The sequence below is a fragment of the Hesperophylax consimilis genome, chromosome 16 (genome assembly GCF_061612785.1).
Source record: "Hesperophylax consimilis isolate HC1 chromosome 16, BYU_Hcon_1.0, whole genome shotgun sequence".
Lineage (NCBI taxonomy): Eukaryota > Metazoa > Arthropoda > Insecta > Trichoptera > Limnephilidae > Hesperophylax > Hesperophylax consimilis.
Window position 1 is genome coordinate 33,844,426 of NC_142851.1, and position 265,781 is coordinate 34,110,206.

The following is a 265,781-nucleotide window of genomic DNA, read 5'->3' on the forward strand; positions in this document are numbered from 1 at the left end:
TAGGTCCTGAGGAGAATTATTTTCTTCAGGGCCTCCTGTGTGGAGCTTATGTAAAAAAAATTCTGTAACTATAATTATTATCACTCTGCAATCTTTTTACAACAATTAAGAATGAGGAACTCCAGTTAATTATATACATATATTTTAGGACAATTAAGAATACCTTATCTACCTTCAGCCTCACAACATACCCCAATTGGGGATGCCATAGTCTCACTGGCTTCAGACAGTTGGGAGAAGTTGGGACACTCGTGCGGAGTTTAGATAAAAAATGAAATGAAAACTTTATGGATTTAACAGTAAGGCCGTTCCCACATGGGTTGGTATGATATCAAATCCCAAAATAAATAATTATTAACAAGAGAAATTATTTAATTATTATCAAAAAAATTATTTGAATGCTTTTGAAATAATTTGTATACAGCAGTGGAGACCTGTGTGCGAGTCACCGCACGGCGACATCTGCAAAATTGCCCGCATTAGATGACCCGTGAGGGAGTGGCCTAAGTTCTGCCAGAACCCGCCGACCAATCACAGGGCGTTTAAATCTCTTACAGTATTAATCGTTTTTTAATTATTTTTTTTTTAAATGAGAATACTGCACAGGAGTCCCAACTTCTCCCAACCGTCTGGAGCCATTCAGAGTCACCAAAGATTTATTCAATTTTAAAACTCCCTAATTTGGGTTTGTTGTGAGTCAAAATGTAGAGGGAGCGAGGCGATGGGTAAGATGAAGGTGGGGAAGTACCTGGCTATTACAATGTACATATTCAGAATAAGCGTTTCTTGATCCATATGAATATATATTTTTCACCGTTATGGCTAAAAAATAGTCCCTTATTTGTAACAACCTAAAGAAAGGTGCACAATGAACCCATGGTTCACAAATATGTTGAGATTTTAAATAAATAATCGAGTTATTTATAAGGGTCATAATATTATTGTTTTAATGCATTTGTACGTGATATAGGTGCTTATAACTAAAAACCGTAGGTAATGGTAAAAAAAATGTTTCAATAATATTGAAAATTATTTGTTGTAACAGAAACAATAAATTTAATACAGTCACGTTCTGTTCACGAATGGAATACGTTGGATTACAATAAGTGATTATCTTTTATTCATTCATTATTCCGTTTATGGTGTCCCATTTTTGCCGCCATGTTTCTCACACTGTTGCCAACCCAACACGGCGTAGAACAAGAACAAAACACTGGGTTCAGTTTCTGTCAAACTATCAGCTGTTCGCCGCAAGTCAAACAAAGAGGTTCGCTGTTCGCTTTTGACTCTCTCGCGCGAAAGTGATTTTTAATTGATTTGTATGTCAACATATTGACGGTGATTTAACAGATAATGTCCCAACCTTACGTTGGTTCAACGGAGAGGTTTCCGTTTTCATTTGATATGGACGTTGAAGAAGGAGACGGTGACAGCACTTCTAGCAGACAAAGCCGCTCTATTTCAAAGCGAACAGGTAAATCGCCAATATTGTAATAAATTCATTAAAAACTACTCATTCCTATTATGTACACAGCTTGTCGTTTGTTCGACGCGTCTCACTACATAGTTTGGAGACTTGTAATATATCATTTTGTATGCAAAATAAGTTCGTGTAAAAATTGTTTTTTTTTCGTTGTGGCGTGTTTTCGTGTTTTGCGAGAGGGTCGATCGATACTTTACGTGTTGAGGGAGGGCTATTGAAGCGAAGAAGTTCTCAGCAAGAGAAAACGCGATGTAGCGTGCCGACTGCCGCCGATGTTTCGTGTCTTTTTGACAACCAATAACTTATTCAAGTGGCGAAAAATCACTCTGAGGAATAACTCCATGACTTCAATGTTTTTTGTGAATTCATACAAATCACGAATTGCTATAAATAAACTTGAATGATGGTCAATTAATGTCGAATTTGCACAAATGTCCAGATAATTTGAAGCGAATAGGTAGGTACCCAATAATTTGCGGTTTCCTCCTTGGTAACAAACGCATTTTAACGCGTACAAGTTATGTTTATTTATGCCGGCAAATTTTACATCTCGCAGTGTTTATCTGTCACAATTTTTCTATAAACATTAATTTATTGTGATTTGTTTGTAAAATATTCAGTTTTGAGTGAGAATTCAGTCGGATATTGTAAGTACCTGCCTATTTTTAATATTGTTTTTTTTTTTTAATCTATTTTCCGCGTGGAACATTACGTCGATCCCAGTGGAAAGTTCTAGAGCTTTTCCGTATTTTCCAGTGGGACAACTAATGACACGTCGAATATTATGAAATACCTATATGAAATAATGTTGACACGCGTTTTTCTTTAGATTGTATAAAAATATGCTACGAGACAGTTGGGAAACACCGGAAAACTCAGATTACGATAAAATGATAATACCGGATTTTTGAGATATCTGATAAAATTGAGAATATCCCATTCTGTTACATTAAAATTTTTATGAACTCAATTTCAAGTGGGAGTGGAATCTTCTACAGAGAAAATTTAGCGGCCAATCGATATCCACCTTGCCACGCGAACAAATTAAACACGCACTTCTACGTAAACCTAAACTATAATTATTTTGAATTTATACATTGGTGATCGTGCTTATTTGAACACTAATTAGTCTCGATTCAAATTAGTTAAGTATTTAATTTTTACCTTCTGTTCTTTATTCAAATTAATATGATGATCGTGGTTATTTTTGTTATGTGTTCTCAACTTAAGTAAATATATTGAGATTCGAGGTTTTTTTATTGTGATTTATTCTCAATTCAATTTAATTCATTGATATTCGTTGTTATTCTAATGTTATTTGTTCTCTAATCAAATTAATATGTTGAGATTCGTGGATATTTTAATGTTATGTGTTCTCAAATTAAGTAAATATATTGAGATTCGTGGTTATTTTATTGTGATTTGTTCTCAATTCAATTTAATTCATTGATATTCGATGTTATTTTAATGTTATTTATTCTCTAATCAAATTAATATGTTGAGATTCATGGTTATTTTATTGTGATTTGTTCTCAATTCAATTTAATTCATTGATATTCGTTGTTATTTTAATGTTATTTGTTCTCAAATCACGTTCATATATTGAAATTCGTAGCTATTTTACTTGTTCTCAATTTAAATTTATGTATTGATATTTGTGTTATTTGTTTTCAGTTGAAATCAATACATTGAGATTTGTGGTTATTTTTGTTCCGTATTCAATTTAATAAATTGAGGTTCTTGGTTCTTTATGGGTTCTTCGAATACTAATAATTTTTTCTTCATTAAAATTATTAGCAAGTTAAGAAAAAAGCATCTAATATTTGTTCTTCTATATTCTATGCATTTATCCAGTAGCCATAGTTAGACTGGTTATCGATATCAATAACTATAAAAAAACTACAAATATGCTTAAATCAACGCTTATCTAATCTCGAACCACTCAGGTAAATTTGTTTATTGTTTATTGTGGTATTTTAAGTAGGTACATAGTTATCTATGTCCTAATACAATCCTTATATACATATACATATAATTATGGTAACATATTTAAAATAAATCAATCACATATTTTCTTAATTTAATTTTAAATGTTTTTATGTTTTCTTCTGATTTTATTTCTTCTGGTAGCTCTCCAAATATCTTCAACGCTCCGTACATCAATGACTTTTGACTCTGTGTTTTTTTCCTGAAGGGGAGTCTCAATTCATTTCTTTTCCTTGTCTCATGTGTGTGTTTGTTCTGCAGTTTATCAATTTTTCTTAGGAATTCACTAGACGTATGGCCATTGATTATCTTGTAGATTAAAAATATGGTATTAAAGTAAATAATTTGTTTAAATGACAAGATATTTAACTCCTTCAACATGTTCTTAATTTTTGTGTATCTATTTTTCTTCAATATGATTCTCATTGCTCTATTTTGTAGAATTGTCATTTGTTTCATTAAACCGTCGTTGGATAAGAATAGAATGCTGCTACAGTAATTTATGTGTGGTACAATAATTGCGTTGTACACATTTTTACTGGAAACTGTGTTAAGGAATCTTCTTATTCTTCCCAACAGTGAGATTTTTTTGGCAATCTTTTTAATAATTTGTTTTGTATTTTGAGCAAAAGTTAATTTGGAATCAATTATTACCCTCAAATATTTCATTTCAAATACTTCTTTCAATACTTCACCGTCTATCAATATGTCTTTTTTTGTTTGCGTTACTCGTTTTCCAATGTTCATGAATTTTGTTTTGTTTACATTCAATTTAAGTTTATTTTTCTTCAGCCATATTGATATATTATGTAGGTCTTCATTTAGATGGTTCATTATGAGTTCATAATCTTCTCCTGTTATATAAATCAGTGCGTCGTCTGCAAATAATCTTATTTTACAATGTTTCAATACTTTTACCATATCATTAATGTACATTATAAAAAGAATAGGTCCGAGAACCGACCCTTGTGGTACTCCCAATGTAATCTTTACTGGTTCGGATATTATCTCACCCACTATTGTGGTTTGATATCTATTACTTAAATAATCCTTGAACCATTTCAACGCCTTTCCTTTTATTCCATTTTTAGATAGTTTTTTAATAATTATATCTCTATCTATCGTTTCAAAAGCTCTCTGAAAGTCCAGGAAAACCGCGATCACATATTTATTTTTATCTGAGTCTTGTTTCCAGTCCTCCAGAACTAGATTGAGAGCCATTTCACAAGATTGGTTATTTCTAAATCCACACTGTTCTTCACATAATATATTCCATTTTTCTATAAAATCAACAAGTTGTTTTTTTATTATATGTTCAAGTATTTGTTCATACTTAGGGAGCGTGTTCACTGGTCTATATTCTTCACATTTTTTGTATTTTGTATTTTCGGTATTGGGATGACTCTTGATATTTTCCATGATTGAGGGCACTTTCCTAAGTTGATAGATTCATTTATAAAATTAAGTAAGTAATTCTCAATGATTGGTAATGATTGAATTATTAATTGTATTGTTATTCCATCAGGACTGGGTTTTGATTTCATTTGTTTCAGAATAACTTTTAATTCCTCCTTTGTTATTTTTTTAATTTCCAATTCTATATTTCTTTCTTCAATTTCATCATGAACATTATAAACAATTTTCGGAATACTCTCGTTAATATTTTCAATACTTTTTATAAAATAATTGTTGAATTTATTGGCTATATTTAACCCATCTGTTCCAGGGGGGAATATTATGTCTTCATATGCAATACTGTTATTTTCATTTTTCAGTAACGATTTTATTGTTTTCCACATTTTCTTCTGATCTCCCCTTTCTTCCTCTATTTTAGTTCTGTAGTATTCATTTTTTACACTTTTTAATTGAGTGGTATACCTGTTTCTATAGATTTTGAATTTAAGAAAATAGGCAAAGATAACAACAAAAACTTTTTTGTAACGTAATAAGTAATAATGATAAGATTATGTAATGTGTCGGTAGATTCTAAGAAATACTCTTTATTATTTATATTTGTGAAAAATCACTGGATATTATGTTAGTAAATCTAATTAGTTAGTAAATAACGTTTTCTTGAAAATTGAAAAAGAGCAGACCCTTTTAAATATGATTTTACGTGTCAAGATTATTAATATCTATACTACAGATACTCTCATTATCGACCCGGTGAAAGAAACCATGTAGAATCGAAGCGTTGCTTCAAATGACTAGCCATGTTCGGTGTCCAGATCCGAATAGCCAGGTAGGTACTTCCCAACCTTTCTCTTTCCAATCTCCTTCTCTTCCCCTCTTTCTTCAGCCTCACAACATACCACGACTGGTGATGCTTTAGTCCCACTGGCTCTGGACAATCAGGAGCAGTTGGGACTCATATGCGATATTTACGTAAAAAACAAAGTTTTAACTAAAATACATATATTTTTAAATGTCTTAAAAAGTTGATTTTTTTGGTTTAACTGAGTATCGAATCTTCCTACCCAGGAACTGGAGTGTACAACTCTACTAACCTCGCCAAATGCCGATCGGGTAGGACCGACATGCTGTAATGTTATCCGATTTCAGAGAAATGCGTACATGTACGCGCGTGTGTACATGATTGCCACCAAAATTTGAAGAAATGCATTGTCATCGACATCGAGTCTATCTGCCTAGTTTCAGCTAGATCGAATGTCGGGAAGTGGGTTAATTTCTGCTTATAAAATTTGCATCCAATCATTCCCGAAAAAAAATGTGAAAACCAAATAAATGCACTGAAGAAAGTAAATTAATTAAGACATTTTCAGTGTGCTTTTCTTTGCAATATTTTACAAAAATAATAATGTTTAATTTTTAGGCATGGGGAAACCACTAAAATGAAGAAAAAAAATCTACCACCTATTGTTACTTTTAATGGTTACAATGCAGGTTAAAATACGTTGTTTTTTATGGTACAAATCGGTTCAGACCATAGACTAAATTATTATAATACATCAATGGTTCACACGATAGAAGTTAACCTACTTAGAAAGGAAAGGACATTGACTTGCCTATATCGATCCAGCCATGTATTTGTACCCACTCAATCAATGTTGGCGATCGGAACAACTGAAATACGTTAATAATCCATTTTTTTCAAATCTTCAAATCCAATCTCCATATTCCTTTACAGTCACAAACAAAAATAATATACATATAACCAAATCTTCAACAGACCTTTACATTCCTTTAAAATACGCCACCCACGGACACATATTTTAATAACTCCATGATTATAATTACATGCCTACATTATTGGGACAATCCATACAGAATACATAATATAATCGATCATAATGTTTAGGTCTGGATAAAAACAAAAGGTACAGAAATTTTTCATAGCTACTGAATATTGCTGATTTATTAAAAATCACTTAAAATTATTAGGTTTATAACGGGATTGCAGGCTGTTTCCTCATAAACTTTTAGTACATTACTAATACATATATCGGAACACTTGTTCATGCAACACGTGTTCGGACATCGTGATAATAAATTCCTATTTTACTTAAAGTTTAACAGGAAACCTGTCAATTCATTCGTTAAGGGTCTGTATTCCCGTTTTTAACCGAAAGAGATTCTTAATAAATCAGCAATATTTTATATCGGTAAGTTTTCTTCGTGTAATTACACTAAATCAAACATAACACAATAATAACACTGATAAAATGTTTGGAGGGGGGGGGGGGGTTATATTAAAGTTTAGGTTTTCGGAACGCACTAGAATAACCGGTTGACGAAACAACCAGCAAGGGAATCTAGCAAGTTCAAACTTGCATTGAAAGCGCTTCAAATGTTGCCATGCTTCTCTCCCTCAAACGGGAAGCTACCAGATCTAATGCTACGCTACCAGTCTCATTTCTTTATTTGTATTACTTGATAAACTAACTTTATTCACTAGAAACTTTATAAGTTTTCCTAACTACCCGTTAGAATTTACGGATAAATCATTCGTGGTATTTCTTGCGTACGCAGACCGTATAATGATTAGATTCAAATGTATTGATCTTTCTATATTGTCATGTTTGCCCCTTCAGGCTAATTGGCACTCTGCATTGCCAAAGTGGTCCGCTCTAATTACCGTCATTAAGTGAATAATTAGTGCAGATACCTGATCATTTTATTATAATGCGACGCAACATATCTTCTGCCAATTTCACGATACATTTTGTTGCTGAACGAATATATAAAGATCAGTGTCTGGCGGCGGCACAAATCGACAGTTTTATTCAGAGATTGATGAAATTTTGCACACTTGAACTTCAAAACAAGAGGAAGGTTGTTAGATTTCAAAAATCACCCCCATCCCCTCCTCCCACAATTTAAAGCAGAATTTTGATACTTCTTGTGAAATTGTACACACTCGACGTTCAAAATAATAAATAAATTATTGTTTACTTTCAATTATTTGTCATTGGTAACACTATCAGAGGTATATTTTAAATCGAAATATCGATTTACCAAAGCAAATACGGAACGCATAATCAAATTGGCAAAATTTCGGAGCAATTCAAAGCAGACCGGGTCAATTACATCTAGGGTTGCCAGATCCCGTTTTCTGAATTAGAGGATTTCATACGATTAAATAAAGGACATAGGATGAAAATAAAGGACATCAATATTTTTTTAATAAAATGCTGTAATGGTATCAGTAGTTACATTTATTAATTAAAAACAATGTTAATCGAAGCCAAGTAAGTAGTACGACCTTAATTAGTCATTTTGCATTTAAAGTAATATATAAAGTTAATACTTGGTATTACTTTTGGCTTTTAATGTATCAATATTTAACTTATTTCGGTTTTGGTCCACGTATTCGTACACAAGGAAAAATCCTTTCGGCCTGGGCATTAGAAACGGGGACGGAAAATACGTATTGCATTATTTTTAGCAGATTCCTGTATTCATCCGTAGATTTGAGAATCTGCATCCAAATTTCAAGAACATTTTCTTATCGTCTATAATTTTCGTCAGGAGAGGCTTTAATATACTGAAGTCTTCATACAATGTATCAAGGTTAATATTAGGTATCTGTAGTTTTGATACCATGATGCACAAATCCTGGAACTTAGTTTCTTTCGTCAGTGTCAGCGGCTGCAAACAATGGATATTACTGTTTTCTGAGAAATCGAATCGCGATTCTATATATGTCTGTACATTTTGATACCACTCCAAAAATATAGTAGTGTATTTTTCAGCCTGAGAAGTAGACAATTTTTGAAGAATTTGCTGGACTGCCATTCCAAAAAAGGCATCTTCAATTCGATTTACTTGCGTACAGACGAAATAACACGCTCTCTAACGTCACGCGTCACCTCACCTAGCTGAGGAAATAGGCGCCGAGCAATATTTGCCCGACCGTGTTTTGCATTTCGACTCAGCCGCCCGCGCCGCGTCGCCGCCCGCCGCCTCGCAGCACATCGCGCGAAATCACGCTGATTCATTTATTTTTTCCAAACTAAACGACAAAGTATTGTCCTCTATTGAAGATTTTAAATTAGAGGACAAGATCAATTTTTGGGTCTGAAATAGAGGACGTCCTTTAAAATAAAGGACGTCTGGCAACCCTAATTACATCGTAAATGTCATCTGAAGAAATGTGAACTTAGCAACTGAACGCAAAATGCAAAAATGACTGTGTTTTTGAGGATTGGAACAAAGTGTTGCCTGTCTAAAAAAATCTTGCATTAATATTATTATGAGTAAATATTTTAACCCGAGCAGTATACGCCCCTACTCACCGTACAACTATACCAGCGACTTTAATAAATAATATTAAAGACACAGAAAATTATTTGTTTTGTGTTTAGCTTTGTCGTCAAATCTTGTTTAAGATGATGAACTAGGTTTTGATTTAGGTAATATGTATGTACAGTAATTAATGTTGGCTCCATAATATTATAAACTGGTTTTTCAAATTCTTGAGTGGTCAGTAGTCACTATCAAGAATCAATAATTGAAAGTTTCATTTCTAAGAAATCATTGCCGGCACTAATTATACATTCTTGGAAAGTGTTTTTAATTGCATCACTATAAAACTGTCATATTATACTATACTTATATATATATATTATAATTACCACCCAAAAATTTAGACAGTCTTATATTATTTGACGCATTTATAGAATTTGAAATATAAATAATCATGTGACAAAAGACACTTTATAAATAATCATCTGACAAAAGAAATTCTTTGTCACTTTATAATTAACTAGCTGACGTGTACCCCGCGTTACTCGACTTTTCTCTACTTTCTATAAATATATATATTATACTTAGGTTTTAAAATTTTAGGTTTTAGGTTAAAAATTTATTCACATTTATTCAACACTATTCCTAAGTAGAAGTTGTATTTTTGTAAACCAGTCAAATCGCTGTACTTTATTAATGTTCTTGTTCTTTTTCTTGTATGTATTTTTTAATGTAATTTTATTTTAACTATTTCTTTCTTATGTTTCAAAATTCTATCATCCAAATTGTACCACCTACATGTAAAAGCCCTCTGGGCGTTAAATAAACATATAAACTTATTATAGTCAGAAAGAGTTGTGTCGGCCTGATAATTCCAAACAGAACACGATGCCAGAACTCACCTTTAGCAAATTGGTATTCGTTGTAAAGTGGAACATTCAATCAGTATTCTCGGATTTAGGTACATTGGATTCCTATATCAGTGTATAAATATTTTTGTAAAAACTTTGAATCTTGGGAGATTATCCGTGGATTCCAAGTGGAATCCCATAATAAGAATAAAACAATTATTATAAGAATAATTGTGAAAAATCTTCTCATAATTTAAGGCCCACTATATAATTTTTTCATGAATAACAACAAGACGTGTTTTTAATAATTTTCAGAGCTTACTTTGCGATTTTTTTCTACCGAGGGTATTTTATATAATTAACGTTTCGGCATCACACATGTATAGATATTATCTTGAAAAATAACATACATTTTTTTTTAAACTTAAAACTTAAAGAGTTAACGAGAAACTTGTTATAAATCGGTAGAAATTGGGTACGCGGGGATGATCGAACGAATGCAAAATATGAAAGCATTCGAGTGTTGTGTTATCTGAAGCTGCGTAACAGATTTCCGCTATATAGTTCAGATTAGGAACTATTCGATAATGTGAAGTGTGATTACCGTCGCTCGAGTGTTATTAACATGTACACGTGAACACTGCATACATAATACATAGGTAAATAGATCGATCAGTATCTTGATACCACGTGGTGTTTTAAAGTTACAGGTACAGGACCAAACTTATATGGGCGTTTTGCACTATGCTTTTTTTCGTCCAGTTTCGTCGTCTAATCGATAACTAGTGAATCTACATCACATTTGGAGTCATTTTTGTGATGTAACTTTTTGTAATTGAGATTTCGTTTACGAGTAATCGAGTCGGAATTTTTTAAAGTCACATTTGAAAAAAAAAATTGTATCTATTGTACTTTGAAATGCGTCGAAGCGAAGAATTGTTGCCGAAAAAGTTTAAAAATCGAGAAGTTTTTGTGTTTTATGTTTGGTATGGATTCACTAGTTTTCCGATTATACCACTAGTTTCTGACACCGTATACTGACGGGTTTCGAGTAATCAAAAGTGTATTTATGATAAATATTACTCAGCAACATATTGTGTCTGGAAATTATAACTTTGGACAGCGTGTTTTCGGAAAACAGCTGGATCTCTTCACAGCTTGTACAGCAGCAAAATAGATATTGCAGTTTTGAAGAACTTTTCTTCAAAACTGCACTGCCTGTTTCGCTGTATCCTTTATCGCCCTTCACGCAATGTCGAAGTGATATGACGTGTTTTTTTTCAATCGATAAATAAGGAAGTTCAGAGTCTTATAGAACAACAAAAGCCGATTCTGAATATATAAGTTTTATTATATATATATATTTTTTTTATTTTTTTTAAATTTTTTTTATTTATTCTTTAATATATTTGTTAAACAATGGTATAGTATATTGTCCTCCACGCTAGGAGTTCACCTGTGTTGTGTGTTAATGTTGAATTAGCAAATCGTCATATAAAAAACGATAAAACCATAAGAGACTTAAACGATCTGTGATTGGTCGGCGAGTTCTGGCAGAACTTGCACAACTACTTAACGGACCGGTCGGTTGCTTGTATTAAGCCCGCATTCCAAATTTTTAAGCTTTTAAGTTACATAAAAATTTGTACATTTATAATGCTGAAACGTTAATCGTATGAAATTCCCTCGATAGAAAAAAATCGCAAAGTAAGCTCCGAAAATTATTTAAAACACGTTTTGTTCCGTTATTTCATGTATTATAGGTATGCAAAAATTCACAGTGTATCTTTAAATGCAACTTAATCATTTGTCGAGGGATTTTTTCTCTATTTTAAACGAGTCGTGTTTTTTTATAAATATTTTACCATTTTTGCTTAATATATTATCGTTTGTCAATATTAGTGCGCTCCCTCTAACATACTAATTATATCTCCCTTTCAAACCATCTTTAGACGCTTACTATGGAGCCTTAATAATGCGGACAATTTTGTGCAAAGTTGCGCTGCGCAGACTCGCACATGGGTCACTACCATAGACATACGATTAATATACATATGTCTGTGGTCACTACTGTGCTTTACAAATTATTTCAAAAGATTTCTTTTTTTTTTAAATCTTGTTAAATATATAAATTGGGATTTGTTGATTTTATACCGACCCGAGTAGGATAGATCTTACCGTTAACCGACAAAACCGAGGTACGAATGACGTCACGCGTACCCCGTCAGATATCGATCGTTTTGGTGGGCTTTGAAAAATGCAAACATCGAAAATGCCTTTGACTATAAAATCGACATTTCTAAAAAAAATACTATTATATAGTTAAAAGGTGAACCTTTAAAACAATTGTCTGGAATTCCTTATTCGCCTCTGGGCGTGCATTACTCATCCCTGCTTATCAACATGCCTCTTATCTCTGTGCCCTACGTCAGTTCAGTTCTTCAGTTGACTAAATCTGCAATACGCACCGTTCACCTAGCAAATTGTTGACTTTAACCTCAATTTCAAGTTTACCGCCAGTTTTCCGTACTCTCCTGTTAGTGTGATTTATAAAGCTAAATCATGGCTGCTTATAGAAGATATCCATCATCATCTGGTAAGTTCAACTGTGACATGACTTATCAAGCTTAATTTTCGTTTGTTATTGTTATCTCGTGCTCTTAAAGAAGAAAAGAAAATCTGTTATGATCTGAATTGAGTTTCTCACAGCCGAAAGTATTATCTCAATTGATTGTTAGATCTGTTATGTTACGACTGTACGTACTGTCATCTATCGCTGAGAACTCCTTTGTAACTTGGGACTTATCTCTCTGTTATATTATGTTAAATATCCTTCGGTTATTAGAAAGGGAAATGAAGGTTACAACGAAACAATCTGCAATATGCATTTAATTCGCGGTTTTAAATGCCTACATTACCTCATCTTATTATATTATCTGAATTGTCTATTATTTGTTTTCCTGTCTGTAATTTAATGCTGATGTGTATGAATAAACTAGTAGTTACTACGCACTACATGGATTATTCCGAACAATTGAAAAACATAACAAACAAAAGCATGATTTCTTTTTCTTTTACAGTTAAATGGACATTTAAAAATTCAATAGATCGCAATGAAAATGTCGTTGCGAGCTGAAAGTATTTATTTAGGTTACTATAATTTCGTATCCAAATCATTGTAACGCATCAAGAACAAGATAGGACCAAGGTCAATTCTTTGAGGTACTCCGTAACGCCACAACTTTGACTCTTTTACTTATTTATTACATTCTTCGCATATTCTGGATTATCAGTTACGTGATCTTGTGTTAGTCGCTGTCCACAATATGGTGTGGTCAATATATTGTAAATGCACGTTTTAAAATGGCTGGCTGCAAAGTCTGTCAAGTCAAGTCCCACAACCGTTGTCATAAATGTCTTAGTAAAACGACGCAATGTGATAATTTTTTTAGCGTCGTGCGTCGCATACTAACCCACTGATTATTTGCTGCAAGCGGTTACCGATAGGAAACTTCAGTACTGACTATTATAATTGTAGTGCCTATTAATTCAAATATAATGCTATCCACGTTCTAAGTAGGGCTGCCACCTCTCCGGGTTTGACCCGGAGTCTACGGGTTTGCATGGTGCATATCCGGGCTACGGGTTTAACATCGATATCTACAGGTCAGACCAGGCGGTGGCAACGAAGCGACAGACGACCATCGTGACTGTCTGACTGAGTGAATGCACGATGAATTTTACGGTGCCAAAATAATGAGAAACATAAAGTTTTTGAAGCCTTCTGATCAGGATCAATTAAAAAAAGAAGCCAATGAGGTTTACAGGAGAACTCTTGAATACATACAGAAAAAATTATGATTTTGAGGATTCTGTGTTCAAAATCTTTTCCAAATTCGATCTAACAAGTGCAGTGAGTTACGGAGATACTGTGGAAGCTGTCGAATCACTTGGTTTGAAAAAATGTCGACGAAGATAATCTTTATGACGAGACCCGAAAATTAAACCAAGTTTCCTCAGTTCGTACAATCTAGTGATTCAACATTGCCTGTTGATTTACGATGGGTTCAGTTATTCAAAGTAACCTCAGCGTTCACCGAACTGCCAAAAATAATTGGATTTTTTTTTAAATCCCTATAAGCAATGCTTTTGTTGAACGCTTCTTTTCTTTAATGGGAAATTTGTGGACAGACGAGCGAAACTGCTTGTCAGTGGACATGGTGAAGGCAGAGTTAATTGTGAAAATTAATTACAATATGAATTGCCAAGAATTTTTTAAGTTTTTGAAGAAACCTGAGCAAGAAAAGATGCTTAAAAATACCTTCAGAATGAAAAATATAGTTTTTAGTGTCTTGCTGGTCCAAGTCAGCTTAGCACTAGCTAGGTCATTTATATTTATAAAAAAAACATTACCAATGGTAATTTAGCATGACCTTAATTGCCTTAATTAAATAATTCATACTAAAAAAGTTTTATTTTAATAAAAAAAAACTTTTCAAAATCTCCGGGTCTATTGTTTTTGAAAGGTTGCAGCCCTAGTTCTAAGCTGTACAATCTTTCATCACGGTTATTGTTTTCAAGCCATGTTTGGAATGAATAGTCAACTTATGATACAAGTTGAATTACTTTCCATAATGTTTCATTTTGCTTCTTCATAACGTCTAGAATAAACTCAATTATGAATTAGCAGGTTTCCTGATAAACTTTTGTGAATGACGAATATATTATCAAATTATCACGATGTCAGAACACATGTTCACGAAAATCCTAATACTTTCGCAATGTGTCATGATATTTATCAAGGCAAATTATTTATTTAGTCGTAATTTACAAAAAGTTTATCAGGAAACCTGTTAATTCAAGGCGTATTTAACCGGCTTAATAATTTAATAAATTAGCAATATTCGTTTTTCTCCGTATGGACACACTGACCCCAAGATCTCTATCCACCCCTCATACTTGTTTTCCTTCTGTTATATCTCTGATTTACTTGCAGTTTTAGTGTTGGAAACTCTTGTGAAAAGTAAAAGGTTCTTTTACTATAATTGCGTTTATTTACGTTACAATAAATAGTTCTGGATTTAGCTACACTATTCATTACCCGAGGGTTGGTAATTCTCTGTTTCTAGAAGCTTGTTGTCTGTCAATAATATCCCACAGGCAATTGCTACACTCTAGCGACATCTGACTCTGGAGTAAGCTTTATGACTGGTGCCATCTATCGCTTGAAAACCCAACTTATTACCAAACATCTCACCTTCAAAGAACCTTCACTCCTTCATTTTCTTAAAAAGCCCTTCACACAGCATCCTAAAGATGACATAGGCCCTGAAGAAAATTATTTGCCCCGGGGCCTCCTGTGTAAAATGTAAAAATAATAATAAAAAATATTTATCTATCCATGTTTTGGTGCCTTCTCAGATAAAATGGCTGCTTAGACACCTTCATAATACTAGACAGAACTATGCATGCACTAAAATATCAACATAGTTATTTTGACTATAAAAACATCTAAAGAATAACAACATAAAAACAATATATTTTTCAATGCAAGATGGAAAAATAGTACCCAAAAATTGATAGATTCTGAAACATTACTTGAAACACCAAGAAATAAGGGGATAGAAAATCCTTATTGCACTTAAATACTTCAGTGTACGTACATAATAATATATAGGTATCAGTGGCACAAAAATAAAACAGGGTTTTCCAATAAGAGGTGTTATTTTGATATTCAATCGTAAAAGATCAATGGTTTCGTTGCTTGTGTGGCACGTAGCGCCGTCTGGTTGAAAGTAAACGCTGTCCAGATCAATACCATCCAATTTCTGCCATAAAAAATCAGTAATCATATCTCAATAGCGCAATCCATTCACCGTAACTGTTGCTCCAGCCTCATTTTCGAAAATGTAAGGTCCAATGACTCCGCCGGACCTTAAACCGCACCAAACAGTCACACGTTGAGGATAGAGAGGCTTTTCAACAATAACTCTTGGGTTTTCCGAGCCCCAGATGCGACAATTTTGCTTGTTGACGAAGCCACCGAGGTGGAAATGGGCCTCATCACTCAAGACGATTTGCATTTGATTCACTCAAATGAATTTTAATAATTGAAATGCGTTGTTGAAGCGTGTATCGTTACATTTTTATTAATGGCGTAGTTTCTACTAAACTTGTCAAATGTCAAAAAATGACAGCTTCAAAAGTAACATCTACCGAAATAGTGGGCTATTCAAAATAACACCTCTTATTGGAAAACCCTGTTTAAGTCGAAGCAGAACTAGCTAGAGCCTAGAGTAGATTTTTTGTTCTGCTTGCTAAAATGAATCTATTAAGACCTGCTTAACAATATAACATCCTTATAATCATATTTTTTAATGATAAACTAATATGATATGCTTATAAGACAAGATTTTATGCATAGCATAAATCGGCTTTAGCTGACGTAGCTCAGTGGTCTAGAGCACCTGACCGGACATCAGAATGTGCGGGTTCAATTCCCGTTGGCGGCATTTTATTTTTACTCGGGAGATATTTTCAATTTGTATTGATATTTCAGGCGAGTAATTATAATTGCTTATAATAATTTTTTATCCTTATAATCATTACCCGAATTCTGTATAGGGCGAACGATATTATACAGTTGTGATTCCGTGTTGGAGTTGTCGCAATAATACGGTAAAAGAAATCATATGCAAAATAACTCATAGTTCAACAACATTCTTTATCTCACACGCTTAGAGGGCTTAATACATAATAATGCTAACGACTCTGTTGTAGATATGTATAGTTGATAATGCAGTCTATTCTTGGAATCGTTGCATGGCGCCCATACATCAAAACTCCGTACACTCTCTTATCTGTAACCTGTCTGCAGCTTAGTAATGCTCGGATTTCACGATAACGAATTCTAAAATGAGCGTGTTATTGTTTTATTACGATTTTTAAATTCACCTATTTGAGTTTTACTTTTGTTTTCGGGATGCAAATCTTGGACGTGGAAATTAACCCACTTCCCGACATCCGATCGAGCTGAAACTCTTCAGATAGACTCGCTGTCGACGACAACGTATTCTATCAAATTTTGGTGAAAATCACGTGCATACACGCGGATATACACGAATTTCTCTGAAATCGGATGAAATTACACCAGTTAATATACGAAATAAATGTCGGTCCCACCCGATCGGCATTTGGCAAGGTTGGTAGAGTTGTCGCCTCCAGTTCCTGTGTTGGAAGATTCAATCCTCATTGAAAGAGACGTTTAAAACAGGTGTAGGAGAGTAAAAAAAAACTTAGTTTTTTACAGGTTCATTTTTTTAATACTGTATTTTTATTAATGCTGTTTCTAGGTGGCTGTGAGGGTTATATGTAATTGATAAATATGTAATGCCATTTATAATAATTTGATATCCGCTTTGCTTTTTCCACATAGATCAATGTTATAGGAATTTTCACAGGAAAACAAATTAATTTGTTAATTGTCTTAATTAATTTCGCGCGATTGAAAGTTTATTTTCGTTTCGTAACTGACATTGTAGGCAACGTGTGTTAAATTGTTCGCTTTCACGAACCACGCACGTTTTGTAGCTGTAACTGCATTACTAATTAGATTTAAATAAAAAATAAGAATATATTTTTAAAGTTAAACCGATTGTTAAGATAGCGGTGCGAAATATGAATTTTTCATGTTGGCTATTTTTAAATTGAATTTAATTTTTTTTATTTTTTATTAATTGCATCTAGTAAAAATATTTGATTGATGCAAACTGGAAAGAATTATTATTTCTCTTTCTAACCTCACAAAAAACGTATTTCCGCATGATAGAATTTTTATTTAATAAAATATGGACGCCCGGTCATATATTACCCTATAATGCTGGATGGGTTAACTTCTTTTCTTGTGTAATGATGACAAGAGAAAAAAATATGTTTCAATTTCTCCAAAATATGGCAGTGATATACGAAGTCGAAGTAAATTTGTTCGACTAACTTCGAAAATATTATGTCACAACACATTAAAAATTCGACAACTGAGATAACAACACACATAAAATCAAAATTAAGATGTTTAAAACCTTGGATTACCAAAGGACTTATTATATCTATCAGAAATAAAGAAAAACTTTACAAAATAACTTTAAAAAATCCCCAAGATGAAAAAGCATATATTTTCTATAAAAAATATAAAAATAAATTAACATCTTGTATTAAAAAAAGTAAAGAAGAGTATTTTAAAAATAAAATATTATCTTCAGAAAATAACCATAAACAAATGTGGAAAACTGTTAATTTCGCCATAGAAAATACAAAAAAAACACAAAACATTAAGTACATTGAACATGATAAAAAAATTATAGATGCCAATATACAGCCTAAACAATGTGCAAACATATTTAATTCCTTCTTTGCAAATGTTGGGAAAAATCTTGCGAAAAATATTCATAAGCCTTCAAACCAAGAAAACCATAAAAATAAAAATATACAGAAACGTAATATACTTTCAATGTTTGAAACAACAACAGAATGTGAAATCTCGAAAATAATAGAAAATATGAAAGGAGGTTCGTCCCCCGGTTTTGATTCTATTACGACACACATGTTAAAAACTATGAAACCTCACTTAATAAAACCTATCACTCATTTAATAAACTTAAGTTTAACAAATGGAATTTTTCCAATGAACTACAAAACCACAATAATCTCACCTATTTACAAATCTGGAGATCCACATCAAGCAACGAATTATCGCCCAATATGTCTAATTTCTAATATAGGAAAGATCTTTGAAAAAATAGTTAAAAAACAATTGGTAAATTTTCTAGATAATAATAAAATATTACACAAAAACCAGTTTGGCTTTATAAAATCACTCAGCACACAAGATGCTATTGCTAACGTAACTTCATACATTTACGAATCACTAGATAAAAGTAAAAAATGTGCGGGTATATTTATTGACCTTAGAAAGGCATTCGATAGCATATCCCATGAGATGCTATTAAAAAAATTGAATAATATCGGCATAAAAGGCAACGCGATTAAATGGATCACCGACTACTTAAAAAACCGTCCTCAATTAGTAAAAATCAATGGTGTTAATAGTGATCAAGAGATTACAAGCTTTGGAATCCCCCAAGGTACAGTGCTTGGACCAATTCTATTTACTATATATGTAAACGATATTTTTTTTCAACCTTTACACGGTCAAATTACGTCATACGCCGATGATACAGTATTAATAATAAGTGATAAGACTTGGGAAAATGTAGAATTAAAGGCCACAGAAGACATCAACACGCTCAAGAATTTTTTCGACACTAATTTACTGTCACTTAATAATGAAAAGACATTTGTAATTCCATTTGCAATCCATACAAATGATACTCCTAAAAATTTTAACATTGTCATACATAATAATACTAAAATTCACAGCCAAAACTATTGCAAATCAAACTGTACAGTACTAAAAACAACAAATAAAATTAAATATCTAGGAGTAATTATTGATAAAAATCTGAAATGGAAAGAACAAATATGTCAAGTAGTAAACAAAATTAGAAAATTAATATATATATTTTTAAGAATTAGAAACTTTCTGTCGATAAAAAATCTATATTTAATTTACTATGCCTTAGTTCAATCCACTTTACAATACGCTATTATTAGTTGGGGATCCGCGTATAAATGTAACCTTCTTCCAATTGAAATTATACAAAGAACAATTATTAAAATTATATTAAAAAAATCCTTTGACTACCCAACAGAACGCCTGTTTGAAGAATTTCAAGTACCTACATTTAAAGACCTATATATTAAAAACTCATTAATCCAAATTATAAAAGAAAAAGATAAATATCAATTTTTAAATGAAAACAGAACGCGACTTAGACATGTTTTTCTATGCCCAAAACTAAATACGTCTTTTGCACAACATCATTATACTTACCAGGGAAGAACTTTTTTCAATCGTTTACCAGAAGAAATCAGAAGCATGATAAAACCCGAATACTGCTCTCTGTCAAGAGACACTTTAAAAATATTCTGAAAAAAAACTACTGTCACTTAATTAATCTCACAAATATCCTTAGTTTTCCATAACTTCCTTTCTTTTTTAAAATTTAATAAATTAATATATTATCCTTCACTACTTTCCAAAGAAATATTACAGCAAACATACATTTATGTACAATGAATTATTTAAGTACTAACTAACAACAACATTTATGTACACTCCCCTTCCATACACAAGCAAATGCTTTCAATGGAAGAGTAGTAAAAAACCAATGATGTAAAATGAATTATGTCCCATGTAAAACATATTATTAAAAATAAAAAATAATTATAAAACAAAATTTTTCAAAAGTAACTAAATTGGCTAACATTCAAACGGATGCTAACTTGATCGCGATGATATTTATACGTAACATAATAAACAATCTGTTACCAAAACACTTTTCAAACAACATTATATACTACAAGGAAATTCAAACATAACATAAGAACGTTCCATGAAATTAGGTTGCCACAATGGTTGCCACAAAGTCAATACACAAAATAGTTTACTGTACAAAGGAATGCAACATTATAATTCGCTGCCAGAAAACAAAAGGTTTGCACCAATTGATAGATTCTAGCTGGATGTAGGATCAATATTAATTAAAAGAATATTTAATAATGTATATTTCTAAGTAATGATAAATCAGACATTTGTAAACTTGAATGTCCAAAATTAATAAATAAGAGTACATAAATACGTATAATGCCTATTTTATTCCACACTTGTATTATTTCGTATCTCAGTAACTACTTAACTGTTGTCAAGTCAAGATTAGACCTGCCTCAAAAACTTGTCCGATATTTTTGACCTAGTTATCACGTCTTTAGTCTGTAACTATGGGCCTAGTGATCCTAATATTTTGGGCACTTGGGATTTTTCTTATGCTGCGTATACATTTGCGAGTCGAAACGCAAGCTGAGCCACGAATTATAGTAAAGGGACGAAGTATCAGCAAATGGCGTGAAATGCCGCTTGTGGTTGCTTTGTTCCTTTCCTATAATTCGAGGCACAGCAAATGGCGCGAAATCCTGCTTGTGGTTGCTTTGTTCTTTTCCCATAATTCGAGGCTCGGCTCGCAAATGTGTTCGCGCTATTAGATACGTACATATATATTCAGTGTTTTTTTGTTATTGCTGATGATGTATCGTTTGTTACGTGACAGCTGACAAAGCAAACATGTTTTATTTTAAAGATATTTTCACAACTGACCCATTTCGGTATTTGACTTTTCCTTGTCATGTGCGTAACGCCCCATTTTATTTATAATTATAATTTTTTCAGGGACAAAAATCATCAAGCTGTAATATTTGAAATTCTAGATCCTGAGGGATTTTTTTTCTTCAGTGCCTCCCGTTTTAAGCCCCCGCATTCCCAATTCCTACTGATTTATAACAAGTTTCTCGTTAACTCTTTAAGTTTTTAAGTTCCAAAAAACTATATATTTTTAAGATAATATCTATACATTTGTTATGCTAATTATATGAAATTCCCTCGATAGAAAAAAATCACAAAGTAAGCTCCGATAATAATTATTATTTAACACGAGCATGAAAAAATCTAAGTATATCTTTAAATGCAACTAAGGCATTTGTCGAGAAATTTTTGCGCTATTTCAAATAAGTCGTGTTTTATTAAATATTTTCACCATTTTCGCTTAATTATTACCGCGCTCCCTCTAACCATCTTTGAGCGTTTACTACGGGGTCTTAATGTGAAAAAAGTCGTAACTACCTTAGAGAATTTGCAGAAAATCAATCTTGGTATTTCTTGCGTTAGGAGACTACGAAGCGCTGACCGTTAACGGTTAACAATGAAAACAAATCGGCCGCCATTTTCACTTATTCTGCCCTTTTAAATTAAAGTTTTGATTTTCAATAAGATTTTTTTATTGTTTTTTTGGTAAGTAATAATTTTTTTCCTAAAAAACTATTTTCTTTTGACCAAGCGGTAAGGTAGGTACTTTCGTGAAATGCGTCCAGTAGAGTTGAACTTCTGTCGCCAGTTAACGTACTTGGATCAAAAAGAGATTCTCTCTATTTATACAAAATGAAAACTGACCAACTGATTAGGTACCATGCCGTTTTAACGCAGAGTTATAAAATATAGGACGAAACGCAACAGTATATTTCATTAACTTTCATATTTTCACACAAATGTAGGTTACCTTTTTTTCATAAACTCCTCGGGCTTTCCTCAATTTTTCTGCACATTAAATATAATGCTACCGGGATGAGGTAAGACTACAAACAGTACCCAGGGCCGGCCCTGAGCCTTGTCATTATCAGCTTAGCATTATCACCGCCTTAGCAATTCGGTGCCCGGAGCGGACTGCTCCAATTGCGCCCGCCTAGGACCGGCCCTCAGTACCTACAAATTAGAATAACTACCAGAAATTAGTGAGACAGTTGGGCGTAGGACCAAATGATCGTACACAATGTACAAAAACATGCAACCGGCGCGGCGTGTCGCCAGAAATAGAAAAATAACAATATAAAGGCGATTGCCCCGCTAACTAGAAGATCACGCGAAGAAAGCTGTCTCGTGCCAGGCCGTGGAACTGCCGCGGGACAACTCGCACACTCCTCAGTCGACAATAGCCGCACTGTCGCGATTGTTCCACATTATCTGCAGGCATCTCTAAACGCGCAATAACCTCACTTATCCGCCAATCTGCGATTTTAAAACGATAACAAAAGAGATTCATTGTGTTACGTAACCTAAAACGCGCCCAACAGGTATAATTATCGCGCAAAACCGTCACTCGCTTCAGTGTACGCATTTCTACAGTATTCAAGTTTTCTAAATCGTGTTTATTTTAAATTATAATTAATAATAATCTGTGGTGTTTGAATTTGGGTTCCTACTCGAAATAGCAATTGCAATGTCATAGATCATAATCTAAAAGCCTACGCGTTATTATTACAGCGGCGTTCGAATTTTCAAATTTCACACTCTTGTTTATTAAAAATAAATAATCTTTGGTGTATTGTTGATGTTTGACGTCTGGGTACTTACTTATAAATAGCAATGTCATAGATCATAACTTTTTGAAGATTGCATTGTCTTTTAATTTCACGGTGTTTTGATCTATAGATTTATGGGGCAGATTTTCTGTTGATTAATATTATTTTATTTAAATTTGTCCCGCCAAATTGTTATTCCAATTTAAACGAAAACATTCAGCTGTACAGTGAGCGTGTGGGAGGCAAACTTCTAAGAATATTGCGATCTAAAAACGTTTCTTGGAGCGCTTCCAGTTATAAAATTAAACTGACATGTATAATTTAATGATGTGGGTTGATCTGCACATTAAGAGTTACTTTATTCATAGCACATTAATATTTTACAATAATTCCTTTTTTCATTCTATTCATGCATTTGGTCTTTCATTTTAGTAACCAATCCTATAAACATGAGTATAGGTAATTTATGTCCCCTTTAAATTATGCTATGTCACTTTTTGATTTCTATTCACAAACCCTTATTTTTAGGTTTAGTTTATGATATAAAACTAAAACCAACGTAGGTACTTTATTGTTAGATCTTGGGACCTAGACCATTTTTAAAGGGAATAAATAGTAGGCTGCACGTTATGAATTTCGTTAATTTAATTTGACAAACTCGTGACAGGTTCAATAACAACAGGCAACCAGTAAGATAATAAATTAGGTACGATAGAATTTTAGACAAAAGTAATATTTATTTTAACATTAGACTTCAAAGTTAGGCACCGATGCGTCACGATTTCAAATTTTCCACCCGAGTAGGTACCAATTTTCCGCGCGAGTAGGTATCTCCTTATTTTCGAATTCGTCGCATTAAATTTCTTGTTCTTATTTCGAACGACATTTCCAGGGCTGCCATCAGGAGAATTAGACGTCAGATACGATTAGTGTTGGTTTGTAAATTCTCTGTGCAGTGTTGTCAATAGCGATCAAATTATACTGATATAAATTGCCGTGTGTCGAGTAGCAACTGGGTGCAACATGGCGCAGAGGGGAGTTGTGGACGTGCCGGTCGCCAGGCCGCTGCACCTGTCCATTGACTCGTTCATCGATGATCAATCCGGTGAGTCCCAAATACGAAACTTTTTCTCATAATGCTTCGTGACAGAGCGCTAAGATCTGTGGCCAAAAGTCATGGAGAACTGAGCTCACTTCAGTGCAATTAATCTCATATTGGTACAGGTATTGTATATACCCACTAGTGGAAGCAGCTGTCGCAAGCTTTCAAAATTATACTGCTGTGGAAAATAAGAACACAATGTCTTCTTTGAGAGTTTCAAGGAAGGTACTGCGTTTTTAGTTACCGTAGCAGTACAGGCAACATTACAATAAAATATTCATATGCCTTCGTTGTTTATACTCGGTGTCCGGAAACTAGTGGTAACGGCGGGAAACTGGTAGTACAACTCATATTTGTAGTCAATTTTGTGGTATAGCTTTTTTATTTGAGTTTTCGTTTTTGAGTAAATTGAGTCCTAAGTTGGAACTATTAGATCAAATTCGAAAAAAATCGGTCTCTATAAACCCCTATAGTGTTAAACACATGGAGTGAGTCTGCGCTTCGACGCATTTTAGACATTAAACAGCTGATATTATCCTCAGACACCGATTTTTTTAATCAAATTTGACCAAAAAATTCCAACTTCGGACCCGAAGAACTCGAAAACAACGAAAGCTCAAATAGAAAAAAACCTGAATTAGGTACCGAAAAAAACGTTTTTTTTTGACAATCTCTGATATAGATTTTTTTTACATTACTCCACACAGGAGCCTCCGAGGGAATTATTTAGCATAGGACCTATGTCGTCTTTGGGGATGCTGTGTGAGTCCTTCTGGAGAGGTAAAAAGATCTCCCTCAACAGGTCTCTTCAAATCCAGCCCGCCACACAGTAGATGTGCAGACGCATCCGCCGCAAAGACATAGACACTTTTCTTTCACAATTCTCACCTCGTGAACCAGGGCACTCCTGCTAAATAACCAAACGTAGCAAACCCGATTGCACCATTAGTTTCCGGACACCGTAATGTAGTCCATATGGTGAAGGTATACAAGCAGTATCTAGATAAGTGCGATTAAGTTATTAACTGTCTTTGTTCTCTCTAAATAAATAGCAGATATTGTTTGCATGTAACCCATCCAGATAATGTCTAGAATGTTCTCTCGGTTGACGAGGCTTCACAACGACACTATACTTGTGTAGGTATTTATTATTTGGTTCCTCGAGTTTTCCGTTTTCCTTGGCAAGTTTTCTGTTTACGAGAGTCATATTTGTTGCCAGTCATTAACACACTGGGCAACTATTCAAGTGCCTACACGTTGACTTGCAATATCTTTATTCGCAGGAGACAATGACCGAGAAATAGCTTCCCAGTGAACCATCAATATTGTATGTGACAAAAATAGAAGATATGATCGATTGATTTAATTAAAATAATCGACACGTTTCGGTTCTTAATAAGAATAGGTGTAAATAATCGAAATTAATCGATGTTGCTTATTCCTAATTATGTTTAAGCTTTTTTTGTCTGTGAAATCCCCCTTTTTGAGGGGTGGAGCGGAGGGGTAAGCGTTACAAATGACAAGGACAAACTTCCATTTTTTCAATGTTTTGGCAATAAATATTTAATTTACTTTAGCCGGTTGTCTCCGGTGACATTTTCGTTTGTGTTTTTTTTTTTCAAAACTAACATTTTTTCATTCACATGTCGTTACTGGTCGCTCAGTCCAAACTTTCCAATACCTAATGATGATTTCATCATGATGTTTTTAATTGAACAAAAAATGTCACCGTAGATCAAAATTTTATTAAATTTTTTACTCCAAATAATGTCAGGAATCACTGGTTATAGTATATTAGGTGAAATAAATCGGGAAACAAGCCAAACGCGTGCCCAACATATGTACACAGTTGAAATTTGTCACATGAGAACGTTGCCGCTTCTACGACTCGTTATTGAGTTCAACAACTCGGCTGATTTGCCAGCCTCTGTGTTTCCTTCCTTCTACAACATGGGTATCTTCAAGACCAAAAAATACCCTCCACACAGCATCCCCAGAGATGACTTAGGCCCTAAGGGAAATTATTTTTCTCAGGGCCTCCAATGCACGTTAGAAAGGTACGTTCCTTAATATCCTGTTTGGAGGATTGTGATTATCGCCAATTTAAATGGGTTGTTGTCTAAATTATTCTGTGGTTCTCCAATCCCCAGAATCCAAGGTTGCGTGATTACTCTCGGTGTGTAAAAATGAGAATTCGAATATTTTCCTTTTTAGTTTTTATTTTAACAAAACTCGCGTTACAATAATTTTATGAACAAAACGGATCGCGTAGGTTAGAGGAGATTTAGGGCTAAACCGGCGGCTAGACCACTGGAGAGAGAATGAATATTTGCCGCGCGAGGTATCGCGCGCAGGTTTACAGTGATACCAGTCTCACATAAATGTGAGTTAAAGTAATGTTATTATTTTTGACAGATCTAAACTCCCTATAATTTACCCTACACCTGTATAAAAATAGTGTCCCGGTATTAGGTGTTAATTTTTATTTATTTATCAATTGACTATAAAGCCAAAAATGATATTTAATACAGCGGTGACATGAATACATCATATAGTGTGCATTAAAATATTGTTTAGGTGTACATATTAACTTGTGAAAGAGTTAAAGAAATATATAAATGAAATTATAATAATATGTTGACAGCACCAACATAAGATTCAAATAATTTTTTTTTTTTTTAATATTTTTATTTGTTTATTTATTATATTTATTATATAAGTACATTTTTGTTTATTTGTTACAATATATGATCAAATATTTCAAGACCCCTCTTCCATAGAAGCATTAGCTTGTGGCTGGAAGAGGAGTGTACATTGTTTTATTACAATAGGTAAGTAATTAAAAATAAAATGATTTTAAACTTATTTGAAGTGAGTTATTTTGAAGTGAGTTATTCTTAAGATTAATTCAATTGGAAACATTTTTATTTTTTGTAAGTTTGTCTTTAAAATATTTTTTCACAGTGTATATTATTTGGATGTTATCATTAATGTTTCTAATTTCTTCAGGTAGTCGATTGAAAAAAATTCTTGCCCGGTAAGTGTAATAATTTTGTGCAAAGGAAGTGTTTAATTTTGGGCATGGAAAAATATATTTAAGTCGAGTACGGTTTTCAGTTAGAAATTGATACTTGTCTTTTTCTTTTATGATTTGAATTAATACATTTTTAGTATAAAGATCTTTAAATGAAGGCACTTGAAATTCTTCGAATAATCGATCCGTTGGGTAATCGGAAGGTTTTCGTAATATTATTTTAATTATTAACCTTTGTACCACTTCTATTGGAGTAAGGTTAGTTTTGTATGTGGATCCCCAACTAATGATACCATATTGTAGAGTTGATTGGACCAAGGCATAATATATTAAATATAGGTTTTTTAAAGACAAAAAATTTCTGATTCTTAAAAATACATATATCAGTTTTCTGATTTTTTTTTACAATTTGACATATTTGTTCCTTCCAATTCAAATTTTTATCGATAATTACTCCTAGATATTTGATTGTGTTTGTGTTTGTGTTTTTTAGTATTGTGCAGTTTTGGAGACAGTAATTTTTATTATGTATTTTGGAATTGTCATGAATGATAATGTTAAAATTTGTAGGGATGTCTTTTGTGTGTATTGCAAATGGAATTACATATGTTTTATCGCTATTTAGTGATAGCAAATTAATGTCGAAGAAATTCTTAAGAGTATTTATGTCTTCAGTGGCTTTAAGTATTACGTTTTCCCAAGTTTTTTCGCTTATTATTAGAACTGTGTCGTCAGCATACGAAGTAATTTGGCCATGTAGTGGTTGAAAGAAAATGTCGTTAACATATATGGTGAAAAGAATTGGTCCAAGCACTGTACCTTGCGGGATTCCAAAGTCAGAATGTTCTTTATCGCTATTAACATTATTTATTTTTACGACTTGTGGTCGATTTTTTAGGTAGTTTGAAATCCATTTAATCGCGTTGTCTTTTATGCCTATATTATTCAATTTTTTTAGTAGAATCTTATGCGATATGCTACCAAAAGCTTTCCTAAGATCAATAAATATACCTGCACATTTTTTACCTTTATCTAAAGATTCGTAAATGTATGAAGTTACGTTAGCAATAGCATCTTGTGTACTGAGAGATTTTATAAATCCAAACTGGTTTTTGTGTAGTATTTTATTATTATCTAGGAAATTGACTAATTGTTTTTTTACTATTTTTTCAAAGATTTTTCCTATATTTGAAATTAAACAAATTGGTCGATAATTTGTTACTTGGTGTGGATCTCCAGATTTGTAAATAGGTGAGATTATTGTATTTTTGTAGTTCGTTGGAAATATTCCTTTTGTTAAACTTAAGTTTATTAAATGAGTGATTGGTTTTATTAAATAAGGTTTCATAGATTTTAACATATGTGCCGTAATAGAATCAAAACCGGGAGACGAACCTCCTTTCATATTATCTATTATTTTTAAGATTTCACATTCTGATCATTGGATTTTGCAAAAGCTGAAGTCTTATGTTATAAATGATAATAATAAGTTTATCCGCACGAATTTAAAATTCCCACTGGAGCGCTTCGTGTTGCGCAATCAATTCAGCCATTCGATACAATTAACATCATTTCTCAAAATATTAGTAAAGAAACAATATGAAATGATTACTGCGGTTTATAGCCAGTGAATCCACCTAGATTTCACAGTTTATTCCATATTTTTAGACTCAATAAGTACTCTAGGATGTACCTAGAGGTACTACTAAGATATTGCGCAATACTTGCAAAAAATTGTCGCAAAGCACTCCAGTGGTTAAACGATCATTTTGGTGTGGGTTTGTTTATTAAACAAATCTGCAGTTTTATTCGGTCCTTCAAAACAAGAGGAAAACTACTATCTACATTTGATTTCGAAAAACTCTGCGTAAATCCCCGGGCAACAACCGGGGACTTCATCCAGTATTTAATTAAACGCTTATATTTAACTTGTACTATGTTTTCTCAAAAAATGTTCTGTTACTAATATATTCAGAAGCACATAGGTTTTAGGAAATTAAAAAAAATGGTGAAAGGTTTTCCAGAAACCCTTTGAAAACTATCTAAATGGCAACACTGATTATATGTCAATCACCAAGTTATTAAAATAAAACACCCTTTCTTAATATTTTCTATTTGAATAACACTTCACATCAACAGATTAGGCAGTTAACTACTTATCGTCTACCCCAGGCCTGGCCAACCCAATTTGCACCTCGGTCCGTATTGACGACTAAAAATTTTCCAAGGGCACACGGATTAAATTCCGCAATGATTTTTTGTTCATATTTATTGTCACAACTGGGGAATGAATTTTGATATACTGTTACACGCAAATCGCAATTCACGCACACGACAATGGATTTCTATTAAAATTAAGCTTTTGTGAACATGAATGGTTACAGTTGGAACAAGAGAGTGGTTTTTCTCCACCGTGATTCAGCATGTGCCTCTTTAAACTAGACTTTTCCGAATATGAATATCTACAGTCGGAACTCGAAAAGGTGTGATTATTTAAATTAGACTATTGTGAACATGCATAGTTACAGTTGGAACAAGAGAGTGGCTTTTCTCCAGTATATGTTAGTCAGCATGTGCCTTTTTAAACTGGACTTTTCTGAATATGAATATCTACAGTCGGAACTCGAGAAGGTGTGACTATTTAAATTAGATTATTGTGAACATGCATAGTTACAGTTGGAACAGGAAAGTGGCTTTTCTACAGTACATGTTAGTCAGCATGTGCCTCTTTAAACTGGACTTTTCCGAATATGAATATCTACAGTCGGGACTCGAGAAAGGTTTTCTTCACTGTGAGTCAGTATGTGACATTAGGTTTTTGTGAACATGCATAGTTACAATTTGAACAAAATAGAGGTTTTTTCTCCACCGAGTCAGTATGTGACTATTGAAATTAGACTTTTGTGGAAATCAGCCGGGCCTGATCCACACGCATAGTTGAGATCAAAAGAAAATCTTTTAGGTGATATTTTAAACAGATCTGATTTAGTGTACGTTCTTAGAATCTATCGGAATGTTTTCACCCTTGAAGTTTTATTTGCACCGAATATCATAATTCATATTATTCCTCTAACGTAAATCCCTTTATAACATCTTTATCACGTAAATAAATGTTAAATTAAGGATGTAATGTTATCTGTCAGACCACCTGTCACTGAATCAACATGTTGACTAAGTGTGACTTGTGTCGCATTCCTTTTGCTACTTATTTATTTGTCTGTTGTTGCCTAAATCTTTTCTCACACATTGCCAAATCTAAAACGGTCGAATAAGAAATGTTATGTTTATTTGATGGGCGGGATAAAGATCTTGTCAATAATATCAATACTTCATTAAGAGAGCCAAATTAAGCTTTGTTTGTCTCTGAAAAATTGGTAAACTGTCCGTAAAATGTCAGAAATCCAACATTTTCAGTAAATACGAGGCGTATCCAGAAAGTAAGTCTACAGAGGCTCTAACGACCGAATGAATTTTATTTTCGACATGTAGGCTACACTTCCGTGTAGCCTGACTCTTCTCCTCCGCAACGAGACCAGTTCAAGGTCAGTACGTTGAGAAGTGTCGACGCGACAAAACGTTTCGTGAAAAATGTCAATCCAATCTCCCGCCAAGTGCGAAATACGCGGCGTCATCCGTTATCTCGTTTGAAAGGGAAAACCTCCGTTTGAGGTTTATAATGAGGTGAAAACTGAATATGGTGATAAAGTTATGAATCGTACGAGTGTGTACAAGTGGTATCGCGAGTTTAAAAACGGTCGTACATCTGTGCATGATGATCAGAGGAGCGGAAGACCTTCAATTGTGACACAATTTCAGTCAAGAAAATCATGGCATCCGTGTTTTGGGACTGTCAAGGCATAATTTTGATTGAATATCTGCCTCAAGGGGAGACCATCAACTCTGCAAGATACTGTGAGACCCTAAAAAAATTGCAAAAGGCGATTCAAAACAAGAGGAGAGGCACATGCTGACAAAGGGAGTCAGCCTGCTGACCGACAATGCCAGACCACACACGACCAACGCCACGAAGGAACTGCTTGCCTCGTTTAAATGGGATGTCCTAAACCACCCCGCGCATTCCCCTGACCTAGCACCTTCAGATTATTATCTCTTTATCTCCCTGAAGCTGTACATGTGTGGAAAAAGGTTTTCAACGGACGAGGAGGTAAAGGGGGAAGTGGAGAAGTGGACGAAGGGGTTGGCGGGAAACTACTTCGAGGAAGGCATCAAAAAGTTGATGCCCCGCTTCACCACCTGTATTGAGAGGAATGGCGACTATGTCGAAAAATAGCTTACATATGTATTATGGTAACCATGTAATTTTTTTGTTTCAATAAAAAAAATTGTAACCTAAAAAAATTCAGTACACTTACCTTCTGGATACGCCTCGTACATAACATTTTTTTAAGTTCATCAATTCATTCTATTTTAAATTTACCCAAAAGAAAGGCTAATTGTGTTCTCCGTTAAAATTGTGCTTTTATTTAATACTCCCGTTACAATTTTGTATGTGACTGACATTTTTTTAAAATTATTATTTGTGTCAGACTGTTTTTAGCCCTGCTGTCATAAGTTGACTTATGCTGCCAAACTGTGAGTTTTATCGAGAAAAGTAAATAAACAAAAACATATTTATGTTAATGTTTGTAGAATAAATAACATGACATTTTGAAATGACGCGTATATTTATTTGTGAGAAGACCACATATTCTTTGCACTGGTCTCAATAAGGTTGAAATTTGCTTCATCGAGTTTGCCGCCTACCTGGAATTATTAAAATAAAATAATAATCATAAGCTTAATTAACTTTCCCTGAAAGCTCGGAAAACAATTCGTTAAGTATTTTTACATAAGTAGGTAGGAAATTGTTTCTTCTAAAATTTTGAAAATATAACGTACTAGCTGGCGTGTAACCGGCGTCGCTCGGGGAGATTAATGGGGGGTAAAGTTTCGAGGTTGTAAATTCTCTGGGTGCATTTTAAAAGTCGAAATACAATGGCTTTGACATTGCCAGACTCAAGTATTAGTTTCACTTGATCTTGCCATGTCTCCCTCGGGCGTCATTGACTTCTTATACCATTCGCTTCCAATTCATACTTTGTCCTCACGCTTCTTTCTGCGTTCGCCACGTACGCCTCATTTTAACATAATTAATTATTTGATTCGTGTCTTTTCTTACATTCTCTTCATGTAATGTCATAAATCCACATTTTTACTGTTAAAAAACTACATTATAACCTGACAGTATTTTAAAATCTTCTACTACCACCAGAGTAAGATGAAAATGTTGCTTGTGTTGTGATGGAGGACTTAGCCAGCCGAGGAATTGAACACACTACGCCTGGGTGGGACCCAAACGCGATGTAAACTCAGCCACCGACCGGTCTACATATGAGGCGTGTTGAAACAAAGACAGCAATCTCCACCATTGGTGTAAAATGAGTTAGATATGGCGATGGATAGAGAATCAAAAATACTATCGACTGCTGCAAAGGTTTCGGAGCATAAACGACAATATTCCATACATTTTTTAATTTTAATATTTAGTTCCACAACAAACATGGCGATTTCCTTCAGGTTACGGAACAAAAACAGCAGTTTTTGTTTGAGCCAATCAGAGACCCAGAAATATGATATTTAAAACCGCCACCCCATACAAAGTGTGAACAGCTGGTGTGATACATAAGGTATTGGAAAAATACAAAAAAAAACATTTATTGCATTTTACTCAAAATGAAAAGAAGTGGAGATTGCTGTCTTTGTTTCAACACGCCCCATATACATATCTATAAATAGATGTGCAATATTATTCTACTCGATTAAAATCTAGGCCAAGACCCCTCTCAGACGCCCTATTATTTTGAAGAATCTAGAACTTAAAAAATATATATTTACGAAAACATGATATAAAATTTTCACTAAAGCCATTCGTCTTAGTGTGCCCTGATGTATAAAAACATTCCAAGAAATGAATTGACAACTTATTATCATGACTTGGATTATGATTGCCAAAAGGTCCCGGCATCTTTTCTAGACTAAAAGTGTCGCCAATGTTACTATATACATAGCTGTTTTCACGGCAGTTGCCATTGTCATTGTCTAGATCTATTACAAATAAACAACATCCATCTAAAACATCTTTCTAGCTTTTAGTAAACAACACTACACAACATATTTCCCAGATAAAATGAAAAGTTTATTTATAGAAACATAGGGTAAACACAAACCGCTAGTGCACAAACATTCCGGGGAAAATGCCAGATGAGTGGAAATTTCCAAAGTTATCCATTTTACGGCTACCTACAGAGTTATTATGTTAGGTTTACAGGTGAATCCAACGATGAGTGGTTTTGGCACAGTACTTACGCCGGTAAATATTTTGTAATGAAAATCGTGTTAGCAATTTTCTGAGAATAAATTGTAATAACACGAATATTTTCCGATGAATTTTGAATTTAATAAAGCTTACTACGTCGTACGCCTGAGATTCTGAGAAAGTTATTATTACTGTTATTAATTAATTTCTTATTAGTGAATGTGATTTTTATATGAAAATCAATTTTAACGGGTTTTAGCGTCAACCTGTATGTATGTATAAGTTTAATATGTTGACTTGTACGATAATATGTAATATTTATGTAATGTTTGATGCCAAATGCCTTTTGAAATGGACTCTATGTAATCTGAAAAAAAACCGAAGTTAATTCGATCGTGATTAAATCACTACGAATACGAGAAGATAAGAGAAGGAGCCTTACCTGTTGATGATATTGGTTTCTTTTGAGTTCTGTTGGCTTCATGAAAATTCCACGGGTCACTTACAGTCTATAGGTGTATATAATGTTTTCACTACACGACTGTGTTTACTTTCATCACACGACAATATTGAACTTGAGGATGCAACTCGCTATTTAATAGCCATTTCACGAGATTAATGATTTGAGGGTTAATAGAACAAGGTCATTGAAGGTACACCCACCCTGTCCCACCCCGGTATAGGTAACTTATGGTCACCCCTTCGGAGCTCTCGCATGAATCTAATTTTTTTGAATAAAAGGCTCTACAATTTATATAAATGAAGCTAGGCCTTCAAAGTCCCCGCATACGGTGTTATGAAGCGGTATGCAAGCGCTTACAAGTACTAAACTAAGGACAACACAGAAAAATAAACAACAAAAAAATCAAGATTAAGTGTCAGGCAGATAGTTGGTGGAGGGGACCCACACTCCAGTACCTGTAAACACATACAAGTAAAATAAACAATAGAGTGAAGGGGGAGTTTCGCCGAACCACGACTGGCAGTCCTGTTGAGAAATTGGTGGTGGTTGGGGCGACTGGTGCAGGTCAGGACTTCCACACCCCTTAGCCGACCACCCGGTGGTGCCCTGAAGATAAGTATTGGAAAAAGAGGGATAAAACCCTAAAGAACCTAGGGGAAAGAAGCGTCAGGAGGTCGGAGGCAGGGTGGAGGTTACCCCAGCCCGCACAGTCACCCCTCTGACCACCAACGCTCATCAGGGGTGGCGCAGGTGATTGGCGGAGTCCCCCGGTAAGAAAGAATAATAAGAAGCTCCAGTCGTGCATGCGGGGACGAGGCCCGTTATCCAACCCCTAATGGGGAAAATAAACAAAACAAAACAGACAACGGAGTTCAGTTCTCGCCTGTAAACTCGTTGCTGTTACTAAAAAAAAAAGAAAAGAGAACCGGAAAAAATACATGTAAAAAGAAGAGAAAATAAGAGGAAAAATGAAAAACAATAATCAATCCAAAAAGTGCCACATAAGGGCAACGGTAAATAAGTAAAAACAAAAGTAAAGGTGTAAAAATAAGATCTGCACGGTCTGTAAAGAGGACAGTAAGTATTGAATAAGATAACAAAGTAAAGTAAGAGAGATAATTAGTAAACACAGATATATAAGAGTACTTACAGTGTCTGTAAAAAGAAAAACAGTGTGTTAACCTTAGACAGGGAAAAAGAAACATATGAAAAGAAAACAGAAAATAAGAATTAAAAAGTACAAGACAAGTTAATTAAAAAAAAAAAAAAAAACAAAACAAAATATAAACGAATGGAAATCATCTGCAACAGCTGGTACAGTAAAAAAAAAGAAATAAGATAAGAATAATAAAATAAGAAAAACAGAATAGCATATACAATAATGAAAGAGTTGTAAAATAATAAGTCATGGAGCAGGAGCAGTACACCGGGGGTTCCCAATTATTACACTAGTCAACGACTCTAAGCACAGGCCATCTCTCAACCCAGATCCTAGTAAACTTCCTCAAACATTCGAAATTCACACTGTTAGAAACAAGAACAAGGTCAGTAATAATATAAAATCATTGTGAAAGAGAAAGGGGCCTTATGTATGCCAATATATCAAAACTTAAAAAAGGTCAGATATATTCCGCCAGTTTGAAAATTGAGAAAATTTCAACGTTAATTTTCAAGTTCAGTAAAGATTCTCTTCAGGTTCTGTTATCATATCATTATTAACCAGTTATTTCACATATTTGAAAGAATAACTGAACTTTCACAGAACGTAAAAATTTACTTTGAAATTTCATGAATTGTACAAATTCTATGAAACAACTGTCCCTAAGACTACAAAACCATGTGACATGGAAAGTTATTTTCCATTTTTTCTCATGAATAATAAATACATATATTTCATCCGATGAAAATAATAAATTTCTCGAGAGTAGAGAAATAAAGCACACATAATAATATTTGCGCTTCATCTCTCTACTGCAGCGCTTCGACTTTGTTAGCTGACCGCTGCATATTCGGCTTTTTCAAATTACTTTGTATTTATTTATGGTGGTTGGTGTGCTTGCACGCTTTTAACGCAATCGCGCATTAATGAAAAACAAGTCTTTTTTACTGATTTTATAATTTTTGTTGTGTTAAGAAGTTACTGGCTTGTCGCATTAATCTATCAACTTAAAGTTGAATGAGAGAACAATCGTTAACTTTTCGCTGCAAGAAGCTGAAGGTTTGTACACATGTTTTAAAGGTAAAACGTGTCACTTCGCGCTCGACTTCGTAATTATTTTCAAGTTCAGTTAGTTTCAGATTGCACCATAAGGCCCTTCGCACACAGAGACGCGTGACTGTGATGCAACCACAAGTAGCCAACCGATATGCTACTCTTTAAAGCTGGTTTCCGTACACGGCGCTACCCGTATTATACTGAACTGACTAGCAAAAAAGACAGTAATGTTGTTATTTATATTTAGTAGCATAAAAACAGGACTAAAATAATATTTTGGGTTGATCCATACAACAAAATAAGTATTATCTTTATAATGATAAACTAATGTTTATAAGACAAGGTTTTTTGTGCATAGCACAAAGGATAAAAAAATATTAAAAGCAATAATTATTTTAGCTTTTAAACATTAGTTTATCATAAAAAAATAATAATATTTGACAAGTCAAAATATTTTACCAACAAATGTAGATATAATATATGTCTCGACGACATCTAGTGGGAAATTTAGCACTAACAAAGCCTTTCCTACAAAAATAAAGTTTTTTTTTTTTTTTTTTTTTTTTTTTTCATAGGAAGCAATCACTTTGTGGTTAGACATTATATATTAAATCAAATAAAACACTTTGTTTATTAACCACGACTTTTTTATTATTACATCTACCGGTTTCGCTACGGTCGAGCTTCATCAGGATGTGAAATATAACTATATTTCATCGTTATATTTCACATCCTGATGAAGCTCGACCGTAGCGAAACCGGTAGATGTAATAATAAAAAAGTCGTGGTTAATAAACAAAGTGTTTTATTTGATTTAAAAATAAAGTTTGTTGTTTACAGGTTAAAAAATATAATAAGCAGTAATTGTTGATTGAAGTACTAGTACATATTGAATTATTTGGCGGGTTAGAAATAAGCCGACGTAGCATACATAACTCATTTTTACAATACCTTTGACTTCCGAGGTACAGAGTTATATAAACATGGGTATTTTCCCACCTCCAGAACAAATTTAACATTCAAATCATGTTCGGACGTCATTAGATTCGGACGTCACGAGTAGCAGACGCGAATGCAATTTCACTGTCAGTAGCGTGCAACTTACATCAAACCCGTAGTCGACGCGTCGCGTCGTGTACGAACGCCAGCAGAATAGTATGGCTGAATATCGCGTATGCTACGCGCACAAAACTCGAATCGCTTGTATCTCCGTGTACGAACGGCCTAAGGAGTATTTTTGTCGCGCTTGGCGCAACTGGGTCAGGAATAAGTCGCACTCGCTGCACTCATTAGCATTTCTGTACAATTCCGTTCTCAGCCTCCGGGCTTGCATAATGCAGAAGGTTGAATGCATGACTTCCATACTCTATATTACCTGTACACGTGTACACATATATACGGTAAAAGGCATTAACCCTCGCGTTCTCAAAACAGGTTTTTTTTCATTGAATATTAATTTATTCAAACAAGGAAAAGATTTTTCTCTCGGTTGGAATCCTGTTTTTATTACAACTATTACAAAATGTAGAACAAACCATATTGTATGATATTTAAAAGTTCTTTAGGTCATCATAAAAAGCACGTTTGCAAGTTAAAAATATATAATAATAATAAAAGTCTTTATTATTTATTAAATTATTTTTTAAAAAGAAAGAGTAATATTCCTGGGTTTCGAATAACCTGACAATATTTGAAAATCTGCTACTACCACGGAAAATGTTGCTTGTGTCGTGATGGAGGGCTTAGCCAGTTGAAGAATTGAACTCACGACGCCTAGGTGGAACCCAGACGCATTGCCAACTAAGCCACTGACCGGAAATGTTCCGTAAGTGTTGTGACGCTACAGATCACACGAACCTTTCAGGATTTTTTGTTGCGATGTCACTTGAACCTTTATTTTAAACTAGCTGTACCCCGCCACGCGATGCTATGGCTCAGTATGTCCGTACATATAGAAAAACAATAACGAGTGTTGCTTTTACGTCCAACAGATGGCGCTATTTTAAAAAACATCTTTTTACCTATCACAGGTGACATCTATATAATATAGGTATATAAAAGCACACGCGTTTTAGAATGCAACGTTTTGTGAAAATTTCAAAGCAATCGGCGAAGAACTTTCGGAGATTTAAGATCTTGAACAAACGAACTTGAACATTTTTATTTATATAGTTAGGCTAGCTCTACCCCGCCATGAGTTGCTGTGCCTCAGTCTGTCTGTGCAGATAGATAAATAATAGAGCATGTTGCTTTTACGTCCGTCGGATGGCGCGGTTTTAAAAAAAATTGCGTATTGCATTTTGTGAGTTTAAATTTGTTTATTTTAATCTCAGTTGTTCACGTTTTACGATGATTGGAATTCTATTATAAGATTTGTGTCTTGGTTAACTGACTGGTTGTTTCTTTGTTCAAACATTTAGCTCGCTTTCGTTTGTTGTGTGCTATTTTTATTATGTGCTTGCACATTTTATGTCGGTTGAATCACCAACTACAATCACCAATATAAACACATGTTCGATGCGCCAGTGATTTGATTAGCAACACGTGGACATTATTGACGCTGTGGTATGGACGCTATCTTTACCCCCCGCATACCCAATTTCTGCCGATTTATAACAACTTTCTCGTCAAATCTTTAAGTTTTTAAGTTCAAAAAAAATTATTTGTTGTTTTTGAAGATAATAATTATATGAAACGTTGATTATATGAAATTCCCTCGATGGAAAATAATCGCAAAGTAAGCTCCGAAATTTATTGAAAACAAGTTTTGTTCTGTTATTTAAGGCGATGCAATACGTAGTAATGTAAAATCGTGTCATTTGGTCACCTAGAAATGTTTCAGATACTTTAATTAAATACTGCGAGTAGAATTGGCCTTTGAAATAATCTAGTGTTAGATAAGTCTGTTTATAAGACCAGATAAAATAATGTAAAAGGCATATGAAAACTGCTTTAAAGTTCAAAATCTCCTACTTACGAACCCATTTTCGGTTATGATTTTACTGTATAATGTGGCAAATTAAGTTATTTATAAAATGATCGGAAAAAAATTAAATATATATGCCTGAACATCCACAAAATAAAATAAAAGGCACTTTTTGGCCATGTTTTTTTCTTGCATAAATCAAAACAGGCGGATGGTGTTAAAAGGGAATTTAAACCTTATCGCCATCTACGTAAGGTGTATTATTGATAGCGGCTCGATTTAAAATATTACACGACGTAGTGCATCGCCTTAATATGGGGTATGAAAAAATCACATCGTATCTTTAAATGCAACTAAAGCATTTAATAATAATAATAATAATAATAATAATAATATTTTATTCCAGGATGTGTGGAGGTTTGTGCAATCCCACACGTCCCATATAGATATACATTTTTTTTTTGTACAATAGATATAATAAATTATCAAATAAGGAAAACTATGCAGGGTGTGGTCTTGAGTGCGCTTGGGCCCAGCGCTCACTCAGGAGTGGCGCTTGGTGCTGGTAGGCTGCGGTCACCAACGTATTGGCGGAGGCCATTAGCCGCATCCTGGCTCCAGTGACCCGGTGTCTCATCAGGCCGGCAAATCCATTCAGTCCTAGTTCCGTGAACATTGTCGATGCGCTGCTGTATCTTCGGTATCCAAATATTATTCTACAGGCGTCATTATATTGAATTCGGAGTCGTTCCATCGAGCAAGTTCGGTAGTAACACCATGTCTCACACGTATACAGGCCAGTACAGAATGCGTTGAACAGTATTTTTTTAACGGTATTGCTGCATTTGAAAAATCTGCGGGCAATCATGTTAGAAACTATGCTAAGGCTTCTCCTTTGTCGTTCGATATCGCCATCATCCGATAGGTTTTCATTAATAATGTGCCCCAAGTATTTCACGTTCGAACATGTATTTATTTTTGCCTCGTTAAGGTATACGGGGAGCATATTACTTGTATCTTGACTTTTTCCGTGGTGGAACGCAATCAATTCCGTCTTCTTCGGGTTGTACATCATATTATGCTGTTTTCCATATTCTTCACAAATATTTAGGAGTAATCTTAATCCCTTGATCGACGGAGCTAGGAGGATCATGTCGTCCGCGTAGCTTATATGATTCATACATATACTGTTAACACGACAGCCCGTTCTGATGTCCAGGCGACTTGACAACTCGTCCATGTATACATTAAATAGAATGGGGGACATACACCCTCCTTGCCTTACTCCTGACCGCAAATATATCGGCTGGGAGTATGTACTTGCCCACCGTACAACATTTTCTTGCTGGGAGTGCCATCGGGATAGTATGTTTATAAATGAGGTAGGTATATTCCTAGCTTTCAATTTATCCCATAATGTTTTATGACAGACCCTGTCGAAGGCTTTACTTAGATCTAAGAAGCACCCGTATACGGTAGTTTTTCGTTTCTTGTAGAATTCTATTATTTGCTTTGCAGTATATATTGCCATATTAGTGGATAGTCTACATTTAAATCCCATCTGGTTATCTTTAGACATTAGTTTATCATTTATCTCATTTAATATTACCCTTTCAAATAATCTAGCAGTTATAGTTGCTAAAGATATTGGCCGGTAATTGCTGGAGTTAGTCATGTCAGGCTGTCCCGATTTCAGGATTGGAGTTATAATCGTTTTCGTCATTGCACCCGGTATATGGTTGTGTTTAAGTATTGCGTTGAACAGTATGTGTAGTAGTTTGGGTATGTATCTACCTCCGTATTTTATGTGTTCAATACTTAAGTTATCATGTCCCGGAGACTTACCAGCCTTAGTGCCTGTTATGGCCTTCATTATACTGCTTTCAGAGAGGTAAACGTTTTGTCCATCAAATTCCATAATATCAGGGACAGACGGTATTTCATTTCCAGAAATATCTGCAAAGGTTCTTCTAAAAGTATTAGCAATTTCCTCCGTGTTTGTAGACCCATCAATTTGGCTGGCGATTCGATTTTTTGGTTTGATCAGGTTGTTGCTTTTCTTCCAGAACTGGGCAAACTGCTTCGTGTCAAGTGATTTTACGATATCATCCATTTTTGTTTGTTCAGAGGAGCTTTGGCAGTGTTTAAGAGCTATTTTGAACTCCTTCCTTTTTCGTTTTCTTTCATCCGCAATGGGACCATGTAATGGTCTCCCATTTTTAATCCACTCCATCAACGCCGATCTGGAATTTTCGTAGTGTTCCTTAACTTGTTGATTCCACCCAGCAATGTCACGATGTGTTTTTGGTTTGTTTTGATCGTTCTCCCGATGAAATACGGTATTGGCAGCCTTACTTAGAGCTTCAACGATGTCTGTGTATATATGTTCCATGCTTTGTATATGGTCACATCTGTCACATATAGAATCCGAATTACAAATGGATTTGGAGTGTCTTTGATAGATTACACTAAGTAATGCTTCTGCTACAGACGTATATTCACTGATTTTCTTATTATTATTCCTTCTCCATATTATGTTATTAGGCTGTTGTGGAATATTAAAAATAGTTGCAGGTAATTTTTCAGCAGCGATTACGCAAGATGTCGGCCTGTGATCGGACCAGTCGGTATCATAATGTATTTTTAGACTATCTATTTTGTTCTTAAGATTATTGGTGCATATACAGTGATCGAGCCAGGAAGTGGTATTGTGTGCATCGCTTATATATGTATATGTGTCATTCGGTAGTCTTTCAATATCGATACAATTGTAGTTATTTTCGGTGTAGAAATGAGAGAGTTCTTTCCCGAATATGGAGGATGGGTGAGCGTTGAAATCTCCCATAACAATGGTTTCAGAGTGTTCGTTATCTTGAATGATCGTATGTATTTTGGAAAGGTAGTTGGTGAAGTCGGTAAGGTTGTCCGCGTGACATACCGGCATGTAGACAGTCAGTATGCTTATCGTCCCCCCGTTGGTGGTTATCTGAATACCAGCGATGCGGTCATCTCCACACGGTATTATTGAAGCTTGCAGCTCGTTCCTCCAAAGTACTGCGACTCCTCCGTAGGGTCGGCCTCGTAGCGGTCCGTTTGATAAATCTACAGCAGAGGTACCCCATCCCTGGAAGTTCGGATGAATTTTGGATAGATTCGATGTTTCGTTTTGTAATAACCACGTTTCTTGCAAAAGTATTACATCGTAGATATCGCACATATCTATAACGAAGTTGACGTTTCGTTTAAAACTTTTGCAGTTTATTGAGATTATCTTAATTTTGTTCTTTTCCATTGTATTTTTTTTCAATAAATTTTCGGAAAACAGTACCAGTCGGCCAAAATTCTTTGTTCATGTAGGTTTTGAAATCCGTATTCGGTATAGTCAACTTGAAAGATCCAAACTGCGTGGGATTTCGTTGTATTATTTTTTCTATTTGGATATTACTTCCTTTTATTTTACAATTGATAAAGTTTCGAATATTGTCCTCAGTTACACTATTGTCGAACCTCGACACATAGAGCGTTGTTTTTAACTCGGCTATTTTTAGGGAGTTCTCCATCGCTATTCCAGTTGCAATAATATTTCTCGACCTCTTTAGTTTTCTTGTAACGGTTTTATAACCATCCGTATTAAAATTAGTTGTCTCTGGTTTAAATGTATTTTTGTGAGATAGTGTGCGTGCAACTTTGGCTGATTCATCCATACCCTGTTGATGTACCTGTGATGTCTGAATTATGACTTGTTGCTGTTGTGTGAGAGAGCTAGACGCCGCTACTTTATTCCATGATTGAGGAGAGTGCATGACAGGTGGGGCAGCTAATGTGAGGGGCGCGGGCGGGGTTATCACATTACTGCAGTGCGCATTGTTGTCCAAATGTATTTCATTAGTTGGCGACCGTGAGTTTGAGCGGTTCTTATCTATGGCTACCGGTATGGTGACCTTCAATGTGTTCAAGGACGGCGATGTGTTTTCGTTTTGATTTGGAATACGGTTATGTTTATTTATTTTCAGTTCATTCCTTAGGAGAGCCATTTCAGAGCGTAATACTTCCAGATCGCTTCGTTTGGACATTTGTGACTGAATTGTGGTTAATTCACCCTTTAATGCCGTGATATCTTTTAGGAGACAAGTGACATCTACGTGATCGAAATTGACAGGCGGTAGTTTGTGTAGATTCTGAGCGACAAATGTCGGTAGAGCTTCATTCTCTGTTTCCTTCAGTATTTTAATGATATCATATAAATTCTTAGACTTCCTACCTTCGCCTTTCCTCATAATCCTGCGTTCAACTGTTTCACTGCACAGAATGTCTTTCGCAGCCTCCACTTCGTCTTCTGAGAAATGATTGGAGCATATTTGAACCGCGGTTAGTTCGTCTAAGACATCGATTTTGTTTTGAAGAAACGTTAGAAGTTCATTAATAATTAATTTATCACTTTTTTTTGTAATATTCATATTGTTTTCGTAAACGGCGGCAGCGTATGCAATTCGATCCTGCGCACGAGCAGTTCCGATCCTGCGCACGAGCAGACTGAGAATTTGTCGAGAGATTTTTGCTGTATTTCAAAAGAGTCGTGTTTTATTAAATATTTGCACAATTTTCGCTTAATTATTATCGTTTTTTTAATATTGGCGCTCTCCCTCTAGCATTTGTATTTGCATATTTCCCTTTCAAACCATCTTTGTACGCGTACTACGGGGCCTTAGTATATTTTCCTAAGAGGCAATACATACTACATGATGCTTTCGGACAAGAACTCTTTTAAGAAATTATGTTCAATTTTTTTTTTACTTTGACAATGATGTTGAATTTGCACATCGTTATTATTTTCATTGTTGACTAGCTGACGTGCACCCGGCATTTCTCGGGGTTCTTAATGGTTTGGAATAAAGTTTTGAGGTTCTAAATTCTACTGTACCTGACAAGTGGGTGCATTTTTAAGATGTAAATAATATTATTGTAAACACTTGAAAAATTTAGTTTTTTAATGTATTTGTTGCACTTGTCTTCCTCGGGCACCCTTGATTTCTTTTACCATACACATACTCGTCATACATTCTCCTTACACATCTTGCTTCATTCATCACGTACGCCTCATCTTAGCACAAATAATTATTTGATACATGCCATCCTCGGGCATCCCCGAATTTTTCTATCATTCACTTCGTGTAGTATCATGAAATCCACATTATTACTGTTAAAAAACTACATCACGTCGACTTCAATTCCACTCCATGTCTCATTCCAGTGCAGAGGTAGTGCGTTAATACTTTCCCGGGCGTCTTCGTCTTCTTCTACCATTAAAAATATTCTCTAAACACTCCTGACACTAATTAGAACAAACGTTGATATTTTCAGCGAAAAAGGTCCAGTAGTTTTCGAGTATATAGATAGGGTACTAACAAAGAAACATTAATTTATTATATGGAAAATTGTATCGGACTATCCACCTTCAGTTCGTGCCGTGTTTATGGCAATCAAGTTCTAACAAGTCTTTGTTAAACAACGCGATGTTTATAACCAATTTGCTGTAGCAACGTTGCTATCTAAAAATATAAATCGGCTGCAAGTTAGTGAACGCCGTGACTTAAGGCTATTTTAAGTGAATTCGCGATATAAAATCTACATATATACAGGGTTTTCCAATAACAGGTGTTATTTTGATATTAAATCGTAAAAGATTAATGGTTTCGTTGCTTGTGTGGCACGTAGCGCCGTCTTGTTGAAAGTAAACGTTGTCCAGATCAATACCATCCAATTCCGGGCGCAATCCATTCACCGTAACTGTTCATCCAGCCTCATTTTCGAAAAAGTAAAGTCCAATGACTCCGCTGTACCATAAACCGCACCAAACAGTCACACGTTGAGGATAGAGAGCCTTTTCAACAATAACTCTTGGGTTTTCCGAGCCCCAGATGCGACAATTTTGCTTGTTGACGAAGCCACCGAGGTGGAAATGGGCCTCATCACTCAAGATGATTTGCATTTGATTCACTCAAGTGAATTTTAATAATTTCAATGCGTTGTTGAAGCGTGTATCGTTCCATTTTTATTAATGGCGTAGTTTCTACTTGTCAAATGTCAAAGAATGACAGCTTCAAAAGTAACATCTACCGTAATAGCGGGCTATTCAAAATAACACCTCTTATTGGAAAACCTTATATATGCCAGGCGAAGAGAAACTACGTTGTTTCTCATATATAGGTATATATACATTATGTCGCAGAATCAAACTGAATGTTCGACATTGTGTTATTTGCTCGTTTATTTTGTCGCAGAATGCTTCACATTTATCATTCGATTTTAGCATTCGACAATAAACAATAATAATATCTTGTAATTCGTGTTGTCATTTGCAATAAAATCGTTTAATGACGTCTCTTCTGGTAAGTAGACTTCATGAAACTGTGAGTTCGCAATGATTCGTTTGTATTTTATAATTTAATCATCATTTAAGTTATTGTAGGACATAATATTATATTTGGTGGGATTGGAAAAATCATTACTATTACGAAATCTTTAATGAACTCGTCGCGTTGTGTCATTACTTCCTCATACAAATTGGCTATGCCCAGGAAAAGCTCGTGAACACGTTAGTTCTGAACATCTGTCACAAACATCTCTATTTTTAATTTTTTAATATGGATTAAAAATTAGACCTTAAAACAAGGAAATTGGTCTACAACACCACTGCAGCATCCATCCTGAATTACTGCACAAGTGTAAGTTTTGTGAGCTATAAAACACAAGTTAAAAGAATGGAAATAATTCAGAACAGAGGCATGAAATCTATATTGTGCTGTAGCAGATATACTAGGATAAAAACAATACAACGCCAACTTATTATTCTAAGTATGTGGCAACGTTTAGTCTGAACATACCCTAGTATTTATTATATGTTAAAAAATGAAATGTTATCAGATTATAATGTGTTAAAAATATTAATAGTACAATCCATGGCTACCATACGAGAAGCTGTATCGATTTTAGACTTCCTAGGGCAAATTAAGGCAAAATAAGGTAAAACTGCTCCCAGCCGTCTGGAGCCAGGGACACTATGGAATCCCCAATTGGGATATGTCGTGAGACTAAAGGTTGTGTGGAGGGGAAGGAAGAGGAAGGGACGACGAAGAGGAAGGTGGGGAGTACCTGGCTATTCAGATCTGGTCATCAAACACGGCTAAAGCCATTTCAAGCAACGTTTCAATTCTGAATTGTGGTCTTACACCAGGGCGATACCGAGAGTATCTTCCACTCTGGAACGTGCCACAGTATACTATTTTAAATGAATAGAAAAATAAATAAAGACAAATTAATCAAATAATATTTACTTGCGCACGCCGGGATTTGAACCCTCTACCTTCGGCCTGATAGTCGAGAGCTTTACCCCTCGACCACGGAGGACGTCGAAAATATATTCTTTAGTCAAATGCATTGTACATATAGTTTTGCATTAGTAATAGTTTGTCTAGTTTATAGTTAGTAGTTATGTCTATATTGCACGAATCTAAATCTTCGAGAGACTCTTCTACGGCAGGAATAATAATATGGAAGATGAATTAGCACTTGGTGCATTAGTAATAGTTTGTCTAGTTTATAGTTAGTAGTTATGTCTATATTGCTGTCTATTTACTGGAAGAAAGCAATTTGTATCTCATGGAATATTCATGTCAAAATTATTCCTTGTACTCTCAGGCGTTCCACAGGGCTCTAATTTAGGACCGCTCCTCTTTCTAATTTTTATTAACGATATTACAGAAAATATTCTGCATTCCAGGTCACTTCTTTTTGCTGATGACCTAAAACTATTCTTGGAAATTAAAACTTTAGAAGACTGCATTCGACTCCAATCGGACATTAATAGAATTGTTGACTGGAGTAAACGGAATCGGATCGAATTCAATATTTCTAAATGTTTCATTCTTTCTTTCACAAGGGCACGTCATACTTGGTTTTACCGGTATACCATGAATGCCCGAAGTTTAAAACGTGTCTCCACTATGAAAGATCTTGGCATCATGTTTGATAGTAGGCTGACATTTCATGTTCATATCGAAATGACGTGTAGTGCTTCACTGAAAATGCTGGGCTTCGTCCTACGCACTGCGATGAATTTTAGAGACACCCGGGTTCTCCAAGTGCTATACATTGCGTTGGTTAGGAGTAGGCTTGAGAGTGGGTCGGTGGTTTGGAGCCCACATCAGGTGAAGTATTCCCTCATGTTGGAGAGAGTGCAGAAGAAATTTCTGAGATTCCTCTACCTGAGGGAGTATGGCTACTACCCGTGGCTCTATCCTACTGACTTTCTCTTGGGCATGCTCGGTATGAACCATCTACGGGTCAGAAGAGATGTGCATATTGTATCACACTTCTTCAAACTGATTCGTGAATGGTTAGTAAATCCGACTATCATGGAGAGTATTAGTCTCTATGTTCCTGATGGTTATCTCCGTCACCGACAGCATAGACTGTTTTATCTCCCGGCCTGCAGGACTAACTTGCCAATGGTCATGCCGGTGGGGAGAGCAGTCTTGCTGTTGAACAGAATTAATTCGGATATCGACATATTTAGCATCGGTGAAGCTGCCTTTAAAAGGCAAGCTCTATTGATGCTGGTATAGTTTATACACCGCTAACTATTATGTAATACCATTTTACAAATATACTTAAAAACGAAATAAAATGTAATTTTGTAATGTTTTTAAAGGAATAAACAAATTGAATTGAATTGAATTGAATTGAATTGAATTGCACGAATCTAAATCTTCGAGAGACTCTTCTACGGCAGGAATAATAATATGGAAGATGAATTAGCACTTGGTGCATTAGTAATAGTTTGTCTAGTTTATAGTTAGTAGTTATGTCTATATTGCACGAATCTAAATCTTCGAGAGACTCTTCTACGGCAGGAATAATAATATGGAAGATGAATTAGCACTTGGTGCAGATACTAATAAATCAATGATGGATATAGCGAGACAAATTAATGATGAAAAACTAAGAAAAATTTAAGGCGGAAAAAAAAACAGTTATATTTTCTCTTCAGGGTAAAATAGTACCGATTTCTGACAATAAATCAACACAATGTCACTGAATTGTCCAATGCATCCTCAACCTTGAACGATAATAACCTTTATTCTACGGCACGTTGAACAACCTGTTGTTTGCACCTTCAGAGAACTGTTTCGATGTCGTGCGTAGTGCCGGTTTGTTTACGTTTTTTCACAAACTAAATAAAAATAACATTTGATTAGCTTCGTAATAATATTATGATTATGTAATAAGTAAATGCTTCCACGATCCAATCGTGTTTAGTATATTGGCGTCTGTCGCATTGATCGTGTCTTCAATGTAATCTTTGCAAATCCGCGTTTATAATTTCACACGTTTATGTGGATATGATATTTAGCTGCGTATATGATTCCTTGTGGCGCGAAGTCGAAGCAGATATATTTACAAAGTAAACATAATGTGTTCTGAATAATTCAGTTTACCGACGCGTGCTTCTCTGAATGGCCGTCTTCTGAGAAGATATCGTAGCAGTGTGAACTAGCTCCAATTCAAACTAACTTTGATGTTTCGATTCTGAGTTGGATATTAAAATCGAATCATTTAAAATTATTTTGACTTGATTATTTCGTACAGGTTTTTGAGTACTGTGAGTTATAATTAATCTGCTTTAAACATTTCCGTTGTCTTTTTTGGAAGGTGTATCAATAAATAATATTTATGTAATTAAAATAATCTTTATTTTATCGCGTGTGGGAAGACATGGTGCCAAGTTTCTGTGATTGATCATTAATAATGTGACTATAATATAATAAATTAGTATTCTAATTGTGTCTGCGTAACAATTTTTAAATTAACATTTTTATTTGTTTTTGTACAAATGGTTCTATTATCATTAATTGAAAAAAAAAATAGTTATTTTTCCTTTGTCTTCTTTTTATGGGCAGTTTTAATTTATTGTTATTGTGTTGGAGTTTTTTGCGTTTTAATTAACTCTATCGTGTTGTTTGTGTCATATAATAAAGAGTTAATAAATCAAGTGTTATTAATTTAGTGATGTGCATAATCGCGATATATATTTCGAAATAATCGATTTTTTACATTACTTCCTCAGGGCCCGAGTATAATAATTTCCCTTATCTGGAATCATTATTATGCCATATTTGGGAATGCTGTGTGGAGGGATTTAAATTAATTGGTGGTCGATGTTCTCCAATGACTATATTCGTTATACCTTATACCAGTCACCGCCTAAAGGAAAAAATTAAATGACCTTTTCCGGGTTGGGGCGGCGGGGGGAAACATAATTAGCATACGATAGTATATCAAGTAATACAATAATTAATTATAATTAGTGTCAACATCTATTAATAATAATTATTTGTAATATTAATTAAAAACGTAAGCTACCTCGAGGAAACAACAACACATTTTACTATTATTTATTCATTGAAGATAATATCAACAATGTGAAACAGAATAATGAGAAAACGTTTCAGTCGCATTTGGGAATTTAGAATTTAGTGCAAAGCCCCGGCAAGGCTGAGGTCCTAGCTTTCTTGGGAAATCTTTTTCTATTTTTTCTGTTTCACGTTTTTCGTTTAAGGGTTGTTGGTATTATCTTCAATGATTAAATATTACAATTTGAGGTTTTACTCGATAAATTATTCCACTACAGAAATATTAAATACGTAAGAATTCTATTTTATTACGGATAACTTATGGAAGCTTTTAAACCTCAGTTTGATGTTTAACTGTTCACTAAAGAAAATACTATAGCGGGGTTACTGCCAAAAGTTGGTCAGTACATTTTTTAGTTTTTTTGAGTTAGCGATGATTTTAATGTATACGTATTATTATCTACGTCTGGAATAAGTTTGAGTTTAGTTAGTGTAAATATCGAGCAATTATAATGAATGTATATGCTTAAGTATTCACAGTGTCTTTTAATTTAATAATAAAACAAAAATTACCCGTATATAAATTTCAAGGGTTAGTGCGATAATAATTTAACAAGTGCGTATATTGTATTTTATGCTTTATTTTTATATCTTTTTCACACTGTTGTTTTCAATTTGATTTCTAATCGTTTTGTAAAAGCCCGATAATAGGGCGTTAATAAATTAAATATAGAAATTATTATCTTCTTCAATGATGAAATGTTTGACTGTCGTTTCTTAGGCGGACGGACAGAGACACCGATTTTTTTTTGAGGGATTCGATCGTTTCGAAATTTTATTTGATTATTATGTCCATCACTAAAGCGATTGTTAATAAGTGTTCTATTTATAATATTGAATATGTTCTCTTTTTTAAATTAGATTTTCGATTATCAAACTATTATAAATTCTCTGAAGAAATCTCATAACTGTAATTTGACGTGCGTGAGTCGATTCGAGTAGAGTGTGGTGCAGTGAAGTGACAGTGAAATAGATTGGGTAAAGATGCCGCTCGCGGACGAGATGGGTGAGGAGTACAACAACACGACGCGCAAGTCCTCGTTGGTGAAGTACAGCTTCGACAAGGACGAACTCAACTGGGACCGCATGTCGGACTCCAAACTGAGAAGGCTCAGTCTCAGCAAGCAGCTGGCCGACAGTAATTCCAATTCTAGCTTTTGTCAAGGTGCGCAATTTTAAACAATTTCGAACCCAATACTTTTGCAATAAATAGATTTTTGCATGTGAATTTCCTGCCTGTTTATATTTTTCTTTTACCGCAAAAATAGGTCGCAAAATTTGAGTTGTTCTCCCAAACACCACACGGAGAAAAATGACTATTGCCAATTTATTAAGAATCCCTTCAAATTATTGGTGCTACCTGACCAGTGTTGCCAAGTTAGCATATTATATGCTAAATTTGGCATAATTACTCCATGTTTAGCATAAATTTTATGCTTTTAGCATATAGCATATTTATTTGGCTTATTTTTACAGAAACATGAAAATAATAAAAACCAATTTTTTAACTAACAAAAATTATATCGATTGAAAAATTGGTGTCTCAATGAAGAAACATAGTTCACATTAAATGGGAATCCTTGACTTCCACTGTAGAGTTTTGGAATGAAGTCATGCAATATAAAGATGCAGCTAATAATAACCCCTTCGGTGATTTATGTCAGTTTGCAATGTCTCATTGCCGCATTCAAATGCGGACATTGAACGTGTATTAAGCCAAATGAGTCTGGTCAAAACAAAACTCCGAAATCGTTTGGCGGTTAGAACCCTGAATGCCATTTTGTACGTGAGATTTGGCCTAAAGAGAGCAGGAAAGTTCTGTTATTCTTACACTGTTCCTGACGAAGTACTACGCTGCATTGGGACCAAAGAAAGTTACGACTCCGTCTCTCAGCCTTCCACATCAGCTGCTGTTAATGAAGAAGAAGAATATGAAGATGAAGATATTGATATTTTATTTCACTGATTTTATTTCTAAGTTAAATTTATGTTAGCTTTTTTTGGCATTTTCTAAAGTAATTTAGCATTTTTCTGGCATATTTTTCCCATCACTCTATTTCTCAACAATTACTAAGTTAAATTTATGTTGGCTTTTTTTGGCATTTTTTAAAGGAATTTAGCATATTTCTGGCATATTTTTCCCATCACTCTAGCATATTTTGAAGTAGTTGAGTTGGCAACACTGTACCTGACGTACACTCGACGTTGCTCGACTTTTCTCTTCCTTCAATAAATATAATATGTATTATATATATATATAAATCTTCCGGAAAAAAATCTCTAAATGATAGTGAAAATGCTATCAAAATCCGTTACGAAGTTTAGAAGAACTAATCGCACAAACAGACAGACGCGGCTAGTGACTTTGTTTTATACTATTTAGAGATTTCGGTTGAAAACGGGATTGCAGGCCTTACGAATGATTTAACAGGTCTCCTATAAAACTTCTAGTAAATTCCGAATATATTATTTCTATTTAGCAAAATAAAACCTCATCCATTTCTTCGTCTTCTTAAGCCAAAGAAATTATAAACTTAGCGGAATTACGAGCAAAATTGAGACAGGCAGAAGAAATAATAAAAACAAATAGAGTGGCGTTCGTGCGACTGAAACGAAACTTTTAAGAAGATGTAGGGTTTGTACCGAGCACGAAGGTCCACATTTTGAAACCTTTTTGTGATTCTATAATAAATAAGACCTGATACACAAGCGTACAATAAAACATACAAAGTCCGACGGTAAATACAAGCTTTGGACAAATACAAAACAAATACCAGGCAATAAAAGCATTCGACAATTCATACAATAACTGAGGGAACCAAAAAACATCACTGATACAAAATTAAAAGATGGTTTAATGAACAAAAAGGCAAAATTACAACGTAAAAGAATAAAAAGTATACGCAATATACAATATCATTAATAATAATAATAATATATAATAGTTTTATATATATATAATATAGTTTTACATGACAAAATTAAAAAAAATAACTTATATCATTGATGTTGCTATTCCAAATTCCTGTAATATTCAAAAATCTGTTAGTGAAAAAATAAGAAAATACACAGATTTAGGAAATGAAATAAAAAGAATTTGGCATTCTCAGACTATAAAAATATTACCATTCGTTATTTCGGCTACTGGCATTATACCTAGCTCTCTAATTAAAAATTTAGGCGTATTAGATCTATCAAAAAATTTATATATAAAGATGCAAAAGTCGGTCATTTTGAATACATGTAGGATAACAAAAGATTTTTTAAATATTTATGTTGAGGGATCAGTAGGATTTATAGGCCCTGTTAGAAGTTCTACCGAGCCGAACCCTGATATGAAAATATCTGGAGACGGTGAATTTTTTTTTCCCATTTGATATCTGGTGATTTGACGTGTTGTTGTTCTTGTATTGTTTTGTATTTATTTTACTTATATAATGCACTTACATAGTGTTGATTGACTAGCTGATCATTTGTGGAAAAGTGAGTGGAAGGGTTAAGTTTTTCCTTTGGGGAAGACTTAACCCGGACAACTAAATCGGAAGTTTAAAAAAAAAAAAAAAAAAATTATTGTCTTCTTTTCTTAGTAACATATAGAGATAATGATATCCTCACTGGGATCTCCCGTGCTGAGGATTTCATTTACATATTATAATTTAATTGTAAGAAATTAATATTACAACAAAGTAACATATGAATTTAATATATATTTTAATATATATATTTTTTTTTTAATAATTTTAAAATAAGTAAGATTGTTTTTTTGTATAGTTCAGTTTAGTAGATTCGGTTTTAGTCTGTGTTTGATATCAGTATATTTTCTATTTCAGATCTCCCTATATTAAAGTATCCAGCTTTTTATTTGAGATTTAAATGTTATAATGTTGATGTTTTTGAGTGAGAGTACATTATGTACAATAAACACATCATTATGAGATACAACCGTTCCTCATAATATTTGGTAATTTTTTTTTCATTAACTTTATTATTCTATTTTATTTTATTTATTTTTAGTTTTATTGAATGTCATTAAATTGTAAATTGGGAGCGTCAGCACGGGCAAGCACCTAGTAAGGCCCACATTATCAAATAATTTTTTAAAATATGTAAAGTTATTGTATCAATTTTTTTTTTAAGTTCTCTACAAGAGTATTATTTTTTCCTCGTTTTTTTCTAATTAATTTATTAGAATGTTATAAAAATTGTTTTTGTAATTGATTTATCTCCGAGGAAAACAGTGATCCGGTAGCTGCTTCTTATCGCTATCGCAAGTTTGGAGCTTATATCGGCTTCATGAGATGTGTTGTTACATTACTTCGGACATAATATTATTTTCATTTATTTATAATATATTGTCTGGGCCGCGTAATCTGTTATCTTAACCTCTGAGTTCGCAGTTCGCAGCATCCATGATGTGCACCGTAGTTACAAGAAAACTGTGTCACGTGACGGTATACAAGAGTAAATAGTGTTAAACTAGCGTAGACTACTGAAAAATCTCGGGATATTTTAATTGTTAGTAATTAAGCTTTCTTCAAAATTGAAAAAAAACCGCAAACCCTTTGAAAAATCATGAAATTTCACTTTTTTCGATAACCCTACACAGGAGGCCCCGAGGAAAATAATTTCCCTCAGGGCCTATGTCATCTTTGGGGATGCTGTGTGAAGTTTTGGGAAGGAGAATTGTATGAAGGGTGGGTAGGAATTTAGGGATCAGTTTGTCCAGGAGTGACGTATTCTAGTAAATTTAATGTTTTATAATAAAAATAATAAATAAATAAGATTATTCCTGAGACACAACCCAAGAAGTACACATTTCAAATATAGATAAAAAATATTTTTCTTGTAAATTTTTATTTATTTTATATGTAGGTACTTTATGGCTTATCTAAATTCTTGGCACAATTAGTTCCAATAAACACTTTTATATAATGTGAAAATGTATAACTAGTTAAAAAATATACAAAAAAATTGACGCTTAAATTCAAAACAAATCCTTTAATTTATTTTTATTTTTTGTGAATACTTCACAAAAGTCCCAACTGCTCCCAACCGTCTGGAGCCAGTGAGACGATGGCGTCCCCGATTGGGATATGTTGTGAGGCTGAAGGTAGTGGGGAGGAGGAAGGTGGGGAAATCAGTTATTCAGATCTGGTCACCAAACACGGCTAAAGCCGTTTCAAGCAACGCTTCAATTCTGAATTGTGATCTTACACCTGGGCGATACTAAGAGTATCTTCCACTCGTTCCGCAAATGTACCTTAAATTATTTGTTTAATGATTAAATTCTAAAAATTTACTTACCGGGATTTTAACTTGCGACCTCCGGATTGCTACTGGGGAGTCTTACTCCTCGACCACTTAAGCCAGAGATACAATCTTCTTTTCTTCTCTTTATTTCTTGTCTAGTTGTACAAAATATGATGTCAATTAATTTAAATTTTGCCTGTCCTAAAACGGGAATCTCTCTTAGTTGCGAGACAAAACATTTTTCAAATGTATATAATAAACTAATAAACAATAAAAACACCGACAGACAAAACCACAATCGAAATAAGTATATTTGATGATAATCACAAAGGTTTTATAAGTCAGGAGGGTAGGTAGTTACATGCTCTGTAATTACAGTTGGTTATTTCAAGCCAAGTAACATTTGGTTGACAAATCAAACCGGCGATTAGCGCCAACTAGATTTTTTAAATATTTTAACGTTCTCGTTCAAACGTCACTAGAGATGTAGATCTAGTGAATTTTATAATGTGTAAACTAGCCGAAGTTGTACGGGCTATTCGCAGAGTTTTTCGAAATCAAACACGGACAAAAATTTTCCTCATTTCCAGTGGTCACACTTTCATCAAGAAGTATCAACATTCAGTTTTATGGGGTGGGAAATGGGGATGGGTTGGTTTTTAGAAATCTCATGTACACAGTCATCTTTCAACAAATTTTCATCAACCTCGGAATAAAACTGTAGATTTATTTTTAAATAAAGTCATTCTGCCACATACACTCGTCTTTATACACGGTGTCCGGAAACTCGTATTACAAGAGGAAAACTGGAGAGTCGATTTTGTGTTACAACTTTTTTGATTATATATTTCGTTTTTAAGTAAATGGAGTCAATCCTTGGAATTAATGTTATATTTGGAAAACGAATCGGTCACTACGGGTAAATATAAGCTGTTTGACGTCTTTTAAAATTTGTCGAAGCGCTGTCCTGGATCCAAAAGTTTTTTATGCCTTTAATTCCCGAAAAAAAAGAAGAAAATAAATAAGTCGAAATACTTTTTTAAGTTCTGTATTTGATATAGACGAGTTTCCCGCTTGTACTATGAATTTCCGGACATCGCGTATAACCTATAGCTATATAGATGCACCATGTTTACTATCATCCTACAAATATAACTGAGCATTTATCAGTGTAATCTATTTTTGCATTTCATTTTGCAAATGTGTACATAAATTAATAATAAATGGAAAATTTTCTTGACACTTTTAATATTTGTGAATTTTCCATTTCAACTGTAACAACCTCGTGATATTTCATATCTCATAATAATTTGTACTGCCTACCAGTAGGTACCTACCTACCTGCCTTTGTTTCAACAAAGGGCTCTATACGAATTAGAAAATCTCAACATGACAGTAGTTCTCTTGTAATGTGCTAGTACCAGTAGGTACATTAATGATTTAATAATCTTCTTCAACGCCTATTATTCCATGTTCCCAATCGCAACAGCAGACAGTCGCTTACATATCCCTCATTGTAAGACGAATTCCAAACAAAACTCATTTATCTACAGATCCACACACTCTTTTAACTTAAATTATAACCATATTGACATATTTAACTCGACTTTACGCGACATAAAACAAAAACTCAATAATCAACAAAACTCAAACTAGAAGTTCAATTCCTATATATTCCCGTCCTTTGCCTCTTAATCCTTATCCTATATTTCCCCCTCCTCCCCCCCACCCTCCTTTATTTTAATATTTTTAATATTTTCTAACTAAACAAGAAATTAATTTAAGAGAACATCTCTATGCCATTGTACACCATTGTAACACAATTAACTATTCATCAGTGGAAAGTTCATAATTGGCATAATTAATAATATTATTATTGTATCATTATATAATTAAAGATTTACTGTCAACTTTTCCAAATAAATAAATAAATAAATGATTAATTTCTATTGGGTTACCTCGTTTGAACTTGGCGTTGTTAGTTAGTTGTCATCCGCCATTTAATTTTATTACCCACCTCACGTATTCAATGATTCGTAATACTGATTACTGGCAGTCATAGACATTGTAGTGTTGTATTTGGTTGTAGTTTCGATACCGCCCTCCAGATGTCGGTATAGTGTGTTTTAATTATTCAGTTAAGGTAGTTTTACGGGTTTTTATAGAAAGGCAGAGATAGCATGTCGGTTGTACCCGAATGGGCCGAGTGCGCCGAGACTAGCCGATTCCTAGACAGGGAGCTTTGATTTGCGTCCCGTGTTATAATAACTCATACCCTCTGATAGAACGGACGAATGTCCTGCTAGAGATTAATTGTAATTATCTTACGATAATAATGTACTCGTAATCTTTGACGAAAGGGGAACCAATTTGAGCGGAGCGCTGGAGACGGCGTGACCGTCCCACTTGAGATGATTTGTCAATAAATGAATCTGACAGTATACAGGCAACTCGCATTGTAATATCTCCATTTGGTCCTAGAAAATAAAATCTGCTTACGAATTACGACAGGGATAACTGCCCGGTGTACATAGCGGCCCTCAAGAAAGACCTTGCTACAATAAACTATGGGGTGTAATATACATGAACGAATCTTAAATGAAGCGCAAAATATTGTTGACATAGACACACTTAATTTTCTCGACGCCTCAAAGGTATCCACACATTTTAAAGGCAATTACTGCTTGAAAATACTAAAATCAAAATAACAGAAGTGTTACCAAAAATATTGATAATTTATTAGTTGCCTTAGAACAAATAAAAATAAATTTTGATGTCATCATCTTTACCGAATGCTGGATTAATGACGACTTCATTGCGCCCAACCATTGATGTATTATTTATTCTATGCGCCAAACATACAAGGCTACGATGTTTTCTCATCAAAAAACCGTAGTGATGGAGTGATAGTTTACACAAAATATTCTATTTTTGGTTCAATGATTCCCCCTTCTATATTAGAAGCAAACAGTGTGTGCATACAATGTCTTGATTCTGTTGTCATCATCGCTATCTATCGGTCTCCTTCATATAGTAATGTACAGAAATTCCTTATCTCACTGAACGAAAACCTTCAAAAACATATCAAATTCACCAACTGCATCATAGCTGGAGACCTGAATATTGATATAATTGGAGACAGGCACCACCAAGCTGACGACTATGAATGTCTTCTTGCAGACTACGGTCTTCGTTCTGCTATCAACTTACCTACCAGAGTCACGCCTTTATCGCAAACATGTATAGACCATATTTATGTCAGGACAAAATTTAATATCTCTGCAACTATAATAAATACGACAGTAACTGACCACTTTTCTACAATGATAGCCTTTTCCAAGAAAAATATAGACAAAAACGACAATCAACAAAATAAAACGCAACTGAAATACACAGATTATGACTATTAGATCATCTCTTGATTCCATAACCTGGGCAAATATTTTAAATGAAACAGATGTTAATGCGGCAATGAAGATTTTCACCGAACAAATAAATATGAATGTGATAAAATACACAACCTTCCGAACGCTGGTCCACAAAAATAAAAAAAATTAAACCTTGGATCAACGACAACTTGGTGAAATGTTTACATAAGTGCGATAAGCTACATAAACAGGCATCAAACTCGCCGAATAATATAAGGCTCCAAAATTACTACAAAAAATATAGGAATATCTCCCGATCGATAGTAAAACGAACTAAAGAAGAATATTATAGACGATAAATTAAAGAAAACAAAGAAGACCCGAATGTATTATGGAACGCAGTAAAGGAAATTAACAAGATAAATAGGAAACCAGTAGAACAAATCAAACAAATAGAAGTTAATGATATAATAATAAATGACCAGACTGATATTGCTAACACATTAAATAATTACTTTGCAGACATTGGTCAAACATTAGCCCGAAAACTATTGAATGGAATGAACACTGATGAACATACACTTGCTGACAAATACATGACGAATGCCCGAGATACATTTAGAATTAAAACTTTCCAAACCAAAGATATAATACATCACATAAACAAACTGAGAAACGATTGTGCGACTGGACTTGACAAACTTGACACGAAACTTATAAAAGAAATAAAATATCAAATTGCTCTTCCCTTCACATACATCTGTAATCTCAGTATCACTAGCGGTATATTCCCCAGCCATTTTAAAAGTGCAAACATAGTGCCTATTTATAAATCTAGAGACAAAAATAATCCCACAAACTACAGGCCTATCTCACTTTTAAATGTTTATTTATTTATTTATTAATCTTATGTTAGCTCACATCTTCGTGTGTGCTAATAGTTTTATAAACATATAAACATGTACATTGTTTGGCAAACATAATCTTTCTTTAAATATTTCAATAAAGTCACAAAAAAAGAAACATTAATAATTGAGATAGACATATTTTCTTAATTCATTTTTGAACTTATTAATATTTTCTATCACAGCAATTTCCTTCAGGATTTTGTTATAGAGTTGAACGACCTGGTACATCAGAGATTTTTGGGTGCTGTTTTTTTTCTTCTTGGCAATCTAATTTGCTTAGAATTTCTCGTCCCGTGTCCGTGTATCTCGTTATTGTAATTTATTTTTCTTTTCAGTTCCTTAGACATCATCCCTATGTTAATTTTATTTATTTATTTATTTATTTATTTATTTAGACGCCGTAAAAGGCTTTTACAATATACATGATTTATGTTTACAGTGGTTCACAGGAGCGAAACAGTATTATGTTAAACAGAATAATTACTGAGAAATTATGTTGAAAATTAAACAAGAATAACATCTGGTATACATAGGTACAATAGCATTTTTATTTTCAATCCGTACAGTAGTTTAGTATTGAGGTTATTGTTACCTTCAATATTGGATTTGGTTGAATTTGCTGAGAACTAAGAGTTAGCTCTATTGAAACAGGGCTGTCAGTAAGACATCTCATAACAATTTTGGGAAAAATTATAGTTTTGATTAAGTATATAAAATTATTAGATAACACTCTTCTGTCTGATATCTGATGTAAGTGCATAGTTTAGGTTCTGTGATAACTTATGAATAGAATGGTATTATGCCTAATAACTTTGATAATTACGACAGAGGTATGTTATTATAGCCTTCTTATAACTATATTCCGTGCAGTTGAATACATCTACTACTTCTGAGAAAGCATTGCCAACTGCATGCAATCTAGGTATAAGCGAGTTTCTAAATGACTCAGTCCTGATATTGTTATTGAAATTAAAAAGAATTTTGGATCGAGTGGTTCTAGTGGGTATAAAAATAAGTACATTCAAATACACAGTTTGCTTCACCGTCAAAATATTCAGCTCCTTTAACATGTCTCTTATCCGTGTGTATATGTTGCGCTTAAGTGTTATTCGCATTGCTTTATTTTGCAGTATTTGCATTTTTTCATTTTCTCTTTATTGCAGAGAAAAAGAAAAAGAATAATAAGTGCTCACTAAAGTACTCGAAAATCTAGTAAAAGTACAATTTGTAGACTACTTAGACAAACATAAAATCTTATCAGAAAACCAGTATGGTTTTCGAAAGAATATGGGAGCACAAGATGCAATATTAAAAGTAACAGAGACCATTCTAAAAAATGTTGACCAAAAAAAAAGTTGCATTACGGTATTTCTGGATCTGAGCAAAGCTTTTGATATAGTGTCCCACAAAATCCTTCTTAAAAAACTGGAAAACATAGGTATTAAAAATTCAGCATATAACTGGTTTAAATCATATATAACTGAACGCAGCCACTCACTAAAAGTAGACAATATAACAAGCCCAAATAGATACATAACTTACGGAGTTCCCCAAGGAAGTACATTAGGACCCATCCTGTTCTTACTATATATTAATTCCTTATGTCAGCTTGACATAAGTGGAGATGTTATTTGCTTTGCGGATGACACTGTTCTTGTTTTTACTTCGGATTCTTGGACAAGTGTATATAAAAATTCAACTGAAGGAATAAACAAGATTAAATATTGTTTAGACAATAATCTGCTGACACTAAATATAGATAAAACAAAGTACATGACATTTAGCATCGACAACCAAGATTCGATGAAAACTTAACCATTCATGACTGCACATCTAAAAACAACTGCCTATGCAACCCATTAACACGAACCCAGGTAATTAAATACTTAGGCATTTACATTGACAACTATTTTAGATGGACAGAACAAATAAATAAAACAGCGGGTAAAGTTAGAAAACTGATATATTTCTTTAAGAACATACGAAACATAATGCAAACGAAGACTAAAAACAATATATTACGCACTAGCCCAATCAATTATCACTCACGGTATGATTGGTTGGGGTGGTGCTGCTAAAACTAATATGGACCCCCTTGTCAAAGCGCAAAAAGCCTTAATTAAAGTTATCACAAAAAAAACCTTACAGATTCTCGACAATACAGTTATTTAAGGACTTCACCGTACTGAACATACAGAAACTATACATAAAAATTATAACTCTATATAACCAAAATAACAAACTTAACCATTATACTATACAACACAATTACGAAACAAGAAACAGACATCGACACATGACCCCGAAGATAAATACCACCTATCGACAAAGACATTTTCATAATCTGGCCCCAAAAATTTTCAATTTATTGGAAAAAGATATTAAAGACCTGGCAACAAGTGTAAATATAAGACACAAAATCCACACATGGATAGTCAACAAAGGCATTGTATACTGCGGACAGTGCGGACAGATAACATCTACAATACCATAAATTATAGCACACTCCACGCCTGAATTTTCTTTTGTTCTCATACATTTATTTGTATTTTCATTATATCTTATGTTTTTTTTATAAATTTTTATCTATCTAATTATTTATCTTTTTTATTTATCTTTTTTATATATCTTTTTATTTATATCTTTGATTCTATGTAAATTCGCATTATCTAAAATTAGATCAAACTCCCGCCACCTCGGAACAGGCTCAGCCTAGTGAGGTGGATTATACCGAAAAAAAATTATGTCAATTTATTGGTTAGTAAATAATAAATAAAAAGAATTACTTTTTAAAATGGCGCGCAAATTGCTGGCTGCGTAAAAAACTTAACTACGTATCCCAAATCGGGTAACAAAAGTTCGGGCTTGTTTCCAAAATGTAATAACACTTTTAAAAATGTCAATCAGTTCATTTTTTGTATGTTTTTATTTTGTTTACATTTTTATATCTAGTATAAGCCTTTATTAACTACTAACAATTTATTTGTATGAAATGTAGGCACACTTTGCACTACATCTAAAACTTATTCTTTATAGCATTTAAGCATGAAAAGCAGCAAAGCTTTTAGCTTCTTTAACATCTGTTGATAGTTCATTGATAATCTTAAATTCTTTAAAATAGAGATTATTTTGGGTTCTCGACAAATTTGTTTTCGGAAAATTTAAGGATGAACATTCAGATTCTGCGCCGCAAAGTCCCACAATGGATAGCGCTGTAAAACTTTGCCTTACTTTAGCGAACTTTAAATGTACTTACGACTGATATCATAGTTCATTCAAAGAATTCTCGAACTCTTCTGGTGTCAAAATTATTGTCACGTGGTTTGCCTCCAGCTCTTCGAAATGTTGCCCAGATATTAATTTGAATCTCTATGCTGACAGTGTTAAATAGATTGATGGTCCCGCCGCAACTCCATTGTTACCTTTCTCTTTCTTATATGTGTCTTTTATGAGACAGATGAAGAGGTTACAATTGAGCTATCAGCAGTACTTATATTAATTTGTAACAGAGTAGGTATCAGAGTAGTAGGGTCGAGAACAACTCACAATACTCGTATAGGATAGACTTGGATCCTATATTATGACTGTAAAGGTTTCGTGTTTCACAACGTCGTTAAAATGATTATTTGTGAATGGTCCTGTCGCTTACATCCGCTTCTTTTTGATAAACTACGCATGTATCAGCAAAGAACGCCTTTAGAAGTAATGTGTAAAGTGCATCTATCCCATACTAACCAACCAGTGTATAGCCAGTTTTACAGTCAGTGGGTTAATGGAATATGTAACCAGGGCGGAAAAAAATTAGACGGTTATAAAATCTTTTGTAACAAAATATTGTAGAAAAATTATAAATTATCTTTTACGCTTTCTGTGCCAACTACAAAATGTTGTATGTAAGTACTTATGTAAATGGGCACGACTCTGATATTATCATTTTTTCAGTAATACGCAAGCTTTAGTAGAAAAGGTTATCTGTCGATAAATTATTTTTAGCACAAAGTAATGTTTTAACGTCCGGCATTTAGCTGTGTTGATTTAATTATCATTGTTATTTCGACTGTGGAGTAACGCGAGTTCATACGGCTTGAAATTATCGGAACGCCAAACTGACATTAATTGAATTTATTATTCGTAAATCGTTTCCGACAATAATTATTTTTAAATGTGATTTTTTTATTGTGATTGTTTCAAAGATTCGTTATTATTTTTTAGGGAATAAGTTTTCCCGCTGTGATGTTTATTTTTTAACTAGTAAATAAAAACAAGGGTATTATAGACTAAACTTTGTGTTGTGTTCCCACAAACAGTTATCCAACTCGTCGTGGAAGGAGATTATAAATAATAGGTTCTTTGTGATAAATCAAGGATTTATTAATACTTCGCGTATTACGATGGTGACTCGATAGTCGACCTAACTGGAAGCTGGCGAATTGGAATCTGAAACAGTAAGTTTGTCTGGGAGCATTCTAACTGGTCCTGGTGACTACTGGCCACTAGCTGCCATCTTGCGGACTTCCACGCAAGCTCTATGCACTGCCCTCTATGAGTGCATATGTGAAGCTCTTACTTCCTAACACGTTGCAACACACTTAGTATCTAGTTGGCGTTACATTGTTTTTTTATCATAGTATATCTGCTACAGCATAATTGTGCAGTAATTCAGGTGGGATTCTACAGTGATGTTATAGACCAATATCCTTGTTTTAAGGTCTAATTTTATAATTTTCTGTCTCTATATAAATAAATAATGGAGAGAGAAAAAACTAGACATTGTTTGTGACAGATGTTCAGAACTAACGTGTTAACAGTTTTTTTCCCTGTGCATTGCCAATTTCTATGCGGAAGGATTGAAGCAACGCGACGATTTCATTAAAAATACCTTTCCTAATAGTTATTCTTTTCCAATCCTACCAAATATAATATTATGTCCTACATTAACTTAAATGATGATTAAATCATAAAATACAAACGATCATTGCTTTAATAATTTATTGATGTTCGTTTTTCCCATTTTCCGCGTTTTCTGGGTCCGGAGCCAGATATCTTACCGCTCTGCCACTACGTTCGCCTCGTGCTCTTATTCTCGTGTTTGATAAGCATTATAATTCAGCTTGAAATTAATGTACAGGGCTTGCTGTTCTCGGTGCTATAACTTTTAATTGATTTTCTATTGTGCAAAGTTAACGATGGAACGCGTTCCTCGGGTCTGCTCGATTTGAAAATCAATAAATGTACGATTTAACTTAAATATCCGGAAAACCCAGCTATTTGAATACACGAGTAATAAAATACCTCTATTTATGATATGATTGATGGATGTGCAGAAAAAGATACCCTACCTATTATTGTCCGATCTATTAGTTTCTTCTTCATAAACCAAATTCATGGTAGCTCCCGCCCATTTCAAGCCAGCAGTTCTCCTTAGGTGGTTATTGGTACCGCCGCACAGTGGGGCCGAACCCCCAAAACGTGGCGGAAACCCCGAAACGACGTTTAATTCAAACAAAACTCATCACTCAGGGGTTTTTGAGGTCGCTGATTACGAATTTGAAGTTAAAAATTATCCAAACACAATGGTGGATCCAATATAGCAACGAGACGCATGAAAACCCGAAAATATATAGACAGTAGGAGATCAATAATTACAACAATTAACATACTGAAAACGTCATTGTTTATTAAACTAAATAACAGAATATCAGTCGAAAATATATCGAAGCATTGTTGTCTTAAAATTCAAAACTTAATCTGATTAACCCTATACCCTATCCGAATCAGTATCGCTCTCGAAGTCCTCAGAGTCAGAATCCACATCAGAGTCTTCCGTGTTCAGTCGTGGTGCGATTTGAATTTCAGGAGAAAGTAATAATCCTATTGCCTCCTTTGATAAACTTTTCATTTTCTTCTGTGGCAGTTTTCTGATGCTGGAGATGTATGGATCGGAAGTTACCAGAAGCCGCTTGAAAACGTCTTCCATTGTTTTTACTCGCGAACACTTTCTGGAAAAGTCTTCGCGATATCTTTTAATATCCTTGTTCCTCGCTTCCTGTGCTTCTTCGGATAACTGACCGATTGGTAGCAATGCGTGAGCTACAATTTGTGGACCGTGAATCAATAACTTATGCACCGTAGGCATATAATACCATGGATACAGCTCAACGAATTTCCTCGCAGTTGTCAGCGTATAATTATGGAACTTATCAGAATTGATTTCATGTCCACTCGAAATGACTTGTAAGATGACGTGAAACCGTTCTATCAAATCTATGTCCAATGATGTTATGAGAGCAGATGTCTTCGAATTTTCAAAAAAGCGTCGAGCTGTATTTCCATCATTGGTATTTCCGAAACCAGGTTTCGGACGATCGACAATAAGTCCCAGTTTTGATCTGAATCCCTTTTGAATGATCTTCTTGCGCGTGTCTACCATCTCTTTTTCTTCGGCACTGCGTGCTTGCCATTTTTTTAAGCCAAGTTTATACGACAAATGCAAGCAGCATTCAAAAAACCTTATCCAAGCATGTAATATTGAAAGTCCAAACTTCAGATTCTCTTCTTTGACTTCTTTTTGCAAAACAGCATCGATGTTATTGAAATCTTTGCTAGTACTTCCACATAAATAGCATCGTTGCGTAGAGTTTATGGATGCGACTGCGTTGCATACTTTGCCATCGATCATTGTGAACGCCATATTGTACGAAACCGAGATTTCTTTCCCATATATTATATTCTCAAAGGGAACAAGTGACTTTATCTGCTCTTCAATATATTGCACCTCACTGACCGTAGATTCTGCACTTTCGTGCAAAAATTGTAGTCTCAGTGGTCTACAAAATCGAGGAGACGATGGTCTAGGATTCTTCCAAATCACGACTACTGCCTCTGATTTTGGATCCACAGAAATGAGTTGTAAGGGTACTACCGATGTAAAAAATACATTCGCATCTGATACGCGTTCATCCTCAAATGTTTGTTTATATTCACTTTGTCCTGAACTTCCGTCACAACCCCATTTGAAAATGAATTTCATGTGGCTAACATTCGCTTGATCCAAACTGCGAATGATATCTTCTTGGCATAGTAAAATACGGTCGGTTGTATGATCCAATAAAGCTTGTAGCTGAACTTCAGCCATGCTTTCTGTAATGGTGATAGCAGTATTAGGTGGATAGCAACGTTTTTTCGCTTCTGCCAATTTCTTGTATGAAGGATACAGCTTGCAGTTATTCTCATTACTTGTTATTCTCAATCCCTGATATTGATTCTTTGTGAATTTGTACTCAATATATAACGAAAGTGCGGCTTCGGAGGACAAAGTTTTCTCGCTTGTCGCGGTCAATTGGAAAGCCTGTCGATACTTCAAAGCTCTCGATGGACTTGTCATTGTTATTTCATAAAGAACCTTTGAAGCATCCAATTTACCTGCAGAGCGCAGGCTCATTTGAGTAGCATAAGCTAACTCTTGTGGCGTCAAAGTTTCGCGAACTGATTGGGTTCTTTCGCGTTTCGACCTCTTGCTCAATAATTCAAAATCCCCAGAAGGACGACCACTGCACGTACTAGTCGATGGCAGATCACAGTCAGCTTGATAATTGCCACTAACAATAGGTGCCGGAAATGAAACGGATGCATTCAGCCATTCATTATTCCGTTTCAAAAAGGGATTCTCTGTCCTGTTAGCTTTTTGCCACCTTGTTCTCATTTGATTAAACAATATAGAAAGCGAGACTCTCATGTCCTCAGGTACCTGCAACGGTCGATCAATTTTTCCGGAAAGTTGTTCCTCCAGAAAAGGGATTATTTCAGGTAGGCCATCATTCAACCGGTGTTTAACGATGTTGAATATTTCTTGCCGAGTGAATTTCACACACTCTTCATCCGAATCTGTATGAAAAATATTACTTTAGCATTAGCAACAAATTAATTACAGAAAAATAATCAAATATCGTAAGCGTGCTGCATGGGAAAAATAGTTCTGAAGCCTGCCGCACCGCGCGCTACATCGACCGCGGTGCACCGCCATGTTGTGATACGTTATTTGGGACGCACACGCTCGAAGAAAAATTCATTATACAAGAGAATAGGCAGATTTAGGCAGCTGATTTTTGTCAATTCCATCAGATAATTGTTTATTCTATAGTCTGGGAGTTGTAATTCCGCATGATATTGCAAAAAATGCTACTTTTGCTCTAGTTGAAAATACAAGTACAGAAAATCATGCTATTTTTGTACAAGCGTCGAAATATGTGTAATATAAAAAGGATAACCATTAGATTTAAAACTTATTAGTATATGAATATTTTCTACATACCTGAGGCAATCGTTTCCATTTTGTAGAATTGTAATTCTTTACTTCACTACTTAATTATGAACTCACTAATCGACGGTAAATTTGACTAGTTTCGACAGCGACACGTGTGCTCTTGACAAAGGTCAACTTCGAACTGAAATGGTTTGACAGATCCCGAAGGTAGGGACCTATCCGTTCGGAGTGAGATGCACGAACCCTTCCCCCACCCGCTTCATTCCTTGAAATACCCCGAATCGAACATTCATTTTTCGGGGTTTCCGCCACGTTTTGGCGATTTGGCCCCACTGTGCGCCGCCCCGGTAACCATTCATTGGACAACCGACACCTTTGCCATAGGTCACTCCGAGTCGTTTGCTACGTTTGCTTATTTAGCAGGAGTGCCCGGGTTCATTGGGTGAAGTCTGTCTAGGCCTTGGTGGGGAATGCATCTGCCCACCGATTGCGTGACCCTTTGGCCTATCTAGCCGGACTCACTCGACCTATCGCTTTGCACGCAAGGGATGGAATGGATTTATTCGTCATTCCTGGATACACTGAACCCCAGATTCCTGCCTACCACCACTCACACCTTTTTTTCCTTCCCAGGACTCCTTTTCTTTTTAAAAAAACCCACAAAACAGCTTCCCCGAAGAAGACGTTGGCTCTGAAGGGAATTATTTTTCTTGTGTAGAGTAAATGTAAAAAAAATACCAATGCCTTCCACCGCAGTGGGAGGGTTAGATTCAAACGTCCGTCCCTCCTCGTCACACTGACCCACAGATTCCTCCTACACACCGGTTTTCCAATAAGAGGTGTTATTTTGATTATCAATCGTAAAAGATCAATGATTTCGTTGCTTGTGTGGCACGTAGCGCCGTCTTGTTGAAAGTAAACGTTGTCCAGGTCAATACCATCCAATTCCGGCCATAAAAAATATTAATAATCTCTCGATAGCGCAATCCATTCACCGTAACTGTTGCTCCAGCCTCATTTTCGAAAAAGTAAGGTCCAATGACTGCGCCGGACCATAAACTGCACCAAACAGTCACACGTTGAGGATAGAGAGGATATTCAACAATTCAACAACGGTGACGAAGCCACCGACATGGAAATGGCCCTCATCACTCAAGATGATTTGCATTTGATTCACTCGAGTGAATTTTAATAATATCAATGCGTTGTTGAAACGTGTATCGTTCCATTTTTATTAATAACGTAGTTTCTACTTGTCAAATGTCAAAAACTGACAGCTTCAAAATTATGGTCTACCGAAATAGCGGGCTATTCAAAATAACACCTCTTATTGGAAAACCCTGTATTTTCCTTCCCACGAATTCCTCTCCTTGCTTTACTTGAAAAAAAACCTCCATAAGCAACACAAAGCATCATCAAAAATGACACAGACTCCAAGGGAAATTATTTTCCTCTGGGTCTCCTGTGTGGAATTAATGTAAAAAACCCCAATAAATCCTCTAACCCTCTTATTCGTCGCGCTCCATTACCAGCGTAGGCCCACTTGAGTGTGTCGACCCACCTGCGTGTGGAGATTGTGATAGTAATGTCACCTATCTAGTTTGGCTCCTAATCACCTCATTAGTCATGCTATCATTCCTGAAAATACCTAGAACGGCGCTTTGTGTATTGACTGACGACCATTTCTGTAACAACGTTCTTGGTGACAGCAGATACCCTATTATAATACCTCCAACATCTGTCATTTCCCATACATTCTGATGGAAACATGCTACACTAGCGCCACCTACCGGCATGAGTTTATGTGAATATATTCTTAAGAATTCTAGACATCGAAAAAAAAATGATAACCCACGTACGACCTAACTACTTTTTTGCTACAGTGGCTAATAACTCTGTCTTTGGTGGTTTAGAACGTTAATAAAATACTTACATATTTATGAGAAATTTTACAAAAAGATTTCAATATATTTAATATATTCGATAATTTAAAACAAAAATATTTTTGAACATCGACATTGACGATGATTTATAACTTTAAAATTAACTCAGAGTGCTACATGGAACTAACACAACTTTACTAAATTACCTTTTTTTTAAAATTATGTTTTCATGGTCTAATCCACGTTTTACGTAATATTCGAATAATATTGGAAATGTATTTGATGTTTGTAATTATTATATCCGACATTTTAATGTATGTTTTATCAATATTGATCAAAATACAAATTAGAAAGCGCAAAAAACGCCACTAAGTACTAAATAAATTCAATTTGCCGCCATTGAAAGGAATGTCTAAGTCCATATATGCTACACTAGCGTTTCTAGCGGCCAGAGTTGTTGATCCATTATTTTATTGGGTATTTGGTGAGCGACCATAATATTTGGACTGTACACCCGAGCAGATACTGGTTGTATTGATTGGTGGTGAGTTTTTTAGTGGTACGAACATGATTATACCTGTTTAACACTCGTGTTGTTTGTTATTGTAGGAAGCGAGAGCCCCACATCGCCCTTCCCGCCCTCCGCGGGGGCCGAGGGGCGCGACCTGCCCAACGAGCTCTCGGCGCCCTACGAGGTGCCCCAGTTCCCCATCGAGCAGATCGAGAAGAAGCTGGCCATACAGCGGCAGCTGAACGTCAAGTGAGTACCCTTACCAACATTCAATTCTGGCAAGACAGGACTACGCTTTTGCACGGAACGACGGCCAGCCTCTTAAGAGGGTAGCAGAGATAACGATTTTGTCGAAATTTACTAAAATAGTTAAAAAATTGGTCGACTGTGTCGCCCTCGTCGTATTTTGTAGACAATCCGCCAAAAGTTTACTGAACAAGTGGTTTGATCCTACTATCTGGGCATAAACACCCGAGGTCTCCCGATCGACAACAACGAACATTCCCGATGACAAATTAAAAATAGCGTGTTTTATCTTGGCCGTTTATCTAGTAGCTGGCTTTCAATTTTTCCCTACAATGTGGGAATTTTCCCTTGAGATTCCCTAATGTGTTGATAAACATTATATGAACGGCTTTTTAAAAACTGGCGGATATCCACGATTAAAATAATTTGATTTTATAAGTAAACTATAAGCTTTTTACTGGGTTTAACCACTACTATTTATGCTTATTTTAGTTTCGAAATACATAATGTCGAAAGAGATCTCCAAGTTTTATGTAAATCTGCATCTTCTCCATATGAAATAATTATTAGAGAGGTATCGATTTAATTAACATGTAAACTAAAATTCCCTATAAAATTGTAAGAATTTAGGAAAAAATATTTTTTCCCCAAATATTTGATATATTTCAATTCGATGAAAACACCACTCGCAAGCGGTCGGCTCTCGGCGTCGGCTCCTTCCGTCCGGCCGCCAAAACTCTGTGCGGTATTTGATTCCGGTCTCACTAAAATTGACAGGGGATCTATTCTAAATCATTAGGAATTTTTAATTTCTAATAAATATATTTATTTGTCTATATTTTAATAACAATATTGTTCTACTATCCAATATATAAAGCCTTGCTTACTTTCATTCTAACTTCCTTAAAATAAATCAATTTCGATGTTTCACATCTGCCAGGCATCCATCCCATGATGCCAAGCATACCAATAAGTAGGTACCTACCTACCTTTGGAATACGTATACCTGTACGCGGTATCCGGAAACCACAATAGTAGTAAAAGTGGGAAACCTGATGAAAATGCATCACGTTTGGAGGAAATGTTTTTGGGATAACTTTGTACGCGGTATCCGGAAACTACAATAGTAGTAAAAGTGGGAAACCTGATGAAAATGCATCACGTTTGGAGGAAATGTTTTTGGGATAACTTTGTACGCGGTATCCGGAAACTACAATAGTAGTAAAAGTGGGAAACCTGATGAAAATGCATCACGTTTGGAGGAAATGTTTTTGGGATAACTTTGTACGCGGTATCCGGAAACTACAATAGTAGTAAAAGTGGGAAACCTGATTAAAATGCATCACGTTTGGAGGAAATGTTTTTGGGATAACTTTGTACGCGGTATCCGGAAACTACAATAGTAGTAAAAGTGGGAAACCTGATGAAAATGCATCACGTTTGGAGGAAATGTTTTTGGGATAACTTTGTACGCGGTATCCGGAAACTACAATAGTAGTAAAAGTGGGAAACCTGATGAAAATGCATCACGTTTGGAGGAAATGTTTTTGGGATAACTTTTTGTTTTATTCGAACTATCGTTTTCGGGTAAATCGAATCTGAAGTAGGAATTTTTAGATTAAGTTTGAAAAAAAAATCGTTAGTCATAAAATATATTTTAATTACCATACACAGTGTCCGGAAACTCGTAGTAGGTACAAGCGGGAAACTGGTGAATCTGCAGCACATTTGGAGTCGATTTCGTGGTACAGCTTTTAAATTATCTATTTCGAGTAAATCGAATCCGAATATGGACTTTTTGGTAAATTTGAAAAAAATAAGTTAGCTATAATGTATATTTTAATTACTACGCTATCCACACCCTTACTTACGCTTTCAAATGACATAAAATCAAAATGGCGCCTATTGACGATTTGGTGTTGCTTAAATTTGACGAGAGTTTGAAAGAAACACAAAAAGCGAGGATTCGGTGGACATAATTACACATAAGTTTCATGGTAAAGTCGACGCCCCAGAGTTTGACGGTAGGTCGGAAGAAAGCGGAATTAGATTACAAGTAGCGTTATTAAGTTTCAAGTTACAAGATTCGTCAGTATTTTGAAATCACTGCAATCAAAAACCGACATGGGCAACGTTACGACAATTTACGAAACTAAAATCACAGAATTTGAAAATATTCCTACTTCTTTTACACTCTAAAGACAGGTTGTTTAAGAGAATTTGAACAATTCGTCAAATTTCAACGTTCGTTTTCAGGTTCTGTGAAAGTCCTATTCAAGTTCTTTTATTATATCATTATAGGTTAGTTTCTTGTTAGAACCGAAATAATAACAGAACTTAAAAATTCATTTTTGAATTTGAAGAATTGTTCAAATTATACGAAACAATCCGTCCTTAGGATGGGTTGTTTCATAGAATTTGAACAATTCATCAAATTTCAACATTCATTTTCGTGTTCTGTGAAAGACCTATTAAATTTCTGTTATTATATCATTATAGGTTAGTTGTTTGACAGAACTGAAATAATAACAAAACTTGAAAATTAACTTTGGAATTTGAAGAATTGTTCACATTCTCTGTAACAACCCGTCCTAAATTATACTCAAATATCTTCGAATAAATTCGTAAATAAAATCGATATAAGTACAAGTGTTTTGTAGTATCTAACAGTTTCATTTTATACCCTGAAGATGCTTGTGCTAAGTGAAACCGGTCGGTCATAGAAAATTAAATAAATCAAATTTCGTGGTTATAAACAGATAATTGTTTTATTTTCATTGATATGTCAAACCACAGTGACTGCTTTCTACCAAAAAATAAGGTGAGAACATCATCAAGGTCGGGGTCCAGATTATTCCAACCGCCTGCTAATTGAGATATCAGAGCCAATGTCAATCTACCACAATAAAAGTCCAAGTGTTTTGTTGAAGCCGGAGTTTTATTTGATAAGAGAGTTTTTGAGAAAACCCAGGAGACGCAACAGTTACAACAGATTATTGTATGTAAAAGTACAAGAAGTATTTTTCTTTTGTACGACCCCTAAGAAAAAGAAGGTCATTTATTGACCCGACCTACTTACTACCTATGTTGACTTATTGCCAGTCTTCTACGTTCTAAACCAAGTAGCGGAAAATTTCCTGATTATTAATCCATTTTCAAATAACCATACGTTTTACGACCTCTATAAGGGCAGCGTTTCATGTATTCGATTCTAACGAGGAAATATTCAATGTAGGGTTATGAACTATTTAATTACTTTGGGGAAGTTTCGCCGATTTCAAGATGTGACTGAAACATTTTTTACCGTTTAAACTTTATATCCTTTAAACTATAACCTACTTAAGGCCCCCCCGTAGTAAGTGTTCAAAGGTGGTTTGACAGGGAGATATGTAATACAAATTGTTGAGGGAGCGCGCTAATATTTAAAAAAAAACGATAATAATTAAGCGAAAATGGTGAAAATATTTAATAAAACACAACTCGTTTGAAATAGAGCAAAACTCTCTCTTTAAATGCTTCCGTTGCATTTAAAGATACACTGAATTTTGTCACGCTTATAACATATTAAATAATAGAACAAAACTTGCTTTTAATAATTTTTGCGATTTTTTTCTATCGAGGGAATTTCATATATTGCATAGGAACGATTGCATATATTTTTATATTCTTCTTATTTGTCTCTTGTAACTTATATATTAGGAACATTGATTTATCCTTAGTCATTGATTAGGAACCTATATTATTATGCCATCTACAATTTCGAAATTCTGATTTTTATTATTTTATCTCTTTTTCTATTATCGCTTTTATTATATACTAGCTGTATCCCGCCACGCTTTGCCGTGGCTCAGTGTGTCTGTGCAGATAGAGAAACCAAAGCGCGTATTGCTTTTACGACCAACAGATGGCGCTGTTGTTAATAATAAACATGTCACTGTTTTTCAAAAAAGCATGTTTTAACCTGTCACAGGTAATAATATATGTATAGAAAAAATATTCGATTCTGATTTAGACGTAGATAACTTGAAACTATAATTTATTACATTTATTTAAACAATACGTATTTACGTGTTAACAATCTCACGTCCGGCATAATTGTGTTGATTTATTTGCGTACTCGAATACAATTCGAGTTAAGAAAAATATTCTGTTTTTATCTAAGTCCACTTTTCTTGGTCATTTTAAAATTTTTGGCAAATGTTCTAATTTTGTAATTCTGCCGGCTTTGAAATAATATTTCATCACTTGCTCACACACGTAGAACTCGCACTCGACAAAAGATGTATATTTATGGCTTCAATCATGTCTGTCAATGCCGGCTTCTTCATTTCGTTATTATTGGAATATAAATCCTTTTGGGAGATGTCGACAGAATAAATATTACAGTCGATGTTACTCAATAACCGAATATTTTACAATCTACATTTGCATGCAATCAAAAATTGCGTTCTTAAATTAAATCTGTATCGCAGACACTATTAGATTCACAGAGACCGTTCTGATCTCAAATTGTAGCAAATTTAGGACGGGTTGCTTAAAGGAATTTGAACAATTCATAAAATTTCAAGGTTGATTTTTAAGTTCTGTGAAGGTTCTATTCAAGTTTTGTTATCGTTTCAGCTATGTAATACAACTGGCCAATAATGATATAATAACAAAACTTAATAAAACTCAAAACTAATAATTATATCCAACTTAATATTTATCATAAACAATTGTAAATGTTGGTATAGACGCCTGGATATACTTTCATATACCTACGAGAGCTACTCGTTCCAAAATCATGTTTAAATGTAACAATACCAGGACTGGGCATTTCAAACACTCGCTTGTACACCTAGGTGACATGAAGTTAGTCATAGATACGCAGATGTAGCGGATCTATTTAATTGCATGGAATGCGATGAAGTAAATGAAGGCTATCTCTTTAATCAATGTTATTTTAATCTAAGTCTTCTTATGAGTTTTGCATGTTCTTGTATCTCTTATTTTTTATATCCGTCTAGAGTTTCTGATTATTTTGTTATTTCTGATCTCATAGCAGCTTAAATAGCCAAAATGATAACTACCTTATTTGATGTTTGATGCAAGGTAGGATATAATATTTAGATGTGTCTGCTTCCGAACAAATAATGTGTCGTGGTTATTAGTAAAATATAAGACTAATTACTCGTGTCGCGTGTTGTCCCCTTTAATGGCCAGACAGTCTGTATAGTGTTTGCTGATTGGCTGTCGATAATGGGCCTGTTGCATGAAGCGATGTTCCATTATTATTACAACAACATGCAATGGAGGAATTAATGCTAATCTGACGCAAATAATACATTAAATATCCATATATATATTATTCAAATAGAATAGAACTGTAGAACCACTACTAACCTTTATCGGTTCATATGTGGAGATGTGGTCAACGAATGCCCGCTTCATTCATTCCCCGGCGGGATCGACGAGGTTCACATGGCAATGGCTCGCAGACCTAGATGTCTCCCTCTGACCCCCCCACCATACGAAAGAAGAAGATGTGGAGATGAGACGAGGCCGGAAACGAATGGTAAAAGTGGTAAACGGATGATTCTACATCATATTTGGATTATAACAAATTATTATAAGCAATAATTACTCTCCTGAAATGTCCATACAAATTGAAAATATCTCCCGAGTAAAAATAAATGCCGCCGCCGGGAATTGGGTTTGGTTGTATGGGATCCATATTGTATGGATATTTCAGGAGACTAATTATTGCTTATAATGATTTGTTATCCTTTGTGGTAGGCATAAAAAACCTTGTCTTATAAACATTAGTTTAAAATTGTAAAAAAATATTTGAGCTTTCGTTTTTGAGTAAATCCTATCCAAAGTTTGAAATTTTTACAAATTTAAAAAAAATTGTCTCTTCTGGTTTTTATCAGCTGTTTATTGTATTTTAAAATGCGACGAAGCATAGAGCTGTTTCCACAAGTTTTATTTTCTCTTTAGTAGCTGAAACAAAAGGAAAAATAAGACTTTAACTTCTTCCTTTTTTAAACTTCAGTTCTAGAGCTGGTCACATGTAGATTAAAATTATTATTGTATTATTCAGTGTCATAAATTATTTGTAGCACCCACGTGTAGGTATCCAATATCCAACTCACCTTTCTTCGTTTGTTCCTCGGGGCTTGTAGCTAATTGCTGTTCTTAAATAAACATTTTTTTTATAAAAGATAACACGCAAGAGTCAATTTAAACAAAATGAAAAAGAAAATTACCCCATGATACAATTATTTGATATTCCTACGCCAAGTGTTTTGTCTTCTATGTGGCTTCAGTTTAAGAAGTAGTCTTCCGCCCTCAACACGTGAATATTTACACTTGTGTTCTCTGATAAAAACCTAAATACTTACAATTATTTTTATTAGCATTTGTCTTCCATTAATTCTCACTTTAAATTACATCTTCAGTAGGTATCTTAACGGACGGTTTGCATTATTTAGTGCCTGCATACGATTCAGACGTAGATAACTTGAAATTATAATATATTACATGTATTTAAACAATACGTATTTACGTGTTAACAATCTCACGTCTGGCATAATTGTGTTCATTGATTTGCGATTCGTACAGCCTTGCGGTATTGGGTAATCGATGTTTTGATCTCAAATGATCGTAAACAAAAAGATCGTATGTAACAATATGGTAATTATAATTTGATCGTAAATTACTCAAAAAATATCATAAAATAAATGATTTCACGTAAATTGTATATTTTTTTTATTCTAACACGACACACATACATTATTATATATTTTTTAAAGTATGTATCATTCAGTTATAAAATTTGGATATTTTATAGCTAGTGTACTTCACAACATTGAGACATAACCCAAGAAAAACTGCGAGACTTTCGGCGTCATTGAGTTCATTGAACATTTTGAAACCTTTATAATAAATATTATTTTGGTTTGCTGATAAATTTGTCTTAGGAAGCCTAAAATCGTTGCAGCTTCTCGTACGATAGACAGCCATGGACCCTATTGTTACTTACACTTTTTAACATATAATCTAGTAATATTTAAAAAAAATTGCCTTCAATCATTTTATGTACGATTACTTAATTTTACCTATAACCAAATAGTTTTCTTTTTGTAAATAAATTGATTCCAAGTGTTTGTTTTTTTTTTCGATAATTTGTGCGTAATAAGGATGACGTGCACCTCTGGATATTTACCTCTGAACTTTGGATAGTTTTTATAGTTAAATCATAAAATCACATACAAGACACGCGTAAAGTAGGTACTACTTATAATCTTTTAACCGTTACGTATAACGTATAACCTTTAATATTACAGTGGTCGAATTGTTTATCCAAAGCAGTATTGACCAAGTGTTTATTCGAAGATTCGATAGGTACTTACTTTCGAAGGTGTACGTAATATAAAAAGCTGTACTTTATTGACTGGTCTCCATAAAAAAATTTCCAAGCACAAAACGTATCTCTTTCAGTTTTATCCCCACTAAGTAAATTTGCAAAGCTTACCATTGTTCCGGCAATATTGTCCTTGCAGAAACAATGAACGGGAGTTTGTTTGAAGTTTGAAGGCAATGCAAGGCGATGACGCAGGAGCAGTAACGCAGTGACGCACGCGCCTACATTATGTACCGTAAATGGGGTGACTTTATCTATTTTCAACTTTAAGGACGGGTTGTTTCGGAGAATTTGAACAATTAATCAAATTTCAACGTTCATTTTCGGGTTCTGTGAAAGTCCTATTCAAGTTCTGTTTTTATATCATTATAGGCTAGTTGCTTGACAGAACTCAAATAAAAACAGAACTTGAATAGGACTTTCACAGAAGCCGAAAATGAACGTTGAAATTTGATGAATTGTTCAAATTCTCCGAAACAACCCGTTCTGAAACTATATAATTATTTTGTAAAATCATTTGTCATATTTATTGCACATGTTTAAAATATCGAAAAATTTATATTTTGTGTTCGGGGATACAAAAAATAAAAACACGGTGACTAAGTCACCTTTCTGAGCGGGGTGACTTTGATTTATAATTTTTATAAGCTTATTAGAACGAAAGCCAATTCCAAAACAATTTGTAGAAAAAATGCAATATTATAAATGAAACGGGACAATTTTAATAATCGTTGAGGAATTTGTAAAATGTATTTACATTTTTTTTGTCCAAAAATTTGGAAAATAGTACTTTATTGAATCTTCCTACCCAGGAAGTGGAGTCGACAACTCTACCAATCTCGCCAAATTCCGATCGGGTAGGACCGACATTTATTTCGTTTATTAACTGCTGTAATGTCATCTAATTTCAGAGAAATGCGTGTGTGCTCGTGAATGCAACCAAAAGTTGATGCATTGTCTTCGACAACGTTTTAACGAGTTTCGGCTCGATCGGATGTCGGAAGTAGGTAAATTTCCGCTTTTAAGATTTGCACTCATTCATTACGAAAACAAAACTGAAATTTAAATAGATGTTTCATACTTTGTTTTTTACGCCATTTTTTTAAAAAATAGGGCTTATTTATAAGTAGGAAACGGAGTGAGGAAATTTTACCAATTTCGTTCCATTTTACCAGGAGTTCACTTCTCTCGGTTTGTTTCTTCAGTACCTACTGTCTACTGTGCGTTGATAAACTGCCGACTTTGTGATCCGGCCACTGTTCGCTGCTCGCTAATTGCTTAGCTTTATCACACTGCTAACTGCTAGGTACATGTACTTACATCCCATTGTTTACTGAAACTAAGACGATGCACCACGGCGTGTAGCATTTGGAAACGGGCCGCTAACAAAAACACTCCTTACGTAGATGGCGATAAGGTTTAAATTCCCTCTTAACAACCGCCGGTTTTGATTCATGCAATAAAAAAACATCTTCGAAAAGAGTGTTTTATTTTATTTTGCGAAGTTCGGGCACAAATATTTAAATGTTTTACGAATATTTTCCAAACAACTTAATTTGCCACATTTTTCAATAAAACCATAACCGAAAAGAGGTTCGTAAGTAGGAGATTTTGAACTTAAAAGAGGAAGCTACAAGCCAAAAATGTGTATATTCTTGGAATACCCTATATTGTAGGTAATAGGCTTTAAAATCGCTTGACAAATAGAGTCTAGAAACGTTCGATTTCAAGCACAAAACTAGTTTTTATTTATTTTGTAAATAATTTTATAAGAAATCAAAAAAGTTAATAAAATGAAACTGTCACCGATAATCTTAGCTATAATACTGTATTTTTTTAAAGTTGTTTGCTTTATGCGTTCATACATTTATATTGAAAAAATATATGTTTTTTAATAGTTTGCATTTATATTTTTTATTGAGTAATTTATTTTTTTATTTGTTTTCTACTCAAGCGAAACGATAGGAAAACATTCAATTTATCTAAAGCATATTTTTTGGTATTCATAATATACACGTTTTCAATTTCTGTTTTTATTTCAGTTCTGTCAAGCAACTAGCCTTTAATGATATAAAAACAGAACTTCAATAGAACTTTCACAGAACCCGAAAACGAACGTTGAAATTTGATGAATTGTTCAAATTCTCTGATACAACCCGTCCTTAGTATGTATATTTATTGAATTATTTAAAAAATATTGAATAAACAATTTGTCAAGGTTTCCAAATTTTATAGTAAAATATTTATTAAACGGAACCATGATGTTTAAAATACCTTTGGCTAATTAAATACGTTTTTTAGTTTTGTGTTAAGTAATAATTAAAGTTTACACGAACTCTCTTCGTGTTGTCCCTGCAAGATAGAGATCCTGGGTTCGATTTCCAGTTGAGACCGTTATTTTTTATTTTTCCGTGTCTTGTTCTGTTTCATGTTTCGTTCAGATTTGTTAGTATTATCTCCTCCTGCAATGATATATTACATTGATTGTATAACCCTCAAAAGTCATTAAAAATAATATATGTTTACTAAGCATATTATACAGGGTGTATCGGCAAGTACCCGACAAACTTTAACCAGCTATTCCTTAGCACATTTGGAGTAAAAAATGTTGTGGGCGCTTTGCTGTCCGGTAACATTTTTTTTTCCATTAAAAACAAAAAATAAATAAAAAATCCACACTCCATCACTGTCATTTGAATTGTTTTTCGTGTTCAACAGCTGTTATTAGCAAGTGTGTCAAAAAGTGTCCTCGCTCTTTCGTAAACACTAAATAATAATAGTTAAAAATGAGACGAATGGTGCCGTGCCATTTCGATGTGATTGTAAAAGCGCGCCAACGTAGGTACGTACGTACATTATTCAACGAAACTCGCAAAATATTGCCAGACGGGTTTTCAAACTTTGACAAAGTATAAAACATTGGTGACATGTGGTGAAAATATGAATAAAAAAAATTTTTACTAAAAAAAAAAATGTTACCGGACATTTTTTACTCCAAATGTGCCAAGGAATAGCTGGTTAAAGTTTGTCGGGTACGTGCCGATACACCCTGTATTTGCTGCTTGTTCTGAAGTAAAAGATACAAAAATACTGGTAAAATATGGCTATGTTTACTTTAACGGGATGTTTAAATCTTATTAGATTTTTATCACTGATAATCACATTGTTCTGCGGATTATCAGATCATTGTTTATTTTATTAACTATGTGTATCGCATTTTTTTATCTGTGTACATAATCATAATTATACATTAATATGTTAACACCTACGTACTTATAAGTAAACTGAGCTTTATCTCTATATTAATAGACTAGCTGACGTGTTCCCGGCGTTTCTGGGGGTTATCCTTAGGAGATAAACATATACCATCGTGGACTTTTCTGTAGGCCTTTTTAAGATATACAATTGGATAGTACATTATTTGGTTGTGAAATGAAAACACCTGAGATTTTTTTTTCCGACTTGATTACAAAATAACGCCTTTTCTCTACTTTCTATAAATATAATATTCAAGTATTTTAATATGCAAGTAATCTTCAGAAACAAATTCTCTAAATGATTTTGAAAACCTCATCAAAATCCGTTGCGTAGTTTAGAAGAACTAACCGCACAAACGGACATCGACCTTATTTTGTATTATTTAAAGATAAGAATTTATTTTATTTTAAACTTTATTTTAATTTTTATTATCGCGGTTGATACAACCTAGAACATCAACGTTGGCGTTTTACTGTCATTTTTCTTTTTCAAAATCTGATTTGTCGAAAAACTTTATTTTTCTATATTCAAGATGAAAACACTTCTTACCTACCTTATCGTAAGAATCGCCGAAAGTGATCACACTTTCTATAGTATTGGGTTTTACGACTTTTTATGAACTATAAACTTGGTGAAGTTAGGCTATTTCGGATTACCATTTAATGTACTTAATGCTATCCAGTTTAATTTTTAGAACTCTTTGGTGTTGAACTATTTAGTATTGGGTACTTCCGAATAATATGAACTATTTAATGGTAAATATGATTTAAGATTTTCACGGCCAAAAGTATTTTTGTTATTTGTTTTTGGGGTGTTATGCCGTGTTGCGCTAACTCCTTATTTAGCCAACGTTTCGGACAACATTGCAGTGTCCAGTTGCAGTAAAGAAGGAGTTAGCGCAACACGGCATAACACCCCAACAACAAATAACAAAAAAACAATTAATGGTAATTTAAAGCGTGACAGTTGTTTCGCCCTCGGAAGGCGAACCGGTAATGATAATTTCACACTAAAACGATTCCGTGATAACTCCTCAAAATGACAATTCAACACTTCTTTAAAAAGTGATATAAAGACATTAAAAGTGATGAAACAAAAACTAGGTTTAATAGTTACGTATGTAACCTATTTAACCTAGTGATATAAAGTCATTAAAAGTGATGAACCAAAACTAGGTTGAATAGTTACATAACTAACCTAGTTTTTGTTTTGTAACACTTTTTATAGTCGTGTTGAATTCACATTTTGATGAGTTATCCGGTCACCCTATTATTGGTAGGTACCTGATTTAATTCATTTTACATAAAAAAAAATACTGAAACAAAATCTCCCTAAAAAAATTATAATTTAGAAAAAAGAATTGTGTATAGTAAAAAAGACACGGCACGCCACTGATCAGGTGATATATTTATTGATCGGGAGTTTCATTGTATTCCGCCGTACGGATTTGAATTGAAATTTCCTGGTATTCTGTAACAGTATCTGGAACATTTCTATTGAAATATGATTGGAATTTCGAATTTCTGGTATCTAATATCGTTATGAATATTCTACGAAGGCTCAAATTTAAAAAGTTTACAAAATAATGAATATACGGTTAGGAAAATCGAGAGATAAAAAAAAGAAAAATGGTCTTAATTAAAGTAGGGATGTACGGAAGCCAGAATTCTTAAAATTGATCGATTATTTCAAGAATTATTGAAACATTTAAATATGGTAATTTATCCCTTCTTGATATTATACACTCCGAGGGAATACACAAGAGGACGTAATATATTTGTTTAGATTTTTTTTTATGTTTTTGATGGAAAATGATATTTAACACTCCCTTTTTTAATTACATGTATTTGATTTTATTTCTTAATTGAATTAATAAATGTATTAATGAATTAGGAATCTTGGAAGTGGAAAATAACCCTCTTACCGACATTCGATCGAGCTGAAACTCGGCACAAAGACTCGTTGTCGATGACAATGCATTATATTAACTTTTATTTCCACTCATGCACACACGCGCATTATAAAAACTTACACCGGTTAATATACGAAATAAATCTCTTTAAATAAATCTATAATATATAAATATATAAATCTCTTTACCATCCGATTACGATTTGGCTTAAGAAATTAAATTAAATTATATATTTTAAATTCAATAAAAACAGATGTATTATATATATTATAGTAAAAAAAAAAAATTTATGGTTTTTTTTTCAACCCTCAAAAACACGCAATTACAGGTGTTAGTTTTAGAACAAACATATTATATTACAATGCTTGTACTTTCTACGGTTTAAAACTCAGTATGCAATGTATATATTATAACGACTATATCAATCTGTCTACATAAAGAAGATTGTCACTTGAAATTTTGCACATTTGAACTTCAAAACACAACCGTCTGCGTCAGATTACGAAAAACTCTCGAAAAGGCCCGAGCAACACCGGGGACTTCAGGTAGTAGAATAATTATTAGTGGAAACAACTTATTTGGGAGACTCGTTGTGATTTCGATGATGTTGTTTTTATTTTAAAAAATGTCGTTGAATTAATTTTACAAGACTACAGGGTGTTAAGGGACATACTTGACTTACTTTAAACTTTTAGAAATGTTAAAGAAATTTTGGTCTCCGGTGACTTTTTAATGTTTTTTTTTCAAAACGATTTTTTTTAACTAACTGCTCAACCCCTTACCCTGACTCTTAGGGGGTATTTCACTATCTCTGATTATGTTCTGACCGAGCACTAATCCGCGGATTAGTCATTTTTTTCGTTTTCACTATATCTGAATAACGCTAACGCTCGGGTTAAAGTTAGATTTGACTAATCAGTGCTCGAACTTCACGTTAGCCGCTATTCCTCGAATCAAAGATGGCGTCAAAACATTCCGAGTTTAACAGCTGAGAAGTGAGTCGAATTTTGTAGAATGAATTTGAATGCTTGTATGATCCATCCTGAATTATTTGATTGTGTTCAAAATAAGAAACAATGTATTAATTCGACACGAATCTATCTAAAATGACCTGATAATCAACATAACATAACCAAAAAAATGCAGACTTCGCGGTGTGCGGACTGTGACGCATGACAGCTGTGGCAGTAGATGGAGAAACTGCAAACATTTTGCGATGTTGCCATACTATTTCGAGTGTTATCTATCCGGAAGATCGAAACAATGGTGAAACGGTCGCCGTTGAATAACGAAGTTATTCTGAACTTTAAAGCCAGCCAACGGATAGCTATTCAGATATTTAGCCCGACATAGTGAAATACCCCCTTACTGTGACGAGCCGCCACTGTGTCCTACTGAGGTGACGATTATATGAGCAGCGGTCAGTGAGCACATTGCATAGCGCAAATAGGTTTACTTCATGAAGCCATATTGGGTAGATTCATTTTATACACTTGTTTCAGTTTGCGACGGTGTTATTACATATTCATTATTCAGTGCAAAGCGAAGGGTAGTTTTCGATAGTTTTGCATCCAGTTACGTTTTACCTGCATTAGTTAGAACTTCGCCGTATTCTAGTTTTTTGTTACGGGAAAGTTAAATTTTGCCTTCTGTTACTGTTAGAAGTTTGCTTATTTGAACGTTAATGTTCAAGTTCTGTTATTATTTCAATTCTGTGAAGCAACTGGCATATAATGATGTAATAACAGAACTTGAAAATTAACGGTGAAATTTGATGAATTGTTCAAATTCTGTCAAACAAACCGTACTAAGTAAATTACGAATATATTATCATGATATTGGAACACGTGTTCATAAAAATTCGCTAAATATTTTAGCATTACAACGAAAATTCTTTGTACCGTCGCGACGTATTTATTATTAAGGCAAATCAATAAAACATTCTTAAATTGATGTTTTACGTTTATCATGAGGGAATTTTATTGATTTCTCTCCGTGCGCAACAGGGCAAAATAACCTAAAAAATAACCACGATAATACTAATATACCGAGATTATGACCGTGAAAATTCCATTAGTTTTTTATTAATTGCAAAGTGAATATAATAATAACTAGATAGACATATACCATTGCGGACTTCTCTGTAGATTGTCTTAAGATATACAATTCCGTAGTACATTATTTTGATGTATCTCGTAAGGTTTAGCCAGCGTTGGCAATGTAGTGCCTGAAAATATAATTTTTCGACTTGATTCTATAACTTCCTTTACATTCTATAAATATAATACGCATGTATCATATATGTTAACCTTCAGGAAGAAATTATAGTGAAAACCTTATCAAAATCCGTTGCGTGGTTTATAAGAACTAAGCGCACAAACAGACAGACGCGAATAGCGATTTTATTTTATACTATTTAGTGATTTAATGTTATTGATGGGTGATCCGCCCGTAGACACTAAATGCCTGCCACCTGTTGACCTAATTTTAAAGTGTAATTAATATTGTTTGAAGTTTAAAAAATAGTGGTTGAATTTTAAGTATTGTTTTAATAGGGCGAATGAGTTATTAAAAGTGATTTGTGGATATGTTCGGGAACAAGGCTGAATCCAAGCGCTGGTACAGAGAAAAAGAACAAGGAGGAAGCGTCTATAAAAGGTAATCATAATTATTTGTTATTTTTTTTGTCGAAATCTGCCTGCACAATTTTTAAAAGATGCTTAAGTTAACTTTTAGTTACTTAAATCATATTCTCAGATTATTCGAAATGCAAGGTAAACTATGTTATTTTTTCTAGAGATTAAAAAATAAATAAACATTGGAAGTTAATACTTAAAACATATTGAATGTTTGTAAAAAGTTACATTCTTTTTTCAATGTTTTTATTATATTTTTTTTTCTTGCTGCAGCAATCCCGATGAGTTACAAAACTCACAGTACATAGATGGGAGTTAATAGGTAGGTACGATTTTATAATGGTATTTTGATATCAAAATTATAAGTTTCACATAAGAAACAGTAGTCAAATAAAAAAATGGAAGTTAAGTAGAACAAACAAGAAGAAACAATAAAAGAAACCGACACAGATATACACATAAGCACAGAGCCAAGGTAGGCATTTAGAAGAAGGTACTTACCTACTAATACATTGGTACAAATTGATTATGCTCGATTACCAATACCGGGGATAGAAAAGGAGAGAGAAAGAAACGAAGCAAAGTATAACACATAAAGAATTACGTACTTTCGTTTTAGAGACTTAGGACGGGTTGTTTCACAAAATTTTAACAATTCTTCAAATTTCGAAGTTATTTTTTTAAGTTCTGTGAAAGAATTGTTATTATTTCAGTTCTGTAAAGCACCTGACCCATAATAATATAATAGAACATGAATAGAACATTCACAGAACTTGAATGGTAGATCTGGGTACAAAGAAAGAAAATAAGAAAAAAAAAATAATTTTGTTTAAAAATCAGTGATTCAAAAATGGTAAAAATGGACAATATTTTAGTCGAATAAGAAAATTGTTTTCATAAACGGAATATAATACAAAGCTCTTCTTAATAAATACCTTTTTGCTTCGAAATGAGGATTCGTTTTCTATAATGGACCTTATTTATTACGGAAAATTAAAGATTTCTTGTGAGTCACTCGCGTCGTGCTAGAATTTTTTTTGTAAGCTTTGATGGCAGAGTACCATCGACGCATTGCGGACTAAATACGTATTAGGAGAACTTACAACAAAATATTTTCATTGTATACATTTGTACCCATTTAATATAATTTTTATACAACTCTTCTGTTTAAAACGTTTTGCTTGTGTACATACTATGACAAAGATATTTTTTTTTGAAGCGCTTTGTAATTTATTTATTAAATAAATTGTGTATTACAATTTAATCATAAGCTGCTCATCTCAATAGGGAATTCCTGTTTCGAGATGTGCAGCAATACAAGTATAGTAAATATATATAGTATATATTGACAAATTAATCCAAAAATAAACACTAAAATTATTCAAATTTAAATTACAGCTGTGGAATTACGTTTAAAGTTGGCAACAATAACATTCTACTGATTGAATGAGTATTACAAAGTATCAGTGTTGGCTTACCAGCCACAATTATGCGGTGACCATACTGACAATTACATGAAGGATAGTATGAATGATTGTTAACGAAAAATAAATGCAAATGAAAATAGGCAATTGAATGGTCGTTGGCTACGAATCCGGAGGTCGTAGGTTGAAATCCCGGCGTGCGCGAATAATTTTATTTGATTAATTTGTGTTATTTCACAATTTATACATTATATAGTATACTTGCGGTACGTTCCGGAGTGGAAGATACTCTCAGTATCGCCCTGGTGTAAGACCACCATTCAGAATTGAAACGTTGCTTGAAATGGCTTTGGCTGTGTTTGGTGACCAGATCTGAACCCCCCACCTTCTTCTCCATCTCCTTTCTTTCCTCACTACCCTTTAGCCTCACAATATACCCGAGTTGGGGATGCCATAGTCTCTGGCTATAGACGGTTGGGAGCAGTTGGGACTCGTGTGCGTTACCTACTCATACAAAAAACGTTCTAAACTCTGTCTGCGATACCTATACACAACAAATTTAATACAAAATTTAAGCACTGCAGAGTGCCGTTGATGTACGGATTTTGCCATTACATATTTAGTTTCATTGTTAGAAAACATCGCGATTCAATAAATCATATTTTAGCTGATTTATTTACAACACAATACAGATATTTAATGCCGCGTGACCCAGGGTCATGGAAATTTCGCATTATTTTTGGCTAAATTCGCGTTTATTTTTTTAAAGAAAAACGGAGTTTGCTGAAAAGATTTTTCAGCGAAATGTGGTGGTATTTGCAAACAAAAGTGATAATATTTTTAATTATTTTTTAGGATTTTGCTGCAAAAAAAAAGGTGTCGGTACGCTGTTTTTATTTCTTTTCTTTCAAAATGAAAAAAAAAAATAACGATAGTACGCAGCGTTTTCAACGTGAAAATTTGTTAAAACCATATGATGTCAAAATGTCATATTTTCCCAAAAAAATACTAAAAGTAAATACTACTTATTTCAAAATACCAGACATTCGAGTTTGTCGTTCGAAAATTGCAAAATACGCGTTATCGCAATTGCGATTGCAAGTTTTCAGATGTCTACACATGACGCTGGTGGCTGGAGAGGCAGACGATGTCAATGCGAACTGTTCCAAGTCTGACTATAGTGTCACGTGATCAAGTCAGTGCCATCGATACATGACAGTTTGCAAATGGCGGCGATTGTTGTTGATTCTTGTTGTTATTGCTTATTTGTGTGTTGTTTTAGAGTCAGAATAATAGTAAATTAACAGTGTTTAGAAAATTTTAAACGATAAAATTAACTTAGGCCCATTTGTTTCGCATGTAATTCAAATGTAACATTTTCATCAATAGTAATTCAGCGCCATTTTGTTTTTTTTTGACAGTTGAAAGGTTCCCGTTGAATGCCGATTCTGTCCATTTCAGCTTTTGAACTAATTGTGATCAGAAGAAAAGCAACTATCAAGTTGCTACGCTAGTTAAGAAAGGTGAAAGCTTAACGGAGACCTTTTAAATGTAAATAAAAATTTTGTTACTGTATTTTAAAATGGTTTTACCGGGATTGAACCTTCCTACCCGGGAACTGGAGTCGACAACTCTACAATCCTCCAGGACCGATGCTTATTTCGAATATTGACTGCTGTAATGTCAACCGATTTCTGAGAAATTCATATATGTATGTGTATGTGATTGCCACCAAAAGTTGATAGAATGCATTGTCATCGATAACGAATCTATCTGCCGAGTTTCAGCTCGATCGTATGTCGGGAAGTGGGTTAATTTCCACTTCCAAAATTTGCAGTCATTGATTACAGAAAACTAAAGGGAAATTTATATAGATGGCTATTTGATGACTTGAATTTCTGCGAAATAACTGGGCCTCAGTGATCGCATTCACTTCGTCATTTGGCCAGGCCCGTATACTATTCTCTTTAGATTGGTAGTTGGTTGGGTCGCCACGTGGGAGGAAAAACGCTCGGGATACAAGCTCTGGTGTAATAGTACAGCCCTACTCAGTACGAGCAGGAGAGAGGATAATGTATTGATTCTCCAGCAGCAGACTCTATCCCTCCATCCTCCACACAACATCAGTCTCTTCTGCGGTTCCAGCGAGATCACTTCTCCAACCAAACAACCACTCAACACAAGTGATAACTCGGCGCAATAGATAAGCACTTACACTTACTTAAGTGGCGAAACGTTGAGCTCGTGTGGGGAAGCGAGATGTGTGTGTGAAAACTGCGACCCTTCAACCAAATGTCAATCTACTGTGCGCACGTGTACGTTGACGTTGGATCTTTACGTCCATTTTCTTTTGTTTTGATCTACGTACCTGCTATATCTGAGGCTTGCTTCTGAAAGGGCCAATGTCATTTTTTTAAATTTTACAAAACGTATCTATTTAGAATCTGCTATTCTTAGCAAGATTTATTTAAAAATTAGTGATTTTCTAATGTAACGTTGGCCCCCGGATATCGAATTTCGACGAGTTCAAATACTCATTGAAGATACTCTCAGTATCACCCTGGTGTAAGACCACCATTCAGAATTGAAACGTTGCTTGAAATGGCCTTGGCTTTGTGACCAGATCGGAATAGCCAGGTACTTCCCTAACTTTCTCTTCCCCATCTCCTTGCCCTCCCCACCATCTTTAGCCTCACAACGTACCCCCGTTGGGGATGCTATAGTCGGACTGACTCCAGACGGTTGGGAGCTGTTGGGACTTTGGATAATACAGTTTTAACGCAAAATCGCTGTAATTTTAACTTGTAGTTTTATATATTCTGAACCAAACTTAAAAATGTACTTTTAATGTAGTTCAAAGATATTTTTGCTTTGTGTATATCCCTTCTGCATTTTACCATGCCGTATATTATTCGTATAAAGATAAGTCTCGATTCGTGTATAAAGCTTTTTTCCTGACAGATTTTAAAAAGAAACCATATACATTACGCTGGAAGGAAGTTTGAAATATTAATTGTCTTTAAAATGCAAAAAAATATACAGGGTGTATCGGCACGTACCCGACAAACTTTAACCAGCTATTCCTCAGCACATTTGGAGTAAAAAATGTTATGGGCACTTTGCTGTCCGGTAACATTTTTTTTAATAAAAAATTTATTATTCATATTTTCACCACATGTTACCAATGTTTTATCCTTTGTCAAAGTTTGAAAACCCGTCTGGCAATATTTTGTTCGAGTTTCGTTGAATAATGTACGTACGTACCTACTTTGGCGCGCTTTTACAATCACGGCCGGCGTGGTCTAGTGGTATATGACGGCCGGCGTGGTCTAGTGGTATATGCTTTTGACTACAGATCCGAAGGTCGCGGGTTCGAACCCGGCGTGCGCAAATAAATTTTATTTGATTAATTTGTGTTATTTCACAATTAATTAATTTAAAATAATATATAGTATATTTGCGGCACCTTCCAGAGTGGAAGATACTCTCAGTATCGCCCTGGTGTAAGACCACCATTCAGAATTGAAACGTTGCTTGAAATGGCTTTAGCCGTGTTTGGTGACCAGATCTGAATAGCCAGGTACTTCCCCACCTTCCTCTTCCCCATCTCCCTCCCCTCCCCAATACCCTCAGCCTCACAACATACCCCAATTGGGGATGCCATAGTCTCACTGGCTCCAGACGGGAGCAGTTGGGACTCTTGTGCGGTAATACTGTAAAAAAAAAAAAAAAAAAACAACGAAATGGCACGGGACCATTCGTCTCATTTTTAACTATTATTATTTAGTGTGTACGAAAGAGCGAGGACACCTTTTGACACACTTGCTAATAACAGCTGTTGAACAAGAGAAACAATGCAAATGACAGTGACGGAGTGTGGATTTTTTATTTATTTTTTGTTTTTAATAGAAAAAAATGTTACCGGACAGCAAAGCGCCCATAACATTTTTTACTCCAAATGTGCTGAGGAATAGCTGGTTAAAGTTTGTCGGGTACTTGCCGATACACCCTGTAAATTTTCGTGCTTCCAAAATTTTACTACGTGCCAATATCAATGGGGTACAAACTATTGATACCGTTAAACACATGCTTAAAAGATTTAAAGTTAATGATTATATTATCGAACTAAATATTTTCTTTCATGATTATTGATTTTTTAAATTGTCTAAAATCGCATATTCTTAAGCAGTTCGAACTGGCTACAACGTCATGATATAGAAAACGTTATTGGCTGGTAAGAGGCCTGTCACCTAGGTTGGCCGGCATGACTCCACTGACGCCATGTTGACGAACATATCGTTTTTGGGACAAATCAAAAATGTCTCATTTTCAATCGTTACAATTTATTCGTCCACATAAAAATGCAGTCATTATCATAATTAAAAGAAAATAAACAGTGAATATACCATTTAAACAGTGAATATACCCTTTTAAACATTGAATATACCCTTTTAACTAAATTAATATTTTCTTTGCAATATTTAATTGTGTTGATTCCTAGGTATTATATATTATGTATATTCCTATGCACAAAATTTTATGGTGAATCTTTTATTTGTCCTCTATATCGTTTTTAGTGTTTTTTGAGAGGTTTCGTTGACCTCTTTCAGCCAGATTTTTATTTGTACTCATTAAACTTTTCTATTCATATTATATCTAAGAGAAGGATGTTGTGGAGTTTTGTTGCAAAATAAATGTAATTCCTTTATCTGAATGTGGTTTTATAACTTGGAATGTTATTGATGTCACTTTGATTCGATCTAGTGTGATGGATACGCGGTCTTGTAGAGGATTTTGTATCTTTGTCCGAATGTGGTTTTATAACTTGGAATGTTTTTTATTTTACTTTGATTCGATCTAGTGTGATGGATACGCGGTCTAGTAGAGGATTCCGTATCTTTGTCCGAATTTGGTTGTATAACTTGGAATGTTTTTTATGTCACTTTGATCCGATCTAGTGTGATGGATACGCGGTCTAGTAGAGGATTCCGTATCTTTGTCCGAATTTGGTTTTATAACTTGGAATGTTTTTGATGTCACTTTGATTCGATCTAGTGTGATGGATACGCGGTCTAGTAGAGGATTCCGTATTTTTGAATAGTTTCGTAAGCATATAATTGTTTGCTCATTGACATTTCCCACGAGCCGCAGTCGTTTTCATACGATTATTTAACAAATTAATTTTGAGTTTTCCGATATCTGAGCATGACAGTGATCAGAGAAGTGTAAACCATAAATTAGATGAAAGCGTCAGGTGGCTGTGGTTGAAACCTGAATTTTCAGAAGATTCAACTGAATGTTTAATCTTGTTTAAGTTGTTCCCTGTCTTTAACTTCTAGGAGCCGTCACAGAAAACTTGAAACTTGTTAGCTTAAACTTGAAACATTTGAAGTTTCTTGCTGAATGCTGATTTGGTTTTGTTTGTTGATAGTTAAAACTATTGGAAATTGTTAACTTTAAGCTGTCATTTACACTTTTTGAAGTTATTCGCTAGAAGACGACATTTTCGTGAAATTAACCCTAGATACCTGACATTCGTCAAAATGACGAGCATCAAAAGCAAATCTACTTGTCTCTTTTGAATGCTTTGCATACTGAGAGAATAGTCGTCACGTGTCAACTTAGCGGACGCTATATTCGTGTGTATGGCGATTGTATGTAGTCGGTTATTTTGCTTTTGAGAATGTTGCCTACTGACTAGTTTTATGGTTTTGGTAGTTTTAACGGTTTTGCGCTCGAAAAATTGAAAAATTCGATTGTCATCGCTGATTTATATCTTTTCTCTTTACGACGTCCAGGAAATTTCTCAATTATAGGCTTGTATTTAGTGTTGAAAGGGGAAATAAAGTTATAAGGTTAAATTTATCTCAAAAAAGTTGTTTTATTTTATATGATACGTGATTTAGTACTAGTAAACGTACTTTAGAAACTTGATACGATACGTTTTCATTATTATGTTGTGCTTATAATCTCATCATTCTATATTTTCCAACATAATCAAACATACTAATTTCAGTTGTCTGTGCGTTAGTCCTACGTGATTGCATGAACTTAAATTTTGCTGTGAATTTACATGTCGTTTACCAAATTGGAACTGATGGTGTAAAGAATTCGGTCACGTGACAAAGTACACTACCCATAATGTAATATTTTCTGATTCGAAGAATGATGGACGAATTCAGTCTGCGCTACTAAAAATGGTATTAAAATAGAATTTCAAAAATGTTCGTCAAAGAGTCGAATGGTTAGCTTATTGACGTACAATATGAACGTTAGCTATGTAGGGTTAAAATGTTTTCTTTTCTCATCCCAATTACTCAATAGTGTATCGTATTATTGTTCTCAGGGCTGCTGAAGAGAAGAAGTCAGTGGTGGGCAGCATGGCCGACGAGCTGGACGAGGGCCACCAACAGCTGGACGAGCACGACTTTGTGCCGCACTTCCAGCGAGTCTCCATCAGCGGGGAGGACACCTCGGGGGTGAGTTGACACTTCTTCATTTCTCTACCCGATGAGCTTACTGACTTGATACTGATGGTATGCTCGGAATGAACCATAGTTGCCCGGGATTTATTCTGCTTTGAGTGGCTGAAAAGGGGGATATAGGATAGAGAGAGAGTCCGGCTGGAGAGGTCAAAAGGTCTCCCGCCACGCAGTAGGTGGGCAAACGCATCCGCTGCCAAGACCTATCCAAACATAGCGATTCACTTGGTGTGACCTATGGCAGGGGTGTTGGTTATTCATTAAATGCTTCCCGGGGCGGCGGTACCCATACCCGCCTCCCAAATTGTAATCATACTTCGACTAAGAACTATCAACATTATCTTCATCTTCTCACATATCTTTATTGGCTGCTATGATTGCAAGATTCTTCCCGAACTAAATGCAATCTAGATAGTGTCTTAGATTAATATACATATTTTTATTTTAACGTGCGACATCTATTGACTTTTCTACAATTCTAGGATAAATATAGGTATATTCTTTTTAGAATAACTTAATGAGTTAAACCTCAAATTTTAATCATGGAAAACAAATCAGAAAAGGATCGATCACATCTAGGAAATGAACCCAGGACCTTAGCCTTGCTGGGGCGTTGCTCTACCACTGTGCTAATCCTTTTTATTATTTTATATATTTGCACGCATCTGGTGTCGAACCATCAACCTTTTGATTTGAACACGCTGTTAATTAAATATAATTTAATATTTATATTATTTAACTAGCTGTACCCCGCCACGCGTTGATGTCTGATCAGTCTGTCTGTGCAGATATATATTATTGAAATGGTGTTTTATAAATGATATTTTTCAGTACACACATTTGTATTTAGATTTAGGTAAGTAGTTTGTAGATTTATTTTTTATTTTTGTTACTAAACTGCATTCTCGTACCTTAATCTCAGGGGTTATTGTTTATTTATATACTAGCTGTACCCCGCCACGCATTGCTGTGGCTCAGTCTGTCTGGGCAGATAGAGAAACAATAGCGCGTTTTGCTTTTACGTCCAACAGATGGCACTGTGCAAAAATACATGTTATAGGACACAGATAATAATATAGGTATATAAAAACACACGCGTATTCGAATGCAAAGTTGTGTCAAATTTCAAAGCAATCAGTGAAGAACTTGAGGAGATTTTAAGATTTTGAACAAAGAAATATTACCTAACACTTTTATTTACATAGATAAATATATTAATTTGAAGAATAAATATCTCGATATCTTCAAGATCATCACTCTGATGAATTCAATCGGTCTCTGTCGAAAACTCTGGTCTATGTACACCTGCTTTCTGTATGCTTTATGCGCACGCCAAAATGCCAGTTCCGCTTATAGTGTGCAAGCCTGTCACACGCGATTTGTTTATTGTCGTGGCGTGGAGATGCCATCTGCTTTATAATGCTTTTAATGATTGACGATAAATCAGGTGCTCCCTCGCTCCGCCCTACTCCCAACCCAACCCAACCCAACCCAACACGGACGTAGTTGGGACAGGTCAGTTAAGCAGTTGGCAGTTGCTAGTAGCGATGAGTCGTTCATGAGCGAGCCGCACAATTGAACTAACGCTTTTTGATGAACCGTAATGATGCGCCATTGAAATTATCCAAGTATTAATTGTTATTACAAACCCAGAGATGAACAGCGATCAGCGTCTGACAAACTACATAGCATATTATTTTTATCTTGGTATGAGGCGTCGTACTGGTACCAAGAGTCATACTATCGTTCATACGCTTATGATGGGAGCTGGGAGCCGTAAAGGGGGAGCCGTAATGGGGGAGCATAGTACAGGGTTTTCCAATAAGAGGTGTTATTTTGAATAGTCCGCTATTTCGGTAGATGTTACTTTTGAAGCTGTCATTTTTTGACATTTGACAAGTAAAAACTACGCCATTAATAAAAATGGAACGATACACGCTTCAACAACGCATTGAAATTATTAAAATTCATTTGAGTGAATCAAATGCAAATCATCTTGAGTGATGAGGCCCATTTCCGCCTCGGTGGCTTCGTCAACAAGCAAAATTGTCGCATCTGGGGCTCGGAAAACCCAAGAGTTATTGATGAAAAGCCTCTCTATCCTCAACGTGTGACTGTTTGGTGCGGTTCATGGTCCGGCGGAGTCATTGGACCTTACTTTTTCGAAAATGAGGCTGAAGCAACAGTTACTGTGAATGGATTGCGCTATCGAGAGATGACCAATGATTTTTTATGGCCGGAATTGGATGGTATTGATCTGGACAACGTTTACTTTCAACAAGACGGCGCTAAGTGCCATAGAAGCAACGAAACCATTGATCTTTTACGATTGAATATCAAAATAACACCTCTTATTGGAAAACCCTGTATTATCATTGCTCATTCCCTCTAAGCTCACGGCTCACGTTCAATTGAGTCGACTCTTTGAGCCGTACGAAAATATTAATGACCCATCGCTAGTTGCTAAGCAGTATTTCATTACAGTCGTAGACATAGCTGCAAATAATTCCATCGTCTGATCTAGAAACTTTCCATGGACACACAGCTAACGTTATTACGTCACACGTCATCACACCAGCAGGGATCATTGATTGATCGCGGTTGAATTAAATATACACTCTAATATTATCTCTCAGATAGATTTTCACGAATATATTATTTTATTATTATTTTTTTAAATGATGAAGTAATGTTTATAAGACAAGGTTTTATGCATAGGACAAAGGATAACAAATTATTATAAGCAATAATTAGTCGCCTGAAATAACAATACAAATTGAAAATATCTGCCGCGTAAAAATAAATGCCGCCGACGGGAATTGAACCCTCACCTTCTGATGTCCGGTCAGATGCTCTGGACCACTGAGCCACGTCGGCTAATTTCCAACACGCCAAATAATTCAATATGTACTAGTACTTCAATCAACAATTACTGCAAAACAAATCCCATTTGGGGATGTCACAGTTCCACTGACTCCGGGAAATTGGGTTTAGTGTAAAAAGGAAATATTGACTTTTCTTTATCTCTTGTGATATTATCTAGTAGGTATTGTAGGAGAAGGGATATAATAGTAGAAGGGAAGGAGATTTTTGAAGTGAAGTGGGGCATGGCACAAATAAGGTTGAGAAACACTGCTATAGAGAATAGATAGATTCTGCCATAATGATACTGGGCCTCACAGCTGACAGCTCACAGCACGCGACAAGAGACACGCAACCATAAATAAACCAACGCCCGGCGTCCTTTCTCTTGATAATGATCCTCTAATCTCTAATTGTCTCAATGCTCCTATGGTTCTCAACAACAACAGCAGCAAAAACAACAACCATAAAACACACTTTTATTTGAACACTTTGGGCAACACATTTGCGAGGTGGTTCAGAACAGTGAACTGTTTATTGCGTTTATTCACGGTCGATTTTAACTTTTAAGTTGTAAAACAAGCGTTTTATATTATAACAGCTGAAGTCCCCGGATTATTTAGAATTCAGATTTAAACTCCCCCGCGTTGCCCGAGGCTTTACGCATAATTTTTTGAGACAGAAATTTTCCTCTGTTTTTGAAGGTAAAATGTGCAAAATTTCATTAAGGCGATGCACTACGTCGTGTAATATTTTAAATCGAGCCGCTAACAATAACACCCCTTACGTAGATGGCGATAAGGTTTAAATTCCCGCTTAACACCATCCGCCTGTTTTGATTTATGCAAGAACAAAAACATGGCCAAAAAGTGCCTTTTATTTTATTTTATGGATGTTCAGGCATAAATATTTAATTTTTTTCCGATTATTTTATAAATAACTTAATTTTCACATTATACAATAAAATCATATCCGAAAATGGGTTCGTAAGTAGGAGATTTTGAACTTCAAAGCAGTTTTCATAGGCCTATAGATTATTTTTTTCTAGGCTTATAAAAAGACTTATCTAAAAAATGACTCATAACATAACGAATGTCTCGTAATATAGCGTAATAAATACCTTCGTCATTAATTGCTCCACGTCTTCCTCCCAAAGCAATTATATTATAGAATACATAATGTAGCAAATGGATCATTAAAATTAAAATCGTCGAAATAGTGATATTCGTAATATTTTCAGAGTCCACTTGGTTTCCAATTGGAATTTTTAAAAATTACTCTTCCCAGGCAAATCACCCTGAGGGCCTACTTCAACTGTGGGGGTGCTGTATGAAGGGTATTGCAAAGGAAAGGAAGGATTTAGTCTGGTTCTTGAAATAATCTGAGAAGAATGTTGAAGGCCAATATTTACTTTCTCAAGCTAATTTCTAAGCCTTAAATGTTACCATGACAACGTTATTACATTATAAAAGGAGTGTTACATCTTACCAAGTTTAGTAACGTATAAGGTGTAACATGTTCCCGACATAACGTAAACCATCCCATAAACTAAAACCCTAATGTGTTTCTAATAACAAACAAGAGAATGCGCCTGATGATTCATGCGCGGAAACCAAATTTGGTAGGATCCGTGTTATATCTCCCGGTTTTCTACTCTCTGTTTTTACACTGATTGTGCACCAATGCGACGGAATCAATGACGCTAGTTCCTCGGAACATCTTCCATTGAAATACCGGTAGAACAAGAACAGCGTTCCGCCAAGCACCGCCCGTTTCTGCTCATAGTCAAGTATATTGGGGCTCCAGACCAGTGATTGCTGCTAAATTCAACAGTGGGGCGCACTTGCAATTTGTACAGAATCTGCATCTCTGTACAATACTAGTCTCGGCGATTGTGTCTGCCGTGCAAAATGATCTCGTAATGCTAATGTGTATTGTATTGGTTGTGATGCAGGTGCCGCTGGAGGACTTGCAGGAGGCGTCCAGCCTGCTGGTGCAAGCGCTGGACATCAGACGCCGCTACATGGTTGTCTCCAGCCAAAACTTCCCCAACATGGCGGGCCGCTTCCTGCGCACACTGGACACGGCCGAGCAGACGCTGGCCAATGGACACGTGGAAGAGCAACACGATGACAAAATGACCATCGAAGGTAATTATTATTATTGTTTTTTCCAAGATGATCAATATTTGGAAAACAGTTTACTACCTACCCATAGTTTTTCACACTCTGTTTTAGTCTAATTTAAACTGCTGAAAGGTTAATAGTAATAACTCTTAGTGAGCCAACTAAAGTGCTCGCCATGTGCTGGATGGCACTATATTTTCATGACAATTACTTGTTTTTTGCAAAATTATGTTTTTGTAAATTTTACCATCTTACCAGATACTGTGATTTAATTTATTTCTAAAATACATGGTATTAATATATTTATTATCGTATATACCCATCCTATGTAGTTTTCCCTAGGTAAATACTTATATCCAGAGTTTATTTTCTCTCTCTAATGTCATAAAAAATAAAGTATAATGAAGATATTTCAAAAAACTAGCTGTACCCCGCCAAGCGTTGTTGTGGCTCAGTCTATCTGTGCAGACAAAGAAACAATAGTGCGTGTTGCTTTTACCTTCAACAGATGGCGCTGTTTTAATAAAAATCATGATTGTCAAACAGATGGCGCTATTTTTCAAAATTTCATATGTTTTTACTTGTCACAGGTGACATCTAAAAACACATGGGTATTTGAATGCAACTTTGTGTCAAAATTTCAAAACAATCGGTGAAAAACTTTTGTAGAATTAAGATTTTGAGCAAACGAATGTTTACATTTTTATATATATAGATTGTTGAGTGGTATTATATTTATTTAGCTAAATAAGAGTTTCTTACAATATTCCTCGAAGTAAAGTTCTTTGACTTTTGACAGTGAAAAATTATCACATTTGACGAAGAATTTACGCCACTCTTTTTCACAGATAAAAAATTTATGTTTGCAAGTGACGAAACGACAAGCTAGAATGACATTAAGATACATTATTTCCTTGCCAAGCGAATAAAATTTATCTGAGTGTGCTAGGAGCATTTGTGAAGGTTCAAAATACAATAAAATCCTGTGAGTTCATAGCAAATCCGATGTGGATTCGCTGGCATTCCAAGGGTTAATACTGTCAAGTTTTTTCAAATTCGACAACAATTTTATTCAAATATTGTCCTATTTTACGACTTTATTTGTAGAGGTCACTGAATATACATAAATGTTTCCAGGCCTTAGTAGAATTACTGAATAATTTATCGTATTTAAATATTAATTTTGTTTGTTTTATATAACAAGATTGTGGAAAAATGAAATATGCATGTGAAGCTTCCCTCCTAGACAACGACTCCAGTATTTACCTCTTCCCCACAATATACTACCAAGGTAACCCAATCAACCTACCTATCTTTCCTTATTCATTCACCATTCCCATATTATATATGCATGTGAAGCTTCCCTCCTAGACAATGACTCCAGTATTTACTTCTTCCCCACAATATACTACCAAGGTAACCCAATCAACCTACCCATCTTTCCTTATTCATTCACCATTCCTATATTATATATGCATGTGTAGCTTCCCTCCTAGACAATGACTCCAGTATTTACTTCTTCCCCACAATATACTACCAAGGTAACCCAATCAACCTACCCATCTTTCCTTATTCATTCACCATTCCTATATTATATATGCATGTGAAGCTTCCCTCCTAGACAATGACTCCAGTATTTACTTCTTCCCCACAATATACTACCAAGGTAACCCAATCAACCTACCCATCTTTCCTTATTCATTCACCATTCCTATATTATATATGCATGTGTAGCTTCCCTCCTAGACAATGACTCCAGTATTTACTTCTTCCCCACAATATACTACCAAGGTAACCCAATCAACCTACCCATCTTTCCTTATTCATTCACCATTCCTATATTATATATGCATGTGAAGCTTCCCTCCTAGACAATGACTCCAGTATTTACTTCTTCCCCACAATATACTACCAAGGTAACCCAATCAACCTACCCATCTTTCCTTATTCATTCACCATTCCTATATTATATATGCATGTGAAGCTTCCCTCCTAGACAATGACTCCAGTATTTACTTCTTCCCCACAATATACTACCAAGGTAACCCAATCAACCTACCCATCTTTCCTTATTCATTCACCATTCCTATATTACATGTTTCTCTTATCCGTTGGAGTATTTTCGTTGGGCGTTTGGCCACGCTCATTCCAAAAATCATGCTTCCAAATATTTATAAGGAAATATATTAACTGCATAATGTGGTTTAAAGCCAATGGATCCACCTAATTTTTCACTGTTTATCAAAAAATTTTGGGTTTAAAAAATATATATAATTTAAATTGTTAAATTTATAAACGCATTAATTCTGTATGTTACTTACTTACCAGAAATTGCCCTACATTATACTTATTTCTTATGTATTTAAATATGTCTCTATGTTGTACTGGAAATGTCTTTAGTCAAAGAAATTTTGAAAAATGCAATTTTTAACATGGAAACAGATATAATATTTTAGAAAACAATTTAAAATAAATTGCATAAAAATCACCTATCCAAAATTTGGGTAACTATCGCTCACGGGCTTTAGTGGTGGTACCCAAATTTGGGTAGCTATCGCTTGAGTGGTTATATTAAATTTAACAGTAACTGCACTTATAAAATTATAAATATATAACTGCATTTTAAAACCTCCATTCTAATGAAAACATGTAAAGTAGCATTCCTTTTAATCATACTGATATATTTGTTTAACTTCCGTAGACTCATTTAATGCATTAATTCTTGCTGATGTAGAAATCATCATTTATTTATTTAGTAATAACCAGAGTGAAATTTTTTACAGTAATCAACCTGTAGTAGTTGCGCTTCCTTGCCATATCTCCCTTTGTTTTTATTATCTTTCCTTCTCTTTTTGCACCTCAAAATCATTTTAACATGCTTTAATCTATGTTGGCTGTTTTCAGATCACCCGGTGCACGTGCCGGCTTCTGTGGGCGACCCATGGGACTGCCCGAACCCGCCGAGCCCTAACTACGTGATGCGCGCAGTGCGCGGCGTGTTTCAGGTGTACGCCAGCGAGGAGGACGCCAATAGTGATAAGCCACTCAACTACCCATACGTCAAGCTGCCTGAGTTTGTGCAGGACATGAACATTTTGTGCAGCATGATCGCAGATGGACCACTGTGAGTTTAAAACCATTTATTTTTCAGCTCCATAAATTTAGGTACCAGATAGAAATGTGGTGCTGGAGAAAAATTCTCAGGATTACATGGACAGCCAGTTGCGCTGGCTGTACTGTGTGAATCAGCTTGTTCAAATAGGTTTTAAACCAGGACAAGACGATTGTTGCGAAGTGTAGCAGTTTTATCTACAGTCAGTCAGAAAGTTGTTATTGAATTGTAAGATTACTGTGTTTTATTTGTTTTCAGGAAATCATTTTGCTACAGGCGCCTCAGCTACTTGTCCTCCAAGTTCCAGTTGCACGTGTTACTCAATGAGCTAAGAGAGCTGGCCTCACAGAAAGCAGTTCCACATAGAGATTTCTACAATATTAGGTTAGTACAGTTACCAATCTAAAACCAAACTAATGCCAGCTATTCAAAGAGTGATTCAACAAAAACTATGGTACTGCCAATTCCCGCAACAATTATATAAAAGGTAACAAATAATAATAATGATTCAAGCGTTTCTATAGTGCCGTTTCACCTCAAGGACAAGAAAATCACCTCAACGGAGCTTTACAATTTAATTTATATATTTAATATAACCTATCACTCAGACTTGTAACTAATAACTTACAGTTAAGATTTATTAGTAGTGGCTTGCAACTAATATTAATACATAACTAATGACCTACAACTAAGACTACTTATGTCTAGCAACTGTCTACTGCGAGTTATAACTAGTGATTTAAATCTAAGATTTATAGCTAGTGACTTCCAACTGATAACCCAGGGAATCTTTGATACCAGTTCTGCTGGGTTTTGCCAGGTTGCTCTCTGCGAGGTGAAGATTACCCCGATGATGGCCAAGAGGGCACCAGTTGAAGAAGAACTCAATTAAATGTACTATTTTATATCAAGTTTTGTTTTTCTTTGCCCTATTGATATTATTTTCTTTTGTCCTATCTAGGAAAGTGGACACCCACATTCACGCGGCGTCCTGCATGAACCAGAAACACCTCCTGCGTTTCATCAAGAAGACTTTGAAGAACCATGCCGACGAGGTGGTGACCTGCCAGCGCGGCACTCCCATGACCCTCAAGGAGGTCTTCCAGTCCATGAACCTGACCACCTATGACCTCACTGTTGATATGCTGGACGTGCATGCGGTAACAAATAAACTTTACATCTCTAAATAGTATAAAATAAAGTTGCGATCCGCATCTGTCTGTTTGTGCGCTTAGTTCTTATAAACTACACAACGGATTTTTATAGGGTATTCATTATCATTTAGAGAATTTAACGTAACGGGATTATTTAAATAAATGCACAATTTTAACAAAATCAAAAGGGTTTCAACAAGTATTTTCTCTCTCTGGTTAGCTGATCTCCGAAGCTGACAGTTTACAAAGGATCGCTTGAGTCAGACCTGCCAGAGGTTGCCAAAGTTAGGTAACTTCTAGAGCAAAACATGACCTTCTATCGCTCATCACAGCTCTGACATCCCTTCTAGGGATCCCATCTGTAAGCCAGAGCAGTGGGGTAAAAACTAACCAAAAGTATCCCTCGCCCTAATTCGTTAGAGATGAAGCGATACTGGAATGAGAAAGTATTCGATCCAAGAACTAATTAATATACGCTCAGAATAGCATACTAGACATAGAAATGTTGTGTCATATTGTTATAACTATTGGTTAATGACCAGGCAGCCTTCTGCTGATGCGCCCATATCTAATTTCACAATCAATCAATCCTTTCTTCTCTCGGAATGTGAATACAATCGAGTTTTAAACTGATTTATATTATTAGCATGGATGACATCTTGTAGAAGTTTGTTCCATACTTCCACTACTCTATTTGCAAGAAAAAAAGGGTTGAATGCAAAAAGTATTCTGTTAGTTTTTTTTTACGTGTCCACGGAGTTTTACATTTGAATCGAGTCACCCTTTCTCTTCGTTCTTTTATTGTTAGTAATTTTAGTCGTTGAACAACATCGGCAGCCATCTTAGTTGGCTGTGATGCATTTATTTATCAAGATGATATGTGTTTTAACGTACATAACAGTGACTCATTTTTATAGCTGTAAAAATATGCATTTAATGGTTGGCGTTTTGGATATTTTATTATAAGTCTTAGAGCCAGTGGTGTTCTGCTTGCTATCTTGCTTAAAATTTACTTAAAACTTTAATGCCAACAATATCTTAAACGCAACCTGACAGTTAGGTACTTTATTTAAAGCCGATAAAATTATGCAGACTAGAGATGAGTCGTTCATGAACGAGCTGCACAATGGAGCTAGTTCTTTTTGGTGAGCCGTATTTTTAGGACTCCCAGTAAACTGTACCATGGCTCGATTGAGCGATTATTTTTTATTATCAGGAGATATTTTTGAAAAATAGCGCCATAAAATTATCCTAGTGTTAATCGTTATTCTTTCTCAGAGGCGTGAACGCCATCTGACAGTCTAGTATCTGGACTTGGACATATGTACATACACCTACTAACTACCTAGCATCTTATTTTTCTCGTGGTACGAGGCGGCATACCGGTATCAAGAGTCTTACAATCATTCATTCGCTTACGATCAGAGCTGGGAGCCGTAGTGGGAGAGTCGTATCTGGCAAGCACAGTATTCTCACTATTCATACGCTCTGAGCTCAGCGTTCAATTAAGCCGTCTTTCAATCGCTAATGCGGACCATTAACATACCCAGCCTGTGTTATAAAATTAAAATCGCTAGTGTAAACATAAAGATTAAAACATTTTCGCTATGATCAATAGCGAGGAGTGATAAACACTTAAGTTAAATGTACTGTACAACATTATAAGAAATATTTCATCTAATAAACGTATGAAACAAAAAAACAGCCAATAACTGTTCTCAAAAGAAGATAACCAGACACAGTAAAGTTGTTTAGAGTATTTTTAATAACTAATGTACCAAACATTGACTTGGAATGCAGGACATAAAACTTTGAACAGGTTTTTAAATTATCGTGATTTATTTTTGGGGTTTTATGCATCACGGCATAAAACTTTGTTGCCCTTTCCGTCTTATTTAGGCAACGTTTCGGACAGCGCTACAGTCCATCATCAGGGAAGATGTGTAGATTGTGGCGAAGTGTGAGTTTATGTGTGAAGCGATACGGTTTGCGCGCTCCAATCCTCTTGAGGCCGGTATTTCAGTATAATTAGTTAAATTTGTGTGGTTTTCGGCGTTAAGTTTTGGTGTAGCCAGCAGGTGCCAGATACCAAAACTATTAAGCTTAGCCCCGTCGTCTCTATTAATATTAATGGGATATTGTTTTAAAATGTATTTATTTATTTCAGGACCGCAACACTTTCCACCGCTTTGACAAGTTCAATGCCAAGTACAACCCCATCGGAGAGAGCAGGCTCAGGGAGGTGTTCCTGAAGACGGACAATGACCTCGGGGGCAAATACTTTGCCAGGATCATTAAGGAAGTGGCCTCCGACCTGGAGGAGAGCAAGTACCAAAACTCGGAGCTCAGGCTGTCTATCTACGGCAAGAACAGAGCCGAGTGGCAGAAGCTCGCCAAGTGGGCCATTGACTACAATGTCTACTCTGACAATGTGCGCTGGCTCATACAAATTCCCAGACTTTAGTAAGTTTGAATTAATGAACTCCTAATGTATCGAAATACTCCATTTCTCCATAAACACAGTTAACCTTGGTTAACAGACCCCATCATGAGTATGTATTTGAGACGTTTTGTGCTACACTTTAAGGAACGAAATGAGATCCATAACTGTTATTTATAGCTCAAAGTGAAGTAACATTTGACACTGCTTCTTAACCTTTCCGGGAGTATGGACGCTAATGGACGACGGTACACACTTTCGCCAAAGGAGTATGGACGGCTATGGACGACAGGGGTTGCATATTCATATTCGATGCATATTCTGTAAATATGCATCGTATTGCTATCTATGGGCATGTTACTGTTACTTTATACCAATTTTAAACATTGTACATCATTATGGACAGAGATATTGGCTGTTATTTATTTTGCATACTATCATAAAATTTAATCAAAAAATATATTTTATATTATTGAAAAAAAAACTCACTCCCCAGAGCACGGCCAACATTACATAACTTACTCCCGGAAAGGTTAACTCCCATTGCATTGTAATTTAACTCCGCCAGCTGATTCTATTTTCGTAATAACTTAATTGTTTTTGTAAATTGTACCATCTTACCAGATAAGCTGCCTGTATAAAATATACATTCTAGCATCAGATTCATCAATCAAATGGATTCTACATATGGCTTTGTGTTGGTGATGGAAGAACCGGTGTTAATAATAGTCTAAAACTATAAGATAGATGGTTGTAGAAATGTATCACATATTTGTGTTATTATTTAAGTTACCTCAGAGAAATGATTTCTTGATTGTGCCAATTGGATTGGCACAGAAGAGGTTAATGACGCCGTATCGGACAGCAGAGGCGTATTAGGTGCCTAAATATTTCTACGATAACTCATCTTTGATAAGGTCATGTAGCCTTTACAAGGTTAAATTGTTCGCACGACAAAACTATAGGACTTTAGTAATTAATTTGCGGCACTACGACCAATGCATTCCTTATGCAGATAAGAATAACTAACCTTATTAACACGTGCTGTACGCTTTATGCCCAATGAATTTGCAAATCTTTATCCAAGTACTCTCAAGAGGAAGCCGGCAATTAACGGCCGATGTCAGTGATAACAAAAAATAATTAATGTTTATTTTCTTTGTACCTTCCAGTGATATCTTCAAGCTAAACAAGATGATGAACAACTTCCAAGAGATCCTCAACAACATATTCCTGCCTCTATTTGAAGCAACAAACAATCCGGAGCAACACCCCGAACTTCACAAGTTCTTACAGGTACCAACAACTCTCATATGTGTGTCCTTCTAGTTATGATACAACATTGTCTGAGAAATAGGTAATCATATAATCATACCGCTAATACAATACCCTTGAGATTTGGGTAGCTGTAGGTAGGTGATTTTTATGTATTTTTTATTTTTTTTATTTTTTATTTATTAAATTTAATATAGTTACATTTTATACAATATAAGATATGGGTAGTCCCACAAAGCTGTGACAATCAGCTTGTCTGTAGGTTCTACCATTTAATGTTATAACATAATACACATTAGCTTAAGTTTAAATATAAATACCAAATATAATGTTTAGGATAGATAAACGTTTTGTTCATTTATTAACCACTTTTTTGTCAGTTTAGGGCAAGGTTCCTCATTATTTTTCAAGTTAAAGTTTTCGGTAAATTTGTTATAAATCACAGGTATCAAATAGTCAAGTGTTCTGCTACCATACTTATTTGATATTAGTGGAATTTTTAGGCCTTTTTTTTCAGTAAATCTTGTTTTGTGACTATGCACCAATGGCTTTTTGTACGCATTTTCTCCCGCATTATCCATAATTATAATAAACCAGAGAAGCCCTTTAATTGGGAGTAGGCCCTCAGAGCCATACAGTAATTTTAAGTTGTTTCTTTGTTTGTAAATGCTAGGTTTAACAATTTTTTTAATTATAGCAGTTTGTAGATTTTGAATGTATTTAATATTAATATTACTCGAGTGTCCCCAAGTTCGAATTCCATATCTAAGTATTGATTCGACCATAGAATGATATATAAGTTTGAGAGTACATCGAGGCAATACAAATATTAATTTATAAAAATTACTCGCCAAACATCGGAGCTGGTTACAAATTTTGATCACACTTTTGTCCCATTTAAAGTTATTGTCTACGATTATGCCAAGGTAAGTATATTCGTTTGCAAAATCAATTTTTTCACAGCAGCAAATATTATCCATTTTTTTATGTATACAATCAAAATTATGTGCAGTTATTTTAGGTAAGTTCCACATTTTCAAGCTCGGTGATCTTATATACATGCATTTAGTTTTTTTTACATTAATAATTAATCCTACATCATGAGACCATTTAAGTAGCTCGTTAAAGTCAATTTGTAATTCTTGAATAGCTATTTCAGGGTTTTCATTAGAGACAACTAGTGCAGTATCATCAGCAAAAATAAATCTACGGGCTATTTTAAAAAGTTTAGACATGGCAATTACATATATAATGTATAATTTTGGTCCTAAAATTGACCCTTGTGGCACCCCTGATTTAATAAATCTAAAATTACTCATTACATTCAAAATCTTTACATACATTTTTCTATTTGTTAAATAGTTTTTGAAAAATGATAGGAGTTTACCACGGATTCCTATGATTTCGAGTACCTTGATTAATTGTGTATGGCTGAGTGTATCGAAAGCTTTTGAGAAATCAATAAATAATACTAGTACATGTTTTTTTGAGTTAAGCTCTGAATTTATATAATTGGAAAATTTTTCGAGCAGTTTATCACAGCTTTTTTGTTTTTGGAAGCCATACTGACATTCATCAATAATGCCCAAATTATTTAAATATTTATCCAAATTTATAGATATATATTTTTCTAATATTTTTTCTAATGCGGGTAATAAGGAAATAGGCCTATAATTATTTATTACGGTGTGATCTCCATTTTTAAAAATGGGCCTTATGATGCTGCATTTTAGTTCAGCTGGAATGTGACTTGTGTCAATAATTCTGTTAATTAGGTGAGTAATTATAGGACTAAATAATTTAACATGTTTTTTTAGATCATACATGCGAATTAGATCGACGCCCGGTGTCTTTGAATTTTTCATTCTTCCGATAATGCATTCAGTTTGTTCTGTATTAGCTCTTGGTAGGTACATTGAATGTTGCAAATGTTCTTGCTTCAACTCAGACGCTCGAACATTGCATTCGTGCAATAACTGATTTACACCGTCGTCAAAGAATTTTGCAAAGTTTTCTGCCACCACATCCGCAGTTTGGGAATTTAAGAAATATTTAGATATTACTTCATCACAATCGGATTTATTTTTCCTACCCAATACTTGATTTACTTCATTCCATGTTTTTTTAATGTCCTTGAAACAATGTTTAAATTTGTTATTATAGTATATTTTTTTTGTGTTTAATATTTTTTTATTTAGTTTATTTCTGTATTTCTTGAATTCGATTTCATATATTTTATTGTTAGGCGTGTTTTTCCATTTCCTCCATAATGTGTCACGTAGTTGTATATTTTCAATGAGATTATAATTTATCCAGCCCTTTTGGTTATTACGCTGTTTATTTGTATTTGATTTTGTTTCAGTACTTTTTTCGTAAATATATTTGAATTTCGATTTAATTTCTTCATAAATTAAGTAAGGTTCCGTTATGTTTAGTATTTCATTCCAATCAGTGATTTCAATAAGTAGGTCGACTTTTTTTTCCGATATTACAGTATATTTTGTATGGTGCGATTTATTGGTGGTACCTGCCTCATAGGTAGAGAAACGCATCGTTGTTGCAATAAGGTAGTGATCCGCTATTATAGTTTCACATACACATGAGCTGATTTCATTTGTCTCTCTCTCTCTTACATAGATATGGTCTAGACATGTAGCCGTTACATAGTTAGTCAGTATGGCTTCACGGGTCACGTCATTAATACATTTTAAAAATCCAAATTTAGCCATAATGTTTTCATATTGCATTACAATTGGTTCCTGATAATTTAATAAGTTTATGTTCGTATCCCCAAGTACCATAACGGATTCTTTAATTTCAATATTTCCCAATATTACATCTAGCTCTTCGAGAAATATTTTTTTATTTGAATTAGGTGGTCTGTATATTGCCAATATATGTAGACGTTTATGTTTTTTGACCGAAATAGTTCCGTAGACACATTCAAATTTAGTTGGCATTATGTTAATTTGTTCAAACGTTAGGTGATCTTTCACATATAAAATAATCCCGCCTCCCGATTTGTTTTTTCGACAAAAGTAATGAGAAGTTAAAGCAAATTTATTTGGAACTTCCCGCAATCAACTAATATTTAGTTGCTAACTTGATTAAGCTTCTATCGAATAACAAAAGACATTGCTAATGTTCCTCTCGTGGAATATTCTCTATATTTAGCATCGTATAGTGTAGATTTTAAATTGTTTTCTATAAATGGAACATTGTTTACGTATTAAAAATTCCAATTTTCTTTTAATGTCTGTGACAATGCACTTTTCAAGGAGACCATAGACAACTTGCAGATAAAATAAAAATCAATATTGCCCGAAATAAGTACATGGTAGGGCAATTTCGGTAACTAACGTACAGAACTAATGCGTTTATAAAACCTAAAAATAAAACGCAATAACAGTTTAAATGTATCTGTATTAATATTCGGAGGTATGATTTTTAGAATGAGCGCAACCGAATCCAAAACCGAACGCCCTGAAATTTCTATCGATCAAGGCGTTTTTTTTTAAATACGCTATCGCTCGAGTGCTTATGAATGTTTTTGTTGCAGTATGTGATTGGGTTTGACTCGGTGGATGACGAAAGCAAGCCGGAGAACCCGCTGTTTGACAAGGATGTTCAGACACCCGACCAGTGGAATGATGTGGAAAACCCGCCCTACGCCTACTACCAGTACTACATGTACGCCAACATGACCGTGCTTAACCACTTCAGGAAGTGAGTTCATTTATTCATTATGTCCAATCAACAGATCTGTGCGATACACCATCTTGTCATGAATCAGTACCCTCCTTTGACAATCCTGTGTCAGTTGCACCTCAATATTATGATATTGATTGCATAATTATTTCGGCAAATCTAAATGGTACTATGTATTTTAAAATATTCCCAGGGAGATGGGAATGAACACATTCGTCCACCGGCCCCATTGCGGAGAGGCGGGACCAGTTCAACACTTGGTCTGCGGGTTCATGATGGCCGAGAACATTTCACACGGTCTCCTACTCAGAAAGGTATGGATTATTAAATAATTCCTTTTAATTTAAGCTTCAAAACTAACTAAATGTCAGCATCAAAAGAAACCCAATGTAAAGAGTGCCATAGTTAGACTGAAAGCAAAAGAAGGTGCGCAGATGTACATCTCTTGCCATGCGCATTAAGGGCATGATTTATTAGTAGTTTGCTAGCATTCGTTGGTGACTTGCCACACCGCACTCGCCTTCATTCCGGAGAACACTAAAGAATGGTATTTTGTATTGGTCAAACTATACCAAGATGTACAGGTATGATTTAAGATTTTCACGGCCAGAACTCAGTTGCCAGCTATAAGTGATAAGTTAGTATGATTAATTTTAATATTGTGTTTATTTTATTTTTTCCCAGGTTCCAGTCCTGCAGTACCTGTACTACCTGGCCCAGATTGGTATCGCCATGTCTCCTCTCAGCAACAACTCCCTCTTCCTAAACTACCACCGCAACCCCCTGCCCGAGTACCTGGCCAGGGGCTTGTGCGTCTCACTCAGTACGGACGATCCGTTGCAGTTCCATTTCACCAAGGTTTGTGGTAGACCTAGACCTGTTGTAGACCTGTTGTAGACCTGCAGACCTAAACGCTTGTCACATTGGTTGCTCAATACAAAAAATACTATATCAAACAAATACATTTAATAAGTATGCTGAACTGTAAAATAACTGTGCTAATAACTATGTTTCAATTCCTTACGGTGATGGATTTAATCTCAATATTTTAGTTATTGATTTATGTTTCGATCGCTCGGGTGTGAATTATAAATGTTCCTCTTTTAATGACGTGGATAACAGGAAGAGAGGTTACAATGTAGCTCTCGGCGGCAATATCATAGGTGAACATGTTGGACAAACCTGATTAAATCAACCAACTTTGAGTGAGACGTCGTCATAAATAACTAATTATTTTAACTACTACATAATTTGAAACATCGAATTATTAAAATTTCTATAAATATTTGAACATTTCAATTACTAACTGCAATCACATTTCAATTACTAACTCACTGCAATCACATTTTAATTACTAACTCCCTGCAATCACATTTCAACATTTCAATTACTAACTAACTGCTATCACATTTCAACATTTTAATTACTAACTCTCTGCAATCACATTTCTACATTTCAATTACTAACTCACCGCAATTACATTTCAAATACTAACTCACTGCAATCACATTTCAATTACTAATTATTCACGTCACTCACATTCCAACAATTTCTAAAACTAATTACTCATCTTGATGAATTTTTTACATTTTAAATATGAATTAATTGTAATGAAGTTTGAACATTTTAAATACTAATTCATATTAATTAAATGTGAACATTTCAAATACTAATTTATATTAATGAAATTTAACTAATTCAGCTTAAATAATATTAGAAACCTACTCAATAATTTTAAAACACATAAATGTTTCGATTATGACCATCGCTAATTTCATCTCATTTGGTGGTTAGTACTTACTAAATGTATTGGTTTGGTAAAGTATTTGTTCAAATATGAACACAGAGAGACTTTATCGCAAACTGTATATTTTCCACATTCTTTTTTAAGAATTGGAAGAAATACAAACAGGCTCTTCTATTGAATGAGGTGAACTGTAACTTGGATAGGGTTCATATTTGATGTGATGAAGACATGCGATACAAATGCGACACGCATATGCAGTGGTGGTTCTTCAGGAGGGACAATGGGGACCATCCCCACCAGATATTCCCGAAATATACAAAAAAAAAATTGTCAATGCTTTCTTCACTAAAATTAATGAATTCTTTACATAAAAGCCATATACATTTGCAGAAATATAATATAATAATTGATTTCGGATCATTTTCAAGCTCGATTTTTGGTCAGATGCCAAAGTGAAAGAAGTCTGTTGAAGTTGACAGTCAAAGTCCTTTGCCGACTGTGGATGGGACACCGGTGTCCTCCATAGAAAAGTTGACGAAAAAATTTTAAGCGATTTTAAGCCTTATGTACAAAGGAACTGTATGAAGATTAAATTCAGAATCGCTTGTGCTGATTATTACTTTGGAAAATATTTTTTATTTGAAGTATTCAGCATCTCTGACGGCTTTGAAATAAATTATCTTCAACAGGTTGATGCATTTCTCAGTGCACACACGGGAGATATTAGAATGTGCCCCTTTAAGCATTTGGGTACATTCATTGAACTGAACCACGCGTGCGCGCACTTATACGTTGATTTAATATAGCTCTTGGACAAACCACCGAATATTATTGGACCATTTGATTTAGTTCAAGAAAGTTACATAGTTTCGTGAGGGAATCGTGCTTTTCAATTAACTTTGATTATAATCTCACACGATACTGCATTGTTTTTATTATACTGTATTATAAATTGGTATAGAAATTTTAATTTATATTGTGTTTTGACATCTGATTAGGTGCATGACTTGTCCGTGAACATTTTTGTTAGAAAATTTTAAAATTTTCCCGGTGGTGAGATTTCTGTACAGTACACTTAAAATTGTCAGTCGCCACCATCGAAGGAGTGGTACTGCATGTATGTTTAATTATAATGTTTGTATTACTTCCAGGAACCCCTCATGGAGGAGTACAGCATCGCAGCCCAGGTGTGGAAGCTCAGCTCCTGCGACATGTGCGAACTCGCCAGGAACAGTGTTGTCATGAGCGGCTTCCCACATAAGGTATGTGCAATTCTGTCAATATCATGTCCTTGTCAAAATTCAAGACTAAAATGCTAATTTGAATTATGTACCAGACTTTTTTCCATAATTTTTGTCATTTCACACTAACTACTTTTTTTTTGTTAATTTGAAATCATTAAAGTATTAGCTCTATTGCTTCGCCTGGAACACACTTATCCCAAAATATTTTTTTTTACTGAACAATAACCAAACAATATGGAATCTTGTCTTGTTTTTTTGCCTATTAAATGGATATTTCAACACACCGTAGCTCATTGTAGAAATGACGCTACTACCTAAAAAAAATGCGTTGACCTAAAGAATTCAGATTTGAAAAGCTGTGCAAATTTCATAAAGCCATAACTCACCATTCAAGAATTTTTGCTGCATCAGACGAACAACGACTTGATACTTGAAATAAAGATGTGATAAAGGCATAACTACAATGCTGTATTATAATATGACAATCCCTAAGAAGGATTCCTTTTCGTATGTGCAGCTAGGTTTAATCGAAGCAAACTGCCGTGTAAGTAATATTCAATTGCGCTTGTGTATTTGTGTGTTGCAGTCTAAGCAGTACTGGCTGGGTCCCAACTACACGAAGGAGGGCGTGCCAGGCAACGACATCACGCGCACCAACGTGCCCGACATCCGCGTGGCCTATCGCTACGAGACGCTCATCAACGAGCTGTCCAACATCTTCAAGGTTTATACATAAATGTCCCCTTTTGCTTTTCACAGGCAAGTCATCCAGTCCTTAACAAACTGTCCACTTCTGTGTTGTGTCATTAGTCATTAGCGTTACAAACATGCACATGTTCATTCTCCAAACACCCGTATTGGTGGTTGTGAAATATGAGACATTTGAGATGTGAGAAATTTAATCTGGAAAGAAATATTTCTCCTTGTGTTGTGTTTGTACTGAATAAACATGTGCACCTGTCAACTCTGAAACTACAATGAAAGTCAAAACCTCTTAAGACAGAGCAAATATTCTTTCAAAAATACAAACAAACATTGACTAATCTTTTAAGTTTCTTTGTGTTCCCACTCAAAATTACATATTAGTTTCCACTCTCGTGGAAACTAATAAATTCATCAAGCTCTCATTGTGCCAGTATACATTTAACTAGAGTAAACAATTGCATTCTTTGCGATGAACTAGATATATAAATATACATGCCTACTATTGTACAAACTGACGTGTTTTTTTCAATATTACATACAAGATACAATTTGTAAAACTCTTGATTTGTACTTTACGTTACATTGTTGTTAAAACTCTTTATTTCTTTTGTGCTCAACATCGTTGTTGTCAAAACTGTTTATTTGTTATTTATAAATATTATTATTTACAGGGAGAGCAAACTGAAAATGGATAAACTTGAATACAAGCAGCTAACACCAAACATTTATGAAATCAAAATTTAAGCTACATAAAAAAACAATAATAATAATAATCCACCATCAGTCACACTGACAGACAGTATACCTAATGCAGTGAAAACTTTTTCTGTCTGTTTTGGTTGTAATCCAAATGTAATAATTGTGTGTTGTAAAAGATTTCAACTGCATTCTCTATACCAGATACATATTATAATGTAATAATTACTATTGTTTGTTGACAACTTTTGTCACGCTTTTTGCCATCATCCATATTTGCGTAAAACATCTTTTCATTTCTGTTACTTGTATCGCTTATTTACGCAGAATGGGTGAATTTGCATATTATTTGTACCTGCTTTGAAATTCTAAAGGCCCTTCGTACATGGAGATACTTACAAGCTACGTCACTGACGCAACCACAAGTAGCCAACCGATATGTTTCTTTTCAAAGCTGGTTTCCGTACACAGCGCTACCCGCATTATACTATACCGAACTTGATAATTTTTTGAAGTGCAGCCGTGGAATTAATATAATTTCAAGTGACTAGCGACGAAAGCAACTGTATTGTTCTTCTTTATGTTGTTTTCAAAGATAATATATATAATATTTACAAGCATAAAAACAAACAAAAAAAATTTTTGGGTTCACCGGTGCAACAAAATAAATGTTAATTGTAGGGCTTTCGTCGCCGCCAAGGAACTTTTTTTTTTTTTTTCTTTTTTTTCTTTATTAGCAATATAAATTTTTTTTACAGGTTTTTTTTCGATGTCTGTCTCACTAGGATAAACCTGTGTCGAGACAGACGTATTGAGTACATAAATGAATGTTTACATATTATTTGATACATGATACATATAATATTTCATAACATCAAATGACAATATGAAAATGATAAAAAAATAATAAATAATAATAATAAATTGGTTAATCAGCATCTAGTACAAACTTATGAGGGAATTTTTATAAAATTTTTGATCTTGGATCTGTCTTGGCTGATGATCCAAGACTTGATGTCTGTTTTATATTTCGAAAAAAATTAGTTCAGTCTAATGGCTAGTGGGAGAGCATTATACAGGGTGTCCGGAAACTCGTAGTACAAGCGAGAAACTGGTGAATCTACATCACATTTGGAGTCGATTTTGTAGTATATTTTTTTTTTATTTGAGCTTTCGTTATCGAGTAAATCGAGTTTGAAGTTGATTTTTTTTTTTTTTTTTTTTTTTTTTAATCAAATTCTTATAAATTATTACTGAAGATCAAAGTACCCAACTAATTAAAACTATTTTAAAGTAAAACAAATGAAGAAACTCGGATTTGAAGCATTATTTTGAAATCACCCTTCATTTAACCCGGTGTAATCATAAAATATTTCTGCTCTGTAGGGTTAAAACATCTGTTGTTCAACCCTAAACACCAGAAAAAACTTTTACCCTAAAATAGCCGAAAAATATTTTTTTTTGGTTTTTTTTTTTTTTTTGTGAAAATGCTCAAATCAAAAAACTTTATGTTTTTTTGGATTCCCCATGTGGTGTAGATTCTCCAGTTTCCCGCTTGTACTACGAGTTTCCGGACACCGTGTATAGCCTTGTTGCAAAATATCTAAAATTTCTCTGGCCAAAAGTTGTTTTTAGCGAAAGGGATTTGTAAGAGATTATGTCCTTTGGTTCTAGTATCACAAGCAGTTTGGACATTGTCAAAAGTAGTTTTGTGTTTGAAGACATCAAATTGAATTTTTTTCCAACCTCAATCCACGCCTTCTCCTCTAAATCCTTTCTTATGTATTCTGGTAAATTACAGTTATAAAAAGTGGATATTTACCTACCTCCAGAACAAATTTAACATTCAAATCACGTTCGTTCTCCATTTCTATCAAACGGGTTGTAGATACGAATGCAACTTGCGTAGCCTAAAGTAGCGTGCAACTGACGTCAAACCTGTGGTCAATGCACCGCGTCGTGTACGAACACTAGCAAAATAATGGTATGGCGGATACTCACGAGTGGTGCGTATGCTATGCGCACAAAACTCGAGTCGCTTGTACTTATCTCCGTGTACGAATGGCCGTATATTAAAACCGTTTGTACAAAAAGTACAGAATATTAACAGAAGTGGATGAAATATATTATATATATATTATTGAAATGGTGTTTTATAAATGATATTTTTCAGTACACACATTTGTATTTAGATGTAGGTAAGTAGTTTGTAGAATTTTTTTTATTTTTGTTACTAAACTGCATTCTCGTACCTTAATCTCAGGGGTTATTGTTTATTTATATACTAGCTGTACCCCGCCACGCATTGCTGTGGCTCAGTCTGTCTGTGCAGATAAACAATAGCGCGTTTTGCTTTTACGTCCAACAGATGGCACTGTGCAAAAAAAGAAACATCTTTTTACATGTTACAGGTGACATCTATCTAATATAGGTATATAAAAACACACGCGTATTCGATTGCAAAGTTTTGTCAAAATTTTGAAAGCAATCAGTGAAGAACTTTTGGAGATTTCAGATTTTGAACAAACGAATATTTACATTTTTATTTATGTAGATATAAAATTGACTTAGTAGTAGAATTTTTATACTCAAAGTAAATTCTCACACTACCAACTGTATTATTCTTGTCTTACTCAGTTAAGTCCTACTATGGCTGTTTATAGTTAGAATAAGGAATATAATATATTTACACAAAGCTTTTTTTTTTTCTCTTCCTAAAAAAAAAACACATTACATACCTACTCAGAAGTAGTTTTCGACTAGAAATTTTCACTTGGAATTATTATCTTAGAACTTGTATTTTTCCATTTCTCCGACACATTAGCTAGGTGACTTCTCGGTAAGATCATTGAAATTATATTATTAGCACTTTTAAAAATAATTAACAGCCATATGTACACGTTGTAGACTAGGCTAGAAGTTATGCACGGTGATGAATATGTGATAGCATTTTAAATCATTTAAAAAAATTTTGAACTAATGATATTTTGGTATGACATTCTCAAAGTATCTTCTAGGATTAATATTTATAATAATAAAAAATAAAAATTTAAAGGAATATTTAAAAAAAAATTATTACCTTCTAAATTGTAATATAAAATCCTACAATTTATAATACAGACCTTTGCACTTAGCTTAACTCACGTTGATAAAGGAGTAAGTCGGTACCCGCTGTGGAATTCAAACTCGATCAATTCGTCTGCCAGTCGCGTCTTTCTCACCGGGCTTTGGACCATAATGCATGTGGATACATATTACATACTATAATCATGTTTTTGTGCGCAATGCTAAAATGCTGCTAGTCATGCGTTTTATATTTACAATATATATCATTAGTCGTTAATTAGTTTTCAAGCGCATTTAACTTCTATGAAATATAAAGAAAATGCTTGGGTTTGTTAATCAATTTGATCACTATTTATTAAGAAAATCCCATCAAATATCGTATAAGTTGAACAAATATTGATGAATTTAAAAAGTACTATGTATTTAGGTTTGCGTAGCTTTGATCATGTTTAGAATGATGGTAGAGTAAAATAGCTTATATCAGTTTAGTACAAGACCAATCTACTTGAAATTTTGAACCAATGAATGCCAAATTGTCTTTAGGGGTAAAGCTCGTAAATATTAATAATCATTTTAAAGTATTCAATTTTCTCTTCTCATAAACTGTAATACTTATTAGAATGATATTACATCATAACTTTGCCTAAAAGAAAGGCCCTTCTTCCACAGGAATACGCAAGAATCCGATACTGTCGCAAAAAAATTGTCACGTACACGTCTCTACTGAAATTGAGAGACCCGCATCGCCGCCACCTCTCGAAAAGTCAAAACTAGTTTTGATAACCTCACTCAAAACTGCTGTAGCTGTCATTTTTTGACGACAGTTTTGTTCTAGCATTGATCTAATGACATTGTTACATAATGAAACAAGTGAAGACGCGACAATCGATTTTGCTATCGTGTTTATTAATTGCTCCGCCATGTTTAAAGTCTCGACGACGACTGGCTGGTCGCGGGGGACTTGCATCATCGACTAGTTTACAAAATGTCGGCGATGTGTACCTGTGTAAGAACCTCCGCACAGATGTACGGCGGTAATCGCCAAAATACGTTGAATCGTCAAGCATCCGATACGTGCGTATCCCCTGCGGAAGGGAGGCCGAAGTGTAAAAAAAGTATGATTTTTGTACAAAGTACGGCTACTTAAAATTTTTATACTTCTTGGGTTTTATTGACGAGAAAGAATAGTTTGTTAGACGTAATTTAATTGGTAGTGATGTAACGAAACATTTGGCCTTACCTCAACTATTGGGAAATAGTTTTTCCTCGAAGAATCTCTATGATAATATTTGTCCTTTTACCTAAATGGCTCGGGTCATTTGTTTTTATGACCAAATTCAATATTTTGAAAATTATCGTTGTTTACTAAACAACGGAAGATGTGAAAGAATTCATCTTGTCCTTTTGATTATGATTCCTATGAGACTGTTTTTCTTATTATGGATATGAGAAGATTAGATTTATGTATTTAAAAAGAATTTCCTAAATCATTGACAGATGAAAGTACATAATTTATTAAATTGACTCAAACCTTCTATCTCCGTTAACTACTATTAAAAATTGTTTGATACGTGTTTTAGCAGATTATTTAATATATGCACAGTTTAATGTAAATTTGCTTAGCAAAAGATTTACATTATATTTAATATGAAATTTATTAAAAAATCTATATTGCTTTTATTGTATACTTTAATTTAAAAATAAATCATTTTAATTGTGTCAAATTAAGTTATCTTCCATAAATAATTATTGTGTTTTATACTTTTGTTTAGATTTATGAAATTTTACATTTTTTTATTAAATGTTGCGTAAGTTTGAAATATTACAATCTTTTGTAAAATTGTGCAATTTGTAAGAAGAAGCCGAAAGCATTTAAATTCTTTTTATTTTGATTTTCTAGCTGAAAGAACCCATCCACTAGCGAATTTACGTCTCTTCTCACTTCAAATACCAACGTAGTGATGATTTTTAAGGTCAACCCCCACGCCCGACTCACTTTTATAAATATCAATAAATTTACATTGTTTTCAGATATCTACCAACCATAAATAAAATCACTAATATTGATTGCACATTTGAAAACCACTGGAAAATTAGTTATGAAATGTTTAGACACTTTGACAAACAGAGTTATTATTATTTTATATATTTTTATTGATGCATTTGTTAACTTACATTATTCACTTTGTAAAAAAGATTATAAACTATATATTATTAATAAAGATTATGTAATTATAATTTGTCTTATTATTTTATGTACGTAATTGTGTACCTTTAATATATGTGTATTATATTTATATACCCCTATAGTTTTTTTTCCATTATTTCTGGCTTTCAACCTTCAAGGGTGTTCTTGGCCATCATTTAAAATTATTGAGAAATGAAAGGTGAATTTAAATATTAATTTTATTTAAATAGGCAAATTTCAAAATTATAATGAAAATTGGAGTCGAGTTCAGACTTAGAAGAGATGAGATGTTGAATGGAGGGGAGGCAATTTTAGATAAGGCTTGATAGAAGAGAGGATATTTGTTTAGAGAGGGACAACCAAAAAATATGTGATCTAAAGTTCCCACTTCTAGACCACAGAATGTACAATCTGGAGAGTCAACGGCGTGAATTTTAAAAAGATGGGAAGGAACGGAACAATGTCCGATCCTCATTCGAATGAGTGAAGAAATTTCTTTTTTGGAAAAATGAGGGAATTGCTGAAACCACAGTTTTGATGGAATAGTCCTTTGTATTGAGGCATAGCAGGCTCCCTTGGATTGACTAGCAATGTGCCAATACTCCGACCAAACATTGCGGGATCTATCTTTGATGATGGAAAAAATGTCAGATAGGGGAATGTGGTTTACGAGGGTAACAACAGGGTTGGACGCTCCTTGTTTTGCCAAGGCATCCGCAATATCATTACCCATGATACCAACATGTCCAGGAATCCAAATCAGAGTTACAGTTTTACCAGAGCTTTGAATCGAGGCTATCATCTCTCGAATAAGGCATACAAAGTGATCATGAGGATGAAGAAGAGGACTGGATTTAAGTTTTTGGAGGGAACTGAGAGAGTCAGAGAGAACGAGGGAATGTTCAAAATTATTTTTGATTATATATTTGAGAGATTCTATTATTGCAATGCACTCGGCTGAAAATATTGAAAATTGATTTGAAATTGAATGAAATATTCTGTCATTAGAATTATTGTGGTAAACGTTAATACCTATACCACAGTTAGGAGAGTCGGGAGATTTGGATCCATCAGTAAATAAAAGAGAAAAGTTGGGCCATTTAGATAAAATAATGTCATTGAACATATTATTGACAGTTCGGGCCGGGAGATTGGAATGACTTTTAGGGATTCTGATCCCTTCTATTATTGTTGGGGATAGGGTGACGTGACTATATTTTAATTTGTATAAGGGAAGTAGATCATTTTGGATGATGTGAAGCTCTGAGAGAGACTTAAAATTTTTACAGATGTCAGGAAGAGGTTTAGTTGAAGCTCTGTTTGTAGATGAATGGGTTGAGTCAATGAACAACGAGACGCTGGGGATAACCTGATGACATTTAGAATTTAAACATTTAAGAACAAATTTGTCAGCAAATAGTTGACGCCTTAAATAAAGAGGAGGATCAGAACATTCTACTTGAAGGGAATTGATGGGTGACGATTGCATCGCTCCAGTTATAATTCGCAAAGATTTAGATTGAATTTTGTCTAATTTATCAAGTACATTTTTTGAGGCAGTACTAAAAAGTGGGCAGGCATAATCGAGATGGCTTCGAATAAGTGCGTTGTAAAGCAACTTAATGCAAGTAGGGTGAGCTCCCCACCAAACGCCAGATCTGATGATATTTAAATTTCTTTCGCATTTAGTAACTAAATTATTAATATGGAAAGACCATTTAAGTTTCCTATCAAATGTTACTCCCAAAAATTTTACTTCAGGAGCGTTGAGGATTGGAGAATTTTTAAATAAAATTTGAACGGGGTACCCCTATAGTTAAACCCTTATATTGCAGTCAGATAACTATTAGACTTATCGATGGTAAAGAACTCCATCGGTGATCGATGGAGTTCTTTACCATCGATAACCGATGAAGCGGCAGAAGGTCTCAAGATGGCGGAAGATGTTGATTTACATAAGCGAGGTGAGATTTTTATTTGGGGTTCGCCGAAAAGCGTTAAATTCAGGATTCAGAAAGCGGCCAGTTGAAATATAAAAGGATTTTCAAAAGTAACGCTAAACCTCATGTGTCGGGGCTGTCAGTAGAATAGATACAATTTGCTTGATTGTTGTGAGCGAACGAGAACAGGAGGAGTGTGTTTTGACTAACACGGGAGGCAGAAGTTACGAATCGCCTAGGAAGGGAGGTTCCTTTGCTAAACTGATGTAAGTAACCACTAAGTTTTTTGGAGAAACATTCAAGTTAAAACCTTCTGGTAGAAGAATCTCAACATTTCAAGAGCTCTGTAGGAGAAGTTTGATTGAGGATTACCGCAGAGCAGCTGATCACACTGCTGGGAGTCATCAAGGGAACTGGAAGCCGATCCGGGGACTTAATTAGGTGAATAGTATGCCTTGTACACACAAAAACAATTGTGGTCCGATCTGATACCATTGCGCCATAAAAAAATGTTTAATAAAAATGTTTAATAGTTGTTGAAAATCTAAACTTTTAAAATTTTCAGGGACAATTTAAAAAAAAAGTCACTAAAAAAATTACGCCTAGACGTTTTTAAAAAGTGGCTCATTTCATTAAACTATGATTTTATCATCTATTAACCCTGTAAATTTCATTAAGCCATCTCTACGGCGTCATACTTAAAATTTTACAAAAGCATAATAAGTCAAAAAAAAACCTGTTTAAAAGTGTGAGCTAAATAAAACTAAATAATAATTGCCATCAATTGTTTATTATTGAATCACAAAATTTTTTCAAAATGTCTACCTTCGTGCTCAATACAAACCCTACATCTTCTTAAAAGTTTCGTTTCAGTCGCACGAACGCCACTCTGATGGTTTTTATTATTTCTTCTGCCTGTCTCAATTCTGTTCGTAATTCCGCTAATTTTCTAATTTCTTTGGCGTTAACTGTTTATAATAACCCCAGACGAAGAAACAGTACCACACTGCATTCCTTTTGAATATGGTATGTACATATATATTGATATTTTTATTTGTATTATTGTTTGACCGAATTCAGAGTCTACAGGTACATAATTATAGGAAGCTTTTTGAAGGTTTGGAAAAATAAACAAACCTGTTTTCTGTCAATAATAAAAAATAATAATTGAATGATCTAAGCCAGGGGTCTCCAAACTACGGCCCGCTGGCCGTTTCCGGCCCGCCAGTGTCTCCCATCCGGCCCGCGATATCTTATGACCAGTGTCATCAAGGACCCGCGACAGCTAATGGCTAAGACCTTGCTCAGAAGAGGCGAAAACTCCGCGAATTTTTTAAATAAATATGCTCGTTGGCGAGGTACTTGGCACCAATACATTGCGTCCACAAGTACCGCGCGAATATATCAAGAGGATTTTTTTGAAAAATCTTTATTTGATTCGCAACGATATCAAGGTCTGAGAAACGAGTATCAAAAATTATCTTCAAAGCTACGTTATCTAAAGCTTTATTTTCATCCCTGAAAATTCTATTGTCTACCCCCCCCCTCCCTAGGACAGAATATATGGGTGTCTAGAAATTAAAACGGTTTTGGCCCTCCGAACTCACTGGAGTAGTCAATGTGGCCCTCCAGCTGAAAAGTTTGGAGACCCCTGATCTAAGCAATGACGTTTTTGCAAAAAATCACCCAAGCTATTTTTATTGGTATGTATCATAGACATATGAATATTAGTAGACCTGCCCTAAGTGATTAAAAGCTTATTATCCCCACTCCCCATACCGGTTCCATTGGAGCCGGCTGGGCTCGCGTATGGCCTCAAGTGAAATTTGAAAACGTGACGTCATCATTCTTGTGCGAACTATGGTCGAGGCATCATCGGTTCATTTTACGAAATAACACGGCAAAATGTTGACTTGTGATATGAAAACTTGTAAAAATAGATGTGAAAAAGAGAATAAACCCAATTGTCGTATTACATTCCATAAGTAAGCATTATTTTACTTTATTTTAAGCTTATTCACACCGTATTATATGGATCAGTTTTAGAAACATATACTATCACATCACAATGTAGCGATTCTCAAGTGTGCTCATCGTTGTTTACTGGGGTAAGTAAATTATGAAACATTTGTAAAAGTGTCTTCACTAAATACTCTGAAACTAACTACGACTCTGCAAACAAAAGAAATTTACTTTACCGAATTTGGACTTCGCAAATTAGTTCATAACGTGGCGAGTAATTTGCGCTCCCATGTAAAAATGTCTATTCATTCAAAAGCAGATTTTACTTTTAAGAACTAAATGGTGATATTATAATGCGAGATGCCTATTTACTGTCAGATTGATTTATTGACGAATCACAGTCAGCTTAACCCCCTTCGTTCTTCAACAGTTGATTTTACCCCTCGCCATTATCTTCTCGTCTATTAATTCCTATGTCTGTGGTATGTATTAAGAAATTGCTTAGTGAGAAATAATAATCATGTCTAAAAAACAATTATATTTATGTATTCACTACAACAAGTACCTACGACACCCGCCTAATCATTTTGATTTACTGTATGGAAAGCATTCTTTTTTTTATCCGTTGACGACTCGCATTGCACTGCTTACGACATATATTATCCTAATATCTAGGAACAGTGAATATATCTTAATATGTACCGGCAGACCAATATATCAGTATTGGGCAATATCGGAAAAGAACAGTTTTTCCCAGGCCTAGTCTTATTATCGTTATATCACGGGATAGGAACATATCAGAAATGAATCCTTGGGATGAATGTTTCCAAAAAATGGAGTAAAATCATCAATATAATAATTATAACATTTTATGTACATAACTTATAGTTTACACAACAAAACAAAAATGTATCACATTCCTTAATAATTTAATTTAAATATTTTCATAAAATTCATTCTACTTACAATTATTAATATTTACATGTTAACCTAAAATTATATAACAAGACTAGCGATTTGAAGTGTGCATCAATATCCCCTCACAGTTCTGATGGCTTTATCCTCGTCCATGGAAGTCATTTGCTGGTTGTTAAGGAACTCCATGTTGAAGGAAGCCGTTCCTGAGGAAAGCGTGCGCAGATATTTGGAATAGCCCAACAGTTCTGCCAATGGAGTGATGCATTCCACTATCTGCAAAAACATGGAAACAACAAAATATGTATTAGAGTTTATTTTAATGCATTAACTAACTAACCATCACGCCATTTCTTGGGACTGACCCCCCAAACATCAATTGACCTAAACAACTGGTCTTATTTTTAATTTATTTGAAGTGTACCGCGAAACAGCAGAGCTGCGAGCGGCGGTGGCGAGTGACGAGCAGTGACATCTGTTGTCTCTAATAGAAGCTTTCATTCATAAGTCCACACAATTCGCTGGGTCAATTTAGAGAATGTCTCCAGCTTTGGCATCTTCTGTACCTATGCGCGCCATCCCGAATTACGGAGGCAATTGAAATCCACAAAAAGCCCGCTTACATCAATAGGGACGACGGGGCTAAGCTTAACTTGATATCCGGTATAATAATTATCCGGAAAAACCGGCTCTAAAAGGAGTATGCTTGCAATACAGCCGGAATCACTTCTGCATACATAAACACACACTTCACTACAATATAAACATCTGCCCTGATGATGGACACTGTAAAGCTGTCTGAAAGAAGGAGGAAGTGCAAAATGGCATAATAACCCAAAAATGAAAAACAATAGTAACATACCTTATTGTGACCTTTGTATCCAATGTGCTGAATGGCAGACCGTCTCCTCGAAAGGTCGCTCATAATCTTACTGAGGTGATCTTCATTACAGACTATCTCCAGGTGCATCATGGGTTCCATCAAAATAGTCTCACAATTGCTAAATACCTGAAATCATAATCATTACTATTATTTAAACTATGAATGATTAGTCCAACAGGAGTGAAATAGTTAACCAGATACGGACTCATAAAATTCATGCCATTTCATTTTGTATTAGAATGAGATAAATGATTTAAACGGTGTTAGAAAGAGATAACACCACACTTTCAGTTTGGATTCAAAAGATTAGCATAGACACTCCTGAAAAATTGTAAATAATTCTATGAAAAAACATTAAGGGCCGGTTGTTTCGGAGAATTTGAACAATTCATCAAATTTAAACGTTAATTTGTGAGTTCTGTGAAAGTCCTATTCAAGTTCTGATATTATATCATTATAGTCTAGTTGCTTGACAGAACTGAAATAATAACAGAACTAGAAAATATCTTTCACAGAACTCGCAAATTAACGTTGAAATTTGAAGAATTGTTCAAATTCTCCGAAACAACTCGTCCTTAGCATTTACCCAAATTTGGGTAGCTATGGCTCAAGGGCATTAGCGGCGCTACCCAAATTTGGGTAGCTGTCACGAGAGTAGTTAAGTGTAAAATAAATCGGACCTTTCTCAAGCATTGGGCCACTGCTGCAGCTACAAAGGTGTCTGAAGTTCCTCTGCCTACTTCCAACCAATGAAGTGTAACTCCGACGTCAATAATCTGCCAAATTTTCAATATATTATTTTAATAACACTATTTATACAATCGTACCTTTGTAGGGGCAACAAACAGAGTCACGCTAGCTAAAAGTGGATATGTAGTCAAGTTAGCTTCCCAGAAGCTGGGCGTACTATACAGAGCCCGCAGATACTCTAATAGTACACAACAAACCGTTTGCAATCTATAGAGCACAGGCGTCGGGTGGAGATGTTGTCCGTGTTCTACGGGAATTTCAATGGAAGATGCTCTGACAAACTAGCATCATTGATCCCTTCGGCACCGGTGCAGTTGGGAAACACATCAAAGGTGCGCCCAACATTAGTACACAGTTGACATTTGACTCATAGGATGGTTTCTGGTTTGATTAGTTAAACGGCTCGGCTGTAGAATGATGTGCCGGCCTCAACATGGGACTCTTCAAGATCCAGGTTCACTCCTTCATTTCTTTAAAAAGACCGTCCACACAGCACTTCAACGAGAAGACATAAGCGTTATTTGTCTCAGGGCCTCCTCTGTGAGAGGGTTAATATAAAAATTTAAAAATATTGTTTACCGAGCTTGTGGCACCATGTTCTATCACCATCTTCAACCAGAATACCAGTATCTTCAAAGTAAAGTTATTAAAGTGCGTACAATATATATTATACTTACGGGGCACCCTAGTTTGGGCCCATGAAGTAACGCTGCTTCGATGCCTTGCCGGATGGATGTCATATGCTTCGGACGGATGTGAGACAAATTTGAAGAGCTCTCCTGAGTTGATTGATCAAGCCTAGAGATAAAAAGTTAATTAAGAATTGCGTAAATTATACATTCAAAACTAAAATCAGTAAGTTATTAGGACTATTGACCATTGCTCACCGAACCCGCCATGCGCCAACTGACACTTTATTCATAATAACTTACTTGAATTTTGCAAAATTATATTTTTGTAAATTGTACCACGTGTCTTAAAAAAACTGTAAAAAATCTATCCTACGTAGCTTCCCCAGGATAGCTACTTATATTCGGAGAAATGTTATAAAAATACAAAATTATATGTATATTGGAGAGATACGAAAATATGGTCTTGAGTTTTATTATAATGTTCAGCTTGTTTATTCATTCTGCGCAATAAAAGTCATTTGAGGCTTTCATTTTGAGCTATGTTATGCGCACAAAACTCGAGTCGCTATTAAAGAATCTCCATGTACGAATGGACTTAAAGCAGTCCCAGCGAGAGGTTGTACGTGATATAATCATTCTAGTTTCTTCTGTCATTTTCGTTTTGATACAGGATGTGTGAGAAGGAAGAGGACGATCGTCAATGGTTTACGTATGACCTCTCAACTTGGACTACTATATCAATAATTATAAAGATGAAGTGCTCACTTTAAAATTTCTTTCCTAGTGGATGGGTAGGCGGACATGGTGAGGTTGACGAAATGCTTGGTGTTTCCAATCTTGTCATCCAATACATGGGTCTCCTTATACTCCGAAATGATAGTCTCCTTGTAGGATATCTGAAGAGGACCCAGTTCTGCGTCGATCTTGTACTCGGTGAGGAGTCTCTGCTTTATAACCTCGAGGTGCAGCTCGCCCATTCCTGACAAAACATGACATAATTTAACATATAGTATATACTTAAAATGGTTTTAAAAGATCTCTTCAGAAACTTATAAATTAGAATTTCAAAACATTTTCCAGAAAGTAAATTTTTTTTTGAGTAAAATAACATACATCTTAACTAATCTGTTGATTGTTTTGAAGCAGAAAAACTCTAGGACAATGAGCTCTGACGTCATGAAAAAATATACTAAGGATGGAAATAGTTTCACGCTTACATCGGTCGCGTACCGTAATTTGTAGATGAATGAATGAAGAGCTGCCCGCAAGTCACGTTATTCCAACGCTCGCCAACACTACGTCATTAGTCGACCGACGCTCTTACCACATATCATGTATCTCACGTTTGAGAGCATTCAATGCAGTGCTGAACACGTGAACTGATAGGGGTGCACGAGTACAGCCTTAAAATAAAATGAATATTGAAACAGAGCGTGCTATAACTGAGATGCTTCTTTGTCTTCGTCTTTGGGACTTATCTAGTAAATTATGCAAAGATCAGGATGCTATGCTAAAATGTTGGCTTGAAGTGTGAGAATTTGATGAATACGATATTAAAAAAAACAACTTAATTAAATGAAAATGACTGAATTCGGGTGAAGTCGGCGACTGATGGTCAGCGTTCGATGTACGCGTGGCACTACTTCCAGCCTAAAATCAGTTAAACTTACCAGCTAAAACCATTTGTCCCGTTTCTATATTATTCGTCAATCTCAAGCTGGAGTCTTCCCGTTGCAACTCGGCGAGGGCCACGTCCAGGGGGGTCTGGAAGGCCAGGCTGGGCGGCTCGATTGAGCAGTAGAACACGGGGTCGGGGATGGTGGCACCCACCCCGAAGATGGCGGCGGACACTTCCTCCGTGTTGGCCGAGTCTCCCTCAAAGTAATTGGAGATTCGGTGCATCAGGTACGGAGGGATGTTGAGGCTCTCGCGCTTCTTCGGGTCTTTGAGTTCCTTGGCTAGTTGCTTCTTGGCGGTAGTTGCAACCAATTGGGACGATGATATGATGTCCCCAGTCATTGTTATCTGTAAGAATTGAATCAAAAAATTAATTGACATGAACTAATGTAGAATACGTGACAGTACAAACACCCACAAAGCCCTGCACACTGGCGTCAGAAGAGATAAACATGCCCTAATGCGAAATCTGGGTATCATTTCGTCGAGGTGGAGGTAAATCACATGACAATCTTTTTGACATAAACTACGACATCATTTCTACATTGACCGCCAGCGAGCGAATATCGAAATAACAAGACCATGCGCATAAAAGTAAAGTTCACTAAAGTAAGGTAATGGTTTTCACCGCAGTTCACATTGTGGGACTTTTCTGCGCAGGATTTGAATGTCCGTTTCTAACCTGACCGTCAGCTGTTCACACATCGTTCACGTGTTTGTTTATCGCTGTGAGTAAATTATAAAACATTTGTAAAAGTGTCAAAATAATTAAATAATGTAACAAAATAAGAAAGAGACACGCCGATGCCACTTCCCTGCTCTGTGCAACATGGTTTGTTCCCCTAGCCTCTATGGACAGCTCTGTGTCTTACTTACTCTGTGGCACTTACTCTGCATCATTTTGTACAAATCTTTAAGTTTACCAATGGCTTGACAATGCCTTGAAGGCCTCAGAAGATAGACTGTCTTCTCACTGCCCTATTCGACAAGTGTATACAACATATCATCAATGCTACAAATATAAATCAATTAAAAGCTCTATTAGATTGTCATTTGGAGAGAAATCAGATACGAGCGCATCAGCGGAGTGCTGCCTGCTCATTAAATAATAATAATCAATAACCAATAATAAATTAATACTAACATACTTTAAGCTGGCGACTCAAACAACTTACTTTTAATCCACTAACCGCAGCAACATTTCCTGCTCCAACTGAATCCACGGGTTTATATTCATCAGCGTACGGAATATACAATGCTGTACCCTGAAAATAAATAAATAATCTTTAATATTTCATCTACATACTTTCACTCACCAACAGTTATGCAAAATATACACCTACAAACATTTTTACACTACACATGTCATCCGGTAATTACCTAATGTACCCACCACAAATAAGACATTATAAGGAAACATATTATAGGAACCCAATATGAAACATTTCATATCTGTAATATTGTTTCATCACTGAAACCAATGTACTGTTTTTTTCTATGATATAAATAAATAAAGTAATGTTGTTAAACATAAAAGGTTGGTTACCTGTTCTGATCTTTCTTTTCCAATGTTAAAAATCTTCTGCGCCTTGTTAAGTTCTCCTGAGAATATTCTGAAATAGGTTAGAACACCTTTGCGGTCATCGTGCTGAACTTTGAACGCTTTAGCGCAGAGATTTTGTCCAAAACAATGGTAAAGTTGATTGCGCTCCCTTGGACAAGGCATGTAGTCAATAACTGCGTCCATTAATGTCTGTACGCCGATATTCTTGTATGAACTGCCGCATAAAATGGGACAAGCATCCATACTTAGAGTTACTTTTCTTATTGACTTTTTAATGGCTGCGGTATCGATTGTATCCATGGAATCTGAGCTGATGATTATGTCGGCTAATTCGTCATCTTTTTCTGATAAAGTATCAGCCAAGAGTCTCCTGGACGACACGGCTTCTTCCCAGATCTTGCCGTGATCTTTTTCCGACAGTTTTGTTCGAACATATTTTTTTCCTTGACTTTCAACGCCCCACTGAATTGCTTCCAGATTGACGACGTCAATCAATGCTAAAAAAAAATATAAGGTTAACATAACATTACATATTGGCAATCTAAATTACCATAAAAACACTGTGAAATTCCATAGGTCATATAGAATGCAATGTAACTGGTCTTAGCTCCAAAATACTAAAAAAACCTTTGACTCTCGACAGATACAGGTGGTCCGTTTGATAGATTCCCTTTAACAAACGAATTGCAATCCTTAGAGCTGTAGGATTGATATCCTTGTTCTTGCTCTGGGGGAACTATCAACATTGATCCTTTTGGCACCGGTGCATAGTCAAGGAACACGCCAAATACGCCCCCATCATTTGTACATGATTGGCATTTGTCACATGAGAATGGGTCGTTTCTACGACTCGTCTGGAATGATTTGCCGGCTTTTCTTTTCTCAAAAAGACCCTCGACACAGCTTCGGCACTGGGGAAATTGTTTTATTCAGAGTCATCTTTGTGGAGTTAATGTAGTTTTTTTTTTAATGGGCTGGCCATGTGGACAGAATGCCAGATGACAGGTCAGTAAACATCATGAACAAGTGGGTGCCCAAGGGGAAGCGATCTATGGGCAGACAGAGTCACATGTGGATGGACTGATCTGAACGGGAAGGCCTGAGGTCTGGAGGCGAATGATTTGGGACAAGGGGTAGTAGAGAAAATTTGCAAAGGCCAAATCCCATCCTGGCATTATGTTACTGGGTTGATGATGAACAACAATCATCAAAAATACTCATTTCGGTTGTGGGTCTGTCTGTGAGTGATTGTAACTCTGGTACAATTAATTTGGAATAGTTTTTAATTTAAGAGGAAAACACAAGTCAAATCATGTGTATTCTTAGTCCGTCGTCGCACTAGCTCGGTAACGGTACAAAATCGATAAAAACCGGAGACCTTGTGCAAAAATCCCACAATGGCTGCTCTACAAACTTTAGTGAACTTTACTTTTCTGCGCACAGTCTCCGTTTTTTTTCAGTGTCTTAATATCACCACGAATATAGGTAATAGGTATAAAAATCGCTTGGTAAAAGGAGTCTACGAATAGTTTATCGCAAAATTTATTTTGTGAAAAAATTTATAAGAAAGAAAAAAGTTAATCAAGAGAAACTGTCAGAGATAAAATAAAATTAAAAAAAATTGTATTTTTTTTTCAAGTGCATCGAAAATAGTAATTTAGCATTAAGCTTCACCTTAAGTGTCATTTTCAAAACTGGAACTGATTGTGTCAAGAATTCTGACAAGCGATAAAGCGATAAACCTAACCCTACCTAACCTAACCTAACCTTCCCATAATCTCTACATAGTATAAAATAAAGTCACTATCCGCATCTGTCTGTGCGTTTAGTTCTTCTAAACTAAGCAACGAATTTAGATAGGGTTTTCACATCCAAGCGCCCAAATTTTATTTTAACTGATTACAAAACATCGACTTTTCTCTACTTTGTATATGTGTAATATGCTGTATTATATGTATAAACCCTAAAACCCTGAAAACCCTATTGAAATCCGTTGTCTAGTTTAAAAGAACTAAGTGCACAAACAGACATATGCGGATAGACTTTATTTTATACTATTTAGATATTTGAAACTAGTGGACCCGGTAATGCTTCGCTATTTCTAATGTCTTTCTCGGGCGTCTCCGACTTCTTCCACCATTCACTTCTATATCCCACAATGTTACTGTTAAACAAACTACATTATATCGACATCAATTGGACTCCGTATTTCATTCCAGTGCAGAGATATTGCGTTAAGTATTCCTCAGACGTCCCTGACTCCTTCTACCATTCAAAAACTCCTGGTGCTGGTAAGAACAAACTTTGAAATTTTCAGTGCAACCAGTTTAGTAGTTTTTGAGTCTATAAGGCACGAACATACCCAGGTTTAATTTGTATGTAAAAAGATGTGTATTTCGTTTGTTTAAATTTCTTAGGGTTAATCTTGACAAGTCAGATATCATGATTATCTAAGGATCTGCAATTTTTTCCATTTCCAAGAAAGCGTTATTTACTAACTAACTAGATTTAGTAAAATAATGTTTTGAGTTAGTAGATAATGGAATATCAATATACCAGTAAGATTGCCGGCTGCATTCCTGACGGGCAGCTGCAGACACAGCGGTAAGACGTCCAGCTTCTGCTGCAGCGACTCGAGGCACATGGGGAGGTCGCCGTCGCGGCGGTCCATCTTGTTGACGTACGCCATGCGCGGCAGTCGGTGTCCCTCGCACTGGCGCCACACCGTCAGCGTCTGCGCCTCCACACCTGCGGAAGAGCTGGCCATATTGTTTCAAGCTTGTACTTGTTGAGATTTTAGACAAATAATAGTTGTATGATCTAATGAATTAAAAACCTAAGCCATTCAAAGTCGCAACATGGATAACGCAACCATTCACACAGCTGCATTATATTATCAAGTCATAATGTACATAACATCGTAAGGTATATTTGCCAGAAACTTAACTAGGATGAAGTATGTATGAAGAATGAGTTAATGATAAATGTAAGTAAATCTAAAGTCATGGTGTTTGAAAGAGAGAGTACGAAAACAGTGTGCAATATAGTTGTGAATGAGGAATACTTGGAGCAGGTGGATGAGTTTGTGTATTTAGGAAGTATGTTCTAGAGAGATGGGAAGGCTGACAGAGATATTGAAAGAAGGGTAAATGCAGGCAACTCACATTAATGGAGGACTGAACGTAGCTGGCGCTAAAAAAAATTGTTCAAAGAAGCGAAGTTACTATGGAGTAGGTACTGGTACCTACCCTTATGTATGGAAGTGAGGCATGGAACTGGCAGAGAAAGGATGAAAGTAGACTGATTGCTATAGAAGTGAGATCTCTGAGGCATATGGGTGGTAAAAGCATGTATGATCGGGTGAGAAATCGAGATCGAGATCGTGGAGATCCGCAAAGAGTGCAAGGCTGATGTAAGCGTAATGAGTAAGATCAAGAAAGGGACGCTTAGATGGTTTTGGCATGTAGAGCGAATAAGCGAAGAAAGGAGTGTAAGGAGAATATATGATGCAAATGCAAATGGTAGCAGAAGTCGGGGACGCCCAAGGAAGACATGGCACGACCAAGTGAATCAGATACTTGAGTCGGGCCATGTCAAGAGTCAGAATAATAGAAGAATATGTATAAGATGTTATATGAATGTGAATGAGGCAAGGAGTGTGTGCCAAGACCGAGTTGTTTGGCGGTCCGTCCTCTCTGCCTACCCCTGCGGGGAAACGGTGTGATGGTTAGATAGTTAGTAACTTAACAGGCAAGAGCAGAGACAAAAATAAGCAAGATAAATTATTATTGCCTATTGCCCAATAATTATTGTCTTGGCCACCAATAGTCTTGCAGAGCAAGGTGTTGGCTGTCAATATTATCATGTACAGTTAAGATTGCCCTAGAGTATAAGATAAATTCGCAATACAAAACAAAAGATTTACTGTAATAACTCCATCAAACTTATATAAAGACAGTTTTGGTAGTGGATACGTGAGTACAGAGACGCATGTGTGTAACAGAGAGAGAAGGAAATAGATTTGGCCGGCAATATTGTCGTAGTATCGGTAGTCGAAAAAACTCACTGTCAAAACGGACAAAACATCGACAAGAATAAGAAACTTTTACATCCAATCCTAGGAAACACTTCCTTGCAAATAGAGTAGTGGATGCAATACAATCAACGGTGTGACAATGCTACGCGAAGAGTGTGCGAGGAAATGACACGCTATTGATGTCCCACTTTAGTTTGCTATGCGGGAACATGAGAAATCCACACCTCCGCAGTTGTATTTTTATTTAGACCATCGATACCTATGACCGCATAGCTGTGTGTGCTAGCACTGCTAGCCGCCAGCCAGTTGGTCACGGATCGTCGTTAGTTGTGGACCCCTGGCACGTTTTTTTAGCATCTGTCGATAGTTTTTCATGTTTTCAGCAATTAAATTACAGTTATTATCACTTTTGATATAATATATAATAAACATAAGCGATTAGCTATGAATATTCATATTTTTCCGATATTAAATCGCTTATTTTGAGATGTGTATTGACTACACAGTACCAGAATGCGTGGATTTTTTTAGCACAGTAAGGGAAAGGTTAAACCGGGCCTCTCCAATGGCTTAAACGAATTCTTTGGTAAAGATTCGTCCTTGACCCGCAACACACCGGCTAATCGGGTTGTGACATAGTTCCCTACAGTGATCGACATTTATATTAAGTACTAGAAGAGCAGTATTAACTTTACGGAAACATACCAGCCGAGCCATCCAGTACCACCACGGCTCCGTCCAGCACCCCGAGGCTCTGCTCCACCTCCATTGTGAAGTCAATGTGTCCAGGAGTGTCGATCAAGTTGAACTGGTGATCCTTCCAGCTGAACGAGACGGCGGCCGCTGGAACGAACAAACAAATAAATCTATTGTTACTTCAAATTATTATGAAATGATGGTACGCCGATTGGAGTCAGAGGAATCATCTATTGGGCAGCCCGGTTTTCCTCAAGAGGTGCAAGGAATCGATCGTTCAAGTACACATATGAATCAAAAGACAAATCACATCCCGAAAAGCCGACAGGATATTTCAAAGAGCAGAAGCAGCGCTGCAAAGAATTCACAACATCCGTGGCGGTCTTGATAGAATATATCGAGACCTTTTCATTTAAAATAAAATAATGTATATTTGCGGCACGTTCCAGAGTGGAAGATACTCTCAGTATCGACCTGGTGTAGGACAACCATTTAGAATTGGAACGTTGCTTGAAATGGCTTTAGTTGTGTTTGGTGACCAGATCTGAATAGCCAGGTACTTCCCCTCCTCCCCACTACTTTCAGTCGTACAACATACCCCAATTGGGGATGCCATAGTCTCACTGGCTTCAGATGGTTGGGAGCAAATGAGACTCTTGTGCAGTAATCACGTAAAAAGAATTTGTCAATTTTTAGTATAATGTGACATTTGCCAGAATTGGTATTCCTGATATAACAATATGGCACGAACTCAACACGGCAAATATCGCATAGATGTATTAATTTTAATTAAGCTCGTCATCCCATGGGTCAGTAAGCAATCGACATAAACCGAAAGCTGCAAGAAAATGAAGTTCGCTATAGTAAGGTAACAGTCTTTTTTACATTAATTATTAAAAATAGTTTGACACCACTGATACGTTTCATGTACTTTAGAGTCACTTCAGTATTTGTTGGTTGTTGTTTTATTTATATAAATACATATATTTTTTTAAAACCATTAACTTCTCATATTATTTTTAATTCTATACTCCTTATTTTTTTTTATTCTATACTTTTTGTATTCTTTTGAATTCCTCTATATTTCAAACTTTTGATAAATTCTTTCAAATTATTTTAACGTACTTCACATAAACACTAACTCGCACATATAAAATATCATCAGTTTATTTTTTTCTTAATAGTACTTACATTGATTTCGTAAATTGAATTCATATATTTTTTTCTAAATTATATACTTCTTATATTCTCTTAAACTCTTGTGTACTTTATATATAATCAACTACAACACGGGCATGTGCCTAGCTTGGTGGTCTAAATATACTCAATGACTGTAATAAACAATGCACTGAATAAAGAATATTTAAAAAAAAAAAGTTTGCAGCGCAGTTTAGTGTGGAACTTTCCTGCGCAGGGTCTCGCAGCATTTGGTTTACGTCGATTGCATACCGTGGGATGCCACGCGAAATTGGAACTTAAGTACATATTTTGCACCTCCCTCAAAGCCAATAGTTTTCTCTTATAGTAATTAAGTTGAAGCAAAGTGTTATTTCGATAATCTGTGCGTATTAAGACTGAAGAGGAATAGGAGACAGCGGGTTGATTGGAGTATAATTTGTGCGACTTATAATACAGATGGTTGATTTCTACACGTTTTAAACAAACCTGTGATGGTTATTCCTCGTTCACGCTCTTGTTCCATGTAGTCCGTGACGGTATTTCCATGGTGGACTTCTCCCATTGAACGAATCGTGCCAGAATAGAACAGCATTCTTTCAGTTGTTGTTGTTTTACCTAAACATATATTGATTATTAGCTATACTTCCCAAAATCAAAGTTTTATATAATGCAATTCGAGTGTTCACAAAATAATAAAACTTGCCGGCATCGATGTGAGCCAAAATACCGATATTTCGTAGGTTATCCGAATCATGGTCATTTATCTGAGAGTAAATACAGGATTTGGAAAAGTTTCGTTTTTGTTTGAATGCATTTTGAAGTAAATTTTTACTAATTCTCCCACAATACATGGTTTTGTACATTTCAAAGTGACAGCTACAATTTGAGGTTAGGTGGCGATAAAAACGAGTGGCTATAAAGTTATATAGGCCCGGGTATTTATTAACTCTTTGAAGTACTGTGGTTTCAAAATTCGGCCACCTTGAAAATAAATAATTATGCTAAAACGGCCATCTATTGACAAGTTTTTTAAATGCCATGTGAGATATAGATTCTCTACTATTTAGTTTCCAATAGCGATAATAGGTGGCTTTGCACGGTTTGGTTATGTGCAGTTATGTGTTTGACAATTGCCAGCGAATTGTGGTTTGTTGTGATCTCCGACTTTAAAGTGAAATATAACGGTATGTATTTCGAATTTTTGTCCATTTCTTATGAATTCTAGTGCCCTTGTATTTCATTTGTCGAATTATCAATAAGAAATGTCTATAAATATAGTATTTTTTTGTAAAATCGAAATTTTTTGGTGGTTTTGCTTTTCGACCACCGTACTTGAGGTAATTTTTTTAGTCTTACAACATGGTTATTCTGATTTTATAATTTTACAGATACATCATGCCGAAGAAAGGTCTTTGCCAAGAAGAAATCGCAGGAATACTTTTAGAAGAGATACCTTCTGATGATGACAGTTGTTATGGGTGCTCAGACAATGAGGAAGAGGATCTACAGGAGGAGCATCTAGCAAATGTCACAGTTAGCGCCTCTTCGGACGATGATGATGATGAACTGCCTCTATCTTGTGTGAAGAATCAAATCCCGGCGTCTTCTTCATCTACCACACTAGATCACCCTATAGCAGGCACATCCAGCCCTTCTGGTTCACAATCACCATCTACTTTTGATGTTCATCTTTCGCGTACGCGTAACCGACCAGTATCGTCTTCTCCATCTGCCCAGTATAGTCCTAATATCTCAATGTCCGTTTTGTCATCCACCGCTGCTGTTCCAGGCACAACTGCATCTACACCTGTCATACCTGTGATTATAGTCGTGCTTAAATGGAGCCGTACGTTCAATACCGCCCTCCCTGGTGAATTCCGTGAAGAAACAGGACTACATAATGACTTTCTTACGATGGAAAATCCCACACCTTTGGAAATTTTTCTGAAATGACTCCTAGTTTGATTGAAAATATCTGCTTCCAGACCAATCTATACGCACAACAAGTCGGGAAAAATCACCAACCCACAACCGTTCAGGAAATTAAAAAATTCATTGCACTAAATTTAGTAATGGGAATTAAAAAATCCCCCAGTTATAGAGACTATTGGTCATCGTCCCCTGATTTACACGACCCCTATATTTCAAGATTTATGACAGTCCATAGGTTTGGCTGGCTGTTGTCAAACCTTCATCTCAACGACAATTCATTGATGCCTGCTAGAGGTCAACTTAATTTCGATAAATTATATAAAATAAGGCCTTTGTTGAACTGCTTGTCAGACACCTTTGATCGAAATTACAAGCCATCACCTACTTTGGCAATTGACGAGAGCATGGTCAAATTCAAAGGCCGCAGCACATTGAAGCAATACATGCCCAAAAAACCCATTAAAAGAGGCTATAAGATCTGGATGATGTGTGCAGAAAATGGATACAACTTAAAATTTGAAATATACACAGGAAAAATTGGTGACTACGCTGAGTCTAACTTAGGGCCAAGAGTTGTCTTAAATTTTTGTCAATCTATTCAAGGTCGTAACTACACAGTTTACTTTGATAATTATTTTAATTGCTACCCCCTACAAAAACAGCTGAAAGATATGAATATTCGCTCATGTGGAACTGTCCAATCAACCAGAAAATATTTGCCTAAGATGAAGGATGATAAAAACCTAAAAAGAGGTGAATATGACTGGTACGTGAGTGATACAGGAATTTCCATGATAAAATGGAGAGATAGAAGAGCTGTACACCTCCTTTCAAACTTTCACAACCCAAAGGATGCCATGCATGTCAACCGTAAAGAGAAAACTGGTGAGATCACAAGGGTGCCATGTCCGTTGGCTCTAAATAATTATAACAACTGCATGAATTATGTGGACAAGTTTGATCAAAAGAAGGCGGTTTACTCGATAAACAGAAAGTCTAAAAAATGGTGGCATCGTTTATTTTTCCACTTTTTAGATGCAACAATTGTAAATTCTTACATTGTTTACACAGAGCTCTGCAAGTTGGGTAAGGCTGACAAAGACAATCCATTGAGGCTCAAAGATTTCAGGAGGCAAGTTTACAGAGGACTTTTGGCTGAAGAGGAGCTGAAATGCACCAAAAAGCGTGGGTCCACATCGGAGGTGGTGGAAATTAAGAGACATAAGCCTTACGTGGACCCTGAAATACGTTTGAAAAATAGCGCCCACCGGCCAGAACATACTACTTCACGTCGTTGTGCGAATTGTAGTACAAAAGACAGGCCCATACGTTCCAACTGGATATGTTGTGTTTGCAAAGTACCCCTTTGTGTAAAAAAAGATAAAAACTGTTTTGAAAATTTCCACAATTAGTCATATAAAATGGCCTTTTTTATTTCTAATAAACTTTTGATTTGAACCTAATATTTTTTTCCCATGTGTACTGTGGTATAAAATTTTGACCACCTCATTCCTGAAAAGCCTTCAGTCCAATTTTTTTTTTAAATATTTTTTCCTCGTTATTATAAGTTACATCAATTGATTAAAAAAAAAAAAAGGTAAAAAATAAGAAAAAAAAGTTCGTACCTCAAGGAGTTAAATAGAAATATTATTTTTGATTCCTTCTCAGTACTTGAATGTATTTTTGTATGAGTAAAAATAAACTACCAAGAATGTCTGTGACAGGCCACGCTATATTCCTGTGACTTGGCCTATTACGGCAAATATATATTTACGTTAGGAATGCATGGTGAAATAGACTAAGCCATCAGAGTAAAGCTCAAGTGTATGAGCCCTATAAAGTTATTTATGTTTTTAGTGAAAATTACTAAAATAGTGTTTAAGAAATGCAGTTTTTACAAAGCATAAATATGGATCTTCTGCCAAATCATTAATATTGCAAAATAGTGAATAATTTTTCAGCTATTTCGCCGTGTTGGGCTTTTTAATTCATTAGTCAATGTGTTAAACAGCGGGGACAGCTTTAAAGTGTTCAATTATTACGGACGATATTACTTTTGGCCGCGAAAATCATAAACCATAAAATATTTTGTGCTCTGTACTCTGAACACCGAATATGACCGGACTTTGTTAGTTGTAGCCTGTTGTTTATATATCCTTTTGGACTGGATATCTTTTACAATATTTTGGTTCTATGGTCTGTAATGTCAAGCAAATCAGCTCCCGGTTTTTCTGTGACTTTCCTGTTGACAAGCATCTCCGAATCGCCGCGTTGATAAAATTAAAAGTTTAATTCTAAATTTTACTATTGATATTATCTGAATTATGGGAGTTCCGGCGTTTTTTCGCTGGCTTAGCCGCAAATATCCCAGCGTTATCGTTGAATGTATTGAACAAGCGGTAAATAGTTGACTTTTCGCGTTAACCTACATTTTGTTTATATGTTAATGTTTCCTGGAAAATATGTTTGTTTTATTTGCTTGCTTGTGTTTTAGTCCAATGATGTGGATGGAGTTCAAGTGCCTGTGGATTCATCAGCCCCGAATCCCAATGGGGTTGAATTTGACAACCTTTATTTGGACATGAATGGAATCATTCATCCTTGCACTCACCCTGAAGACAAACCCGGTAATGACAGCGTACTATAATTAATGTTCATCTTTCTACCTGTTGTATTTAATATGTTTCCACAGGAATCAATTTATTGCATAAAAATTACCATCACAATGACACAGTTGACATAAAATCTTCGAGTTCCTCGACCCTTTTTGTAGGTTATTACAATGAATGAAATTGTCTCGGTGAACTTGTAGCTTATTTTTTGTTGTATTTTAGCCCCCAAGAACGAGGATGAGATGATGATCGCCATCTTCGAGTGCGTGGATCGTCTTTTCAAGATTGTACGTCCCCGCAAGGTTCTGTACATGGCTATTGATGGTGTGGTGAGTACGCAGATGATAATATTACTAACCAATAAAATGGTTACATTATTTTTTTTTCTTGACAATCTGGCAGATTTTTAATATTTAAAGTTAAAGATATGGATTGTGTTGAACTGCACACCTTGGAACATATTATTGCTCTCACTGGTCAAAATATGTGGTTTTGAGGTAATCAACATTTAAGATTTTATTCTAAACAAAATATGTAGTTTTCAGGTGATCAATATTTAATATTTTATCTAAACAAAATCAATTTATGTACTTCTGATATTTTGTGTTGTTTTCTCAACAGAAGTAAATTTTATGTTTATTTAAAAAAAAAATGTTTTAGGATCGCAGTCCACACTTTACAAAGATTTTTTTAAATAAAACTTTGACTCAACTTTTAGTATAAAAACCAACTATTCACATCATTACAGGGGTGGAAAACACAGCATTTAAAGTTACAATTACGTGAAATGAACATTCGCTTACAAAACCACGAACCATGTTACAAAAAAAACTAGTTCACATTATTTTACTCACCTCTACTTGACAGATCCGTCATCAAATTCATAGATTAACGAAGTTTGATATAAAAGTAACAAACCAATCACGCCGTTTGCCACAGGGTAGGAAGAGAAAAGGACCACCGCATACATCTTTCTCGGCACACACTGCTTACTTCATTCACATTCATACATACAAAAGTAACAAATGTAAATGATTTCAGGCTCCCTGCGCCAAGATGAACCAGCAGCGTTCCCGCCGCTTCCGCGCCTCTAAGGAGACGCAGGAGAAGATCATTGAGATGGCACGCATCCGCGAGGAGCTGGAGGCCAAGGGTGCCACGGTGCCGCCGCCCAAGACCAAGGAGAACCACTTTGACCTCAACTGCATCACACCCGGCACTGAGTTCATGGACAGACTGAGCAAGTGCCTGCACTATTATGTGCACGACAGGTGATTATTTAAATTTTTTCTTATCTACTTAAGAAGTTTGGTTTTTCAGTCCCTTGAAACCTGAATTTGAAAAATTGTTCAATTTATCCTACATACACTTCAATTGTAATACAGGAGGTTCAGGGCATCCCATAAAATACTTATGGTCGTTGTTCCCAACTTTTAGATCTATCAATCTGAGGCTCCGATCAGCCAAGTGACGCTCGATTCGCCTGTTTCCAAATATCGTTATCGTTGATAATCTTAAGTGGCCCCGCCAACTTTCATAGACAATAAAATGACATCAAAGTAAAAATTATCAATGTTAAAAAAAATCCAACTTTGGACTCGATTTACTCCAAAACAAAAACTCAAATCAAATAAAAATTATAATTATAAAAATCAACTCCAAATGTGATGTAGATTCACCAGTTTCTCACTTGTACTATGAGTTTCTGAACACCGTGTGTGTGATATTCTACTGTTATCATAATTATTTGTTTATTTTAGGCTGAATAATGATCCCGGTTGGAGAGGAATCAAGGTGATCTTGTCAGATGCTAAAGTGCCTGGAGAAGGAGAACATAAAATCATGGACTACATTCGGAGGCAAAGAGGTATTTATTTCTCTTATTTTTTATTTTCATTTAAATTGCATATTAATACCCAAAATTAATTGAAAAATAACATCAGGACCTGTGGCCCTAGCACGGTCAATCTGTAACACAGGAGGCTCAGGGCATCCATAAAATACTTACGGCCGTTGTTCCCAACTTTTAGATCTATCAATCTGAGGCTCCGATCAGCCAAGTGATGCTCGATTTGCCTGTTTCCAAGCATCTTTCCATCTTGCTGACATCCCTGCATGCCACGTGCGTCCGTCTCACAAAGCCCTCACCGTGTTACTAAAGTTATTGAATGAAGGTTCCAGGTTCTCAGCTGTTAACGGGAAGCTAGTAAATTTGTAGGGCCCCGCCTGTGTTTGTCTATGTGTGTAACGGGGGTCTGAAGTTTTAATCTGTTATAAATCGTTAAAACCCTATACTAAACAATATTGTTTAAATTCGTCATCTATGGTCATTAGGCTGTAGCAATTGATGTCAAATTTTATGTTGTACATGTTTTGGCAGCTCATCCTGACCACGATCCCAACACGCAGCACGTGCTGTGCGGGGCGGACGCCGATCTCATCATGCTGGGGCTAGCCACGCACGAACCCAACTTCACCATCATCCGCGAGGAGTTCAAGCCCAACAAGCCCAGGCCTTGCGACATCTGTGGACAAATCGGTATACTATACATATTATATACTGTAAGAAATTGAATACCCTGTCCCAGCTTTTAATAAATTATGTTAAAGAAACATCTGGCCCTTAGTGGAATACAGTTTGAATCCCCAGGCCACGAGTTGAAAGAATTTGCCATCTAATTACATATATTTGAATCCCCAGGCCATGAGATGAAAGAGTGCGCTGGTATCGTGCAAGAAGAGCCGTCCGGTGGCCCGCCCGCCTTTTCGGTGCAGGACCAGTTCATCTTTGTGCGATTGTACGTGCTGCGCGAGTACCTGGAGCGTGAGCTGCAGATGCCCAACCTGCCCTTTGACTATGACTTTGAGCGCGCCCTTGACGACTGGGTCTTCATGTGCTTCTTCGTGGGTAACGACTTCCTGCCGCATTTGCCCAGTCTGGAGATCAGGGAGGGTGCCGTCGACAGGCTGGTCAATCTCTACAAGAAGACTATTTATAAGACTAAGGTAGGATCTGCGTGAATTAGATAGTGTAACTAATCAATTTGTTTATGATGTTTCTTATAATTAACATTAAAATAATGCTATTAATTGTGCAGAGGAAGGATGCCTAACGTCTCTTGTTAGAAGGACTTGTAAAATAAATGCTAAAACAAACTTTTACTGACTAATCACATGGACACCAAAAAGTGTCTTGTTTACTGCTGTCTCACTGCACAATTCGTAATTTCTTCCAAAACCTTACTCAATTATATGTATATATAAAAATTATATTTTTATTAAACATAACCTCACGGTCACTGTACCGAGCATCTAACACCCTGTACAATTTTAGAGTAAACATACATGTAAAGTCTTCGAAATACCGCTACATAAGGGACTGAAGACCGATAGGTCTCCCGGCCTAAGGCAATCATTTCTTCAAATGGCTTCAGTTATTGTTTAAAAAACCGGCCATTGATTTGAATCATTTTGCGATAGTCACATAATAACAATTGATTATGTTTCCAGGGCTGGCTGACAGACTCAGGCGACGTGAACCTGGACCGTGTGCAGATGATAATGGCGGACCTGGGCCACGCCGAGGACGAGATCTTCAAGAAGCGCCAGCAGACAGAGCAGATGTTCAAGTCACGCGACAAGGCCAAGAAGAGGCGCGAGCGCTCCCAGCAGCAGCAGCGGCCCAACTTCAACATGCTCAACAACACGCAGTTCGCGCCCACCGTGAGCTTTATCTATCTAACTTGATATGTAAATTTAAAACTGTTCAGAAAAATCTCCCGGTTCTTGGGTGCTTTGGCTGTTAGTGCCTTCATGTGTAGCGAGATCTTGAATGCAAGCATTGATTTTCACATTCCCTTTTGAAATGCACACTTTGCTGGTAATTTTCATATTTCGTTTCTCCATAAGTCATTGTTTCTTTGTTCCCGTGGACTGCGCTTCATCTGTGACGATTTGCGGAATGTTCATTTGGTTGTAACTTACTGATTATTTATTTATTCTTTCAGGCCATTGGAGGAAACTCCGTTGGTCCAGTACACAATGCCAGGAACGAGGCCTTCAAGATGCGCATCGCCGGGATGCAAACTGATGCTGGCCAAAATGTGAGTACTTTTACACAACAAACTGACGCCATTGCAGTACATTATTTTTATTTTAATATTTACAGCATTTCAGCTTTTTGGCATGGTCTTTTTAATGCTAAATATTACTTTGGCAGGCTCCTGAGGGCAGAGGCGTTAAGAGGAAGGCTGATGGCGGCAACAACAAGCCCGAGGTGTCGGACGAAGAGGACGAGCAGGCGCACGACGAGGTGCGGCTGTGGGAGGACGGCTTCAAAGACAGATACTATGAGAGCAAGTTCGACGTCTCCTCAGACAACTTGATATTCAGGTAATACACACACAGGTACCCAATTCTTAACATGTAACGTGCGTGTTGAAATGGCAGACATATTGGCAGGACGAGGAAGGCTGACGAGGGTGGCAAAAACATTACCATTCAAAAAGTATAATATCGATTGATAAACACACTTTGTAATACACCACTTTATTGAATTGAAGAAAAAAACTTCTTTACCTGGAAAACCTTATTATGTGGGATAAATTGGGCCATTTTTCAAATTTAGTCTTCAAGGGACCGAAACAACAAAATATCTTTAAGATGTTCCCTCTAAGGTATGCGCGAGTGCGGCCACACATTTCTTAAAAATTGTCGGCACACATGTTTTCATCTTCTGCACACATCTTGAAGAAAAGATTGAATTTAATAGCAGATTTTTGTATGGCAGTATACACAAAAATAACTGATTTTTTATAATGGGTTCTCTGGGTTTGCACCATATTATTATTTTGTTAAAACTTTATGAACTACTATTAACACACTTCGGCCTGGAAAGGTAGTTCTACCCGTTCGGTCGATTAATGCTTAACGCCGGGAAGGGTAGTTCTACCTTATGCCCCGGCCTTATTTCAATGGCAGAAAAGATGAAATTATTCAATGTTTTTATATGAATATTAAATACCATCTCTTTGTGAAGGTCCCAAATATATGTACATAATTATCGAATCGTAATGTCTTCTTTTTATGTTTATCTTCGTGCCTTTCATTTACATCGGTATTTCAAAAAAAGGATAGTATATTATTTGTTATTGTAATAATTCAATTCCTGGAATGAGTGTTTTTATGACCGTGAAACCCGATTCGAATCTCTGTTCCGCCCCATTCAAGTCCTATGTGCAAGAGAGCGAGAGATGTCGGGCATATTTAAAGAAAGCAGGTGTGAGCAAATACCTAAAGGCGGACTGTAATAAACATATTACAAGATTAATTGAGTTGCATTTCAAATAATATTCGATTTTCGTTTAGTAATTTTATAGCTTGGGTATGCTGAGTTACTATGTAGAAATTTTTATTAAAATATTTATTTATTAAATAGGATATAGCGATTCAAATATAATTAAAGAAATTTGTGCGGGACATTTATTTTCGCCCGGAGAGAGCGTAGCGCCAGCGCAAACAATACACGCCAGATATGTGTTAACCTCAATACAGGCTTGTCCTAGTGAGGTTATAGATTCAAATAAAAAAATGATACAATGTAAAGAAACAATAAACTATCCCTCGTTCGAGGGTCTTTGTCTTATTTTAGTTGTACTTTAATTTTTTAGCTTGTGTATAGAAGAATCATACACATACTGTGACGCTTTCATTGTTGTGTACCTGAGAAACAAAGCATATCCTTCCAAAGCGGTAAGTAAAAGAGATAGTTCCTCTGTGTATAGAAGAATCATACACAGAGGAACTATCTCTTTTACTGTGACTCTTTCATTGTTGTGTACCTGAGAAACAAAGCATATCCTTCCAAAGCGTAAGTAAAAGAGATAGTTCCTCTGTGTATAGAAGAATCATACACAGAGGAACTATCTCTTTTACTGTGACGCTTTCATTGTTGTGTACTTGAGAAACAAAGCATATCCTTTCAAAGCGGTAAGTAAAAGAGATAGTTCCTCTGTGTATAGAAGAATCATACACAGAGGAACTATCTCTTTTACTGTGACTCTTTCATTGTTGTGTACCTGAGAAACAAAGCATATCCTTCCAAAGCGGTAAGTAAAAGAGATAGTTCCTCTTTGTATAGAAGAATCATACACAGAGGAACTATCTCTTTTACTGTGACGCTTTCATTGTTGTGTACCTGAGAAACAAAGCATGTCCTTAAAAAGAGATAGTTCCTCTGTGTATAGAAGAATCATACACAGAGGAACTATCTCTTTTACTGTGACGCTTTCATTGTTGTGTACCTGAGAAACAAAGCATATCCTTCTAAAGCGGTAAGTAAAAGAGATAGTTCCTCTGTGTATAGAAGAATCATACACAGAGGAACTATCTCTTTTACTGTGACGCTTTCATTGTTGTGTACCTGAGAAACAAAGCATATCCTTCTAAAGCGGTAAGTAAAAGAGATAGTTCCTCTGTGTATAGAAGAATCATACACAGAGGAACTATCTCTTTTACTGTGACGCTTTCATTGTTGTGTACCTGAGAAACAAAGCATATCCTTCCAAAGCGGTAAGTAAAAGAGATAGTTCCTCTGTGTATAGAAGAATCATACACAGAGGAACTATCTCTTTTACTGTGACACTTTCATTGTTGTGTACCTGAGAAACAAAGCATATCCTTAAAAAGAGATAGTTCCTCTGTGTATAGAAGAATCATACACAGAGGAACTATCTCTTTTACTGTGACGCTTTCATTGTTGTGTACCTGAGAAACAAAGCATATCCTTCCAAGTAAGTAAAAGAGATAGTTCCTCTGTGTATAGAAGAATCATACACAGAGGAACTATCTGTTTTACTGTCACACTTTCATTGTTGTGTACCTGAGAAACAAAGCATATCCTTCCAAAGCAGTAAAAGAGATAGTTCCTCTGTGTTTAGAAGAATCATACACAGATAAACTCTCTCTTTTACTGTGACGCTTTCATTGTTGTGTACCTGAGAAACAAAGCATATCCTTCCAAAGCGGTAAGTAAAAGAGATAGTTCCTCTGGGTATAGAAGAATCATACACAGAGGAACTATCTCTTTTACTGTGACTCTTTCATTGTTGTATACCTGAGAAACAAAGCATATCCTTCCGAAGCTGTAAATAATTTTAAGAAAAATTTGTCTTTTTGTCAGCCTTACCCCGCTCCCTCAAGGGCTGGTGAGAAATCGATATGAAAAAATTATGTATTATGTAACAGTATCTAAACAAATAATTGTTAACTACATAGTACTAATGTATCACCAATTATTAACCTACTGGACTCCAATAGAAGGGAAATTTTTTTATAAACTACATTTTTTTGTAATTTATCATGGTAGGTATGAATTGAGATTTTCACGGCCAAAAGTATTGTAGTGATTTTTTTTTGGGGTATTATGCCGTGTTGCGCTACCTCCTTCATTAGCTAAAGTTTCGGACAGCATCGCAGTGTCCATCGTCAGGGCAGATGTGTAATCAGAAACATAGACAATACACATCTGCCCTGATGATGGACACTGCAATGCTGTCCGAAACGTTGGCTAAAGAAGGAGGTAGTGCAACACAAACTTGATTTTAACTACAAATGAATGCATGTATTTTTCTGTGTGTTTAATATCTTGCACTGATAAGTTGATATCCCGATGGAAAAATTAGAGGGACGTTGGTTGCACCCCCAAGTTTTTGCTTCCTTCGAAAAAAACCAATATGTATTAATTAGCGTTCTTGGTGTCCAGGAACAATGTGGCGCTCCAGTACGTGCGGGGTCTGTCGTGGGTGCTGCGCTACTACTACCAGGGCTGCGCCTCCTGGAAGTGGTACTTCCCATACCACTACGCCCCCTTTGCCTCTGACTTTATCAACATCAGTGGCCTGTCAACCGAGTTCGACAAGAAGACCAGACCCGTAAGTTATTATACATTATATTTATTTACTTTTTGGGCATTGACGTAATACTCCGTGTACCATGATAGTCCAGTGCTAATTTTATTTCAACACAGTACCCTGCTTTATTTAGTATAGAATCTAAGGACGGGTTGTTTTACAGAATTTGAACAATTCCTCAAATTTCAAAGTTGATTTTCAAGTTCTGTTAAGGTTCTATTCAAGTTCTGTTATTATTTCAGTTTTGTGAAGCCCCTGGCCAATAATAATATAATAATAGAACTTGAATAGAACCTTCACAGAACTTGAAAATCAATTTGATGAATTGTTCAAATTTCGTGTTCAAATGTTTCTCTTACCAAAATCTCCAAACACTGATACCAGGTCCACAAGAAGAAAGTCCGTATCTATTGCCGTTCAACGTGATGAGCATAAAACGTCTCGTTCTGTACACAATTATTATGTACTTTGTCCTTAATCTGCCACCCCAAAAACTGGGCAAGTGTCCAATTAGTGAAAGCGACGAATTGTAGTACTTAAATACAAAATATGACGAAAATTAAAATGGGAATTTCATAAAAACGCACAAATACTACTCTCGATCTTTCGTATAGTTTCCATTTTTTTTCTGTATAAAGTTTAGGGTTTCATGTTTACACCTTTGACAAGTCTCCGTGTTGTAAACAAAAAACGTGGCAGAACGAAACGAAGAGAAACGCATGCGACAATTGTGAAAGAACACCGAACTAGGACTAACCGAAATGTCCTATTATGTCATTTACTAAAAAGGCCAGCTGTAGCGAGCTAGACAGTGGTATAGTAACTGAGTGTTTAAGGGTAAGATAACCCAAGCCGTTATCCCCAACATCGGTGTACAAAGCTTGATGTTCAAGTCTAGGCATGCGGCATACAAAACTTTTGAAATCAAACATTAAAAATTTAAAAAATGGCTCTTCTTACGTTTTTTCGTCTAAAAACTGAACTAAAATTACTGATAAACAAAAAATACACACGTTTTATTAGAAAAATGTATTATAAACATTACTGTCACCTCCCTTTTTTGTCGTTTCATTTATGTACAAATAAACAATTAAAAATTAAATTCGTTTATTTAAAATTAACAAATTTATTTTTAATTGAATAAGAAGTATGTACCTAATTTACCCAAACAAAACAAATAAAAGTATAAAATTCATCTATTTGAAAATATTGTATTGCTTCGAAATTTTTGCACGTTTAACTAATAATTTGGACACCCACTGGACCGGACGTGGACATCAAAAGTCAGAATTTGTTTGTTGTCGTCCAGTTCTCTCCGATCCGCTCTTTAAAGAAGGTAGTGTGTGATTTTGACTGCGGAATGGCAAGAGTTCATTATACTTACGAAATGGTGTTAGTATATTAGTTAAATTATTAACATGAAGAACACACGTTTTTGGGAGTGTATTAAGAATCGTACGAAGTTTGCGAGATTTTAGTGAATTAATTATTCTGTGATTAACTTCTGTATTTGAATATAAAGCTTGGTGTTTTCTCCTTCTAACACCGTTTAGTTCATATTTCTAACTATAACAGTAAAGGAGACACAACGATTTCTATGTGACCATATGAGCTGTTCCGAAAAGCAAACAGATTGACTCTACAGTTAATAGCCGTTTGTTCCCAAAACCGAACAAATTACCCTGAGGAGTTAACTAGTTTATTTAGATAAAAGCCTATACATAATATGCTTTGTCTAATTAAAAATATATATTTGCAGATCAAACCTATGGAGCAGTTGATGAGTGTGTTTCCGGCCGCCAGTGGAAACTTGGTTCCCAAATCCTGGGCCACCCTCATGAGCGATCCTGTAAGTATATTCATGTTTATACATCCTGCCAAACTGGTATTCCGTTTTGTGTAAATAATTATTAAATTGATATGTTCTCTTTCAGAACTCCCCCATCATAGATTTCTACCCCGAGGACTTTAAGATAGATTTGAATGGAAAGAAGTTTGCCTGGCAGGGAGTGGCCCTGCTGCCCTTCGTGGAGGAAAAGAGGTTATTCAAAGCTCTGAACGCTTATCACGGTGACCTTACACAAGCTGAAAGTAAGTCTAACATTCATATTTATTAACAAATGACTGTTTTGGAGACGGTCGTATTTCCCATAAGCCATAGGCCCATTGGGCTATCTCCCATGTTTCACCTTATTCCCTCGATGGTAACTCAGTCTCCTCAACCCTTTAGTTTATTAAATATTTTTGCCAACAAGTCCCAACGACTTGGTGAATTTTCTTGGAATTTCGGAAAGCTCCCAAGGTATCTAAAATGTGCTACATATTACTTATTTTTTAAGAAAATTTATTTTTTAAAAAAAATACCATTTTAATCTTTCTAAAAAATATCAAACATGAAAATGTTAACAAAAAAACTTACCAGGACATTTTTACTCGGAACGTCCATAATTTTGAAAGAATTCGATATTTGTAAAACATATTCCTTTTATGTAGGTAATAAGTAATAAGTAATAAAACTGTCACTTCACTTTTTATACTGTTTATACAATAAAAAAATATTAATAATTTTTTAATTTTCAACTGTCAATGAAAAAATGCCGAAATTCGTAATCATGCACTTTGACAATTTTTTAAAATTTTATCCATTTAATAATGTATAAATATTCGATACAAACTGTGAAGAATAATTATTTATCTTTCCAATGACGAATATATCACATATCTACGCATAATAGAAAAAAAAAAAAACTTTTGTAATGTACTACACCCCGGTCAGATCTGTCCTTCAGAGGCTATAATGGAATATGATGTTTGTGGCTAGAAATGTCCTTCTGAGGTGTGAAGGATTAATCAAATTAACCAGTTGTTTATCAAGCCTTCTTCCCATCAGGACGGTACATTGGAACATGAATTGAAGGGCTCGGATGCAGATAGTGTCAACCCTCATTTTCTTAGTTTTTAGATTACCACTCAAGCAATTTTTGTCATATTATATGACAAAAACATTTTGAGCGATCGCTGTCGTTTTGGGCCAATTTTTATAGAACCTAAAAATATGGGATAGACAGCGAAATCTAGGTGGATTCATTGGCTTTAAACCGCAGTAAGCAGTTCAAATGTTTCCGTATTAATATTTTGAGGAATGACATTAATTAAATAATATGGTAAATGTGGTTCCATGATAACTCAACACAGTGACAATTCAACACACCTTTAAAAAGTGATATAAAGTCATTAGAAACAATGAAAAAATAAAATTTAAACCTAACCTAACCTACATAACCCAGTTAATAAATTTTTTGTTTCATCATTTTATATAACTTTTTAAAGATGTGATGAATTATCATTTTGATGATTTATCTGATCACCGGTAAATGTATATACAGTAGAAGCCTGTTGATTCACAAAAAAAGGGTCAGCCGCAACAGTAATCAGCCGGAATTTACGTGGAAATATGTGGTATTTTTAGGAATTTACTAAATCTAATTACTAAAATAAATCAAGTACGTCCCTTAACACCCTGTATAAATTTGTCTTTGTCATTTGTGTTATGTATTTAATGTGAAATGTTTATCCTCAGAGCTGCGTAACTCCCACGGGAACGACCGTCTATACGTGGGGGTGGCCAACCCCTCTTATGCGGTTATCAAGAACCTCTACATCGAGGTGTCCAACGCCAACAACAAGACCAAGGACCAGGAGGTACCCTACACCTGCGAGGGCGTGAGAGGGACCATGATGGTAGCAGATGATTGTGTGGTGGAAGGAGGGTAAGAATCATTTAATATTTGGAAGTGGTAGTCCTATTTAAATAATAGGATCTTCCGTTAACGCTTAGGAGCCGGAGCCCTGCAATTGCAGTGTTGAAGAATTGTGCCCACGCACGTCACGAAGCACAGCAATTGCAGTGTCGACCTTATACATTAATTTTGCCTTTGGATATTACTTTTACTGGGTTTGTTTAACACAAAGATCAATGAGTCACTTTATCAAGTATGGTATTATCTTAATGCTGGCCTTAACAAAAATGTATTTTTATTTATTGAATATTCTTGCCGGCTACTACATAATGTACTGAGCTTTCAATTTACTGTAGCAAACTTCAGATCCACCTTGATATAATACCTGTTATATCAAGGTGGTGGTTGTTAGTGTAAAAAATTGTAATATGCAAAATAGGTTAAGGTCCTTCCCCCACAGGGATATGCAAGTATCCAATACTCGGCGCTTGAAATTCTCGGTGACTACCGCCATACCGGATAATACCCATACCCGGAGGTTTCTACATTTTATAAATTTGTCAGTGACGCTAATCCCCCTCGAACAGTCGGACGAGGTTGTCGCCACTCACATGGTCGAGGCTTTAAAGTTGGCATCACTTGTGTCAGACGTTTTGTAACAATGTTTGTACTTTAGATTAATCCTAGTAACAAAAAAGTCAACAAAGAATGACAGGATATAAAATGACAGCTACAGTAACTAATGGTTGTGAGCGAGGTTATGAAAGCATTCTAGTTTTGACATTTTCAGAAACCAACAACGATCGGTATATATGCGGGTCTCTTGATTTCAGTAGCGACGTGTACGGACTGTGAACAACAAGCTGTTTGGCACCTGATTACACAACATGATTAACGGATTGATAAAATATTGCTTTTACAATGATGGAAGACTTAGCTGGAAAAGAAATTGAAATCAACGGCTCTTGGGGGAGCATGACGCATTTGTCCACTTGGCCACAAGCTGGTTGAATCTAATTGTCTTTTTTCCTCTGCAGTCAGCTGAACTCCCCCGTGCCTGGCCTCCCGTACATCACAGAGAACTCGGTGCTGTGTGTGCGCTACTGCGACGCTACCTACCCGGAGGACTTTGTGTTCCCCGCTGTGCGACTGGAGCGTGCCGTGGAGCCCGCCCGCGTGCTCAAACCCGGTGACCTGTCGCACGAACAAAATAGGAATTTCCGCCCGCAGATCGGTGAGTCTATCTGACACTTTGGATGATAAAAGTACCCAAATAACATTCTAGCAACCTCTTTTATTGGGGGTTGCGTTCGAAAGATAAAAAAAATTTGCTTAGATTCCCGATCAGCTGATTACAAAAGAGGATAATATTTGTTCATATGAAGCGAATACTTTAAATGTGACATTATAATTTAAAATAATACAATGACTAGCTTAGTATTACTTAGCACTTTTAATTTTATACTAAGATAATAATTCTTATTTTTCAATAATTATTGTTGAAAAATAATGGTCAGTTAGTAGTCTAGAAAGCTGTGTAAAGTAGTTTATGTATGTCTATTCATAATAACTTCGGCAATAATATTTAAACAAAAAATACCTTGAGCGATAGAGATTTCTGGTTTTAAATTCAGCCGTGCTCAATCCAAAAATCAAACATCCGAATATTAATACAGAAACATAAATTACTTACTGTCTTTAAAGCCAATGAAACAACCTGTATTTCACCCTTTAGGTTTTATAAAAAAATAATAAATTCATTTATATTTCTAGCTAACGCTCAAGGGCATTAACGGTGCTACCCAAATTTGGGTAGCACCGTTAGCTATCGCGCAAGGGCATTAACGGTGCTACCCAAATTTGGGTAGCTATCGCGCAAGGGCATTAACGGTGCTACCCAAATTTGGGTAGCTATCGCTCAAGGGCATTAACGGTGCTACCCAAATTTGGGTAGCTATCGCTCGTTAATACCGGTGTTAATACTAGGGTATTAACGGTGCTACTAGCTATCGCTCAGGGGCATTAACAGTGCTACCCGAATGTTGGTAGCTATTGCTTCATATGGTATTTTTCTGTAGAAATAATGTGTTGTTTTTTTTTCCGTCAGGTATGGCCCCATACAACAGGCAGGCCCAGCTAGGGCAGGGTGGACACAGGATGTTGGGTCACCACACCAACAGGCAATACGGAAACGTTCAGCCCCCGCCCAGCCTCCAAGGGGGTAAGTCTACACTTTTTACTTGCACCTCCCAGATCTGTCACTGACGTTTGTAATATAGGTGTTTCAATTGTAGCACGGCGAAGGTGGAGGTTGATTCATCGGGTCAATTGGTTATTGTTGTGTCCCCACAAACAGTTCTCCAACTCGTCGTGGAAGGAGATTATAAATAATAGGTTCTTTGTGATAAATCAGGGATTTATTAATACTTTGCGTATTACAATGGTGACTCGATAGTCAACCTATCTAGAAGCTGGCTAATTGGTATCTGAAACAGTAAGTTTGTCTGGGAGCTTTCTAACTGGTCCTGGCGACTACTGGCTACTAGCTGCCATCTTGCGGACTTCCAAGCAAACTCTATGCACTGCCCTCTATGAGTACATCTGTGAAGCTCTTACTTCCCAACAGTTATGATTAGGAGTCGTTGTGATTCATAGTAATAAGGAAACAACTGATATATATTTATTTATTCTATTCGTTGTAACATTACCGGTTATGTAACATTTCCAAATTGTTTGTAAAAGTTCCTACCGTTTATACATTTAGTATATAGTTCCAACAATCTTGTAAACTCTAGTTTTCCAAAAAAATATGTTGAATTTTTCATCTACCGTATTTAGATAGCAGGTCACTTTTCTCATGGGTGAATATTCTGATACAGATTAGAATGGCTCGCTCGACAATACAAGTTGTGGCGACGTCCCCGGGTGGTACCTTCTGGTACAAAAAGGTTTGTTTTGTGCCATAATCTCACTGGTCGATACGCGGCAGTTTTATTAAATCTTAACCCTTCCCTTGCGGTGCTAGAAAATCCCCCGAGCTCCGGTGCTGTGGACTCGGTACACAGAGGGTACATATTTAGTATTTGTCATTTTTAAGTTCGTTAGAAATGAATACCTTTAATGTTAAACAGTAATTTGCCTTGAAAATGAAAAATTATGGCATTTGACATGGAATTTTATTATTTATTTAAAATATGAATTTTTTATAGTAAATACACAAATTATTACGTATTAGACTTGATAAAACAATACATATATATTATTAACTTTTCATTCAGCGTGAAAAGACAAGGCTCTTGTTTTTAGTGAGGGAATTCATTTAATTAATTTGCGACGCAGTTTTTCACTGATAAAAAATCAATGTTTGCATGTAACTAAACGACGAGCTACATTAATATTAAGATACATTATTTCGTTGTCAAGCGAATAAAATATATTTTAGTATGCTAGGAGCATTTTTGAAGGTTCAAAATACGATAACATCAAGGCAAGTGCAGTGAGTTCCTAACAAATCCGCTAGGGATTCGCTGGCATTCCAAGGGAAACAGCTGATATTAACCCCCTGGCGAAAGATTTTTTTAAAAATTAGACCTAAAAAATTAAAATTTCAGACTCGATATAATCGAAAACGAAATAAATAATTATACCGCAAAACTATTCCAAATGTGATGTAGATACCAGTTTCCAGCTTGTACTATAAATTTCCGGACACCGTGTATATGGACACATGGACATAACTAAAATATTATGCATTATGCTGAAAACAGGGAAAAAACATCGGCCATACATAAATACGTCCATTACAGCCGGTAGACCACCCCACCGGCTACTGACAATCGCCTGCCGTGGAATGGTGAGCGAAACCGTGTATCCCTCGCTCATTTCCGCACCACTCGGAAAGTTATGGACAGTTACTCATGGACATAGTATGTTATCGCATTTTTTCCACATAACATGCTTTTCTGTTTGCGTTCGAAAAATACTTACATTTTATTCAACATAAATGTATTGCAGAGGAACACCTAAAGTATGATCTTTGTGTTTAGTATATTTACAGAGATATTGAAATATTGAGGTATTTTCATAAACCATAAATACCGTTCAAAATGTGTGGAAGATACACAATTTATTTTTCTGATCATTGTACTAAAAATGTTTAATTATTTTTTATATTTTCATTCTTAATTATTGATTTGAAAAACCGCACAATGCAAAACGGTTCCAACTGGGTACAACCTCATTATGACATAGAAAACATCACTGGCTGATAAACGCCTGTCACCAACGTTGCCTGGCGTGATGTCAACGCCTCCGAATCTATATAAATAAAAATGTTCGTTTGTTCAAAATCTTAAATCTCCGAGAGTTGTTCACTGATTGCTTTGAAATTTTGACACAACTTTGCATTTGAATATGCATGTGGTTTTATTTACCTATATTATATAGATGTCACCTATGACCAGTAAAAACAAGCTTTTTTTTTTTAAACAGCGCCATCTGTTGGACATAAAAGCAACATACGCTATTGTTTCTCTATCTGCACAGACAGAGTGAGCCACAGCCAAGCTTGGCGGGGTACAGCTAGTTTACCAATAAAAACAAACATGTCGTTTTGGCGGCATAGAAAATTTATTCGATCCTTCATTATTGTAATATTTTTTCTAGAATAAAAAACACATTAAATACCCTATTAGAGATGTCAAATCAATTGACAGCACCAACAGTGAAGTATTCAAATATTATATTTCAATTGTGGTTTGGTAAAACCACCAAATGAAATTTTTTTAATGTTTATATGTGCATGGTTTTGATGTAAAGTATTGCTATTCTATTTATAATTACGAGAGATTTGAGGGTCAAGTAATAATTATCTCTAGTTTTCTCGAATAACCTAAAAAAAATTAACGCACAAATTTAGTTTTTAGTATTAAAAATTATTTTACCACGTTTTACTTTGAAGAATATTCTATTTGGAGGCGGGTATGGGTACCACCGCCCCGGGAACCATTTATTGTATAACCCACACCTCTGCCATTGGTCATCCGGGCTTTGACGTCGGATGCGTCTGTCCACCAATTGCGTGGCAGGCCGGATCCGGAGAGACTGGTCGAGGGAGACTTTTTGATCTCTCCAACAGGACTCTCTCGGAACATCGCCTCGCATCGCAGTGGGATGGATGGATACATACGTCCGGCACTCCTGGACACACTGACCACCAGATTCCTACGCACCCCTTGTGCGTTTTTCCTTCCCAGAACCTCCCATTCTTTCATTCTTAAAAAAACCTTCCACACAGCATCCTAAAGATGACATAGGCCCTGAGGTGAATTATTTTTCTTGAGGCCTCCCGTGTGGAGTTAATGTAAAAAAAAGTGTACATACAGGGTGTATCGGCAAGTACCCGACAAACTTTAACCAGCTATTCCTCAGCACATTTGGAGTAAAAAATGTTATGGGCGCTTTGCTGTCCGGTAACATTTTTTTTTTCCTTAAAAACAAAAAATAAATAAAAAATCCACACTCCGTCACTGTCATTTGCATTGTTTCTCGTGTTCAACAGCTGTTATTAGCAAGTGTGTCAAAAAGTGTCCTCGCTCTTTCGTACACACTAACTAATAATAGTTAAAAATGAGACGAATGGTGCCGTGCCATTTCGTTGTGATTGTAAAAGCGCGCCAACGTAGGTACGTACGTACATTATTCAACGAAACTCGAACAAAATATTGCCAGATGGGTTTTCAAACTGTGACAAAGGATAAAACATTGGTGACATGTGGTGAAAATATGAATGATAAATTTTTTATTAAAAAAAAATGTTACCGGACAGCAAAGCGCCCATAACATTTTTTACTCCAAATTCGCTAAGGAATAGCTGGTTAAAGTTTGTCGGGTACGTGCCGATACACCCTGTATGTGAAATCACTGAAATTTAATATGTATTCCCAAAAAATATGGCTTGAAGGGTTTTACTAAAATCCAGTCAATCAATATATGGCGCAATACAACTTCCAAAGAAATTATAAAATATAGTAGAATTGCTTCTTTTGGAAATCTTTTTAGTTTTTTTTTTTGGTTTAGCAGAACAATGCAGAAACACAAGTGTGTGATCTAGATCAATGATACTGAATAAAAAAAAGTTTCATTTTTATTTTCGTTTTTTTTATGTGAAGCTGCACAAAAGTCCCAACCGTCTGGAGCCGGTGAGACTATGGCATCCCCAATCGGGGTATGTTGTGAGGCTGAAGGTAGTGGAAAGGGGATGTAGATAGGGAAGAGGAAGGTGGGAAGTACCTGGCTGTTCAGATCTTGTCACCAAAGCCATTTCATGCCACGTTTCTGTTCTGAATGGTGGTCTCACACCAGGGCGATACTGAGAGTATCTTCCACTCTGGAATGTGCCGCAAATATACTTTATTTTTTTTAAATAAGTAATTTGTAAAATACCACGAATTAATCACATTTAATTTACTTGCGCACTCCGGCAATTGAACCCGCGACCTCCGAATTGCTAGTCGAGAGTCTTACCCCTCGACCACGGAGGCTGTCAAAAATTGTACACGGAGAAAAATGAGAATGGCTGATTTATTAAAATCCTGTTCACTTGAATGCACGCAATTTCCATTCAGAATATATCTGAACACGTGTTCGTGCAGCTGTGCTTATCCTAATAAATATAAAGACGAAATGCGAAAATATCATAATTTTTATGAACATGTGTATAACTATAACATATTCGTGTTTTACCGACAGTTTCACAGTCAATTTATTCAGGCCTGCAGTCCCAATTTTAACAGAAATACGAAAAAAATTATCAAATTTTTAATTAATAATTTTTTTTTTAAAGAAAGATATACATTCCCGGATTACGAAAAACCCAAAAATCTCCTACTACCACCACAGTAAGCGGTAAATGTTGCTTGTGTTGTGATGGAGAACTTTCTATACCGCTCAATAACAACCAATAATTCGTTCCCCCGTTACGTCTGTCATCATCATTAAATTAATAATAAACCCCCCGCCCACCGCCCACCGCCCAAGCCGTGCGGAAGCTGCTACACGCGCGCCCTCTAAAGACTTTCTTTTCCTTTACGCCCTCATTTATGTTAGAGCGAAATTCAAATCATATTATTTTTATTCCGAAAATAAAGCTGGCGTGGAGGAATTTATTGGTTTATTTAAAGTTAGATAAGTACCTACGTGATTTTTTGGTCGTAGGTATTTATCTAACTTTAAATAAACTTTAATTAGATAAAGTTTATTTCAGAGCATCTCAAAAATCTGCACTGGCTCAGATGTCCTGAAAGAATCCAGTTCAAGGTATGCTGGATGGTATTTAAGTCACTTAACGGAATGGCTCCGGCTTATTTATCAGAATTGTGTATTCCAGAAGATTCCAACTCCCGACAGTCAACCCTTAGGTCAGCAACGTCATCAGCTATCGGAAGGTTGAAGGAACCAAAGCGCACACCAGATACTAAGTTCGGTGAGCGTGCTTTTGCCGTGTCAGGACCTAAAGCCTGGAATGGACTGCCACATGATTTGAGAATGATCGCAGACTCGACAGAATTTAGGTCTAAACTTAAAACGCACCTTTTCAGACAGTCGTATCCATAATTTCAGAAACCTCCACTTTCACAGTTGACGGCAATTTAAATTTAAATTAACAAAATGTAAAAAATACTAAAAATAAAATAAAATAAATAAAAATAATAATTAAAAATAAATAAATAAAAATGATAACAACTAACAATTTGTAGGCTTTTAAGACAGTTAAAATACATTTAAATTAAAATAAAAACTATAGCAGACTTAAGATCATGCGACGACCAGTGTTTTTTGATATAGTGTCCTCTGCGTGCAGTTCTATCTTTTATAAGCATAAACTTTTTAATATAAGTGTGTTTGTTGGAAGTGACTTGCCAGGTAAGTATGTTTTGGTATCATTTCTAAATAACAAATGTAGATCCTAGGAAATAAATTGTACAGCGCCCTTGAGGTGATTTTTCACAAAAACGGCGCTCTACAAATTATCCAATTATTATTATTATTATTATTAAAGTTAGATAAGTATCTACGTGATTTTTTGGTCGTAGGTATTTATCTAACTTTAATTAGATAAACTTTATTTAGAGTTAGATAAGTACCTAAGTGATTTTTTGGTCATAGCTATTTATCTAACTTTAAATAAACTTTAATTAGATAAAGTTTATTTAAGGTTAGACAAGTACCTACGTGATTTTTTTCACCTTTTTTGTACAATCCTTTCGCTTTTGGAACGAAATTCGAATTGTAACTTTTTTTTTACATTAGCTTCACACAGGAAGCCCTTATGAAAAAAAAATCCTCCATGGCCTATGTCATCTTTAGGGATGCTGTGTTGACGGTGTTTTTAGGTAAAAGGAAGGAGAGGAGGTTCTGAGAAGGAAAAGGTATGAGGGGTGGGTAGGAATCTAGAGGGCTCAATGTGTCCAGGAGTGACGGACTTATGAACCCCTCCCTCCCACTGTGGTGCAAGGCGATTGGTCGAGAGTCCGGCTGGAGAGGTCAAAAGATCTCCCTCAACAAGTCCTTCCCGATCAAGCCCGCCACGCGTACTTGGACAAACGCATTCGCCGCCAAGAACCAGATAAACCCCACTCAATAAATTTAATCACCCTGGTAAGTCACCAAACGTACACGGGGTGATCTTTAGTAGAGGTGTTGGTTATGCAATAAACATTTCCTGGGGGTGGCGGTACCCATACCCGCTCCCAAATCGTAAATAGATTGAGTTGGGGTATATATTTTTTTAATAAATTCAATGAATCTAGACTAAAAAGCTGTGCAAATTTTATTACGCTAAAGCTCAATTATTATGGGTTTTGCAGTATGCAATGCAGTATTTTAATTTATTTAAAACGATTTCGTAACACTTCGATAGGTACCTCAAATCGACATTATTGCACGACTTTAATCGATATTTAACTTTTTGATAGGTCGGTAGTTTAGGTACTTGCCCAATATGCAATATAGCAGGGGGAGATTTGAACAAGGGGTTGGTTGGGAATAAAATCGCTTGGGGATATTTCGGAAGTCCGACCTCTTGTGTCGGCTGATTGACGACGGGTTAAGTGGCGGCAATCTAACCAAATCCAACCAACCAAACCGTTCTGTGTCTCATCAGAATGCAGCGGGTTGAATATGGTAACACTGGAGACCGGCGGTTTTATTAACCCCCCGGGTCTAGACAAAAAAATTAATTTCACCAAAAATGGTCCCGCTCGACATTTAATTTCAAATAATGGGTGTTATTATGGATGATATATAGAATAAGAACGCCATTAAAGTTTCTTAAGGCGATGCACTACGTCGTGTAATATTTTGAATCGAGCCGCTATCAATAACACACCTTACGTATATGGCGATAAGGCTTAAATTCCCGCTTAACACCATCCACCTGTTATGATTTATGCAAGAAAAAAACATGGCCAAAAAGTGCCTTTTGTTTTATTTTGTGGATGTTCCGGCACAAATATTTAAATGTTTTTCGATCATTTTATAAATAACTTAATTTGTCACATTATACAATAAAACCATAACCGAAAATGGGTTCGTAAGTATGAGATTTTGAACTTTAAAGCAGTTTTCATAGGCCTATACATTATTTTTTTCTGAGCTTATAAATAGACTTATGTAAAAAATACTCGATTATTTCAAAGGCCAGGATGTATTATACTCGCAGTATTTAATTAAAGCATCTGAAACATTTCTAGGCGACTAAATTTTCAAACCAAAAACACATGATTTTAAATTACTACGTAGTGCATCGCCTTAAAGGTATGTTTGCAATCAATTATCACACGTAATTTAATATTCATATTTAAACGAGAAGGTGGTGAGCGAATGCGGAAGCACCTCGCGGAGTGTGGTAACAGAATGAATCGCTTCGGCTCGTACGGCCTCTGACACTTGTCAGCTATTGGTGGATGAGTCGCGAATAGGAGTTACTCCATTGTGAGTTCACTGCTGTTTTGGTTGCCACACTGTTTTTAAAATTATCTCAAAATGAAATACGGTTTTTGAAGTCACTTATTTTGAAGACTTTCAAGTTTTTTTACTATAAACGGACATATATTTTTTCCTATAAACTTTATTTACTTAATACGAAACTAAAAAGGCATTTAGTTAGACAAAGGTATTATTGAGGTTATTGTCACTAAAAAAATGGCAAATCCTGATCGGGTGAACCGAGTTGCGGTTTTCTGTTCTATAGTATTATTGAATGACGCAAAAAGTATGTATGTATACCTTTTTCTATTTTCTTTTTTTTTATCTAATAAAATTTTCTAAATATGTTGGAAATTCAACGAACTGGAAGAGTGTCTTTGGATGGGATGGCTTTGTTTTTGTAAACATATCTAATGTTTGATGAAATTTTGCACACCACCTTCAAAACAATAGGAAGTTCACTATCTACATGAAATTTCGAAAAACCATCACATCTCCTTTTCTCACCCCTGAAATGCAGAATTTTAATACTTCTTGATGTAATTTTGCACACTACGTTTAAGATAGGCGGAAAATTACTGTCTACATCCTATTTCTAAAAACTCTGCGCAAAGTCCGGGCAACCACGGGAACTTCAGATAGTATTATAAATATAAAGACGAGATATTTTGACCGGTCGATGGCTGAGTTGACATCGCGTTTGGTTCCCACCCAGGCGTAGTGTGTTCAATTCCTCGGATGGCTAAGTCCTCCATCACAACACAAGCAACATTTTCCGCTTACTGTGGTGGTAGTAGGAGATTTTCAAATATTGTCAGGTTATTCGTAACCCGGGAATGTTTGTCTTTCTTTTGAAAAAAAAGGTATTTATTAAATATTTTTTTTCAATTTGAGATTTGTTGTGTTTAAACAAATGACAATACTACAAAATAGAGCTAAAACAAAAATGGATTCATATTCTAAAATGAAGGAAATGTTGAAGGAGTTAAATATATTTTTATTTAAACGAATTATTTACTTCAATTCCATATTTTACTATACAATATATTTTATGGCTACGCATTAATAGGATTTCTAATAAATTAAATAAAACTCCCCTTCAGAAAAAATACCATGGTCAAAAGTCCTCGATGTACGGAGCAATTAAGATATTTCGAATAACCACAGGAAATATAATTAAATTAAAGAAAATATAAACAAATTTAAATTTAAATTGCGTAAATATGGATGAGGATTGAATTAGGGCATAGGTAACTATTTAAAAACCACAAATAAAAATAAAATATATACTCTGGCGAAGTAAGTAATTCTTCTAATTTAATTTTTTTTTAACAAGGCTAGGAAAATGGTGGGAAACATTTCAACGATCACAATAGACGGAGTCTGTATGTAGCCCGCGTGTTCTCGTGTATGAGATCCTCACGCATCGCGTGGAGTGGTGAGCTAGTGGAAGGGTTTACGAGAGCAAACGCCTAATTAATGAATAATTTGTTTGTCGTCCCGCCCGCCCGCTTTTCCCCGCTAATTGATCGCATTGTGACGAGTGACAGGCGCACAAAGGTCGCGTGCCTACCTACGTACTTATATTGTTGTTATTAACAGCGAGACAATGCGAGGCTAGGCGCAACCATCCCGCCCCGGCCTCCCCTTCGCCGCCGGGTTGGTACCCCACTACTGATGACTGCTTTACACCATTCCCTTTTTTCACCAATTTTGTCTATTTGATTCGAGATGAAAAAAAGGTCGACCGGATAAATCATCACAATGATAATTCATCACATCTTTAAAAAGTTATATAAAATCATGGAAAGTGATGAAACAAAAACAAAAACCTAACCTACTTAACTGGGTTAAGTAGGTTAGGTTAAAAAAAAATTTCATTGTTTCTAATTACTTTATTTCACTTTTTAAAAGTGTGTTGAATTGTCACTGTGTTGAGTTATCATGGAACCGAAAAAAGGACGTGTTTTATTTTGGTAGTTGGTACCGTGAGTGGTATATCTATGTTGCTACCGAGTTTCGTACAGTTTAAGATGGCGGACATTATTTGACTGTCGTCTCTCACTGTATTACGTGACAATGTTGCATGTTTATTCATTTTTATATTTTAAATATTGATAAAAATACTTCATTGTGTATTTATTACTATTGAGTATTGTGAATTTCGCGTGTATGTTTGATGATTTGAAATTTTGCTTAGAGGAAATCATACACGAGAACTTTACATACGTACTCACCCATGTAGTAAAATTATCTATGTGTGTTAACTTCATATTGCAACATACTTAATTTATGAATAGAGACAGGCTTGTGACAGCTATTGCTTCGGCATCTGCGCCCCCGTTTTTTGGTGTTTTCACCTCTCATATTATACGAGTATCGTATCGATCAAGATACGATGATCAGGTAGGCCACCATGCCAAGGCACGTATAAAAATCATTATAATACAGGTTCATACGACGAACGTGTAAACAAAAACATCGATTGAATAACGACCAAGCACGTGACACAGCTCGTAAATAACAGTGACATTGATTGTGATCTATGGTTATGTTCAAGGTGTTGCCATTTTTTGAGGATTTAGTACCGTCCCAAAATATTATTTCTTCTCTAATGGCAACTATTTGTATAAAATCTTAAGTTTGAAAATAATGATTCGTAAAGCGACGGTTTTTCATATGGGTCCCGATATGGGGATCGCTGTGAAAAAAGTATCGTGTACAGCAAGCATTACTCTATATTCTACCCAGCCCACCTAGCGGTACCTACACCGGCCGTTGAACAACACGGAGAGGGATGTAATGACGCACATAACCCGCTCGCTCCATCTGGTATCCTGGTAGATATACACTGCCAGGCACACAATACAAGGCGAGAATTTAGCCAAAAGGGGGAACAAAGGTAATTTCAACACTTGAAGATGTCAACAAATTAATAATTTAATTGTAAGACGCAATCAGGCTTCAAACGTTCAAACCCCCCTCAGTTTTCTGTCAAAACAACGATTCTTGTTGTATAGTCTTGTTCGCAGTGAAGCCAAATGTTAAGGGCGTCTTACACGATGCTTTTTTTAAATACCGATCCCAATATGGAAACTAAATCGGGTTTTGCTTTACAAGATTATTATTTTTGTACTTAAGATCTCATCATACAAATATTTGCCATTAGAGAAGAAATAATATTTTGGAACGGTAAAATCGTCAACAAATGGCAACACTTTAAACATAACCATTGGTCACACGAAAGCATCTGTCGTTTGCCTCTGCCGCCACCATCAATAATACATGTGAATTTCACAATAAGGACGGGTTGTTTTGGATAATTTTAACAATTCTTCAAATTTCAAAGTTAATTTTCAAGTTCTGTGAAAGATTTTTTCAAGTTCTATTATTATTTCACTTCTGTCAAGAAACAAACCTATAATTCTATAGTAAAAAAACTTGAATAGGACTTTCATAGAACCCGAAAATGAACATTAAAATTTGATGCATTGTTCAAATTTTCCGAAACAACACATCCTAATGCACGTTTACAATCGGTAATTTAGCAGTCTTTTTATCAATATTTTGTATAAAACTAAATAAATATGCAATATTTCCACATAATATACAGAGTTTTCCAATAAGATGTGTTATTTTGAATAGCCCGCTATTTCGGTAGATGTTAGGTACTTTTGAAGCTGTCATTTTTGATATTTGACAAGTAGAAACTACGCCATTAATAAAATTAAAAAATAAAATTCACTTGAGTGAATCGAATGCAAATCATCTTGAGTGATGAGGCCCATTTCCACCTCGGTGGCTTCGTCAACAAGCAAAATTGTCGCATCTGTGGCTCGGAAAACCCAAGAATTATTGTTGAAAGGCCCCTCTATCCTCAACGTGTGACTGTTTGGTGCGGTTTATGGTCCGGCGGAGTCATTGGACCTTAATTTTTCGAAAATGAGGCTGAAGCAACAGTTACGGTGGATAGATTGCGCTATCGAGAGATGATTAATGATTTTTTATGGCCGGAATTGGATGGTATTGATATGGACAACGTTTACTTTCAACAAGACGGCGCTACGTGCCACACAAGCAACGAAACCATTGATCTTTTACGATTGAATATCAAAATAACACCTCTTATTGGAAAACCTGTAGTTACGTAAAACAATGTCAGATGACAGATGTAATCCAGTTATATAACTAACAACATTATGCACTCGCATACTGCCTACTAAAACTGTATGCCTGGACATTGGGGTCTAGAGTCATCTTTATAAAAAGTAGCTTCCTTTATAAATAAAAAAATAGAGTCTTTTCATGTACAGTGAAGGAAGAAACCATTCGTTTCCTTAGAACGCCGTATAAGAACGTCTCCTATGCCCGGAGACAGTGGTACTTTGACAATCCAAATCAGTAGTGTGTTATTATTTATAGTTTATTTAACGATATATATTTGTGTGTCTTAAGTATCGTTTTTAGTAAACAACAATAATCATCCTCGTTATCCAATTAACCTGACCAATTTGTTGTTTATTCCCGCCCCCAGTTTGTTTGTTAGTCCTGACTGCCCCGGGCGAAATTACGAGTCAAAAGGTTCCTTCCGTGCGTGAAGACGCACCGGGAGGACTTGCCCCGTTCTATACTCTCCCCGACTCTCCCCTATGTTATGCCAATTCCATTATTGAATTCGCTGGCTCGACGTGCTCACCACTTATGTGCCCCCGATCACTAGCGAGGAACTGACAACTGCAAATAATTGTTGTTTTAATGATTTTATTTTTGTTAAAAAAATCACTTACACATTCGAGTTATACACAAGTTTAGCCATATATTTCGTGGATTACATCCCAAACGTTAAACTCTACAAGGCCGATGCGGGAACGCAACGGATTTTGAAGTATCACGTGATCAAGTCAGTGCCATCGAGCAACGGCAATTTATTAATGACAGCGATTGTTGTTGGTACTCGTTGTTACTGCTGAATTTTATGTTCTTTTACCGCTAGCATGTTAAATAAACATAGTGAAGAAACTATTTTAAACAGTGAAGTTTGCCTAGTTTAGCGGCAGCACTGACTTTGACTATTTGGCGTTCGCGCGCCCATGCCTGTACTCTAGTCGGCCTTAGAACTCCGAGATTAACGTACATGTAGGCACATAATTTTTACACAGAAATAAAAATCACAACTTTTTCAAAGTGTTAATAATAATATTTTTAAACTAATTTATACATTGTTCAAGTTTTAACGTATGTTTTTAAAGTGTCCTTGAGGTGATATTTCACAAAAAAATTGCGTTTAAAAAAAATCCTGACCTACTAGAGCCATTCCAAGCAATGGTTTGACTGTGGGTTGTCTCTGATTTAATAATAATAATAATAATTGTTTATTCCAGAATGTGGGGAGGTGAGTGTAATCCCACACATTCCATAAAATATAACTACAATGTTATATACAGAGATAAGTAATAAGATTTGATCTCCCAAAGTTTTGACTGTGAGTTGACTCTGATTTGATCTTCCAAAGTTTTGACTGTGAGCTCTCTCTGGTTTGATCTCCCAAAGTTTTGACTGTGAGTTATCTCTGATTTGGTCTCCCAAAGTTTTCATGGTGAGTTATCTCTGATTTGATCTCCCAAAGTTTTGACTGAGTTGTAACTGATTTGATCTCCCAAAGTTTTGGTGTGAGTTGTCTTTGATTTGATCTCTCAAACTTTTGACTGTAAGTTGTCTCTGATTTGATCTCCCACTAATATTGTATTATGCTGTAATTTATTGAATGAAACCCAATACACTAATCATCTGAAAAACCCAAGAGTACCTATAGGCCTTGTTTTTTGGTTGTTTTTGTTTTTAATTTTAAGGATAAATTTTCTAATTTCTATTAAAGGTAGAGTTATGTTAACAAGACAAGATTTCTATGAAAAAAATAAGGTTTTTGTCTTTAAGAAATTAGTAATATCTGAAAAATATTTAACCATTAAATGAATATATAATATATCTCGACGCCATCTAGTAGGAAATTTAGTATTTAGCAATACCTTTCCTACAAAATAAAGTTGGTTGTTTTCACTTGAAAAAATCAAAAAGCAATAATTGTTGAATAAAATACCTACTAGTATTTATTGAATTATTTGGCGGTTAAAAATAAGCCGACGTAGCATAGTGGTTCCGTGCACTTGACCGGCAATCAGAAGGTGCGGGTTCAATTCCCGTTGGCGGCATTTTTTTTCTCGGAAGATTTTTTTCAATTTATATTTTTGTTTCAGGCTAATAATAATTGCTTATAACAATAAATTTTCTTTTTGACCACCCGTTCTCCACCACAAGATTTGTTAATTTCCATCTACATAATGAACTCTGACGGAGTGACAATGCATAGTGCTCGTTATGCACTCTTGGCGAACTTGAGGCTGATTGAAGCACCGCGCTGCTCCCCAGCGGACCCTGACTATCTCACTGTAAATACATCCTCATTCGCACTCAATTGCCACTACAACTTTGCCAAATTGTCATCATTATTGATTTGAAATGCGTGCAACGCTAAACAAGCTCGGAATCTTAATTTAGAACAGAGGTTCCCAAAGTGGTCTATATGGACCCCCAGGGGTCGATATCGGCTTGCTGGGGGTCTACTAAAGCGAGAAAAGAATTTGGGGGTCCACGAGATTCAAATGGGTGTACATACGAGCGGACCCCCATTTACTTCAAGTCAACATTTAGGAGTTCCGTAAATGACACAATAGACTGGGAAATTACTTATTTGATATTTACATTTTTATATTTCGTTGTTAATTGAGTTATATAAATAGTCTACATTCCTTTTCTCGTCAGAATTAATACATTCAAGCAAAATATTACACATTGGAAGCCGCGAATTTTCCTAGTTCCCCAACTTGTTTTTGAAAAACGTCCAGGGTAATAATGACGTTCAACATTTAAATGTACTTTACACAGACTTCAAAACTAAGTTTGAGGACATTTTGACTATCGAAATGGAACGTTGAAGAATCGGAAAACATGTGACAAGAAGAAATGACCGGAATAAGCACTGACAAAGAACTTAAGGGGCAGTTCTGTAGGGCGAGCTACAGAAAGAAATTCCCGTTGCTTATCCTGTTTTATTTACATTTGGTGTAATACCTCACAAGGATGCCCCTGTCTGCACAATGTAAAGACAGAGCAAGTATACCGCCATCCGGTTGTTGGGCAAGCAAGGGAAGGGAATCTTTTTACTAAAAAAATAAATGATTATCACATGGGACGTTAATAGTTTTAGGAAAATTCAATATTCGGCAAGCAGAGGAGTCTACAGAAAAAAAATATTTGGCAAGTGGTCTACGGGGCAAAAAAGTTTGGGAACCTCTGATTTAGAAGTTTTTTTTTCATTCAGGGACTATTTGGAAGCTGGTCGGCAAGTTATCACTAGTTGGGCCGGTCAAGGGGGTTTTAAAATACTTTTTTGTAATTTTAATGCTATGTATCAATATATTTTTAATTTTGTATTTAAATCACATAGCATTTTATCATGATCAAAACATTACTCCGTCTTAACCGATGTTTCATGCTAAACGTTTTCATCGAACGAGACAATACCCTAAAATAAATCCAAAATCTTAACCACGTAAGTAAAGCAGCCTTGCAAAAAAATATGCGATGCGCGGCCCTGGTGTATTGAACAGACTTGCGGTTGAATTTGCCCTAAATCTCTAAAATAAAGTGGGATTCTTAACGACATAAGTGATGAAGTCATGTAAAAAGTTTGCCTTACCAGGCATGGAAAATCGATCTTTCCGTGGGGTTTATTTTAATTATTTCTGATAACGTATTACTAAAATGTTCGGTTCTGTGAAAGTCCTATTCAAGTCCTGTTATACCATTATAGGCTAGTTGCTTGACAGAACTGAAAAAATAACAGAACTTTTAAATTTGAAGAATTGTTCAAATTCTCTGAAACAACCCAAGAGGAACGCCGTCCGCAAGTAAATTATAAAGTTGGTTCTTAATTCAATATTGTTGGGTTAAATTAATACTGTGGTCAACGGAAAATGACATTGAAATGTAAATATTTTCGCAAAGCATCCCTTATTCGAGAGGGCTCCCCAGGGAAGGCGAGAAGGTCGGAGGGGATTGGATTCGATTAAGGGCAGTGACAAAATAGCCTAAACACAATTTTCCCCCGACTGCCCTCGGAGCAATAGCTGTTTATGCAATATTACTTTGTTACCCCGCGCCTACGGAATCGGATAAACAAATTTACTTAAAGGGGCCCCCTACCCTTACACACCGGAAAATGTTAAATTTTTATTGAAGCATAAGAACTCTGTCATTATGAAATTTTGAGTGTTTTATCTCACTGTAATTTCTAGATCGATGCAACCTTCAAATAATCCGAGCCTCTCCAAGACCCGCATTAATAAATCCAGTCCTACAGCCCCTACCTTAACCCGCAACATAACACTGCACAACCGGGTGGCGATATAGTATCCTCGGCTTTACATTGTACGGACAGAGGCGTTCTTGTTATGTGTTCCATACAAATAATTAAACAAAACTGTTTATTTGAGCTATCTCATTTCCATCAGCGCCCATGATATTTATAAATGAAATTTTTATAATTATTTCAATTATTGTGCGACAGATTAATCATCCATTTACAGTACCCATTTTTAAATATAAATTTTAAGGTTACTCCCACATAAAATAAGTCGTAATTATTTTCAACCGAGTATATCCGAGTGCGGTTTTTTCTGCGGGTAAAGTTTGCACGAGTTTTTGCACGAAAATTTCCCCTAATAATAGCCGCCCGAGTATACTCGGGCGTAGTCCTCAAGCGGTTAAAGAGTGATTAAATAATATATCTACTGTTTTAGAAATTTCAATCAGTAACACCATTGGTCTTGTCGTGTTATGCTGTGCAAGAATCTGTTCTGCCCGTGTGGTATCTTGAACAAGTCGTGGTCACTACGGTCGACGGTTAAAATAACATTTAATTTACTGTATTGTTGTATGTAAGCTTCAACAAACCCTAATTCGCATACAGATTTTTCACTAAGGACGGGTTGTTTCACAAAATTTGAATAATTCATCAAATTTCAAAATTAATTTTCAAGTTTTGTTATTATATCATTATGGGTCAGTTAAACTGCTATAAAAACAGAACTTAAAAAGCGCGTGCACAGAACTTGAATTTCAACTTTTAAATGTTCAAATTCTGTGAAACAACCCACCCTAAGCGAAACTTGTTTGTATGAAACGATATTCATTTCCCTGCATCCATTATAGCGTTAAATTCCCCAAACTCAGAACAACATTAGATTGATTATCACCCCTTCCGGAGGCTGTGCTCTGTGCCCGTCTCCCCCGGCTTCCTGATTCCGATTGTGGCGTCAATGCGAAGGAATTTTCCGGGAAATAAACGCCCAAACACGCGGCCATTGTCGGCCGTGAGAAGCCTTTGTTACCCGCCCCTCCCCATTACACCCACCCCGACCACCCGTCTGCCCCGTCTCTCCAGTCTCTCCCGTCTCTCCCCGTCACCCCGTATATACCCTACAGACGCGTCACCCAAATTCTGACAAGAGATAACGACATGTTTTCACAGTGGGACCTGCTTGTGTTTGCTGTGAAATGAAGTTGAAGTTGTGCGAGAACGTGCTCAAGCGATGTCGGAACAACTATAACACGGGGTACCTAACGGAAATGAATTGGGTCCTTAATTGATTTTTTTTATAATAACCCCACACAGGAATGTGAATATGTCATCTTTTGGAATGCTGTGTGGATAGTATTTTTTAAGGAAAGGAAGGAGTGGAAGTTCTGGGAATGTATAAGGGTTGAGTAAGAATGTATTGATCAGTGTGTCCAGGACTGACAGACAATAAGAATATACCCCTCCCACTGCGGCGTTAGCCAATGGGTCGAGTCGAGAGACCAGTTTGAGAGGTCAAAGAGTCTTCCCAAACCAGCCTCTCCCGATCTGGCACACCACGCAGCTGGCGCATGGAGAAATCTTACTTCCATGAAGTATTGTTAATTTTTTTTTAATTTGGTCAAATTATTTTATTTCCTGTTAAAAACGGGATGGAGGTCTGTAACGAATGATTTTAAAAATTTAATATTAATAATAACATACCATTTATATAGCGCAGTTTAGTGTCATTTCACTTCAAGTACGCTTTACTAAAACAAACTTAAAAACGGAAATTTAGTATTAGTGTTCGTGTTCTTAAAATTATTCCTACAGTGTGCCTTACCCAATACAAATCTAACGATATAAATGTACAGTTTATACAAAGCGATGACAAAACAAAGAATAACTATAATGGAAGATAGAACAAAACAATAAAATTAAAACTAAAACATTATACAATGTATAAAACAGGAGGCAGTTTGTGCTCAGAAATGGCAATCTTCTGTGTAGACATTTAAAAAAGGTACAGTAAGGTGGTAAACTATCAGTAAAGAACGGATATGTTATGAGGAAGTCAAAACACGTGTTCTTACAAATAATAACATTTTCGTATCTCGTCCATAAAATTTATTAGAACAAGACCACCCGCGTGAACACGTGTTCAGATATATTCTGAATGAGTGATATTTTACTAGGAAATGGTCATGCAGTCACATTTTTAACTGTATCTTGATAAAAAAATACTTATTTTTCTCCGTGTGGGCAGGCGCACCCTGAACACACCCCACCCGATGAACCCGGGCATCCCTGCTAAATCACGAAACGTAGCGAACCACTTGGGGTTATTTATTTACAGAATGATTAAATGTATCTACTGTTTTAGAAATTTCGTTCCATATCACCAATCCTCTTGTCGTGTTAAAGCATAAAGCAAAAGTGCTTTTCGTATCGTAACGAATTTGGATCTTTGCGGGTTTTTTTAAAAATATTTTATTTACAGCTAAACGGGCGGAACTTCCCTCGTAATCATTAATAATTCAGAGTTAAAATATTAATTTGTGGCAACGCACTGAATATCTTGATAAAAAATTAGGTGTGTTTTTTTGCCGTATTTTGAAAATCTGTTGCTACAAAACCCCGGCAATGAATCGTCAACAATACATTTTCGTAATGTCTGTACAATCCTCCACCCCCCTCGAGTCGCCAGGGGTGGTTGGAATTGTAATTTTCCTCTGTCGGGGCGCGGGCGGCAGAAGCGCGCATAGGTAAGTGAAACGGTTGCGCGGCCTTTTTCATACAAAACTTACATTTTTGAGGCCAAAATACCCAACCAAACTGAATATATAATATTTTTATTCGAAAGGTATAGTAAATATCTAGTACGGATATGTGAATATGGATATGAAAAATGCTTGGCTACATTCTTACTAATCATCACTTTGGTTTAACAAGGTTCTAACTGAACATTACTTTATTCTGAGTTATGGGGTTCCAAACATTACAATGTCAATCTCTCATAACGTCCAAAACAAATGCTGAATTTATGATAACAAATTATTATAAGCAATAATAAAGTATACTTGACATTGTAATGTTTGGAACCCCATAACTCAGAATAAAGTAATGTTCAGTTAGAACCTTGTTAAACCAAAGTGATGATTAGTAAGAATGTAGCCAAGCATTTTTCATTCTTTATTTGTTACTTTATTGACGTGAGAAAGAAAATTAAATTCAAATCGAAAATTATTTTATTTTGTTTGGTTTTACGCCCTGCTGGGCTTTTTTACATGGATTATAAGAACACAGTATACCTAGTGAGCTATCGAATAGTATACACAAAGATGAAATAACGTTTAGCTGATAAACTAAATATGAATCAATATTATTAAAGCATGTAACAATAGCTGAAAATATTATAGAAACTAGAACAATACTACATATAAGACAAACCACTAAAACTACATTACCAACCAATGGTGTCAATAAATATATGAATTATTGAAGACATTATTAGCGATCCCCTAACGAAAATTTGAAACAGAAAAATCAGAAAAAGATACGGTCACATCTAGGACTCGAACCCAGAACCCTTGCCTTGCCGGGGCACTTGCAAGGCAAGGGTCCTAGGTTCGAGTCCTAGATGTGACCGTATCTTTTTCTGATTTTTCTGTTTCAAATTTTCGCATAAGATTCGCTAATATTGTCTTCAATAATTAAATATTACAAATTGAGGTTTTACTTATTAAGTTGTTCCAAAAAATAAAATATATCAATAGTACCCCCAAACTTGTTACCTAGATCATGCACCCTATTGGTTAGTCAGTGTGTCTTGTAATTTCTTGTGTATGTAATGCAGAAGAATGTTACATTTTGTCTTTTTTTCCTAGTCGATACATGGAATTTAATAGTGGCGACCATGGCAGGTCTGTCAATTAAGTTGTTAATGGCTGTGTAATACAAACAGATCTGACATAATTCTCCTGTCAGACAGCGTTATTAGATACAATTTGATGAATCTAAACTGACATAATTAATATCAATTGGAATTTTGAGCTTAAAATTTATGTACCTAAGTAAACTTTATACAAAAAGAAACAAATAAGTGAGTTATCTTCCACTTGACCTAAATAATGCCAAGATCATTAATGTTGTTATTGAAAGTGATAAAGACCACGAACCGCCCATGTGTATATGCCAGTACAGTTAGTACCGTACTGGGGTTGGTTGGTTGGTAGGTAGGTAGTTAGTCAGGTTTGCTGGGAGGTGTGCCTTGCCGCCTAATTGGCCACCATTGTGCTGATGTCACGCGCACACTCCTCGCTCCTCGCTCTTCACTCCTCACTCCTTCTGCCGCCCTGGCAGGCCTGGCAGGCCCGGCAGCCCCAGCGCCCGCCCTACGTGAATTATTTCAACTATCGCTTTTATTACTTCCGATTTGGAACGTGTCGACAGTTGATTTCGCGCTAGGCTTTTCCGGAGGGGATATTGTTGTTTTATTTCGGATTAATTTGTATACCCCTTTACAACACTATTAGTTTTCTTGTGCGTTTAAATAGAGGATTACATGGTCTCACTTCAAACATAATAAGTTACTCCGTGAACCTTAAAATATTGCTGTTGTTGTTTGTCGAAGTTAACATTAACTCCACACAGTAGGCCCCGAGGAAGATAATGTCCCTCGGGAGGGAGGAAACACAGAGGCCGGCGAATCGTTTCTCAGCTGAGCTGTTGAACTAAGAACGAGTCGTGAAAGTGATCCGTTCTCATGTGACAAATGTCATCCGTGTACATACACTGGGCGCGTGTTTGGCGTGTTTCCCGACTATGCGCCGGTGCCGAAGGGATCAATGACGCATGTTCCTCGGAGCATCGTTCATTGTAATACCGGTAGAACAAGAACAGCATACCTACCTGACGCCTGTGCTCTATGAATTGCAATCAGTTTGTTAAGAGAGAGGAATCTATCAAACGAACCACCCGTTTCTGCACAGAGTTCAAAGTTTTTTTTCAGGTATTTTGGGGCTCCAGACCAGAGGTGGCTACCGAATTTAGCTGGCCAACTTTATGGACTTTTGTAATATTTTGTTGCAAAAAATGTTGGAATCAAAACAACCGGTCATTTGCTTGCTTTTATTTATGTAAATCACGTAAAGGAATGCTTTCGATAGCTCCGTTGTCGTCGTTGCGCATAAATAACCTTATTATAATAACAACAGTTGGAGAGGTTCCAACGGAACTCTCAACGGAAGAACTTATTGATCGATGGGTAGAACCATACTTTTACAATTTTACAATATAAAATCACTGTTTTCGATTAATCTTCACCACAAATCGGTATACATTATCAATACTAAATATACTTTTGATAAATTTAAGCTTTTCCCATAGTTTTGCTTCAGTGTAATTAAAATAAATTTGTTAATTATATAGACCCATATAAGAAACAACTTAAAGATTATTTGTTACAGTTTCCCTTGATGATTTTAGACTCCTGTGATTTCAGAGGCAACTTTGGCATTTTTTGTGAGTTAATTGTAACTATTAATCTTGCCCTTTCTACTGTCTTGTTAAAATTTAAAAAAAAATAATCACTGTAAAAGGACATTTTTTGGTAGAAACTTTAATATAATTGGTGATATTTGGCTTCTCCAATATTTATTTACAACCATCAAAATAATGATAACCATAAAAAGATGGCTGCAAATATATGGGTAATATTAGTTGCAAGATAATATTTATTGTTAAGGCGATGCACTACGTCGTGTAATATTTTAAATTGAGCCGCTATCAATAACAACCCTTACGTAGATTTTTTTTTATTTATTTTTTATTATTTAATATATATATAAAGTGGGTACAGGATATAATGTGAGTACATAAGGTATATATTTACATTACAAAATATATTTATGTTCGCAATCTCACTAATGAAGAAACTGGTTCTTGTGCTTGGTGAGAGAGTTACACTAATTATAAGAAAAATAGAATATCATTATGCTATGAGTAAGTATATAAATGATAGTAACAATAAATAAAGAGACAAAATCTAAATACAGTGGAGATGAGTATAGACTGATAATAAAATCAATGAATATCAATGAAGGGAAAAACAGGCAATTATTTAATTGATTATTTCTGAAAGAGTAACTTTAGTTTTAGTTTAAGTATGTTAATATCCTTTAATTTCTTTATTTCAATCGGAAGGTTGTTGAAATACTTTATTCCTAAATATTTATAGTTATTTTGCATTTGTTTGGTATTACATTTTGGAATTTTGATATTGTATTGATATCTTTTAGATAAGTGGGTTTCAAATTTTTTGATTATATTATCTTTATAAATTTGGATAATTGCATTTTTCTTGAATATATCTTCTACTCGGGGCACCCCGAAATCTGTAAATAGCATTTCTGTTGGATACGTGGAGGGTTTCTTGAGGATTACTTTGAGGATTAGTTTCTGGACCACTTTGATCGGGGTCAGAATCTTATTGTATGACCCCCCCCATCCAATAATTCCGTATTGAATTAACGACTGGATTAGTGCGTAGTATACTCTTTTTAGGTTATTTCTTTTTAAAATATTTCTTAATCTTATGAATATGTATACACACTTTCTGATACGCTTGACCAATTCACTTATATGTCTTTTCCACTTCATATGTTGTTCTATTATCACTCCGAGATATTTAATTTCTGATACTGAGTTCAATATTGAACAGCCTTGGATACATATGTTTTTATTACATTTGTTATTGTGAATAATTATTTGAGTGTTAGGGAGTGTTTGTAGTTTGTTAATTGAGAAATGTATATAGTATGTCTTGTTAGTGTTTAATGAGAGAAGATTTGTATCAAACCATTGTTTCAATGTGTTCATGCAATTATTTGCTTGTTCGTTAACTATATTCCAGTCGATCCCATTCACTATGATAGCTGTGTCGTCGGCATAGGATATTATGTTTGCGTTAAGTGGTAGTTTGAAAATATCGTTGACATAAATTATAAATAGTAGGGGGCCTAGGACTGTGCCTTGCGGTATCCTGAAATTGCTTGTTAGTGGTAGACTAAGTGAGTTGTTTATCTTGACTACTTGGCATCGTTCAAATAAATAGCTTTTATCCATTTTAGAGCTTTATCGTTTATCCCAACACAATTCAATTTTTCAATAAGTTTATCATGAGAAATACTATCGAAAGCTTTTTTAAGATCTATGAAGATTCCGAGACATTTCAAAGATTTGTCTAATGTGTCTTGGATTATGTTCGATAGTTTGGCAATTGCATCTTGGGTACTTCTATTTTTCATAAATCCATATTGGTTGCCGTGAATTACGTCATTTTTGTCAATAAATTCAGTCAACCTTTTTTTGATAATTTTCTCAAAGATTTTCGCAATGTTTGAGATCAGCGATATTGGACGATAATTTGACACTTCTTCAGGGTTGCCAGATTTATGAATTGGAGTGATGATGGTTTGTTTATATATAGTTGGGAATATTCCGCTTTGGAGACTTATGTTGATTAAATGTGTTAAGGGTTTTGAAATATGTTTTTTGATAATTTTTAGTGTTTCGACAGTAATTCCATCGAAACCTGGTGCTGATCTTCCCTTCATGCTTGAAATGATTTGCTCGATTTCCTGTGCTGAAGTAGGGTGAAACATGTCAATTTTGTTTGATATTTTAATGTTAAGGTTCTGTACGTCATTGGACGGTACTTTTTGAATTTGATTTGCAAGGTTTTTGCCTACATTTGCAAAGAAGTTGTTGAATATGTTAGCGGTATCTAAAGGATTTTCTTTGCATCGTATTTTGATATTGTTATTTGTGATTTCATTTTTTTATGTTTTTTCTTGTCTATGATTTCATTTACAACATGCCAGACTTTTTTTGCATCGTTCTCCGTTGCTTCCAATTTTTGCCGAAAATAGTTTTCTTTTGTGTTTTTTATTAAATAAGTGAGTTTGTTTTTGTATGCTTTTAGGTGATTCTTTAGTGTTTCATTTGTAGGTTATCGGATAAATTTTTTGTATAGTGCTTCTTTGTGTCTGATTGATACAATTAATCCAAAAGTTATCCATGGCTTAACCGGTTTAAATTTTGAAGATTGTTTTCTGGAATCAATGAATTGTGCAGTACTTACGTGCGTTGATAGTTTTTTTTCAAATAGTTCGAAGCATTTATTCGTGTCATTACAATTGAAGATGTCGTGCCATTTCTCTTTATCTAGATTATGTATTAGGGCATTTATGTTGAGCGTTTTGCGTCGGCCGTTGTCCTCCGGAGTTAGAGTTTGTATTGGTAAACATTTTTTATCGTAATTGTACGTAAAAATGCACCCGAAATGATCTGTGATTGTCGTTTGTATGACTGCAGATATTATGTTTTTTATATCTTGAATATTTGTGAACACATGATCTATGCACGAAGGTCGTTGACCTGGGATAATTCTCGTAAATGAATTAATACACGAAATATAGTTTAATTCTGCCATCATATTCAGATAATTATCTTTGTCGTAGGATGAGTAATCATTTGCGATATTGAGGTTAATGTCTCCGACAATGATGGTTTTCTTATTTCTGTTCGCAAGAAGAATGTGTTTTAGTTCATCTACATAGGTTGGTAATATTGAGGCATGGGTTCTATATATGGCGAATATGCTAAAGGTGTTCTTTTGGAAACTGATTTCCATATTTAAAATGTTTACATTGTGCATGTGAATTTCTCTGTAAAAAGTCACAACATATTTATTTGAAATAAATATTGCGATTCCGCTGTTTTTATTAATTTGGATATTTGTTGCATAGTATGTATAACCCGGAATATTATAATGTATATCACTTGATGAATGCGTCTCTGTTAATATTATGCAGTCTAGTCTGTTAGATGGCGATAAGGTTTAAATTCCCGCTTAACAGCATCCGCCTGTTTTGATTTATGCAAGAAAAAAACATGGCCAAAAAGTGCCTTTTATTTTATTTTGTGGATGTTTTTTCCACATTATACAATAAAATCATAACCGAAAATGGGTTCGTAAGTAGGAGATTTTGAACTTTAAAGCAGTTTTCATAGGCCTTATACATATTTTTTTTCTGGGCTTATAAAAAGACTTATCTAAAAAGTACTCGATTATTTCAAATGTATTCTACTCGCAGTATTTAATTAAAGCATCTGAAACATTTCTAAGCGACCAAATTTTTAAACCAAAAACATATGATTTTTAACATATAATGATAACATGAAGAAAAATCTTTTATATCGATTTTTTCTACTTTCTATAAATACAATATGCGTAATAATAATAATAGTAATTAATTTAATAATAATTGGATAATTTGTAGAGCGCCGTTTTTGTGAAAAATCACTTCAAGGGCGCTGGGTATGATAAATGTAAACCTTCCGGAAGAAATTCCCTGAATGATAGTGAAAACCCTATCAATATCCGTTGCGCGGTTTAGAAGAACTAAGCGCACAAACAGACAGGCGCGGATAGCGACTTTATTTTATACTATTTAGAGATTCTGAATTTTAAATATGAAATCGACAAATATGGCGTATAATAATTAGGTCTCAATGGTCGAGTGGATAAGGACTTTGTCCCTAGTAAGACAGATCCTGGGTTCGATTCCCAGTTGAGACTGTTATCTTTTTTTATTATCTGTGTCTTGTTCTGTTTCATGTTTGGTTTTACATAATGACATAAATAAATGTAATAATTTTTCAAAAATGGTTATTTTATTATGTATTTTACTGGAAGATATACCAGGAGCGCAGATGTTCCTAGGAGTTTGTTACGGATTCCGAATAATTCTGCCAGATATTTAAATGAACATTGACCCAGAAGTTTTTCAATCAAGCGCCGAATAAGTTGCGTGAACCTCCATACAATAAGATGGGGCGATTCGATTCTACTTTTGGTTCAGACATTCAATTATCGGGACCTGTCCACCGCCGGACTTTGTTCCCCCGCCGAATTATTCGTATAGCGCCGCACCCCTCGCACCCTCATATCCCACAATACACCTGTTTCAGTCGTGCGGCGAATTCGGCGAATAGCTTCATCTCGTTCTAAGTGCTGTATCTTTGGACTTATGGTCTCACTCAGATGGTGTTAACCCATTGACTGCGGATTTTATTTAACGGGGAAAATACTTTACTAAAAAATAAAACTTTACTATTAAATATCTCTCCCGAGTAAAAAAAAATGTAATAAGCAGTAATTGTTGATTGAAGTATCTACTACTGCATATTGAATTTTTTGGCGTGTTGGAAATAAGCCGACGTAGCTCAGCGGTCTAGAGCACCTGACCGGACATCAGAAGGTGCAGGTTCAATTCCCGTCGGCGGCATTTATTTTTACTCGGGAGATATTTTAATTTTTTATGGATATTTCAGGAGACTAATTATTGCTTATAATAATTTGTTATCCTTTCTCCTACACATAAAATACCTTGTCTTATAAACATTAGTTTATCATTATAAAAAAACTTATACATATTATAAAGTTTTAACCCATGCTTTATAGAGTTTTTCGAAATCAAATGTAGACAGTATTTTTTTTCTTATTTTGAACGTTTTTCATCAAAAAGTATCATAATACTGCCAAGGAGTGGAAAATGGGGTGGTTTTTAGAAATCTCATGTAGACGGGGATGTTCTCCTTGTTTTAAAGGTCAAGTGTGCAAAATTTCATCAATATCGGAATAAAAGTGTAATTTTGCGTTTTAAAAAGCCACCCTCAGACACTATTATTTTACCTTTGTCAGGCCAAGCAATGCGTAGTAATGCAAAATCATGTGTTTTGGTTTGATAATTTGAACACTTACAAATATTTAGATGCTTGAACTCATTTTGCCTATGAAATAATGCAGCCCTTTTTTGTAAGTCCTGAAAAAAATAATGTATCACGCCTATAAAAACTGCTTTAATGTTCAAAATCTCTTACTTACGAACCCTTTAATGGTTTCATTGCATAATGTGGCAAATTAAGTTCTTCAGAAAATTTTCGTTAAAGATTGATATATTTGCGCCTGAACTTAAAATAAAATTAAACACTTTTTGTCATGGCACGATCGAGTGAATCAGATACTTGAGTCGGGCCATGTCAAGAGTCAGAATAATAGAAGAGTATGTATGAGACGATGTATGAATATGAATGAGGCAAGGAGTGTGTGCCAAAACCGAGTTGTTTGGTGGTCCGTCCTCTGCCCACCTCAGCGGGGAAATTGCGTGATGGTTAGTTATCAACACTTTTTGGCGATGTTTTTTTCTTGCATAAATCAAAACAGGCGCCAACTACATAAGGAGTATTTTTGTTAGCGGTCTGATTCCAAATGTTACACTATGTGGTGCATAGCCTCAAAGGGAAAAACAAGCTATGCGGTGAAATCTAAATCCTTGAAAAATTTTTTTAATTTTTGTTCATGTTTACAGATAGTAATTTAGGTCGGTAGAAATTGTTCCATTGCTATCCCGAAGTTAGTGAATATTGTTTGAATATTAATTTTCCACGAAAAATTTATTCCACTATCCAATAGGTTAAATGTTCAATTTTCGTTGTTTTCCACAAACGAATGTGCAAAAGTAGCTCTTGCCTTCTCCCACTCGATGTATCCCGAGTCGCTCCCGTTCTCGCCAAGACTTTCGGGTGTCCGGTCCAGCCGACCAATCAGTGTGCTCGCCCGAGCGCGTAATATACAATATACCTTCCTTTTCCTTCTGCATACCTCCTCGGACACATGTCCTCCGGGTACCTTGTGCAGTCAAACTTTCTCCCAACAAATAAACACGTCATTTTTTATGAATACAATGTTATTTTTAATATTTATTTTAGTACTGTGAAGAGCGTCTTTTTTTAGTTAATTAATTCAAGGAAAGTTCGAATTGAATATTTTCTTAAAGACATTTTTGAAATATCGTATAACATTCACATTAGGGATGTAGCGGGCCTCTGCTTCCGCGAAATTATAACAGAAGTTTAACGTTACTTTCTAGGATGAGTTCCAAAAGCAAGGTACCATAGGTTTCACTCGGGTGAATGTTCACTCTAGTGAACGTTCATTTTTATTTCATTCCGCGTTCACACGGCACATACAGAATGATATAGAAATGAACATCATCCGTCCTTTTTCGCTAGTCGTGCGCCTTGGTGTACCTGCACTAATAAAGCTGCAAATTGTACTTAGAGAAATGAAGGAGGGTTCTGTCGTTTCATTTTTGTTTCATTCCGAGCGCTAGTGAAAGATGCCGAATGCTAAAATCCAATATAGACGGATCGGTTCACTAATGAATTCATTCGGCGCCTTTCATTCATTTTGTGTTCAGACGTTTCATTTTTGTTTCATTCCGAGCGCTAGTGAAAGATGCCGAATGCCAAAATCCAATATAGACGGATCGGTTCACTAATGAATTCATTCGGCGCTTTTCATTCATTTTGTGTTCAGACGTTTCATTTTTGTTTCATTCCGAGCGCTAGTGAAAGATGCCGAATGCCAAAATCCAATATAGACGGATCGGTTCACTAATGAATTCATTCGGCGCTTTACATTCATTTTGTGTTCAGACGTTTCATTTTTGTTTCATTCCGAGCGCTAGTGAAAGATGCCGAATGCCAAAATCCAATATAGACGGATCGGTTCACTAATGAATTCATTCGGCGCTTTTCATTCATTTTGTGTTCAGACGTTTCATTTTTGTTTCATTCCAAGCGCTAGTGAAAGATGCCGAATGCCAAAATCCAATATAGACGGATCGGTTCACTAATGAATTCATTCGGCGCTTTTCATTCATTTTGTGTTCAGACGTTTCATTTTTGTTTCATTCCGAGCGCTAGTGAAAGATGCCGAATGCCAAAATCCAATATAGACGGATCGGTTCACTAATGAATTCATTCGGCGCCTTTCATTCATTTTGTGTTCAGACGTTTCATTTTTGTTTCATTCCAAGCGCTAGTGAAAGATGCCGAATGCCAAAACCCAATATAGACGGATCGGTTCACTAATGAATTCATTCGGCGCTTTTCATTCATTTTGTGTTCAGACGTTTCACTTCGAGTGAATGAGGCAAAATGAAAGAAAAGTGAACAGTCTGACTCCTGCTTTAGCAACAGTGGCGGGGCTGGTGTGCCAAGGGGGTGTCGGTGGGTGGCGGGGCAACCGGCACACGCCAGCGCCTTGCTTGCTATGTTTTTTTTGTTGTTTAAAGTTTAGTAATTAAGTAAAGTCTTTAAGGATGGTTGTTTCGCAGAATTGAACAATTTATCAAATTTCAAAGTTGATTTTCAAGTTCTGTGAAGATTCTATTCAAGTTCTATTATCATATCATTATTAGCCAGTTGTTTCACAAAACTGAAATGATGAGAGAACTGAAATTTGGCGAATTGTTCAAATTCTGTGAAAGAACCCGTCCTTAGTGTATGTCCAGCTTTCTATGAGTAACACCAAATTACAGTATGAAAAGTGGCATTTTTTTAATGTGTATAACTTGCCGTTTGTCGGTGTTGCGCAAGTAGTCAATAAGTAACATGTTTGGTAAAATGGAGTTATAAAACTTTTTTTTTTAATGAAAACTTTGGGAAAATAAGACATCTTTTTTGATGATTTTGGCTTAAGAACAGCTGCTTTGAGGGGAAGAAGTTATTACTTGAATTAAATGTAGTTTTATTACATCAGAAATCATCAGGTTACTTAATGACTTATTGGTCTACATATTTGCATTGTTCAATTTTATGAATATATAATATCCGCTTCTGCTTCCGTTATAACACTTACATTACATCACTAAATCACGCCTCCTCGGACGACGTTGATGTGTTCTTCGGGCAAGGTGTGCAACTCTCTCTTCTAGTAAATCAATAAATATGTCATTTTGAATAAATACAATGTTATTTTATCGATCTGAAGAGTGTCTTGTTTAATTAGGTACGTTATTTACATTGCAAGGGTAGACAGAGAGCAACGCATATAACAAGATGTCGCGCCACACATTCCTTGATTAACTCATGTTACCAACTACTCTTCTGTTCTTGATTAACTCATGTTACCAAATACTCTTCTGTTATTCCTTGATTAACCCATGTTACCAAATACTCTTCTTAAAATAGAAAATAAAACATTTTTTAACTTATTTCCACTTTTTTATTTTACCACTACCGGTTTCATCCTATTATGGACATCTTCAGGCTGGCAATTGAAATTCTTTTGTTACAGAATTTATACAAAATTAGGTACACAATGTCAAGGTAGGTACATATTATTGGGTTATTAAATTACAATGGTTCTTTAAGGTTAATATGTCATATGTTAATATACTCTTCTGTTATTTCTTGATTAACTCATGTTACCAAATACTCTTCTGTTATTCCTTGATTCACACATGTTACCACATACTTTTCTGTTATTCCTTGATTCACTCATGTTACCACATAGTCTTCTGTTATTCCTTGAGTTACTCATGTTACCACATACTCTTCTGTTGTTCCTTGATTCACTCATGTTACCACATAGTCTTCTGTTATTCCTTGAGTCCCTCATGTTACCACATACTCTTCTGTTATTCCTTGATTCACTCATGTTACCACATACTCTTCTGTTATTCCTTGATTCACTCATACTCTTCTGTTATTCACATACTCTTCTGTTATCCCTTGATTAACTCATGTTTCCACATACTCTTCTGTAATTCCTTGATTAACTCATGTTAACAAATAATCTTCTGTTATTCCTTGATTCACTCATCTTACCAAACACTATTCTGTTCTTCCTATATTTGCAGGAATCGACTAAATTATTCGACTTATTCGGTCGTGCTATTTCAAAGTGAATTATAAAATGCAAGCTGGATTAAGTATGCTACATGTGTAAATATTTTTATTCACGTATTATATAAAGAAGCATGGAACTTATCCGAGGTTAATGCACCATAAGTATGGAATTGCTTTAGGCAACTATAAATTTAGCCTAGAAACAAGACGTTTTGCAAATCTTGAAATACTTAGTTTTAACATAGTGCACAAATCTATTGATAACCCATTCCTTTTGGAATGCTATGGTTTAAATACATGCCTGAAAACTTCAGCCGTGGTCATCACCACAACTTGTTCAAGATACCACACGTCAGAACAGATGCTCTGGCAAGAGGAAAGAATGGTGAAAGCTATTGAATGAAATTTTAAAACACCAGATTCACGGACATATTACTAATTTATTATAAAATCTCTTCAAATTATTCGCATTCCTGTTAAAATGGGACTGAATGCCTTGATATATATCTTCCCATATTTTAAGAAAGTAAAAATTAAATATGATATTTGTATTATAAGTGAATGATTAAACTGTCGTACAATAATTTAAATACAAAAAAACAATAATAATCGGTTTTGTTCATTTATTGGAACTTTAAAGTTACTGACATACTCGTGGTTTGAGTTTCAATAAAGTGTTACAATTGGTCGGCATGAAAAGCTGACAGCAAGGAAAAGTAATGTCTTTTTTCTTGTATTTATAATGTGTATTACAGATTTATGTGATTCTATTACAATACACATGTATTTAGTAAAAAAAACTTCGTTTATTACGGGATAATTTTTTTCTTCTTCGTTTGGTGGAAGATAAATAGTGGAAGTCAAAGTGGGATGCTGGATTTTGACATATAATTACATATTGAAATCGGTAGCATGTATTTTTGCATTAGATTTGTTGTGTTTCTGAATGATGAAACTTTATTTTAATATTTTTTTTATGTATTCATATCATGTGTATCGTGAAATTTAAAATGCACCCAAAGAAAATAGAGATGATGCAACGAGACATAAGATTATGCCGGAGAGCAGAAAGCGCGAGGAGTTCGTGTATGACCCCGCATAATATCAGATAGCAGCGCAGCGAGAATTATCGCCTTCACAATCGGGGATGCCGCATCAGCGATAGAGTACGCAGATTTCGCTGCGTTGTTCGCTGCACGACCGCGCGCATAAACTGATGGGAAATTATCGAACAATACGTTGCAGTGCGGGTAATACATGGTCGCCGCATAACACGCTTGCAAATGGGGAGGAATTGTCGATAGAATCGAAGGGGTTGGAGTGATAAATAAGAATCGAGGGTAGAAAGTAAAAACATTGTTTTAACGATTGCTCGAAGTAGGCACGTACACACTCTGTATTAAACAAAAAAAAGTAAGCAAATCTGATTTTATTATGGGGTGGATCGGAGGATGTTTTACTTATTTGAAATATTGCTTGTAAAGTGAGTAACAAATTACGGGAAGTTCTGCTTACAAATATTACGAAAAAATGCTAAATATGTATTAGAATGCATGATGAGTACCCGCAATTCATGCGTCACATGAAACGCGCTACGAAAGTCTCCAATCTAGAGGGAATTGCGCCTTTACAGTAAAACCTCTTGGAATTCTATAAATTGTTCGTACCAAACTAACGCAAGGGTCGACATCACGACTTGCTCCATATTCATAGAACGCAAATAATAATATTATTTGGCTAATTTATATAGCGCCGTTTTCGTGAAAATTCACCTCAAGGGCGCTGTACAAATATATTTATTGAATAATTAATACTAGAACTACTGACTTAAAACTAGCGACTTACATCTAAGACTAAAATCTAGTGACTTACGATTAAGGCCTATAACTACTGTCTCTACTACTAAACGAAATCTCTAGGTCTCTTGACATTTTCAGCATTGGCCTTGAAAGTTTCAAGAGACATTTCAGGAAAGGATTCTAAAATATATTATTGTTAAATTTTAAAGTTATTTATGTAAATTATGTCATCTATTTTTAAAAGTCTTAAAATTTAAAAAATATATATATTTGATTGAGGATTGTACCTTCCTTCCTAAAAACCTTGCCAAATGTTGATCGGGTAGAATCGACATTTATTTCGTATATTAACTGCTGTAATTACCTCCGACTTCAGAGAAATGCGTATTTGTCCGCGTGTGTATACGTGATTGCCGCCAAAATTGAGTTTCAGCTGGTTATCGGGAGGTTGGTTAATTTCCGCTTCCAATTTGTTGAAAAAAAATCTTCATAAATTCTTCATGATTTTTCTTAATATTTTGAATAAATCCATAATGTTTTATTCATTATAAAAATAGTAGTTTCTTTCATATTAGTGATTTGAGTTAACGTTAATTATACAATATAATACACAAATAAGGAGGTTTCAAGTTTAGTTTTGTATTAATCGCATTAAATTTATTTATAAACCTTAAAACATTGTATTCTGAATAAAATAATTATTTAAGTCTTTCCTGGGGTTGTAACCTGGAAGTTGTACCTACTATACACAGTGTCGGGAAACTCGTAGTACACGCGGGAATTAGGTGAATCTACATCACACAGAGAACCACAAAAAAAACCTATTTTTTCCGATCTGAGCATTTCGATACAACAGCTGAAATTGACCTCTAGAGACCATTTATTTTAAATTTGAATTTAATTGAAAATTCCTACTCGATTTAATCGTAAACGAAAGCTCAGATCAAAAAAAAAAATCATAAAATCGAATCGTAATGTGAGGTAGATTCACAAGATTTCCACTTGTACTACGAGTTTCCGGACACCGTTTATAACTTGGCTCCTTGGAGTCCATGTTGTTTAGAAAATTGCATCTCAGTATTTCTCGAAATCTATTACACTCTTGAAAGTTGCACAACATTTTTTTTTACTAGCACCAATACATAATGTCTACAATAATATCTCATTTAAATGAAAACATCGCACACAATTGACTATTTCTTGTATAATGCTCAGTTAGGCTTGCAATCTACCCAAACATCCTCATACCAAAGTAGCTCACATAATTTGACTGCCGTTTAAAAAAAAGTTTACATAATTTCTTTGTCGTTTGATCGGCTAGCGAGATGAATGCTTCCCGCCGCATGTGGGGCAATTGTTCAAGTCTATTAAACATGTATAGAAGATGCGTAGCGAACATCCCCCTATAATGGTTTGTGTAGCGATCTCTTCCTGTTCATGCGGCCCCGATACAAAACAATAACTTTTTATTATCCTTTGACAAGTAGATTCCCCCTAGTCCCTCGTATCCCTAATTAGATGCTATTTTCAGATTATGCAACGCGTTTATATTATGAAAAGAGGTTCGCTCATGTCTATGAAGGTTCATCGTTGAATTTAAAACAGTTTAACCTAACTTTATGTATCCTGTTGCCAACAGGATACATAACCAAAATCTTTACTTCATCTATAATTTTAAATTAAATACCTTATGGTGTTGTTATTTTTTAATACATTCATTTGAATTAAACTTTTGTTTTCGTAAATTAATGCAAATCTTGGAAATGGATATTAACCCACTTCCTGACATCCGATCGAGCTGAAACTCGGCACATGGACTCGTTGTCGAGCGTTATTGAGCAGTTCACTCCAGTCCCTGAGGAGGAAGATTCAATCCTCAATCAAACAAATTTAAATACACATTAATTAAAATGAATAATAACATTTATTTCGCGCTGAAACTATGCCACAGCTGTTTCCGTCATTCTACACGCACAGTGATTTCATGGTGAGGTGCGCCATCTCACTCACTCGCGCTATTACGAAACATCACACCTCCAATTGTGGATGCCATAGTCTCACTGGCTCCAGACCATTGGGAACAATTGGAACTCTTATGCGGTATACTCGAATATTTTTTACTGTTTAAGGATGGATTTTAAATTGAATTCTGAATATTTTTGTCAAGATTGATAGCCAACTTCTTGGTAAATGATTAGTCATTCAGAATATATGAAGAACGTGTGTTCTTTTCCTAATAGATATCATGACGGAATGCGGTAATATCAGTATGTCAAAATCAATATCATTATTTGTATGAACACGTGTTCCGCTGTCCTCATAAAACATTCGCTTTTGACTTCATACTTTGTCATGAACTCTATCAACTGATTCGTTTATAGGCCTGCAGTCCCATTTTTAACAGTAAAACGAACAATTTGACCAGATTTTTATAAAGTTAACAGTATTCCATTTCAGTAAATTTTCTCCGTGTACCCGTATGTACAAACTTATGAATGCGTTTCGTATTTTTAAATTTTAAAATTCCTTGATAAAACTATCAGTTTTTTTTTTCAAAGTTTACAATTCATTGAATTGTAAAGACTTGTGGATTTTTTCAGCCGCTCCATTAGCCAGTCTGAAATCACCTGAAAGACTGGGTGCTTCTTTATTATCCAAATTCTAAATCCACCCACTCGATCCACGTCCAATGTTCCGAAGTAAAATATTTTGACAGCCAGTAATTTCCTTAGAATTCCCCGGGCCAGGCCAGTCTCAATACACGAGAAGAATATCACGAACCAATGACAGAAGGAGTCCCATTATATTTCTGACTATCTTGGTGAATAACCGAGAGACCTGGTCTATTGTAAGTCCCGGGTGGACCCTTTGTTGACTGCAGCATCCTTTGTAAGCCGCGATGTTTGTATCGTGCATTAAACGGTTTTATCTAAAGTTTTTTTTTTTAATTCTTTTGTAGTATTTACAATCGTATGATCCACATTAGCCGTCATTGATTTTTTGTGTGTTTGTTTTGGTATTGCGATGTCTTTTGTGAACGGTAGATAATTTTATGCTTCTGTATACCTTACTAGTAGTTCTGTGGACAGTTTATCTCGCGTCCAATAAAAATATCTTTCTATTTTTCTCTTATTTAATAAATCAAAATCAAAGGTAGGTACTTACCTACCTACTTTATCATTAACCATAGTAATAATAATATTGGACAATTTGTATAGCGCCGCTTTTGTGAGATATTACCTCGGGGGCGCTTTACAGTTGATGAAGGTATTACAAAAAATATAAATATTACAAAAATAAAGTGACGTTAAGTTAAATGAAGAACAGGAATAGGTTTTTATAGATTTTTCATCAGTATTGTCACATAGTTTGACCCGGAGTGACGTGCATTTTGTGCACGGCTGCTCAAGTTTTAACATCATGGACGTGCTAAAATTAATCGAAAACATTAAAAGTGACCTAAAAAATATAACTACCGTAAAAGATTCGAAAGTGTTATTAGTTATTTAAAGTTTTGGTTAGTCCCCGGTATTGCCCGAGCTTTAGGTACTCAGAGGTTTTGAAGGTCAACCCACTTCCCGACATCTGATCGAGCTGAAACTCAGCAGGTAGACTCACTGTCGATGACAATGCATTCTATCAACTTTTGGTTTCAATCACGTACACACACGCCGACATTAACGCATTTTTCTGAAATCGGATGTCGTTACAGCAGTAAAAGTCGGTCCTACACGATCGGAATTCGGTAAGGTTAGTAAAGTAGTGGATTCCAGTTTTAAGAGTTATTTTAAAATATATTACGGGTTGATTTTTATTGTATGTATTATAGAGTATTGAAGACATTTTTTCCTATATATGATTATTTAAATTTAATTCATCTCTCTATCAATACTTATATCAACCACGTCGATCTGATCTACCTAACATAAGTCGCTAACATGTAGTGATCCGCCAATTATAATTACACAAGAGAGAGTGAGTGGGCCCCGCGTCACGGGGGCCGGGGCCCGAGGGAGCCCGAGCCCCTCTCGCGGCGGTAAAGGGGGCCCCTCCTCAGTCAATCGGGGTGCGCCGAGGTTTATGAAGCGTGGTGCAATCATGGCTGGATTGACGGGGGAGAATCACTGAAGCACCACTCATTAATTGTTTATTATAAAAGTTTTCTGCTGTGGTTTTCATTCTTATTTTTATTTTAACTCCACACGGGAGGCCCTGAGGAAAAAAAAGCCTCGTGTCCTGTTATCCTTGAGCATGCTGTGTGGAGGCTCTTTTTAGGAAAATGAAAGGGAGGAAGTTCTGGGAAGGAAAAAGGTATAAGGGGTGGGTATGGGCGATCTGGGGGTCAGTGTATCCAGGAGTGACGGATGAATCCATCCCTCCCACTGTGGTGCAAAGCAATGGGTCCTTAGAGAGTTCGGTTGAAGAGGTCAAAAGGCCTCCCTCGACCAGTCTCTCCGGATCCGACCCGCCACGCAGTAGGTGGGCAAATGCATTCGCCGACAAGACAAACCCCATGAACCCGGTCACCCCTGCTACGTCACCAAACGTGGCGAACCACTTGGGGTGACCAATGGCAGGGGTATTGGTTATCCAATAAATGCTTGCCGGGGCGGCGGTACCTGTATCCGCCTCCCAATTTGGATAAATAACTAGTGAAAAAAACAGAAATAATAAGAAAAATAAAATATAAATAATGTCAAGTAGTTACAACATTTTTTGTTCAAATACTTGTTTACCATGACATCATATTAGTTTACTGCTAAATAAATTAGCGCATGTTTTTTTTTTAAATATACGAGGCTGTTTATAAAGATGTCTATATCTTCACATTCTACGGCATTATTCTATACACATTCGAGACGCGCCCTCGAGGTAATTTTGCCCAAAAACGGCGCTATACACATCATCCAAAGGTTATTATTGTATTGAATTATCACTGATCAGCAATATTGTTACTAAATAACTCTACATTAAATATTTTATGATTCCTTAAAATTAAAGAGCTATTATTTATTTTTATTAATTCATATTGTCACACTCACGTTGAGTACAATTTATTTAAAGTCGCTCTCAGCGTCTTTCTGTTTGTGCGCTTAGTTCTTCTAAACTATGCAAAGATTTTTAATAGGATATTCGCTAACATTTAGAGAATTTCTTCCTGAAGGTTTATATATATATATAATACAAGCATATTACTTTTATAGAAAGTACATAAAAGTCGATGTTTTGTAATCAAGTAGAAAAAAATTCGTGGCTTACATTGCTAACGCTGGCTAAACCTTATAAGATACAACAAAATAATGTACTACGGAATTTTACATCTTAAAAAAGTCCACGATGGTAAATGTCTATCTCTTAAGAAGAGAATGTATGAAACGATGTATAAATCAGAATGAGACAAGGAGTGTGTGCCAAGACCTATTTGTTTGGCGGTCCGTCCTCTCTGCCTACCTCTGCGTGGAAACGGTGTCATCATTAATTAGTTAGTTTAGTCATTAATAAAAAATAAGAGAAGCCCAAATGGATAAAAATCACAAACAAAATTGTTGGGACATTTTTTGTATCGATGATTTCTACAGCGATTACACCAGGTCCGCGAGAAGCCCTCCGTATCGGGGGCTATTGACAAGAAATCATAACACAATTTAATTCAAATAACCAACCGCCGCAGATCTGATGCAATTGATCGCGCCCGCTGGGCCGTGCGCCTCTAACAACACAACTGTGTACTGGGTGATGAGATCCCTTAGGTTTTATGCGCTCCTGGTTGATGGATTTTTATTTTCTTCATTTCGGCTTGTTTTTTTAATGCTTTTAGATTTCTAACCCGTAATGGTTTGTTTCTGTGGAAAAAATACTGATATTATGTATACACTTCCGTTATAGGTTTCTTTTAAATATATAAATATATATTTCATTTTAAGTCTCAAAGGTAGAATTACGCATAAGTAGGATATTCAGTCTATTTTTATTTATTTTTAAACTAGCTGTTGTCCCCGGCGTTGCCCGGGCTTTACACAGATTTTCTAAATCTGATGTAGACAGTATTTTTCCTTTTTAGTTTGAACTTCAAGTACGCAAAATTTCATCACGAAATATCAAAATTTTGCTAAAAAGGCTTGAATAAAACTGTAGAAATGTATTTTTAAAAAAGCCGACCCGGGACGCGTGAAATACAAGGTTTCCGGGGGTAAAGTGCACAAACCTCGAATAGTGATTCTACATGATGGTACAAATAAAAAAAAAAACAAATATATTTTTCAAAATTTTGTTGTGTTTTTACCCACACAAAAATATTTTTCGAATATGTTAGAATATTATTTTCTTCATACAAATAATGCGATTTTGTATCTGAAAACTACCCTAAAAGTTGAAATTTCTAAAAAAGTTATTTATCTCTTTTACTTGCACTGTCGTGTAGAATCACCTCCCAGAGTTTGTGTACTTTACCCCCGGACACCTGTATATTAATTAACAAACAATGTCACTTCACCTTAAATACAAGGGCCTTCCTTACTAGCGATCTCAATCGTTGTATGAAGAATCATGAATTGTCAGATTCAAACGACAATCTAAGTTATTAATCGTCAAAATATCGATAATGTAGCCACGCTTGGCTATCGTAAATACATTTTTCTGTCGAGATATATGTTTTTACTAACAATTTATTTTCGTTAAATACTATATAATGAACATCTAAGAATTCTCCTACTCATTCGGCTCTATGAGGTGGCCGTGAATGCACGCTTTCTACGGTCCGTCGTGTCAATATTTTTTCAAAGTTCGAAATTCCGCGTAATTATTACACTTCCATGAGACGTTTCAACAATATTCCACTCTATGCGTTGCGCGCAGGGACTATAATAGTGTGTCGCCTTTTTTTATGTTTCATCTGTGCGTTTCCGTCGAAGCTGTGTAGTGTCAAATAGTATTATTAAGTATCAATTTATTGTTAACATTTTTTTGGGTTTCTAGGTAATAAACAATTTAATATTATTAAGAATTAATATATTGTTAACATTTTTTCGGGTTTATAGGTAATAAACAATTTTATATTATTAAGAATTAATTTATTGTTAACTTTTTTTCGGGTTTCTAATAAATATAGTAATAAACAATTTGATGTTTTTAAAATATAAAAGTATATAAAATATTCCAGCACTTACAATAAAATAAAAGAAGCACATCGTATAAAAATGTTTCAGTCGAAAAGATCGAATGCCGAAATCACTTCGAAATTATTGCAAAAAACTTAAATCACTGTTAGAAGTATCCCTTAGCATTGAGGAAGATTGTGTCAAGCCGTATTTTACGCCTGAGAACGGCTGTACGTTGTGCAATAACGTACCGGAAGACTATGAATTAGGAAAAATAAAACAGTTTTATTTGAATATATTGAATGGTCCAAAACATGTATTTGGAGACCACTCACTATGCAAGGAACGGGCATACTTTTGCAAACGGGATACTGGCGACACTAATTACGTACCCAATATGACTTCGAGCTTGATAATGTCAAGAAACGCTTTTACAATTTTTGCATGCTACCCGAATTAATTGATCCTCGACATAATCGCTGCATGCCTATTAGAAATTCTGAGTATTTAGAAAAGTGCATAATAGCGAAAAGAAACAAAGTAAAATTGGTTTCAGCTAAAACCAAAACATGTAAAAAGGAATTGTTTCGAAGAAATCAATAACATTTTATTTCATTGAAGTGTCTTCAGAAGAAATTTCATTTATATTCCTAATGTATGTAGTCCACATTTTTAGAAATAGGGAAAAGGAGGGTTGGAAAGTTCCTGGCTATTCAGATCTAGTCACTAAACAACTAAAGAAACAAACTACCTTAAAAAATTGAAAATTAATAGTATTATTACTTCAATAGAAGAGAGTCCAAATATAATTACTAATCATATAAATTACTTCTTCAGTGACATTGGTCCAAGCTTCGCTAGTAATTTGTGCAGTGCTAATAAAACTATTGAGATGTGTCTGGTGAATGATTTTAAATCTGAACTTCACGTTACAGGGGACAATTTTTATTTTAAACCAACTAGCATTTCTGAAGTCACAAATGTGATAAATGATTTAAAAATGTCTTTCTCGTGCGGTATTGATTCTTTAAGTGTTATGGTGTATAAAATGCATGTATCCGAATTAGCTTGTCTCATATCTCACCTTGTAAATACAGGAGTTTTCCAATAAGAGGTGAAATTTTGATATTTAATCGTAAAATATCAATGGTTTCGTTGCTTGTGTGGCACGTAGCGCCGTCTTGTTGAAAGTAAACGTTGTCCAGATTAATACCATCCGATTCCGGCCATAAAACTTTTTCGGTAGCGCAGTCCATTGTCCATTCTGTTGCTCCAGCCTCATTTTCAAAAAAGTAAGGTCCAATGACTCCGCCGGACCATAAACCGCACCAAACAGTTACACGTTGAGTGTAAAGAGGCTTTTTAACAATAACTCTTGGGTTTTTCGAGCCTCAGATGCGACGATTTTGCTTGTTGACGAAGCCACCGAGGTGGAAATGGGCCTCATCACTCAAAATGATTTGCATTTGATTCACTCAAGTGAATTTTAATAAGTTCAATGCGTTGTTGAAGCGTGTATCGTTCCATTTTATTAATGGCGTTGTTTCTACTTGTCAAATGTCAAAAAATGACAGCTTCAAAAGTAACATCTACCGAAATAGCGGGCTATTCAAAATAACACCTCTTATTGGAAAACACTGTATTAGCTTCGAGAGTGGGATGTTCCCTTCTCATTGTAAGTAATTCCCCTTTTTAAATATGGAGATCGTCTAGATGTTAATAATTACAGACCTATATTCTTACTCAATACTCTTTCAAAAGTAATAGAGAGATTAGCTATGTCGAGATTGGTATCATTCTTAGAAACATATAATATACTCTCTAGCAATCAGTTTGGTTTCAGAGAGAATACAGGAACAAGTGATGTAGTGTTGAGGGTATTGTCCAAAGTCAAAGTCAAACATGAATACAATGTCCTGAAGGAGCTTGCAGAACTAGAAAGCATTACCATAGAAAAGTGTGGTCTTTTCATACATGAAGAGTATCCGTATATGGGTGCGACACCAGATGGAATTTCTTCTGAATACACCGTGATTGAAATTAAATGTCCTTTCGCAGCACGCAGCATGCTCATATAAGAAGCAGTAAAATCCAAAAAAATTATGTTAGCAAAAATGGAGAAATTCTGGTAAATACATCTCACGATTGGTTTTACCAGGTTCAGGGCCAATTACATGTAACAAAAAAAGCTATTTGTATGTTTGTTGTATGGACTGAACTCGGATAAAAATCGAAAAAATTTTGCGGGATGACGAATTTCGGCAGACTAATATGGTTGAACAGCTGAATCGCTTTTAAAATTTTTGCATGCTACCCGAATTAATTGATCCTGGACATAATCGCTGCATGCCTATTATAAATCCTGAGTAATTCAAAGTGCATAATACCGAAAAGAAGTAAAGTAAAATTGGTTTCAGCTAAAACCAAAACATGTAAGAATTTTTAAGATCAATAACATTTTCATTGAAGTGTCCTCAAAAGAAATTTCATTTATATTCCTTATGTATGTGGTCTACATTTTTAGAGATAGGGAGGATGGGGGGTTGGAAAGTTCCAGGCTATTCAGATCTAGTCACTAAACATATCTACGCCGTTCTCAAGCAACTTTCAATCCTGAATTATGGTCTCTCACCAGGGTGATACTGAACGTATCTTCCACTTTTGAACGAGGTACAGATTCATTATATGTAACTATATAAAATTTATTTTAATTCTATAATATGACATACTTATATAAATTAAATTAAATTTGTTTTGTCCTCGCCGGCTTTTGAACCCGTGACCTCAAATTAAACTATACAATTTAGTATTAACAGTGCCCCACCGCACTGCGCAACCAGTCTGGAACAAAGGGAAGCCTTTTGTAACTCTTTATAATTGTATTTATCAAAAAAAAAATCCAAATAAAAAGTTATATTAAATGTTGTTACTGAGAACCTCCTCCATGAATCAAGCTATTGTAATATTGCATTACATTCTAAAATATATTTTAACATAATTTTCATAATCACAATATCTTTAATTAATAATAATTTGTTTTGCTTTGTGCGTGTCTTGTATTGAATGGAACGCACCGGCCAGCTGCCAGGTGCAGCGAGTTAGATATTCGAATTCGCGCTAGAAACATTTAGTAGCGAGGGCCGCTGCAAAATTTTGTGTCCTTTGTCTTTGACGTCTGTTTGGTTATATTTCCTTTAACCCTTCAGTGCTTTCATCACATTTGTACAGTTCACAATGTTTTCTGTGTATTTCAAATGCGCTATATAAATATAATTTTTTAATTTTCTGTAAAAACAAATACTGTTTTAGAAATTAGATAAAATTATCTTTCCGGTGTATGCATTTAAAATAAACTTTACTATTTCTAAATAATAAAATTTAAATATCAAACTTCCAAAATGTTGTCAAAAACGCTAACCCAATCAGGAGAAAAGATAGAAACACCGAGAAAACTCGATATTTCGAAAACACTTTCATTTTGTTTGGAGAATTTGTAAGAAAACTGTACCTTTACTTTTATCTCGTTCATATAATTAAATAAAGAAATAATTTTTAAAGTTAAACCGATTGTTTCGATATCGGCGGGAAATATGAATTATTCATTTAGCTATTTTTAGGATTTTCTTATTAAATTCTAGCATTAATATTTGAAACAAACTGGAAAGAATTATTATTTTAATATTAACGTAAAAAAAAAAATTTTCCAATAAAAAAATATATTGACGCCCGGTCATATATGACCCTCAAGCGCTGGAGGGGTTAATCTGTGTATTTTGTTTATGTCGTTTGAAGCCACATTTCAAAGCCCCATAGATCATGATGTAATTTAATGTGACATTGCGACATGAAAATAGTTGCATTGATCTATAAATTCAAAACTGAAAACCTTCTCAATTTTCAACGACGCTAGAATTCAGATTTTGCAGCTCCGAATAAAAATATATAATTTCTTCTAGTTTAAATATAGTTTAAATTAAATTGTTTTCGAACTAAATGTTATTTGAGGTTATTGAATTATATAATCTGTTCCTAAACCATCTTCTCACCAATCGACCTCTATTCGAGATAAGGTTGTATTTATAAGTACCCCCTAAAATAATCCAAAGGCTTACCTTGAATTTTCAAGTACAAACCACACTTCAACCAATCCTAAAGTATTTTACTTGAATACTATCTTAAATTCTACCTGTTTCATTGAAATATGAACGTATTTTAAACCCGATAATCTCTGATACAAAGCAACCACTTTTTGCACTTGACCGGACGGGCACTAATCTTTATATAAATATCTCCCCAATTCTGGCTTCAATACAATTGTAATTCCATTCATTTTGCGGCCGATGTTAGACCCAATAGTTGTCTGAATTCTATAATACTATCTGGTAGATTATTTATTCGTCTATTGTGTTTTCCTCTTCCCTTTGGCCAAATGCGATTTGTGCAAGTAGCCCCGAGGGGTATCTTCTCACAAAGGAGATTACAACACTTTTTAAGATGTTTTATGCCATATTTCGCGGTTCGTTCGTTTTGAATTTTTTTATTTTGGTTTCTGCTCTTGCCTCAAATGTAATTATTACTTTGGGTTCGATTTTATTCAAAGGATTTTTATTGTGGGATACCATTTTTGATCCGCTTTACTTTTCATTTTCAAGGTAGAGGTTTTTTGTATAATGTGGGTGGGTAATGGGGTATACATTGCGTAGGTTAGGCGTAGGCTTTAGAGTGGGTCGGTGGTTTGGAGTCCACATCAGGTGAAGTATTCCCTCATGTTGGAGAGAGTCCAGAAGAAATGGATACTACCCGTGGCTCTATCCTACTGACTTTCTCTTGGGCATGCTCGGTATGAACCATCTACGGGTCAGAAGAGATGTGCATATTGTATCACACTTCTGCAAACTGATTCGTGGATGGTTTGAAAATCTGGCTATCATGGAGAGTATTAGTCTCTATGTTCCTGATGGTTATCTCCGTCACCGACAGCATAGACTGTGCCATCTCCCGGCCTGCAGGACTAACTTGCCTGCAGGTCATGCCGGTAGGGAGAGCAGTCTTGCTGTTGAACAGAATCAATTCGGATATCGACATATTTATCTGAAGGTGAAGCTGAAGCTCTATTGATGCTGGTATAGTTGATACACCGCTTATTTTTTTATGTAATACCATTTTACAAATGTACTTAATTACGAATTAAATTGTAATTTTTTTATATGCACAGCGCAAAAGAGCAACAAATTATTATAAGCAATAATAAATTTTTTGTTAACATAAATATTTTTAAAAAAATTGTCTTATAAACCTTAGTTTATTATTAAAAATAACCATATTTGAAAAGTCTAAATATTTCACCAATAAATGTAGATCAGCGCCCTTGAAGTGATTTTGCACAATAACGGCGCTATACAAATCATCCTAATATTATTATTATAATAATATGTCCCGACGCCATCTAGTGGGAATTTCAGCACTGACAAAGCCTTTCACAGAAAAATAAAGTTGATGGTTTACAGGTGTAAAAATGTAATAAGCAATAATTGTTTAATGAAATACAAGCAAATATTGAATTATTTGGCGGGTTTAGAATAAGCCGACGTAGCTTAGTGGTTTAGAGGAGCTGACCGGCAACAGAAAAGCTGCGGGCTCAATTCCCGTCGGCGGAATTTATTTTAACTCGGAATATCTTTTCAATTTGTATGTGTATTTCAGGCGAATAATTATTGCTTATAATAATTTGTTATCAATTTTTTATAACCTAGATCTAGATAAATAATCACTAACCACAGCCGCTTTAATGAATCGCTATATTGAATTTTGTTGCTAGGACGCTAATCTCTGGTGTTGTGATATATTCATTAGCCTCAGCCGCTTTAATGAATCGCCATATTGTATTTTGTTGCTAGGACGCTAATCTCTTAGCCTTATTTTATTTTGTTACTAGGTCGCTAATCTCTGGTGTTGTTATATGGTGAAATTCCTTTAGATCTAGGGAAAAATTAAAATATTACGATACTGAAATAATACCAATTTAGGGTATTTTAACATCCGATTGAACTCCAAATGAGATATGCCACGAACTGCCACTGGTCCAGAAATCCAGATGTAGCAGTGGAAATATTTTAATGTCAATTAATGCGTACTCGAGTTTTATTATTTCCGACAGCAAATTGTGGATAGCTTGTGGAGTTACAGAGGTATAGAGTTGTTGGGACAAAGGGACTACTGAGGCACTAATGACGTCGATCTTAATGAATCCAAATAATTAACGAATCCTAATGGAGGAGGAGGCTTTTTAATAATTATAACTTTTAAATGGAAGCAAATCGCCGAGATGGAAACAGAACGCGATGGTTACACGGATGCTCTAAAAAACATTTACGCAGGCACTATTTTGTATAATATTATGGTACTGCCGCTGAGAGCTTCGTTGCAACCTATACAGGGTGTCCGGGGATAAAGTGCGCTAACTTCAGGAGTTGTTAACATGATGGTAGAAGTAATAAAGACAAATAACCTTTTTCGAAATTCCAAAGTTTATTTTTCCATAGAAGAATAATTTTTTTCCCATACAAATAATTCATCTTTTTTAACCAAAAACTACCTTAAACCGTTGGAACTTTTCAAATCTTTTTTACTTGTACTATAATGTAGAATCACCCCCCTGAAGTTAGCGCACTTTACCCCGGACACCCTGTATAGGCTGCAACAGAGCTCTCAGATTTATTTTACGTTTATTTTATTTATTGATTCCTATTCTCTTAAAAACAGTTTACATAATAAATACCATTAGTAGTGTTTTGTAACACCTCACTAGGAAAACCTGTACTGAGGTGTTCGCATCATTTAAATAAATTGTCATTATGCCGTCATAAGTAAAAACACAGCGTCGTCCATGAGATTATTAAAATAGCCGAATACCGAATATTCATTGAATCTCTAATCTATATGTGCACCGTGTACCACGCCATATACTACATTGGGTATTTATTTATTTACTATTATAAATACCCAATATAGTATATGGCGTGGTACACGGTGCATATATAGACTAGAGATAAACCCTATATAGTATATAGCGTCGTACACGGTGCATATATAGATTAGAGATAAACCCTATATAGTAAATAGCGTGGTACACGTGTAGCGTGATTAGTGTATATATCTAATCTATATATACATCTTGTACCACGCTATATACTATATTGAGTATATCTCTGATCTATATATGCACCGTGTACCACGCTATATACTATATAGGGTATATCTCTAATCTATCTATGCACCGTGTACCACGCTATATACTATATTAGGTATATCTCTAATCTATATATACATCTTGTACCACGCTATATACTATATTAGGTATATCTCTAATCTATATATGCACCGTGTACGACGCTATATACTATATAGGGTTTATCTCTGATCTATATGTGCACCGTGTACCACGCTATGTTATTTATAGGGTATATCTCTAATCTATATGTGCACCGTGTATCACGCTATATACTATAATGGTATATCTCTAGTCTATATACGCGCCGTTTACATCATATTATCTCCAATACACATGGATAGATTGATATGGAAATTGATCACATGCCAATGAAATGTATTATTATTGTTAATATTTAAAAAGCTTGTCTATGTCGGGTGGTGGGAGTGAGGATGATGGTGGGGTTGGGAGTGAGTGGGGTTTGGTTGGGGGGGGGGGTGGGGCTGCCGGGTACCCCCTGCCTAATGATCACTATAGCAATTAGTGCGCGCACCGCTAACAAGGGCGCGGGCGGCCCTGCCTGTACCCCACGCGGCCAGGGATGTGCCGCTTTATTTGAGACCTACCAAATTAACACGAACAAAATAAAATCAAGTTTTTTTTTAGATATTTTTTTCTACTATTTTATCGCAGATCCGCGCAAAATAACGAGATATTATAATTTGATAGTGTTTATAAAAAAAAAATTGCCTCAGTATTGTCTTTTTCATAAACTAACATTCTCATTTTGGAGACGATCAGAAATTTCCCTTTCCAATGAACACCGTTAGTAGTTAGTAAGACCACCATTCAGAATTGAAACTTTGCTTGAAATGGATTTAGCCGTGTTTGGTGACCAGTTCTGAATAGCCATGTACTTCCCTATCTTCATTCTCTCCCCACTATTTCCAGCCTCACAACATACGCCGCAGTCTCACTGGCTCTAAACGGTTGTGGGGAGTTGGGACTGTTGTGCGATATTCAAATTAAAAAAATTCAAACGGAAATATTCAATTACTATTAATTATCTGTCCAAAATTTAAATCAAAAATACGAATAACGTTTCAAATATGGAATTATTGATTAATTAATCGCTAAATAGGATAAGATAATGTGAAGTTGGTGTCGACAATGGTTTTCAACAGTAGTCCATTTATACCATTAAAAATAAAGTTCGTATTAAAAGAATTATTATTTATTAGAATTATTTTTAAAAATTTAAAAAAATTACAATTTTGTTGATTTTTTTCAAATACCATACTAGGCTCATGCCCGTATTATGGTAGATAGTCGTACATGATTTATGTAAGAATAACAATAATAAAACACAACGGAAAAGGAAATTATTACCATAAAACAAAATTTAAAAAAAAACATTATTTTAGAAACCACATTAGAAATAAAGATAAAACTGATTGTCAAAAAAAATATTTTAAAGAAAATAGAAATAAAAATATTAAAATTATAGCAAGTTATTATTATATATCATCATATATTTTTTTTAAACTGTTAAATCTTGATACGTACTTATCTATAAATGTACCTATTTACGGTCACATTTCAATTTAGCGATACATATAATAAAAATTATAGAATTATTTTTTTTTATACAGTGTCAATAACTCGTATATTCTTTAAAGAAAGCTCCTCCTCTTTAAAATAGTCAATGTTGAACACGGATAGTAAAAAGGGATATACAGGGTTTTCGAATAAGAGGTGTTATTTTGATATTCAAAGAAAAATGCCATTTTTTAATATATATGATCGGATGTTTATTTCATTATAAAGAGGAAGGTATGCCGTTAATAGTGAAAAATAACATCAGTCAAATGACCACCACGACCACGCCTACAGGACCAAATCCTTTTCATGAAATTTTCCATAACCTAAAGCTGGGAATAAAAATATTATAATTAACAACAATTAATTGCCTGAAACACAAATATAAATTGAAAAAAATCTTCCGAGAAAAAATAAATGATTGAGCAATAATTGTATTTATTGAATTATTTGGCGGTTAAAAATAAGTCGACACAGCTCAGTGACTTAGTGCACCTGACCGGCAATCAGAAGCATACAGGTTCAATTCCCGTCGTCGGCATTTTTTTTTTTTCGGAATTATTTTTCAATTTATATTTGTGTTTCAGTTTAATAATTATTGCTTACATTTGCTCTGTTATGCTTTGTGCTTTGCATAAAAACCTTGTAAACATAAGTTTATCTAAAATAAAAATACAAGGTTTTCCAATAAGAAGTGTTATTTTGATTTTCAAAGAAAAATGTCATTTTTAAATATAAATGATCGAATGTTTATTTCATTATAAAGAGGAAGGTATGCCGTTGATAGTGAAAAAATAACATCAGTCAAATGACCACCACGACCACGCCTACAGGACCATATCCTTTTCATGAAATTTTCCATAACCAAATCGCAAAGTGGCTGCCTTATGTCCTCGATAGCCTCACGAATTCCATCTTTGAGGTCTTGAATCGACGCTGCGCTGTTGGCATAGACCTTCTCTTTCACGTGGCCCCAAAGGAAGAAGTCGCAAGCTCGGTGGCCAATTGTGATCACCTCTTCGAGAGATAACACGGTCCGGAAACTTTTCCCGTAAAAGATCAATGGTTTCGTAGCTTGTGTGGCACGTAGCGCCATCTTGTTGAAAGTAAACGTTGTCCAGATCAATACCATCCAATTCCGGCCATAAAAAATCATTAATCATCTCTCGATAGCGCAATCCTATTCAAAATAACACCTCTTATTGGAAAACCCTTTAGAAGTAATTGACTTTATATCGGTGTTTAAGACATTGTATATTTCAGGAGCGATGAACCAGAATTGTCATTGAGCGAATTTGGTTATAGTTTTAGGGACTACGCCATCTCATGTTTGATGAAAAGCGGGTGTGTGCTTGATGTTGTAGAGTTATCGTTGAAAAGTTAATAAAAAGTGAAATCAACAAATTATTTTTCACAATATGGTTTATTATAATTTTTCAAATTTACTCTGTTTTCAACCCTTAAAAATACATACAATATACATGTTCGACAGTTGAATTTAAAAGTAAATTAATTAAATTAAATTAGTAATATTCTACAATGCAGATTGACCACGTGAACTACATGAACAAATGTTAGTTTTTAAAATTGAATAAAGTATAGTTTACACTCGGCCACCCTGCCCGTCCCGTCTCTCTCTCTCGCAGCCACTCGACTTGATTTTCTCCTCCTGTTTCTGTCCCCCCGGTACTCCGTCTTTTGTCCCTGCCCTCTCGCGCTCATTTGTCTTTTGATTCCTTCTCATTTCTGCCCTGTTATGCATGTGTATATATTTATACATCGTACAATTTTTTATCATATTTTTCACCCGGGAGAATTTCCTTTATGATTCATGCTATCCCGGTACACCAATACAATAATGCGGCGGGAGTACAGTAGGTAGAAGTAGATAGGCATATAATATAGAAGTCCTCGATGAGTATCCCTTTGTTCCAGGCACGCACGAACAGCCGCCGGAAGACGGAGATACAGGATAATGGAAACCTCTTACGTTCTCCTGTCCTCCTGATATCCTGTTACTAAATTGAAATTGAATTTTTACCGTTGAAATATTATATGTTTCCTCGGGCAAAGCGATATTCTAAGGATATGAGACAAATTCTACGAAATGCTTTATCAGTTTCGCTTTGAGATGATGGAAACTATTTTATCTACTTCTTATAATGTCAATGGTAAAGTGTTTTGTAATTATATTGCCGGAAAGAAATTGCCGTAAAAAGTTGTACGTTGCCAGATCCTTAACTCAATGTTAAATTCATCAGTTTTTGTTGTTGTGAATACCGCCTAAGACACTCCGAGATTGAATACTTATTATAGTTTATTGGTAACCTAGTACAGAGCTGACGGATGCGTATTTACTAATTGCGAGCTGGGATGTAAGGGAGAGAGATCAAATTAATACATGAGCTTTTATACTACCATAATGTGTCAATCACGCTTTATACCGACGGAGTCAAACACCTGACTTAATTGTCCCACAATTCCCATTTGAGGTATTTTGTAAGGCTGAATGTAGCGGGGAGAGGAAGGAGATGGAAAGAGGAATGTGGGGTAGTATCTAGCTATTCAGATCTGGTCACAAAACACGGCTAAAGCCATTTCAAATAACGTTTCAATTCTGAATTGTGGTTTTAAACCAGGGCGATACTGAGAGTATCCTCCACTCTGGAACATGCCGCAAGTATACTCATATATTATTTGTAATGAATAAATTGTGATATAACACAAATTTGTAAAATAAAATTTACTTGTGTACGCCGGGGTTTAAACCCGTGACCTTCGAATTGCTAGTCAAGAGCCTTACCACTCCATGATAACTCAACACAGTGACAATTCAACACACCAATAGAATGTGAAAAGTGATGAAAAAACCTAACCCAAGTATTTATAAAATTTAAATTTAATAATATTATTATTAAGTTCTGCAAGCATTTAATTTTTTTATTATTTTTTCAGCTGTTTCGGCTTTCATGGCCATTTTGAACTTTTTTTAATACATAATAATTATCAACGTTTCCCCTATGAAATTTCGTCTAATGAATCATAATATATTAGAAATGGTAGATTTCTCAGAATTTCCGAGTAAGTACGTGCCATCTGCCCAAATTGTGGTCTGCCCCCTATATCCCCCCCGCCCCCACTCCCCCCACCACCAGACCATGGCAGGGGGGGAGTGGGGGGATAAACCCACTCGAGCACGTACAGCCTCGCGCGGCCACTTCAAATATTTTTTTTCATTTTTTTATATCGTGCTTTAATACCGAATTTCCTGAAAATGTGTGACAAATGTATTCTGGTTTTACCGATAATGCACGGGACGTACCTACCTACTATCTTTTATGCCTCTCGTAAATTTTATGTTTTTTATTTCGTTCATCGTGCTAAGATCTGTATGTTAATTTGAAAGTTCACTTATTTCCAAGAAAACGTGAAAATTTTAAATACCTATTTGGTATTTGTGGTCTTCATGCAATGTGTATTCAGCAGTTAGTACCAAGCCTTCTTGTGTTTGTGATGTCTACTATATTTACTTTTCATAAATCTTTAAATTGAACACCTTGTTTTGATTGAAAATACTCAAATATTAAACAATAAATTAATTATAACAATTTGTTATTATCGAATTATATAAATGAAATTAATTTTGATTTCTCTCTTTTAAATTTCAAATTAGAGGTTTTAATTATTATTTTATAAAAGTTATCTCAATTAAAATAAGGCAGAATCGAAGGTAATCTATTGGCGTGCTTATATTTTATTGTTGAAACTGTTCTGTGGAATTTGTTTTTATTTATTTAACATTAACTCTACACAGTAGGCTGTAGTATGATGTAGTATGGTCTGTGGAGAGTCTTTTTTGATGATGGAGTGAACCGTGATCTTGAAGAGACCCATGTTAAAGGAGGGAGGAAACACAGAAGCCCTCAAATCGTCCCACAGCCCAGCTGTTGAACTCACTAGTCGTGGAAACGTCCCGTTCTCAGGTGACAAATGTCAACCGCATACAAATGTTCAAAAAGGGGAATCTATCAAACGGATTAGGTAGGTACCCGTTTTTGCAAGTACAGGGTTTTCCAATAAGAGGTGTTATTTTGAATAGCCCGCTATTTCGGTAGATGTTACTTTTGAAGCTGTCATTTTTTGACGTTTGACAAGTAGAAACTACGCCATTAATAAAAATGGAACGATACACGCTTCAACAACGCATTGAAATTATTAAAATTCACTCGAGTGAATCAAATGCAAATCATCTTGAGTGATAAGGCCCATTTCCACCTCGGTGGTTTCGTCAACAAGCAAAATTGTCGCATCTGGGGCTCGGAAAACCCAAGAGTTATTGTTGAAAAGCCTCTCTATCCTTAACGTGTGACTGTTTGGTGCGGTTTAAGTCCGGCGGAGTCATTGGTTACGGTGAATGGATTGCGCTATCGAGAGATGATTAATGATTTTTTATGGCCGGAATTGGATGGTATTGATCTGGACAACGTTTACTTTCAACAAGACGGCGCTACGTGCCACACAAGCAACGAAACCATTGATCTTTTATGATTGAATATCAAAATAACACCTCTTATTGGAAAACCCTATATTTTGGGGCTCCAGACCAGAGGTGCCAAATTTAAAAGTGGGGTGACCTTGTTATTTTTTGTACAGTTCGCCCAGCTTCTAGTGGCTAACTTGATTCTGAATGGACTACAATTTTTCAATAAAATACATCTAATAGCTGAATTAATCTTCCACACTCACACCGATTGCGCCACACGTGGATCTAGTTAAAACGATCGACAATAATACCGCATTATCTACTCTTACCAATTTGATATTGTACACGAATGATATTGTTAATGCCCTTAATGCATCACATCAAACTGATTCCATATATACTGACTTCAGTAAGGCATTTGATAAAGTAAACCACAAAATATTATTACGTAAACTAAAATTGTTGGGAATAAGAGGGAGCATGTTGGAATGGTTTAAGAGTTATCTATTAGGAAGGTACTTAGCAGTCAAGATAGATTCGTTTACTTCTTATACATTTGCTGCCTCGAGCGGAGTACCACAGGGATCTCACTTGGGCCCAATATTATTTTGTTTGTTTATCAATGATATTGTTAATATTTTTACTAATGTTAAAGTCCTGTTATTTGCCGACGATCTGAAGATATACAGAATAATCAAAGACGATGACGATCGCGCAATTTTGCAGTTGAACCTTAATAAACTATGTGCGTGGTGTTCTGTCAATGATTTGCAACTAAATTTAGGTAAATGCCAGATTATCAGTTTTTACAAAGGCAAAAATCCACTTAATTTTTCCTATTTTATGAATGGTGCTAATCTTCTTCGTGTATCACAGATTCGTGATCTTGGTGTTATATTCCACGAGAGTCTACAGTTTAACGAACACATCGATGAAATAACAAGCGATGCGATGAGAATACTAGGTTTTATTTTGAGAATGGGAGCAAATTTTAAAAGTATGTCAACATTAAAACATCTGTATTGCTCGTTAGTACGAAGCAAATTAGAATACAATTCCACCGTATGGTCACCGTACTACAAGGTCCATTCTCAATCATTAGAAAAGGTACAAAATAAATTCCTTCGGTACATTAATTTTAAAATGAAAATTCCAATCGAATTTATAAATTACAATAACTTGCTTGCTGAAACTAAACTTCTTAAATTATCTGATAGAAGAGTGTTAATTGATTTGCTATTTTTATTCAAAATTATTAAATCTTTAATTGACAGCCCTAATTTGTTGGAACTTATTTGCATTAATGTTCCTGCTAGGCAAACTCGCAGTAAAGATACTTTTAAATTTAACAAGAACCTCAACACTAATTATTCTATTTTTTCACCAATTCCTAGAATTCACAACCTTGCGAATAAATACTGTGAACTTATAGATATGTTTGGTTTTGACAATTTTGTGAGCTTTAAAAGGCAACTTATTTCGATTCTATCGGCTAATAATTAACTTTTATAGCTTTAATAATTTTATTACATCTTCTCCCATTCGAAACCTTTCAAGTAAATTATATCCATATTTGTTTGTTTTTTATTTGCTCTACTATACACTTATAATTGTATGCATATACCTACTAACTACTTTTTATACATAACACTATGTTCCATCTCAGATCTTATTATTTCTTATTCATGTCGATATTGCTAAATTCTATTAGTTTTTGCTTTTTACAGGTGCAACTCTTATTTTGTTATTTTTTTTTTAAATCTCTGTTATAATGTTCTTTACCTCACGAGTAAGTTACACTCTAATTTATATTGGTTTATCGATTTGTTAAACTCACAATTAATACTGGGTTTAAACACACCCACTTACTTACTTTTTATGTTGAACTTTCTTTTACTTACTATTTCATGCTTGGGTATATTTTATATTGAATCCATCTTATTAGTGTTTTGCTAATTTGCACAAAATTTTATTATATGTGTTGCTTTCTTACAATTAACTCCATTTATCTTCTTATGTTCAATTATTGTAATCAATGTAAATGTATATTTTCATGTAAAAGCCCATTAGGGCGTAAATAAAATAATAAATAAATAAATAAATAAATTATCCGTTTCCTAAATGGACTAACTATTCACCAAACATAGTATATAATCAAAATTTCAACGTCGTATCTTAAATGTTCAGTAGGTACTACACAATCATACCTGTAAAGTTGTATTAGGTACTCCACGGTTTAAGACTGGATTACCTACTCGCCTTCTCACAGTAGCTACGCATATCGTATCCACGCTAGTTCTCAAGAATCCCACATTATCCGCCCACCCGAAGGGAACAACTATGCCTCGAGATTTATCCTTTCCGATCCGCGCGCAATACCTTTCCCGCCCACCGTCCTCTCAGCTGGGAATGCGACCAGCGCGGTATGTGCAATGTGCATCGCGGTGTATGCAGGGACGTGCAGTACATATAGGCATATAAGCATTGCCTACCATACCTTACTAAAGTAATTACTAATTCAGATAGATGCTTTTAAAATCTTGGAAATTTTATTAAATCCCGTAATTGGCTTGTAATATTGTGCATAAATGAATCGGATATTTGATATTGTTTACGTAATCGCAACCAATACCAGCTACAGCCAGCGGCTTAGCCAGTCTTATCGAAAACTGTTATGTGGATTTACTTTTTTAACATTAAGGCGAAGCTTAGTGCTAAATCACTATTTTGATTAATCTTTATAACGAAATGGTGTACATTATGAATACCAAAACATATGCTTTAGATAAATTGAAGGTTTTCCTACCGTTTCGCTTGAGTAGAATACAAATAAAAAAAAATTTCAATAGAAATGTATGAACGTGTAAAGAAAACAACTTTAAAAAAACAGTATTATAGCTAAGAAGATTATCTGTGACATTTTCACTTGATTAACTTTTTTGCTTCCTCATAAAATTATTAACAAAATAAATAAAAACCAGTTTAGTGCCTGAAATCGAACGTTTCTAGACTCCGTTTGTCAAGCGATTTTAATGTCTATTACCTAGAATATAAGCATTACCAAGAATATACACATGTTTGGCTTTTAGCTTCCTATTAACTCTACACAGGAGCCGGCAAAGAAGGCAGGAAAAAGGTTGTTGTGTTTAATTCGCTATTTTTCTTAATGCCTATCCTTATTAAAAACTGTGCGCGCCACTGTGCACAGTTAGTGCTGCACTGTACGGGTAGTGTGCACTGTACGGGTAGTGCAGCAGAGTACAGGCAGTATGACTGCAATGCAACCGAAGACTCGACGCACCTCTGCGGCTGTAGGAACTGCGGTGGCGTACTTCCGGTACCGGAACTCGAGGAATGCGGAACCTGGAATTCCAACAAACCAACCCAGAAGGAAATGTAAACGTAGAACCGTAAAAAGGAAACGTAGCCATGTTCTTATGTGTGGTTGCTTTTACTCGTTTTGTACGGTAACAAAATAAAACATAATATAGTACATACAGTTCGAAACCAGAATGTAATATATTAAAGTCATCAATGTCAGTGCTTATTTTTTTTTACTACTAGTCCCCGGCGTTGCCCGAACAGGTATGGAGTAAAAAATGTAGATGTCATTTTGCTGACCGATGATATCTTTTTTCTACTAAAAACAAAAAAAACATTCATTTTTAAATGCATGTATTTGAATTTTACTTTTGTTTTCTTGGAATCTTGGAAATTAGAAATAAACCCACATCCGATAGAGCTGAAACTCGCGGATAGACTCGTTGTCGATAACAATTTATTTGGTGGCATACACGTGTACACACGCGGACATATAATACATACGCATTTTCTCTGAAATTAGACTACATTACAGCAATTAGTGTACTAAATAAATGTCGGTCTGATCAATCTTATATTTGGCTAAGTAGTTAGCGCGATCGACCCCAGTCCGTGGGAGGAAATTTCAATCCTCACTAATATCTTCTTTTTTTTAAATGCTCCCTTAATGAAAATATATGTATTACGGGTTAATTTTGTCCATTACACATTTAGTATCTATAAACCAGCGCATCACGTGATACGCACTCCGCCTCGTTCCAGCAGCACCGTACTTAAGATACTATATGTGAATACTTACTTTTATGTTAATACCGCACAAGAGACCCAACTGCTTTCAACCGTATGGAGCCAGTGAGACTATGGCATCCCCTATTGGGGTATGTTGTGAGTCTGAAGATAGTGGGGAGGAGAAGGATATGGGAAGGAGTAAGGTGGGGAAGTACCTGGCTATTCAGATCTGGTCACCAAACACGGCTAAAGGCATTTCAAGCAACGTTTCAATTCTGAATGGTGGTCTTACACCAGGGCGATACTGAGAGTATCTTCCACTCTGGAACGTGCCGCAAGTATACTTTATTAATAAAATGTGAAATAACACAAATTCGTCTAATAAAATTTACTTGCGCACGCCGGGATTTGAACCCGCGACCTTCGGCTTGCTAGTCGAGAGTCTTACACCTCGACCACAGAGGCCGTCAAAAGTAAAAGGCTTGAAGTCCTGATACGCCCTGTATAGGCAATAATATAATGTACAAAAATCCGACGCGATGTAACGTTTCTACTTGAGATCCACAAGATTGGCTTCGTATCCTTGCTTTCTGCGATCGGGTGGGGTGTTGTGGGGTAGTCCGCAAGACTGCAGTGTGTACCGTATCTGTGGAATGCAACCGAGTCTGCAGTCTGCACCCAACCTCTGTACTTGAGATGTCTGTGAATCCCACGAAGACGAGCCTTGTGCACTTTATTAATGGTTTTTTGGTGGAAGTGTGTATCTTTACCATATATATAATATATCTTCTTTTTGTATGTGTATTCAATAATATTATTATAAAATTCATAAAGAAGTTTTGCTGTGTAATTATTATTATTACGCGTGACAGCTGTTTCGCCCTCTGAGAGCATTATCTAACTGTGGTGAAGCAACTCCTAGATCACAAGGCCGGGACAATGAATCAAATCAACCTCCAACTTGTATGAGAAACCCAAAAAATGTATTTTTATTGATTTTTAAAGATGTTCTAATAAATAAATAAAATATCGACTTTTTTTAATTTTTTTTTTGTAAAATCCCATACAATTTAGAAGGCTGCTTTTAATGAGTTTTCACGGCCTTGTGATCTAGGAGGTATTGCTTACAGACGATATATGTATATTATTTCCATAAAAGTACTTATAGCTGGATATTAATAAAAAATCTAATAATCCCAAAATAAGTTATAGTAATATAATATATCGTCACCTCAGTTCGACAAGGTTCTAACTGACAGTGTTTTTCAAAAGTGAACTTTAAATGCAAAAACCATTTTTTTGCTCATTTCTACAACGAAAATGACTTTCAGATCCATCTGTGTTGTATTTCCGTAGATACTTGTATGACGAAGTTCTAAAATCAAGTTTTTAAATTTTCCATTTAGTTTTCAAGGTTCTAACATCACTTTGAACCTTTTGCAATTGTATGAAAAAAACATACACTTAGTAAGACACCACTTTATTTTTGAATTAATAACAATAGCCAACCGGGTTTCGCTTGTCCCAAGCTTCATCAGGACTAAATATCAACTAAAGCAAATTAGATACAGGCACATATAAATATAGGTAAATGAAAACAATGAGTGAAAGAGATACAAAACAGATAGAAAGAGATGCAAATAGAAAATGTGGAGACAAATTATTAAGGATGATGAGGAGGGTGGGGGGGAAGGAAATAACAGTTTCAGCGGCGGAATAAATTTAATATGGGACTATCAGATAAATTAATTTGGTAACCTAATTGATTGATTAACCCAATGATAAATTAATTTGGTAATAACCAAATTAATTTATCTGATAGTCCCATATTAAATTTATTCCGCCGCTGAAACTGTTATTTCCTTCCCCCCCACCCTCCTCATCATCCTTAATAATTTGTCTCCACATTTTCTATTTGCATCTCTTTCTATCTGTTTTGTATCTCTTTCACTCATTGTTTTCATTTACCTATATTTATATGTGCCTGTATCTAATTTGCTTTAGTTGATATTTAGTCCTGATGAAGCTTGGGACAAGCGAAACCCGGTTGGCTATTGTTATTAATTCAAAAATAAAGTGGTGTCTTACTAAGTGTATGTTTTTTTCATTCAATATGTCACACCCCAAAGTATTTGCTTCCTTCGAAAATATTTTGCAATTGTCTTTTTCTATCTGACAGTTGATCGTTTTTACGAGACGCATTAGTTCGTCACTTTAGTTGGATAGGGTTCTAACTTCGCCTTACCATGTTCTGAGGTGTCAACGTTTGCAAAGACGATTTCTCATAATCTATCTATTTTGAGGTTTAATCTTGTGTAAAGTATTTTAGTTTAACATATTTTAAATAAAAATATTTATTTTTTTGGTATAACTTAATGAGCAAAACCTCAAATTAAAATATTTAATTATTGAAGACATTATTAGCGATTCGTAAACGAAAATTTGAAACAGAAAAATTAGAAAAAGATACGGTCACATCTAGGACTCGAACCCAGAACCCTTTCCTTGCCGGGGCACCGCTCTACCAACTGAGCTAATGGGACCCTATCTCCTTCGGTCATATTTAACTGTATCACACTTCGAATAAGAACTACCAACGTTGTCTTCATTTTCTCATCGCACATTTTTATTGACTGCCATATTTATGTATGATCGCAAGATTCAACTCGAACTAAATGCAATCTAGACAGTGTCTTAGATAAATATATCTTATTTTAATTTTAATGTGCGACATCTATTGACTTTTTCTGCAAGTCTAGGATGAATATATTTGTTTTTTTTTTTAAATAACTTAATGAGTAAAACTTTAAATTGTAATATTTAATTATTGAAGACAATATTAGCGATTCCTAAACGAAAATTTGAAACAGAAAAATCAGAAAAGGATACGGTCACACCTAGGACTCGAACCCAGGACCGTTGCCTTGCCGGGGCACCGCTCTACCAACTGAGCTAATGGAATCGCTAATATTGTCTTCAATAATTAAAAATATTTAATTAGAATGTGGACATATCTTGGGATGGCATTATGGAAATGTAGTTAGGACCTTATGCAATGAATTAGTATGCTCTAGCTGGTTGCATATGGTTCTATCTGCACGCTTAGGCATGTTCTGAAATGCTAGGCATTCGTCGTATTTAAATATTTTAATATAATATTTAAATATTTTCCTTTAAAATATGTTAAATAAAATACTTAACAAAAGATTCAACATCGAAATCGATAAATAGATATTGGTGATGATCTGGCTTGTAAGCCACACAGATCATCAGGGAATAATTAATTCCCTATGAAAAAATGGGTTGATTACAAAATTTACTCTGCAGGAAAAGTAACAAATCATAATCCAGCCACCAAATACATAAAACAGAAGACTCACCGAATCTATCACTCGCATTGAGTTTTGCAGCGATTCCTTAATCTTCAAAATCGGCAGCAGATGGCAATGGGCACAATAACACTTGCATTCGCACCATGAAATTATAATCTGTCACGACCAGCTCTCAAGAGAGTAGAATTTTGAATAAAAAAGAATTAACACATTGTAATTATAAAGTACTGTCACTTTATTGTGACAAAAATATTTTTAACAGGAATAGTGGTGCCCTCTTTTGTCAAATAATATAATTCGGATGAATCCAGCTGATTAATGCATAGATGACTGTAATTCATTATCACTTTACCTTCAGAACAAAATCTATCTAATCTATCTATCTATCAAAATCGGTCTATCTTATCCACTATTTTTAATTCAATATTTTATTTCAAACTAATTTTAAGTCTACTGCTTCTCCAGAAATTAAGAGATCGTTTTTGCAAACTTTGACACCTCACATCTCAGAACAAGGTGAAGTGAAGCTAGAACCCCGTCCAATTGTGGTGACGATTTTCCAAATATCTACTATATGATTTTTTAGCTATTTTCTGATTCCACTTCAAAATTCCAGGAAGCCACAAACACTATTTGAAATCAATAAATTCTTGGATTACCACTAGAAAGTGTGTACTGGACACATACATATGTTAACAGTTGGCATCCTAAACGTCTGGAGCCAGTGAGACTATGGCATCCCCAATTGGGGTATGTTATGAGACTGAGTGGGGAGGGGAAGGTGGGGAAGTGTATGGCTTTTCAGATCTGGTCAACAACAACGGCGAAAGCCGTTTCAATTCTGAATGGTGGTTTTTCACCGGTAAGTGAAACAGAGTGCATATCTATAATAATAACAATATTTGGATGATTTTTATAGCGCCTTTTTTGTGCAAAATCACCTCAAGGGCGCTAAATGAGCTAGATCCAAAAGGTAGGTAGGTAGTCAGTGGCGACATCGATTTTCATGTAGATACACGTATTTAAAGAATTTCTAGTGTATAAAGGTTGTCATATAACACGTAGAATACAGCCGGGGTACTTTTCCACCCACTCTTAGGTAAAACAGAGCTCTTATGTGTTTCTCTGTCCCCTTCCTCTCCCCGAATGCTCGCGATAAACCGTCACCGCCCTTTGATATTGTCCTTTGAGTGAATTTTCCGTCCTCCGCGCCTCCTGAACATATAATTTTGTAATTCCCTTTGACTTTGCCGCCTTCACATTTACAGGTACCAGCACCTTTACCTACAGTGAGACACTAAAGTTGGTATCGCACTTCGGCCCTTCTCACACGGGAATACGCAAGTATCCGATACTGATGTTTTGCATTCACGTCGCAGACATCTTGTCGCGCACAGTTTATACACGTCGATACGGAAATCACGAGACCTACATCTCCACCACCTCTCGAAACGTGGTCCTAACATAAATACGCTCCCGATTGCATATAAACCATGTCGAACAAGTTAATTGAAGTTTCGACTAATGGCATACATCTGCGAGGAACATCCTACTTGTTGCCGACGTTTTGTCAACACGTCGGCGATTCCAGTCTCCCGCGACCAGTTGGTTGAGGTTGTGGCTACTTATGTCGTCGAGACTTTAAACATGGCGTGAATTTTGTAACAATGCCGGGAACAGGATGCTAAGAATGACAGATACAGCAATTGTTTGCGACCTGGAGGTCTAGCACGGACGATCGATAAAGTCTTATGTCAATACGATCTTGACGAAATCTGTTATCTATGGTCAGCGATATTTGCGAGCACTGTCAGAATGTGATTATGACAGTCGGTAGACGAAAACCGCTACATTTAGCGCGGCCCCCGGGATATCGGATACGCTGCCAATATGCACACAGTCGTTCGTTATGCAAAATAACTGGCCTATAAATGAATGGCGATGAACTAACTAAGCTCTTAGAACCGAATGAAATCGTACACACTATAATTAATTCATCTAAGACGCGATCAATAGATTTCGTTCCAGCTTCGAGAAACAAGTTGTTATGATTAATGACCTCATGAACTAATTAACTCCCTTTTTAGTATCAAAAAGTACATGCGGCCTGCCAGTGTATATGAAAGTTAAAGTTTCAATTCTACATCGTCAATTTATTAACTTTTACGTAGCCGTCTGCCGTTTTGGAATGTAAATTCATAGAGAGATGCGCCAGTATTGCCAGCGTATATCGATTCTGATTTATTGCGTTCAACATCGGCTTGGATATCATCAGCGCGACCGTGCTCGGGAAATCAATAGTAAAAAAATATAAATATATAAAATCGTCGATAGTCACGCCTATCTACTGTGCCAGATCCTCAGAGTACCGGATTCTTATTTACCCTTATAGAAGAAGGGACTTCAACGCAGTCGACTTCTTCCTTCAGTCGCTTCCACAGCTGCACATATTTTTCGAAATCTTATAAAATATTTTTCAAAATATGTTAATGGATAGTTTTAGTGAATCCGTATCACCCTGTTCGTAAGAAGCCATCTACCATCAGCGTTCTTTGGGGTTCCACTCTGCACTTCTACAGCCGTGTTCCATTTTCTCTTCCGTATAATTCCTTTTTCCATTGTACATTTCTCCAAACTCCAGCCAAGTACCTACGTCAAACTCTCAAATACTTGAATCCTTCTAAACTAAAAATATTCAACACAAAATGAAAGCTTTTTAAATAATTAGCTTCACGGAGATAAACATTTCTATCCGAGATCTAATTTCAATTGGATTCCTGTGTATATTTATTTAGACACTAGCCCCCTTACTAATGAACGTGTTTTAAATTTAAACGTATTATTATTATTAAGGCCCTAGGGATTTACGTTTGCGTATATTAATAATAGTTTGTAAGGGAAGCTTTAAGATGGCAGCAATTTCGTTTGTATCTAGCACACATGTAGTGAGTGTGTACGGCGTACGTTAGCGTATTAATATAATAGATTTATTTATCATATGCAAAATGCTAAGAAAAAGTGGGTTTTTTGAAGGAGAAGAAATCCGCAAAAAAATGTTTTTTGGTCATGATTAATACGGTGGTGCCAAAAATTGATAATTCCTAATTAACTGCCCAACTCCAACCCCTTTCAATTCTTCTGCCGATTTGGATTTGCCCATCCGCCGACCGCCCAAATTGATTTCAAAAATAGAATGTGTTATTTTTTTTTAAAATTGTTACTGTTTCGAGGTTCGGAGTTGCCAGGTTTAGAGACTGAGGAAGTGGGTAGGCACTTACCCCTGCCTACTATTTAGTCTATTTACAACTAATACCTTTCTAGTGCCTACTCGAGCCGCCGAGATTAGCGCGCCAGCCGTCGAGTCTCCCTGTATGGTGTCTTCGGTATAATAAAGAAGTCTGAAGTGACAAACTTAGATTTAATAGAGGCGTATGGATATTGCCTTCTCCCTCTTGCTAATTAATCTTTTATTAGTCTTTTTAGATGCTAAGCCGTGTTGCGCTTCCTTCTCCTTATGCATCCATGATTTCTTCATAGACACTCCGCTAGATGCAAATCAAAAACTTATAATAGAAGATTATTTCCAATCATAATGTTTATAAAAAATATCCTACCGGCTGCGCCAGTGTGGTTTTTGTAGGTTCTTTGATTAACGAGTGTCGCAAAGTTTAATGTGCGCGGAAGACCAATGACAAAATAAGCCCTGACCAAAATGCATTATTTTTCGCTTGCATTACACATTTGTAAAAGTAAGATTTTGCTTGAAAAAATTGTGGCATATTTAAATCATTATTTCAACACTAGGAACGATTTGAAACAATGATCTCGAAATACATCAGCATCATTCACTAAAGAAAAGTCCAAAAAACCATTTTTCCTCTTTACCGGCTGCGCCAATATTATTTAGTATGATGGTCTGCTATAGAAGAGGGGGGGGGGTGAGATCGCATTACTCTATGTGTGGGCTCTATCGTCGTCTCACCCTACACTAAGTAAAACAACTTAGTATTTTTCTAACTTCACAATAATAATGAAAGTTCCGACTGCACCCGATGATATCCGATTCATAGGTCGGGAGCTCGTTTGTATTTCTAGTACCCAGCAGAATAACTCTATCAGATAGATAGATAGGTAGATAGATGTAGATCAGATAGACTCTATCAATACATGTGTCCAGTAAGACCTTTATTGTAATCATCTACCATAGTAAACTTCTTGTTAACGTGAATAAATCAACCATTTATTCAAGCCTCCCGTACTCAAGTATATTTAATACCAAGTTATAAAACTCACACTTGTAATCCCAGACATTACATTTATTAATGGAAGATGCTCTGAGGAATTAGCGTCATTGATCCCTTCGGCACCGGTGCGTAGTCGGGATACACGCCAAACGCGCGCCCAACATTTGTACACGGTTGACATTTGTCACATGAGAACGGGTCGCTTCTACGATTCGTTCTTAAGTTCAACAGCTCGGCTGTGGAACGAGCTGCCGGCCTCTGTGTTTCCTCCCTCCTACAACATGGGACTCTTCAAGACCCATGTTCACTCCTTCCTCTCCACAAAAAGACCCTCCACACAGCATCCCCAAAGATGACATAGGCCCTGAGGGAAATTATTTTCTTCAGGGCCTCCTGTGTGGAGTTAATATAAAATTTTTTTTTTTAAAAATACAGGGTTTTCCAATAAGAGGTGTTATTTTGATATTCAATCGTAAAAGATCAACGGTTTCGTTGCTTGTGTGGCACGTAGCGCCGTCTTGTTGAAAGTAAACGTTGTCCAGATCAATACCATCCAATTCCGGCCATAAAAAATCATTAATAATCTCTCGATAGCGAGCCATTCACCGTAACTGTTGCTCCAGCCTCATTTTCGAAAAAGTAAGGTCCAATGACTCCGCCGGACCATAAACCTCACCAAACAGTTACACGTTAAGGATATAGAGGCTTTTCAACAATAACTCTTGGGTTTTCCGAGCCCCAGATGCGACAATTTTGCTTGTTGACGAAGCCACCGAGGTGGAAATGGGCCTCATCATTCAAGATGATTTGCATTTGATTCACTCAAGTGAATTTTAATAATTTCAATGCGTTGCTGAAGTGTGTATCGTTCCATTTTTATTAATGGCGTAGTTTCTACTTGTCAAATGTCAAAAAATGACAGCTTCAAAGTAACATCTACCGAAATAGCGGGCTATTCAAAATAAAACCTCTTATTGGAAAACCCTGTATTATCTTATTCTTCAGTGATTAATATTAACATTCATGGGTATTACCTTTAAAATTTATTAAAAAAATTATTCCAATAAAATTGAACCTACCTGCTTATTTAATTTTACATTTGAAAATCGAATCTTTACTGAACTTAACAGGTATAATTAATTTCTCAGGTAGTTTGCAACTTGCAACACATAATGAGTAGGCTGCAGGTACTTGTGAACAATGCGCCGTTTGGGCGGGGGCGGTGTGAGCCGCTCCACTAGCCGCCCTATTCAAGAAGGCAGTGAGGGCCGATGTGTCGATGTCGTCTCTGATCCCCGCCGCACAATAGCGGGACTAATGCAAATCCGCGATTAAACACTCCCGGGCGGCACTGGGCGGGGAGCGAGAAGCCACCAGCTAGAGCCCGATGGGCTGCAAGGAGAAAGGAATTGTTTCAATACGTACTTATCGCTAGCGAACAGATTCCGCCATATGCATTCATTATTTATTTATATATACGCCTAAAAAGGCTTTTACATAAAAGTGATACATGATGCAGTGTACATAGGAGAATATCTGTATTATACAGGAGATACTGACAGTAAATAGATTTAATCCATTGTAAAGTAGGTACAAAATACACAGATGTAAAATTGTGATTTCGAGTATTGGTTACAAGATCTGTCTTGTAAGCCACACAGACCACCAGGGAATAATTAATTCCCTATGAAAAAATGGATTAATTACAAATTTCACTCTGCAGGAAAAGTAACAAATCATAATCCAGCCACCAAATACATAAAAACAGAAGACTCACCGAATCTATCACTCGCATTGAGTTTTGCAGCGATTCCTTTATCTCCAAATTCGGCAGCGGACGGCAATCGGCACAATAACACTTGCATTCGCGCCATGAAATTATAATCTGACACGACAAGCTCTCAAGAGAGTAGAATTTTGAATAAAAAAAGAATTTACTTATTGTAATTCTAAAGTACTGTCACTTTATTGTGACAAAATATTTTAATCCTTTAGTCTTAAATCGACCAAACTGGAATAGTTGTGCCCTCTTTTGTCAAATAATATAATTCGGATGAATCCAGCTGATTAATGCATATATGACTTAATTCATTATCACTTTACATGTAGAGCGAAATCTATGCGAGAATTACAAGAGAGGTCTATAGTATCAGTATTTTTAATTTTAAGTTTAAAATATTATTTCAAACTAATTTTAAGTCTACTGCTTCTCCAAGTATAATGAGAAAATATTAAGAAATGATTAAAAAAAAAGAAAACTAAATAGGTATGAAGCAATATTAGTAAAACTTAAGAGTAACATAAAGTAAAAAAGAAATTAGAACAACACTACATTTAAGACAAATCATTAAAACTAATTTACAACGCTACTCTAATTTGTAGGATTCGACAGTGTTGGTATAGATTATGCTTAATTCTATAAATGGAGTCAATAAATAAATCAATAGAACCTCCATGCTTGTTGCCCAGATCATGCATCCTATTGGTCAGTGAGTGTGTCTGATAGTTGGTCGTGTATGTATTGCAGAAGAATGTTATATTTTGTATTGTATTCCTAGTCGGCACATGGAGTTTAATAGTGGCAACGATGGCAGGACTATCAATTAAGTTGTTAAGACTCTGTGTAACACAACCAGGTCTGAAATAATTCTCCTGTCGGACAGTGTTATTAGATGCAATTGATTCATCAAACTGACATAATTAATGTAATCAATAGGAATTCTGAGCTTAAAATTTACGTACTTAAGAAATTTGTGCTGAACTCTTTCTATATTATTGGAGTGAACTTTATATAAAGGGGACCAAATAGGTGAATTATACTCCAATTGACTTCTGACTAATGAAATATAGAGGGTTCTCATACAATCTATCGACTTAAAATCGTACATTATGAAATAAACCTCCAATAACATTATATTATAACAAATTATTATAAGCAATAATTAGTCACCTGAAATATCCATACAAATTTAAAATATTTCCCGAGTAAAAATAAATGCCACCGACGGGAATTGAACCCGCACATATACTTTATTTTACTAGACTTGTAAAAAGACTTTAAAAAAATAGCTCGATTATTTCAAAGGCAAGATGTGTTCTACTCGCAGTATTTAATGAAGGCATCAAAACTATTTTGAAGCTATCACAATTTTAAACCAAAAACACATGATTTTGTATAACTTCGTAGTGCTTGGCCTTAAGTAAAATATTTTAACTTTTGATGTAAAGCCTTCTACTAAATGCTGCACTCAATGCCGACTAAATAATTGGTTCTTGCTCGCATTTCCTTTATAAAGTTCGATATCTGAGAATTAGTATTTGGTACTGATAGATAGTACTGTGTATTAACTGTGACTGGTTCTGGATTTCGCACACTGGACTATTAATATGCAATTAAATGATAGTAATGTCACTTTATATCTGATGTATTTGGAGTGTGTCTCTACTATATGTGTGAGTGCATAGCATAGTGCATAGTGCATAGTGCATAGTGCATAGTGCATAGTGCAACCTTCCGCAGTGACCGCAATGTTGAGTGACCATTTCAAGCCGTTCCTTTAAAAGCCAAAGTGAACTATTTCTAATGGATTGTGAAGTGGCGTTTGCACTTTTACACTTTATAAACCAATCCCTCAAGTTTTTTAGGCAAATAATTGCAAACGCTGAAACTGCCCGTAAAAATATTGTACCCAAATCAATTTAAAGCCATTGAGAGATAATTTATGTTTGAGACTTCTTATAATCAGTATTTGTTGTGATTTTTACTTCACTTCTCTGCCTCTTCCCTCGCGGACTTTGCCACCATTGCTTCGATAAGTCACACATACATCTCATTTCTTATATGTACGAATAAAGGTAGATATAATACTCGTATATACGGAGACAAAAGATCCGGTTAAAAAGGTGATAGCATGCCAATTTTCTGTTAAAATATTAGTCGTTCAGAATATATGGAGAACATGTGTTCTTTTCCAATAAATTTGTCAATAAATGTCATGACGGAATGCGACAACATCAATTTGTCCGTATCAATATTTGAAGACATGTTCCGCCGTCCTCATAAAACATTCGCTTTTAACTGATACTTTGTTAGGAACTCTGTCAATTCATTTGTGACTGAACTATTTCATATCAGTAATTATTCTCCATGTAATATAAACATTACTGATACCTCGCCTTTTTGCCGTTTCATATAAAAATGATTAATAAAAATTCGCAGTTTCATAATGTTTTTTCTAATTGCAGTCGGAACCTTTAGTTTCATGGAAGTGTACGTGTACATGTTAATTATTCTGTGGTTAACTTCTGTATTTGAATATAAAGCTTGGTGTTTTCTCTTTCTAACTCCGTTTAGATCATATTTCTCACTACGACAGAAAGGGAAACAACGATTTATATAAGACCATGTGAGCTGTTCTGAAAAGCGAACAAATTAGCTAGAGGAATTCGATTTTTCTTGGTTTAGAGGCAACTTGTAAGTTAATTAATAGAAATAATATTTTTCCTACCTAATATGTATATATGTTAAAAGGTGAATGTTATCTTCAAAAACTGTTTTTTTCGTGGCACAGTTAGTTTTAAGGGAATAATCACACGGGTCAATATTTTATGATAATCTTTAAATCCACATTCAATTAGCTGTTGGACATTATGAATAACACAAGAAGTGCCGCGTGAAGGGCGTGTTTTGTGATCCAACTATAGGCCTCCTATACGGCGCCTATATTTCCATACAAAACTGTGTTTCATCATGATTACGAAATTAGTAATTATTCAAGTGTAAGAGAGACAGACCGCGTGCTAAACGGTCTAGAACCAATAGGTACTAAGTCGGTTACACGCTTCTATAATCTTTTACATTGTATACCTACCTAGTTATTCCACTTTTATATAGATGTAGGTATGTAGATATTTCACCTGAAAATTAATATTTTTCTGTTACACATAAAGCAAGTAAATATATATGTATATTTTGAAAACTGAAATAGCTGCTTAAAATAAAATTACAAAACCTTTTGGGGTAGATATTTCTCTCTGTAAAATCGCTACTCAATTACAAACAACCGATTATTTTCGTTGTAACACAAATTTGTTGTTAAAAATTAAAATTTCGGCCAAGAAGCGTCGTTTACGATGTTTTATTTTATATTTTTCTTTCCCAACCAAACAAATTTGCCGTGCCATGATATGTTATATGATATCAGCAACGGAGTTTAGTGTGATAAAATATTTATTTGTATGTTTTCTTGTCCACAGGAAATAGTTACGGAGGGCGGGGCTCATATAACTCTGGCCGCGGCGGCTCCGAGCCCAAGCGCTCCCGCTTCGACGACCAGTCATCGGGTACGGGCGGGTACAACAGTTCATCCCGCGGCGGGTATAACTCCAGCGACAGAGGCTACCAGTCTAGAGACAGCAGGGGCGGCGGCGGCGGCGGGGGCGGGGGCGGGGGCTACCAGGGCAGGAACAACTACAACCAGAGAGACAGCAACCCCAGCCAGAGGGGCCACAACCCCAGCTCCGGGGGATATAACTCCAGAGACGGTGGCTCCAGGGGAGGCTACAACCAGAACAGAGACAGTTCTCAGAGCCGTGGCGGCTACAGGGGCAGGGGGGCCCAGGGACAGTCCAGGGATTCCCAGAACCAATGGGGGTACCAGAGGCGTTAATATTTGGTCTAATATTAATTAGGTGTCTAAATAATATATAATGGTAACACCGCCGCATATCCCTAACATAAAAACAAAATCTGTTCATGCTGACCATTAAAACGCTCTGTGCTCTTCTGTAGACAGGACAAGTGTTACACGCTCAGTCTGGGATCAGTCCAGCCAATAATTCCAGACGGATGAAACATATTTTAATATCCGTCGACCCGGTTCATCAGTCCGTTGGTCAATTTACACATTCTACTTTCAGTGTGTCGTCATTATGGACTCGACTGAGGCCAGACCTAGCGTGTAACACCCACAATGACTAAATGAAATACCTAAGAAAACACCCACGATCTCTCTTTCGATTCAGTCTGTAATTGTGGTCAGAATGACATCAAACTGATCGCATAATGTATTGAATGGCGTACTGATTAACCGGATTGACACATTTTAATCAGTCTGAAATTATGGACTGAAATGATGTCAGACTGGGCGTGTAACACACGTCTAATGCTGTTGCTTATACATAACGTCTAAAAAATGCGATGTCAGATGAATAAATTAGTTTAATGACAGATTCCATGTAAGCCTCAATCCATTTCCCTATGGACCTAGACTCTGAACGATCCTTGTGTACTTGGCTGCAACTGATCTGTTTCTTTTGGCTTTGTGCTTAGTCCCATTTTCCAAAAATATTTTGCAATGAAAACCATAGTTTTACAGATGGACGAAATTGTTTTATGTTACTCTTGGTTGATGGGGGTCGGCGGACAGTGTAAAGGCTATATTTCCCATGCTTTTAAAATTATCTTAGAGTTACACTGCGCTTTTTATGATCAGTGTTTGCAGATTTCTTGTTCGGAAAAATATGTTGAAGCGTTTTACCTACTATTTGATAGCTCCGGGATTTCGTGGTAATCCCGGTGCAGTGATAAAAGTATATTTAACCTCAATGTATTTAGTGCAATGTTTGAAATTTGTCGTCATGTTCTAATGTTGATCGATTTTCGATCAGCAATTATTGTTTTTGACAAAGCGGCAATTTGTGTAGTATCTCGGACCTACTGCATTTTTATATTGTGATGTCAATTTTGCGTGAAATATTTTTGTAAGTGCTCGAGCTCTCGAGTGTAAATAAATTCTAAGAAATTCATATTTATTGTGCAGAACATATCGTATGAAAATTTATAAATACAAATTTATTTAACGTTTTTTACGTTATTATAACATTAAAAACCTTAAATAATACAAAAAATTATACATAAGACTATATTTTAAAAATTCTAAATAGTATTTACTGTAAAAATACCTTAATTTGACCCTTAAATGATAACTTTGCCTCATTTGAAAAAAAATGTAACTTTGATTTTTTTCACATTTCATGAAGTATGTTTGCATTCAGATATGTTTTCGAAATATGTATTTCAAACTCATTTTGTTAGGTGGTTTGCAAAGTATAGCAATATTATGATGTATAACTAACTACATTTTTTTTGTTTGATTAGATATGTTTTCAGGTATGTTGTTTTTCGTGACAGATAAAAAAAACTGTTAACCTGTATTTTATTGCTCCCACCTTTATATGTATTACATTATTGAACGGGTTGACAAACATTGAGAAAATGTAGATGAATGAGATAACCGTATGTTATGTGTTAAGATCTATTTCATTTCAGTGTATATTATTGTTCCATACAGGTACACATAATGTTATAATTAAGTCAATAAAAAATAACGGATTATTATGTACGTCTTGCGTTTTATTGTCATTTTATCGCTATTTGAAATATTATATTGTATTCCCGTATGCCCGATGTCACCTGAGATTGGATTGGAGTGGAGGAAGGTATTTTATTTAAGTACATAAAACAGGCATGGTGCCCAAGAATTTACATACATGGATGTTTAAATACATAACAATAACAAATAATAGTAACAAAAATAGTAACAAAATGAATTAGCTAAATATGCAGAAGTAAATAACAAATAAGAATGGGTAAAAGGTAAATACAAATATGTTCATAAACGATTTGTTATTGTCACACCTGTACTGGTGAGATACTTATTAGGTAGGTACAATGTTGCTTCTCATTAAATAAAGGGTTTCATCACAATATCAGCTTAATATGATTAAAGGTAATACATTTTTTTGAAGTGTTTAAATTGGTCATTAAAAATGTCTATTTCATTATTAGAGCCATGTATATTGTATAATGTCATAATTTCGTAATGTTCGCGGTACAGGGGAAAAATATCCTGTATTTGTGTGGTAGGCTTTAATATAGAAAATGTCTTTCATCCTCCTTGTTGATTTTCTTGATGGAATATTGATGTTAATTTGGGATAAAATGTTTGGTGTATCAACTGATGCATGTATATACGCATGCATCGGAAGGTGGATATCAAGGTTGACTAGAGTACAGGCAGATCTTGAAGTGTTACATGATCAAGTCAGTGCCATGGAGCAACGACAACGAGCATGACTGCAAATATCGGCGAGTGTTGTTGATGCACATTGTTACTGCTGATTAGTGTATTGTTTTACCGCAAGCATATAATAGACAAGAGTGATTGGACTATTGTAAACAGTGAAGTTTACTTAGCGACAGCACTGACAGATAGAACCCTGTTGCTCTGATTTTCATAGTAAGTAGGTTTTATCTGTAAGTTTAAAAATAGTTAACTCGTAGATACATAAGCACAGACTTCACCACAATCTTCAAACATCGGCCCCTGGTAATAAGACACTGAACGCTCTCCAAAACGTTGGCTGAAGAAGGAGAAGGCCTGAAACTTACCGATATTAAATATTGGAAATTAATAAGAATCCCATCAAATCATTCTTAATCCGGTTAAAAGCGGGATTGCAGGCCCTTAACGAATGAATTGATAGGTTTTCTGTTAAACTTTTAGTAAAAGAAGAATGCATTATCACGGCATCGGAACAAGTGTTCATAAAAATCATTATATTTTCGCATTTCGTAATTAAATATTATCAAGGAAAATGTAGATGCATGAAAACATGATACGATATATATGAGAAATTGACGAAAAAATATCAGGAAACGGCCTGCAATCCCGTTTTTAACCGGATTACGAATAATTTGAAGAGATTTTTAATAAATCAGATATATAGTGTATATATATATATATTTTTTAAGACAAACATTCCCGAGTTACGAATAACCTGACAATATTTGAAAATCTCCTACTATCACCACAGAAAGCGGAAAATGTTGCTTGTGTTGTGATGGAGGACTTAGCCAGCCGAGGAATTGAACACACTACCCAAGCGCGATGTCAACTCGGCCACCGACCGGTCATATTATATACCTATTCATTTTTCTCCGTGAAAAATGGCATAATAACCCAAAGAATAATCACGATAATGAATTTCAAATCACAATAAAAAAGTCTTCAATTAAAATGTAATCGAATGCATAATGTTTCCAACTGTTTCCTTTTTACCAAACCTCCTTTATGTCAATTTTCCTGGCGCATTCAAACCCGCAAGACAATACAAAAAGCACTCGAAACACCCGAATCTCGCACTCAACACTCTTGTGGCAAAGAAAGCAGCAGAAATTTGCAAAAACGCCATCTGCCATCTGTGGGTAACTCTCCGAAGTAGCGGAGCAGTGCGAACACAGCAACTAAACGGGAAACGCTGCAGCTTCGAGGCAGTCAATAGTCTATGGCAGTTTTCCCTCGAACGCGAGTGAACAATGGCAGCAATCGGGAATTAAGCCGAATAAAAAGGTTCCGCTCGTTCACGAACCATTTATTCTTCAAGTGTTAACGGACACGTATTTGTTCTCGTTTTTTTAACGGGGCCGACAGATTTGTCGATTTTTTGCCATTCCGGTACTTAAAAATGCAGGCGAATTAAAATTGACGAAACAATGGAGATTGGACGGAGCAATTGTTTCTTGATTGCCGCTTCAATACTTATTAATGTTTCTATCAAAAACGGTTCTTTGAAGGCCACTCTCAAGAGAGAATTTCCGTACCCCGCTTAATTATTAAATATGCTCAAATTATTGAAATAATAATTAGGTTCAACTTAATTAGTCTCTACAAGAAACAACAATTTACGTCGGGGAGATAGAAAAAACAAGCACAAAATAGGTTCTTAGTTATTTCATTAATGATCTATTCTAATGTTGAAGCGAAACATTACGGCACTCGTCACATTATACTAACAAGGTCAAACATAGCGTAAAAACACGGGAAATTTTTTAATTTGATTCAAAAAAGTGGAACTTTGATGCATCTTTTACCATCTCCCCCGACGTAAATAGTGTTATTTGTGTTTTAATATAGTAAATAATGACATCACAGAGCGATAAGCTTTCCGAAAAAATTTTCTTTGAAAAATTAATTATTTATTTCAATAATTTGGAAGTACGGAAATTTTTACCCAATATCTTTTACAATCTCTTGTTCTTATAAAAGTCGAACACGTTTTTCATTTTGGTGGACAAAGCGAGATATTACAAACTTTTCGCACAAGAGTCTTGACTGTCCGAGCCAGTGTAGCTATGTCATGTTGTGAGGCAGAAGGAAATAGGCGGGGAAACAGAAAGTTTAGGAATACCTGGCTATTCAGATCTGGTCACCAACCACTGTTAAGGATATTTCAAGAGTCATTTGGTAGAAGCAGTCTGGGAAGAATTGAGAAGCTCAGAGAAGACTGCATGATTAAGTGAACCAAATATTTTAATAGAGCCACACGGAGAAAAATAATACTATATTTTTTTTAACCGGATTACCAATAATTTGAAGAGATTTAAATTAACAATGCTCATTTTTTTCCCCTGCATTTCACAGAATAGCAGAAGGGTATGTGTAAGACGACGTATGGATGTGAATGAGACAAGGAGTGTACGACAAGACCGATTTGTTTGGCGGTCCGTCCTCTCTGCCTACCCCTTTAGAGAAACGGCGTGATTGTTGTTTAGTTAAAGACTTTCACAATGCAGTGAGAAATTTGGGCAGTCTATATAATATTTGACATCATTATTGTTTTGAGTTCATGTTAACATAAACGTAATCTGAAATAAATGTGTAATGCGTAGAAGTTAACGCCAACCCCTTGTGCCCCCAAACAATGGTCCACCATTGAACACTTCCTTGGCGAAGGGCAGAGCCCGGGCCCCATTGTGTGCAGAGGACAGAAAAGGATCAGATAGGGCACTGAAAAGTTAATTCAAATAATAATAAAAGCAACCTAAGTGGTAAATAAAAATGTTGTTACGTAGCTTTCATATTATTACTTATTTCAATAATGTTCTATTTTTTGTTTTACTACCCTTATACCTTTCTTATCCCTCATTTAAAAATTATTTACTGTGTCAGCTAAATTTATCACAATTATCTGAACGTAGAATAGTTTGATGACTTAACTTGTTTATATAAATTCAATAATTGACAGCCATGAAGCTTGAATTATTTCCATATACCTCGCAAACCAACATCTACCGTATTATTGGAACAACTCCAACACGGAATCACAATTGTATACGCCTGTGATTATAAGGATGTTTTTGATGTATTTAACGCATCAATTACGAAATGTAAACAGGTATTAGAGTATTTACTTATATATTTATATCAATGTGTGGTTTATGGGTTGTGTTCATCGCTTTGCCTCTCTGAGTGAAGATTGTGACTCGTATTTATTTAAATCAATAGGTGGTTTCTGGGTTGTGTTCATCGCTTTGCCTCACTGGGCGAGGATTGTGACTCGTATGTATTTATAGATTTATATAAATAGGTAGTTTCTGGGTTGTGTTCATCGCTTTGCCTCCCTGGGTGACGATTGTGACTCGTATTTATTACATAAATAGGTAGTTTCTGGGTTGTGTTCATCGCTTGGGTGAGGATTGTGACTCGTATTTATTTATAGATTTATGTCAGTAGGTTGTTTCTGGGTTGTGTTCATCGCTTTGCTTCTCTGGGTGAAGATTCTGACTAGTATTTAATATTGAATTATGTTTTATGTGTTGAATTACGTTTGTAGTTATTTTTAAAATCTTTGAATATTGTTTAGGTACACATTATTTTCTTTTAATCATAATTTTCTTTTTGTATATAAATACTCTTCCCATAAACACGAGCTACTGGAGCTCAACTTATATCGTAGTAGAATAATTAGGAAAAAAAAACATTATATAATTTTGCACACTGTTATAATTTGAAATGTTATATTATTATGTAATAAATATATAAAAATCCCTTTTTTAATGCAGCCCTGCCCTACATTTGTCTGTCGAGGACCACTTGAAGCCGCCGGAGAACAATCCGTTAAAACAAACACGACATCTGCACACCGGAACATTGGGCATTGGAACATTGGAACTCTGGTCTGGCACATTAGGACTTTGGGGGCGATCAATCTATACACTCACTCTCTCGACGGTAATGACTTGAATTTACACACGGACAAAACTTATCATATGAAATACTGTTAATATATTAAAAATCTGGTCAAATTATTCGTTTTCCTGTTAAAAATGGGACTGCAGGACTGCCCTGGTATTGCAGAGGTGTGCTGCGGAAATAGTTCCAGTTTTGACAAAGCTCTTCAAAATGTCCCTGAAGTGTGGCACTGTGCCCTCTGGTTGGAAAAAAGCGGTAATTCACCCTATTCCCAAGAAAGGTGACCGCTCCAACCCGGCCAACTACCGCCCCATAGCGATCACATCAGTTCTGTCCAAAGTGATGGAACGTGTGATCAACGACAAACTGCTCACATACCTCGAGAAGAACAAAATTATCAACGACCGTCAATACGGATTCCGGCGGAACCGCTCGTGCGGTGATCTTCTCGCGTATGTGACGCATGTTTGGGGGCGGTGCCTGGAACGTCACGGTGAGACCCAAACGGTCGCACTAGACATATCCAAGGCCTTTGACCGGGTCTGGCACCGAGGACTTGTCAACAAATTGCATTCTTACGGACTTCCCGCATCCCTGTGTACGTGGATTGCTGACTTTTTAAGGGATAGGTCGATTCAGGCGGTTGCTGACGGTTTCACCTCTTCCTCGCACTCCATAAATGCTGGCGTCCCACAGGGATCGGTTCTGTCTCCGACTTTGTTTTTGTTGCACATCAATGACCTTTTGACATGTGCACCGATTCATTGTTACGCGGATGACAGTACAGTTCATGATAGCTTTTTGTTTGACAAGCCCCCAAAGGGCACACAAACTCCAACGGCTCGGAGGGCTTTGAAGCAGAGAATGGACGGTTATCTCGAGAGTATTTCCTCCTGGGGTAAAAATAATCTCGTCGAATTTAATGTTTCAAAGACCCAATCCTGTCTGATTACGTCTAAAAGGGATCCAAATGATAATCTAGTCTCCTTCAACGGAAGCAATCTTCCGAACAGGCCTTCCATTGATATGCTTGGTGTAACTATAAGTGACCAGCTCAGGTACGGGGGCTCCATCGAAGCTAGAGTAAAGTTGGCCTCTCAGAAGCTGGGCGTACTGTACAGGGCCCGCAGATACTTTAATAGTACACAACTGCTCACCCTGTACAAATCGCAAGTGCGCCCTACTGTCGAATTTGGCAGCCATCTCTGGTCTGGAGCCCCAAAATACCTGAAAAAAACCCTTGACTCTGTGCAGAAACGGGCGGTCCGTTTGATAGATTCCCCAATCTTAACAAACGGACTGCAATCTTTAGAGCACAGGCGTCAGGTAGGTATGCTGTCCTTGTTCTATCGGTATTACAATGGAAGATGCTCTGAAGAACTAGCGTCATTGATCCCTTCGGCACCGGTGCGTAGTCGGGATACACGCCAAACGCGCGCCCAACATTTGTACACAGTTGACACTTGTCACATGAGAACGGGTCGCTTCTACGATTCGTTCTTAAGTTCAACAGCTCGGCTGTGGAACGAACTGCCGGCCTCTGTGTTTCCTCCCTCCTACAACATGGGACTCTTCAAGACCCATGTTCACTCCTTCCTCTCCACAAAAAGACCCTCCACACAGCATCCCCAAAGATGACATAGGCCCTGAGGGAAATTATTTTCTTCAGGGCCTCCTGTGTGGAGTAAATATAAAAAAAAAAAAAAAAAAAAAATAACGAATGAATTGAAAGAGTTCCTGATAAATTAACAGTCAAAAGCAAATGTTTTTTGAGGACGTTGGTACACGTGTTCATACAAATACTGATATTGATATACTTATTATGTAGCATTCCGTCATGATATCTATTAGGAAAAGAACACGTGTTCTCGATATATTCTGAATGACTAATATTTTATCAGGAAGTTAGCATGCTGTCACTTTTTTAACAGGATCATTTTTCTCCGTGCACATTACATTTCGTTCAACTTATTATAAATTAAATAATAATGAAACACGTTTCGTTTATTTCGGTCTTTGTTTTTAAATTAGCACTGAGAAAAGAAATTTCCCTCGGGGCCTATTTCATCTTGGGGATGCTGTGTAGGGGGTCTTTTTAGGGAAAAGGAGAGTAAGTTCTAGGAAAGAAAAAGGTATCGGTGGGGGTAGGAATCTGGGAGTCAACGAATGACGGACGTTTGAATACATCTATCTGCGGTACAAGGCGATGGGTCGAGAGAGTCCGGCTAGAGAGGTCAAAAGGTCTCCCTCAAGATGGGCAAACGCATCCGCCGCCAAGACCTAGACAAACCTCATCCATGAACCCGGGCACCCGAGGCTAAGTCACCAAACGTAGCAAACCACTTGGGGTTACCTTTGGCAGGGGTGTTGGTTATCCAATAAATGGTCCCCGGGGCGGCGGTAATCATACCCTCCTCCCAAATTTGAACAATACATCAAATTTCAAAGTTAATATTCAAGTTCTGTAATTATTTCAGTCCTGTGGAGAAACTGGCCCATATTGATATAATAAGAAAACTTCAATAGAACTTTCAAAAAACTTGAAAATTAGATTTGATATGCTTGGATTTCCATATCATGACGAAATGTGAAGATATTCGGGTTTTCATGAACACGTGTTCAGCATCGTGATAATACAGGGTGCGGCAAAATAGACAGTGCAGTTTTGAAAGGCTCATAAAAAAACGGCGGAACTTACGGAAGTGGGGTTTATTTTATTTTATTCTGTACATCATGCCGTTTAATGCATCAAGTCCTGAAGATGACAACAGAAAAATGATGGTTCCCAGCAGCGATACATCGATGAAGGTAATTTTGGCACATCTCGATGGGTATAGATATCGACGATTTCCTCCCGAATTCGATCCTCGGATTCTCCCAATCGGTGTAGGTACCAGCCCTCCATTGTGGACTGCTAGCTTCATTGGACATTTTTTTGTTATTGCCAACCGCATTCAGTTCATTCATGGAGTCATTAATGGAGTTACCCGCATTTACCCTTCTTACGATATCTGTAACAGCCTTTCCATCTCTCGTAAATAAATATATTTCCCAAATACACAAACTCATTCACCTGTTCCAAGTATTCATCCTTCGCAATTATATTAATTGGTATATTAATTTATTCTCATTTATTAGGTAAACCATAAACATTCACCTTTCAATACGTCCTTCAATAATAATGCAAAATCCGGAAAGGAATCAGAAATACTTTCTCTATGGTGAAGAACGTCTTCACCTCGAGCACCATCCACAGTCACATGAATAATCCTAGTTCTCTTCCTCTCTTGGCGAATCGATATTTCCGCCACAACATGACACCACTAGACACCCACGGTACCTACCCACCAGATAGCGGGCCGGCCCTCCCTAGCGACGGAACGTCCCGCTCTATGAAACTTCTTTACAAGAAAAACCGCCATTTTTCCTGCGCGCTGGAAAGCCAATTTTCTCGGAGTTCTTATTATATTTTAGTGGCGTGGGTTTGCTTTTGAATCCATGATTTATATACGAATACTTGTAATTTATAATCTACAATTTTAATTGCTGACGGAGTGTTTGATTTCCGTTGTTCATTCCCTACGTTGTTCATTCCCTAAATTAATAGTTTTGTCAAGTTATGTTTAGCGATTATTTTAATAGCAAAACCTACCAAAATCAAAGTAGATACAGAAGATGCATTACTGCCACGCACCCTTGAGGTGATTATGAACAAAAAGGGCGCTATACAAATCATCAAAATATTATTATTCCCTGTTGTGATGTGTCTGTGTAATTGTAGCACCGCTCCTGTCAGTAGACATCGGGACTACAAGTGTAAAAACAATGGTTTTCCCGTTCGTCAGTTTCTCTTTTCGGTAGATTAGATCGTCTTTCTGTATTTTCATCGTTTTTTTCAATTTGAGTTCGGTGACCCCGGGGTCCGTGAAACTGTTAAATTTGTTGTTTTGTGAAAAGTATCAACATTTCCAAAGTAGTGATTTGTTATTTTATGAAATATTGTGGAAAAGTGTAAATCAGAGTGGTTTAACTCCGATCCTAAATTAGAACTGAAATATTGTGACGTCATATGATTGCCTATATTGTATAGTATAATAAGTAGGCTCCGAATGATAATTTTACTGTCTATATATTGGTATATCTATGGTTTTTTAGGACAAATTTATATCATAGACGAAGCCCGAAGATATCGAACTAGTGAGTGATTTTTTTTTTTTTTTTTTTTTTTTTAAAGAAAGACAAACATTCCCAGGTTACGAATAACCCAACAATGTTTGAAAATCTCCTACTACCACCACAGAAAGCCGAAAATGTTGCTTGTGTTGTGATGGAGGACTTAGCCAGCCGAGGAATCGAACACGCGACGCTCGGGTGAGACCCAAGCGCTATGCCCACTCAACCACTGACCGGTTATTAATTATTTATGGTGTAAATGAATCAGTCTCAAATCAGTTCATAAACTAGTACCTACCTTCGTAATATTATTAAATTGAACTGCTCTACTGAACCTAGCTATCTGATTTGCTCCGATCAGAAGACTCCACAGAAAAAAAATGTGTTTTTAAATTTTCTTTAAGTTTTAATTTTTTCCGCGTGAATCATCCATTAGCAAAAGAATGACAAACTGCACCGGTTACGAATAACCTGATATATTTTATTTCTTCCTATGTTACTTAATTCTACAACAAAATCCCAATCTCATTCATAACAATATTATAATATTTAGGTACATCAAAAAAAAGACATACGTAAATCAGAAATTGAAAATATATTTACACCAAATACAGACGAAACCGAAACAACATAACTGCACTTAAAAAAACACCACGTAATAAATACATTTATAATTATTTCAGAAAAAACACTAGAAGTCGGGATTTATTTCAGTGGAGAAATTTTGGGACTAACTACCATACTATATATTCCTCTTTACCCAGAATACTTACCTACTGGGGGAAATAATTATATTTATCTTCATTTTTCGACTTGGCAAATACGAAAAATTACTGGAATTACTGGATGTTTAGTAATTTATAATAAAAACTGTATATTTTTTACTGTTCATGTGTAAAAGCCCCTAAAAAGGGCGTTACTTAGTAAATTAATTAATAATATATATATATATATATATATATATTTTTTTTTTTATATTAACTCCACACAGGAGGCCCTGACGAAAATAATTTCCCTCAGGGCCTATGTCATCTTTGGGGATGCTGTGTGGAGGGTCTTTTTGTGGAGAGGAAGGAGTGAACATGGGTCTTGAAGAGTCCCATGTTGTAGGAGGGAGGAAACACAGAGGCCGACAGTTCGTTCCACAGCCGAGCTGTTGAACTCAAGAACGAATCGTAGAAGCGACCCGTTCTCATGTGACAAATGTCAACCGTGTAAAAATGTTGGGCGCGCGTTTGGCGTGTATCCCGACAACGCACCGGTGCGGAAGGGATCAATGACGCTAGTTCCTCAGAGCATCTTCCATTGTAATACCGATAGAATAAGGACAGCATACCTACCCGACGCCTGTGCTCTAAAGATTGCAGTCCGTTTGTTAAGATTGGGGAATCTATCAAACGGACCGCCCGTGTTTGCACAGAGTCAAGGGTTTTTTTCAGGTATTTAGGGGCTCCGGACCAGAGATGGCTGCCAAATTCGACAGTAGGGCGCACTTGTGATTTGTACAGGGTCAGCAGTTGTGTACTATTAAAGTATCTGCGGGCCCTGTACAGTACGCCCAGCTTCTGAGAGGCCAGCTTTACTCTGGCTTCGATGGAACCCCCATACCTGAGCTGGTCACTTATAGTTACACCAAGCATATCAATGGAAGGCCTGTTCGGAAGATTGCTTCCGTTGAAGGAGACTAGATTATCATTTAGATCCCTTTTAGACGTAATCAGACAGGATTGGGTCTTTGAAACATTAAATTCGACGAGATTATTTTTACCCCAGGAGGAAATACTCTCGAGATAACCGTCCATTCTCTGCTTCAAAGCCCTCCGAGCCGTTGGAGTTTGTGTGCCCTTTGGGGGCTTGTCAAACAAAAAGCTATCATGAACTGTACTGTCATCCGCGTAGCAATGAATCGGTGCACATGTCAAAAGGTCATTGATGTGCAACAAAAACAAAGTCGGAGACAGAACCGATCCCTGTGGGACGCCAGCATTTATAGAGTGTGAGGATGAGGTGAAACCGTCAGCAACTGCTTGATATTATTTAAGTCACTAGTTATTATGAATTGGGTGCAACTTTTGGGTGTACTGGAGTGCTAATATTACAAAAAATGGCATCAGTGATATTGTTGTAGCTGAAAACGATTATTTGTTTCTAAAATTGATTTCTTATGAAGATTTTCAGGAAATCCATGCGGCCCACGGCCAAACTGAAATATCCTGAAAATCTTCACATAAAAAATCAAATTTTCGAAAAAAATATCGTTTTCAGCTGTAACAACATCAATAATGTCATTTTTGAAATTTAATAACTCTATTACACCCAAAAGTCACGGTTGTAAGCCAGTTGTATGAATTATTAAATAAATACATTTGTACAGCGCCCGTGATTTTTCACGAAAACGGCGCTATATAAATAAGCCAAATATTATTACTTCATATTATCCATACTACATTTATTATGATGTTTAAATTTAATCCTCAGCACGGGAGATCCCAGTCAGAATAGATATACATATATATTTATGGAGAGATTTGCTTTCGGAGGATTGAACCCACAACGCTTAGGCAGGAACCGACGCGGCGCTCTGGATCACTCGACCACAAACCAAAATTATTGATATCGGTTTCGGACCATGTCAAGAGTCAGAATAATGATGCATGAATGTGAATGAGGCAAGGAGTGTGTGCCGAGAAGGGCCGAGCTGTTTGGCGGTCCGTCCTCTCTGCCTACTGTTAGTTAGTTAGTTAGCACTAATATAGTACTAATAATATACGGTATTCGGCAAGTAGGTACCTACCGCCAACACCCTAATACAAATAGGTAAAGCGAGAAGTGTCCGACGATTGGCCGGGTCGATAATTCAATCGCATTTCCCATTGGCTGAAAACGCCTTCAACAATCACAACGCTATGCTACTCTGTTCCTGCTTATTCACCGTTATGTTCTGCTTTCGCTCACTGTTCTAGTGACTTCCTTCGTCTATGGTTATGTTCCGCGACGGCCGACGGCCTTTCTTATGACGGCGTTTTTATAAGGAAAATTAACGCAAATGACAGCAAATTTTGTCTTTTTTTTTTTTGAAAATTGGCTTTAAGGGGAAAAGGATAAATTAATAATAATGATTGCCGTATGAGCGCCGTTTTTTTGTGAATAATCTCATCGAGGGAACTGTAATATATTTGTACAATCTTATTACTGACTTATGGATTAGACAAACCATTATCAACTCATGGCAACAAATTGCATCCATTGATTTGTCGATCACTAATACAAAACTATATGTACAATGCATTTGACCAATGAACTTGATGCTACGTTAGTATATATACATATACATATGTACAATATGGATAGTGTGAATTCTTGTTCTGAGTGAGAAATGGAAAGGAAATTTGTATTTGTTGTACTTACGTGTTATTACGTTAATTCATTTTGTTTCTGTGTTATTTTTTTTTTATATTCCATTGTTGCTGTACTGCCAATATTGACAAATTGATTTGCAAATCCCATTTATGCAGCTGGGAATTAAAATATTGTAATTAGTAAAAATTGATTGCCTGAAACACAAATATAAATTGAAAAAAATATTACGAAAACAAAAATTAAGAATGAGCAATAATTGTTGAATGAAATAATTGTATTTATTGAATTATTTGGAAGTTAAAAATAAGTCGACAAAGCACCGTGGCTTAGTGTACCTGACCGGCATCAGATCAGAAGGATGCGGGTTCTATTCCCGTCGGCGGCATTTATTTTTTTCTCGGATTTTTTTTTTCATTTTATATTTGTGTTTCAGGCTAATAATTATTGCTTAAAATTTTTATCCTTTGTGCTTTACATAAAAACCTAGTCTTGGACGTAAGGGCGTAAGTGAATTAATATTTTAACAGAAAATTATTGTAATTACGTACTATTTTTGATGTGTATTTTTTTAATTAATACAACATACTTTACAGGTAAAGGCAGATTTGGTGATTTTTCAAGGGTCTTCTCTTTTTTTACTAACAAACTAGATTTACTATTAAAAGTAAATTTCTGATCGTTTCTCTAATTTGTAACAAAAAAATCTGAAATATAAAGTAAATTGATAGTATTTACGTATATGCTTCACAAACCCTACAATTATAATAATCATAATATTCCACTGGTAGGCAATACCTAGATAATAATATTGTAGGTGAGATAATTCGTTTTTCAAAATGTACCTTAAAAAGATACGGTTCATAATGAAATCTCCATTAGACACTGTAAATTAGTTATACACTGGTGCTTATTATAGTTTGTTGGTATGACATTTCTCCGGTAGCTACCTATAGAGTTCTCACCCGGTTTGTAAATAAAATATGTTACGGCTTTAAAAAAAGGAATTTATAAAACGAATAAAAAACCATAACATTAAAACACATCGTTTGGTTGGTACGACTGAATCTGCTGATTCTGACAAGTTCTGACATCACAACCGTTATACAAAAGTAATAAATTTATAGTCTACAATGTATTTTTCTTTAGCAGTAATGCGGGTTTTTAAACACCCGTAAATTTTTCAGTTGCGATCATAGATGTATTTTTGCAGATTGGTTCAGTCCAATACTAGAGATGTTAACATTGTACATCCTGTTCTTCAATGTTAAAAGCGGGTAAACTTATGAATGAAAAACGTCTCGTTTCCCATCTCGCGTGTTAAAAAAGTAAAAATTATTGTAAATTATAAATTATTTTAACTATTAAAACTAACTATAACAATAAAAATACACATATACTGGTATTTAAGTTAGAAGCTATTTCTAAGTGGATATATTTTTATTAGTAAGTACTGCTAAATGAAATAGGTTTTGTGGGTACCTACCTACCGACAATCATATATCATATTTATTGACTTTAGTTATAGGTACTTAACTAGCCAGGCCTAATTCGAGAAAGTTCTTTCACAAAAATAATTTTCACACGAGAACTATCGGAACTAATGCAACATTCAAATGAAATTCGAATCCTGCTTACTTTCCAGCCAAATGACCGCGTCAGAAATCGCAAAATCTTTCCGAAATCATTTCCCATAAAATACCTTTGCACAAACACAAACGTCTCCTTCAACCGACGCAATAATATCGTATGAGAAAGATATTGTGATAAGTTTTAATAATGGGTGTTGATTGCCGCGTTCGGTTTGTGAATGACCCGCCAATGGCCGCCCGCTGTTTGTCTCAATCGAAGGGCGCCATTCGGAGGCAACTTCACGGCGGGAACGCTGTCAAAAAGTGCGCGGGGTGCCTTGCGCATGAGCGGCGTCTTGAAAAAACTTCTAGGTTCACCAATGTCGGAAGTCCGTGAACCGTGAATTCCTCAGATTTGTGTCGTTGCTAAGAGAATGGTGTAGGGCTGCTTCTTATTCTTTTGACGTGCGCATGTCAAAGGGCTTTCCCATACAACGCTCGGTCGGGTGGGCAAGTCACATCTTAATGGGGGATTGATTGGCTTCGTTCGTTTTGCAGTTACACGATGAGGGATGTTGGCAGGCGGGTAATTAGACTTGATTGCAGGGACGTTGGGATCTACATACACTTCCAGTCAAATATTACCCCCCTTACTCCTAAAATAGGTATTATTACTTTTGTATATATATTTATTTATTCAGTGAAATGGTTATTACAACTATTAGAAATGTTTAGACCACCAAACTAGGCACACGTCCGTCTTGTGGTGGTTGATTATATTACAGAATAATAGGTATATATATATATATTTTTTTTTTGTTTTTAATGAGTTTTTATTATTGACAATGTACATTTGTTACGTATAAATTTTTTTTAATAAAATTAGCGACCGGTTTCGACACATCCGTGTCATTAACTAGCTATTTTAAAACTAAATTTTTAAGTGCAGAAATATGGGGTTTTATTTAGTTTGGTTCTTTGGTGGGAGGGATTTGAGGGTGGGGGAGGGGGTTGAGAGGGAAACGGAGGGAGGAGTCAAAATAACGGGGAACATTGTCAATATAGGTGATTTGCAAGGTGCTATTATTTTATTTACTATATTAATGCTTGAATTAATTTTTTTGTTGATTTATAATGTTTCTAATGCGCACAAATTAAAATATTTATTAATGTTAGAATGTTTAAACTTAGTTTTATCCCGGTTCAAGCTATGGCCTGTCTCTATCAAATGATTAGCGAACTCGGAGAAATTATTATTTTTTAAACATAGTTCGTGTTCCCTAATTCTGGTTTTGAAATGAAACAAATGTACATTGTGAATAATACAAACTCATTAAAAACAAAAAAATGTCTAGAAATTGTTACATAGTGAACGCAAAGAAATACAAAAAAAAAAAGGTATATATATATATAATCAGCCAAAATATAGTGGGTAGAAAATATAAATAAATCGTAATAATAATAATTGGATAATTTTTATAGCGCCGTTTTTGTGAAAAATCGACTCAAGGGCGCTGTACGATTATGAGATCTAATTTTATTATTTTTGAACCGATATAAAACATGGCAGGTCACTTCAGATAAACACACACGGAGAAAACATACTAATAATATTGCTAATTTGTTAAAAATCTGGACAAATTATTCGTATTCCTGTTAAATAAGGGACTTTAACGAATGAATTGACAGATTTCCCAACAAATTATCAGTAAAACGGGAATGTGTTACGAAGACAGCAGAATACGTGTTCATAAAAATAACAATAATATTGGAACAATTTATACAGCACCGTTATCGTGAGAAATCACCTCAAGGGCGCTGTACAAATACAGGGTGTCCGGAAACTCGTAGTACAAGCGGGAAACTGGTGAATCTACATCACATTTGGAGTCGATTTTGTAGTATATATTTTTTTTATTTGAGCTTTCGTTATCGAGTAAATCGAGTTAGAAGTTGATTTTTTTTAAATTTTTTTTTAATCAAATTCTTATAAATTATTACTGAAGATCAAAGTACCCAACTAATTAAAACTATTTGAAAGTAAAACAAATGAAGAAACTCGGATTTGAAGCATTATTTTGAAATCACCCTTCATTTAATCCGGTGTAATCATAAAATATTTCTGCTCTGCAGGGTTAAAACATCTGTTGTTCAACCCTAAACACCAGAAAAAACTGTAACCCTAAAATAGCCGAAAAATATATTTTTTTGGTTTTTTTTTTTTTTGTGAAAATGCTCAAATCAAAAAACCTTATGTTTATTTGGGTTCCCCATGTGGTGTAGATTCTCCAGTTTCCCGCTTGTACTACGAGTTTCCGGACACCGTGTATATTTGTTAAATAATAAATACAGCTGGCTTACAACTAGGATTCATAATAACTAGCGACATCTAAGACTTAGGTATATCTAGTGACTTACGACTAAGGCCTATAACTGCTGTCTTAATGCCATATATATTTACTTATGTAGAGACTTACAACTAACATACTTACATTTAAAAATACATAAATAAATACTTTTTCTAATTTTACCAGCGCCAGAGTTCTATATCTAATATTAGGGGGTTTCATAATTAATTTTGGAATACGGGTGCAAAATGCGCCCAATGGGTTAGCTGGATTTATAGAAAAGTATACATGCATATCTTATGAATGAATGAAGATCGACGATTAATTTCAATCGTAAGATGATTTATCTGCCAACAATTAAACCGGTTGACGTGTTTATGGATGAACTAATATTGTCACATTTCGTCATTTTAACACGTGTTCCGATATATTCTCAATGGACCTATATTTTATCGGTAAATGGATCTCCATCGCGTTTTTAACACGATTTCACTAAATCAGCCATACTCACTTGTCTTCGTGCACTTTTATTAGAAAGTTTAAACATGTGGAATATATAACTCTATACCCAGAAGACACAAATTAAAAAAAAATAAATAGTAAAGTTGATATTTATTAAGACTGGAGAATTGAGGTTAATTACTGTAATGCTTTTGGCCGTGAAATCTCAAATTATAACTGGCGAAATAATGTTTCTTTCTCTATATTAATTAAAATCTAGGTACCTTTTTTAAGATTGATTTCTCGATTTTTGTAACAATTAAAAACCCCTAAAATGAGTATTGCGAAATAATGACGTAATATCCACCGTAACGTTAGTTTTAGTGTCGGATGTGCACAGAAGGGGAGCATTTTTTTCCGTCACCATTTTCTAGGTGAAGTGGTGTGCAACCGTTTAACATTTCATGTTTAATGCCCTCTTGTGTTCAGCGCCAATCGTATAAGCACGAGCATTGTTGACAGGGGTGGTCAACATTACTAACATGCTAAATGGTTACTTCAACGAAGGAAAAATTTAAAAAATATAAATTTATTTAAGTATGTATTTTTTGACTTTTTGGTTTAATTTTGACTCTTACGGAAAAAAAATTAATCCATGTGGGATGGCAATTAAGAGGAACGCCTGCGCGGCCTTTTCATACAAAACATCATTTTAGATTTGAGTCCAAAATACCCAAGCATTTAAACAATATGTACCCATGGCAAACATCTAGTATAGATGTGTGCTATTTTATACATGTGTGTGTGTTTTAAATAATTACACAATATAGACAGTAAGTATTATTTTAGTAGATAGCAGTTCGTGAATTAATGATAAATATTTTTTAAGGGCTTAAACTTAAATTAGAAATTACCGATTTATGTTCAAAAACATATTTGTCGTTCATGGTACGATATATATTTTTTCTTCTGTTTTTCCTCCTTTACATAATCCTGGCCTCTTCAAGACCCGTATTAATAAATCCCGTCATACAGCCCCTACCTTAACCCGCCTCACAGCGCTACTCAACTGGGTGGCGACATGGCTCCCTTGCTTTTACACTGTATAGACAGGGGCGCTCTTGTGAGGTGTCACATAAAAAATAAATTAATAATGCCTTTTTATGATGTTTTAGTTTATATTTCATCCTATTTGTATGGTGTATTCGGAAAGATTATTTTTAAAATAAAAAAAGATCAAAGTTTAATGGCCTGTATTGCACAATTGAAAAAATATATACAGGTGTTTGACTTTGTTAGTGTAGAGCGATAGAGATATGTATAAAAGTCCATGTTTAGTTTGATCTCTCTCTCCTATATTTCAGCTCGCAAAAACACGCAACCGTATCTAGTAATCTAAACTGTGAGTATCATTGTATTAATAATACGACAACCTTAATATAACAAACAAGTAATATAAAATATCTCACATCCGCTTAAGATATTTGCTATAAAACTTGTTTAAAAATGATTACTCAGTTTGTTTTGAGTATTTTGGCCTCAAATCCTAAATTATATCTATATATCGTGGGTGACCGGACAAATCATCAAAATTATATCTATATATCGTGGGTGACCGGACAAATCATCAAAATTATATCTATATATCGTGGGTGACCGGACAAATCATCAAAATTATATCTATATATCGTGGGTGACCGGACAAATCATCAAAATTATATCTATATATCGTGGGTGACCGGACAAATCATCAAAATTATATCTATATATCGTGGGTGACCGGACAAATCATCAAAATTATATCTATATATCATGGGTGACCGGACAAATCCTCAAAATTATATCTATATATCGTGGGTGACCGGACAAATCATCAAAATGATAATTCATCACATCTTTAAAAAGTTATACAAAGTCATGGAAAGTGATGAAAAAAAAACGTTATTAACTGGGTTAAGTAGGTTAGGTTAGGTTAAGTTTAAATTTTATTTTTTTTCATCGTTTCTAATGACTTTATATCACTTTCTAAAGGTGTGTTGAATAGTCACTGTGTTGAGTTGTTATGGAACCACCAAGAAGACTTTACGCATTATCTTTACACTGGAATAAGATGCGTAGAATTAATGCAAATTTTTAATTGTAACATTGTGGTATATAGTAGTGAATGGTGGAAGTCGGGGACGCCCGAGGAAGACATGGTATCATCAAGTGAAACAAAAACTTTTAAAAACCAAACGTTTTAATTCTATGGAATAATATTATTTCCACCTTAAAAAATACCGAGTTTACAGGTAGGTACTGACACTAGAATTCACAGCTTCCAAACTTTACTCCAAACTATTCATAACCACGAGCAACGCCCCGCACGGAGAAAAATAATCCTGTTGACAATAGCTTGCCAATTTCTTGATAAATATCATGACGGAATGCGACAATATCAATATATCATTATCAACATCAATATTTGTATGAACACGTGTTCCGCTGCCCTGATAAAACATTCGCTTAAAACTGATTTTTAATAAATTAACCGTCTTTTATATCATTACTAGTTGACGTGTACCCGACGTTGCTTTGAGACTTTTCTATAAATATAATATGCACGTTTTTTCATATATATGAACCTTCCGGAAGAAATTATCTAAATGATACTGAAAACCCTATCAAAATCCGTTTTGTAGTTTAGAAGAACTTAACGTACAAACAGACAGACGATGATAGCCACTTTATTTTATACTATTTAGAGAAGTTTTCGTCTATTGGAGTTTTGGTCTACGCAATTGATTTCAATACATCTTGAAGGTTGGTGAAGCCAATATATAACTGCTATATATCTGATAAGCGCAGTATAACTTGTAATGTTGATAACCCCAGCACCCGTCAGTTGGCCGGGCTGGCGGGCCGGGTGCGCCTCGACTAAATCTGCCGGGCCGGGCCCTTGAGACCACGAGTGCCCTCCATTGTGTGTTAAAGCCCTCTAAAAATATATTTTGTACATAAATAAATATATAGCTTTTTATCGTCATTATTATCGCATGGAATAAAATTATGAAAAAATGTGCGCACCCGTTGTGGTACACGGTGGGTACTAAGTTGTCGATCTTTTGGAAAATGTGATATGAAATACTCGTAATTGTTAAAAAATAGTTGTAACCAACGTTTCCTCTAGTTTGTTCAATGTGTGTGCAGCAAAATAACTTGTTTGTGTTAGATATTAAAGAAAGAAAGAGGCGAATGCGTAAATATGGACATACATGCGTAGATAAAATTAAGTAATTTAGAATGTAATAAAATACTTTTAAAATATGAAGGTTATGAATACGGTGACACTTTTTTTTCTTTGAGATATGTGCGGTAGATGTAAACATGTGTGCGGACAATTTGTAACGAATGTGCGGCCGCACACCTTAGAATGAGTTTTGGACAAATACACTTTTAAGTCGAAAAAAATCTAATTTATTTATATTTGAATATTGTGTTTTTATTGAATAAGAATCACATTCAGAATATTGACTTTTTTCATAGAACAACTTGTAAAAATATTACACAGCTGATAAACAACCGCTTACAATATATAAATTTTCGTTTCTCATTTAAAATACGTTTATTAGTATTGGAACTCGTGTTTAGCCAAAAAAATATCATTTCATGAAACACTCCAGCTTGACATTCAATTTCAAATAGATTCGCTGTTTTTGAACGTATTGAAAATTAAATACGTTTTTGAAAGCAGATGAACGACTTTTATAGATTTTAACATTACATTATGCATTATATATATACATTATATTATGCAATAAATTACTTATACTTAATACTATATACGTAACCATAAATAAACCACTCACTAGATCGATATCTTCGGGCTTTTTGTATTAAACAAATTGGTCATAAAAAACCATAGATATGCCAATACATAGACAATAAAATTCTCATTCGGTGCCTACTTATTATACCAATGAAAATCTCTGAAAATTTATTCTATATAGACTTTCAGAGTTTTTCATTGGTGGATATAGCTAGGCAATCATATGACGTACCCCCCTGTACGAAACTAAAAACACACTAAGTTTGACAGGTATTATAAAGGTTATGATCCCTTTTTGTATAAAAATAATTATTTAAGAAGGACTATTCATCAAATTTCAAGTTCTGTGAAAGTCCAATTCAAGTTTTATTATTAGGTATATCATTATGGGCGAAATGCTTCACAGAAATGAAATTATAAAAGAATTGGAATAGAACTTTCACTGAATGAATTGTTCAAATTTAACCCTCTGTCCTAAGAATCTCTTTAAATTATTGGTAATCCGGTTAAAAACGGGATTTGCAAGCCTTAAATAATGAATTAACAGGTTTCCCGATAAACTTGTAGTAAATTACGAACATATTACCACAATGTCGAAACGCGTGTTCATGAAAATCCAAATATTTCCGCATTTCGTCATGATAAAAATATCATAAGAAAATATTCGGATTCTCACGAACACGTGCTCCGACATCATCATATATATCGACTTCGTAATTTACTAAAATTTTATCGGGAAACCTGTTAATTCATTCGTTAAGGTCTTCAATTTTATGAAAGATTATGAGCTATGGGACATTGAAGATAGATATCTTTTCGTTTCTTACCCATATTTGCTCAATCTCCTCTTGATAAATGTGCAATAACTTTCGAGTGACCGTGTATGAGAGTAAGAGCGCATATAATACGGTCTGCCAACAATGGCCGCCACCCGTTAGCGCTAGTTTTCCGTGCGGCCAGCTTTCTAAAGTTCTCCATTCAAATGTGACAGTTTCTTTGTCATTCAAAATGGCGACAATTTCAAGAGCCGCATTATGATAATCGATAAATGTAAGTACCGTGAATTATTATCATAGGTTAAGTGCGCGAAAGCTCAACCCAAATTATTCAAGAGGAGATATTAGGCACCTTCGAACAAAATACTTGAACTTTTATCAGAGCTTTTGGGCTTCTGCTTGGTTGTTGTTGGCACGAGATTAAAAAAAATGTACATATATTTGCATAATATCAGCATCAAACATAATAATTTCGGATTTGTGATTTTGGTCTGTATGTGAGTGATTTTAACTCTGGTTCAATGAACTCTGAATGATGTGTTTCAAATTTAAGGACGGGTTGTTTCGGAGAATTTGAACAATTCATCAAATTTCAACGTTCATTTTCGGGTTCTGTGAAAGTCCTATTGTAGGCTAGTTGCTCGAAAAAACTGAAATAAAAACAGAACTTGAAAAATCTTTCACAGAACTTGAAAATGAACGTTGAAATTTGATGAATTGTTCAAATTCTCCGAAACAACCCGTCCTAAGTGTCATTTTCAAAATTTCAACTGATTGTGTCAAGAATAAACGATAGAGTACCTACCTGCCCATAATATATCTAATATTTGAACAGAAAATTATTTTAATTGTTATTTTCAAAATTCGAACTGATGTTTCAAGAATTCAGACAAGCGATAAAGTGCCTACCTTTCAATACAAATAAAAATGTAAATGTTTGTTTGTTTAAAATCTTAAATCTCCTCAAGTTCTTCACAGATTGCTTTGAAATTTTGACACAACTTTGCATTCGAATACACGTTTATTTTTATATACCTACCTATATTATGTAGATATCACCCGTGAGATGTAAAATAATGATTTTTTTCGAAAAACAACGTAATCCGTCGGACAAATATTTTTTTTTAAACTGCGCAATCTGTTGGACGTAAAAGCAACACACGCTATTGTTTCTCTATCTGCACAGACTGCCTGTGACACAGCAATGCGTGACAGGGTACAGCTCGTACCGCAATATTTTGTTACAAGAAAATTATTTTAATTCTATATTTGAAATGTGTAGTTAGGTACTTATTACAATTGTTTAAATTTCTATGGATTATTCATGACAAGTAAAGTCGAATTTCGTGATTGACTGTTTCAATTATTTTCAAGAAAGCGTTATTTACTAGCTACTGTAATAATATCCCGTGATTTTTCACAGGACCACGCTAGTAATATAATAATACTCACCGAACAGACACTACATTAAAACATGATCTTAATCGATTTGAATGAAAACTAATTTCGACAATTTACATAAGCCCTTTCGTTTCCTAGGCCTCAAACACGACAATGCCAATGTTTACGACAATAAATGCCGATTGATGTTTTGCTCAAGAAATAATTTCGATGTTTGAAGAATCTTATCAATTTCTCCACAAGTAAGGATTAATTTACCTTGCTTCGGGCACACCATAGAATAAAGAATAACACTAGAAGTGCATTTCAAACAAATTTCGATGGACAAAAATGTTATATTTAACCCATTGCCTGACATTGTACATCTCCGTCCCATGTGAGTTTCGTAAACACAGTTTTGTATTCGAAAATTATGCCTTGATTGGGCAAATATTACGCTTGAGTTATTATTAATTCTATGGTGCATACTAACACGTTCACAGCCTGCTTCTATCGATGTAACTTTTCAGTGGGTGTAGAACTGGGTGAGAAGAGTAAACCTACTTACAATGTTTTTGCTGGTGAAAGTGTTATTTAACCTTCTTTCAATAAGCACCATCGAAAATGTCATTACATTGTATGACCTTTATTAGCCACTTTGTCAAACAATTACTTGAATATATTTAACTGCACAAATAAACTTTGACATCAATTTTCTCACAACTTTCGCATTCCGACATAAATTATAGCCTTCATCGTTATGCGTTCGTTAGGTGAAAAAAGACTTAGGACGGGTTGTTTCGGAGAATTTGAACAATTCATCAAATTTAAAAGTTAATTTTCAAGTTCTTTGAAAAAAAAATTCATGTTCTCTTTTTATTTCAGTTCTGTCAAGCAACTAGCCTATGATGATATAATAACAGAACTTGAATAGGACTTTAACAGAACCCGAAAATGAACGTTGAATTTTGATGAATTGTTCAAATTCTCCGAAATAACCCGTCCTTATCTTTTCGTGTCTGCAATAACATGATTTTAACGAATATATTAATTCAATTCCCTCCTATCCGTAATTTGAATTAATTTGTTGGCTTAGAACACCCTTGAATGATGACAACCAGAAATATATATACATATTTCTTTGTCTATGCTTTTGACTAGTTTGAATGTTAACAAAATGGAACGCAGCTAACTTCATGCCGAAAACGCCGTGAACTGTCGTTCTTTTCAAATTATTTTTTTTTGCTGAAAATACCTAATAGAGAACATAACCTAACTTTTGATGCAAAATAAAATTTTCAGAGCCGTAACTAGATATCAATAATCAGTTACTTAGCTGTCTGTATCCAGCTTCTTACAACATCGCTGATCAGATGCTCCTTTACAAAATTATTAATTCAAAAGTTGATTGCCCGGAGTTGGTAAACAAAATAATTGTCCACGCACCGCTTCGATATAGCAGACAGAAAAACCCTTTTCTATATTGACAAATGCAATACCAACTCCAATCAAAACGAATTTATGAACAGAACCTGCAATTGGTACGAGTAAAACAGAAAAACTTGCAAATATAGACATACATGCTGACATATTCACTGCTAATTACAATCGTTAGAGAAGTTCATTGAATCACATTTTAGGTATGAATAGCACAAGATCATAATGATTAAATTAATTGTACCTTATTTTATCTTTAAATTGCTTATTTTTATTTATTTTTTTAATTTCAGTTGCGTGGCAATATTCCCTCATCCCTTTCCTTTCCCAACCCGTTAGAAAGACAAAACTCTCCCATTCTATCCTTCCTGTATATTTATAAACACATATATATTCTATAATGCATAATATAGGTTTATTACATTTGTTCTACTTCCATTTTTATACTTGTTACTTAGTTCGGCTTTTAAATTTTTACTTGGTCCTGCTTTTTATATTTTAGTCTACATTCACTAAATACTTACTTGTAAATTACGAAATCAACCATCTGTGAACATTTACAAATGGTCTGTTTCTTTACCATCCTCCTTTGTATATTAAATTAATATTAAGACTGTTTATATTCCTTAAAATAAAGAAATAAACATAAGTTACGAATGTTGGAATATTGCATAGTACGTATATCTACAGAATAATGTACAGTTCCAGAGTGGAAGAAGCTTTCAATATGTAGCCCTTGAAATGGCTTCGTGTGCTCGTAGATATAATTTGGACTCGCATTTTAAATTCACAATATTGGCAGACAAATATAAATAAAAACACACACACGAAAATAGGATCTTAAAAAAATAATGACGTAGTAACCAAATTAATGATAAAGGATATACAGGGTTCTCCAGTAAGAGGAGTTATTTTGATATTCAATCGTAAAAGATCAATGGTTTCGTTGCTTGTGTGGCACGTAGCGCCGTCTTGTTGAAAGTAAACGTTGTCCAGATCAATACCATCCAATTCCGGCCATAAAAAATCATCAATCATCTCTCGATAGCGATCCATTCACCGTAACTGTTGCTCCAGCCTCATTTTCGAAAAAAGTAAGGTCCAATGACTCCGACGGACCATTAACCGCACCAAACAGTCACACGTTGAAAAGGGGGCTTTTCAACAATAACTCTTGGGTTTTCCGATCCCCAGATGCGACAATTTTGCTTGTCGACGAAGCCACAGAGGTGGAAATGGGCCTCATCACTCAAGATGATTTGCATTTGATTCACTCAAGTGAATTTTAATAATTTCAATGCGTTGTTGAAGCGTGAATCGTTCCATTTTTATTAACGGCGTAGTTTTTACTTATCAAATATCAAAAAATGACAGCTTCAAAAGTAACATCTACCGAAATAGCGGGCTATTCAAAATAACACCTCTTATTGAAAAATCCTGTATTATAACTAAACAAAACTTTTTGCGTTCATTGCCCATATTATTTTCCGTTTTTTTTTAAATTTATTTTCTATTTATATTTTATTTCACGCCCTCACCTCGTAGATTTTAACAGGCCCAAGTATAAATGTTGCTGATTCTTATCGTTTTGAAAGTCAGGTTACAGAGATATAGTTTGTCATGTCATGCTTTGGAATTTTTGAAAGGGAAAATGTTAAGCGAGTTCTAAAAAATACTCAAAATAATCTGCAGTGATAGTAATTTTAGTAACGGCTTTCGTAGTTAAGTGGCTAAGATCCTTGGCTACGAATCCGGAGGTAGCGGGTTCGAATCCAGGCGTGCGCAAGTAAATTTTAAATGATGAATTGGTGTTATTTTACACTTATTTTTTAGTTAATTATTATATATGGTACTTATATTTACCGCACGTTTCAGAGTGGAAGATACTGCAGGTAGCGTTGTTTTAAATGGCTATCGCCGTGTTTAGTGACCAGATCTGAACAGACAGGTACTTTTCCATCTTCCTTTTCTACATTTCCTTCTCCTCCGAATTACCTTCAGCATCATAACATACACAAATAGGGGATGCCTTATACGGAGAAAAAATCATTAAAAATCTTTTCAAATAATTCCTTATCTGGCTAAAAACGGGATTGCAGGCTTTAACGAATGAATTAATTGGTTTTCTGATACACTTTTAGTAAATTCATAATATTTCGAAGCACCTGCTCATGCACCTGCATTTGCCTGACATATATTGACGAAATGGTAAAATATTAAGATTTTTATGAACACATGTTCCGACATCGTGATAATGTATTCGTATTTTATTAAAATCTGGAAACCTATCAAATCATTCGTCAAGAGCATGCAATCACGTTTTTAACCGGATTAAGAATAATTTGAAGAGATTCTTAATAAATTAGCAACGGTTGAGAGAAATTGGGACTCTTCTGCGGTACCTACTCGCATAAAAAATAACTTTCCACTATCATTGAATGAACCTCTGACCTCGCTACCCCCACAGCAGCCAGCCTCCCCGACAGACCAGTACCTACCCATTACTACCCAGTTACCCGCTGTATATTGGATAAGTTTAAGAGGGGGACTCCCCTCCCTGACCGGAACCGGAACTAACTAGCGAACCCTGGCGGTGACAGGCCAAAGCGCCGGACAGAATGATGGCGGTCAGGCAAGTTAGAAATTCACAAATATATTTTATCACAAGTTCGCTCTATTTAGATAATGAAATGTGGGGTTGGTGTTCATCGATTTGCAGTGCGACCTTCTAGGGGAAAGGGGATAGTCATCTTTTAATATGATAATCTTGGATTAATAATTAACTAAATAATGCAAGACTGATGTAACCGTAATGAGTATACGGAAGAAAATCACTATTGCTAATTTATTAAGAATCTCTTCTAAAATTTGGTAATCTGGTTAAAAACGGGATTGCAGGCAATTTCCTGATAGACGTGTAAATATATTTATATTGCTCTTGAAAACCCAATATTTATTATTATTATAGACGTGTAAATATATTTATTATATTTACACGTCTATAATAATAATAAATATGACGAAACAAAGTCGATAATAAATATGACGAAATGCAAAAATGTTAGCATTTTTACAAACACGTGTTCCGACATAGTGATAATACTTTCATATTTGACTAAAAGTTTATAAGGGAACCTATCAATTCATTCGTTAAGGGCCTGCAATCCTGATTTTAACAGGATTACGAATAATTTTAAGAGATCGTTAATAAATTTACTCATTTTTATCAAGAGTCGGAATAACAGAAAAGTATAAACACCGAGAAAACTGAGTATTAATAATTTATTAAGAATTTCTTCAAATTATTGGTAATCCGGTTAAAACGGGATTGCAGGACCTTAAAGAATGAATTAACAGGTTTTCTGATAAACTCTTATTAAAATACGAATACGTTATCTCTATACTGTATCACCTGTTCTTCAAAATTCTAATATTTCCGAATTTCGTCATTGAATATAATCAAGGCAAATGCAGGTGCATGAACACGTGTTCCGATATGTTAGGAATTTACTAAAACTTTATCAGGATACGGCCTGAAATCCAATTTTTAACCTGATTACCAATCATTTTAAAAGATTAACAATATTCATTTTTATCCGTGTATGATACGACGTATGAACGTGAATGCGGCAAGGAGTGTGTGCCAAGACCAAATTGTTTTGTAAATTATACCGTCTTATAAGATTTTATTTTATTTATTACAAGATAATACATTACAAAATAATAACAAAGTTATAATGTATTATTCCCAGTGAGTTTACAAAACTCATTTCGGGAAAGACGACATTAGATTAAAGACAAGACAGCATAAAGACATTACAATAAATAAACGCAGATTTTATTATGGAGTTTCAAAGAAAGATTGTGTTAGTCATTATTAAAACTGCTGAGGAAATAGCTTTTAAGAGCTTTTGCCAATGTTTTTTTTGTTCGTTGCCGAAAGTTTTAGATTACTAGGTAATGCGTTGTATTGCTTATGTGCAATGTATTGTAAGGAGCAGAGATGTGCTTTATTTCAAATAAATCCATTTCAAATGGAAATGCAAAATGCAAAATGGGTATTTTCCATTTTAAATGCTTTTCTAAAAACCATTTTGCATTTTGCATTTGAAATGCTTTTCTCAATGCATTTTCCATTTTAAATGCTTTTTGCAAGATTCTTCCTACTATCTCCACTCATCTTTTTTTCATAAACCCCAAATGTCGGTCCTCAACCTCGCTATGAGAGATAATTTACATTTGTCAAGTTGCTCCCTGGTAGGAGCCCTGGCAATTGAGTGATACCATTACAAAAAATACTGATTCAAATACTGAACATGGGGCCATGACGCTGTAATATTAAATGTTAGATAGCAGTTTCTATGTTTTTACGTTGGCATCATTAGTACCACGCAAATTTTTTGTGGTTTCATAATTTGTAGTCGTGGTGTTTTTGGATTTACCATCATGTAATTTGTTTGTTCTACATTGATGTCCATTATTAAATGAAAAAATTGTATAAAAATTGGATAATTATTTTAATTGTTTGACCTGAGAAACCATTTTACATTTTCAATGCATTTTGAAAATAGGTATTTTGCATTTTGCATTTGAAATGCTTTTCTAAAAACCATTTTGCATTTTGCATTTTCAAATGGAAAAGTTTTGACCCATTTCCATTTTGCATTTCAAATAGTTTTGGGTACCCATTTTGCACATCTCTGGTAAGGAGTTAATTCCAAATTTAGTCGTGTAAGTAGATGACGATAAGTGTATTTGATATTGTGATTGTGTTTTGTGCTGGTGTATGTCAGAATTAAAGACTGGTTTAGTGCTGGTGTGTGAGGAGTGTTGAATTATTTGTAGAATGGCAGTTGTGATATTATACTTTGCCGGATCGTAAAAGGAAGTATTTGTGTCTGTGAGTCAATGAGATAATGTGTCTATATATTTTTTAACGTAAGTTATATATTTTTTTTTTATTTTAGCAACTATATAAAACATTGTACATACATAATGACCATTTTTTTTTGTATTTTCCTCACAATAGTTACATATTCAGAGAAATGTTTTTTTGGTCATGGCTATTGGCTACTGCGACACACGACAGGTTAAAACGGCCATCATTTTGAAACCGGAACCGAAACATAACAAAAATATTTACAGACTGATCAAATGAAAAATGGGCGAATTAAAACACGACTTAGTTCAGATGATTCACTTGACGGCCGGCGTGGTCTAGTGGTATACGCTTTTGACTACAGATCCGAAGGTCGCGGGTTCGAACCCGGCGTGCGCAAATAAATTTTATTTGATTAATTTGTGTTATTTCACAATTAATCAATTTAAAATAATATATAGTATATTTGCGGCACGTTCCAGAGTGGAAGATACTCTCAGTATCGCCCTGGTGTAAGACCACCATTCAGAATTGAAACGTTGCTTGAAATGGCTTTAGCCGTGTTTGGTGACTAGATCTGAATAGCCAGGTACTTCCCCACCTTCCTCTTCCCCATCTCCCTCCCCTCCCCAATACCCTCAGCCTCACAACATACCCCAATTGGGGATGCCATAGTCTCACTGGCTCCAGACGGGAGCAGTTGGGACTCTTGTGCGGTAATACTGTAAAAAAAAAAAAAAAAAAAAAAAAGATAAAAATAGCATCTCGAATAACACGCAATGCGCAGTGTTTCCAATAGCATGTCCTCAAATGTATGCAAAAGTGTACATAAATTTTTTTAACAACCCTAAAATGACCTGATGAATATGGTCTTGTAAAATATATTTATCTACCTACAAATAATATAATGATAACAATTTTTATGCAGCTTCGCGCTCATTGGTGATACATAGTAGATATATAGGTACATTTTTTACCGTAATTGACTGGTGAGTTTGTGGATGAAATCTATTTGTTTTGCCTCACCGATATATAATAGCAATAGTTTAGCCCCCTAATTTGAATCTAAAAAAAATTATCTAATTTGAATCTAAAAAAAAAACACCACCTTAGGGTAATTTCATAATACAACTCCCCGTCGAATTCCGAGGCCTCGCTTCGAAAGCTTATATTTAAATGCAAGTTCCCCGCAATATAAAACAGAGCGCAAAGTTAAAGCTCAAATCCCATGTTGTAATTTGTAAATTTTATCTTCCAATAGCAAGCCTGAAATTTATCGTGTCACAAGATATGGAGATGAACCCAAACCAACATAATTTGATGTAAACTTTTTGTACAAGCTTCTAAAAACCTAAGCGAAACCAGCTAAGATCGTTCATTTTGTGGCAAAGGTGTTGTCGTAATTTGTTGCATGACGCAAGAAACTTTTATTAATATTTAATATTCATATAGCTGATTAAGTTCACGAGAGCCCCTACCTACAATATTGCTATGGTGTTTGAAAAATGTTGATCTCGATCTTTGGGAAGCTATATATTTAATTAACCGATCTTTTAACTGCTAGATAATGCCAATATTTTTAATTTCGGTGCTAATTTTAAGATTAACACGCCCTGTCTAGATAATACTTGTGTCGATGGTCTATTTGCCTGAATTATTAGTTGTTGTAATAAATAATGATCGTAAGTTAGTAAGTAGTAGGATGGAGCATTGCAGAAAAAAAGTGGGAAATAGTAACATTAAAAAATTTACAGCGCCCTTGAGGTGATTTTTCACAAAAAGGCGCTATAAAATCATCCAAGTATTATTATTATCAAAAGACTTTTCCTAGTCCAAAGGTCAGTGAGAAAAAGCCACTTTTCAGGAGAGCAACTGTGTAATTTTGTGCAATTGTCTTGTTCAACAATTTTTGTGAAATAAGTTAGTGTTGTTCAACAATTTTTGCGAAAAAAGTTAATGTTGTTCAACTTTTTTTCAAATATTTTATGCCAAGTGTTCCTGAATTCCATTATAATTTGATTAAATTATTTTAATATCGTTCTTTTTTTACGATTATTTGATATATTTCTATTTCGTTTTGAGTCTAAAATACCAAACAAAACTATGTAGTCAGTTTATTTATCAAAATTTATAGAAGACATCTAGAGTACGGACATGTACTAACTTTATTTATGTTTTAAATCATAAAATAAAGGATATTAAAAAATATTTTTTTCAGGCAACTTTGGCAACTATTTGTGAGTTAACGGTAAATGTTTAAAAAAAAGCTCTATTTACCACATAAAAATATTTTCGATGGGCGTAAATTCAAATTACAAACGTTGAAACAAAAAAAAATGTAAAGAAATTAAAATTTCTATCCCAAAAAACGCCTTTTTAACGATGATTTATTTTATTTTTCATTATAACGCGGTAGATAGGGTAAGATTTGTTTTAAATAACTAGAGCTAACTCGCTAAAAAATTCCATAGTTGCCTTAAAAATCAGGCTAAATGTCATAATTTAAAACACAAATAAATAAAATAGCTCCTATCCGTTCTAGATATTTGCCTGTAGATTTATATTAAAAAATAGTTATGTAATTCAGTTGGGTATTTAGGCATCAAATCCAAATTTAAGTTTTGTATGAAATAGCGCAGACCCCAACTGAATGCCATAATTATTAAGATGATTGACGTCATCATGCCTAAATTCAATAGGAGATACCTTTGGGAATAAAATTAGCGAAGACCAAGGAAAACGTATGTGATTAAAGTGATTTTAAGTAACTACCGGTTGCAGCCGATGAAAAAAAGTACCTACTTAAAACTGCTTTGAGTCTTCCTTCATAACCTAAAAAAAATCCGCCATCATTTCTCAGCAACAATAATTCTTTCATCACCCATTCATTTGTCCCAAATCATCGTCTCTGCTTCAGATACAATACAATTTATTAAATATTATTATCTGAAATTTCCCAGACAAAGCGGAGTGAAGAGTAAACATTATACGCCATCTTGAGTGGCAGAATGCGCGCCTAGCCCCTCGTGAGGAGGCGAGATGGTGTTGCCATACCGCAAGTCACTCTCCCAAGGCTGCTAATCATCATTCCAACACTTCAATTTATTTATATTATTTCTTCTCCTAAGCAGGCGGACAGGTACCTGTCTTGGCTATGACATAAGATTGAAATGGGCCTGTTGTCCGATAGCAGGATTGCCACAGATCATTTTATAAATTATTTGGATAGCTTCTAACAATTTAAAAAATAACTACATATATACCTCAAAAGGTGCTATGGTGCTAGGGTGCACGGAGAGTCTGGGGGAGGGGTATCAAAAGAGACGTAATATATGAAAATATTTAACAGCTCACGCATTATCTTTTCATGAAATAATTTATGGTTCACAAGTTTATTGCTGAACCTGTACAAAATACTTGAAAACCCGTCAAACCTAATCTGTGCAGGAAAGGGCGGTCCGTTTGATCGATTCCGCTATCTTGACAAACGGAATGCAACATCTTTAGAGCACAGGTGTCAGGCGAGAACGCTGTCCTTGTTCTACCGGTATTTCAATAGAAGATGCTCACAGGAACTAGCGTCATTGATCCATTCGGTACCGGTGCGCAGTCATAATTATCATAATTTGCGTTTCTACAACTCGTTATTGAGTTTAACAGCTCTGCTGTGGAACTAATTCTGGCCTTTGTGTTTCCTCCCTCCTTCCTACAACATGGGTCTCCTCAAGTCTCATGTTCACTTATTCCTATCGTCAAAAGATCCTCCTCACAGCATCCCCAAAGATGACATAGACTCTGAGGGAAATTATTTTCCTGGTAGTCTCTTGTAAACGTAATATAACTAATAAAATTCTTAGTTTCTTTTCATAGTTTTTGAAAGTTATACCCAACAATGAAATATATCGTTGAAGAAGAAGATCTTACTAATAAATCTATACTCATAATAATTTTAAATCTAATAATATTATTCGCGACACTATCTGGGTTACAAATAAATTCGTTAGAACTTTGTAATCATTCAAAAAGATAGCAGCCAAAAATATGAGAAAAATTTGTTTGAAGATATATATATGCGAGACAGTGATCCTGGGTTCGATTCCCAATTGACACCATTACTTTTTTTTTCAACAAATTGATCTCTTTCATGTTTCGCTTAGATTTATTATCTTTATCTTATTATATATTTATCTTCTTGTTTAATAATAAAATTATTTTATAAAACTTTTTCGATGTGTTGGCAACCCTACAGACAGGGAACAGGGCTGATCTTGAAGTTCTGTTGTCATAATTTAGTTGGAACAATTTAACGATTCCTAAGTGGGCCACCCGCAAATGTTCCATGGGCTTTATCTGCGAACCAAATCTCTCAAATTAAAATAATATATTGGTTACTTTACAGAGGGAGACAACAACAGTACACCAGGGGGGTATAACTCCGATTTAAAATTTGAACCGAAATATTGTGACGTCATTTGTTTGCCTAATAATATCTACCAATGAAAAACTCTGAAAATCTATTGAATAAACTTTCAAAGTTTTTCATTGGTGGATGGTATAATAAGTAGTCTCCGAATGAGAATTTTACTGTCTATATATTGGCATATCTATGGTTTGTTAATTTGTTTCATACAAAAAGCCCGAAGTTATCAATCTATAGAAGTTGATTTATGCAGTACCTACACCTAACTCTTGTATTTAGAGCGCGCATGGGATGCCACATAACTACGTAGCGACTTTTTTTTATCATTAATATACTGCTTTATTGATTTCCAAAAACATTTTCTTTTACGTGCAATTACACTTTCACTCGTAAACTCAAGAAAGAGTATTTGTTATCTGACATAATATGTCAACCGGGTACATTAAGTTGGGCGCGGGTTCGGCGTGTTTCCATAACGGTTTTCGATGTCAAATGGATAAATGACGCTAATTCCTCGGAGCATATTCCATTGAGAAACAGGTATACGGCATACCTAACTGGTGCTTGTGCTCTAGATTTTTGTCATGTACTTTGGGGCTCCAGACCAGAGGTGACTGCCGAATTCAGCAGTGGAATTTGCGATTTGTACAGGACTAGTTGTGTACTACTAAGGTATTTGCGGACCGTGTACAGTATGCCCAATTTCTGAGGGGCTTACTTGACTCTGACTTCGATGTACATTTTTTTAAACAATAAACAACAACACAGCGCCCTTGAGGTGATTTTGCACAAAAACGGCGCTATACAAGTCATCCAATTACTATTATTAATTATGAGGTTAAACAAATTTTTGGAGGCTGGTCTCCGCTTCAAGGCATTTTAAAATACAATAATAATATCTAAGAGTAATTATCGATCAAATCTGAAATGGAGAGACCAAATATGTCAAGTAGTAAAAAAAAATTAAATTAATTAATTAATTAATTAGAAATATTTTATAGTTAAAAATCTGTATTTAATTTAATTTTAATTTATTTTTATTTTTATTTATTTTGTATATATTATCTGTAGCAGTATAGTTACATATATTTTGTAGACAAATCAGGCTAAAAATACAAAAGAATACAAAAAATTATGTACGGATAAAATATTACATATATATAAAAACAAAAAAATTGAACGAACTTTAGTATGAGAGTTCTTATGGAGATGGAGTAACCCATAAAAACTTATCATGTGTATAATATAGTACGCCTTAGTTCAATCAACTTTACAATATGCTATCATTGGTTGATCCGCATATTATAAAACTAACCTTCTTCCAATAGGAGTCGTACGTAGAATAATAATTAAAAGCATATTTAAAAAACCCAGCGACTACCCAACGAATCACTCATTCGAAGAATTTCGAGAACTTTAATTTATAGATCTGTACATTAATAATTCAAATCATAATAGAAAAAGACAAGAACCAATATTTTACTGAAAACCGTACTCGAAATGAACATATAAATATTTATAAATATATTTTACCATCATAAAGATGAGCTTTTTTCTATCGACTACTGGACGAAATTAGAAGCATTGAAAAAATATTTTAAAGAAAATCTTATCAAAAAAATGTTTCCACATGAATTGATCTTGAAAATAACCTAAATCTAAGCAAGCATCTGGTGTGTAAAAGGTGTTATAGTATGTTTTTTAATGAGTGTAAAAAATGACCTTGAATGTCAGTGTAATTACCACCGCACATAAGACAATAATATGTTAGTAAGAGGGGCACTCCTTTTCTTTCTATTTATCCTCCTCCTCAGGACGGCGCGGATTCAAAATGTATATAAGCGATATAAGATGCAGTTTATAGTGAGCTATGCGGGTTATTGTAACAGACTGACTGCAATGTTCACAGAAAGGTGCTGGGATGGAATGAAGGTAGGATAAAGGACAAAAATATTATCTCAGTACAGTGGTCACATGTATGTACATATGTGTGTGAGATGTATGTGTAAATTAATGTATATTACGTATTGGCGCAACCATAATAGTGACAAATTCTTTTCCAAATGAATACATAATATCATATCTTTATTACTATTTACATTATTTTAGATACGTTTAACTACCAACATCACATTAAACAAGTACGCAATATAATTTTCTTTTATTTTCTCACTGCAATGTACTTACTACATCTCAAATAACATGTGCCTATTATACTTTTAATTACTTATAAATTACTAAAATAATGTACTGTACACTCCATGGAAGAGTAGTATTCAAATCTCACAATACGAACAATCACAGTGTTAATACTATTTTATATGTACCTACCTTATTTCAATTTAAAATATATATAGTAAATATATGAATCAAAATGCTAAAGAAAAAAATTGGGTTCTTTTTTTATGTGAATACCGCACAAGACTCCCAACTGCTCCCAAACATCTGGAGCCAGTGAGACTATTGCATCCCTAATTGAGGTATGTTGGAAGGCTGAAGGTAGTGGAGAAGAGAAGGACATGTGAAGACGATTGTGGGGAAGTCGAAGTCTATGTGATGTCGATTCTACGATTACAATTACTGGTAGGTACTGCGAGTTTCCGGACAACGTGTATATGACGGTTTATTGGACCACCATGAACCAGTGGGAGATATGATCTCAAGAGTTAAAATAATGAACATCTTAAAGGCAGGGGATGTCAACCTTTTCCGGAAAATATAATATAAAATTTATAAACAAAATGCGACAGTCGAATCCCACACCGTTTACCAAAAATATAATATATCTTTTTTTTTGTAATTTTGTTACTTTTTCATATGATCATATTTTTAGACGTTTTTGGACAGCAATATTAAACACATTTTTGGTTGTCAGACTATAAAATCGCAATCTTATCAATCCAAGTATCGGAGAACACCACCACCGGGTAGAAAATTTTGTTAATAAAAATTTAAGTATTTTCTTTTACGAGTACATTTTTTATCGGTTACCAATATATTATTATGGATATGTGCATTGTTTTGTGATCGCAAAACCCGTAAGTATTATTGTAAAATTATGAATAAAGGATAAAATAAAATGAACCCAAATCACAGTCCCACAAGTAATCCCGTCCCTTGCAACACAGAACTTATTATCTAAAATGCAAGTCATCTTCCCAACTTAGGTACCGTGGGTGGCAACATTTGCTGGCAACACCGATGCTTTCTGTCAAACCTGCGCCGGGTAGGTACCTGTCTTTTTAATTTGACCAATGAAGCAGGTTGTGGCTGTTGCTAGTTGCTACACTCAATATCTCAATCCAGTGCTGACAGGTGCAATGCTGAAGTCTTTATGTCCGCTGGCGTTCAAGTAATGAGGGATTTATTGTAGTCGGAATGCGACTGCAATTATTAATTATGACTAATTCGTCTTACCCAATATAATAAGGTATTCAAAACTGTTAAACTATATATATATATACACTATATATTGCCAATTTTCGATCGTTTTAGCGGACATTGAAAAATTAAAAAAGAACTTAATAAGGATTTAAAGACTATATATATAATCTTGAATTATTAGACAATTAAACCATACATTTATATGCAGTTTAATTTTCTTTAATTCCTTATTGATTACCAAAACGTTTTCATGGTTAAAATAATTTTCAATGTTAGAATTTTTCAAAGTCCGCCAAAACGATCGTAGTCTGGCGGGATACGCATGACGTCATTCGTACCTCGGTTTTGTCGGTTAACATTGCCATTACCATACGTATTGGTGTGAAATCATCAAAAACAATCTCAAAATAAATAATCATGAAGAATTCTAAAACACATGAATATTTTCGAAATAGTTTTTATCCACTCGAGCGATTGGTATCATGTATATACATTTGACATATTATTTAATTAATATCATTCCTCAACATATTAATATGGAAATATATGAAAAGCCAGAGAATCCACCTAGATTTCACCGCTTGTCCCATATTTTTTAGGTTCTATAAATTTTGCACATTACGGGAATCGATCGCTCAAAACGTTTTTGTAAACTTGGCATAACACATTCCAGTGTGCGAATCGTGTCGTGTGTGTAAATTGTGAAACTGCCCGAGCCGTGAGGGAGCGGTCCAATTTCTGTCAGAGCCCGCCGACCAATCACAAAGCGTTTAAGTCACTAATGGTTTCAATCTTCAATTTAAATGACGATTTATTTCTGCGTACGAAATGAAGAAGAAACTGTTATAATTATTTAAACCTGTTATAATATGCACTGCTACAATGTTTAATTACATAACATTTTTAAACTTCAATAGAGGCATATAACAAAATATCAGCTAACATGGCATAAGAGTGACCAATGATGTGTTATCTATTTATAAGAGAATTTTACCCTGAATCTGAATTAATTAATAAAAATATAATATTTTTAATTATTTGTCAAGATTTCAGAATATCCTGTGATTTTTCACGGGTTATATAATATGATAACTATCTTCAGAATCAGCTTTAAGAATGTATATTTTTTAGCCACAATATTTCTTACCGGAGATATTAGGTTTCTTTTTATTTTAAGCCTACTTTCGTACCTACCTACCATTAAAATACTCTCTAAGTCGTTGACCTTAGCCATCCCCTTTTCCTCTTCCCGTATTTCCTCCAGATCAGCATATCGTTAAGCATTTGAATAAATAAAGGACAATAAATCAATTTCCAATTCAGTATTCATATTGCTTCTTACTTCCCTGTTTTGGTTCAAAGGATTTCTTGGAACAAATTTATTCAAATCTCGGCGCTGTTCGTCTTGCGTCGCGACGTCTTGTTGTTGTTTAGGGGATGAGGGGTGCAGCTATATCAGGGTGCGTGGCAACGTTCATGATATTGAGAACAAAATACATAAATTAATAAGCAAATCACATATACCTATACCATTTCAGCGTATTTATACTTCTATAAATTCATAAATACAAAACCAAAATACTCAACAAGATCTCAGCGTCAAAATCATATCCAACAAGCTACTACAAATACAATCAAAATTTGGGCAGAAATTATTATTTTTGTGGGTAACAATAAACTCACTACTGACTATTATCATAGATACCTCCTACTTCGGCTTATGACAGGTCTAATACAAACCTAGTATAGTAGTTCAACTATTGTTACACTGGTATATATTTCTTTTGAATTATGCATTGTCTTTCTAGCACTTATATTAATAACTGCATCACTTGCAATAGTGTTTTTGTTTACACATTAATTGTTCTTTAAGTTATTGATATTATTATCCTGTTAACCGCTTCCAATAATATGGTACTAGACAACAAAATCCCACTCTCATTCAAAATTTACAAGAATATTACCACATTTTAATCTGAAATAAAAAGCTGGACACAAAACATAGAGAGATCAGAAATTGAAAATATACTAACACCAAATACAAACTGAAACCGAAACAACGCAACTGAACTAAATTTCAGAAAGAACACTACATAACTATCCACACAACTAAATTTTAAATGAAATCCTCAGCACGGGAGATCCCAGTGAAGAAAACAATATCTCTATTTGTTACAAAAATAAAAAAAGATAATTACAGAAGATTTGATTGAGTTGTGTGTTTTTACATTAATTCCACAAGTGTAATCTTTGGGATGCTAGGTATGTGTAAGAAATTTTTAAGGAAAGGGAGGAAAGGAATATCTAGGAAAGAAAAAAGTATGAGGGTAGGAATCTGGAGGTCAGTGTGTCCAGGAGTACCGTATGAATCCATCCCTCCCACTGCGGTGCAAGGCGACAGGTCGAGAGAGTCCGGCTGGAGAGTTCAAAGGGTCTCATTTGATGACGTCATTGAATTTCTTAGTAAGAACGTAAGAACGCCTGCATTTTAATCTTAAAATGATTTTTTATAGGCACTGTGCAGATTTGAATCTGTTAGCTTTACACCAATCCACCCTCGTGTCGTTTTCCTCCCCTCGAATGGGCGTGGCTTATGAATTATCAACTAGGCCTTTTCTTCACCCCAAAGGGCTGCCACTAGTACCTGCTTACTCCGCGGGCACAGCGGGAGGAGCGCAGCCTTTTTCTTAATCTTATGCAGAACGTCTCCCCACCTTTCTCTCACCTCCCACTCACCCCATCCTATATTATAATGTCAAGTGTTAAAGAGTGCCAACTTATTTATTGCTTTATTTTTTGGCTGGTGTAACAGATTTTGAAAACGCCGTCTAGTCTCCATTACCTAAAGTACCTGCCAACAATTAAACATCTACAATATCATATACCAATTTGGGAGGCGGGTATTGGTACCGCCGCCACGGCAACCATGTTTTGGA

General features: G+C 35.2%; 3 protein-coding genes across 14 annotated transcripts; 2 read left to right on the forward strand and 1 right to left on the reverse strand.

The window, feature by feature from the left end:
* Positions 1 to 1,094: 1,094 nt before the first annotated feature.
* Positions 1,095 to 119,496, forward strand: AMPdeam (AMP deaminase). 12 transcript variants are annotated; one of them, XM_089641197.1, is made up of 16 exons: positions 22,641 to 22,857; positions 23,942 to 24,154; positions 69,859 to 70,009; positions 92,988 to 93,120; positions 97,940 to 98,135; positions 101,016 to 101,235; positions 101,482 to 101,607; positions 102,185 to 102,383; positions 104,545 to 104,840; positions 105,990 to 106,113; positions 109,652 to 109,818; positions 109,994 to 110,114; positions 110,485 to 110,658; positions 112,699 to 112,809; positions 113,378 to 113,515; positions 114,168 to 119,496. In XM_089641197.1, exons 2-16 carry the CDS (start codon positions 24,073 to 24,075, stop codon positions 114,189 to 114,191), a joined length of 2,262 nt encoding a protein of 753 aa, XP_089497323.1. In that variant the 5' UTR covers positions 22,641 to 22,857; positions 23,942 to 24,072; the 3' UTR covers positions 114,192 to 119,496. The 12 variants fall into 12 exon arrangements, with proteins under 12 accessions (XP_089497321.1, XP_089497323.1, XP_089497322.1 ...); XM_089641196.1 differs by having other exon boundaries at positions 22,641 to 22,821; XM_089641194.1 differs by lacking the exons at positions 22,641 to 22,857; positions 23,942 to 24,154 and adding exons at positions 48,437 to 48,568; positions 50,439 to 50,742 and having other exon boundaries at positions 113,378 to 113,554; positions 114,172 to 119,496.
* Positions 119,497 to 124,273: 4,777 nt separating this feature from the next.
* Positions 124,274 to 136,568, reverse strand: mRRF2 (mitochondrial ribosome recycling factor 2). The gene is made up of 12 exons (XM_089640765.1): positions 136,384 to 136,568; positions 136,167 to 136,295; positions 134,511 to 134,648; positions 132,326 to 132,517; positions 129,752 to 130,266; positions 129,381 to 129,470; positions 128,199 to 128,553; positions 127,294 to 127,507; positions 126,574 to 126,694; positions 125,827 to 125,922; positions 125,126 to 125,272; positions 124,274 to 124,539 (listed from the first exon to the last, which is right to left on the reverse strand). The coding sequence occupies exons 1-12, from the start codon at positions 136,541 to 136,543 to the stop codon at positions 124,378 to 124,380; spliced, it is 2,319 nt and encodes a 772-aa protein (XP_089496891.1). The 5' UTR covers positions 136,544 to 136,568; the 3' UTR covers positions 124,274 to 124,377.
* Positions 136,569 to 139,849: 3,281 nt separating this feature from the next.
* Rat1 (5'-3' exoribonuclease 2 Rat1) lies at positions 139,850 to 226,239 on the forward strand. The gene is made up of 17 exons (XM_089640766.1): positions 139,850 to 140,011; positions 140,107 to 140,239; positions 140,447 to 140,553; positions 141,266 to 141,495; positions 141,985 to 142,091; positions 142,605 to 142,763; positions 142,926 to 143,230; positions 143,735 to 143,947; positions 144,232 to 144,327; positions 144,444 to 144,616; positions 147,987 to 148,155; positions 149,894 to 149,983; positions 150,069 to 150,225; positions 151,715 to 151,904; positions 152,912 to 153,108; positions 153,982 to 154,095; positions 224,093 to 226,239. The coding sequence occupies exons 1-17, from the start codon at positions 139,937 to 139,939 to the stop codon at positions 224,503 to 224,505; spliced, it is 2,928 nt and encodes a 975-aa protein (XP_089496892.1). The 5' UTR covers positions 139,850 to 139,936; the 3' UTR covers positions 224,506 to 226,239.
* The last annotated feature ends 39,542 nt before the right edge of the window (positions 226,240 to 265,781 follow it).

Bases quoted from the DNA above. Each gene is read 5' to 3' on its own strand.
- AMPdeam (XM_089641187.1), top strand. From the start codon at position 50,562: ATGCCGCTCGCGGACGAGATGGGTGAGGAGTACAACAACACGACGCGC. The intron at 93,121-97,939 runs GTGAGTTGACAC...GTTGTGATGCAG, and splicing joins GCGGGGAGGACACCTCGGGG to GTGCCGCTGGAGGACTTGCA. The intron at 106,114-109,651 runs GTACCAACAACT...TTTTTGTTGCAG, and splicing joins AACTTCACAAGTTCTTACAG to TATGTGATTGGGTTTGACTC.
- mRRF2 (XM_089640765.1), bottom strand. From the start codon at position 136,543: ATGTACAAAACCATGTATTGTGGGAGAATTAGTAAAAATTTACTTCAA. The intron at 132,518-134,510 runs GTATGTTTCCGT...GCTCTTCCGCAG, and splicing joins GGTACTGGATGGCTCGGCTG to GTGTGGAGGCGCAGACGCTG. The intron at 124,540-125,125 runs GTATGTTACTAT...ATGTTTTTGCAG, and splicing joins GATACAAAGGTCACAATAAG to ATAGTGGAATGCATCACTCC.
- Rat1 (XM_089640766.1), top strand. From the start codon at position 139,937: ATGGGAGTTCCGGCGTTTTTTCGCTGGCTTAGCCGCAAATATCCCAGC. The intron at 140,012-140,106 runs GTAAATAGTTGA...CTTGTGTTTTAG, and splicing joins TTGAATGTATTGAACAAGCG to TCCAATGATGTGGATGGAGT. The intron at 140,240-140,446 runs GTAATGACAGCG...GTTGTATTTTAG, and splicing joins TCACCCTGAAGACAAACCCG to CCCCCAAGAACGAGGATGAG.